This window comes from Plectropomus leopardus, chromosome 12 (assembly GCF_008729295.1).
Source record: "Plectropomus leopardus isolate mb chromosome 12, YSFRI_Pleo_2.0, whole genome shotgun sequence".
Lineage (NCBI taxonomy): Eukaryota > Metazoa > Chordata > Actinopteri > Perciformes > Serranidae > Plectropomus > Plectropomus leopardus.
Window position 1 is genome coordinate 9443986 of NC_056474.1, and position 288358 is coordinate 9732343.

The 288358-nt window shown below is 38.5% G+C and overlaps 7 protein-coding genes and 1 pseudogene across 9 annotated transcripts; 3 read left to right on the forward strand and 5 right to left on the reverse strand.

Annotated features, from left to right (window-relative positions):
* Window positions 1-4728: 4728 nt before the first annotated feature.
* greb1l (GREB1 like retinoic acid receptor coactivator) lies at window positions 4729-57710 on the reverse strand. The gene is made up of 34 exons (XM_042498453.1): window positions 57664-57710; window positions 32277-32388; window positions 28293-28452; window positions 27220-27393; window positions 26939-27115; window positions 26626-26802; window positions 26382-26504; window positions 24023-24145; window positions 22416-22553; window positions 22166-22291; window positions 21485-21622; window positions 19650-19835; window positions 19142-19441; window positions 18924-19052; window positions 18227-18361; window positions 17466-17666; window positions 17158-17338; window positions 16247-16436; window positions 15131-15267; window positions 14605-14947; window positions 13913-14028; window positions 13230-13462; window positions 12236-12801; window positions 12002-12107; window positions 11728-11874; window positions 11135-11274; window positions 10794-10955; window positions 10462-10666; window positions 9177-9339; window positions 8796-9011; window positions 8562-8703; window positions 6716-6916; window positions 6037-6175; window positions 4729-5567 (listed from the first exon to the last, which is right to left on the reverse strand). The coding sequence occupies exons 3-34, from the start codon at window positions 28447-28449 to the stop codon at window positions 5404-5406; spliced, it is 5835 nt and encodes a 1944-aa protein (XP_042354387.1). The 5' UTR covers window positions 28450-28452; window positions 32277-32388; window positions 57664-57710; the 3' UTR covers window positions 4729-5403.
* Window positions 57711-60138: 2428 nt separating this feature from the next.
* On the forward strand, window positions 60139-100692 carry rock1 (Rho-associated, coiled-coil containing protein kinase 1). Of its 2 annotated transcripts, XM_042497112.1 has the most exons (34): window positions 60139-60982; window positions 74946-75027; window positions 77651-77751; window positions 77941-78078; window positions 78228-78403; window positions 79686-79770; window positions 79936-80080; window positions 81378-81516; window positions 82205-82296; window positions 83450-83609; window positions 84005-84074; window positions 84224-84312; window positions 84661-84709; window positions 84964-85099; window positions 86203-86294; window positions 86377-86623; window positions 87718-87824; window positions 87985-88135; window positions 88915-89075; window positions 89386-89570; window positions 90213-90282; window positions 90366-90469; window positions 90667-90832; window positions 92288-92381; window positions 92466-92554; window positions 92655-92846; window positions 92938-93103; window positions 95542-95612; window positions 95745-95833; window positions 97175-97253; window positions 97399-97660; window positions 98252-98459; window positions 98656-98727; window positions 99118-100692. In XM_042497112.1, exons 1-33 carry the CDS (start codon window positions 60890-60892, stop codon window positions 98705-98707), a joined length of 4140 nt encoding a protein of 1379 aa, XP_042353046.1. In that variant the 5' UTR covers window positions 60139-60889; the 3' UTR covers window positions 98708-98727; window positions 99118-100692. The 2 variants fall into 2 exon arrangements, with proteins under 2 accessions (XP_042353046.1, XP_042353048.1); XM_042497114.1 differs by lacking the exon at window positions 98656-98727.
* A 2099-nt stretch (window positions 100693-102791) lies between these two features.
* Window positions 102792-118773, forward strand: usp14 (ubiquitin specific peptidase 14 (tRNA-guanine transglycosylase)). The gene is made up of 16 exons (XM_042498035.1): window positions 102792-102961; window positions 105248-105393; window positions 112470-112502; window positions 112619-112723; window positions 113450-113553; window positions 114434-114492; window positions 114586-114716; window positions 114850-114930; window positions 115049-115131; window positions 115311-115425; window positions 115606-115671; window positions 115777-115869; window positions 115973-116101; window positions 116251-116314; window positions 117520-117627; window positions 117752-118773. The coding sequence occupies exons 1-16, from the start codon at window positions 102946-102948 to the stop codon at window positions 117892-117894; spliced, it is 1476 nt and encodes a 491-aa protein (XP_042353969.1). The 5' UTR covers window positions 102792-102945; the 3' UTR covers window positions 117895-118773.
* A 2551-nt stretch (window positions 118774-121324) lies between these two features.
* thoc1 (THO complex 1) lies at window positions 121325-137400 on the reverse strand. 2 transcript variants are annotated; one of them, XM_042498420.1, is made up of 22 exons: window positions 137292-137400; window positions 136981-137054; window positions 136822-136882; window positions 136652-136721; window positions 135429-135547; window positions 135256-135304; window positions 135070-135165; window positions 134844-134926; window positions 134488-134561; window positions 133937-134045; window positions 133698-133832; window positions 132605-132705; window positions 132419-132485; window positions 132105-132155; window positions 131067-131137; window positions 130885-130980; window positions 129916-129981; window positions 129727-129810; window positions 128894-129041; window positions 128719-128803; window positions 127015-127293; window positions 121325-122038 (listed from the first exon to the last, which is right to left on the reverse strand). In XM_042498420.1, exons 1-21 carry the CDS (start codon window positions 137337-137339, stop codon window positions 127016-127018), a joined length of 1965 nt encoding a protein of 654 aa, XP_042354354.1. In that variant the 5' UTR covers window positions 137340-137400; the 3' UTR covers window positions 121325-122038; window position 127015. The 2 variants fall into 2 exon arrangements, with proteins under 2 accessions (XP_042354354.1, XP_042354353.1); XM_042498419.1 differs by lacking the exon at window positions 121325-122038 and having other exon boundaries at window positions 126862-127293.
* A 9548-nt stretch (window positions 137401-146948) lies between these two features.
* On the reverse strand, window positions 146949-149590 carry LOC121951336 (annotated as a pseudogene).
* Window positions 149591-157183: 7593 nt separating this feature from the next.
* Window positions 157184-159565, reverse strand: LOC121951796 (aquaporin-1-like). Its single transcript, XM_042498277.1, has 4 exons — window positions 159119-159565; window positions 158289-158450; window positions 157991-158071; window positions 157184-157738 (listed from the first exon to the last, which is right to left on the reverse strand). Exons 1-4 carry the CDS (start codon window positions 159479-159481, stop codon window positions 157559-157561), a joined length of 786 nt encoding a protein of 261 aa, XP_042354211.1. The 5' UTR covers window positions 159482-159565; the 3' UTR covers window positions 157184-157558.
* Window positions 159566-231393: 71828 nt separating this feature from the next.
* On the forward strand, window positions 231394-271248 carry LOC121951573 (corticotropin-releasing factor receptor 2). The gene is made up of 12 exons (XM_042497952.1): window positions 231394-231569; window positions 231711-231830; window positions 254586-254671; window positions 255733-255839; window positions 257653-257770; window positions 257921-258074; window positions 264036-264096; window positions 264203-264275; window positions 264835-264920; window positions 268591-268726; window positions 269245-269286; window positions 271016-271248. Exons 1-12 carry the CDS (start codon window positions 231449-231451, stop codon window positions 271154-271156), a joined length of 1245 nt encoding a protein of 414 aa, XP_042353886.1. The 5' UTR covers window positions 231394-231448; the 3' UTR covers window positions 271157-271248.
* A 10009-nt stretch (window positions 271249-281257) lies between these two features.
* myl13 (myosin, light chain 13) lies at window positions 281258-285423 on the reverse strand. Its single transcript, XM_042497585.1, has 5 exons — window positions 285190-285423; window positions 283222-283249; window positions 282673-282822; window positions 281761-281934; window positions 281258-281662 (listed from the first exon to the last, which is right to left on the reverse strand). Exons 1-5 carry the CDS (start codon window positions 285295-285297, stop codon window positions 281556-281558), a joined length of 567 nt encoding a protein of 188 aa, XP_042353519.1. The 5' UTR covers window positions 285298-285423; the 3' UTR covers window positions 281258-281555.
* Window positions 285424-288358: the final 2935 nt, after the last annotated feature.

The window sequence follows — 288358 nt, forward strand, 5'->3', positions numbered from 1 at the left end:
CAATGAGGTGCATTGCACCTGGCCTGGGAAGATGGTGCTTCTGTGACAGCAGCAGAAGAGAGGGTGGGATGTAACTTGACTAAAAAATCATTTCAAAATTGTTCCAACATTAAGTTTGCTGAGAAGCCTCTTGGCCATGGGAAATTGGAAGTACTGTCTTAGATATACCAAATAGTGCAGCTAAGAAACACAGTGCAGGTTAAAAGAAAATTGGTGCGTGTAATTTTAAAAGTTACATGCATCGATTGCTTCCACAGAAAATGTATAATGAGGTGTGGCTTCAGTATAAGTAGGGAACCCAGTAATAGATTTAGCTAAAACAAACAAAATGTATTAAATTAAGATGAATTCAAACAAACAACGGGTTGTATTGTTCAGCAAAGTCAGCAATGAAAGCAATGCTAGATGTGTGTCCTGGAGGTGGTAAAAGTGCAAAACCAAAAGGCAATGGTGCAGGGTGGATGTCTGCTGTAGGAAAGTGGGAGGGTGAGTTACCACCTGGGGCAGCTTTTATAGCCTGAAAGGCCCAGGTGAGCTTAATCAAGGCAACGACCCTCCCATGACAGCCTGATGAGGTTGGCCAGGACACTTTCCAAGAAAGTGGGAGGGCCGTCACAATAGGATGCACATTTCCTCCAAATTTGAAAAGACATTCTGGAGAGGCTTTAGGATGTCTTTTAGAAAAATAAAAAATAATGGAATAAATGTATATTAGAAAGTAGGCCCAAGGGTGTCCAAACTTTTTTGGAACAGGGCCAGATGAGATAATGTGAACATAAAAATGACACGAACGCAATGTTTCATCTTTAAGTGAAAAAATATTCAACTTTCCACCGCTCCTTAAAGCGGCAGCCCTCCCTGTCGACTAAATGCTTCTTTGTCTGCTGCCTTGCAGGAAATATCTGGTGTAACATTAGTTCCGCCTACACAGGGGGCAAATTGGCTTGATTTCTTTCAAAAAATGGGAAGTAGACAACAAGTAACTTTTGAAGGAATTACCCAAAAATTAGTAAGAAATTGGAAAAAAATTCCAAGAAAATTACACACACACACACACACACACACACACACACACACAATTTATCTAATAATGATAATTTTAACGATTAATTCTCAGGACATTTTCCTTAGTTTTCTGAAAAATAATTTTCTTAATCTACTAATTTCTTGACATTTACTGAACATTTCTTACAAAGTTGCTCATTGCCTTTTTAATCGTGCTTTTGGAAGAAATCAAAATAATTTACTCAGGCTTCAAAGGTTTAAATACTGCTGAAAGACGTCTGAATGGAGGACAAGAATTGGCTAGTGATGATGATCCAGATTTCAAAGGGTTAACCAATACTGTGTTAATCCTATAGTATATTTTAAAAGACAAGCGGATTTAAAATTGGTCTAAGGGTTACAGTTGGTCCCTGGGCTGGATTTTGGACATGACTGGTATGGGTTATTTCTGTCTGAGTACCCTTTGACAGCTATTTGTCCTTTATGTTATACTGTGTTTGTGCTACTGTCACAGGTGAAAACCATATAAATATTTAAGCCTGAAAGAAAAAAAAGAACATGCGAATGATTTTAGAAGTCATTTTATTACATTCATACATTTCCAACAACAATAGCATGGCTCTTATGTCATATGTTCACAGCCTGCAACCACAATGGTAAACATGAGGTAGATCACCCAGACACCAAGGCTACCACTGGGCCGCACATGGTTATCAAACACATTTCAGTGAAGATTGTGAAAGCAAGTTGCATATTAAGTGTTAAATTATTAAAATGAAAGACACATTCTATGGACCATTGGAGTTTAAGTTAAAGTTTTGATCACCAGTCTTATATTTGGACTAATTTTGGGGTTCATTTAACAACGGGAAATATACATTTTTTTTCTGCTGGCAACTTGTATAGTGCAAGTTCACATTCCCTACCCCCAATGACATTCAGTAGATCTAAGAATCATTCGTTTGGGTCTTGTGCAAAGCCTTCATGGATGGTTTTGAAAAGGACACACTCCCTCGGTTTAAGAGAGCTTAGCATGCAATCAAATATTACACTTCAACATGATTATCAGTCCAAAAAGGCTTGTCAAATAAATAAGAATCCCTCGTGGACCTGATTTTCATTTTCAATAAAAATCCAACGCAAGAACAGGAGGGGATACAGACATATGGTTAAGGACACATCTAGGTAGATTCTTTTTGCCTTTGCGACATAACATAAAATGCAGAAAGACATTCATGACCAAAAAATACTGGCAAAAGTTAAAAAAAAAAAACCATCAGTAACCCTCAGTGGTAAAGGGGATGATATAATATATTAATAATGTAAACAAAGCTTTAAACAGTACAGTAGTCCGAAATCCAATTATTTCACTCTGCTTCACTCAGGCAACAACATTCCTTCGCCTCACAGTTAAATGGTTTCTTCATTGGTCCGAAAAAATTAGTGACTTGAGCAGTGACTGTGTGATACGTCACTTAAGGCATATTCTTTGGACAACCCTGTGCAGAAACATATAAAAACATTCTACTTTCAAGTATTTGAAATGATCTGGTCAGCTGCTTCGGATGGTGTGTGACTTTTTCTGTGATGACCCTTTGTTTTGGAGACAAAAAATGGCAGATTGTGAGTTGCGTATGTGGATGTTGGCAGAGACGTAAATGTTCAATCAGCCTCAGAACATTGTAACAAGAGGTGAAATCCCAGGCACAGTCAATAGCAGGATATTTGGCAGTGAAGAAGCTTTCTTATATTGCATTTACTAATGTGATTATGCCTAAAGCACCCGGTATTTAAGCCTGTAAATGCCTAAAATACAAAACATATATAATTTCCATGTTGCTCTGTTTGATTGGCATTACACATTTACAGATGAGTTGTAAAAGTAAAACCCTGTGGGAGGCTAGATATGTGTGTTTTGGATGATTCATAGTTGTATATACAAACCGTGATAGAACATTAACAGCTTACATTCTTGAAAGGACACAACTTGTACTTTTAGTTGTGAATAAAGTCTTTGGATAAATTAATGTGTAAGTCATTGAGAAAATACTCGTATAGCTCCCCGTCAGAAGGATTATCGATGCCACATAAATAATTTTAGAGGCACAAGAGAAAATGAGTCCCTCATCTGCAGTTTAAATGATTGATGACAGAAATCCAATACAGGCCAAACTCTGCATTAAAGGTATACAATGCAGGACTGTCAGGTACTGTACATAACTGCACTCCTTGTATGCACGCTGCAAGCTACAATTGTAGTAACATTACATTTGTTGTAATGTAAAAGATGATATTTTAGCAAATTAAGCTAATTAAGATAAAAGGCCAACATTGCCCTCCATCCTCTTCTTCAGTGGTCACCAGTGAAGGTGAAAGCAAACCCCAACTTCAGTCTTGTTTTGGAGTGATTTAGTGTTATGCCTCGCTATCTTTTTAGCAATGTTTCTCCAGCTTTCTCCTGGATGCTACTGCTACTTACTGATTTCAAAGCCAACATTTGTATGTGAAGCCCATGTGGATAGTAAATGGGCTAAAAATGGGCCCTATATGGGATTCTCCATGGGTTCCATAATGGTCCAATGTCACTTGCCAATGTGGGTAGGTTTATGGGCCCCAGATAAGATGCCCATTCAGCGCCCAAAGCCACTTGGTACCCAGGTAGCCCTTGCATAACCCATTGGGGAACAATTGAGAAAACCCATCCTTTATGGAACCTGTGGACAATCCCATATAGGGCCCATTTTTCCAGTGCTGATTTTGGCAGGCTGCTACATACCCATAAACATCCCAAAGATGGCAAAAATAATAAGAAATCCTGAAAATACATGCAGAGGGCAGAGTCTCTGCAGATAAATACACCGCCACGCACTTCTAGTCATGGTGACTGAGGAGATTACTTGAGTATGAGGCTGAACATTGTGTTTTTAGCAAAATCCTGCAGAGTATACCTTTAATAGTTCTTAAAAGGGGCAGTTCACCCAATATCAGAAATACATTTTCCTCTTATCTGCAGAACTTTTCATCAATATTTTTGGTATGTTGGAGATATCAGCAATAGAGCTATATATGTTGGCCCTCTCTTCAATATAATGGAACACAAAGGCACTTGGCTTGTGGTGTTCAAAGTGCCAAAAAACACATTTAAAAACCTCAACAGCGATGTCTCTTTCCAGAAATCATTACTCAAGATAATCCCCAGACCTTGTTGTGAGCAGTTTTGTGTAGGAATTTTTTTTCTACAGAACTACACGCGCCAACCATATCACTGCGCAGACAGAAGAGTGAATCTACTGCCAGCTCCCTTTCCCCGCTGAGCTCACATTACAGGTCAGCCGAGGAGGACACCATTAGTGTTTACATCTTGTGCTGTCAGGAGCTTCTCGTCCTCGCGTAGAAGCAAACTTCTTTCTGCTCTTGGATATGGTTGGCAGGTGTAGTTTCTTAAAAATAACAAAGTTCCTAAATGAAACTGCTCACAACAAGGTCTGTGGATTATCTTGAATAACAGAGTCATAATTTCTGGAAAGAAACATTGTTGTTGAATGTTTCAAATGTATTTTTTTTGGTGCTTTGAGCACCACAAGCAGAGTGCCATCTAGTTCCATTATATTGGAGGGAAGGCAGACATCTCTACAGCCAATATCTCCAACACTAAGCAACTCACACCAAAACAATCTAGATTTATATATAGCACAACAGGTAAGAGGATAGATACATATTTAGATTTTTTTTTGGGTGAACTGTCCCTTTAATGTTGCGAGCTGAGTCTTGAGCTTTGTGGAGTTTGAGAGGCAGAGCAGGCGAGGAGAGAAAAGGGGCAGCTGAAGATGTCTTTGGTGCACAACACAAGTTAATGCCAAAAAATTCACGGTGAACTTGGAGAAAAGATTTACCACTTTAAGCAACCTCCCTTGGATCTCCCATTAAAACCCTGAGATAAACACGTATGTCCAGAACTGGACATACTGTAGTCAATGTCCATGTACACATACAATCTTCAAATAGTCACATCATTGATCAGAGAACGTCCATTTTTGTGAACAAAAAAAAAACAAATAAAGTTCAGCTGTGCTTGTTTCCCCCACAGCGAAGTCTGTTTCAGTAGAACACAAGCACAGGTGGAGAAAAGTCCAGCTACAAGCAAGAGTTAAACCACGCGCTGACCCTCCTCAGAGCCAGGCATAGTGCACTGTGGCAGTACAGGTGAAAGAAAAAGCCATATCAGGTGGCCTTGTGTCCACTTGCGGGGCACTTTGGATCTTGTGCTCCAGCACATCCCCTCTGACCTTCCACTGGAATGGCAAGAATTGTGATTGCTGGCTGGTTTGGAATCAAATCTTTCTTCATTTCTGATTGTGTTTCTGCAGCAGAGCAGTAAGGTCCAGCGTGTTTAAAGGTTCAAACATGGCGGCCAGTCAGAAAGTACAGGGGCCGGTCCTCACTGCAGTTGGCTGTCTGAAACTCGTCCCGCAGGCGGAATTGCCACTCGTCCTCCAGCTCCAGTCGGACGATGGTTTGACGCAGGGAACTTCGGTCCTGGCAGATCACGCAGAGAGTGGCACCTGTGGACATGTAGAAAGGTTAAAAACAATCAGACCCGGAGTCTAAAAGCCTTTTCCTTATTTAATTGATTTAGCAGGACTGCTAATTTACATCCGCATTCCCCTCGCAGGTAACAGACAATAGAAAGAATGAAACAAACAAAACAAAAAGTGTCAGAGTGCATGAAACAGCATCAAAATAGAATCATAAAAATGTTCTAAAATCCTGGAAAAGTCTAAAATTCCTAAAAATCCTAAAATCTGAGAAACATCCTAAAATCCTAGTAACATGTATGGGGCACAAAATTTTTACCAGAATGTAGTAAATTTACATGTTTGAGGCTTAAAATGTTCTAGCAGAGGAACCCCAAATCTCCTATTCCATGTGTTCCCCCCAGTGTTGAAACAAAACCCACACCTTTGCTTGAAGAAGATGACATAACAACAGCAAACAACAACAGAAGCAGCAATAACTGCACTGATGAGTCACCTTTGAGAAAGCGGAATTTCTTGAGGAGTCCAGAGACGACAAAGGAGTCACAGAGGTAAAGGAGCAGGCCACTGAACAGCAGACCCTGATGGTTCAGGTTGGTGGAGTGTGGACGAGAGTTGATGTAACACACAGAAATCTATGACAAAAGATATGAAAAGATACACTGCATTAACCCCACTCAAGCAAACTAAGGGAAAATGTAAGGAGATCACCATCATGAAACCTTTCGTCTTTAAAAGTTAAGGTTGCAAAGTTAGAGGTTGCATTGTGTGCAACTGTGCAACATGATTTATTTCCATTACAGAAGGAAACCTGTCTAGGCATGCAAATAATGGGGTGTGCATAGTGTGTCACCCCATATGCACAAATGCACAGTACAAATATGCACTCGAGCATCCAGTGTTTGCACACGTGTATGGATCCAGGTCAGAATGTTCAGAGTAAAACAGATGGTGATATTGTGCAACATGTTTCTTCTTAGAAAAAATTCTATTTGAAATAAACTCAGTCATCATTTTTTCCCCAGAGTTATCACATAAGAGATTCCTCTGACACTGTAGTGCAGTATATGCAATGTTTTCACAGTAGATTTAACTCTTTGTATAGGAATAAGTTGAAGAGTGATCGTAATAGTCTGCTTTGCTGCTTTCAACTGCAACCTCCAGGGAGGTCTTACCTCTGGGCTGATGTTGAGGTAGCTGTCGATGGACAGAACTGGGTTTTTTCTGTTCTGAATGGCCTTGGGAAACAGTCTGTGGCTGCAGCTTTGCAGGAACTTTTCAAGCAAGAAATGGGCCGGGGCATCCAGGAGGGTCTGCTCACTGTCTGGTGCGCAGACATACTGTGACGGGCTGATTGGGGCAGGGTTTTCCATTTCCTAGGGAGAGAAGAGAGCAGTTTAGTTTTAGATAGTCTTTCATAATAATAAATTCACTAGAACTTGAACCAACTTACAAATAAGCATACAGCAAACAAACCAAGCGGTAACCTCTGAGGCTGAAAAATGCAGCCAAAGCAGAAATGCCAAGAACTGCAGTTCCCTATATGGCCACGACAGGCTGGCTCCAAAAGCCAGAGTCAGTCCCCATAGGACCCTATGTTAAAATGCCCAACTTTACAGCAGAAGTAGACAAGTATACAGCCTAGTAAAAAAAAAAAAAACCCAAAAAACATGTTTAGTCTGTATAGCTAACTATCCTGTTCATGGCATCTGAACAGGGGTTACATTTTTAATGAACTGATCTGTTCAAATGTTATTGAGGCCGCTGTGGCTCAAAGTTAGAGCGGGTCATCCTCTAATTAGACGGTTGGTGGTTTAATCCTTGAGTCAACATGTCAAAGTATCCTTGGGCAAGATACTGAACACCAAATTGCTCCCCAAGCTGTGCCATGTGTGTGAGAGTACATGTAACTAGGTTAATGAGTAATAGGTGGAACCATGTATGGTAGCCTTGGCCACCAGTGTGTGAATGTGTGTGTGAATGGGTGAACATGACGTGTAGCGTATAAGTTCTTTGAGTGGTCAAAAGATTAGAAAAGCACTACACAAGTGCAGTCCATTTACCATTTACCATGTGCTTGAAGTTATGCATAATTAAAGGCTTGGCTACTTTGAGTTACAGTGGTTGCCGTCTGTTGAAAAGGCCTTACCCCAACGAAAATTTTGGCGAGGGTAATGTAACCATGGCATGACCCCCCAGTATCCAGAATTATATTATATCTAACATTTTGGTATCTAATATTCTGGTCACCCAAAAAGTCTTGTTCAGCATTTAGTTGTGATAAATAGGCCCCCTGAGGGGTCGGATGTTCAGTTTTTCTGATAAATATATTGTTTAAATGTTTTTTGCAAACTAAATTTAGCATTACAGCATTATAGCAGTTCAACACAGTCTTTTATTTTACATAGACTGTAAATGTACCATGTTAATTAAGCTAGCAGCTAGCATTAGGATTAGCTCCATTCTTTCGTTCAAATATGGTCATTTCTGGCTCAAAAAACTCCAAGATGGCAACAGTCAAGATGCCAAACTCAAGGCTTCACAATGGGAGTCCACCATGGATGTAGAAAGAGAACTGGATACAGTGTTGGAGGCGAGGCCCTGTTCAATCCTATAAAAGCTGCTCAAAGATGCATGAAGCCAAAAACGTTCAATTGTGGGGTATAAAATAGCCCAAATGATGGGCGCTGTTTCTGCATCATTCCGCTCATTGAGCAAGTGCACGAGAGACCTGTGCCACCTGAGCCAGCTACTTATGGTTTAGTGCTCAGTTTGAATGGGGATTGTGTTGCCCCAAAAAATGGATTGACTGATTTACAAACGCTTCTTTCACAATCAAGTCTTTTGGAAAATGTGTTTTTGACATCTTGTGATGGGCTCAGGTTGTAATTCCCCTGTTTGGTCACTATGTAAATTGGCTTCAAAGCCTGGCGCACTTTTTGGGGGGTTGAAGTCCACGCACCAATGTACGACATCACATCTGTTATCTTACACCATCTATCTTGTGAACACTAAACTCACCATGAGTTTAGGTTTGACAAGGAAGTCTTTGTTTCCCCCAACTGGAATGTGTTTCTTCATGAGGCTGAAGTAGTTGAATCGACACAGCAGCAGCCCACTGCTGTTCACCCGTAGATTAAAGTCCACCTCCTCACAGCTGTACCTGCACACAGGAACAAAACAGCACCAGGAGATTGAGACGCTGCACAAATCGCCAAATGAGTGACTGATTGATGCAGTCCTCTATGAACTTACCGATTGAGGTCATATTGAACATTCTGTGTCAGATCCACATTAAGCATGACAAAGTCGTGGAGGTGACACCGGCTGAACGGGTGGCTGGGAGACCTGCGAGCCAGGCTGCTGCTCCACCTGCGTGTACCGCACATTGCATACAGGGAGATCTTCGGTGTGGATTCCATATGCTGCAGTACCGTCTTCAGAGACACGTTGGTTCCATCTGATGTCTCACTGAGAGAGAAAACAGAGGACAGGGCATATATGAGAAGAAAGAAATATATAGAAGAAATATATACATATTTTACATTCTTTCCTCTGAATAAATATTCTAAAAACAATCTAAAAACTATGCTACTCCTCTCTTTGACAATTTTATATATAAAAATCAATTACTACCTGCTGTCTGCTGGCTGGTGGGTGTTCCAAAGCACGCAGGAGTCGTCCATCATGACTATGAAAGGCCATACATCTTGCCTCTTGACACCTTGCTCCTCCAGTCGGTTTCTCTCCAGCTCCAGGTTATGATATGACAGCTCTTTGATCATGAAGCGGGCGGCACCTTGAACAGACAGGAGCGCATGTGTCAATTTTTCCATTTATACTTCCTCAAAAACACCTTCAGTTTCCGCCAACTAAAACACAGTGCTGCAGGAGGAAAGAAGCAGTGTAAATCAAATGCAAAAGATGAGCATTCATTTTGCATATGTGTGTATGCATTGCACATTTCAGGTGAATTCTTGCAGTTCAGAAAATGCATGTTCCATACACAGTAAACAGTAATGTTGGCAGGCAGCAATGTTGACACTTAGGATTTTTAGTTAGACAAAATGGGTGAAAGGTTGATCATCCTGGTTACACCCATTTCAGACGGTCACCTGATTGGCTTCCTTACAAATCAGACTATAGTCCTGCAGATGTTTCCATGTGATGGACTAACTCCAAACAGCATTTAACCTTTTACCTACTGTAAATATGACTGAGGTTGCTCACTCATTGTTATAAGTCACTCATTATCAGCAGAGATAAGTTGTGAGAAAGAGAAGATTTAAAGGTACCCTGTTTTTCACCACTATTAGTGCAATGGAGTAATGTTTTTGTGAGTGAGTTTGTATCGTGCCCGCACAAAAGGACATATGCTCCTGCATTTTGGAGAGAAACATTGAACCACAAACATAAACCGCAAACATGTTTGTCTGAAATATCCACAGGGCAACCTTAGCCTCCTTTCCCACTGGACAAAAACACACTAACAACCACTAGCATCTGTCTTTTTGTATGTAATGGGAAAGCGTACAAAGGACTAATTTCCCAAAAACACCTGCACATGAGCTCTAATTTTGGTGGAAAATGGTATTATTCAAGGCCAAAAATCTGTTAAACATTAGGGAGATTTAGTTTATTGTGTTTGTGTGATTAAATGGTTTACTCAATACACAATTAGGTTTTTAATTTGGTTTTCAGGAATTTGCCTTGATGCTTGGTGCGTGCAATAAACATATTAATAGGAAATAAAACTAGAGGCAAAGTACTGTAATAGTGAAGACATGACAATAAAACTATGAAAATGATACTATAATAGTATTTTTAGTGAAATGAGACATTTCCCAGATAAGTGAGGTGGATAAAAAATATATATATTTTAACGCAAATGCAAGACATCTAAGTTTAATAAGCTGCTCACCAACTCCCGCATTGTTGAACATAGCCGGCAGGACCAGCAGAATGTGGTTGGGCCAGTATTTTCTGTAGTGAGGCATCTCGAATTGCTTGACGACCAGAATGTGCAGATGACTGGCTCCCTCCATGGCGTGGAAAATGTTGAGTAGGCCGTGCTCTTGGCGTCCTGTAGTCGGTGTGAAGATTGGACTCTTTAGCAGATCAGGATCCTAGAGACAGACACAGAGGAAGGAAAGAAGAGCAGATTTGAGCTCCAGCAGACAGAGATGTGCAAACCCACCCTCTCCATACATTTATGCATTTATTCACAAACACAAATGTATTTATTAAACTAACCTTAGTGGAGACCAGAGGCAGACACATGCTCTCCAAGTGGCTGCCCTGCTGGCTGAAGATAAAGTGCTGCTCCTTGGCTTTAGGAATGACAAACTGGAGCTGGACCTCCTCCCCCAGCATGGACGAGCTGAAGGTGAAAGCGTGGAAGGTGCACTCCGACAGCTACAGCACACATGCATTATTAACACAGAGAGATCGCCATTAAGTATGACTACAAAGAGAGAAGGAAGCTCTGAAGTTTTCAAGTGTCACAGTATTTTGACAGGTTGGGATATCTGTGCATCTGTAATGTCAGTAATGTTTGAAGTCATCATGATTGATGTGGGTGTGTGTGCACTCACCTGTGTGGCGGGGCCTGCTTCACAATACTGGTGACACTGTTCGCAGTGATGAAAGGCATTGTGGGCTGCAAACCTGCTCAGACGAATAGACTTGGTCTCTCGTTTTGCTGGTGTTTGACTCTCGCCTTCTTGCTTGAAATCTGCAAAAATCAAACATGTTCACATTCTTTCTCTGAGTTTAAGATAAAGGTCCAGGGTGTAGGATTTAGGTGGATATACTGACAAAATTGAATATAATGTAATTAATATGTTTTCTCTAATGTTCTCTAATGTATTCAGTGTTTTTACTGGTTGAAAGCATTTGATTCAGAGAGAAAAAGACCTCTGCGGATACTAGTAAAAACTGAGTGTTTTGGAGAGGAAGAGACCTCTGGAGATAATTTGGCTTAGAGTAAAACCTCCTGAATAATGAACACTGAAGGAAATCTAACTGGGAGAAGTTTCAGCTGCTTGCAATCAGCAATCCTCACAGCTAGATGCCACTAAATCCCCCAAAATCGTACACACCGTTCTTTAGATATTAAAGTCACATCCATGCTGTTTTTAAAACGCCAGATGAAAATGTCTTTATGTGTTTGCATATTTCTGCTGACCTTTTAAGGACTTTGGCATCTTGTCACTGTAAACTGGGCTAGCCTTCCTGAACTTAGGGTCCCGGGGGTTGGAGTCAAAGGGCAGCTTTCGAACTTCCTCAATGTCAGGAAGCTGGGAATTTACTGGAGTTGTAACCTCTGATGTTTCTGGAGATGAAAAGAACAGCAAAGCATTAAAAATTAGCATGACAGACACAATCTGACATTTGGTTCCTCATGGTGTGTTTATGTTATCACTGAATAAACAAGTCAGATAAATCCCAATGATCCTCACCTTCTTCCTCCTCCTCTTCCTCATCATAAACATCTACCTCCAACAGTCTGATGAGCATTCGGAAGAGGATACGAAGAAACTGCAGATAGGCACCAGTTTTTCCCACCTAGTAAAGGACAAAAAAAATATCATCCCTGTAATGTTACACTTTGATTTTCAGATGTATAATTAGTAAAATATGCAAATAAGTATTTAAATGTGCTTATAAAGGGAGCAGTACTTGTGTTTTGTTACCTGTGGGGGTCCACTGAGCAGCAGGCGTCGAGGATGTGGTACAGATGGGGCTTCGTAGTCGGCGTGATGCTGCCTGGCGATGGTCCACTGGCGGTAGTACATGCTCTGCTCTGCCCCCTGCAAGTTGTGAGTGATAAGCGGCCTAAGCGGGCTGCTCCAGGCTACATCTGCGTGAGGCAGCAGGGAGAACGAGCTCAACTGACTCCCCGACTCCCCCGCCAGCAGGTTGTATGCAGCCCGCGACATGATGACCGTCCGTGGTGACACCCGAGTGGGTTTAGAGTCTCGACCGCACTGTGTGGACTGGCTTGGCCTCTGGGTGGAGGAGGACGATGGGGACGGGGAGGATGAGGAGGAACTGGAGTAAAGAGAGGGAGGGGCCTTGGAGGCTTTAGAGGTGTTTGAGGGGAGCTGGCTTCCCATGGAATCGCACTCCTGCTTGAGGCCTTGTGTTAACGTGCCTATGTCCGAGGTGACGGCACCTTCGGGTGGGCAGGTGGAAGTGGAGGGCTTCTGGGAAGAGTCGGCAACGTCAGATGAACTGACACCATTCTCGGCCAAAGAGCCTGAGTGGAGACAAGGAAAGGAGAAATACAGATACAAATAAGGCTAATATCAAGATATTACTCAACCCTTTAACAGCTGGACATCAGTTTTCTTCTGGTGTGTTCAGACGCCTTTCACTAGCATTTAAACCGCTGAAACCTAAGAACCTTGGTTTAATTTTTTTTTAATACACGGGGAAAAATGCAAAGAGTAACTTAGAAAAATCCCACAATGTCTTAAAAAAAATTAATTGAAAAAGGGACAAGACAATGACCTGAAAAATATCTGGACTGGATTCTTAGATATTATCAAAAAACGAGGGAATATGTCTGGAACTTTATAATTATAAATCTTATGTGAGAAAAACAAAGTTCTCTTTGTGAGTAATTGATATACAAATGATCATTTTGGGGGTGAAGTATTCCTTTAAAATTCTGGTGGGACTCACCAGAAGTTCTGGTTGCAGCGCTGCCATTGCTCTGAGGCCTTTCCAGCTCATCTCCATCATTCAAGCTGGGGGCGGCCTTCTCTCCGTCCGATTCTCGAGGGGCCGTGGCCTTCTTGGGCTCCTGGACCACAGCCATGGACACATAGGTGCAGGCCAGACCCACCTCCTGTTCCAGGGCTGTGCGAGTCAGGTAGCTGGAGTCTATTAGACGCAGGTCGCTGTACTTGAGGGACCTAGATGGTAAAAGTGTAGAGGAGATTGTTGCTGAGAAAAGTTTATATATTTGGATTTTCATTTTTTTGTGAATTCTTTGTTCACAGATCTTTGATTTTGGGGCATTTTAAGCCAAAACAAAATAATTTGTAAATTCTAAATGACATTCAAAATTTGATTAGAAATGTATTTAATGCTTGTGCTTCCAATCTAATGTGGTTTACTGATGCTGACACAACACAGATACACAATCCAGGACTGGTACACTGTGTGCAGGACAAACGTAACTGAACCTCTATTGTAAAGAAGACAACCACACTGGGTGAATGTAGACGTGTAAGATAACACTTGGAGGGTTAAGAGAAAAGGCAATGGTACACCAAGAGGAATTATAGATGAGCTAAAAGGAAATGTACAATACTTTCCATGATTGGCCATAACAATCTACTTATTGTGAGGTGTAAGGTTACCTGGGGAAAGTTTCTCCAAGAGGGTCCTTCCCTGTGAGGATAACTATGCATGGCAGCCCTTCCAGGTCCTCATAAGTGTGCGGTACCCAGTCTTCATTCTCACAGCCTCTCCACGCCTGCAGCAAAACATAATGATTACATATAACTTACTGCTGAGTTAAGTATATATAATTTAGAAGTAGATTAATGATGCACGCTGGGCTGATACTGGACTTAAATATGAAATTGGACATCGAAGGACTATTTTTTCCTTTCATTTCTTACAGATATCATGTCAAATTTTTTATTAAATAAGATATTTTTCTATTTATTTTTAAGCAAGCAGAATGGAGTCTTTATTATTTAAGATGTGAATCAGTCACACTGTTCAAAAGAGCTAAGAATAAAGCCGAAAAACATTCACTGGCGGTGTTTCAGTGGAGATACTTGGTGCTTTAAATGAGCTTTGAGATTAATCTCTAGGTTGCAAGAAGAAAAAAAAAGTCTGAGAAAAGGAGATAAGTGAGTTCTGGGAAGTCAATTTTCTGATAATCACTTCAGACTTCTCCATAAAATCCAATTTCATTTAAATCCTGGTATTTATTATTACACTTGAGTGTTACTTTCTTGAATACATCATAGCAATGTTGCATAAATACTTAAAATATAACAGAAATATAATAAGAAAGACTCATGTGACAGTTTTTTCTCACCCTGAGGCGACTGGTGAAGTTTCTGGGCAGGTTGAGTTCGGAGGCGGGGCTTCCCAGCAGCACAGCAAAGCACAGCTGGAGCCCCAGTTTGTCCCTCACGTCCTCCAGTCGCTCCCGCGCCAGCATCGCCAGCTGCAGCGAGGGGACTCGAACCAGCAGCATGTGGCCCCGGCCCTGGGAGCCCTCTCTGCTGGGGGCGTTGATCAGGTCCTCCACCATGGCCAGGGTCTCTGGGGTGATGTGGTCTCTCAGGGACGGGGAGGAGGTCAGAGCCATCATGGCCTCAGTGTACTGCTGAATCAGCAGGTAGCTGCGAATCACCATGCTGTGCAGGTGCGGATGTCTGGGAAACACAGCATTTTATGATGTCTTTTAGAAAACACAGATGCAATTCTGACATTTTTTGACATACACACTTCCAGAAAATGCCATTTCAAAATGACAGAAAACACACATGTATAAGATTTGATTTTGTGTGACATGTTGATATATGTTAATGATTTCTGTGTGCTGACACCACCCCGACCTTTCAAGCAGTGTGTGAACCATCTTCTCAAATGCATCATCACAGCGCAGAATAGGGCTGGCCACGCCCCACTGCAGGGAGCTGCTGTAGTCCCTCAGGCCAAAGTAGAGCAACTCATTAGGAGACTGCTCCCCCTGCTGGAAGACAATGATAGTAACAACATGACATACTCTCTTAACCCTCCTGTTATGTTCAAGGAACTGCAATAATGCTCCTGGATCAAAACGACTCTGTGCATGTTTAACCCCCTCAAAGTATATTTTCCCCATAAACATTAACTCTTGCTCAATTAATACAATTATATTATTAATAAGTGTAATCAAGTTTTTCACATCTTATAGAGCATGGGTTTTAAAGCTGACTTCTAACACACACTTCAATAAAAAAAGTGGTTTCAAATTTCATTTAGAAAGTAGTAATGGAGCATCTGTTTAGAAAAAAATAAAAAAAACCTTCCTGTTTTCAATCTTTTTGGGGTTACTGTAACTGATAATGATTATTAAAATAATTAAAACACTGTTACTACTATAATACAGGGATATTTGCTAAAATTTGCAGTTTTGGTATCATGAAAAATTCCACTGGTCTGCAACCCTTTTGATTGTGAGCCTTTAAAAATGTTCTTATACTTGCCATTGAGAGTAGGTGTTTTAATTCTCTACATGTTACTGGATATCTGTTGTTTTTTATTGTGGATTTGTCTGTAACTTCTCCTACGCTGCTGTCTTAGCCAGGTCTCCCTTGAAAAAGACTGGTTTAACATGAGTTAAATAGAATAAATACAATTATGCAGTAATTCAGAGGAAATGATAATTTTGAAACTTTTTTTGACTCCATACCTCTAGACTGCCCTAAAAGATAAATAATTTAATATCTTAATAGTCAATAAGGATAAAGTTACCTCTCCTGATAGTGTAGGTGAAATCTAAGTCCACCAGGTGGAGAAGTTAATCCACAAAACTGGCCTCAGCATGCTGCCATAATAATGACATTTAAATGACTTTAACTGAACTATGGCTTTTTTTTAAAGAATCAAGTATTAGACATTCTTTAATGATGACTTGCAGGCCTTATTCTGTGCATTCACAACATTTGGGGAGTTAGAATAATACTCACCAGACTTTCGTTGGAGGGCCAGTGAACTTCATTGTGTATGCTGATGCGGGACTGGCGAGTCTGCAGTGTGTACGGGAAGCAGCTGACCTGCAAGACCAGGAGGTTCATGGCATCGAGGACTTCCTGACAGTTCACCACACGGTCAGCCAGACCCTGCAGCTCGCCATGGCACACCGAACCTGACAGAGCACTGGGGAGAAAGGAAGACAAAGTGTTTGAATATTTTGATGAAAATAACATTTAACATGGATGCAAATAACAACTCCATTAGGGACATGCTTCTTTTACATTTATTCTGCTAACTGCCCAGTATGTTGTAGGTCGTTCCCAAGAAAAACCCTCCGGGAAAACAGGAAGTGATCTATTTTATGTTTCTGGCAGCAACAAGAGTAGCTTGGAATAAGACCGTGGCAGCTGGCAGCAGTAGCAACAATCTCTGAACAGGAATGCAAAATGTCTGCAAATGTTCTTAAGTATATCAGACTGAATGTCTATGTAAAGTTAACATATATATATATTTATGTATATTTCTATGATGTTGATGTCAGGGGATGAAAAAAATAAACACCTTATTTTAACGAAAAAAAACAATGCCTACAAATGTCAAACTGCATCAACATAAAATCCGGCAAAAAGTGTTTCAAATATCACTTAAAATATAATTTCTAAAAAATAAAAGAAAACAAAAACAAATTTGTGATCTAAAATAACCCAGTCTACATTTGATCAAAATTCAAGGTTGCAGATACTGTGTGCTGTATTTGTTTTCATTTGCTTGCAGCTGTTCTCCTCTCTGCACTTTAATCAGTGTAGAAAAAGGACAAGGCCACATTCACCGCCACAACATTTCGTTTTCTCACACAGATTTGGATTATCAACAAAGCAAAGTAGTGTCAGTGGGGTAATTTTACCTTGTGAGGTCGACGTGTGAGTTGTCGTGGATGAGGACAAACAGGGTGTAGGGGTTTTGCTTGACTTTCCTCATGAAGGCCTCCATCTTGGTGTGAACGTCACCGTCCAGACGCACCACGTACTTGTCTGATTTCTGGTGGGCTGAGCAGACGTCTTCGATTCCCAGGTCGACAAGAACTCCTGAAACAAGAAATTAGTAAAACAACACTGCTGGAACACCGAGTCTTGAGCATGGAAAGTTTTAAAACCAATGTGCAAAAATCCTCCCAGAAACTTTATTGTGTTGTTATTTATGATGTACACAAACCTGATTGTCGGATGCGCTGTGCCGTCTGGTGTACCAGGATGTGAGATGGAGGAACCAAAACAAGAAAGTCCACTTTACAAAATCGCCCCAAGTCCAGATTCTGGGTTCCTGAGTCAGCGATGGAGCAGACTTGAGAGAGGAGACTCCGAGCCACGCTCAGCTGGGTCGGATAGATCTGGAAGACCTTACTCAACAGCTCTGCTGCAGGAAAATAAAGAGGGAGAAAGTATCAGTACAGTTATCAATATATTGTGCAAAAATAAGATTTAACATCTAGTAATTTAAAACATGGAGGATACTGCTGTCTTTCACAAATATTGCTGTACGTTTATTGTAATTTATTGACAAGAGAATTTGGTCATTTTCACCAAATGAGCAAAAACTTTTCAATTTTACTTTATTAGCCATATGTAGATTAGAGGTTCAGAGGGCCAACAGTACAACAAAATGTACAGATAAATTTAAATAAAAAATGAACATAAAATTGATAAAAAAATAAAGACAAAATAATATAAAAACATGAAAAAAAACAGATTAAAATAAAAAAGAAATGAACATATAACTATAATTAATATATAAAGATAAAGCAAAATAGACAAAAATAAAATACGATAAAAAACAACAGATAAAAATAAAGTAAAATAGCTATCTAACGATCTATGCAGAATATATTGATTTTTCTTGAATGTTAAAAAAAAAAAAAAATCTGCCCTGGCAGGTGAACCAAGTCATTCAGTGAGTCTGATAAATTGCAGTCTAACCTCTATCTGATGGTGGTGACATGCTGGCAGCCTCTGGGGAGTGGATGTGGTCAGCGGCATCGCCCTGGAAAGGCTGGATGACCTGTCCTTTTCGACGCCGCTGGTATCGCACCAGCTGCTTGTCCAGATTGTCCCCTAAAAAGAACGGGTCACCATAGTCACACAAAGACACTCAGCCAGACATGCAAGCTGTTACAACATGAATATTCTCTTGATATTCAGCACAGCCTCTGTATAAAATAGATACAAAATGTAGACACCATGTTCTACTTTAGTCCTTGAAATTCAGACAAACTCATAATGCCAAACTTGTCTTGTGATTAGTTTAGTTCATTATATAGAGCTGGATAAAATAGGGACAGTCCATCCCAAAATACATATTTTTCCTCTTACCCGTAGCTCTATTTGTCAGTCTAGATTGTTTTGTTGTGAGTTGCCGAGTGCTGGAGCACTACACCCACGACTCTGCAGCCCCACCAAAACAATCTAAACCGACAGATAGCCGTAAAGGTAAGAGAAAAAATATGTATTTTTGATTTTGGGGTAAACTGTCACTTCAAGTATAATATTTTGCTCTGTGTAAATTTACTGATAAAATGCTTGGCAAACATTTAGGTAAGACAGTATTTTACAATCTTTTGGATGCTTTTTTTACTGCAACAAAAACAAGTACATGTTGTGTAGACGCAGCTCTCACCTAGCGACGTGGTCTTAAAGTGAGACGCCAAGACGCTGACTTTCCCTGTGATGAGTTCGTAGCTGATCTCCTTCAGAAACTCGTTTGTAGTCAGCATTCCCTCTGCTAAGGCCCGAGCTTGGTACTTTCCTGAGTCACATAACACGCACATTCAGATTAGATTCACGGTAACTAAGTAGCAACCAGGCTTAATGATTTCATGTGCAACCAACACTCACCCAAAACAAGCACACAGAACTCGTTGCCGCTCATTTTGGAGGCACATATAATGACTACATATGTGGGCATGCACTTCTGGTGTTGAGGACCCTCGCTGAGAGACCGAAGTGACTCAGAGATGCCTTCTCCCAGAGAATTATGGGTGACCACTACTTGGACGCTGCCCCCTGAGACACTGGCTTCCAGCCGAGCCAACCAGGGCAGCTGGGACGGGGAGATGGCAGGACCCCTGGGACAGCACAGCATGGCCTTCAATACAATCTGCTCCAGCTCCTCCCTCAGAGGAATCTGCTCCAAGCCTGCGGGAAAAATTCCAACACGACAAGACGAAACCAGTGATATAAAAGTTTGCATATGACAAGATTAGATATTTGTTTTGCAGTGTTTTTTTTTTAGATAAGAAGTCAGCACCTCCAGGTCATCCACCCCACTCACTACCCTGTGTGTTTGATAACAGCAAACAAGCAAAATGTCAGTGCAAATACCACTGACAGCGAGGCTGCTTACCTAAACGTGCAAGATACTGTAACGTGAGCAGAATCATGGTCTCCACAGAGAGAAGCTGGCTGCTGTTGAGGCCCAGCGTCTCCAGGGTTTTCTCAGTCAGCTGGCTGCTCTTATAGCAGCTGACCAGCAGAGGGCTCACAACTATGTCCCCAACATTCCCATAGAAATAAGGTAAAGTGCCATGCCCTGAAAAGAAAGGTTTTCATTAGACAAATTGAAAACTATAGTAGACATAGTTATAGGACAACAACTAACAACTTGATATTTGCTTAACTGAATTGTAGAACATTGTATAAAGTTAACAGTTATTATGAGTATACGCCTGATATTTAGACACTTAAAGGAATACTTCAACCACAAAATGATTTTCTGTGAATCCATTAGTCATGCTGTGTCAACTTGAATTAGTGGAGAAAATTTCGTTTTTCTAGCATGCCTCCATGGTGAATGAAGAATCCAAAACAGAAAAAAACACTGAAGTAAATGGGGGCCACATTTAACAACAATAAAACGATATCAAAACATCCATTTACAAAATCTCAGATATCGTAGAGGTTTGTATATAAAATTTGGGAAGTTGTTGTAGAATGTGAATGTATATATAGGGATATAATTAAATTATAGGGAATAATTAAGTGTGTAATTCTTCCTACTCCTTTTCGAACATGTGATATTTAAATTTAAGTGGCTTGAGTATTTGTTATTGAGATTGACGTATAGGATGTTTTTTGTTTCGTTTTTTGTCTTTTTGTTTTTGTTCATTACTTTTGCTGTACGCCTTGTTTGCTTTTATTTGTGCGTTTTGTTTACATGTGTCAAAATAAAGATTAATTTGTACAAACTCTCGCACAACTTTTGCAGCATAACCCAGGTCTCATTTATCCAGTTGTATGTTCTGTAATCCTCAAACACATGTGTTTTTGTTTAAAATAATGTAGTAGGAGTCTGGCTTTAAAGAAAGCATAGATAAGCTTCTCTTTCAGTTTAGATAGATTAGATAGTTTTGATTTTAACGAAAATGCATGTGTTGAGATAAGTACTGAGCATATGACAGAATAAATGAGGCTTGGATTATGCCTACACGAGTTGTGTATGAGTTTGTAAACTTATATTTTGATATGTTTTGCTGTTGTTAAACATGGCTCCTATTTCCTTAAGTTCATCCCCAATCAGTCAATAAATCAGCATGTTCCCCATTATACATGGAAGCATACAAGAAAAACTAAGTTATCTTCAGAAATTTAAAGTAACGTGGGATGACTTATTGATTTAACAATAGTCATTTTGTGGGTGAAGTGTTCCTTTAATATTTCCACACAGTTACAAAAGGTAGCTGTGACAAGCTGGATAGGAGATGGCGAACCGAACTAACCTTTAGGACTAAATCAAAACAAGAGATGAATAACATTTTATTTAAAATATGTTGTGTTATCCAATTATGTGCTAAAATACAGACGGTTCAATGGAAAAATGTGTGTACACCAAGAATAACAATAATTTTCTTCTTACAGTGTGATATATATTTAAAATATATTTCAGAAATGGGTGAACCTACATGAACTCACTTACTGAAATTCAGTCTTTACAGTTAAAACATTAAAATATTTGGTATCAGTGTTATGATGAGAGACATTTTGTCAGCTGCTAAATTGAAATACTCTTCTGAAAAAACTTTGTTGGTGGTTGGTTTCCTGATAACTTTATATTGCTTAGTGGTCAAACTCTGGTTTTGTTTTTCTGACACCGATAATCATCATCATTTTGCTATGTCCTGCAGGATGATATTCATTTTGCAGTACTAAAAAAAGAGCAGATTACTAAAATTAAGCTTTTACCAATAAGGATGACAGGGCGAAATCCTGAAGAGTTGAGCAGGTTGTCGGGGACGATGACCGTCTCTCCAGCGGTGATAGGTTGGGGCTGAATGACTCCTGACACTTGTGGCTGAGGAGGGGACACTCCTAACACAGAACCTGGAGGGAAATAAAGAAATTACACATCCATACTATATCACTCAACAGCATATTCATGTTTCACATAATCCAGAAACATGGCAGTAATATCTGTGACTGTTGTCTGTAATCACAGTACATTCATGTTACAACTGAAAAAAAAAAAAAGCAGGAAGGAAAATTTATTTCAAATGATGCTTGAACATGTAACCAAAATAACAGAAGCGTTCCTGAGTCATGCATTTTTTTTAACCATTTCTGCAACAGTCTCTCCATCTCTGTCTCCATGGAGATATTGGGTGAATCATGTGTAACAACAAGAGAACATCAAGGATGTGGCAGACTCATCTCCGACCCAGAGGGAGGCAGGGTATTAACACCACATGCTCCTAAGTGCACAAAAAACACATTTCTGCACACACGTGCTTACACACACACACACACACAGTGAAATGAGCTAAAAGAAGACACATGACATAAGAGGGTCAATTTACAACCCTGCACACACACTGACTTATCCCATTTCTGCTCAAAGAGTCGTCATGATTGGGTTCGTGAACTGACCTGGAGAACAGACTATTGGCCGGATGGCTGGAACAGGGACGGCTGTGGGTGGGACAGGTACCAACGAGTTGGGATGCCAGCTCCGGTGGCGCTTCTTTGGAGGACCCGAGTTCATAGCATTGGATACTAAACAAAACAGATCCAGAGACCAACATCAAAACAGAAAATAAAGGGGACAAAAAGGAGTATATCACACAGTTTGCTTCAAAAATATGTGACTTTTTCTCTCTCCTCAAAGAGAGAGACTTACCAGGACTGTCTCCTAAGTCAGCAGTGCGATACCCCTGACCCTGAGGCCCTAAAGAGACCTGGGAGGGACTCAATAAAGGAGGACGGCCATCAACACTCAGGCCATTTGTCGGTCCGTTCACCCTCAGAGCTGTGGGTACTGAAGATGCACATGCATGAGAATTTAATCATTTTAAAAATTACATATCATACACCAAATCAGACAAGTTGAAATACTGACCTGATGATGGCGCTAAAGGAACTGTTATTTTACTATGAGCCAATAATTTTGATTCATTCTGTGGGTGGAGACCATGCTTGTCTGTGTAAAAAAAAAAAATCATAGGACTTTGCCTAATAGTTGTTGAGCTATTAAAATAAAACCTATTGTCATATCTGTAACTGTGCTGAGCAATACATAAAAATAAGTCAGCACTAATATTGGCTTATTGATTTCCTATGCATGACCGTCTATTGCCAATGACCGGATTGGACATTTTGCAATCTCATATTCACTGTGTTTGCAATACACTAAAACATTGATTGGTGTGTGTAGCCTTTGCCTGTCAATATCACAACCTTGTAAAGGAGCTAATGGATAGCAAAGCCTTAAAAAGTCATTACAGCATTCCTTCCTTCAGTATTGATTGGTGTGTAAATACAAGTACACACACATGCATCTGTTTGTCGTGTGTGTGTGTGTTTGTGTGTGTGTGTGTGTGTGTGTGTCTAAGCAGGCCGTAGCAGAGGCTAATCTAGGCTCCATGGTCAGCCACAGCTCCATCTGCCTTATGCTGAAACACATACTGTAGCTAAGCAACCCTTTTCAGCATAAATGCAAGGCCATATCAGTGTAACTCTTGCAAAGGCAAAGGATTATCAGCAACCAAGTCCTTGCAAATGCCTCCGCCAAAGCCTGGACACAACTAGGAATGTGATGTAATGTTCAAGTGTGTTTCTCTTGTATCATCTATCTCCTTTTTTTCCTAGATTAAGTGTTTCAAACCTGGATCAACATCAGTTTTCTTCTGTCAAACGCTTTTTACAAACTGTTTAATTCTTTGAAACCTAGGCAAATCGGTTTGATTTCTTCCTAAATAATGCGGGAAAAGCAGTGAGCAATTGGCAAGAAATTGGTCAAAGGTGGTTAGACTTATTAAAAATATTATCATTATTATTATTATTATTATTATTATTATTATTATTATTTACTACTACTACTAGTAGTAGTAGTAGTAGTAGTAGTAGTAACGGCGGAATTAAAAAAAAAAACAAACAGAAAACTATATTCATAAATCGTATAACTGTATATTTAAAATTATGTTATTGAAAAAAAAATTGTTCTTAATTGTCAGCATCTTTTTTAAGGTCAATTCTTGTTTGTTTTTTTACCTTTCTTGATTTCTTTCTTTTTAAGTAATTTGTTTACTAATTAATTTGTAATTTGTAAACTTTATTAATTTTTATCTCTATTTTCTGGGCCATGTTTTATAAGGTTGCCTTCTCTCCATGTTTTTGCAAGAAATCAAACCAGTTTGCTCAGGTTTCAAAGGGTTAATAATATATCAGTTAGACAGGGATTAGCTGATAAAACAACATTAAATCACATGTATTAAAAAAGAGCTTCACCTATTGGTAGAGTCTTGTTGCCAGGTGTGGATGACGGAGGTTTGAGGAAACTGCAGTCTCTGCTGAGGTCCTGACTCCCAAAAAAGACAGAGGATGCCTGCGTCGTTCTGTTGGGTGGAGAATCTGAAAGTAAAAACAAGATCATAAATTATCATTAAAATACACCCTGCAGTTCAAACACCCATTACCTGATTGGGTTGCCTTTGGCCTTCATGCTACTAATCAAACGGCAACTTTTCTGCATCCATCTTCCACAGCAAAATGAAACCAAACTATAACTCTCCTTTTCCTTTTAGATGATAATTTTAACTGGAGGTTGAGAAGTACATGTTACGGTGTTCAACCAGCGACCTCTCTGCCTGAAGGTGTGCCTGAAGGTCGCAGCAGTCAGGAGATTTAAGACGAGGGGTTACGCTTACAGCTGTCTAACACATTAATGTGCAAGATCTCTGCTGACAGGCAGCTCACAGGTTCACAGCAAATCAATATTGTAAGCCCTGGAGCTTTATTTTCAATCAGAGAAGGAACAGGCACTCTTGTTGTGAGAGGTCAGAGAAGAAACATTTCCATCAACATCTACAGACAGAATCTGTCTCTGAGATGCAATTATTGGTTGACATGAAGAAATTATTTCCTTTTTCTGTATAAAATATTGCAATATGACAAAAACTGTTGCAAGCAGTAATAAAAATATTTACTTCTGATAAAAAGGATTCATTTGCAAAAACAGGTATTATTATTTCACTAAATCATGTTTTTTTTGTAAAATCCAGGGAATATTGATCACATTTTTGTTGGTTTGTTTTGATAAGAGATCTCCATTTTTTTTAAAAAAATTTAATTATTTTTTTTATTTTTGTACTCAAGGGAATATTAATTGGACTAGTGTTGATTCCTCATTTTTTTTTTAAAAAAAAATCTCTGTTAACATATATCTGCATAATATGTACCCAGAATCTGTAGGCAATGGAGCAAGATTTTGGTTTCAGAAGTGTTCTGGCTTCCGTTTCTAGTCTGTGTGTTGTCCGCTTGTATTGAGAGTCATATTGACCAATCCCGTTTTAGCAGCAGGCATACAACCCGTGTGAAGAGGGAGCACCGCTGGCCAAAATGCTAACTGGAGCAGACCCGAGAACTCTGGCAAGAAAGGAAAACTCTTTTTTAAAGTGGCTCTGTACACGTGTTTTTATTGTTCTATTGAACTTTTGTGTGACTTTTTGTGATGTTATGAGTCTCATGGGTGTAAATGCTTTTTCATATTGTTGGGGCCCCCTACTGAAGGTGATTTTCTGTCATTATGTGATAGACAATTAAGTTTCTTGACCTTTGAATCTTGAATCAGCTATTGTCTGAAAAGAATTTAGCTTTATATTAGCTTTTCTTTTGAATGTATCTGCATTCATGTGCAGATATCTGTTTATAGAGATCAGCTGAAATAACTGGTGCACAAGAAGAGGAAGTCTTGACCTGAATATCTGCTTGTTACACCGGATCTCACGAAATATTGACCGTTGCCCCCAGACACTAATCTTCTTCAGACCAAGCAGCAACCTCTGAGGCTGATAAATGAAGCCAGTGCAGGAGTGCCAAAACTGCAGTTCAATTAAAAACCACTTGAGGTTGGCTCCAAAACTCCCTAAAAATCCCTATAGACCTCCAGTGTCACAATGCCCAATTTTACAGCAGAAATAAACATGTTGACAGCCTGGTATAAAAGACGGTTTTGGGCTCTATTGCTAAATTACTCAACTGTTTACATTTTAATAAGGTCAAAAGTTATGCATATTTAAAGGCAGGGCTGCTTGAGTGACAGGCTGTCTGAGTAAGATCCACCACTCACTCCTCCACAGCTTCATTTATTCATCCAAATATGGTCACTTCTGGATCCAAAACACCACAATGGCAACAGCCAAAATGCCAAACTCGAGGCTTCAAACAGTAGTACACACACCAGAGGGTGACGTCAAGGTGCTTCAAACTGATAGCTGATGGGTTACCAGATTTAATCTTTTAAGGACTGGCTTTTTTTGCTGTGGAAATTAACTCTTTGTATGTCCATTACACCAAAGCATCTCAAAATGAGACAGAAAAAGAATCCTCTTTGTCACAAACGCACTCAAGAATAGCTACATTCAGTGGTTCAAGCTTCAGCTAATTAATTTCAGGGCTTGACCACCAACATCACCACCTATTTCTATGGCAACAACATAAACCTTCAGATGCAATCACTCTATTTGGGGAATACATTTCGGATTGTCATTAAAAAGAGAATGGAGGCACAAAGTGCAACGCAACTTTTGTCAGATTTAAGTCAAGCCTGAATTGGATCACTGATTATTTGTGCATCGGGAAGTCCCACCTGAAAGGGAGAACGGAGAGGAGCTGTGTCCACTGGCGCCTCCGTTTTCTTTGCTGCTGAGAGACGAGGACGAGCTGGGTTTGGACGTCGACGCGCTGCTGGAGAACTGACGGGTTTTACAGTCTGAGGAGGAGCAGAGAGGAATGACCAAAAAAAAAAAGAAAAAAACTGTGACAAACAGTACGGACACAGCACATCATCAGAGTATAATATGAATGTAGGAGTAAAAAGCAGGGATTTTTACCTTTCCAGCAGATGAGGGGTCCTTTGCACAGAGCACCCTGAGAATTCTTCACCAGGTAGTATTTTAAGTGCTTCTGCTTCTTGGGCTGGGTGGATAACTTCAGGTTGATGTGGTTGGAAAACTCAGTGAAGTATCTGAAACCCTTTTCTCCACAGCCCACACAGTTTCCTGAAAAACCTGCAAGTAATGTAAAAAAAACTAAATTATTGTACCATTTTACATTTTTCAATATTCACAGTCCAGTATTGTGTACTTATTCTACGGGGAACCTAAAATGATTCTCATATCTGTAAGATCAGTGGAGCAGACTGACCTAAAAGTGCATTTTTCCCATTCTCGTCAGGTAAAAAACGTCGGTCAACGGCACAAACCAATATGTGCTCGGGGACGCTGGGGGACTTGGCGCCGACCAACTCGAAACCTGCTGGGACTTCGATGGGCTCTGTTGCTATGGAGACCAGGCGGAGGTCCTTGCCGGCCTGACAGAACCCTAAAGGAGGAAGGATGTTTTCAGTCAGAGGATGAAACAGATGTGACATTTGAAGAAAGAAAGAAGAACTTCAGGGCAGATTGAAACAAAGACAGAAATCATACCGTCCAGCGTGCAGCAGCCGTCGGGTGCAGGGGCCTGTAAGTAGGGAAGAGGAGGGCTGCTGCTGTCCGAGTCATCGTCGTCCTCCAGCTCCTCCAGATCGTTGGAGGAGTGGCCGTTCATGAGCTCGTGGCCTGCCGGCTCCCCACCATGAAGGTCGGCTTTCGACTTCACATCTGATGGATATTTTAAATCGATTATTTTTACTAGAGCTGTGTTAGAATTATGGGTAACATTGTACTTCTCAGGTCTGCAAATTCCTAAAAAATGTACTAAGTTTCATCAAAACAACTCTGTAATTTGGTACTAGTAATAGGGAATTATAGCGAATTATGGAACAGTAACCTAGAGAGTCTTTTAGCAGAGGTGGGAGTAAGTCACTTGTGTCCATGTCAGTCACAAAAATCACAAGAGAGCAAGACAAGTCATGTCATTGCTCAGGTCCAGCAGGTAATACAAAATTCTGATGATTCAAAATGGTACGCAGTATGATGCTAGTTAGGAAACATGTTTGTTATGGGGTTTTTTTTTGTCACAGTTATTTTTGGTAAACTTCCTACACAGTTTGTTATGTATGAGACAGGAGGGGTTTCACATTTAACTCTATATGGTTGTTTTTTTGTATTTATTTTCAACACTCTCAGAACCCCAAAACTTGCAAGTGGGATTTTTCTTTAAAAATCTCCAAAATCACTCCATTTGTAATGGCCAGAAACTGTAAGATATGGTAATTTATGGTGGAGGGAGTGTCATGCATTTTCCATTGGTCACTCAGGGAACAATATTTGTAGCTCTGGGGAGGGTCCTAATATAGAAAAAAAAAAACCTCGGTCACATCCTAGCTATCCCCCAACTCTAAAACATAAAGCTCAGTCCCTAATAATAAAGTGTTACTGAAATTTGTTGAACCATGTGAATACAGCTTTGACTCAATATCTCAGTATTCATATGGTGTCAGTGCTTTGGGTGGGAACATTGCACTTTCATATTTACATTTGACTTTTCAATTTTGGATGATAAAACAAATCATAACTAAAAGGGACATCACAGCCAAGTACACCCCTGCGACTCCTACCTTCCATATTACCAGGATACGTTTCCGGCTCAAGGTAGAGCTGTGTGAAGATGGGCTGTGGGTCTCCACTGCTGGAGCGCAGTGACGCCTCGATAGAGTTGTGGAGAGCCTCTTCAAATCGAGCAGACTTCAGCTGCCCGGCGTAAGAATTCCCCATTATCTGTGGGAGCAAAGAGAAGCGTGAGCAAAAATGCACGGCCATGGCACTGTAATCTCTACCTATTGATTAGTTCCTTGCATAAGAATAGTGATTTCTACAGATGGCGAACCAGCAGCAGGTGTTACACACAAATGTATTCATGTTTTCAGATGAACACCTCTATAACCCTTTGGGGGGGATGTCAATAGTCTGGTTATTCATAAGTAGATATCAACCAGAGCTTCAGCCACAACTCAAAAATGTCACATTGAGGTCTGAGTGAATGTGTTGGAAATATTTTACTCTGAGACCAAACTATTACAATAACAGCTACACTGAATAACAGCTCACAAATGCACTCAACATATGTGTGCTTAGGGTTGGGCAATATTTAATTATTACATCAAAGTTGTGATACAAGACTAGATATTGGGTTAGAGTTGAGATTTCATAATATTGTTAGTGTTGTCCTTTTCTGGTTTTAAATTCTGCATTACACCAAAGTGAAATAGTTTTCTTTTTTTTCCAATTTTCTCTTCTTTTTCTTTCTTTTCTTCTTTTTGATTTTTCTGAATAGATAGATAGATAGATGTGTAGATATCCATATTCTTTTCATTTATAAAGAGTAACATGCCATTTTACCACTTACTGTGCAGTTATATTTCTTTTTTTACAGTAAATATACTACACACCATGTGTGTATTTCAGTTATCCTGTGCAACTATCAATAATAGATATACAATATCTGCATATGTGGAAGGTGTAAATTTTATCTACATTACTGATGATTATTTAGCAAAAGTCACATTGTGTAAATATTTTGTGAAAGCAGCAAAAGTCAACACTACAATATTTTCACAACATTGATATCAAGGTATTTGGCATTTGATTTTCAAACACACACACACACACACACACACACACACACACACACACACACACACACACACACACTCTCGCAGTTTCTCTACGTCAGCCCAAACATAACGGCCGAGGCCAGTTTTTGGCTCTTTCTCCGTCTGTCTGTCGTGTCATTCTGCCTGCTCTGCCCCCGTGCCCCCGCCACCCCAGTGTCCACTCTGGGACATCTGCCGGGGTCGGCTGCGTGGGCCTGAGGTTGGCTGGCTCTCTGGTGGCAGCTGACAGCTGGACAGAGGGCTGAGCGTGTAGTCTCAGAGAAGAGAGAAAAGAGACAAAGGGAGGGATAAAGAAAGAGAGATAGAAAGCTCTCCAAAAGTGTTGAAAGAGCAGCACTGACCAGTGGCTACACTCCAGCATGGTGTCCATTTAGTACACAGTGGAGCTTCCTACTCAAACTCCCATGTACCACTTTGTCAAAACATTTCACTCAGATCAGCTTTTGCCAGTAATTCAGAGTTTCTAAATAAAACAGGGAGTGTTGGCTGCTTTCCTGACACATGATTTTGGCCTGAAATACCTTCCATGTTTGTCCTTAGACTACATTTGACCGGTGCAGACCAGTGTCGTTCTTCATCAACCCCAGAGCAGCCAAGTGGAGACCCAGGTTGAAGACTTGAGCTGTTTGGGAAAAGCTCCAACCCCTCATTCAAGTCTAAAAACAGATCCTGTGCAGCTGCTGAAGCACTTAAATGACAGGTTTAGTTTTAAAGTCAGTTGTATAAGTGATCTAAACCTGAGCTCAGAGGTTAGTAAGATTTAACTAACCTGCCTTACTGATTTTTCCAACCAAACATTAGCCTCAGATTGCACATGTTTATATGCATGTGTTGATTTATTTATTTCGTTAGGGGCAAAGGTGCAAAAAGGCTGAATTAGAAACGTTTCCGCAGTGAATTCGGCAAATGAAAACATGATACAATTTTTACAAAACTGAAATTATTTACCCAAATCGCTGCCCAGAAGGAAGTGTGCATCTACTGTTAGCTCACCTGACACCACAGCTGGCTAGATAAGCCAAGGAGGATGCCATTAAAGTTTACATTTTGCGCTGTCACGAGCACTAGCCTCTCGTCCATGAGTAGATGCACTCTCTCTGCGCGGTGATACAGTTTGCAGGTGTAGTTCGGAAGAAAGAAAATAGATCCTACATGAAATTGCTCACAACAAGGTATGTGGATTATCTTAGGAACCAGACTGAAATTTCTGAAAAGAGACATTGCTGTTGAGGTTTTTTAATGCTTTTTTTTTTTTTTTTTGGTACTCTGAGCACCACAAGCTGAATGCCATCCAGTTCCATTATATTCGCAAGAAGGCAGACATCCCCACAGCTGATATCTGCAACACTCATCAACTCACACCAAAACAATCTAGACTGATAAATAGCACTACAGGTACGAGGTAAAATATGTATGTTTAACTTCAGGGTGAACTGTCCCTTTAAACTAAATGCTAACATCAGCAACATGCACACAGTGTAAGTGCTAATATACTGATGTTTAGCAGGTATGATGTTTTTCATGGTCACAATCTTAGAGCGTGAAAGTAAAAAATATGTAAGTGGGTAATGCGGAAGTGGGGTTGATAAACGCAAAATACATGTATATATCAAAAATTGATATTCTTGATATATATAAATAATAAAAGATGTTCCACAAATATTGTCATGAGTGCAACTAACAATTATTTTTTATTATCGATTAATCTGAGTATCACCTCAATTAATCAATGAGTCTTTTTTGCCATGAAACATCAGAAAGTAGTGAAAAATGTTCCCCCAAGACTACAAGGTGAGGTCCTCCTGTCGTTTTCTTTTCTAGTAACTAAATAAATGATTTCTACACTGAATATTTCAGTTAGTGAGTCAGTTTTTTATGTCTTGTCTTGACGATAGTTAATGCTATTATTATTATTATTATTAAATCTAATTATTGATGTGCAGCACTTTGAAAAAAATTGGATTGGATTGGATTTGGAATATCGACATGATAGACAGTGTGTTTTGGCCACAAAGACACCTTGAAACTTTTTATTTTGTCAATAAAAGGCAGGGTAGGAATCATGTCGGAGCAGCTTTCTCTTCCCAGGTCTCATTTTGCCCACGCCTAGACAGGTTCCAGACCTCGTGTTTACCTAACAACCTTCCTGGGGAGGAATCTGATCAACCCAGACAAAGGACAGGATTAACAGTGCCTGACTGTGCTGTCAAAGAGATAAGCAGCTTAACAGAATGAAGCTACAGTATTTCTTGCTTAACTGATAGAGGAAGGTGGCTGCACAGAGACAAAGACAGAGAGGGTAAAAAAAAAAAAAAAAATGGAAAAATGAGTGCCTGAGGGCGGTTTTAAGCAGCCGCTGCCAGTTCGATGGTGAAGTCAAAAGGGGACTCTGGAGGCCTCTTTGGCTTGCTGACTGTCAAGCCTGAGCGGACAGATTTGTCATTAACCTTGCGCAGGCCGGAGGTGAAAACAGAGAATGACCTTTTATCACCTGTGCAACTTAAAACAAAGCTTGACTGTGGCAGAGGTTGCCAAACGGATGTTTCTAAGGTGTGACTCAGGTGGTTGCTAAGGTCAGTTGGAGTGGCAGGGGGGTCGTTTCAGGTGAGTCAGCAGCTGCAGTTGCCTTGATGGATGCTCAAATATAATGAGTGGACTCCACTGGGGAGACGCAGGTTAATGTCTAAAGACTAATGGCTTAAAAACGGGAGTTTATCTCGCCCAGTGGTGACATTAAAATTGCCTGTTAGCCGGTCAGATGGTCATTCAAGGCCATTCCCCGGCTCCTGGGTGGCATCAACAGATTGTGTGAATTTGACCCCAGGTCAAAGTAAGTATAATCTTCACTTAGTGGATTTGAGACGAGACAGAGCAAATATGACAGCACAGACCATTTCTAACAGATGCATTACTAACAAGGTGACTTACGTTATCGGATTGTTCCCAGGCGTGAAGGGACGTGTTCACCTCTGCTACATGCTGGATCACTACCAAACTGCAGAAACTTTCAGCAAGGACCTTTCACTCAGAGCTTCAAGACCTGGGGAAGAGCAGAGAGATCTCAAATGTAAAACTCATTGTATTGACACAATTTATATCTCCTGACTGTGTTACTCTCAACACAATTAATACTTAACCGACAGCTTCCTGGGAACCAGTTTTTTGCAACAAATTTAAGGCTAAGATACAATAAATATCTTTTTGACTAGGTAGTAGATAAATAGATGTGATGATAATGTTATTTCCCCTGATACCAATACTAACACCTTAACTCACATATCGCCCAAAACAGAGCACAAATCAGATACTGTTGCATTTCACCAGTGGCCTTCCATTTACTAATTTCTGTGTCAAGAAGCCAAATAAAATGCGTAAAAGTGGATCCAAAACTGCAATATAATATGTCCATGGGTTGCTCAGCATGGTCTGGATGCTGGCCTCACAATGCAATCTAGGTGTGCAAAAGATCATTCACATATTATTTTTTACACTCACAAAATTCTACGGATTATATCTGTTGCTGCCCAAACAGCGCAGATCTAATGATACTAGGATGGAGTGAATGTCATGTTATTCTATTGGCCTCTAGAATTCGCACTTTTATGCACAAATGTTAAAAGCTAACAACAACTCCTTTAATTACAGATAAAGGGACAGATAATCTCAGTAGACATTCACTACTAGATTGATTAATTTATTACAGTCTTAAAAAAATACTGTTGTTCCATGCTGGATAATGAAGCCACTGATAGGACTACAATCATACTGGAGTGCTCGCTGGAAAGCTACAACAGTAATGTGGAGGCGGCCAATTAAAGTAAGTCTCGAGACCGCAGCGCTCTAGAGAATAATTAATATTTTGATGTTGTATATGATATTAACAGCCTTGAGGGGATTTAAACTTTCTTGGTTAATAACATGGTATTTGATCAGTGCATAGACTCGCATACTTACCAGTACCCAATTTAGCATTTTAGGCAGTACTGGAGGCATTTCCAATACTTTCTAATTTTTTTGCAATACTGCCTTTTTGTTTCACAAATAGAAACTGGATTCACAAATAGCTATTTGAATGTTGCACATCTTTACAAATGCTTTATCTTTATGCCTATTTGTAGATTATTTGAATGTATTCAGTTATTTTTTTAATTGTGGAATTTGTTCATTTTCAGATTCATTTTATATTTGCATGTATTTTTTGACTTAACAATTTATATTTATATATTTGTGGAAGGTGTTTTATATCTACAGATTACACATTAACACACAGACTGTTAATCTGTTTACACAAATAATAACAAGACAAATATAACTCCATATGTACATAATAGTGAAATTCTACTTGTTTTTCACATTTAAGGAAATTCAACTTCATTGAGACAATGTGACACTCATTTCTGAAAAAGCCACTCCTGTAAGACAGCACATTAAGGTAGACTGCTGCGGCATATCTCTTGTATATTTGGATGTATCAGGGATGATAACAAAAGTAATACATGTGAAATTTAATCGATTAATTGATAGGCTATGCAATGCTGTCAAAATTAATCCAAAATGTTGCTGTGAGCTTTGATAGAGAGAAAAAAAAACTTTTGGTATTGTGTAAGATTTTTTTAATGAATTAATTAATTAATCAAAAGTTAATTTTACCAGTAATCAATTAAGGAAAGTGCTTTCAATTTGCAAGATGTATGTGTATATATATATATATATATATGAGTTTGTTTTTGTTGGTTTTTTTCTGCAAGATAAAAAGCAACACCAAGGTAACAATTGCTTGGAAAACCAAAAAAACTGTTTTCCGAAACATAAATGCTATAGAGAGTCTGTTACTACAGATCTTCACGGTCCAAAGAACAAGCCCATTCATACAATGAATGGGTGCTCTTAGGGCCACTCAAACATTAACAGACCATATGTACTCACTATTGCGAGGCTAAAAAGGCGTTATGTGACACTGCGGCCCTGGGGCTATTTTCATAAACACAATTGGGTGTTTTAGTTTGTCGCTTCACTCACTACACACACTCAGTCTCCTCTGAATGGATCTGCCAGCTACTTTGACCCCTTGACAACTTGTTTGGCCACTCAGATATAACATAAGCAAAGTTCCCCTCAAAAGTCACAATCTACCGTGTCATCACTTCTGACTGTGTGGTGCGATTCTGTAAGTTGGTCTGGGGTCCAAGTCCTTCAGAGGGCCAGTATACATAGGCTGGTTCAACTTGCAAATACTGACCACAATGCAGCCCATGATGTGAATGATTAGCCAGCATGATACAGCTAATCAAGGTAAAGGGTTAAAAATATCAATATGTCTGACAGAAACCTGGACTCCTTTACCGAATCACTAACTCAAATTTTTGTTTAAAGCAGAAATAAAATCAAAAAATGAAACACACTAAAGTTTCATAACACAAATTCACACTTTACCCTCCTTTGGCTGTTCTAACAAAGGTCTGACACTCTGCTGATTACCCAGGGAGCAGAGTCTTGAAAATATTTTGATGCTTATCTAGATGTGAAGTGTAGACGACACAGAAGGAGACGCAGATGGCTCCCGAGATGAAGATGAAGGAGCTGTAAATCTAGACACCAACACGAGCCCGGCCCGAGGTGCTTAATGAGGTCCTGTCTTTCCAGTAATGACATTTAGGGAATGTATCAGCCGACACGCTGGGTCACTTTAGAGCGAGCCTGGATTCAAGGCAACGGTTTAAGACATACTTTTGTGACATGCACTTTATAATCCAAGAGCAGCTGCATGTGAGTGCAACCCCAACATACAGAAACCATACTGTCATGTGGCTTTGTGTAGTATACATTGTAAAAAAGGATGTATATAGAGAGCAGCAGATTACACTGCTAAGACTGTGATATATCACAGTTACGATTTCCATTAACTTTGTCAAAACACTTTTTTGTACAAATGCAAACATGTAATTGCATAAATAGTCATCAATGCTATCTGTTTGGAGAACCTACATATATTTTGAACTAGAAGTTGATACAGAAAAGGCACAAATAGATGAAAAATGAAAATGAAATGAAAATTCACCAGAATGCAGGAAATTGACCCATATGACCCCCATACCCCATACAATGCATACAAACACTTAAGTAGCAGAGGACCTATATTTTGACAAAATCTGAGACATTTAAACAGAAAAATTAGGTGTTTAAATCATTTTTTGGGGGGGCGGAGGTCCGCGAGACCCCATGCAACACATACAAACATGAAAGAACATTTTCACTAAAACTTTATACAAAAAATGCACAAATTGGTGTAAAAAAAATCCCCACAGTGTAGAAAATTAAGTGTTTGACTCTTAAAATTTCCTGGTTGGAGGACCCCCAAACCTCATACTATGTATACAAACACTACAGTGTATGAAATTAAATTTAAGACTTTTACACGACAAACTGATACAGAAAAAAAACACAAATTGGTGTATAACAATTCACCAGAATGCAGGAAACTTGACTCTTAAAATATTCTGTTTCACTCACAAACCCAATACAATGTATACAAACATGAAAGTAGCACAGGACCTACATTTTGACAAATTTACACTAAAAATTACATTGAAGGCTGTAACCGGAAATGACGTGAGCTCTATGTTTTCTCTGTGTCAGTTTTTTGACTAAATTTGCGGTACGAACATTCTTCAGTCACATTATAAATTAAACCACATAACAGGCATTTATTCTATTTTTTTTTTTAAGATTTTGACTCCAATTACACTGATCTTACTTTAAACCCTGCCTTTTCTTCTTTCCCTCTTTGTTTCTCCCTCAGCTGCATAATTACATTACAGCGTTTACTATAGAGGAAGAGAGGTAGGATTAAATTTACTTCCCCTCTTGACCTGGTTTGATCATATTATGACTCAGCAGATCCTGCAAGGTTGAAGCCAACACATTTCTAAATGAATGTGAGGAAATCCTTCTGCTGTTTGTTTTGCGCTCCATATAAATGCCTGCGGCATAGAGGTAGGAAGATATTGTTACTGTCCGTACAGTCAAACTTGACAAGTGGCTATTGTGTGAAATGCAACATGTAAGTGAAAATTAGTTTATACAGGATTTACTGACTATATTTTTTTCCATTTTAGTCATGAAAATAACTGTAGATAAAATGTTAATGAAAATTTGATAAATATCTAAAGCGTTTTCACCTCATTGTCATGCATTTTAAGTCTCATGCCAATGGCTGAAATGCGGGAAAGAGCTCAGCACACTGTTAACATCAGAAAAGCTGTGGTGAAGAGACACTGCCCATCAGACATGATAGAAAGGGGGATGGGGTGTAAGAAAAAAAAAAGACAAACATCTCTCCATGTTCTCTAAATTAGGTGCTAAAAGCCCATCTCATTAATGCTACATCAGAGCCACATGTGACACACAGCAAGCAGTAACAAAAAGAAAGCTTCTGCTGTACCTTCCATGACTGCACACCGTAGATAAAACGCTTAAAATCCAAGTTAAATCCAAAATGTGAAGGCAACTTTTCTCAGATTTAGTCCATTTTAGGTCATAAATCCTTGTGGAAATAATTTGTTGTTATCCAGGGAGCATGTGGAGTTTCACTCCTCTCTGGTATGTCTCAAGTCACCTTTGTCATGATACTCTTTAGAGAGAAATGAGAATCCCACTCCTTCCCTCAGAGCAGCAGAAACCCTCCCTCTCTCTCTCTCTCTCTCTCGCTCTCCCTCACATGCAAACAAACACACACTCACATACACACAGACCCCTCCCCCTAAGTCCCCTACGCCCTCCTCTGTCCTGTGCCATTTGCCAAGGAGGGAGGGAATCCACCGGGGGCTCATTCATCACAGCCCTACTGACCCCCTGTGGTGACAGATGCTCTTGGAGGCCTGCAGAGCTGTGGGGGGAAACAAAGAAGACAATCCCGCATTTCCCTGCTGCCACGCAGCCGCGGCGCCCTGCCACGCGTGACCCCCAGCACGCCAAGGCGCTGACACTGTGTCAGGTGGAAGTTTTCATTTTCGGGGAAAAAGAAGGGTGGGGTGGACGTTTAAATCAAACTTTGGCTCTCACGCTCACTTCAGTCGCTTGCTGACTTTTTTATTGGGGGCCAATTCAGGAGAAGGGAGAATCCGTCCCCGGCAAAATGGGAACAAGAATGTCAGGTCAGCTTGAGCATTTTGTCTTCGTAGCCTTGCCTGAGATTGACCCCACACTGGGGTTTTACTCCCGCTATAAATACCAGGGGCTCATCTGGTCAAAATAAATAAACGGAAATGCACCACAAATCAACAGGCGCTGGCAGATGTTAGGGATTCTTATATCATCACAGGCTGGTGATAAGGGCCAGTACCTTATCATGGTATTGCTAAATAAAGACGAGCTCAAGCCAGTGCACAGGTTTCGTTTCAACAGTGGGGTTAGGAATCTTTCTGCAGAAAATTTTGAGTGTCAAACACTTAATTTTATGCAAATGGTATAGTTTTTGCACCATTTTTTGCCTGGTCATAGTTATCTGTCTTATTTTTATCAAAATAAAATTTCTGCTACTTTCATGTTATTTTTACGGGAGACATATGGACATGCTCTAAATTTGAGGGGGCATGTCCCACGCGTCCCCCCAAAATTTACGCCTATGGGCTTCAGAGAAATTACACTGTATGCAAGTGGATTAATGTCACTTCCCTGCTGAATCATGTATGTCTAAAACATCTGAGCAAAAATGTTAAACTTACTTCAAAATATCACTCTAATAAATAACCCCTCTCTTGAGTTCTCATTGTGTATATTATGTTTTGGCACTATATTGCAATGCAATATCAACAATAACATTTTCAATGTTAAATCTTTTCTACTAAAGACTGTTAAAATTCTGTCACACACTTAATCGTTTACTGTGACCTCCTCACACATACTGTAACTAGTTGCTGTAAAAATGTGGGCAAATTCTAACAGAAATGTACTGATTTTCCAAAATACAATAAAACACTGTAAATCAACACTTAACATAAACCAGGGTTTCCCACATATTCATGTATTTCTGGCAAACTGCCACAATTAAAACATCTGTGGCCACAAATTGCATTTCTATTTTTGGAGTTTGACTACTCATTAGGAGCGCTGTTGAAATATAAACAACGTTTTATTCTTTGCACCACACTCTCGAAGCATACTCTGGGCACAAATGGAGCACCAGAACTTAAGGCGCATTCTGCTGGGTCAAAAAGTTTGCTTTCACTTGCAGCAGCTGCTCCTCTCATCCATCGAAATGATGCTCTGAAGTGATCGACAGATCAATTATCCACCTTGCTAGTCACATACTGCTGCTGAGGAAAAAAACACTCAAGAAGAGCTCCGCCTGCGCTGCGGTCAGGGACCCACGAAAGCTTCCAAATTTAGAAAACGGACAAAGAATGCAGACACAACTGCCACATGACATACTCTAATTCTGTGGGAAACACTGTGATCGCACTATACAACATCTGAGCAACATCAAATAATGAATGCTCACAGTGTTTGTTATGTTTTTACATCACATTAAGGATTGAGAATCCAATATCAATAAGAGCATTTTAAATCTTTAATCTTTTTCTACTAAAGGTTGCTGAACTGTAACACACTGTAACTGCATGTACTATTTTTTTCCAAAATACAGCAAAACACTGTAAATCTTGATGCTTTTTGGAGCCAAAAACATCACTAAAGAGTAAGTTGTTGTATGATTTTACAGCATTATGTAGTATTTTTCATTTTACCAGAAGCACGCACAACAGCGGTACAAAAGCCACATGCAACAATCATAATCACTGTTTATCCTCTATTTGGGAATCAAACAGAAATGTCAGCAATATTATACCAAGGAAATAAGATTGCACTGACATCTGGTTACTTATCTTCTGATGTTAAATATTTTGCTTTATTCAAATTGGTACAGTCATAGAAAGCAACCAAGACTCTATGGACAGCGACTACCTGCATCTGCCAAAGACCCCAAGACTCCTGTCCGTCTGTTTTCCTGCTAACTAATTAAAGCCAAGTAGAGTCAGCAAGAATTTGTCAGATAAACAGTAGGTCTGAGTAAACTCACATCTACTTGACAGCAGGGAAGATGCACTCCCCATTGACCACGGAAAAGCATTTGTAAGCCAAAAAAAGCTTAAAGCTTTCTTTAATGCCAATATATCTGCTCGGACTAATTCATAAGAATCACAAAGAGTTAAAATTGCTCTTATTGATGAGTTAAGAGAGAGAAAACTGAATCATAGTCAAGAACTTGGGTTTCCCTGTGAACTTTAATGAAAAATAGCCTACCTACTTAACATGAAAAATAACAGCAGCAGTGGATGATTAAAATAAAACCTGTTTATATTTTTCTTGTCTCCATATCTCTCTTTACTGGCCCAGGTGTCTCGCTTCACTGAGCAGTGTAACTGGTGTTCCAGTTCATTACCACAGACACACAGTCAACAGTTGTTTTAATCAAGTCGCATGCAGCCCTTCTCACCTCCTCTCCAATGGTTATATTGGGGCCCAGTCAGTGCAATGGCGGCTATAAACCACCACGCAAGCCAATCAGGGCCTCCATTAGCCCTTATGGGGCTTTCATGCACTCATTTCTCTCAATCAGCCACATTTGTCTAAACATTGGGCTTGAGTTTGACTGTGAAATGTGTCCGGCTGTTGCTGATTTAGACCACACATGCGGGCGTATCAAGAAGTCTCAGGAGGGCTTTGGAGTGACACTTTTAAGTGATGGAGATTAAATCAAGTATCAGGTGTGATAAAAGTGAAATCTTCACAATGATCATTCTGATTCTAAAACAGCCACAAGTTCAACTGAGGGAAAAGAGCTGTCAGTGTGATTTATGTCCAAGCCCCTGACTTTGACGTGGCCTGTCCTAAATAGCCCATTTAGAACGGAGATAATGAGTAAACCCGGCATTTTCTTTGGCCTCAAAAGACACTGTGCAAAAAAACAAAAGAGCGTGGATTGAATGCTTGCCCGCCCCTAAGTCCATCCTTCATCACTGCATTGAGCTCCTGCTAAAGTCCCTGACAAAGGGGAAGCATCCCTGCCACAGCCACCTGAGGAAAGACGGGTCACATGATCAGCTGCGGGGGGTTCTGGGAGATGTCTTTAGTAGAGGGGGTTTGGGAGAGGGGTTTTTCCTCTCTTTATTAGCTGACTCAGCAACACATAATTTGGAGAATCTTCCTTCAATCAGAGATAGAGGAATTATGTAGATCTTTTTCTTGAGTAAAAGTTCCAAAAGTCCTGCATTTAAACCCTTACTGAAATAAAAGTTTAATCAACAAAATCTTGCAATTTTCACTAATTAAAGAGGGAGCATATTATCCCAGTTAAGCTGCACTCCACTGGTTTCCATTATCTTTAAAATAGATTTAAAGGTTCTGTTACTTGATTTTAAAGCTCTTAATGGTTTGGGACAAGTCTACACTGCAGACTCTCTGTCCTTCTGTAATTCTTCATGAGCTCCTACATCTTCTGCAGCTGGGTTTTTAAATACATGCAATTATACACACAAGAAAATTCATTTTTTTAATGATTCTTATTGGTCTCTGTATTTTTTACCTTCATTTTTATGTTTTGTTTATCACCAACTGTCTTTCGATGGTCTAATCTTGTTGTCATTTTTCTTTTGTTATTGTGAAGCAGTTTGAGCTGCATTCTTTGTATGAAAAGTGCTCTGTAAATAAAGTTAATTATTATTATTATTGTTGTTGTTGTTATTGTTGTTATTATCATTATTATTATTTATTTTCGGGTCATTTCTTCTTTTGTTGCTCATTGCCTTCTTCTTATGTTTATGAAAGGTTTAAGGAAGCACTGGGTATTTTTAACAAAACTTCAAGACATTTAGCAGCTGTGTTTCACACAAACAAAAACTTCAATCTAAGAAGTAACTAGTAACCAAAGTTGTCAAATGTAGTGGGGTAAAAAGTATAATATTTGTTTCTGAGAAGCACTCAAGTACAGTCCAAGAACCTAAAATTTGTCCTTAAGTGCAGTACTTGAGTAAATGTACGAAATTACATTCCACCACAGCCTCAATTATAACCCATCACATTAGGATGACTTCTGTTGATGACATAACATGGACAAATGAAAAGTGCTCCACAGATGCGGCTCAACGGACAAATGAAGAGATGAGGGACGAGCATCAGGTGGGGAGGAAGTACAGCAACCGAGGTGCTAATTAGCACGTCTAACTCTTATAATAAGAAAACAATCCTGCAGCAAAACAAATCATGAAAACAAAACTGCCACCATGTGAAAATTCCCGCAACGGAATCCCCTTTTCTACCCGCTTCACCTGACGCCAAAGGTGTGAGGACTCGCACTGTTGTTTACTATCCGTGTGGCAGTCCGCCGCTCTAATTTCCTTATAAAAGCCACACAACCTTCTTCGAAACCCCCCTCCCCACCGCTCCTCGGGACTGCCTGCTGAGCCCTGAAGTGCAAATCAGTGCTAGTGAGGATAGCAGATGAGCTAAGGTCATTCATGGCTTTCCAGTGGGCCACACAAACAAAGGCAAACATTCCAGCTGAATGCCATTGCTGAAGTCGGCAGCAACAGAGAGAAAGAAGAGCGAGAAGGAGACAGAGCTGGGCTCAGTGGAGATAATAGCCTGAGGGTGTATATGTGCATGCACGTGCATGTGTGCGTGTGTGTGTGTGTGTGTGTGTGTGTGTTCTAAGGGATTATCTGTGGAACTATAAAGTGGGGTGAACCAGGGTTTAAGGCCTGGTGTGACCAGAGGGAACGGGGGCAGGGTACAGGGCCTGAGGAGGGGCGGACAAAAGGAGCATTTGGGCAGATGAAGAAGTCATCATCATTAAGCCACTGGAAGTTTACTGTCCAGTTATAAAACTCATTTCAAAATTAGGGGCTAGGGGGGTGCGTGTGAAAGGGCAGCAGGTCTGAGGAGGCCTGCGAGGGGCTGGAGGGCAGTGTAGTGACTCGCTGAGGGACTGTAGCACTAATTCATTAGGGGACAAGCGGCCTTTGTGTTAACACCAGGTTGATTGGAGTGGTGACCTTGCCACACACTCTGGCCCAGCGGATGAGTTTAAGGGCAAGGCATTTAACCTTAAACTAAATCTGAGCTACGGACAAAGGCCGGCTTTATTTATTGGCACAGGTCCATCAAAGAGATAACTGACGTTGCATAAATGGAAAACAAGCCTTGTTAAAAGTAACCACCTGATTGATAACACTATACTCCACTCATTTACAGTAAAAATACAGTATACATTGTATATATTTAATATTTCATCGTGTGTACTGCATAGAAAAGGTTTGTTTTTGTAAAATAAGATGTGCTGCATGATGTGCAAAAAAAAAACAAAAAAAAACTAAGACAGACATAATGATGATGTGATTTTTGCTGGTGTATGTACCAAACAAGCACACCCTTTACGTCTGAAATATGATTTGTAGGCTGGAGCATCTCTGTAGCACCACAATGATTAATTTATAATTGTGACAAATTGTACTTTTATCTAAAATTTACAATTTGGATATTGCACATGGCCATGTTGCCATTTTGATAATTGTGCTGCCCTATAAACATCAACCGACTCATTGTATGTAAGTTTCAATAATACAGATATGAAATATACACTTTTAATTGACCGATAAGTGTAGTAAAGGTGTTTGAATGAAGACATACAACCAGGAAAAAACTCAAACTTGATTTTACCCTTAAAGCGAATAGTAATTTTTTGATTGCAGTAGTGGTAATCACCAGAGATTCTACGACACAATATTATCACGATTCTTATGTCATAATGCAAAATTATTGTGATTTAAAATGTTTTATGATATTTTTTGGTATTGCAATAACATGCAACATCTGTTGCATTGTACAGCATATGACAAAGAAAAGCAGCAGGTATTCACATTTGAGAAGCTGAAACCAGAAAGTATTTTGCCTTTTTGTTTGAACAAATTATCACTACACAAACAATAGTGGTAGATTGTCGCTGGACGACTTATGAATTAATCAACAAATTGTTCAGCTCAAGTTAATCGCATGCTTTCCCAAAAGCCTTTGACACGGCTGACCAAAACAAAGCAACTGTAGAATAACATGTTTTTATGTTATGAAAAAGACAATACAATCTCTCAACAGTTGTGATTATCACATAAAAAACTGATCACATATCTAATTTCTCTGAATTTTATTCCTTTCTTTGGGCATCTCACCCATGAATGACAAAACCCTTTTTTTTTTTTTACCTTTTACACATGCAATTGCAACGCAAGAAAAAAAAAAAGTTCAATTTCCAACAAGTCTTTGACAATGTGACCACTAAGCGGAGAGGTCAGCTCTTCTGGCTGTTATCTCCGATAGAATAAGTGAATGAAAGTGAAGGACGAGTGACAGTTTACAACGCTGCTCATGACTGTGTAATAAAATGGAAGGCCTGTCAGTGAACCCAATCTGCATTTTACAACGTGGCCGGGTTGAACGTCAGTTCACCTAGGTCGGAACAACAGGGAGAGACACAGGACCCTAATGCATTTATGGACTTATTCAGCGAAGCCATATTGAATAAGACAACAATGAGTTCTATTTCATACTGTAAAGCTGTCAGCAGGGCTGGTCAAACACCGGTCAATGGTAAAGGGCAAGAGGAGGGAAAGAGAAAAGAACCCTAAAAACAAGAGCAGATGCTGGATGTTAACTGGTCAAAATGCTGTCTTTAAAGATGTTTATTCTAAGGCTGGAAAAATCGCCCCTAACCTCACATGACATTTAAAAAAAAAAAGATCAAATTAAAGTTATTGTACATAAACTCACACTTAACCTATTTTAAGATAGAAGCAGATCCTCCATCATCATCAGCTTCTTCAAACATCTGGTCCTCACCTAATGGCTCATCCCAGAGTAGATCTTTGATGATGGTTGACCAGGCCTTGTCCTGGCCATAAACTGTTGTTTAGACAGCCCTGTTTGTTATGGGGTGTAAAAGGAGAGCCATGGATCACGTTGAGAGGGCCAACACTATCAAAACATTGGCTCTTATCAGATAGCAGAACTAGCAAAGGGGTCAGGTTCTGTTTCCAGGGGCTGAGCTGCAGCCTGTAGCCACATCACATCACTCAAACTGAGGCTGTGGTAATGAAGGGAGTATATAGAGATGATTGTGTCTACTAAACCTTTCAAAAACTGGTATCATTTGACATTTTTCTAGATTGGTGCCAATATGACTTCTTGGTATTGATAACAAAACATATGTGACAAAATAATCTCAACTCAAAATCCACTTATTTGCTTCTTTGGAGCTTTCAACCACATTTAACTCTCTTCATTTTACTTTATGGTATTTTAGGAATATTATCCTGACAATTTCCAAGAAATGTTATTGAAAATAAACAATGTAATTTATTCCTGATTAAAGGGGAAAATGGAATTTCCTTGAAGAAAAGGCTCCATTTAAACCTAACCAAAAATTAATAAATCATTAATACTAAATAAAATCAGGAATATAATTTTAAGCTTTCCTTAAAATAATTTCCTTGAAATAAAATTGCACAAGACATCCTACCTTCTAAGGTTTCTTTAAAGTGGTTTCTCAGGATTTAAGCTTTTCGCCTTATCCTGGTCTTACACTTAAGATATTGCTTAAAGTTTGTTAGATTGTTGCACATATGACCTTAGCAACCAAAGTAAGAGAAAAAACATAAGGTAGCCATTTCTAGTGTATGACAATAAATGACAAAAATTAAGGCATCCTCTTAACATTATTGTGTGGGAATTTATTTTTATTTTTCATTGACTTTTTGTAACTTTAAGCAGTTAACTTTAAACAAACACTTTACTATTAAGACATAAGACTGTGATAAGGGCAATAACAAAAGCATAATGTTGCTACAGCTAATTAACGCTAACTGTTTATATACGTGGCTAACTAAGCTAACAAGTTGTGATTCTAGCGATCATTATATATTCAGATTTTTTTTAACAGAATAGTTATATCAGTTATATTATAATTATAGTAAATGTTGGTGTATGTGAACATGCAATGACAATAAAGGTATTCAATTAAATTTAATTTATAATTTTAAAGCAATTTTTCTGGTTATTTCTCTGTCTTGTTTCTTTTCTTTTTTTTTTTACTTTTGCATTTGTTTATTGTTATATTGTTATTATTTTGTTCTTATTTTCAGGTAATTTTCATGCACTTTTTACATTCTTGCTATTTTCTGGGTCATTTCTTCTTACCTTCCTCTCATGTTTTTGAAAGGAATCAGGCCAGTTTGCCCAGGTTTTTAAGGTTTAACTAATTATTTCCTGTCCTACCTTGCTCTCTTCATCAGAAATGTTGAAGACATGTTGAGATCAAGATGTCAACTGTCTGCTTTTAAGGATCTTCATTAGACATTTTGGATACTTAAGACTTTTTTAAAGTAAAGAAATATACATAAAAGGCACAGATACAAAACGTGGCCAATCCACTTTAGGTTCTTCTCTGAAAAGTTCACACACACTGACTCAATTTAACCACGCAGGAGTGCTGAGCACTCATGGAGAGGACAGAAGAAAGAGGTCTGTTGTGTTCATCAGGCGTCCAAAGAGAGACCCACCTTTCACAATAGGACCTCTCCTTTCTTTTCCTTCCTGAAAAAAAAACCTCTCGGCCACCTTGAATCCATTTGAGTGACACCGTGACAAAGAGGCTTCTCAATGTCCCGACGAAGGAACCTCCTCCCCTTTCCCTCAAAACTTCCTTACCGGGCGATCAGCTGTATCCATCATGTCCTTCTTCCTGACCCCAGGCGACACTGCTGCATCAGCAGGACCCCACCCCCGTTAACCCCCCCCCCCCCCTCCGGCCACATCTCCTCCATTACCCCCCACCCTCCGGATTAATAAGCACCAGGTTGCCCTCGGTGACAGGACCCACACTTAAATCCCATCAGTCCTCCTTACTGCAGCAAGCGCCACGGCATCAGCAGGGCCCTCTTTTTTTTGTCTTAATGGGACAATGGAAGCAGAGCCAGCCTTTGTTGAGGGCTTGACCCCCCACACAAACCGTGCTGATGAGAAAAAGTGACAGTAAACCCATTCAGGGCTGGTGCACTTCATCCTGCACTGATCCCTCTGATGAGATGAGATACTTTACCAACTGGCAGATGTGACAGGGCTGCATGGACAATGAGGTGTACCAGGCGGAAATAATGGTAAATACAGCACTCAGGTGCAAAGTGATACGAATTTTGAAATAAACAAAGAGAAAAATTATATGACTTCATTTTTTTAGCCATGTTCCTTAAAACAGCCAGGATGCTGAAGTTAAGGGATAAGTGGGCCATTAAAAAGCACATTTCAAAATGTTCCTACTTACCAGTCATGCACCAAAAGCATGAGTATTTTTCATTTAAAAGTAAGCCATTATCTTTCATGCCTAAGCACAGAGGTACTCATCCAAACCAGATATTCTCCTAACCCTGATTTCAAAGGGTACTACTCCAATTGATCTGGGATGTGAGTAATACATGCACTTCCTCTTTAAATACCCCTTAGCCCTTTTTAACCTGAGATCAAACTGTAGGGCCATACCGACGTCCCGTCGTTATGCTTTCATTGCATTTTTACATAGAACCAAACACCAGTGATGTCTTTCTGCTCCTGCGCATTATTTTGGATAGCATGCCAGCATTGTGGAAGAAAAGAGGCGGTATGGGCGTGACATTTAACACAACAGCACAGTCTCTTGTGTGACATCCAAAAACTAGCGGTGAGGGGAGCCCATTGCTGCCTTGCCTATACGTCATCATGTCTCTGCCCAAAAGTTACACCAGAACACACCAAACTGATAGTTAATGAGCATGTATGATCTGCGCCTGCGTGAGAGGAGATACCCCTCCGTACCAACGCACAGTGGTCGTATGTAATACTCATTCAAAAAGTTAAACTGTGAGACCGCCAGTTGGCCAGCTAATGCTAATTAGCCAGTTAGCACATAAACAACACAACCCAATTTTGAAAGAATAAAGCATAGTTACTGTGTACCAGTAAACAACAACACAACCCATCAAGAAATGTTTCTGTTATTAAAAAAATCTTACCTCACATTTCAAATTTGTTTCATCTTCTTTCCCTCTTAACTTTAGCAGTTACATTATTCACTTCCGTTTCTCTTGCGCGCTATACTGAAAGGCCAGTCAGAGTGATTTAATTCACCGAACAGCTCCATGGCCGCTGCTGATTCAACATGCTGAACTGAATCGACCAAAAAAGAAGAACAGTGAAGGACACAGTGCGGGACACAGTGCGGGACACACAATAGTGACAAGGGCCACAGCTACTTGCTGTCGGCCCAACATCGGACCAAAGTCAGCCCATAATGAGTCCATCTGACATCACTATCTTGGAGGTGGTCCAGTATGGACCATTTGGGTGCTAATCGGCCCAAGTGGGTGTGTTTAAACCGGTAAAGGAAACCCAAATCTATGCGGTCTGGTTTAACTCGGAGCAGCCAAAGATGTCAGTGGAAAAGCTCTGCTGTTTGTCCAAAGTTCTCTCACACAGCCCATTGTCTTCTTCATAGCCAAGGCTTAAACCGACATGTAACAAATGTCCAGCTTAGGTTGATGAAAAATGCTAATCTGTGTTTTTATTCAATGGATGTTCTCAGCAAGTCAATATGCTAAACTACAGAGAAAAATTGATAAAGAATTCTTCATTTGCAACACTTTTCTATGAACTGTATGCCTGTTTTCTTTCTGTTGGGCTCGAATTGGAAATGTTCACATAGAGAGAATGAAAAGAGAGAGCCACAGAGAGAGTGAGAGTGACCTCCACAGAGGAACAGCGTGTCCTCGCAGCAGAGTGCTGGGTCTTGGTCACCGTGGCCTTGAACAATCTGTGACAGCCTATGGAAAAGCCTTTTGCTACAGACAGCCCTCTCCCCCACAAACCCTGGCAGCATCAACACACGCTGGCCTTGTGTTTCAATATGAAGAGGGAGGGAGGGAGAAAGAGTGAATGTCATGTGATGGTGTTTGTGCATCTGTCTGTGTTTGTGGGAAGGGAGATTTTGAGTCAATATAGGGAAAAGGCAATGATGCTGCTGTGGTGATGAGGAAATCCTACAAGGCTGAGTGTTTCTAGCTTTTGTTAGCATACTGACTGACAATTTACCTCGTCAATCACACAGAACTGCAATAAAATTTGACATTTATGACCATAACCACTGATAAGAAATAACATTTTACAAGGCTGAAATGAGAATAACTAACTAAATCATCACCAGTTGCGAATAAAAACAGTTTACAACAGCTAAAAATTAGCGGGAAAGGAAGACAAGGGTATTAAATGGTAAATTGTTGGGTATTTTTTGCAGATAAAATACAGTTTTTCTACATGTCCTGTATACTACAAGCTGTCTTACTTATATTAATCGTGGCAGGCCTCCTGGAAATGTGGCGTATTGCAGCTGGCTCACTGAGAGCAAAGTAATAAATGCAAAGCATGATCACAGATGTGTCTAAACTGCCGTGTAAATCAATACATAGATATCCAATATTAGGTTGACTTATTCAAACGTTGTACACCTTTGCAAAAACAATCCTAACACTTGTAGCAAAGACCCAAACAATTAAATTCGACCTAAAAAACATTAACTTCCCATCACACTGTTGCACTGTGATCTATCCTGTGGCACAGCACACACTGTACCCTTTAAAAGGTACATGTAAGCTATGAGAAGTCATTTCTGGCTGCAGGTTCTGTTCCACTGGGGCTGGCATCTGTGCACTGGAGGGGAGGGTAGGTACACCCTGTGAGAACGAACTGTTCTTTTCCTCCAGTACTGTGCCAGAAGAGGTTGTTAGCTGGACGCTTTCCAGGTTTCAATGGCAAGAATAAAGATATAACATTACAGAGAGCTCTCTAACTGAGCTGCATGCACGCTGCGCTCTTCATGAGCTTACAACGATGTCACGGAGCCCAAAAAAATCCAAAACGTTCTAAAAATAATAAAAAAAGGAGGAACACCGTAGGCACGAGAGAAGCACTTCATGCCACGATCCTGCTGTGATGCAATGCCACATGAAAGGACTCAGGTGTCGGGGGACGTTAACCTGATTTGTTTATTACGGCTGCAAATGAAAGAATTCCGCTCAAGGAACAAAAGACTGACATTCCTCATTCACCTTGACATGCCATCGCTTTACTGCAAACACACACACAAACACACCCCCGCTTAATGGCGACCCTTTGACTTTGCTCTGGACACGCTTCCCGACGAACGACTTGGGGGCAGATAAGTTTCATCCATTTCTGTCAAGGAGCTATTTCAACTTTGATCTGGGCCTGGGAGTACAGAAAAAGAGCGCAACAGAGCCACAAATTTGGAGCTTTTAACTCTATGCAGCTATTTCAGCTGTGTATGTAACCCTTTAAAACCTGGATGGACATTAGTTTTCTTGTACAGCATTCAGCATTGTGCCTTTTGTATGTATTTAAACCTTTGAAATGGGATTTCTTAAAATACACAAAAAAGGCAACTTGGTAGGAAAGTCCTTCAAATTGTACAATAAATAAATAATAATAATAATAATAAAGTTTAACACTTAGCTAACAGTAAGAAGAGACAATTATTAAATGACTAGGGGGAAAATATGAAGAAAACTATATTTATAATTATTATAATTATATATTTAAAATTAGATTCCAGAAAAATATTAATATTATAATTAGATGTATAATTTTACTTTATTTTATTTAAGCACTTTTTTCAGGTCATTTTCTATTTTTCTTCCATTACTTTTCTTGCCTTTTTTTGTTGCTATTTTCAGGTAATTTTCGTACAACCTTCGTACAAATTTCTTGCCAATCTTTGGGTCATTTCTTGTTAAGTTGCTCACTGCATTCTGTCCTTGTTTTATGTTATTATTTTAAGAAATCAAGCCAATTTGCTCTGGTTTTAAGGGGTTAAATATCTTTACATGATACTTTGCTATTAAAATAGTAATATGAACATGTTTTATTACAGTTGTAGAGACGGAGGACTTAGATGAACTGGGGAACTGGGTCAGTGAGTCATTCGGGAGTTCATCAGCAGTGGCAGAAATGACCCTACCATGCATGTCAGAATCAGAGATAACAGGACAACAGGAAGTTGGATCTGCTCAGTTCATCTACATCAAGTACACGCAAACATACGCAACATAATTATCCCAAGACCTCCCTTGCAACAAAGAGCAGGATGTTCAGGCCAGTTTCTTTGGTAGTACTCCTACGACTCTAGGTTCCTTTCATCCGTCACTAAAAACCCACAATCTGTGAGAAAGAAAGGCATTTTTTTAAAGTCTGAGAGGAATTTCATCCTCACAACCTTCCCCTTCACTTCTGAGCAGGCCATAAACACAAAGGTGTGACGTAAACTCACACCCACAAATTCATGGTCACAATTAGGGATGAAATGTTTTGCTAGAGCATCTTCAGATAGTGTGTTACAGTAGTGTGCCTTTACCGAGCTATCAACTTTATGAGTGTGGGTTTAACACATGCAGCGCCTGAGCTTATACAACAAGAGCAAGGAGCAATGACATTTCAGTTTAAATGTGTCAAAGCTATGGGAATGAATTCAAGGTAATGTTTAAAATGCCATATTTAAAATACGTTTTTTGCTTTTATCTGCTATTTGATTAGAACGTACAGTACAACTACATTGCTCAAATGCACTTCACCCCAAATTCCTTGTCAACACATACAATAGAGGAAAAAGGAAGACTTCACCCTCCAAATAACAATTTGTATCAATTATATATCAATTATTCACCCCCTGTTATGTTAAATTGTGAAGAAACTTTTTCTTGTATGCCTCCACGGTCGACAGAGAATCCAACAATGGAGAAATTCTTGATGAACTGAAGTGAAAAGTTTCCGCATTTAACCATTTACAAACTGTCTCACAACTTGTGCAGTATAATCAAAGTCTCAATATCCACTCATTTTCTCAGTTTTTACCAAACACATGCATTTTTGTTAAAACTTTACTATTCATAACATGTCCGCATAGCACAGACACACTACACATCTGTGCATGGGACTGTTCATGCAGAAGTGTTTTAAATATTAAGGTTTTTGGGAAAATGCATTTGTGTAGGAAATACTGAGCATACAACTGGATACATGAGTCTCACATTAGGATTGAATTTCAAGTTGGGAGAGTTTGTGAACAGATGTTTTGACATAGTTTTGCTGTTGTTAAACATGGCCCCCCATGACTACAATTTATCAAGAATTTTCTCCATTTTTGGATTCTCCGTTCATTGTGGACGTATGCAAGAAAAAACAAGATTTCTTCACGAACTAAAGTTAACATGGGATTATTAATTGATATACAAATGGTCATCTGTGGGGTGAAGTATTACTTTAATATTTGTTTTTCCAGCTATGAGCAGCTGCTCCATTTCATTTGTTTGCTGAATTATGGAACACTAGTGCTTCAAGGAATGAGTTTTGTTATTTTCTTAAATTAATTATTTTCTCTATGAAGTATAACAAAATCGTAAAAAATAATATGGGCATCACAATATCCCAGAGCCTAAATTTACTTCAAATAGACTGTTTTGTCCATTTTGGGTGACTCCACCTTCAAAGGTTGATACAGTACAGTATGGCAATTACACACAGCTAAACAGCTAATTTTGAACATTAAAACAAAAAAGGGAGGGAAATCAAACAAAAACAAAATGAAATAATTGTTACGCTTCCTGCAGGTGAAACTAAGATATAACAGCTGATGGTGGAGGGCTTTGAGAAGGAAGCCCCTCCCCCACCAGAGGGATCAATGCACATAAATGGAAGAGGTCACAGACCTTTGACATCTCCTTTCAGCCGGGGGAGGGGCACAGGCCTTTGTGAGATTGGCTTTAATGATCCAATTGTCGACTGTGTCATGCACCTTCATACAGTACATACAGTTTGCGTCACATCGTGCTCCACCGTGCGCACACTCCACCAAAACTGTGTCCATTCACCAAATTGTCCAGCCAGCAAGTTTGAAGTTTGAATAAATGTGACCTTACATCTCTTTCTGTCTGAATCCAGCTGCCTTGTTTCGCTCTTCATCACCCCCACATCTGTTTTAACCTCTTCTCCCATCTCTTCCCCTCCTCAGCCTCCTCTGCAGACCTTATCTGCGCTTTCCCTCCCTCCTCTTTCAAGCTGCATTTTTTAAAGGAGATCTGATGACTTAAAAAGGCCCAGGCAAGAGAAGATGACCACTTTATAAAAATATTTTGATGAATTTTGCTCCGGGGGAAACCATATGGACAAAACAGCCAGAAGCACAACACCACATAAATCTTATATTATTTCTCAGTTACAGAAAGCTATTCAAATTACTGCTTTAGAGTAAACATTAACCACGTGTGGATCTGACTACCTACAACAGAAAGAAAAACAAATAATCCAGACACTCCCAAAACAGTCTGAATATTTGTCTTTCTATTACATTAAGCTCAACACCGGTGAACACAGTGTTCCTGGCATTCTTGACCCTCAATAAAAAAGGGACAGGTTGAAAGTTTACTGGCATCCATGCGGAACACATTTGGCTCTTCAGATCGGCACGGAGGAGCTCTTTCAGTACTGATGCTTCTGGAAACTAACATTAAACAGCTCAACTGAATTCAGTGTCTACAATGACCTCTCTGCGGCCTGCATATCTTAACGAATGAGTCTGACGTTCACTGGACACTGTTGCTACTAAAGCAACACAGATGAGGTGCTAAGAAACAAGATATCTTGCTAGGAAGTGAAATGAATACAAACTTTCCATGTAATTCAGTTGTATTCAGCATTATCATATGATCTAATCTAAGTCTTTAAAATGGATCTCTATTATTATTTTATAGTTACTATACCAGTATAGTACTATACTATTATACTTCTTCTGGTTTTGAAGGCTGCATTACTATAAGTTGTGTCATTTTCTGAATTTGCCATACTGTTCTATTATTTACCCTTACCCACTTAATCGTTAAATCCACGACTGAGGATTATTTATCAGAAATCTCACTCACACCATAGTCAGCCCTACAATATAACTTTGATATCAAGGTATTTTAAAAATATATATATATATTGTGATATCTGATTTCCTCCATATCGCCCAGCCTTTCTTACATTGAATATTTACATTTGGTGATACTTTATACTGAAATATTTGCTCTCTATATGGCATATGATGCATTCCACAGATTGAACACAACACTATAAAGCAGTTAGAATTATCTTAACAATAATAACAATATAACACAGAGGCCAACTTAACATATTGCATATACTTTTACTTTGTTATTTTCAGTATGTTTCGCTTATTATACTGGTGCAGTTTTAATAAGGAAAGGATAATTTGAACTTTTGCTTGAAACAGACATTTTTTACAATGTTAAGATCGAATAGTTCTCCCACCACTGTATGAAGTACATTTTGCTGATAATTCTTTTTTAATACAGGACTTTAACTTGTGATGGCGTGTTTTTAGACTGTTATATTTCCACTTTTTAAAAGCTGAATCCACCAGTGGTATGTATCTATTTCCAGATCAATGAGTGTGTTTTTTGACACAATTATCTCTCCATGTCAACGTGAGCACGTGGCACAATGAAAGTTTGTAAAAAAAAAAAAATGGCCCTGACTTCTGCCTCACATTTTGATCAATGACAGCTATTCTGAGGACCACCTGTTTTCTGGGTCCTGCCACATTGCGCTCCAAAAAGTGTGAAACAATAGCACTGATCTCTCTGGTTAGGATTTAGTCCCTTGTACCATCTGTACTCAGGATCAGAGAAGCCCACGGTCACTCAGGAGTCCTCTGAAAGGCTCAAGAGAAGCATCTGCCTGCATTCCTGACTAGTCCCAGTGGTGTGTTTGATCTGAATTAGTATTGCGACTGATCTGTGAGGCTGTTTCATGTGAAAGATTTTTTTCCTCATTGATCGATATTTAAAATGTCTCTGAAGCCACAGCAGAAACTGAAGCCTCTTTGTTACTGACTAGATTGGTAATCAATTGTTATGTATGCCTTTTTGTTATGACACTGAACTCAAATCCAAGTGATCTATCACACGCTAGTTTGTCATAACAGAGAGCGATAATTAGATGAATGAAAATTGCTTTGTTTCAAATGCATCTTATCTTCCTTGCAGAAAATAAACAGAGAGCCGACACAAGGCGTAAACAGCAAAAGTCCTGATAATAATGACAGAAAATACACCAATCTGTTACCCTGGTGACAACTGCCTTATGTACAAATAGATGTGGGAATAGTCATCTATCCACAGCTTGGATGAGCTTTTTTTATGTGAGAAATGACATGCTGTATTTTTGGAAAAACCTCTTTGCCTCACAGCTGCTTTTTTGCACAACAAAACATATGTGAGTGAGACTTTGGAAAAAAAAGGTAAACCATACAAAGCAAGATAAAACGTTGACAAAACAGCGTGCTCTAAAGATGAATTATTATTTCAAAGACGACATCTTTTGAAAGGCAAGTGGGATGAACCATGTTAGGGCTGAACAATATATCAATATCATATTTATATCATGATATGAGACTAAATATTATCTTAAATTTTGGATATTGTAGTATTGTAATTGTTATCTTTTCCTGGTTTCAAACGTTTAGAGTGTAGGATTTAGGAGCACCTATTAGCAAAAATGGTATAACATCATAACTATTTTTTCATTAGTTTATAATCACCTGAAAATAAGAGTTGTTTTGGTTTTGTAACCTTCGAATGAGCCCTTTTTATCCGGAGCTAGTCCTCTTCCACAGAGTCTGCCATTTTGTTTCTATTGTAGCCCCAAACGGACAAATCAAACACTTGCTCGACATAGGGCCATTTGCATGCTTTTGTGTCATCCACCATACATGCTTGGCACACAGGATGAGTTTCAGTTCTGCAACCTCACCCCTAGGTGGCACTAAATCCTGCACAATGGACCTTTAAAGTTTGCATTACAGTATAGTGATGTAATTTTTTGAACTTACCAGACTGTTCAAGTTGTTAAAATATTTGTCTCTACCCACTTAGTCATTATGTCCCCATTATGAATATTCATGGATATCTCATTGAGTAAAAATGTTGTCAAAGCACCAATAGACAACCCTACAATATCATTGCAATATTGATATCGAGGTATTTGGTCAAAAATATCGATATATAAATATTGATTTTTTTTCATATCCCCAAGCCTTAAGTTATTTGGCTTAATTTAGGTATATCTCACTTTGGTTTATTAGAATTGCTTAAGAGAACCTGCATTGTTTCTCATCAATGAAATGTGGTTTAAGTTTGCCGATTACGAGTCTACATTAGTCCTCCTGCTAAAAGTGAAAGCAATTTCAGTCACAAATTTCAGTTAAAAAATATTATGTCCAACTCACTCGCCATATTCCCAGAGCCAGTTTATTTGGGAATAAAAGCTTAAAGATGCGACAATCACATACAAAAAAGCCCAATGCCAAACCTCAACAGCTCAAGGCCTTCACAAAGCAACATGGGAAAGAGATGTCTCCTTCAAGGCTAAGGAGAGAAACCTGTTCGAGCGCAGGAGTGGCGTCACAGGGGCCTTACTTATCTCCTCCCAAGATTAACTCCCAATTGTTCCTCGGGAACAAAGGCAGCCAGGGAGGAAACCAGCCCCCCGAGGGCCAGATGGTCAGCGTTCAGAGCCCCCTGACCCCTCCAGCCCTTGCCCTCTCTGACAGGGCTGCGCGTGCTCTGGGCGAGACAGGCCACCCAGCGAATTCTCAATCCCCGCTACAGAGCGTGTACTCACATGACACTGTAATGATGTGAATGTCTCTTTCTTTTTTCAGAGGATGCATAGTTGCAGAAGACAACCGTGAATGTCAGATATCACAGAAATGCAGCTAATGGCAACAATCTAGCTTTTGGACATGTTTTTAATCATGGAATAGAAATATTTTTAAGGCTCAAAAATTTGATTTTTGATGCACACGTTTAAAAATTTCAATATTAAAATGCTGTTTCATCATGAAAAGTGGCTTTTCAGGATTTTGACATTTCAGTTGCTGTATGAGCAATGAGCCTGCTGCAGCTGCAACACTGAACATAATAGGTAGTGAGCAATATGTTGCACTGCATCCACTTTTTGCAATGTCTGTGGTGATTTGTAGTGTTTATTGTATGAATTTGTTGTTTGTATTTTTGTATTTATGCATATCTATGTGACACAGTTGACATCCTGGGACGCAAGACAAATTTCAGAATTATTTCTGAAAATAAAGTGAAATCAAATTAAACCAAAATGAACTAGTCTGCTTTATTTTGTAGTACTAAGTAATGTGCATGTAGTTGTCATTAGCTCTCATGACATTTTAAAGGTAAAGAAGGGGGAGTGGAGACAGGAGGAATGCAACCTTTGGGACGAGAAACATTAAGAAAGGCAGATTAGATGTAGTCAAGACAGACTGGTTTGCCTGTAATTACAATGACAAACCACCCAAATTCATCTCCTGGTCCTTGTTTATCTGATATGCCCTTATCTGAGCTGCTGAAGCCTGTTTCAACACCATGCCTGAGGCAACTGTAACAGTATTTAACAGACAAACATGCAAATTAATGGCCTGGTTCCAGGTATACTTAACATGACTTTGTTAACAATGAGTGACAGTGACATTTTTAAAGAAGACATGATGTAATGAAATCTGCATTTTGAGATAGCACAGACTGATGTAAAATTCTTAAAATAGCCATGGGATCAATTGTTTGACTGCAGATTTCAAATGCAGTGCCTTTATTTTCTGCTGCAGGATTGACAAAAGTTTATGTTGTACACTGACAGATATTACACTGCAGCGAACTAATTGGGCTATTAGACGTTGGTTGGTTGCACACGCATTTTGACCCTAACAGCCACGACTTAAGGCAGAGCAAATAAAGTAAAGAAAGGTTGAAAATTAATAAATAAAAGACACACAAACAGCACTCCAGAGCACGCGCGTTTGCTAACAGACTTTGCTCAACATTTGATTAATTGCCAGCCGTTATACCTTAAATGTCCTTCTTTGTAAAACACCCTGCACAATTTCTTCAGCAGTAGCTTTAAATCAAATGATGAAACAAACTTTAAGCATCTGTTTCAGTCTCCAAGAAGGACCCAACACCGGCAGCTGCAGCGCGACCATCCTCCGGAGAGCACTGCCAGTCTAATCCTGTTTCTGTTCGCTAACAATGCTTTCTTATGACAAGTGGTTTTTAAGCAAGTTAGTGGGGGGATAGAGAAAATAAGGACGGGGCAGGCCTACCTTTATCCACACGGAAACGCGTTACACGGCCATGTCCACGTATAACCGGGTGCTGGGGTTAGATTTGCGTCCACGCCGCTGCTGCTCTGGTCGCAGTGCCTGACACAGCTGATCTCAGCACAGCGAGGGAGCCGCCAAGTGACGTCAGGGAATTACTGTACGTACCGTCCGGTTCAGTTCAGCGGAGAAAAGGCTGAATTCAGCTTGTTGCTCCGATGGGAGGAAGAAAACACACATGAAAACACAAATCCTAAAACTTCACACAGACAACCGGTAAACTAACTACCAGATTAATCTAAATTAAGTTTAACTGTAAAGTAATAACAAGAGAACACAGAGTCACTAGTATAGCCTTCTCTATATATAACAGCCTAATATAAAAGGCCAATATTCTATTTCATGGACAGACAGCAAACGATACTGAATTAGAGGTGGAATTAAACAAATAAACAATCAAATAGACTGAATAAATAATCAAAGCTTCCGTTCGTTGATATATGCTTTATTCATGTGGGTCTACATAGGCTACATACATGCATGCATACAAGCATACAAGAACACATACATTCATACATACATACATACATACGCTACGCACACAGGATACACAGGCTACACACATACATGCATGCATACATACAAACAAAGGATGCATAAGATGCATACATACATGTATACATACAAACATATATATGTACGTACATACATACATATCAATCTAAATAGCCTACGTACACACACATAGACATGCATGACACTATATATTGCAAGCTGCCATCCTGCAGGCTACATCCTCTGTTTGTACTGCAGATATAGGCCAATACCAGTAATGAAGTTCCTATTTAAACAACTTATTAAGTAACCTGAGGTACTGCTCCCATTTATGGTCTCTAGGCTTACAACATCTCCCTCTGTTGGCAGAAACACCAAACTCACCGAGTTCAGCTTCCTATCATGTAGGGCGCAGTGGTGCACGGAAAACATCCTAACAATAAAATGATTTTTTGGGCTTATATAAACGGGTGTAAATTCCCGTTTACATCCGTAAATTCCAGGTGTAATTTCCCATGGAGCGTGTAACAACAAGTCCAGCAACCACATATCAGTGCCATAAATGTCAACATTATGGATTCCAATTTTCTGACACGCAGGTGAGTTGCCATAATAAAAATTGTGCAACGCCGCCCTCTGTGGGGTGACGAAGAAACACACAGATTACTGCAGAAAAGGGGGAAAAATGTCTTTTATTTATTTTAAGTATGCCTGGCATTTGATTGGATATTTGGTGGAAAATCACACATGTAAAAGCGCTTAAAATATTATTATTATTATTATTATTATTATTAGTGTTATTACTGTTGTTGCTGTTATTTTCACAGACTTACATTGTAGGTAGGTACAAAGCAATTATTAGTCCGCAAGTATTTGTAAAAAAAAAAAAAAAATGCAGCGTTTGAAAAAAAAGAGAGGAAAAATAAGCCATATTGAGACCCACTGCCATTTTCCAGGGAGCAACTGGCAGCAGGTGCTGGAAGCATTTTCTGTTTCCATTTGTTCATTCTAGAGAATTTAATTGCCTAAAAAGTTGCTTTGACATGATATTACCTAAAATTAGAATCTCATCCAATTTTTCTACTGCCAAACAGAGCAAAAAAAAAAAACAAAACTACAAACTAAGGGCTCCAATGGGGTAAATGTCAGTGATCTGGATTAACATTTGAATCAGTATAAGCTAGAAAAGATGATTAGCCTTTGGGGAGTGACCCTTACAAATAACTAAATAAATAACAATAAATTAAATCTCATAGACCTTGAGTTGGTAATTCTGTTGTCACTACCAATCTTAATATCTTAGAGGGTAAACCAAGACTACAGGTACTCCTCATGAATCATTTTCATTACTCAGTAGAATAGAATAGAATAGAATAGAATAGAATAGAATAGAATAGAATAGAATATGCAGGGGTTGCATTCAAACAAACAAGCAACAACAACAACAACAACAACAACAACAACAGAATTTATATTTGTTGTCTTAATACGTCATGGTGAATATTCTGGTGCAAAATCAAATTTGGTTAGCAATAATCATTGCATTGATTATTGTTGGCCTCCAGAGGGCTCCCCTAGCAGCTGGGCCCCCAAAATGCCTTACCTTACTCCCTTATGGGCTGCACTGTACATGATTACTGTTCATAAACATCTGTGTAAACCATGTGGATAATGTCAATCACTGGCTAAAAAGAATAGAACAGAATCAAACATTTGAAATTGTTAAAACCTTAACAACTAATACCAATAGCGTTATATCTTTTTCTCCTCTGGAGGTAGCTTTTCAGTGAGATATTGACATAAAACACTGTAACATTTGGAAACAGCAACATGTTGCCGTCATGAGTCCGTGAACTCTTTGCTTTGAATGCGCCTCGGTAGGGCGCATGCGCAGTACTTGACATTTTGAAGTTGCTTCTCCGGGGTGTTTGAACAGGAAGGCGGACATGTTGGTCAGACTGTGGGAGAAAATCAGGCATCGTCTGCTGTTTTTTTCCGTAAATTAACACATATCCAAACCCGATTTATATGCCTTCGACCACCTGAGAGACAAAGCGGCGCGGACGGAAGACAGTCGACAGTCAGTGACAATGCACGGGATGCAGCGGAAGGACCGCCGTTAAACGTTGTAACGACTCCGTGTTTAAACTGATCGAAATTTGGAAGAAGCAGAAGTTTTTTTCCCCCACCACTTCTACTTTTGAGCTGTCAGAGTCTATCGTCGTTTTCTGCAAGGGCCCGGCATAGATATGGGAACGGACCTGGACTAACCTTCCCACAAACTGTGCTTTTTCAAATTGAACTTTTAATTGCCTTTTGTTTGGATGCACCAACATTTTAAGCTCTCAGTGGCATCCTGCGGAGGCTGACTAATCTGTCGCCGCATTTATCTATTGCCACTGAAGTTGTTTGCCACTCATACTGGGGAAAAAAAACATCTTTCGACTCCGAAAATGTGGCTTTTGTACATTCAGCGCAATCTTAAACGTTTCATCGTCTGTGAAAGCTCGAGAGGAACGATGTATTTTCTTTGAAGAGTAAAGTTCAGACGAAGAAAGGAACATTTGGCTAGCTAGCTACCGCTGGCTGCTAAAGCTAGCTAGCCAGCCTCCAGCCTCGCCAGTGAGCTGTTTTTGTTCACAACCCAACATCGGGACTGAGTTTAACAGCAAAAATGTCTGCTGGGGAAAGTATGGCGGCTCGATTTGAAAAAATCGATGCCATGTTGAAGGACCCTAAGTCGGAAATTAACACGGATTGTCTTCTGGTAAGTTTGTAGCTTGCTAGCTGGCTAGGCAGCTAGCGAGTCAACCATTCGGGGTCAGTCTACTCCTTGGAGCAGAAATTCTTTCCGAGACCAACAAGTCGTCTCGATTGTCACTGAAGGAATGTGCTGATACAAACGCCGACAGTTTGCCTTAAACACAGATTCATATTCAAACACCTGTGTGTAACCGTGTATACAGTATATAATGAATTTGCAAAAAGAAAACAACCGGCAGTTTTAGGCTCTGCAATCATAATCTCGCAGCCCAAAACAATGAATCAGTGATTTCTAGCAGTAGTGTTGATGTTTAACGGCGATGTACTGTCAGCATCTGATGAAGTAGCTTCAATAACTAATTAAAAAGCACTAGCAACTGAGCTAGACTGACATATGGCAAACGTGTTTCTGCTCTCCACAGTATAGACACTTTCTAGAATATTTTTTGATTACAGTGCTGCGCAAAGTCTTGGGCCACCTCTAACTTTGATATTGTAGAAATGTTATAATAATCATATTTATTCTCAGTAGTATCTTAATTCAAATGCGACCACATCATAGAAGTGTATGCAGCATTAAAAAATGTAAATATTTCAGAATAAAATAACTTCAGCAGACTAAGTTGCAAGTATTTAGTGTGGCCTCCCTTTTCACTGAGCATGTCTTGAACTCTCTTGAGCAGAACATATGTGATTTACAATACTAATCTTATGGTGTACTTACACCACGTTGCATTCAAGACATGTCCAAAGCACAATATTGATGTTTGAGCCACATTTTGTTATGGTTGTATGATTCTGTGTTTGGTCTTTATCCCTCTCTATGTTGAGCATTACATGCACACTTTGTGACAGGTTAACTAACTGGAAGTTGTATTTCAATAAAGATACTACAGATATATGATCATTATAACCTTGCTAAAATGACAGTGTTTAGGGTGGCCTAAGACTTTTGCACAGTATTTCATATTAAGGATGTGCAAAAAGAAAACAACCAGCACTTTGAAGTTCTGCAGTCATAACTGCAAATAATGCATCTGATTTCTAGAAGTAGGATTTATGTTTAATGATGTACTGTCAGCACCTGATAAATTAGATTTAATTACTAATTAAAAAGCAATAGTAACAGAGCTAGACTGACAGATGGCGACTCTGTATCTGCTCTCCACAATACATACACACTTTTTCAGATTATTTTGGGTTAAATCACATTGTTATTAGATCATATCAGCTGTATTAGTTTGATTGCCACCCACTACAAACTGATAATGCCTTGTCATGTCACCACTGTGCTTTTTTAAAGTCACAAGGAAGTCCATGGTTAGGTGTGCTTTGTCTAGATTTACTTATCTAGTTTCCATTTGAAGTGATATGGCTGCCTGCAAGCCTGTTGTAACCTGCAGGCCTCCAGCTGCATCAGTACACCTGCTGGCTGGGAGTTCGCCCTGGCTGCTTCCTGTCTATGGGGTGACAACTCATGTAGTGACTCTGCTGTCTGAGGAAAGAAGGCGGCTGCTGCCACGTGCTAAACCCTAAAGCAACACCTTCATGGGGTTTTATTACATGCCGCAATCCCAGAAACTGACTCACTGTGGAGTAGATGCCAAGGGGATATTGTTGTGTCAAGTGTTTGTTGATATCAGGATCCTTTGGGCTTGGGTGACAGTGGCACTGAGTGTTTTCACAAGGTTTTGGCTCTTAGTGACTCATGAGAGCAGTTGTGTTCATGTGTTTTTCGTGTGATGAAACCAGAATTTATGTGGGTGATAGGATTGAACATTTTGGCCTTAATTCCCAGGGATAGCCCTGGGAACCCACGTCATGTATTTGCAGATATGACTAAGTTTTTGCTTAGGGTTCACTGCTCTCATTAACCATGAACGACTTGTAGTTCTGAGTGTGTATACAGTGGTTTCATTGTAACTCATGCAAAGGTTGTTCACATCAGGTCACACTGTTTGATTAATGATTCCTGTATCATGGTTGTATGATATGGTTAGGGCTGTACCTGACTCAGAATTATGCCAGTTGGATTAGATTTGGCTGTTCAATATGAATATTCAACAATCGTTTTGTCTTTTTGTTGTACATACAAAGTTTGAACAGACTCTGTGGGACCTCCAGTGCAACAGAGGCATTCATGTCATATGGTAAACAAGCTAACTGTGCTAATGATGCATCGTAAATTTGCAAACTCTTTTGCAGGCACAAGATATCAAACAAAAGCCAGAGACTGAGTCATATTTAGTTGCTGTAAGCTGTAAATTCACCACTTCTATGCAGAAGGTCTCTCCTTTCCACCTCTGTGCCACTGCCTGTATGTCTGCAGCTTCCTGAGCCAAAGAGTAGTGCCAAAGCCAAGAGTGCTCACTTCACAGCAAAATCTGGGGACCAAAACATCTTAACAAGTAACAAGGCTGTAAAGCCATGTTTGGCACAGTTTGGCGTGATGACATTCTGTGGTCTCAATTAGCCACTTGTTAGCCACCTTCTTTTTTAAGATGCGTAAAAGCTTCAGAGTTTGCGAGTGGTGTATTTATTGCCTTTTTTATTTCATAGAACAAAACGTGAAACTCTCTCTAGCTTGTATTAACCAAATGCCATTTTCAGGCTTCTAACCAAAAACCCATTCAAAAAAACATATTGACTTTGATAAGAGGGAACTGGAAGTGCTGAAAGGCTAACGGATTTCCAGGTTTTAGGACTCATTACTGGGTTTCGCTATATGGGACATATTTGCATGCAGGCTGACTTACCAACCACAGGAACATCAGGCAAGCAGTCTGTTTTGGGAAGGGGGCTTGTCTTAAAACCCCACCCACACACGCCCAACTTGAAGTGTTTGTGTATAGGCTTCTGTAGATAGGTTTCTTTTGAAAAGAAAACTTGCTTACTCTCTGTGACCTCCCATCCTGTTGCAGAAAGAGGCAATTAAACTCACCTAAAAGTGCACACGCTCTGCATTTTTAATGGCAAAAAGCTGTGGGGACTGTTCCTGCTGGCAGCGGCACACACAAGGGTGTTGTTCCTCTTTTTTCCCCCCTTTCTGCAATCTCGCCTGATCAATGAATGGAGGCCTTTTGCTGAGGCTCCCTCTGCCACCATGCAACTCCACCCACAGCTTAATAAAATTCCATGCTAATCAAATAACCTCTTGTCTTTGACTGGCCCGGAGTTCCCTGTGTGTCCCAAAGCCATTCTGCACGTCTGGAGAGAGTTGAGACCAGGCAGGCAGCTCTGAGGTAGCTGGGTGTGGGCTCTTCTCTCTACCCATAAACCAAAATTATGTGGACTGAAGACTCATGTTTCTGAAGGCCGTGAATCAGGACATTTAACTCATAAAGCAGCCAACATGCTTGGCTATGAGTAATAGGTTCCATCAGAATGCACAATGCAAGCCTTTTACTGGCCATGTTTCTGTACCTGAGTCTTGAGCTGGCATTGCTTTCCATTTGAAGTATAGCCCTGTTGGACTTTTTTTCCCCATAGGAGCCTGGTCTGTGTTGTGTGATGGTGACATTTGGCCTGCACCTTACCACTCAGCTCTGGGCTGGCCTATTGAGCACAGTATTCCAACCCTGTCGCTCTTATCTTCACCCCCTAAATAAATCCTGCTTGGAGAGAAGAGCGCCTTATCTGGATGGGCTGCCCCCTCCCTAATCATTGTGCTCTAGGCCGGCCTCTAACAGCCAATCTGAACAGACAGAATTCCTGACATTGTGAGGTGAAAGCTCACTTACTTAAAGGGTCTGAGAATAATTTGCATTGAATCATTTTATCAAATAGTATGTCTGGATTGAAAATGCTCACCTTGAGAGTGTCCCGATCAAATTTTTTGGCCCTAGATCCGAGTCATTTGATATTGAGTATTTGCTGATACCCAGTCCTGATTCAGTACTTGCTGCACAATGCACGTGTCAGTACTGTAACATTATTAAAATCAATCCAGTGTATGTGCTTGACAGTTTAATAGGTTTGCAATGCAACATAAGAAAAAAAAATCTGCATGCAAACAGTTCCTTTAGAGATTTTTATTTTATTTTAACAAATAAATAAAGGAAATAAACTAAAAAATATTTTTATATGGCTCTTATCTATAATGTGTCTTCAGAAGTTGCTCTCACATCCCATTAATGCAGCATTGTAATAAAAGTACAGAACACTATAAATGAGTACTATAATCAAAATTCTCATCTGGTTGGGACATCCTACGTCTGAGGATTGTTCTTTTTTTTTGACAACTATCAGTGTTTTGCATCAAATCGTTTTATCAAATGATATGTTTGGATTGAAATGCTAACCTTAGTTGGAGTCTCTGTAAGTTGACATAGAGGGAATATATTATCAAAAATATTGACTAGAAATTGCTAGTTGCTTTTTCACTTGTCCTTCAGTGATAGAGTCGTAACTATTTTGTGAATTGGACTGGTTGAGCTGGTATGTTTGAACCTGTTTTCTAAGGGCTTTGCTTCTTTTTGAGCTATATAAAGGCCTTCTGTCTCTGTTCTTACTTCAACACTTGGGGTGCATTGGCTTCTGTGTGTTTAGATCCCTCTTTCATCTGCTACTTGAACTCTAAATCTGTAACAAGAGTAATTACAGGAAACCACAAGCCTTGGTAACCAGAATCGTGGACAGTGATTGACTGTGTGAATGCAACATGTACATGTTAGGGTGGATGCTCTTATTTTTAGGTGATTTAGAAAATCAGTCAAATAAGCAGGAGTTGCTAAATGAACAGTGATGTAAGTGGCACAGTTCATGTGGTAGGTTGCTGTGATACCAAAAGGCAAAACAAGCTCATTTAATCATTAAAGCGTTTAAATTTTGATTGATCCTATAGCTGCCAACAGCTTGCCAACCCAGTTAGAGAAAAGGTGAAAATAAGGTAATGTGCCTGTGGCCCCCAAAACATTACATCTGCCCCTGGTAATAATAATGAGAGCTCAGCGTGAGCGGCTGGATGAGACACAATGTGATGCATCTTGGTGTTTCTCAATAATTCCAGCTGAAGTCTGATTAAACCTGAAGCTAACGCAAAGTAGTCTGAAAATGTCTAAAGAAGTCACTTTCCACCTCCGCAAATTCGGCTGTTTCAGACACTGTTTCAGACACTGGTGCTGTGAGGAGAAGCTCCGCTCTGTCTGTCTGTCTCACTGCGCTGCTGTAGCAGTACATTCCGCGATTGATATCTCGTTATCATTTTATCACCCAGCCCTATTTGTCCCACAACAATATCTTTGTTGCCAAACTGAAGGAGTTAGTTAATACTACCGACTCATTAACATGCTAATGGTGCCATCTAGCAAAAACAAGCTATGGAATAAAAAACTGCAAGTGTGAAATGCTATACTTGCTTATGTTCCATTTTTTGCTCTTTCACCTCCAGTTACGCCCTCATTGCCACAGTCAGAATGTGGCATGTTTTCCATTTTAGAAAAAAAATTGCCCTAATTCTCAGAGTTTATGCATTTAAAGGAAACTATCCTATAAAAAACACAGGGCCTGGTCATAAAGAACTTTTGTATAGAAAGAGGTTTGACAGTTTCCAGTCACAACTGCATAAATCTGAGTCATGAGAATGATTTGTAGAACCATTTTATTACCGTGCTTCCTAATTGCCTTGCATCGTCAATCTGCTGTGACCCAAATTGAGTAACAGCCAGAGTACAGTCAATCCTTGTCCTGCCTGTGTTGAGTGCCTGCCCTTGTTCTAGTGACCTTTGCCTTTAATAGACAAACCTTACCTGCAAGGTGTTGTCAGCACTGATAAATGCAGCTAGAGTCTGTATTTGGTTCTAGACTTAGATACAGATTGGCACAATTTTTTGACAGAGAGATATGATTGTCATTATTTATACTGTGTGACATTTTTACAAAGTGAAAACACTAATTTTTACTTGAAATGTAACCCCAAGATTTAGTAAAAAAATATATATATATATATTTTCTGTAACTAACTCTTTTTGAGAAATGCATTAGATGACCCATATCCCTCTTTTAAGACCACACTGGTTGTTTTCTGTTTAAACCTGTTAAGTTACATACTGTGCACAATTTGCTCACACTTGACATTAATTGCGACCATTTGATAAAACATTCAGTAAGATTTTAGCTTGATGGTCTGTGTGGGCAGCCATTGTTTCAGATCATGGCAGTGCAGTTAATTCTAAGCTTTTTCTTTGTGTTGTTATTTCAAAACATATTCATTCAAAACAAAGAGTGAATGATCACCTTCAATGCTAAATTATTGTTTAGCATATATAGAATTCATACATATAGTGAAATGAGTTTTCATAAAAGCATGAAACTTGGTATACTTGTACAGTTTGGGGCCCTGAACAATTTCATATATTGAGTTGTTGCAAAAATGCCTTCGTGGTTATCTATCTTCTCTTATGGAAAGGACATCACAGTATCGAAGAACTTTATAATGTAATGTCATGTCTGCTACATGTTGTGGAGATTTTTACAGTGTGCCAAGTTTCTTGGTTTTATGAAAAAATAAGAATATTGCCTGGACTTACAGAAGAATATCTGATAAGGCAGATATGTAATAATATAATATTGATAACCAGCCTACTTATTGTCAAATGCTAATGCAGCTACAAGGAGACGCTGATTTGAAAACTCATATTGGAGTCTTGGATGTTACGGCATCCTTAAATGAACCAGGGGCCACCACCATGGTCCCTGCTCACAGCAGTGCTATACCCTGCATGGCTAATGTACAGTAGCAAATAATATAAAGTAAAGGTAGCTACAGTTTTCTTAATCTAAAGCTTTCCATGTTTTTCATAGCTGAAATAAAGAAAACTACTAGTTTGCTCCTTTTTAATGATAAATCACATCTCCTTCAGTTGAAAAACATGTATTTGTGGTAACGGTTATTGTCAGCATCTGATCCATCCCTATTGTCAGAAAGGTTCAGGGCTGTCAGTTGTAAACTGCTCTCCTCAGCTATTCAGCTATGGGAACAACAATTGGCTGAGCTATTTGTAGCTCTGCATTCCCTCAACCCGACTGATTATGTGCAGGAATGCATACTAAAATGATCCAGTCTTTTAATAAAGGAACGCTCTTTCCTTTTGATTCACCCATTGACCTTTACAGCCTCCTGCTTTTCTTTCATCTTTTTTAAGGTAAAGATGATTGAAGTGAACGGGGTTGATGTTTAATAAGATGGTTATTTGCTGGGGCAAGGTCAGAAATCCTGGGCAGAGCAGGCAGGGCAGCAGAGTTTTGCTTGAGAATCCAGAGCTCAGTCAGTAGAAACACGTGAGTGCTCTCAACTGTTGGAATAAGTCAATTATATTTTGACATGAAACCATTTGTGACAGTGATTCTCGCTTACTGGGACCTCATAAGGAAATGGAATGCCCCTGTTTTGCCACCCCTGGGTTCACTGTCACTGCCATTTATCCAGTAGAGTTGTTAGATATGCAGTCTTTCTAGGTAAGTGGGATTTTCTGTCAGTAGATATTATGTACAACAGGAGTTAGGACCAAGAACTTAGTTGAAAAACTGAGCAAATCTCTCAGTGATACCAAATTGATACGTCCCAAAGCAGATGGACCGTATTCTCTTATATTTCAATGACTGCCTGTACCTGAACGTTGGAAGTGAGGAAGCAATGTGGTGTTTCATGCTTTGAATGGCCTCATTGGTTTTGTATGATCACATTTGTGTTGACACGGGCACAGCCTGCGATGGAACTGCCTTTATTTGCATGGCAAACTGAATGGCTGTCTGCACAATTGCTCACATGTGGAAAGCATATTGTCTTAAAGAGGTGGCAGAAAAGGAAGTGAGAAGTAGGGCTCGACTTAGGCCAGTCCACATGCCTTGTGCTGGCATGCAGAAAGGGATGATGTGGCTGAGTCTCCCATGGAAATTTTAACTCAGACTTTAATGTCTGGAAAAGAGCTTGTGTGTTGTGTAAGGATTTCTCTCCCCTTAAGCTTAAAGAAATAATTGCCATATGTAATGTCAACCACTGGCTTGTGCATTTTGTATAACTATACATTTTTTTTTCAACATAACTACCACATTGCATTATTAGGGTGATGAGATGGTTTTTCATATTATTATTTAGTAATCCCAGGGATGTGTCGCCCTCTGGCTGAAGCAGCATCAGCAGAAATAGGATAACATGGACTCCTGTGTGCTCTGGTTTGGTTTCCAAGAGTTTTTTTTCCCTCAAGACTGCCACATAGAAAAAAAAACATAGCCTGTGGACTGCTACCACCCAATGCTTGTTGCACTTGAGTGACTTTTATGCCTGGGTTTTGCTCTGTTTTTAATCAGTGATCAGGTTAGATTAGAGTTTCTCAAATGGGGATACATGTACACAAAGGGTAGGCTGGACAATATGAATAGAATCAAACAGTGATTCCTAATAATAACTACGACAGGCCGCCATAGTCTAATTTGTCCCACCATAGTCTTAATGGAGCTGGACTTTTAATTAAGAGCGGTATTAAAGCACCGCTGGGTTATTTATAGTGCAGTAGCGGTGGAGACACGCAGCAGAACATCAGGCGCAAAATGAAACTAAACTGTTAATTCTGCTGGGCCTAAAACTGTCTTTCACTTCCAAAAATCTGCAAATATTTCCTCTCATCTATCGATCTGATCAGCTGTGAAGGAATCAATAGATCAAAGAGTGACATGCAGCTGCGAAGGAGATAAAAAGAACTTTGCCTGCTGCACTGGATTCACGGACCTGCAAAGACGTCGGATATTAGAGCGAGACCACAGATTAGTAGTCTAATCCTCAATGACAACCCTCAGAAGGTCTCTCCTCCTCTGTGCAGTTGCAGTATGTCCGCAGCTTTGTATTTAAGAGCAGAGAGAAAGTCAAGAGCACTCACTCCGCAGCAAAATCCAGCGACCAAAAGGTCCCCAGAGTTGAACTGCACAGCATACTGATGAGCAAATAATCCCCCTCCCCAAAATGATTGTTCGACTTGAAGCACAGATGATTTGAATCTCCGATTTCAAGGGGCAGCCCTAAATGTGACCAAAGTTTTTTATAAGCATGCAAGTTAAAATTTCCTGTGGTTGCTATCATGTGTATGCATGATGTCGGCTTATGTTTTTAATATTGACAAAGTGACACCTGACTTGTACAAATGGGTCTAACTGGGGTTAAATCACACATCTCTCGCCCAGCCCAGACATTCTCACTTCCTCCTCCTCTCCTTGTAGTTTTCATACTCACACTGTAAAATAATGATATCACTACATTATAAATGCAACTTATCATAAAGACAAAGTTCAAAGCAACTATAATGCTTTCTTAGCTTTATTGTGTGATGATAAAAAATTGTTTTCCATGAATTAGTGATAGATTGTAAACATCTGAAATGTAGCATTTAGATATTTCTTTTTTGTTACAAGGTTGTAAATCAGACACTGAAGGTGCAGTGCTGTATTCTACCTGTTTTATAGTTTTTTTTCCTCTACAGAAGTGTTTTGCACTGGTAGCTAAAGTACTGTTTTAAAAGGAGTACATTATATATATAAAAAAAGAACCACTAGGGCAGATATTTCTCACTGACTTCTTAACTGATTAATTAACTGATTAATATTGTCAGCTCCTGTCTTGCCTGGTTGATTCAGGACTATTGCTATAGTAAATGAGGATATCTCAGAAGCTAAAATCTAGATCAACAAACACTTGATATTTAGACCACTGGTGTTTATCTACTCTAGTGCTTAATTTTATTTTCCATTTTGTGCTGCACATTTCTATCATTGGTGCCTTTTTTTCCTTCTGTTTGCCTGGAAAGCAGACAAACTCCTTACCCCTTGGAAATTTCAGACTCGCAAGAAGTGTGGTAGAAGTGCTTATCTAGGAACAGTTTTCACCTCTGGAAATTACTCTGAATTACTAGCTAAGAAAAAGCTTTGTCAGTGATCCTCGGCCATCAGCCTCATGTTTGTTTGCGTAGCCTGGAGCTGCTTGAGTCTAAGCCATGTCTGTGCTACTAGCTGCTCCATGTGGACCTGCGGCTGAGTCTTTTGATGATTGAAGCCGAAAAGTGACAGATAATGTTTGATTATTGATCCTCAACTCTGAGGATCAAAACAGTTGGCATTAGCTACTTCTGTTTCATATTTATTTATTGGACTTGACGCCCACGCCTCTGTGTGCACAGTGTTTTTCAGCACTGCTGCTGTGCTGGAGGGGGGCACTGAAACAGCCCAGTATTATCATAATCAATCACATTTACTGCATCAACTCTCAACAAAGCCGTTATGCTTTGGGCACCCAAATGGCTAGCAGCACCCTTGGTGATTTTAAATAAAATGCTCATATTTTTTGTGAACAAACACAATGTTGCTGCTTGATTTTGCAGTATAAATATATTAATACACTGATATGTGAGGCATTCAGGTGCACCTCTTTGGGTTGGCCAATATGACCATGCCTTGAGATGATATAAGTTTGTCAACCGGTACAGATTTTTCCATCGGTCGAACGGTCCAGCTTCAAACATTAAAAAAATATCTATTTGTGGCAGCAGATGTTTTAATCATGGTGGGATGTCAGCAACAAATAAATGTGTGGGAAACCCTGTCATAGAAATAAAGCAAATATCTGTGATTACAATTCCCCTAATACATTGATGCGGTCCCTCTTTTCAAGAGAATAGCTGACACCAATGCAGAGATGCAAATGCTGAGCAGGGTTGCAACGGTATGAGATTTTCACAGTACAATAGCCGTCTCAGAAAATATGGCGGTATCACAGTATTACAGAATTGTTATTATCAGTATGACCATTCAGTATGACCATTAAAGGAATGAAAACAAAAGGGTTAATTTTGGTAAATTAGTCAAGGCTTGAAACCATGTTTTAATGGAAAATACGTAAAGTGTCTTCCTTTCGAAAAGAACTAAAATAAAGGTGAGATTCTCTGTCCAGTAGCATGTATTTCAATAACAAAGATTAGCAAATGTACATGGTATGATCGTCAACGTTCATATCACGTTTTACCTTAAAAATGGCATAACGCTGCAATCCTAATGCTGAGACTCAAATCTAGAACAGTTCTTGCTCACACACTCTTAATGCTTCAGATTGCTGATTTGATGTTGCACAGCGTGTTCTTTAAATCTGCTAAGTTGTATTTAGCAATTAATTTCATGGTTATTTTTCATGATGCCGTTTTCCACTGACTAAATCTGGTTCTTTTGTCACACTGCCGTTTCAGTAGAAGACTTTTAGCATGGCTGTCTTCCGATTTTTCTTTGTGTCTTCCTTCATTTGTTCTGCTATTGGACCAGCCTGCCCCACATGCGCCAGCCCTCCACTCCCTCCTCTTTTCCGTCATAGTGTTAGGCACTAGTGCTGATTGAAAATAAGGCTCACTATGTGACTCTGTACTTGGGATGGATTTTTTTCCTCCCTTCCTTCACTTTTTGTTGAGAACTTGTTTGGCCACATACCTAAAATAGCTCTCTGACGTGTACAGTCCTGTTAAGGAATGTTACTGTGGCTGTCCAGAGTTCTCTGCGGCAGGAAGTTATGCAAACGTGCATTGCTGAGCACAGAGCCTTGTGATTAGGGTCCAGAAGGACTCAGTTCTTCAGCTTTTTTTTTTTTCCAGCCCAGGCTGGCTGGATACTGTATGGCCAACAAGGCCCCTTTTTTCTCGCAGCCTATGGTCTGTCTTGTGTAAATTTTCCTTCCTGAAAGGTGACGTTATATTTTTATTTTTTGAGCAGATGCTGGCTCTCAGGTTAGCCATGTGTATGCATCTAAACCTACCTTGTCATTAATTTCCTACATTCTGTCTACGTTGCTTTTGTTCTTCCCACCCGCCATTCTTTACCTCCCATTTCTGCTTTTCCCCTCCCATGTGCCTTTTTCCCTGCTTCAACTCATTCTGGTGGGCTGAGGGGGGGGGGGGTGGGGGGGTGGCCCTGACCTCCAGAAGCAGCAGCGGTACTTAAGAGGATTCCTCGCCTTGTCTGAGCTGCTGATTCACCATGTGTCATCATTGTTTTGCTCAGATGCAAAAAGGAATCCTCTGAATATTTAACAGAACATCATTCACAATACAGGAATGACAAGATTCTTGCTATAATAGCGAGCTCAGAGAATTGTCGCTTTTGTCAATGACATGTTAACAAGTGAAGTAAAGATCTTCATTATATATCTCATGGGTGGATCAGCTGGATTATTTCTCTACCATATGTATTTCTAACCTTTTGAAGAACTGTAGGCTAAGTGACCCGTAGCAAAGTGTCAGAAGACGCTCAGTTTTAACATCTGGCTCACACCCGCCAGAGGGAATGCATAACAGTATGTAGTGTTCAAGTGCTCATGTGTCTGACTTCTTTCAGACAGTCTGGATTATGGAAGATTAGATTAAATCTGGCCAGTAGCATTTATACTCCTGCCAAGCCAGAGACAATCTATCCTGCACGTTTGTTTGCATCTCTTTGAATTCTAATGTTGAAGCTGTCACATTATAATTCAAAATGGGTACTCATGCACGGCCCTTTTCAATTTTATATATCAACACCATCATTTTTTACCGTGTTTTCACATCTTACAGGGACAGTGCTTTTCAGGTTGTCATGAAAGACTTTCTAATGGAGTCAGTGGGTGTTGCAGCACTGTATTATGAAGTCACACATTTGACCTCACTGTACAGTTATTGTAAGGCAAAACCACTTTTTTGCACATTCAAAACATTAATATTGCATCAAACAACAATTTGCTATGAAAAGGTAAAGTGGAGTAATGGCATCCTGAGCAGCACGTTCATTCTTTGCATGTTGTAATCTGAGCTTCTCTGTTCTATGTTGTGGTAGTCAGTCTGGCTGCATTTGCATAGTAGTGCAGGTGCATTCCTCTGTTTGTATCGCACTAGCGTTGTTTTTTTTCTCAAGCGTAAAAAAAATGTTGCATCCCACTATCTATCCAGGAAAAAATCATTAGTAAAATGTGTGAGAACCATGTCTATCTACACACTGCCTTACTGCAAATAATAGCAAATAAACACAATAATCATGACCCATGGTGGCTCTGCTGTTCATGCTCTTAGCACCACTAGCTGCTAGCCGCTGATCAGCCACCTCCAATTGTAGATCCGTGTGCGGACAATCCTGGCCAAGACTTGCAATCATACATGTGCTCTGTATCCTGCTCATTTTCATACATTATAGAAAAGCTGTAGACCTGTGAAACTTTTTTTTTACAATGCACATTTCCTTTCTGGCTTCCAGGTTTTCCAGCATTATGGCTCATAAACGTGTTTCTGGTCAGCAGCTGGCCCAAGCCCACAGACATAATAAACTTTCTTAGAATGCATATGCTCTCATGTGCAGATGTACACTTTCATTTGTGACATAACATTGACAACAATAAAACTGCATATGTTTTCTTAGTTTTTTGGCAATTTGCTTTGTTATAGTAAGCAATGCTGCAGCCTCTAATGGAAACACAAATGTGTTCTTGAGATATTTGGCCTTTTTAGACATTTATTTTTTATTAAATCCTCACAAGCATTTCTAGACACACAGCATTCATTTTAGGGCTTTCTGCCAGCATTGCAGCAATAATTTTGTGAAATTAAATTGCCCTTAGTCAGTGCATTTAAAGTAGCATGAAATACATGTTTTGAGGTGCCTTTTTAACAAGCAACTGCCCTTCGAGATCCTTCAGTGGATCTACAATTAATCACTTTTAGAAACTCTTAATGTTTACAGTAGCACTGAAATCCGGATATTTGTAATAAGCTAATACCTTGCAGACATTATTATTGTAATCCAGTCTGCAAGTCTACTGCAGAGGAACTTTTTGAGGAAGTTTGTTAAAAGCTGTTCTTCAGAGACCAGCAGCATGACAGGTCACTGTATTTGCTTTTAGGTGTTGTATGTGATGTTGCTACAGTGGAAGACGGTGTATCTTTGCTTGCTTCTTCTTAACCCTTCTCCTCTCCCCTCAGGATGGCTTGGACGCGCTGGTGTATGACCTTGACTTCCCTGCCCTGAGGAAAAACAAGAGCATTGACAACTTTTTGAGTAGATGTAAGTAGCTCACATCTTGCTTTTTTCTCCATGTCCTCCTTTAACATTGATCTCTCCATGTCTTTCACTTGAATCGTTTGTGTTTGTAGGCCCTGTTACATATGGGTCTAAGCCTAGGCTCAGAAAAGAAGGCTGTTTTTGGGTCAGCGCCTCTATGTAGGCTTGGACACAATAGGTGTCTGCTGCTTAGTGTCCCCCAACAAAGGGGCTTTCATAAATGGCTGGTGACCCACATGATGCCGATGGTGATGGCTTCTCTTTTTCACTGTGCCCTCAGACTGGGGAACCCCATAATGAAAATACCAATCAAATGCAGACAGCGATGCTGAATCTTATTTTTCCATGACAGATCTAGTGTAACTGCCCGATTCTTTTACATTTCTAGGAAATGTAACAGTATTTATCCCAGAGCTTTTTCATGTAAACTCAGCAGTGTCTGAGGTGGTGGCAGAGCCTCAGTGTTATATCTTGGGAATATACGTCTTTAATTTCCTGAATTACATACAGACAAACACATAATTTAACTAAAAGACCTACAACTAAACTAAACAACAAATGTGTACTCCCACTCCCTCTGCTATAACTCAGCATATTCTCCCTCCTTTTGTGGCATGTTTTGTAGTTGTCACTTTTAATTTTCCTCCGTTTCTCAAGAAAACTTCTCCACTAAATAAACATTGCACTAAAATCTATTGAGATTCATGTCCAGCAGGGAAAATGGTTGCTGCTCTATTTACACTACGGTTGGTGGAAAATTGTATACAGCATAGTCTTGTGGTTTTCAGCATAGTCTCAATTTTTTAGTATCATTACAAGGACGCCAAGTATCTTAAGTAGTATCTTAAATTATATAAATTAAACTGATGGTAGCCTACTAGACTTTTGGTAGCCTAGTAGATTATTGAAATCAATTGCTTTTTCAGCCCATGACATACAATTTGCTGCAGTAAATATGATTGAAGTGTGATAAACAGTCACATGGATGTTGACAAAGCTTTCCTTTGGGGACAAAATTGGAGTTGAAAAACGGTTAAAAATTACAATATATGTTATCGCCACCCTGCCTATTGCAACATGTTAAGTGTTGCAGTAATATTGTTTTGTGACTTAAGGATCATGATAATATCATTTTGTGGAAAAGCAAGGCAGCTTTACTTGTATAGCACATTTCATACAACAGGGCAATTCAAATTGCTGTACTGAGCAATAAATAAAAAACATAATAAAAGGTACAGATTTACAATAAAAGAGTAAAAAGCACCATTAAAAATACCAAAAGTGCAGACAAGAGGTGCAAAGATAAAAACATTATTTAAAGTATCTTGGGGGGCCTCTGGTGATACCCACCCCTAATTTACACTGTAAATGTGATGCTGTGAAAGTGCACAGAATGTTGCATGTGATTTTTTCTAACTAGATCAGCAGCATTAATTCATTATACAGACAAATTTCCAATGATCATGTGTAATGTCTATGAAACTGTACTGACTTAAGTTCAGGTGGTTGCTAAATAAGCAGGGACAGCCTGCCTCCGTAAGCCATGACTGAGAGGAAAAGCAAAAGAGTTAAGGCTTTTTATCAGTTTGAGGGAAACAAAAAAATCACTGTTTCATATTTGATAATCACCCCAACCTACTGTAAACCCCTTGGCTAAAACTGCCATTAGGCATCTCCTCTATTACTCTTGGTACAGTACTTTTGTGTATAGCAGCCAAGTGTTGGAAATGCATTGATGGATGTAGACTAATGGACTAGCTGTCTCGCAAGACAGCTAGTCCCCAGTACCATGCATTGCCTGAAGGGCTCTTTCCTCTGAATCCTCTCCTCCATACATTGTGCTGTGCACCCCGATCACATCAGCTGATTTTTTTCACAGTGTGTATGCTGCCTGGGACCTACTGGAAATAATCTTCCCCACCCCCACACGCATGCAAATGCACACAGTGTATCTCTGTAACAGCAAATCCTATTTGCGCCTTTTCTAAACACGGTTTATATGTCTTTTTGATCCTCTGGGATTTTTTATGATCACAGTGGAAATGACTCACCCTTAAATGTTCTTATTCTAATAACTCGGCCTTGCTTTTTATTTTTAGATCTATTGAACTTGAGTGCCCCCGCATCCCCCTTTTCCACGAGTTCCAGTGCCAGTTGTGACCCATGTGAATTGAAAATTATCCCCCCTTGTTCAGCTATGACCAAATTTGGCTGAACAGTGAATACTATCTCCCCGTGGGGAGCTAGCATTGTTACATTAGGGAGAGGCCGACTCTCAGCAAGCAACAAACTTTCCCTGAAAAGAAGCTCTCAGCTGTGCAGAGGAGCATTGAGCTTTTTCTGATCTGTTTGCCAACAGGCTGAATGTTCCTATGAAAGCCAAACCTCTGCTACATGTCGACATTACGTGACACCTAAATGACGTTAGGTAATAAAAACAGGATAGCACTGAGCTTATCTTGTATACAAAATGCAACCACTGGAAACTTCATTTTAATCTCTCTGTCACTTTAAACTGGATCTACTTGAAGGATAAGACTCTTCTTAAAGGTCAATGCAAAAACTTAAGCTTCTGTAGCTTCTCTTTCCTATTAACATCTATCTTTATTTTATTTTTTTTTTCCAGACAAGGAAACCATAAGTAAAATTCGTGATCTACGCATGAAAGCAGATGACTATGAGGTGGTTAAAGTTATTGGCAGGGGAGCATTTGGAGAAGTGCAGTTGGTAAGAAGACATTTTGTGTGTGTATTTTTTAATAATGCTCTTTATATACCTTTAAGAAAGTTGTAGATGTATAAGTAATATAATCAATATTGTTTTTATTAGTTTCAAAACAATATGATATATATCTGGTGTTGCTCCCACAACGTTAGAATACGCCTAACTTCACTGTCACCTTGTCATCTTCTCCAGGTGAGACACAAAGCCACATCCAAGGTATACGCCATGAAGCTGCTGAGCAAGTTTGAGATGATCAAGAGGTCAGACTCTGCTTTCTTTTGGGAAGAGAGGGACATCATGGCTTTTGCAAACAGCTCATGGGTGGTGCAGGTATGATACCTAAAATCGATTTAACCTAGCATTATATAATGGACTGCAGGCCATATATGTGTAAACCCAGCCTTATGTGTGCCTGAAATTAAGTAGTAAGAGATTTGTTCATTTTTGACTGTCATTTTTTTCTCTTCTCTATTTTGCAGCTCTTTTTTGCATTCCAAGATGACCGCTACCTCTACATGGTGATGGAGTACATGCCGGGTGGCGACTTGGTTAACTTGATGAGCAACTATGACGTCCCGGAGAAGTGGGCCCGCTTTTACACCGCTGAAGTGGTGCTGGCTTTGGACGGGATCCACTCCATGGGCTTCATTCACAGGTAACAGCAGCGTCTCTTTTTTTCCTGCTTTCTCTATCTCTTTTGTGTTTTTCTGTTTGTGAGTTGACTCAAGTCAGACCACTTTGATGTGATTCTTTCTGATGGAAAACGCTGTAAGGTCCCCATATTTTCATGGTCTGTTGGAATTGCCAATGAAATCTTGACCAAGTCAATGTGTAAAATAATTTATCTTTTATGGTACTTGACTACTGTGTGATATGCAGAAGGATCTAGAAGGTGTGGTGGCAACTGCGGATCTGAGAGGGCTCTGTATTAAGCAGGAAGTTCAGGGTCAGAGCTTCTGTTTTTAGCATAAGTAACTGTAGGTGACACACTTTATTACTGCTTGTTTTTAATACTTTTGTCTGGAACACACTGCATGCATGAGCAGCGCGTGACGGAAACCTCGCTGAACTGCAACCGTTTCTCTAGATGTGCCGCGGCTGTAAGGCAACTGAGACCAGTGCTGCTCAGGCAGGCAATGTGGCTGCTCTGACTTGTTAATAGGGGCGCCTAAAAAATAACAACAGGTTCAGCGACGCTCACGCACTGCTCACGCAGGCAGTGTGTTTCAGGCGTTAGACTCAAAGCTAATGCTTTTCCTACATGACAGTGTCATACAGTACATCAGTCACCTCTACCTGTACATAAAACATATTGAAGAAATTAAAGTTAGTTGTAACTGCTGTCAGTGTTGTCTCATTTTTGTTCGTGTCGATTTAGCAGAGATTTAAATAGTCTATTAGAGTTGCTTCCTTTCTGTTCAGTTCTGAGACACTGGCTGATCTCGTAAAAATATCTTGGTTTCTTAGGGTAATCAATCTCTCTGTGCTGGACAGTGCCACATTTTATGAAATAAACTCTATACACAACAGCCCTTTTTCTTTTTAAAAAAAATGACTACTGATATATTCTACACTTTAAGCTATGTGCACAGCAGCTATGGTGGAAAAATTTATACCATGACATTCATATTAACTCCCTTGCTGTTTCCCATTAGCTCGCTGGAAGGTGTAGTGAAAGGAAATTTCTAGAAAACATAAATTCTGCTCCCTAAGGTCCCAGTGTCCTTCATACCCCATTACATCTCAACTAGTACTGCAGAACACTGCAGCACCTTCACACACTTCTGATTTGGAGAGCTATTTTTCCAAGAGGCACCCTCATGCAGCACTAACCTTAACTGCACGCACAAAGGGCTTTAGTTGTCTTATATACTTGATTTTGGTATATTGTTTGTGTGTTGTATATGTGTTTGATTTCACTGTTTTTGCCTCGTCAGGGACGTGAAGCCTGATAACATGTTGCTAGACAAAGCAGGCCACTTAAAACTGGCAGACTTTGGGACCTGCATGAAAATGAACAAGGTATCAAATTTAATTTTCTGTCACAAGAATGAAAGTTATCACCCCATAAACATGAATATTTTAAGTTTGAGATTTTGAGTAGCTTTCTAATTATTTAGCTCTCTGAAAAACATTTGCAAACAAGTATTGAAATTGTAATGATTTTTAAATGTTTTCTCTCTCTAGGATGGTATGGTACGATGTGACACAGCAGTGGGAACTCCAGACTACATTTCGCCCGAGGTACTGAAATCCCAAGGAGGAGATGGCTATTATGGCAGAGAGTGTGACTGGTGGTCAGTGGGAGTGTTCCTGTACGAAATGCTAGTTGGTGAGTTTCTGATTAAGTATTTCCTGTAAAGGTCAACGTTAACGTTACTTCACCTATCATAATTCTTAATAATAGTATGAAATTTATGTCCCAGAAGGGCAAAAGCCCTGGATGATTTTTTACCTTTCTCTCCAGTATAAAATACCAAGATGAGACTCTGAAGCTTTCCGGTATATTATTTTTTATGTACAGTGTGTATGGCCCTGTTTACACTTGGTATTAATATACGTCTTTGATGATTCGATTACAAGTGGAGAGCTCTTCGTCTGTCCCTTCACACCAGGCATTAGAGTCCACATGTGTCTGGAGTGACCACTTGTGATCACATCTCAGTTTCCTGCTCTATATGTAGATTACCACTAACATTTTTCCCCTTTTGCAAAGGCCAAATGTGTTCTTTTATTAACCAGTGGGGAGCAGCAATGCACATTTGTGCCTAGTCTGCTTGAGATTAATGGTGTAAATCATAAGTTACATCACAATACAATATCATGTTGATTCTTTGGACTGTGATACAATATTGGCTGTTTCACAAAGTCTATTGTGATATGATTTAAATTAAATTTAGGTGCCTGCAAGCGAAATGAGATGATATAAGTAAATATCCTCATTGTCTTTTTCTTTGCTGCTTGCTACTATTTTCCTGGAGCTTGGCCTCCAGCACTGTTTCAGTGATTAGGAAGGAGGTGCTCTTGGACGGAAATTGTGACACAAATGTGCAATGGGAATTTCAAAGTAAAGGCGTGACGTAAAAATGACAGTATATGGAGATGTTTTTTTATTTTTTAGTCGGTAATAGTAAATTGACATATTACTCAAGATCAATCTATCACTACTAGAAATTAAAAGAAGAAGTTGTTTGCAAAGATCTTGGTACACAGGCAAAATCAAAACAACTCAGACATGGTCTATTACTTTGCATCTTTCAGGCAAATAAAGTCTTGTTCCTCTTTTATTGTTGTGGCTGCTTCTTGGTGTTTTGCACTTTAAAACGATTCAGCTGGTGCACAAATGAGCGCATAGTTCCTTTAGTGTGGCCCAGGAGAAATGAGCATATACACTGCCGAAAGAATGGCCCTATGGAGCCCAGACCACCTCCAAATGTGGTCTGAGGAATCGGATCTCAGGACGCATTTAGCATGCACTGGGTGCATTCACACCTGTACTTAGAGCTAGCCACTAGCCCATGTTGACGCATGTTAACACCAGGCGTAAACAGGGCCTGTGTGCGATCCAGTTTGTTCTTACTGTTGACATATCAGTAACCATGGCTCTTGTTTGTCTTCTGTTATTACAGGCGACACTCCTTTCTATGCAGACTCCCTGGTGGGGACCTACAGCAAAATTATGAACCACAAGAACGCCCTGACCTTTCCTGACGACAGCGACATCTCCAATGACGCAAAGAATCTCATCTGTGCTTTCCTGACTGACAGGTTAGATAGTGGCATACTAAGCACTGGATTCTGAAGTGGGTCCTTATCATTACACCCTTTCCTTGTTTAGGCATTGATTGTTTCCCGGCTTAGAGGACCCTCAGTGGAAAGAATCTTGATTGACACATAATAACATTGTAGATCTGTGTAGCTATTGAAGAACTGCTTTTATTGGTGTTAATAACCCTTAGGGACTGTTTGGTGCATTATACACACTTCATTCTTCATTTTTTGATAATTTTGGCTGTGTTCATGCAAATGGAATGAATTTTGGCAAGATGGTGTATTTTTGTTTAATCTTAAGCCCCCCCCCCCCCCCCCCCTTTTTTTTTTTTTTTTTATACTGTATTTGACATATGGAGAAAATACATGCTATGTCCACTAGGTCCAATGTCACAATGTTGCTTTAAATCATTTACATATCCTAGGCTGTGATGATTACAAAAAATCCAATTAGCATGTAGTATATTGAAAATAACCCTTTTTTTGACAAAAAAACAGAAAATGAATGAATATTTAATATTTCTGATTTGGACTGATATTGGTTAAAAATAACACAATAAAAGTAGGAAAATAATATTAATGTGTATTATTTATTAAAGCTTAATTATAAATAGTGCATTTTATCAAAATCACACACATAAATGATCAAGAATCAAACTAAACATGTCCCCCCTGACCCCCACAGGGAAGTTCGACTTGGCCGTAACGGTGTGGATGAAATCAAGAGGCATCCTTTCTTCAAGAATGACCAGTGGACATGGCAGAACATCAGAGAGAGTAAGAACATTTTCACTGTTACTGGTTAATTTCACACCTCCCATGTCACTTGGCAGTCTGCTCACTGTTACTGCAACGATGTAGCCAGCGATCATGTTTTCCATTTGACCTACTACAGACAGTTGCAGGAAATTCTTGTAGACGAGCCATTCATTCAATATCCTTTCCAAGACTAAACGTGATTCCTGCTCAGAGGAATAATTGGCAGCACAGCGCTTTTTGAGGCCAACAACGGGGGAAGCAGTCCATCACAAATGTTAATGCGCCAGGATTGACACTGGAGCAGAGAGAGATTAGAAATGTAGGACCTAATCCAGGAGCTATAGTCAGTTCTTTAGTGGCTTTATATTTAATACTTTACTAGGCTGAAGTCAGCACTTTAGTGTTGGCCACCCCTGGCGTTACACTGGCAGACCAGCTCTGCGAGTTGGCTGCTCTCCCGTGTTTTAAAGAGGATTTTAGAAGAGATCCGTGATCCAGAAAAACTCTGCAGAGAAGTGAAACACTTGTTCTGTATCTTTTATATATCTGGAAGGTCGTCTTCTTCAGGATAGTTATGTCAGATACAAAAAGAAAAGATTAATGGAATATATTAGAAGCAGAAGAAAGTATTTCTACTGGTTGCCACGTTTTAAAATCTGCTAAAATGTTAATTGTGTTCTGGACAAAGTGGGGGAATACATAAGACCCTGATTTCGTGGAGGTATCTGGGAAAAGACCCTATCATGTTATTTTATTCTAGCAAACAATGTTGACTGCTGTTGTATTTTTTCTCAAGTCCTGTCCTGACATCATTTTTGTAGTTCTTAAAATTAAAATAAAAATCTGAACAGCAGGGAAAATTATACTGTGCCTGCCCTAATATATATATATATATATATATATATAAATAACTTCCAGTATCGTAACAGGTGCGGTTGTTCTTTTTTGCTAAAGAACACCCAAAAGAGAACAAGTGGGGTTAAATAGAGGCATACCACACCATGCAACATTACATGGCTATTTTCTTTTTTTTGTAGTCGCATTATTCAAAGACAATTATTTCGGGAGTGTCTTCTGAAATTGACTGTGCCTTTAACACACATTGGCTTAATGAACTGTGGTGGCCCTGTTTATCTTGTATCATCATGAATCTTCCATCTTTTCTGTGCAGCTGCTGCCCCAGTAGTGCCTGAGCTGAGTAGTGATGTTGACACCAGTAACTTTGACGACATTGAGGAGGATCGGGGAGAGGAGGAGACCTTCCCCATACCAAAGGCCTTTGTGGGCAACCAGCTGCCCTTCGTAGGCTTCACTTACTACAGCAGTCAGCAGTACGTCCTCTACGCTGTGTTCATTATCAATATGCCAAATTGTTCCTTTGACACTAAATTGTCTACATAATTGCACTTAAATGAAAATGCTGTATTTCAATAGTGGTTTATCTATGATAAGATTCATTCATCAGTTAGTATTTTATGTCTTAAGTAGAGCACTTCAACAGAGTGCACTGTATTCATGGTAGAAATCAGTTTGTCATAGTAGGCACAGTTTGAATGCTTTATTTCTGAGCAGATATCATAGATATATATAAGCTCTTTGCCTGTAAATGCTCAGATAATTTATATCACATATCATATATACTTAGTTCTGCCTGGAAATTGTGGTAGATGTTAGCTTTCACTGTTGACTTTTGTGATCGTTTCCTAAAAATAATACCTGTTTCCAGCCTTTTGCGCAGCGCCAGCACAAAATCCAGTGACAAACGTAGCAGCTCCACAAAGGAAGACAAGAGTCATGTAAGTAGATCACATTTTTTCTCGTAGTTAAAGATGCAGTATCTGCCATTTTTCCATTTCCTCTGATGACTTAAATTTCCCTTAATGCAGGTATCTGCAATATCTGTTAGTCCCTGCGAAAATCAAAGGTTGTTTATTGTGTGTTTCAGCTGGAGAACCTGCAGAAAAGGATCTACCAGCTGGAGGAGCAGCTCCACGGTGAAATGCAGCTGAAGGATGAGTTGGAGCAGAAATGCAGGTATGGAACAGAGCTTTTATTCATCTGCAAACGGGTAATGTAGCAGCTTAAGATGTGCTCAGACATAACACAATGTGAGTTTCCACCTTGCTCCTATGATTATGGCTGCTGGAGTGCCAGTCAAAGTACAGATATAAGACATTTAGCCACCTTTAGACAGTTTAGACATTTAGCCTCTAAAAAAGTAATTTTAAGAGCCATAGATAATTTATTATGTGTTACCCCCCCCCCTTGTTGCATATATATTTTTGTTTGTAATGACTATACCAGACTTGCAATACACATGAGATTTTAATTTTATAGAAAAACAACGCGGTTAAGTTTGTCTCTCAAATTCTGTTTCCTCAGGACGTCAAACACCAAGATCGACAAGATCATGAAAGAACTGGATGAAGAGGTTAAAGCAGACTCTTTTTCTCATCACATTTTTCTTATTAACAAAATATAAATGTGCAATGTTTGCTGCTTTAGTTGCAATTATATCATAAAATTTAACAGCATCCCCAGCTTCTATTTTGATAATACACTCAAAACCCTTGATACTAGAATTAAATGATATGGTTAAATAAATTACAGTTTAAAAGCAGGGGTTGGATTAAGGATCAGTTTCTTCCTGCCACATCACAGCTGCTCTGTTGTTCCTTGCCACAGGCAAACCTGAGGAAGAGCGCAGAGACCAGCATGTCTCTGCTGGAGAAGGACAAGATCATGCTGCAGCACAGATTCACCGAGTACCAAAGAAAAGCTGACCAGGATGCTGAGAAGAGACGCAATTTGGAGAATGAGGGTAAAGATAATGAGGTGCTGCTGACGTATGATTCAGACACTGTGCAATTAAACTATAATTGCAGAGTGATGTGCGGAAGCAGCCGGTATTTGAACATAGTTTTGTTGCATTTCAATGCCCTCATCTTCTCCGTATCACTTGATCTAGTCAAAGACATATGACCCGAATGGATTAGCTGTTTTCCTGGTTTGACCTTCATCCTGCTCACTGCTCACTACATACCGAGTTGACTGTTGGACCATGCACGTCTTTTTGACTTTCCCATTGATTTTCAACAGAAGACAGCACTTGGGGGCCGTACACATGCCGCATTTTCAAGTTTTTTTTGTCAATGCAGTGTACAGTGTACATTCAATGCAATGAAATGCATTATGCCCTGGCTCTCTCTCCAAACTTAACATCTATAGATAGTACAATAAATAAAGTACTTAATCTGAGAATAAAAATAACAGCAAATAATGAAAAACAATTGCAGCAACTAATTAAAACAGTAGCAGCTCAATAAAAAAAACAACAGTAGCATATAATGAAATACAAATAGTCCACATTCATTAAGTGCGTGTTCATTTCTATTGTGACATCATGTGATGATGAACAACCAATCAGAGCAGGCAGATATCTTTCCTTTTTTCTGTAAATATTAGTCTGATAAATTTGGAGGAGAAGTTGGATCATTTTAATGCACAGAATACTGATCTTTACATCTTTCCCACGAACAGTATTTCAGGCCTCATACATACCTATGAAACTCCTGGGAGAGGATCAGCTCTGCATTTAGGGTTTTTGTTAAGAGTGCTGTTATACAGTGTTGGTTATGGTTGGTTAACAACCTCAGATGCAACCTACCTCCACGCTCATGAAAGTTGGCACAGGAGTAGCAGGCAGTGCCTCATGTTTTCCAGGCGGTTAAAGACGCAGCATGTTTACGGCCCCTTAGTGGACCAACAAGTATTGAGATGTTAGAGATTTCAAGACTTGATATGCTGTGCATGTATTTAAAAAAAATATCAGGAAACTGGACATGGGATGTTGTTTGAATTTGATAAAGAAGTTTAAATAAAGCCTAGTCTAATTCATTTCCCATCTGTTTTTTTTTCTTTCAGTGTCAACTTTAAAAGAGCAGCTTGAAGATATGAGAAAGATCAGCCAGAACTCTCAGGCCTCAAATGACAAGATCGTCCAGCTGCAGAATCAGGTACACAGTATACTCATGCACACATAGTCTTGATGAATGCAGGACAATGCAGTACACTGATCTTTTCTGTTTTGATTGGCAGATTGAAGAGGCCAACGACCTTCTGCGCGCAGAGTCGGACACAGCAGCGAGACTGAGGAAGAGCCACACAGAGATGGCCAAGTCAATGAGCCAGTTGGAGAGCTTGAACCGCGAGTTGCAGGAGAGGAGTCGTGCAGTGGAAGGGGAGAAGGCGCAGCTGGAGAAGGAGCTCCTGCTGCTTCAGAGTACTCTGGACTCAGAGAGGAGGAACTACAGTCTGGGCTCGGAAGAGATCAGGGAGCTGCAAGGTGACCCACTGACACAAATATGGGGACACTGACAAATGCACATCCAACATTAGGGTATCTGCAGGTCCCTATCAAGTCTTACAGTCAGTTATAAAAACGTTAGGCTGTAGAAGTCAATAAATAATCTTAGAGTTGAATTTGAATTTTATGTAATTTAATTGGTCCATCTTTTAATTTCTATTTGTCTAAACAAGTCAAGCTCTTCTGCATGAAAGTCCACATCTCTGATGTTACAAAACTTTAAGTCTACCAGTGAACTTATTGCTGCCTTTTTACGTAATACTTGCATTTACTGGTTGATTAACCTAACTCACTCTAATAACCACATTTCTAAATAAAACCTACCTCTGCACGAGACACCTAAACACTTACCTTTGGATGCTTGAATAAGAAAAAGATCATTTGTACAACAGTCAGTTCTGAATGTGGTTAAAAATTGTCTAAACAACTATTGCAGCATAACAAAATCGCAGTTTACATGTTCATACTTTTTGAATCTGACTTGATGTTTATCACATCAGAGTTAAAATTACATATGTAAAGTACAAGAAAAAAAGAGAAATTTGAACATATTAAAACATGTCAGTGTGGGCCCAGAGAACTCTTTTTGACTCTCATTGAGGCATTTCAAACAGCTGCAGAAATCCCACGCAACAGAAGCCATCCCTCACTCTCCCTCTGATGTCGGACATGCTCAAGCAACGACAACGCCCACAGCAGTCAAATCAGTCTCTGATTTATCTGTCAGCTGGTTATCTTTTAATGGAAACAGGCTTCTGAAGGGCATAGAATTAGTGGGAAAGGAGGAATATTGAAGTCATTTTTGAAAGTCAAAACTATGTCAAACAATTATATGGTACTTTTTTGTGGCGAAAGAAAAACAAAGGTTTTGCAATGAATATTAGGGCTGGGTATCATTTGGGTTCTTCGATATTGGTGCCTGAACCAAAACTTAAAAACAAAACAAACAAAAAAGAAAACAGAAAACGTTTGTGCCCGATCAGCACTCAGTTTCTGTACCTACTCTTCATGAAAATGCCAGCTTTATAAAAGCATCATGAAAGTGACTATTTGTCTTTATTTTCTGTTTTCAGCGAGGATGGCAGGGATGCAAGAGGACAACAAAAACCTGAAGCACAGCCTCTCCAAAGTGGAGGCAGAACGAAAACAGGCCCAGGAAAAGAGCAATAACCTGGAGAAGGTATACACATAAAGTATTAGTAGTTATTTTTCACACACATTAGTGCTTCCACCCTTGAGAATTTTAGGAATTGCTGTTATTTTTTTTATATTTCTAGCTAGATGAATGTGTGTTCAGCTTGTCTTCATGGTGTTTGCTCCGTCATTACTTTTACCAACAGGAAAAGAACAACCTAGAGATCGACCTGAACTACAAACTGAAGACTTTGCAGCAGCGTCTGGAGCAGGAGCAGACTGAGCACAGGGTGACACGGGCACAGCTCACTGACAAATATGAGTCGATTGAAGAAGCCAAATCAGCCGCCATGAATGGTATGCCAGTCGTATGTCAGAGCACGTCCTGCATCACTTTTTTTTTCTTTGCTTGTTCTACTTGTTTTTTTTGTCCCTTTGAATCCTACTTGAACTTCTCATTATTTTTTCATTATTTCTTCTCATTAACTTATTTTCATCTTTCCGACCTCACTACCCTTTCCTGTTTCATCGTACAATCTGATCAGACTCACCTGCAGGGAATGATTGGGTGGGAGGAATTCAAGGAGTGTAATCCAGGCAGCATGTCAGGGCAATGCCTTATTGCATATTAAAGCGGGGCGCTAAAGCAGTTCTTTTTTTTTTTGCCAATAGAATGATGATCTGTCAAGGTGATTTCTTGCCTTGTAGATGCTGAAAAAGGCAAATTTGTCCCATGATGAAGTTCACTTAGTAATAATAATTAAAGTCCATCATTGTGCATATTATTAGATTTTGTTAAAAGCCTTTCTTTTTCATGTGGACCTCATGCCAGCATGCATTCAAACATTACATTTCCCGCTCTTAAAACACAGTGTTTACAGCGGCTTACAGAAAATTAGTCCAGTTGTAACAAATCTAGCTCAGAGAGTGCTCTTTGTGATAGAAAATAGTGAAAAAAATGACAAAATGCACATTAGCTTCTGATAATCAAATTTTGTGTTGATCCAGTTCTGTCACATTCGTTCTGCTGAGATATTGGACAGATGGATTGTTCAGTGTAGATTCGGGGTAACCATGTTGATAATCTGTCAGTTGGCTATAAACCAAGGAATTGACTGCGTTTTCTGTCACTCTAGCTGTTCAGCAGAAGATGTCTGAGGAGAATGGAGCGAGGATGCGAGCTGAGAGCCGGGTAGTGGAGGTTGAGAAGCAGTGCTCGATGTTAGAATTTGACCTCAAGCAATCTGTGCAGAAGATGGAGCAGCTGATGAAGCAGAAAGAAAGGCTGGAAGATGAGGTTCGTAATTCCTCTCACTTTTGCACTCCCTTTAAAAGTCTCTTATTGTAAAGTATTTAAACTGTTGCACCTTAAGCAAACTGGTTTGAATTCCTTCAAAAATGGGGGGAAAAGGCAATGAGAAACAGAGTGTGTTTATTTTAACATTAAAGCATGTAGAAACCACAAGTACAATTAAAAAATCTGAAAAGGAGCTTAATATGGGACCTTTAATATTCAGCTACGTCAAAAAAAAAGATACCTTTTGTGTACAGCGTTTGTGTGCCTTGTATGGGTAAAATCTCACCTCTCTTATGTCGTCCTAATCCAGGTGAAGAATCTGAGGATACAGGGAGAGCAGGAGTCAAGCAAACGTATCCAGTCTCAGAACGACCTGAAGAGCCGCACGCAGGAGGTTGACCGTCTCAGGTGTTCGGAGAAGCAGCTCAAACAGGAGATCAACACAGCACTAGAGAGTAAACGCTCGCTGGAGTTCCAGCTGGCGCAGCTGACCAAGTGAGTGACCTTGCCGCATTACAAATTAAAATCCATCCTGATTGTTTTTCATCATGAAATATTGCAACTGTTGTCTGCCTGCTCATCACATTACATTGGACATTGTCTCTGTTCAATGTGCCTAAAATAGCCTGAAATTGTAACACATAGAATAAACTCCTAAACTATGTTTACTAGGAAAATAGAAAAGGTTATTTCCGCCATCGTACCAGTTAATATAACTCTGAAATTAACTGGCAGCGGCTCCAGCCAGGAGCTCTAATTTTCTGTGATTGCAGCACTGGCCAGTAATGCTCTTTAGAAGTCAAGGCGCAAATAGCCCTACAATTGCCTGCTATTTTCAAATAAGTGCTATTATTCCAGCTTAGAGGGTGACTACGCTAAAGCTGTTCTGCAACACTGTTTACATCAAAGGATTAGAGTTTAGAGTCCAGCTCCATCCACTCCATTGCTAATCCTCTGGCTACTGCTGCAGCCAGTGCCGCTGGTTGTGGTGCTAGTTACATTTCACTACAGGCGCAGACTGAGAGGCTGGCTCTGTGTGCCTGGCTGAGGAGTGTTGTTTGATGCCTGTAAATTGAGCTAGATACATTCAATTAATGATAATAAGTACTTTAATGTATTTGGTTGATGTTTTAACAGACAATACAGAGGCAACGAGGGACAAATGAGGGAACTTCAGGACCAGCTTGAGGCCGAACAGTATTTTTCTGTAAGTATAATCCTCAGTTCAACAGTGTCTTTGTCCTCTGCCTGAAAGACACTTGCTTTAATGATCTGTCTTTCCTTCCTCAGACGCTTTACAAAACTCAGGTCAAGGAACTAAAAGAGGAGATTGAGGAAAAGAACCGGCAGGTACAAGAGGCTCATAAAAAGGTGCAGGAGTTGTGCAGTGAAAGGTGAGACACTCATTTCTGCTCACGCTGACATTGACGTAACCACCCAGATGTCCGTTAATGGTTTTATTTCCTATCATTATGAGTTTTTATTGTTGTGTTATTATTAAAAAAAGGAGCTGCAAAGCTGAAGAGAACACGTTTTGTAGGATTTTATTTTACTTTCTTAACTTCTCTAATGTGTTTTATCCTGGACAAAGGGACTCCCTGTCTGCCCAGCTGGATCTGACGGTGACTAAGGCCGAGTCAGAGCAGCTTGCTCGGGCACTGCAGGAGGAACAGTACTTTGAGCTCAGCCAGGAGAACAAGAAGGCAACAAGTAGACATAAGCAGGAGATCGGGGAAAAGGACGCTACTATTGCACGGGTAAACAAATTCAACACCCTCGTTTTATTTTCCTCCAGAAATATTTATTTTGTTGCACATCTAGGTCTAGTCCACGCATACAAGGGTATGTTTGAAAACATAGCTTTTTCTATTTGCTTGGCCTGTTATCCACACACAAACTGTGTTTTAGGATCACTGAAAACTGACTTTTTGTAAAACTCCATCCAGGACAGTTTTTGGCTTGTAACATCAAAATGTCTGCCATTACCTTCTTTGTGAGGCATCACATTTTTTTATTATTATAATTTATTTAGTAGTTTTTGAGAAACATAAACATATGAATGAGCACGAACAAAAATAAGAATACAAAAAATATGTAGAAGTTTGCAATACTGTAGGTCTAATATTTTGTGCAGAACTTTTGAGATACTTTTGAATTGAACTATGAATGAAATGTGTTTTTAAGAAAACAAAAAAGAAAAAGATGGTATTGCGACCTAAAATTAACCTATCCTTATCTAACATAAACTCCAGAACTGTAATGCCAGCACTCCAGTTTCCTGATCCTGGAGGACCCTCTAAAGCCTCCTGCAGTCTGTAACCTGAGAAGATTTTTGCAATCTTATAATTTTAGTGAAAGCTACACTCGCTACTCACTGCAACACGGATCTTAATAAACTTGGGTACGAAATCAAGATTTATGTGTGCAGACTGTACAATGACTCGCAGGCTACGGCATACGTCCATTGATGTCAGTACGCAAGAACAAAAATGTCATCATGTGTCATCCATCTGTGCCGAGAAAAATGTAAACAAACATGAATGTGGAGATAGTCGTGTCTGGGAAAAAAGGCCAGCTTGGCATGCCATTTTTGCAGCAAGAGCTCAAAGTAAGTATTAGGATATACTAGCATTTAGCAGCGTTGTCCTGATCACTGCGTTATTTCATGCTGCATTTCCATTGGTTGGGTAGTAGACGTAGGTCGTCACAGCAGTCACACAGTGAGATTCTCATCCCAAATTACTGACACTGTCAGAATTTTATCCCAGGTTGTCTGATTGCAAAACCGTGACAGCAACCATCCATGAAGTTCTCTCACTGTGCGTCATAGGACCATCATTTTAGAGCCATCACCAAAGATATCGCTGTTTTTTTTTTTCATAATGGTCATCTTTCGTCTGGGACAGCCCACAATTGCACTGTGTATACTGAACTTTACATCCATCAACTGTGTGAAGCGTCACAAATGAGGTGAATATTATTTTTGCAGTGACGGATGTGGCCTTTTTACATGTTTACTTACATTGGTCATGCTCTTGAAAGCGCTTCAGTTGTGTTTTTGCATTTTATGTTTATTGTTTTATTTTCTAAATAGTGCTTGTTTTCAGAAATTCAGAAATGTGTGGGTGGCCTAGGCCTTAGTGAGATGCAACTTGGTTTACTACCTTAATTCTGAATGAGGAAAAAATGATAATAATGAATTTTTTTTGCAGCTTGAGGAATCCAATAAAACTCTGACCAAAGATGTGGAGAACCTCAGCAAAGACAAGTCGGAGTTAAATGAGAAGCTTAGTACTCTGGATGAAGGTACTGTCCCTGCGCTGACCCTCATGTCTCTTTGCTGCATTGTAATTATGTTGTTTCACAAGCCGAGCCTCTTTTTTTTGACAGAGTATGCAGCTCAGAAGGAGGAGATTACAAATACAATCAAGGCCAACTATGAGAAGGTCCTCAACACAGAGCGCACACTGAAGACTCAGGTAACGATGCACAGTTTTAATCAGAGAGTATTTGCAGACACTAGCTATGCAAGAATGATGGCTGATGCTTTCCAACTTTGCACCTACTTTGATTTATCAGGCGGTGAACAAGCTGGCAGAAATCATGAACCGCAAGGACATGAAGCTGGACCAGAAGAAGAAGGGCAGCACCGCCGACCTGCGGAAGAAGGAGAAGGAGAATCGCAAGCTTCAGCTGGAACTCAACCAGGAGAAGGAGAAATTTAACCACATGGCCATTAAGTACCAGAAGGAGTTGAATGAGATGCAGGCGGTAAGTTAAAGAGGTCTTGGAACATTTGAGCTCAGTAAAATCGATAATTTTCCTTGTTTTAAACCCCAAATAATGGCTTTTCTACCAACAGCAACTGTCAGAGGAATGCACATATCGCAACGAGCTGCAAATGCAGCTGGACAGCAAGGAGAGCGACATCGAGCAGCTTCGGGAGAGACTGAATGATCTGCAGCAGCGCATGGATAACTCCAGTGTCACCAGCTTGCAGACAGATGAGACAGACAGCAACATCGCAGGTAGGGTCACCGCAGGGTCTAACTGGACACTGCACACTTTGCTCTGCATCAGAATCTCAAGCCCTAAATGCAAACCGCCTCTGCAACTGTTACTGCAACTATTAAAAGAATTTGAAAATCAACTTTTAGAGCATCTAAATAGTCTGGGCATTGCAGAGAAAGATAAAAAAGAAAGTATTTGAGGACTCCTGTTCAAAACAATGAAAAGGTGTATTTTTAAATTTGCTTCCCGTTGTGGATGATAAAAGTGAGAGTGAATGTTGTGGTTGTGCGATTTATGGCCATTTGAAAGAAAGCAATACCTCCTTTTGTTTTTAGATACCAAATTATGGTAAACTTGTTTAAGAAGGAAGATTGTAGGTTGATAATGTGCATCCACTTTTAGCTGTTGTGTTAATATTTGAATATATATATTTGACTATGTCCGATACTTCAGTGAGAAAATTGATATTGAGGGCATACACCTTATTATTATTTTTATTTAAAGATAGATATAACAAGCCTATAATATGACAACAATGACTTATCTTTTCTTGGTTAGCAGCAGAAAACAGCGGAATGACTGTAGTAAACATAAACAATGAGAGAGAGCAGCTGTTACTGGTGTATCAGTAATGCAGAAAATGTATTTTGAAATTGTTTCAGATATTCAGAATTTATGTATTGATAAGTATTTTTACAACACTAATTTACTAATTGAAATGCCACACTTTACCCTCCTCCTCTTCGTGTTTCCTTCCATTAATGTGTTTTAAAATTTTGCAATATTTTAAATATGTGTCACAATTTCTACAAATCTTGACTTGTTGAAAGTAGGTGGTACAAGGTTCCTAAAAAATCCTTTTGTATGTAACACTAAAAACAGCCTCACAGTAAATTTACTAGGACTTCTATGTTACTTAAGTATGAGATTGATTGTTAAACTTGAATGAGGGATTTCTTTATTATTGGGGGATGTTTGCTTTTTGTTGCTTTGGCATTTTTTTGATGGAGCATCTCCGGTCCTTGTCTAAATAGGTCTGTTTCACAGTTTTGTAACTTTTTGTTTTGAGTATTTATTCTGTGTTTTCTGGCAGGTTAAAGTAATGATTTAGTGATAACAACCTTGTGTATATTATTCAGCAGGTACTTATTGGACAGACTTGAACAGGTGCCGGTGGTTAGGTTTAGCTTTAATTTAGTTTTTCGTGTCCCACTGCCATACTTACAGCTGTACAATGATTAACATCTGTTCAAAATTCATGATAGCACCATCATCTAACAAATATCTTTATTTATAAATATGCTTGATTCTAGATGTGTTTTCATATATGCTGGTGTCTGTGGTTAAACCATTCTCTCTTTATTTCCCTCATGTCCAGTCCTTGCTCTTCTTATCTTTGTAACGTCTATTCCTTTCCCTCTGTGAGTAACTGAGTGGACGAGTCCTTCTTGCCTGGCCTGTGCTGCAGCTGTTGTGTGTCTTTTTGCCCCCTGGTTTTCTTGAATATTCTTTTCCCGGGGGCGAGAAAGCCATCTCTGTTAGTAGAAATCAACAAGAGTTTTGAAAGAAGCCTGATGGAGTGGAGAGAAAAATGTCAGTCCAAATTGATTAAATCGTCTGACCTTAAAAATGTATAAGACTAACTTTAATGGGATGTTAAGCAAAGATGCTGGCAGCAAATCTGCTTAATGTCACAAAGTCAGCCCCATTGGTGAAGTAACCACATCAGATCATACGAGACGACGCCCTGTGTGGGGCTTACCGCCTCACATTCAGCACCTTTCAAAACATGTCTTGAAACTGAAAGCAGTTTTTAATTGATGGCACTGTGTGCTTCAAACACATAACACTCTTATTGTCGTTTTTTTTGTTTTTGTCAGCATGTTCACCCAAAAGTAGTGCTCGTTTGGACACAAAGACCTCCCTCACAACGTCACCTTCAGTTGACAAGCCCCTCTTAGTTCACTGCTCCCGTTTACTTGTGTTGTTTAGCAGCATGCTCTTGAAATGCTAATTTTAGCACCAAATATTGTATTTAATGCACATGGTTGTTTGTATGAAAGGAGTGAGCGATCAAGCTAACTGATGGAACATAAATACTAATCCCTGCTGCAAAATTCTTATTAAAGTGCTTTTAATGGAATTTGAAATTGTGACATACTGTAAAAAAGACTTACCCATGTCTAATATTTTGCTCCTGCATGGGGAGTGTGTAGTAGCAGCATGGGATCTCTAAACTCATCTCTCATCACCTACTCCAGTGCAGTTACCTAAACGCTGGCAGAGCTCCCTCACACATGGGTGCTTTGAAACAATTATGACCTCTGTCACTTAACTTTTAATTTTTCTTCCCAGTTGAGTTTGGATTTAAACACTGCATGGCCTTTTTTTCCTACAGCGCATTTAAATCACTGCATCAGTTTGTAAGTTTTGTTGCATCTGGGCTGCTTTTCAGAATCCAGATTGGAGGGCTGGCTGTCCATTCCTAGCCGCGCTAATATCAAGCGATACGGATGGAAGAAGCAGGTATGTGTATTATTTGGGGTTTCCTCTGCGCACCTGCATTGTGTTGGAGTCTGTTATGGTTTGTCGAGAATGCCGCAAAGCCCTTGAGGGCAATATCCGTCTTCCTCTCATTGTCCTATTTCATATTTGCAGTATGTGGTGGTGAGCAGCAAGAAGATTCTGTTCTACAACGATGAGCAGGATAAGGAACAGTCCAACCCCTCAATGGTACTAGATATCGAGTAAGTGAATTTTGTTTCTGTCTTCTGCTCCCTTTTGACACACAGTGACTGCATTTACATGCACACTTATAATCTGCCATTTTTCTGAATTATGACAATTTCTATAGCTGAAATGAGTCCCGTAAACAGCATGTGCTGTCTGGATATTCCAAATTAGGCCTTTTTCCAAATCAAGTATTTTCAATTAAGGCATGTACGATATGCCAGTATTATTTTGCCATGCACAGATATTTTTGAAGACAGATCTCAAGTAAAAAAAAAAAAAAATGGGCACGCCTGTTGCAAAGTGCACGCTAACAAAAATTTGTGAACTTACAAAGCACGCCCTGCTTGCAGGTTTCTATCACTGAGACTTAAAGACTTAAAAGGCTTTGAAATAATTCAGCAAAAAAATGAGGCCTTAATTGTTATTAAAATATCTTAAATCAATCTTGTTAAAAGTCTTAAATTTTGTTATTGTAAACTTGGTCTTAAATTTCATTCGGAGGGGCATTTAGCAGTTTTAAAATGTCTGAAATTTAACCTGTCTTAAGCTGTGGGAACCCTGACAGTAGTTAGCGGCGGAAATGTCTGTCTGGCTTACATTTGAGGTGTTTCAAGATACGTGCTATGTGCACCTGCAGGGGAACTTGCTGTCTGGCAGAATTAAGACTCAAATGTGGTTGTCTAGCATTATATCACCTTTTAATTAATTCCATGGCCCAAATTTAAAAGCTCAGTTAGAAAATCTGAAAAAAGGAGACTTGTCCTGTCAGACTCCAAAAGGCCAGGTGGTTGAGCACCCCCTGGGGTCTGTCTGTGCACATGCAAGATGATTTGGGTTTTAGGAGCAGTCTGTGGACAGTGTGGATATGCATCTCAATTTAGGTTTTTACTGCAGTTTACGACACAAGCTCTCTTGCCTGTTCACGGTCAGCGTAGCGTTTTGTCGTGGATGTGCTGCATACAAACCAACTAACCAACAGTTTGCAGGAGCCCACGTTTCTGGCCTTCTTAAATTATTTAGAATTTGATGTGAACAGGATTTTAGAAATGCACATATATTGTAATGCCAGTCTTTTATAAAAAATGACTGAAGTAATGAATAAAGTAATGATTGAACTAGTCTGCCACCGCTGGAAACTTCAGTTTTGATGCAAAGAGGCACAAGTAACTCGAGCTCTTCCACTTCTCCTTATTTTGATGTGATAAATGACATGTCAGGGCTCGTTAATCGGAGTATGCACGGCTGCATGTAAGCAGTATTATTGATGGAATATTCATTCTATTACCATGTAAAAGGCTTAACAGGAATATTTGGTAACTGATATCTAATTGTTAATTTTGTGCCTTTTTGCGCAGCAAACTGTTTCACGTGAGACCAGTCACACAGGGAGACGTGTACCGAGCTGAGACAGAGGAGATTCCAAGGATATTCCAGGTTGGATGCTTCTTCCTTTTTTATATTTCATATTTCAACATGTCAAGTCAGATTCTGTGAAGCTCTGCGCAGCCTCAGAAATGCTTATTTTAGGGCAGATTATTTTTGACAGAGGCCCTCTCTCTGTGTCTCTGTCTATGTTCAGATCCTGTATGCCAATGAGGGAGAGTGTAGGAAGGAGGCTGACATGGAGACAGTCCCTCAGGGCGACAAGACCAACTGTCTCCCACACAAAGGCCACGAGTTCATCCCCACGCTATATCACTTCCCTTCCAACTGTGAGGCCTGCGCCAAGCCTCTGTGGCATGTCTTCAAGCCGCCTCCTGCCCTGGAGTGTCGCCGCTGCCACGTCAAGTGCCACAAGGACCACCTCGACAAAAAGGAGGACGTTATTGCTCCTTGCAAAGGTAAAGCCCTGTCCTTGGCAGTCTGAGCTGTTAACGATGAAAAAAACATTCTTCTTTTTGAAGAAGACAAGCTATCATTAACTATAAATGTTTAAGAAACTGAAAAAAATGGCTGAATAAGCATTAGTGATGGTCACAATGACTCTTGAAGAGTTGGCCCATCATTTGCAGCTTATGTAACCTAAGGTTCCATGTGGAGTTTTCCTGTATTGTTTACATCATTATTTAGCAGCTAGCAGTCTTCTTCTTCCCAGTCTTTGTTGTAGGATTGCAGCATAATTTGGTGCGCTACTGCCACCTGTTGATCAGGGTAAAGTGTGAAACCACTGGCAGGAGTGGGAATGTGTCATATTTGCATCCTAGTGCACCAGCCAAGAGATGGTTCAGAAAGAAGATGCTGCACTTCAGAGTCATTTCCTATTCATCTTTGTATTTTTCTTTTAATCTTTTGTAAGTGTTTGTTGATCGGCCAAAATATGATTTTTGTTTTTTTTAAGTTTTAGTGAACATCTCTGACATGCATGGTCGTTTGAAGCTCATATTTTACAGAACTGATTCTCAATCTGCAACACCTTTTGCCCTCTCCTACAGTAAACTACGATGTGACCTCTGCCCGGGACATGCTCCTGCTAGCCCTGACCCAGGATGAGCAGAAGAAATGGATCGGCCACCTCGGAAAGAAGATCCCCAAGACCCCACCATCCACATTTTCAAGAGCCTCACCTCGTTCTATGTCCACTCGCTCTGGACCAAACCAGTCCTTCCGCAAAAACCCTAAAAGCAATACAGGAAAGCTGAGGTAACTTGACAATTTGTGACTGTCTCTAGGCTTTTATTTTATTGTAATTGCACAGCACACAATAAGGCAACTGTGCTATTGTTTTAGGCAGTAAGTGAGGGTGTGCTGCAGTCAGAAGTCTTATTATATCCCATCTGGTGGGCTGAGATGTGGTCGAGTCAGTCGCGTGACCTGCTGTTTGTCTCCTGTGTTGTAGCAGAGCGCAGTCCAGCCTCCAAGCAGCAGACACAACATCCAGCACTTGTTGACAGGAACTTCTTCAGAAAATGTTGATTTTTTTCTTTTTTAGACTTTTCTCTACAGCTTAAAACTTGTCTATTTATTAACTGTTACTGGGTGTTTCTAACACGAGACACTTTCTGGTTGGTTGGTTGCTTGGTTGGGCTCTTTCCAGTTGACACTTTTGGGATTTTTCTAATTGGCACTAATGTGTTGTTGGGTTCAATAACTAACTTACAGACTAAATATACAACTCTTTGTTAGAACAGTCCACACAAAGGATTTTTACCTGTCGAACACGATGAAAAGGTGTTAGTGGTGCTGCAGTGTCTGTAAACCAACTTTTCTGTCATATGTTGACTTAGACTGGGTTACTAACCATCGTAAAGATATTGTATCTCTCTTTTACTGGACACCTGTCTCTGTTTTTTTGTTTCAGCTAACCATCTGAACCGTTTGGATTTTTTTCTGGACTCTAAACTTTCCCACCTTCCTCATCCTCAAAAAACAAAAAAAACTGGAGAAACCTGTATTACATAGAAAAGTCATTAATAAGAAAAGAATATATCAATAAATATCCAGCGCTGGAAAGTTGCAACACATGTCAGACACAAGGCATCACGGACATTAAGAGACCTCCCCCCTCCGCCACCTTTCAGCATTCAAGAGATAAACCCTCCTTCAACTCATCAAACTTGCAGCTCTCCATTACTACCAGAAGATGGCACACTCGTCTTGAACTAAAGATGGACAGCGGAGCGATAGAGGGACTTATGTCATGGAGACATTCTGTGTTTCATATTATATGACAGTTATGATGGAAATGGGAAGGTAAAAGGGGGTTTTGCTGGGACTCCTGCAAGTATGTGTTCAGTTTAAGGTACTGTCATACAGGGATCGCAGATGTGCTGTGCGTGGTTGTGTCTCAGGGGTGGAAAAATAAATATCTATTTTGTAATTTTTTTCCCCCACCTGACAGAAACTCGAGCTAAATGCAAGCAAACTTCCAGTTCCAGCTTAAACAAAAAGAACGACTGATGCCTTCATCTTATATCTCTGGCCTTTTTGCCTTTATTCTTATCACTCTGCAAGTCACTTATCAGGTTTGGAACAGAGTATTGGGACATAAGTATTAGTTGTTTTGAGTATTGAGTGAGGAGCATGCAAGATCATCATTTAAATCTATGCATTATTTTTATTATTATAATTATTTTTATTGCTCCAAGCCATAAGGAATATTCCATTGTAATGGCATATAGGAGTCCTAAAACTTAATTGATTTTTTTCTGTTTATTTGGTACATTGTCTCTGTAATATTTTTTTTTTCTTGTATTTTTTTTTGTAATGTATTGCCTTACATTGATTCATAGATACATGGTTCAAAAGGAAAACATTAAGTTAACAAATGTAAAACTGCACTGTTTGAATTGTAAATTATTTGTAGAAGACTAAACAGGTGTAGCATTTGGCCCACCTAGTGCCTTAACGTTTGGATATTGATTTTACTGCCATATCTGTTTGTTTTTTCTTTCCTCCAAAACAAGACAAATCTTAACTCTTCCATCACTTATTTTTTAAGAAATCGCCACAAATCTTGTGGTTTTGTCGGAACTTCTTTTCTCTGGTTTGAGTATATAAAATATATATATTAGATTACCTCTTTATGGACACATTGCAATAGAGTTAGCGTGTCAAAACAAAGTCCCTAGACTCGGTTCATATCATAAGACAAATTTCGGGATGGTGTACCTAAAGCGAGCCCACCTGTGTCAATGATTGTTAACAATTGCAAGTCTAACATGGTAATGTCCCGTTAATGCAAACCCCCCACAGTGTATATAATGAGAGAGACATAAGGATTATGGAATACCTCCGCAATCTTTTTATTTGTAACTTTTTGTTCAGTTAAAAAAAGCACTGGAACTATGATCTACTCTTGTCTTGGATAATTTGCATGGTTAATTGCATTGGAGTCCGCACTGATGGATATGTCAATAAACATATCTGTATCATTCATTGTACACTAATTTTCATTACAGATACCAATCCTGGGTTTCACAGTCTTATCGGGCTATACAGGGGTCCATTGCAGAACTAGATGCCAACCAGGCCTACTTTGTGCCAACTGGTTTATGTTAATTTAAGAATTTGTGAATATTTAGTGCTGAGGCATATTATCATATATCTATCTACTTGTTAAGGGCCCTGCAGTCGGTGCCATTTTCTTTACTAAGATAGAAGCATGTCTGAAGGTTGCAAATATCAAATACTCAAGTTTCACATTATAGAATAATTATTTAGTAGTAGGCGTCGACCGATAATGGTTTTTCAGGGCCAATAACGATACTGATTATTAGTATTTCGTGAGATCAATAAACAACATCTGGAAACGCTATGCATTTACAATAAAAATTAAAATCTTTCTGTCAGTATTTAGATTTTGGAATATAACTCCAACACAAAACTTTGTTGAAATGCCTTTAGCAAATATTTAATCGAAACTGAAACTTTCAACATCATATACGGCAAGTTGCCAGCAACTTTTTTGTAAGGTCCATTGAAAATTTACAAGAAAATGAATAAATAAAATAGCTCCCCGAGGCTTTACAAAGTCAACGTTACTCCCATGCTGACACTTTCTTTGCAGTTTTTAATTAATTTTATTGGCGATCATTGAAATAAAACACTGATACAGATGATACAATATTTTCGGATTTCTATCACTAATTGTTAAATTGTTAAATATTTTATGGCTCTATAAATACATAAGCACATACACAGAGTCACTGAAATGGGGTAAATATTAGGGGAAAGTCATGGAGAAGTTTTAAATAATCATGGTTAAAATGTGTGGGAACACCATAAATATTACCAATAAAAATGAAACTTTTGGATTAGATTGTGTCATCCAGTCTTGGTTTTGATCTGGATCGAACCTTCAGTTTCTGTTGTTCAAAACTTCTTAGTAGGATTGAGATACCCATGATCCTAAAAATAACGATTATCCTGATCTCAGCAGAGGGATGAATTCAGAATCGATTTCAGAGACAAAATGCCATTAATATTTCAAATTGGTCAAATAGATTTACTTTTTAGAATATTTTGCACTTGATTTGTTTAACTGTTGCAATGATAAAGCAGATGAAGTACACATTAGACTAGCTATCAAGCTTTTCAGTAATGTAAATTAAAAACCTATATAAAAAAGTAAAAATAAGCAAAGTATTTTGTTGCCATAAAATAATCCCCCAAATAGCTATTCAATATATAATCAATATTAAACAAAACTTATTTAAAGTTACAACAATGAAGATCTCTGTTTAGTTCTTTTTGGAGACACATTGAATCCTGAAACCAGTTTGGTGAATTTATTTTCCAGTATATTAGACATCCAGTTCTTAATACTGCAAATGCAACAGCAGTAGCTCATAGGCCCTATTTCTATTGTTTTACCTCATTTGGTGACAAATAGTGACTTAACAGACATTAATTTAAATGAAAATCTTTGAGATATGGTAATTAACTTAATTTTAACTTTTATTTATCACTTAATATAGAAGTAGTTTCTCATGAATGCATCCCCCATGCTGTTTTCTCACTTAAAGTGACCCCACACTGACTATCTACCTGCAGTTTACAGAGCCAGTAGTTTACATCGTGATATCTAGTCCCATTTAAAGCAAGCACTGGTAGTTTGTAATTAGTAGTCTTAAAAAATGTGTATCTGGTTCAGGATGCCCAGTCCAATGTTGCTTTGAAAAACTGGTACAAAAGTAAAATGAATCAGCTGATCCTAAAAAGCAAAACATTGGATTCCCACATCGGGATCATTTTGATCCACATTATTTTTATCTTTATTTTTTTAACAACTGGGCCCAAATAATCTAATTAATGTTTCAAAGGGTTAAAAATCATCTATGGTGCATTAGGAACATGGATATACAGGCTGAGGTGGGGTAAAAATCCTCCAAGGAGTGTTGTGCACTGAACAAACCTCTAACAACAACCCTGGCTGTCATAAATACTGTAATTAATGTGTCTGAATGATCTGGGCAAAGATGATCTGGGTGTGTGTAGTCTGGGTGCGTTGCATGCGGCAGGATGTGTAGCAGATGTCAGCACGCATCGATAAGTTCCCAGCGTGTTGTTGCAGCGTCATTCTGTTTGAATGAAGTTCAGACTGAGAACTAGCCAACTCTTCATTCGCGCCCCGGTGGATTGAAACGGGAAATAACAAAGAGCTGAGGAAGTAAAAAGATCGCCAAACATGCCGGTGTTTACAGGTATGGTGTTACTTTAATACAACATATCCACTGCCTCTGAAAACGACTTTAAAAACACGAACTCTTGCACGTGTTTTAGTGCTGTAAGGTAAATTACATTTAGCATGCTAACTTAGCTTCCTTTAGCATGATATGCAGTTAGCATGCTAACGGCAGAACCTATGCTAACAACAGTATGTTAAAGATATTTTGAGACACGAGAACATAAAAAGGTTTTAGGCTATTGATACTGAGTCACTGTTTGTTAGTGGAGTTTACTGCAGGTTTTTGGCTAAACCTGCCAACTGGCAGCTGACACAAGCAAAAAAACATCTACTGCTGCTAAGTGCCAGCTAACGCTAATTTAGCTAGGTTAGCCAGGTAACAGTTAAGTCAGGCGATATGACGAGTTATTTAATCCATTACTTCCCAGCAAAACTCAAACACTGTTGTTGTATTTCAGTCAGTTTAAATACGCACATGTCTAATTTTGTACGTGTATAAAATTGAAGGAATCACGCCTATTATTAGCATAGCTAGCCTCGTTAACCAAGTTAGCTAAATCATGAGTGAACACTCAAAGCCTTTTGATGCAGTTGCGGCTTATTGGAGACTAACAGTGCTTCTCGGTAACGAGTTTGCCTTTTTTACATGACTGTAATCTTTCTTGGATTTCTTAAATAGCTAATCAGTCGTTTTATCTTATTAGTTTGGCTTTGTGTGTATGCTTTCAGTTTGTGCTTGTAGCTCGACAGTCAGTCAGACTGCTGTCTGGTATCATGGAGCACTTCACTGTTGCTGCCGAGATGCTGTGTCATACATGGCAGCAGTTTGACTAAGTTCTTTTCCAAAAAGAGCAATACGGATCATTCACAGTGTCTGATATCTGGATCAAACGATGTCATCAGTTTTTCAGTCAAAACTATTAAATTTACAGATCTTTTGGGATTTCAGACCGCACAAATAATGTTTCAAGGCTAAAAATAACCTGCTTCAAGAGATATTAAAAACTTGTTTAGCTATCGAGAGGGAGTGTTATAATTTCAGAGGAAAATTTAAGTTCATAACTTATGGTGAAAAGCATATTTGTTTTTTTGTTTTTATCAATCTGAGGAGTGAAACTGTGGAACAGCTTTAATGTCAAAACATAAATTTGTTTAAAATGATATATAAAACATGATTTTCACTAGGTACAAGGCTAAAGAGGGGGTTTGACAATTGTCAAAAGGTGTTTTATGGGGGTTATTGTTTATTTATTTGGTTACTTAATATTCAGTTTTTGTAGTTTATGTTCCTCTTTTTTCTCTGCAAATAATAATGTAAAATTATTGATTATTTGATCTTGGGTATGTGGTTGTGAGCATATATGTTTGGTTAACTAGAGTATAGGTTTTAATTAATAAGGAAGCCATTAATTAAAACTTGCCTTGGAGACTGACTTTGGAGAAGAGGTGGGATTTTGTTTGTATAATCTTTTCTCTATATAAGAAATCTTTCCCAGTCCTCACTCTGAGAGGCTAAAATGATGGTAGTACTATTGCTCTGTCTTTTTATTTTATTTCATGGTATATATGTTTATTGTTTTTTAGAGCATAGAGGAAAAACAGACAACTAAAAAGCCAGCAACCATAGCACATCACATATAACAATGGCAATGGCCAAAGTGATTAGTGCAATGTGTTGCTAAAAAAAAAAAAAAAGATTACAAAGAGTTCATGCATACAGAAAAGGAGCAATGTACACAGTAAGGTGTTTTATCTGAGAATAATACCACATTAGTCTCTGCCATATAAAAAATTCAGCAAGGGGTCCCAGGTCTTCTCAAACACTGTGCCTCTATCTTTATCGTAGAATCTAAATTTAATATGTATGCCATTTCATTTAACCATAAATCATATGTAGGAACACAGTCCATCTTCCACACTTGAAAAATGAACTTAGCGGCAATCGCCATTCCAAACACGACAGCTATTTTTTTGTTATATGCTAGCAGAGGATAAGAAGCTAGTTGCTCCCAGGATAGTGGATCAGGTTCCCAAAATTTTCTTAAAGCCTCAGAGAAACAGCAAAATTTTCTTTATTTTTTTTCCCAGACAGGTGAGAAATCAATTTTTTCTGAGAAGCTTTTTCTTGGAGTAAAAGTCTATGTAGAATTTTGAACTGTATAAGATTAAGTTTGACATTGACTGAACAATTATGTTTATTCCTTTAACATTCATACCAGACTTCATCTGTCAGTTTTATATTCAGTTTGTCTTACCATACCTGCTTGATTCCTAAAGTCCATTTCTCTGTCTTTTTTTTCAGTAAATGTGAAATGGGGCAAAGAGAAGTTTGATGCAGTAGAGCTGAACACTGAGGAACCACCCATGGTTTTCAAGGCTCAGCTCTTTGCCCTGACAGGAGTTCAGCCAGACAGACAGAAGGTCATGGTGAAGGGAGGCACTCTGAAGGTACTCATATGATCAACAGTCAAGCATCTGGTTCTGAGGCGCATGTGTAAAATACTGTGCTACAGCCTTATAGCCTTAACTAAGTGCAGAGGTGGAGAGTAACTGAGTAACCTACTCAAGTACTGTACTTGGAACAAATTCGATGTAATTGTAATTAATTGAGTATATATATATATTATATTTTGTTACTTTTTACCTCACGACATTTATCTGACCACTGCAGTCACTCGTTATTTTGCGGGCTCAGATTAACAAAACAAAATATAATCATGGTAGATTATATCAGTAAATAATGCATGCTTTTACTTTTGGTACATAATATTAAACTGTATATTTTGATGGTAATACTTTTGTACTTTTACTGAAGTAACTTTTGTTTTATAATGCAGGACTTTTAATTCTAGTATTATTCTGAGTATTTTCCAGTGTGGTGTTACTATATCTGAGTAGTTGTCATCTCCCAGGTCACAGACCAAATACGCTCTACCTTCATCACTTACCTACTTGCTTTTCTTAGATCCGAGAAAGTTTTACCCGTATAAAACTACTATGGCTCAAAAATTCAGAATAGAAAGACTAAGGGGAAAATGCTTTGTGGGCTGCAGGGAAATTGTGCTGATTGTATAGATCTTGTGTGTGTGAAGCATCCATGTTTTCACAGACGTAGAAGTAAACTTTGTGTGTAACTTGACTGGTGCGCAGAGGCATTAAACTACATGGCAGTATTTCTAGTTTCAGAATGCTTTGGAGATGCTTGGGATTTATACGGTGATTTGGCTTAAAGTTCAATTAAATGATTAATGGTGTTTTGTGATTTCAGTACCGGTGGGTTCAGGTGAGTGTCAGCTGGTGTGTAATTGTTTGTTTGAGAGCACTATCCCCTGATAGGTAAAGCGGCAGACCCCTTTGGGTGTGTCGGGTTTGGTTGTTTTCCTTGTAGTGTTGCAGTAAACGTGGTCATTGGGAGCACGCCATAGTGACGGTGGGTTGCCAAATTGTTGGTTGCCTTTTCTGCACTACTGGTATTCAGTGCATAAATACCCGCCATTGGCACTGCATGAAGACTAGGGATGAGTTAAGTGTTAGTTAGATTTGGTTTGGCAGATTAGGTAGTGGGGATTTGCGCTCTCCTTTGTGGGTTAATTGGACCTTTTATGCACCTCGTTGGCACTTGCTTTGACCCATGGTATTTGGGAGAATTAATCAGGTTTGTTGTGGACAACGGCTGAAATAAATGTTTTTGTTGAGGTTTTGTCAGAGTAGTTTTTGTCAGGTGTACAAAAGAAAAGCTGTTATAAGTAACGGGTCACTTTAAATCTGAGATTTCTGATAAGCAATTAAAGGACACTGAAAAGCATTTTGAAGGCACGTTTGAACGAGATGGGTGTTGTGACTGGGGTAGGGAACATCCTCCCTGTTCCACTAGCGCTGGTCTGTGTCTGTATTAGGGCTGCAGCTATTATTTTAGTCTTTGTGTAAATGGATAATAATATATATTTTTTTAATTTAAGAGCAATGTAATATGCAAAATATATAAAAACAGCATCAAATCAAAATCAAAATATTAAAAATGCTTAAAATGCAGTGATGTCTGTCTGCACTGAAACAGTTTCCAAATCACACTGCATCTGCAGCTGAAGAAAAACAAACAGTCCTGACTTGCATTTTGTATGTTGAAGGGGTGCCAACACCTGCTGATTCTGCTCACTGCAAACAAATAAAAAAGAAAATACCTGCTGTTTGGGATTTTATTACATGTTGGAACTAGATAAAATGTATCAGACGACCTGAGAATGAAATTAAAAAGTTAAATTTCAGAACCACTTCAACAGCGTAGTCTTAAATAGTTTTGCTTTTATTGCCCTTCATATACACTGGCTGTCTCTTCTTTCTGTTTCTCCTGCATTTCATTTTTTCTTTCCCAGCAACGTTTTCTGCTTTCTTCGTCAGCAGAAGATGGTACTTGGTAGAAATGATCAGTTTTTTTCTCTTGCTTGTTGTAGAAAATGGGCAGTTAAAAGACACTGAAAAGCATTTTGAAAGCACATTTAAATGAGATGAATGTTTTGGCTGGAGGTCACGAGCAACGTTGCTGTTCCACTACTACTGGCCTGTCTCTGCCAGGTTTAGCAACCAGTGGCTTTACCAAAGACGGTTGATAAACTGAGACGGCTCACAACAGATTTAGTCTTTTAGGAGACTAGTGGGGGTCCTTAGTCTTTTCATTCTAATGGGAAAAGTGAACAAAAGTACATATTATGACCGTTGCCTTAGTCCTCGAGTCACCGAAATGAATATTGGACAAATTTATCACAAGCTCCCGCCCTTCTAAACATTCTGACACTGAAATTGATTTTTTTTTCAGACAGACAAATAAGGAGAAAATTAGCTTTGTTCAAGACATGTCTGTTTTTGCAACACGCTCTTGCAAGATTTGGCAACAACTGACTTTGGTTTGGTTGATAAGCTAGCAGATAAAAACGAGCAGAAAAACGAGGAACAAACATTAAATTTGTACTGTATATAGTGATGTAGTGTTTTGATTCATATGTGGGGGAGAGATTACCAAGCCCACTTAGGAGACAGGAAGTGAATACTATTCTGTATTATTGGCGCAGCGTGTAATGAGCAGCAAAAAAACATGTCCATGTTACAGTTGGAGCACGATGCAGAAATTGAAAAACAGTTGGCAGTGGAAAAACGGCTCTATGAAACTAAACAAAGTTCAATCTACAACAGTAGAAATGTATAGTATAGTCATGACACTGAAACTTTCACCTGTCTTACTGACACACTCTCACCTGTCTCACTCACACTGACACACTCTCACCTGTCTCACTCACACTTTTCTCCTCACGCTGACACACTCTCACTCGTCTCACTGACACACGATCCCCTGTTTCACTGATACCTGTCTTACTGACACATTCCCACCTGTCTCACTCACACACTAACATGTCTCACTCAAACACTCATACTTTTCTCACTGACACACTCTCACTCGTCTTACTGACACACACACTTATCTGTCTCACTGACACACTCTCACATGTCTCACTCACACTGACACACTCTCACATGTCTGTTTTTTTAATCATTGAATAGATCTGTGTGTGTTTTCACAGGCATGGATTTGAACTGTTAATTGCACCTTGACTGGTGCACGGGGACATGCAACCGCATAGCGGTACATGTAGGATCCATGAATTAATTTAGAAAGGAGGGAATTTTATAACATTAATTTTGATTTGGGATCGTTTATAGTTTGTTTTTTGTTACGTTTTTTGTTCTTGTTTTTTTGTTAGTTTTTTGGGATGCTATTATTTATTAGTTTAATTTTTATTGTTATTGGGAGAGTTGGGTCTCATGAATATGGATGGTAACATTCATAATGTATATGAGTCTCTGCTGTTCTCCTGTGTCGGGCTGATCATTTAACCCTCTTTAAATGGATGGCTGTATTTTTTTTTGTTGACCATACTTTTAACTCTAATTTTGTGCATGTTACAATAAGTTGATTCCTTTTCATTAATGAATTTTTGAAGTCGTAGTCTCGGAACAAGGATTAAGTGGAAGTGGATGGAATCAAAACAAGCATCAGAGATCGTTCACGGAGGTGGGTGCTGGCTGTTAAGTCGCGGAGAGCTTTAGGAATCGATCCACAATGAAAGCGATCCACAGCCAGGTAAACCACACCGTTGGATGTGTGCATTAACACTGTTTATGAGTGAAAGAAATGTGGCCTGCATATTTCTGCCGTTCCTTCATTGGGGATAATTTCCTGATTGATTAAAGGTTGAATTACTCAGCTTGTTGGTTTTAATATAATTGCAAGGCTGACCAGTAATGAATTATGTCTCTTTGAAGTTGCAGCCACTCTGGACGAATGTGCTTGCGCTCTGTGGATGTGTTTAAAATGCACAAACAATATATGGAACAAACTCGACAAATAACTAAAAGGAATCAAATGATTCAAATAAATTCTGGTGTTTCAACTGTTGAAACGGAGTGTGGGAAAAGAGAAACTAAACCCAAAATCACTGTGAATAAAATCAAAGGTCTCATACCGGAAATGAAACCACTTACTGTATGAAACAAAGCAAAGTGCCTGACATGTGCAGTCCTGTTTTGAGGGTTTAAAACAACTGTGTGAAAATGCTACAAAGTCACATAATATGTTGATTCCATTTCTCCCAGAGGACAAACAAAAGAAACAAAATGAATGGTACGCTGGCATTATGGACTCCAGCAACACATCTAAGGAGGCTGTCAAATGTGGTTGAGTGGAACTGAGCAATGGCTCCAAAATGGTAGCCCTGGTCACGCTGATTTTGCAGCAATAGCTGAAGGAGAGCAAAGGTCTGAAAGGTGGTCAAAAGATGGACACAGTGGTAACAGCCACGGAAAGCACATGGATAACGAATCCGCCTTTGTTTGTTCATTGGGGATGATTGCCTGATTGATTTAAGGTGGAATCACTCAGCACACTGGTATCAATGTGATTGGAAGGCTTACCAGTGACAAATGATCTCGTGCTGTCAAACTGTGATGGATGGACACAATGGTAATGGCTACAGAAAACACATGGATAATGAATTGGCTTACCCAAATGACACTTACAGGTGGAGTGCTGGAACTCAAGTGCCAATGTGGGAATGTTTGAAAGAACTTAAGAGGGACTACAGATACAGCAGTCTGGGACCAAATGGAGAAGAGGGAAGAAATAGTTGCAGTGCACAGTGGAAACATTGAGTGAGGATTCCTGTTAGGAGACACCCCGTAGCACAGGGGACCTCTCAGCTGTTTCACCCCAAAACACATGAGGGACTCTCTCAGTGCAGACATTACTCAACCTGTGAGAGAGAAAGTGATGTGGCCCCCAGCAAATGACAGCACAGGATGGAACCAACTAGATCAGGACCTTGACAGTGTTCTACAGGCCACCCTTTTCACCACCCAGTGGCAAGATCTAGAAAAGGGAATCATAATTGGCTGCACCGTCTCGCCCATCTCATTCATCATGGGAAATAATCTACTTATAATAGCAGCAGGGAACGAATTTAGAAGGTTGATAATGGAATCCAGCATTTGCCAACTTCTAATAAGAGTTTTGATGGATAAACTGACTATAATGACTTTATCTCATGTGCAAGCAAGGTGGATCCTGAAGGAACTGGATGACGTGGCAACACATTTCAAGAATGAAATTCAAACCCTGAAAGTCAAGAAGCATGGTCAACAGAAATGGGAATGTGACCAGTAGTTTCCAAGATTGAGGGATCTGGTCTACTAGGCAAGTTTAAGGTCTGGCTGTAACAGCATGGTCTCCTACCGAGACACACTGACAATCTATGAAGTACCATGACATCAGTGGAAGGTGTTGGGAGGCAAGTGAACAAGTACCTTCATAAGCGGCTCGGTATTCCACCTAGCTTTGCGTCAGAAAGGCTGCACATACGGTCTGGCCAGTTACATCTACCCCTGTCATCAGTGGCGGAAGAGTTGAAGGTTGCAAAGTGCAGGGTGGTGATGGATGTTCCAAGACTCCTTCGATACCTAAATCGGGTGCAGCCGTCACTTCAAGATCAGGACACAAATGGACAGCTGACACCTCAGTGGTATAAGTTGAGAGCCTGCTGAGGTTCAAGGACATCATTGGAAACCCATGCACAGCCAGGCAAGGACTTGGCACCATGCATTTCCACCAGTAGGTTAGGGCAGACCTGAGGCAGAAGAGAGAAATGATCCAAGCAGAAATCTTGACACCTGGAGGAGAAGCGAAGTTCAAGGGCTGCAGAATTTGAATTATAAGGAACCTGGACAAAGTAGGACCTGCTGCAGTGGAAGATCACTTGGGCAGAACTATGAAGACTGAGCCTTTTCGCATCTCTTTTCATCCTGGTCAATGTATGACACCCTACCAACTCTGACAAACCTGCATAGATCAGGAATGAGAGAGGACCCGCTGTATAGGTTGCGTGGAGAGAGGTACATTGGCACACATACTGGCAGGGTGCAAGACTGCCCTTAGCTATCTAGTTTCACAATGTTTTGTGCTGCTTGGGAGCTGCATGTTTTTGGCCATAACTCAAGAATCACCTTGAAACTGTGCTGACTGTGTAGATCTTGTTTGTGTGAAGCATCATGTTTTCACAGACATGGATTTAAACTGTAAGTGTAACTTGTTTGGTGCGCGGAGGCAACTGTGTGGTGGTATATCTAGCTTCGGTATGCTTTGTGCTGCTCTGGAGATATTTTACTGTGATTTTGCTCAATGTTCAGTTAAATGATTAATGGTGTTTTGTGATTTCGGCACCGGGGGCTTGAGGTGGGTGTCGGCTGTTTGAGAGCACAGTCGCCTGATTGGTAAAGCGGCGGACCCCTTTTGGTGCGTCAGGTTTGTTTTGTTTTTTTCTTGAAGTGTTGCAGTAAATGTGGTCATTGGGAGCACGCCATAGAGACGGGGGGTTGCCAAATGTTTGGTTGCCTTTTCTGCACTGCTGGTATTCCAGTGCATAAATACCCACCACTGGCACTGCATGCAGACCAGGGCTGAGTTTAGTGTTTGTTAGATTTGGTTTGGCAGATTAGGTAGTGGGGATTTGTGCTGTCGTTTGTGGGTTAATTGGACCCTTTACGGCCCTCTATGGCACTTGCTTTAATCCATGGTATTTGGGAGAATTAATCCGTTTTTTTTCTCTTGTTGTTTGTTGTAGACACAGTACTGATAATGTCAGCATGAGTGGATAATGAAAATAAGAATTTGTGACCTACATTACTTGTACTACAGTAAAATAACTTACCCTGTATCATGGGAAACTCATCAGCGTGCACATGCACTGCTACGTTCTGCAAAACTACGCCCAAGTTCTGTGAATCTTTTACACAATTTCACAGTTTTTCAGTTTCTAGTGGCACATATTTCTGCCCATAGTCAGAATGTATTGAGAGACGTAATGCCATATAGTTTATTCTTTTCATTTTTTGAGATTTTTTTTGAAGGTAAGAAAAAATGACGTGAGCCTCATCCCTTACTTATTTTTAAGAAGTTAACCAATGTGTTGTCCTTATTTTAGGATGATGAATGGGGTGACATTAAGCTGAAAAATGTGAGTATAAGATGTCTTTTGAGGCATTTGACAAGCATTTTCTTCAGTTTATAGATATTACCAAATGCATTTGAACAAATAAGTGAGTGAATTTCTCTTTTTCTCATGTTTTGTAGGGAATGACTCTGCTGATGATGGGCTCCGCAGAGGCCCTGCCCGAGGAGCCTGCTGTCCGGCCCATGTTTGTGGAGGATATGACTGAGGAGCAGCTGGCCTCCGCGGTAAGTAAGCCGGAAAATTACCAGTATGGTGATTACTGTTTTCAGCAGACTCGGCCAGGTAAACAGTTTTTCTCAATGTGATGTTTACTGAATAGAGAACATAATAAACTATTTGCTGCTTTTGGGAGATCTTAAAATTAGAAGCTTCATCAAGCCAGCATTTGTGTTGATCTTAGATGTACTTTTAACAAATACAGCTGCAGTCAGTTTTTCTGCGACAGTGTCAGCTCTTCTTGGAAATCGACGTAAATTTAATGATTTCATGTGTTAACTGGTTTTCATAGCAGCACTGTAACCACGCGGCATTATTGGAAACTCTGGGCTACTCTAATTAAGCTTGTAAATTTAAGATGAAGCTAATAAACTGGAAAAAATGGCATGTTTTGCGTACAGTTTCTACAGAGAGAGTAGGGAGTCAACCATCTTATTGGGAGTGGACAACAGTCCAGGTCATCATTGTAAATGAGAATTGGTTCTCAATTGACTCAACTGTTAAAATACAGGAAAAATAAAAATAAATAAACTACTGGCCAATGTTGAACACTTGTAGATGAAGTCAGTTCGAAATATTAAGAAAGTGAAATGCTGATCTACTTGCATGATGAAGCTTGGTTAATATCAAAATAGAAAATTAAGAGCCTATTTTTTGTTTGTATTTTACCTTTTATGGCTGCAGTAGAAGTTATCCCTCTCCTTGTCTTTTTTATTTTTTGTTTTATTTTTCAGATGGAGCTTCCTTGTGGGCTGACAAACTTGGGCAACACTTGTTACATGAATGCCACAGTGCAGTGTCTGCGCTCTGTGCCAGAGCTCAAAACTGCTCTCAGAAGGTGTGTTTTCTGCTATTATTGGCTCTCATAATTTATTCAAAGGTAAAGACTGTGAATACAAAGAGAAACAGTGTTTAATGTGTAGATTATAGTTGCTTTAATGACCTTTGCGTAAGCTTAGGGCACCACAAAATGACATTATCACTCCTTTCACGTTGACTGCAAATTGTTGCAGGTCTTGGTTGTGCACCTCTAATTTTCCTTTAAATCACTATGTGAACTGCACTTCTCAGTTCAATAGTGAAGACTGGCCGAGAAGGTTTGCCTGCACAGACCTCTCTACGGCCATTTTTACACAGAGATCGCACTCAGGGCTTCTTTTTTTTCCTTTTTTATGCCGCATTTGCATTTTTACACAGTACAAAATCAACAACGGCATCATGCCGTTCCAGTGTGTGATTTTAAATAGCATCACTGAATCAAAAGAGGCGTGACAGGCTTGATGTCAAAGCAGATTGAGATAAGTTAGAATGGTAAATAGGGGACAGTAATAATTATAGTTTACAAATGCAAGGTCTGGCAGTACGTCAGTGTTAACTACTGTTGCCAAGCGTCCTACCAGTCAAGTAAAATTCTTTTGGTAACTCTTGATGATTTCTTTCTTATCTGAAAATTTTTATTTTATTTTTTTATTTTTATACACTTTCTGGCATTTCCAAACATATTGCACTGAGCAACACGTTAAACATTAATGATTCTTTTCACGCTCGTAGCTCGCGGGTCGTCTACTGAGACACCATTGTATCTTAAAAAAGCCCTAAGTGGCCCATATTGTTTGAATTCAGCATTTTGTCTTTCACTTTAGGTATGTTTTTCTGTTCCCGGGTGGGTGTTCTTTTTGTGGCTCTTGCTAAAACCATCTCTCTCTCTCTCTCTGCAGGTATTCAGGTGCTCTGCGGTCTTCAGGAGCAAATGCACCATCACAGTACATCACAGCAGGTATGAGGCATAGTGAATTCTTAACGCACAGGCATGTATTAATGTCCTACTAATACATATAAAATGATTATATGTTTATATTTGAATCCTCAGCCCTTCGTGACTTGTATGAGACCATGGACAAGACGTCATCTAGCCTGCCGCCCATTATTTTGCTGCAGTTCCTTCACATGGCCTTTCCACAGTTTGCCGAGAAGGGCGACCAGGGACAGTACCTCCAGCAGGTGAGGATTCTTCACTACAGCCACAGAAACAGATACAGCAATGCCATTTGTCTTGTACCTACAGTCTTATGATTAAATTTGAATGAAAATATCAGGGCATGGTCTCAGTTGTTGCCGTTTTTCGTTCTCTCAGGATGCCAACGAGTGCTGGCTGCAGATAATGAGAGTGCTTCAGCAAAAGTTGGAACCACTAGAGCCAGAGACTCCCATGGAGGTAAAACCTTTTCCTTAAACGTATGTTTTATGGTGAAGGGATGGCTGTGTAGTTAAAAAGTGAAGGACTAACAACTCATTAACTCACTTTCATTTTCGCTCTTTCTTTGACTTTTTAGACCGAGTCTGAGGTTGGTGCTGCCTCTGCCTCTACAAAGAAGAACTTAATTGACCAGTATTTCGGCGTAGAATTCGAAACTGCGTATCCTTTTGTCGACTACGTCTTTCTTCATTGTTGTTTCTTAGTGGAGGTTTTTTTCACTTTATGAGTTATGTTTAAAAAGAGTGGTGTGCAGTGTCAAAGTCATGCTGAAGTAAGACCCAGTTCATATCTCCCAGCCGCGTGAGTTCGTTTGGCTTTTTCTTAACACTCCTTTTCAGTATGAAATGCACAGAATCTGAGGAGGAGGAGCCAATCAAGGGAAAGGAAAGCCAGCTTCAGCTCAGTTGCTTCATCAACCAAGAAGTAAAATACCTTGCAACAGGACTTAGGCTGGTATGTATCATACTCCAAAAAACGGCCGCTGAATGCTTTTAAATGCATTGTAAGTAATATTAGAAGATATGCCTCATGTATGTCCTGATTATTTAAAACTGTCCTTTGAATGTTCGTCATGTGTGAAAGGAAATTTGTCTCCAGGGTAACAAGGATTAAATCATGTTTCTGTCTGTTCAGAGACTGCAAGAAGAAATAACAAAAATGTCTCCATCCTTGGAAAGAAATGCTCTGTATATAAAATCTGTAAGTTATATTTTCTTTTCTTCTAATTTCTTTTGACCATTGAAAGACGTAGTCTTGTTCACCTCATGACATTCATGTTGTTTTGAAATCTGCCTCCTCTTCTAGTCAAAACTCAGCCGCCTCCCTGCCTACTTGACTGTTCAAATGGTCCGATTTTTTTACAAAGAGAAGGAGTCTGTCAATGCAAAAGTCCTTAAGGTTTGTTTTAAGTCATCACACCGTCTGATTTATGATAGGATTCACTGTAATTGGTCATTTAATGCAAACACAAACATATTGTCTTATATATCTATTTTTTAAGGATGTCAAGTTCCCACTCATGCTGGATGTCTATGAGCTGTGCACCTCAGAAATCCAGGAGAAAATGCTGCCAATCAGGTCAAAGTTCAAGGAGGTCGAGGACAAGAAGCTAGAGAAAGATCAGAAAAAGGTAAGGCTGATCTATAACCACCTTTTCATTATTGTCTCGCCAGTTTTCATGCTTATATTGATAGCAGGAAAAAACAGTCACCTTATTGCAGTGTAATTACCACTTCTGATGAGTATGTCACAATTTTCTCTTTTCATTTTTCGCATTAGGTCGTGAAGAAGCCTGACGCAAAAGCTAAAGAAGTGAAATATGAGCCTTTCTCATTCGCTGATGGTATGTTGGGACATGACATTAACACCTTCTGTACACATTAAAGGGCACAGTCCACTCTGAGACACTTGCAAAAATATATTATAAATGAATCATAACATTCATTCATTATCCATAACCACTTACGCTATTCAAGGTCACAGGTATGTGGTATGAAATGCTATGAAGCAAGCTTGCCTCTGCAAGAAACCTTTCTTGCTTCTGCTTTGCCTTGTTTGTCAAAGAACTTTGTGAAGTCTATTTTTAAAGGTACTGTATAAGTAAGATTATTATTTTAATTGTAATTATTATTATTATTAAGAATGTCACCATATAGTTTCATAGTCATAGTAAAGTATGTGAAAATAACCATGGTTCAACATGTCAAAAAAACTGTCAGATATATGACTATAAATATATATATATAGATATATATTATAATATATTGTAAAAAGTCGGTGTGTTCATGCAAAATAGCAAGAGTATAGTATGTATACAATATATGTCCAAAAATCTTCCTAGTATTGTATGTCACCCAAAATACCATAAAAATGTAATGGTATAATATGCTGCCAAAAATAACATTAAAAAGTCATAGTATGTCGTTCAAAATAGCATGGAAGTTTTTCATAATATTTTGGATTTTTTTTTTTTTTTTATATATTCAATGGCATATTTTACTATGTCATCCAAAATAGCATTATGAAAGTCATAGTATAGTATGTATTTAAAATGTCATAAAAATGTGTCATAGTGTAGTATGAAGTCCAAATTTGCAAAAGAAAAGAGAAAAATCATAGTTTAGAGTTTCCTTCAAAATAACATGGAATATATTATAGTATAATATGCACTAAAAAGATCCTAGTGTTTTCATATGCCATTCAAAGAAAAGGTCACAGGGTTTTTAAATCATATGTATATTATAAAAAACAAGATTTTGTAAAGTCTTAGTTCAGCATGTAACAATAATCAAAGTTTTGAAGCCAGGGAGCTGTTTTCTTGTGCTGTACTAATACTATTGCTTGCAGCATTTATTAGTTTAAAATTAAATGTCAATTTTTTGAAGGTTTTCAAGCAAAATTTTATTCACCCAGTATGCTACCCTACACTCCTGTGTATCTATCAGTGTAGTGGCATTCAAGGATAGATTTTCCATTTAAGGTTTGGTATTTCAGTAAGTTATCAGCCAGGACTGAAGGAATTGTGAAACCTTGCTTTTTCTCCCGTAGACCTCGGTTCCAACAACAGTGGCTACTACGACCTGCAGGCTGTGCTGACACACCAAGGCCGCTCTAGCTCATCAGGTCACTATGTGGGATGGGTGAAAAGGAAAGAAGGTAAGCACAGTTGTTTCACACGTATGTAATCATACACACATCCTCAGAGCATAGAGGAACATAATAACAAGTACACACAGATGTTCAGGAACTCAGTGTTTCCTGTGGTCTCTTCCTCCGTCAGATGAGTGGGTTAAATTTGATGATGACAAAGTGAGTCTGGTGTCTCCAGAGGACATCCTGCGACTGTCGGGTGGCGGGGACTGGCATATAGCATATGTTCTACTGTATGGCCCCCGGCGGCTGGAAATACTTGAAGAACAGTAGCTGTGGAAGTTTCCTAGAAGACAACATCCAACACACATACAAAATGCCATTTCCAAGCACTGTCTGCATAGATGTGCAATAAAACTGGTGTCTTTAAAGATTTGATGACCTTAATTTTTTTTTTTTGTTTTTGTAACCAACATGGATGCTTGTAAAACAAATTCTGTCAAATGGTGTTAAATATTCAAGTAAAGTGGGCTTTGAGATATGACGGGAGGCAATCTTTTGACTGGATCCTCGAAAGAGGATTTAACGTCTAGCTCTGCAGTTTCATTAGATGTTTTATACACATTGTATATTTTTTAAAACCTTTGATAAGGTGCTCATATCATAGAAGCAAATATTTCTCTTTAGTCATTTAATCAACTTGTACAAAAACATCTAGCCAAACTGTTGCCCTTGACATTCTGGCTTGTGTTCTCTCAGATGTATTTTGGAGATTTTCATTGTAAAGACCTTGTTCACCTGTTTGCCCTCTGGGAATCTCGGGTTCAATCTCAGGTCTTTTCAAGTGCTTGGCTTGCATCATCTCCTGGAATTGTTCTCAAATGTATTGTCAGATGAGTTTCTTTCTGCCAAATCTCCATTGATGCTTTTTTGGGGGAAGTGTGTCGGGTTTAGAACAGGTTGACCTTGTTATCAACAATGAGTGGTTAAAGACTTGAGATTAAACCGTGATGGTTTTACGTGACAAGCCTTGAACATTTGTTCTTGCCGACACTGACATCTACACCTTTAAAATGCTATGCTTCACTTTGTTTCTCCTCGCAGGTCTCCTAAAAACCCTGCCACAATGTGTAAGACCTAACCATCAACAATCTGTAATAAGTTAATGACTGATTGCTTTTCAAAGGTGGTGAAAATAAACTGTTATACCAAGATCTGAGGTTCTTTAATGTGAATGTGGGATTATAATGAATGATCTAACAAAGGTTTAATTAGAAAAACATTTATTAGAATTTTAAAATGAAAAAAACTTAGGTTTCAACCTGTCCTACATATAAAAATGTTAAATGTTTTTGGTATGAAAAAGGGTGCTGCAACAATTTAACAGAAGTACTGTGTTTATGTTTATTTATCTACTAAATGAAAGCTCTACCTTAAGCCTCACTGAGGTTGTCTGCAATCTGGGAGAAACCTGCAGCGTTAGGAGCTGCGATCAGGCTCTCCACAATAGCCTGTGTTCCCTCTCTGTCCTGCCAGGCCACAAGCAACAGTTTAATATATGATACTTTTGATTTAAAATGGGTGGAAATGAGGTAATATATGGAGGATGAGATAATTAAACCTTGAGACTACATAACAGTAGTGAATGATAGTATACTGTGTTGTCACAAAAACAATAAAAAAAAAAGTCATCAGAATCAGAATCCAGTTTTACTGCCAAGTACATTTATATATACAAGGAATTTTACTTGATTTTTTGGTGCAAAACAATTAACATAAAGGAAGAATAAAAATAGTGAATTTAAATAGAATAACACATAAATAAAAAATATAGAGGCAATTAAAAAAATATGGGATTGTATTTGGTGTAGCTGGCTGGCTCTGGAGTTAAAGAAGATCATAGGCAGAGGTCCGTGCAAAAGAAACAGGCATTTATCAACAAGACTTGCGACAGAAACAGAAATGCAAAAGTCCTGGGAAAATAGGCAAAAACTATTTAAGCAAAATCAATAGAAAGAAAAAAGGCAGCAGCCTCTCAGCAGGCTGCAAGCAAAAGAATCCTCCACCCCAGTCAAAGCCCAGGTGTCCTAATAACCCCTCTTGGCCCCAGCCTAATTGAATTCATCCACTTCAGGATGAGGCCCCTGTGATCAGTTTCAAGGTTGAAGATAGTATTTGAAAGTCTCCCAGGTTCACTTTATGACCTGACACTCCTGTTCAATGGCAGAGTACCTGGTCTCACATGGCCACAGTGACATGGCTGACATGAGCCACAGGCTATTTTGAATAGCTTGTAGAGACGCGTCATAGTATACAAAGTGCGAATAAAGGCCAAAAAAGGCCAAAACAATTGTTAGTTTAGTATGTGAAAAAAATAGACAGCAAGGCAATTACTATAGTATGTCGAAAAAAGTGAAATTTTGACCCCTCCTAAAAATGGCTGAAAACGACATAGAATAGCTTGTAGAGACGCGTCATATTATACAAAGCGGGAATGAAAGTCCAAAAATGACAAAAACTTGATAATTTAGCATGTCAAAAAAAAAATGGACAGCAAGGCAATAGTATAGTATGTCGAAAAAAAGTCAAATTTTGACCTCTCCTAAAAATGGCTGAAAACGACATAGAATAGCTTTTAGAGAAGTGTGAAAGTATACAAAGTGGGAATAAAGGCCAAAAAAGGCCAAAAAGTGGATAATTTAGCATGTCAAAAAAAATGGACAGCAAGGCAATAGTATAGTATGTCAAAAAAAGTCAAATTTCGACCCCTCTTAAAAATGGCTGAAAACAACATAAAATAGCTTGTAGAGATGCGTCATATTATACAAAGTGGGAATGAAGGCCCAAAAATGACAAAAAATTGATAATTTAGCATGTCAAAAAAAAATGGACAGCAAGGCAATAGTATAGTATGTCGAAAAAAGTCAAATTTTGACCCCTCTTAAAAATGGCTGAAAACGACATAGAATAGCTTGTAGAGATGCGTCATATTATACAAAGTGGGAATGAAAGTCCAAAAATGACAAACAATTGATAATTTAGCATGTCAAAAAAAAAATGGGCAGCAAGGCAATAGTATAGTATGTCGAAAAAAAGTCAAATTTTGACGTCTCCTAAAAATGGCTGAAAACGACATAGAATAGCTTTTAGAGAAGTGTGAAAGTATACAACGTGGGAATAAAGGCCAAAAAAGGCCAAAAACTTGATAATTTAGCATGTCAAAAAAAATGGACAGCAAGGCAATAGTATAGTATGTCGAAAAAAGTCAAATTTTGACCTCTCCTAAAAATGGCTGAAAACGACATAGAATAGTTTGTAGAGATGCGTCATATTATACAAAGTGGGAATGAAGGCCCAAAAATGACAAAAAATTGATAATTTAGCATGTCAAAAAAAGTGGACAGCAAGGCAATAGTATAGTATGTTGAAAAAAAGTCAAATTTTGACCTCTCCTAAAAATGGCTGAAAACGACATAAAATAGCTTGTAGAGACGCGTGAAAGTACACAAAGTGGGAATAAAGGCCAAAAAAGTTCAAAAACCTCATACTTTAGGTTGTCAAAAAATTTGGCCAACAAGGCAATATTATAGTATGTCGAAAAAAGTAGAATTTTGATTGGTCCTAAAAATGACTGAAAACAACATAGAATAGCCTGTAGATATGCATCATAATATAGAAACTGGGATTCAAAGCCAAAAAAGCACAAAATCCTAATAATTGAAGAAGTCAAAACATTGGCCCACAAGGCAATAATTCAGGTCAGTTCCTTTATTGTCATACCAATCTCACTTTAAAGTGTCGTTTAGAACAAAATTTCTTTTCAGTTGTCTCATCATAATGCAGGATAAAAAACAGCAGCAAGAACGTTGTGCCAGATAAAAACAGCTAGTATTTACATAAAAAGTACAAAATGTAAATAGAAATAGGTGTCACAAAATTAGAAACTACATATATAAGTACTACTTGGGATATAAATAATTATTGCACAGGTGTATATTTATATTATATTACACAGTCCAATGAAGCAGTCCTGTGTGGGTGTGTGAAGGGGGTGGAGGGGTCATTGACTTGAGTTTAACAGTCTTATGGTCTGTGAGAATAAGCTAATGCAGATCCTGGCTGTACTGCTTTGAAGGCTGTAAATCCTCTTTCCAGAGTTTAGCAGTGAGAACAGCCCAAGGTGGGGGTGTGAGGAGTCTTTGCTGTTGTTATGAGACCTTATCATGCAGCGTTGCTTTGAAACATCTTGGATGGGAGGAAGTAAAGTCCTGATGATTTTGTCCGTTGTCCTCACTACCATCTGAAGGGACTTCCAGTCGGAGGCACTGCAGGCTCGAGCCCAGTAAGAAATGCAGCTGGTCAGAATGCTCTCTATGGTGCCTCTGTAGAAGGTTGTGAAAATGGAGGGGGGAGGTGTGCTCTCTTCATCCGGCGCAGGAAGTGCATGCGCTGCTGACCTCTCTTTACAAGAGCTCCGCTGTAATGGGACCAGATCAGAGTGTAATAATACAGTATGTCGAAAAAAAGTCAAATTTTAACTGCTCCTAAAAGCATCTGAAAACGACATAGAATAACTTGTAGAGACACATCATAATATACAAAGTGGGAATAAAGACCAAAAAAGACCAAAAAATTGATAATCTAGCATGTCAAAAAAATGGACATGAAGTCAATAGTATAGTATGTCGAAAAAAGTCAAATTTTGACCCCTCCAAAAAACTGCCAAAAACGACATAGAATAGATTGTAAAGATACGTCATATTATACAAAGTGGGAATGAAGGTCCAAAAATGACAAAAAACTCATGAATCAGCACGTCAAAAAAAAAAGAAAAATAAAAAAACGGCCAACAAGGCAATAGTATAGCATGTCAAAAAAAGTCAAATTTGGACCCCTCCTAAAAATGACTGAAAATGACATGAAATAGCTTGTAGAGATGCGTGAAAGTATACGAAGTGGGAATGAAGGCCCAAAAATGCCAAAGTTTGATAATTTAGTATGTCAAAAAAATGGACAAGGCAATAGTATAGTATGTCGAAAAAAGTAAAATTTTGACCCCGCCAAAAAACTGCCAAAAATGACATAGAATAGCTTGTAGAGATGCGTCATATTATACAAAGTGGGAATGAAGGTCCAAAAATGCCAAAAAATTGATAATTTAGCATGTCCAAAAAATGGACAACAAGGCAATAGTATAGTATGCCGAAAAACGTCACATTTTGACCCCTCCTAAAAATGGCTGAAAATGACATAAAATAGCTTGTAGTGACGCGTCATATTATACAAAGTGGGAATGAAGGCCCAAAAATGCCAAAAAATTGATAATTTAGCATGTCCAAAAAATGGACAACAAGGCAATAGTATAGTATGTCGAAAAAAGTCAAATTTTGACGCCTCCTAAAAATGGCTGAAAATGACATAAAATAGCCTGTAGAGACACATGAAAGTATACAAAGTGGGAATAAAGGCCAAAAAAGGCCAAAAACTTGATAATCTAGTATGTCGAAAAAATTGACATGAAGTCAATAGTATAGTATGTCGAAAAAAGTCAAATTTTGACCCCTCCAAAAAAATGCCAAAAACGACATAGAATACTTTGTAGAGACGCGTCATATTATACAAAGTGGGAATGAAGGTCCAAACATGCCAAAAATCACATGAATCAGCACGTCAAAAACAAACAAACAAACAAAAAACAGCCAGCAAGGTAATAGTATAGTATGTCGAAAAAAGTCAAATTTGGACCCCTCCTAAAAATGGCTGAAAGCGACATATAGTAGTTTGGAGAGATGCGTCATAGTATACAAAGTGGGAATGAAGGCCAAAAAAGGCCAAACAATTTGTATTTAGCATGTCAAAAAAATGGACAGCAAGGCAATAGTATAGTATGTCGAAAAAAGTCAAATTTTGACCTCTCCAAAAAACTGCCAAAAACAACATAGAATAGCTTGTAGAGATGCGTCATATTATACAAAGTGGGAATGAAGGCCCAAAAATGCCAAAAAATTGATAATTTAGCATGTCCAAAAAACGGACAACAAGGCAATAGTATAGTGTGTCGAAAAAAGTCAAATTTTGACGCCTCCAAAAATGGCTGAAAATGACATAAAATAGCCTGTAGAGACGCATGAAAGTATACAAAGTGGGAATAAGGTCAAAAAAGGCCAAAAACTTGATAATCTAGTATGTCGAAAAAAAATTGACATGAAGTCAATAGTATAGTATGTCGAAAAAAGTCAAATTTTGACCCCTCCAAAAAACTGCCAAAAACGACATAGAATACTTTGTAGAGACGCGTCATGTTATACAAAGTGGGAATGAAGGGCCCAAAACATGCCAAAAAATTGATAATTTAGCATGTCCAAAAAATGGACATCAAGGCAATAGTATAGTATGTCGAAAAAAGTCAAATTTTGACGTCTCCAAAAAAATGCCAAAAACAACATAAAATAGCTTGTAGAGATGCGTCATATTATACAAAGTGGGAATGAAGGCCAAAAAATGCCAAAAACTTGATAATCTAGTATGTCAAAAAAATTGACATGAAGTCAATAGTATAGTATGTCGAAAAAAGTCAAATTTTGACCCCTCCACAAAACTGCCAAAAACGACATAGAATACTTTGTAGAGACGCGTCATGTTATACAAAGTGGGAATGAAGGTCCAAACATGCCAAAAAACTCATGAATCAGCACGTTAAAAACAAACAAACAAAAAACAGCCAGGGAGGCAATAGTATAGTATGTCGAAAAAAGTCAAATTTTGACGTCTCCAAAAAAATGCCAAAAACGACATAGAATAGCTTGTAGAGAAGCGTGAAAGTATATAAATTGGGAATGAAGGCCAAAAAAGGCCAAAAAATGTGGGATTTAGCATGTCAAAAAAATTGCCAGCAAGGCAATAGTATAGTATGTCGAAAAAGTCAAATTTGGACCCCTCCAAATAACTGCCGAAAATGACACAGAATAGCCTGTAGAGACGCGTGATATTATACAAAGTGGGAATGAAGGCCCAAAAATGCCAAAAATTGATAATTTAGCATGTCCAAAAAATGGACAACAAGGCAATAGTATAGTATGTCGAAAAAAGTCAAATTTTGACGCCTCCTAAAAATGGCTGAAAATGACATAGAATACTTTGTAGAGATGTGTCATGTTATACAAAGTGGGAATGAAGGTTCAAACATGCCAAAAAATTGATAATTTAGCATGTCCAAAAAATGGACAACAAGGCAATAGTATAGTATGTCGAAAAAAGTCAAATTTTGACGTCTCCAAAAAAATGCCAAAAACGACATAGAATAGCTTGTAGAGACGCGTGAAAGTATATAAATTGGGAATGAAGGCCAAAAAATTTGTAATTTAGCATGTCAAAAAAATGGACAACAAGGCAATAGTGTAATATATCGAAAAAAGTCAAATTTTGACGTCTCCAAAAAAACTGCCAAAAACGACATAGAATACTTTGTAGAGACGCGTCATATTATACAAAGTGGGAATGAAGATCCAAACATGCCAAAAAACTCATGAATCAGCACGTCAAAAACAAACAAAAAAAAACAGCCAGCAAGGCAGTAGTATAGTATGACGAAAAAAAAAATAATTTGGACCCCTCCTAAAAATGGCTGAAAGCGACATAGAGTAGTTTGGAGAGATGCGTCATAGTACACAAAGTGGGAATAAAGGCCAAAAAAAGGCCAAAAAATTTGTAATTTAGCATGTCAAAAAAAGTGGACAGCAGTGTAATAGTATAGTATGTCGAAAAAAAGTCAAATTTTGCCCCCTCCTAAAAATTTCTGAAAACTACATATAATAGCTTGTAGAGACACGTCACAGTATAAAAAAGCCAAAATCCTCAGATTTTGGAATGTGAAAAATATGGCAAAAAGGCAATAGTATAGTATGTCGAAAAAAGTCAAATTTTGCCCCCTCCTAAAAAACGTCTGAAAACGACATAGAATAGGTTGTAGAGACGCGTGAAAGTATAGAAAGTGGGAATAAAGGCCAAAAAGGCCAAAAAAATTGAGAATTTAGCATGTTAAAAAATTGGCCAGCAAGGCAATAGTATATTATGTCGAAAAAAGTCAAATTTTGACCCCTCCAAAAAATGGCTGAAAACGACATAGAATAGTTTGTAGAGACGCGTCATAGTATACAAAGTGGGAACAAAGGTCAAAAAGGCCAAAAAATTGAGAATTTAGCATGTCAAAATATGTCCAAAAAAGGCAATAGTATAGCATGTAGAAAAAAGTCAAATATTGACCCCTAATAAAAATGGCTGAAAACCACATAGAATAGCTTGTAGAAATGCGCCATAGTATATAAAGTTGAAATAAAGGCCAAAAACCTCATAATTTAGTATCTCAAAAACATGGCCAAAAAGGCAGTAGTACAGTAGGTTGAAAATTAGCTCAATTTTATTCACCCAATATGCGGAAGTTTCCTAGAAGATAACATCCAACAGATGCACAAAATGCCATTTCAAAGCACTGTCTGCATAGATGTGCATTAAAACTGGTGTTTTTAAAAATGTCATGACCTTAATTTGTTTTGTTTTTGTAACCGACACGGATGCCTGCAAAACCAATTCTGTCAAATGGTGTTAATGCTAGAGGATTACACCTGTCGCATTGCAGTTTCATTAGATGTTTTATACAGACAGTATATTTTTTAAAACCTTTGATAGGTTACTCATATCATAGAAGGAAAATATTTCTCTTTAGTCATTTAATCAACTTGTACAAAAACCTAGCCAAACTGTTGCCCTTGACATTCTGGCTTGTGTTCTCTCAGATGTATTTTGGAGATTTTCACTGTGAAGACCTTGTTCACCTGTTAGCCCTCTGGGAAACTCAAGTTCAATCTCAGGTCTTTTTGTAAGTGCTTGGCTCACATCATCTCCTGGAATTGTTCTCAAATGTATTGTCAGATGAGTTTCTTTCTGCCAAATCTTCACTGATGCTTTTTTGGGGGAAGTGTGTCGGGTTTAGAACAGGTTGACCTTGTGATCAACAATGAGTGGTTAAAGACTTGAGATCAAACCGTGATGGTTTTTACGTGACAAGCCTTGAACATTTGTACTTGCCGACACTGACATCTACACCTTTAAAATGCTATGCTTCACTCTGATTCTCCTCGCAGGTCTCCTAAAAACCCTGCCACAATGTGTAAGACCTAACCATCAACGATCTGTAATAAGTCATTGACTGATTGCTTGTCATAGTTGGTGAATAACTGTGATATCAAATTGTGAGATTTCATTAATGTGAGCGTGGGATTATAATTAATGTTTTCGCAAAGGTATAATTAGAAAAACATTTATTAGAATTTTACAGTGAAAAAACGTGGGTTTCAACCTGTACTACATACAAAAATGTTCATTGTTTTTGGTATGAAAAAGGATGCTGCAACAGTTTAACGGAGGTACTAATTATTTACGAAATGAACGTTATACCTTAAGCCTCACTGAGGTTGTCTGCAATCTGGGAGAAACCTGCAGCGTTAAGAGCTGTGACCAGGCTCTCCACGGTAGCCTGTGTTCCCTCTCTGTCCTGCCAGGCTACAAGCAACAGTTTGGCCTGCATGTCGACATCTTCACTGTCTGTTTCAATCTCACGCAACTCTGCGGCCTTCATTTCCAAATGAGATGCCAGCGTCTTCCACTGTGCTCCCAGTTTGGCTGCAATGTCATCCATCTGCTGGTTTGTCACCATTTTGTTCTGTATGCTTGGACCTGGAAAAAAGACAATGGAGTATAAAAATAGACTCTTGATTTAAAACAGGGCGAAGTCAGCTAATGAGTAGAGCATGAGAAAATTTAACCTCGAAACTAGAAATGGGTAATCAAAATAGCAAAACAAAGTATAACATGTCGTTGCAAATACCATGGATAAAGTCACAGCATTAAAAAGTGACAGTATATGTCGTCCAAAATAGCACCAAAATGTCATACTATAGCATGTTTTACAATATTGCATAAAAAAAGTCATACCATAGTTTGTAATCGAAAAGAGTGCCGTAGAGTCCTGCTATAGTATGTCGTCCAAGATAGCACCAAGAAGTCATACTACACTATCTCGTCCAGAATAGCGTAATAAAGTCATACTATAGTTCCAAATAGCAAAAAACGTCATTCTATAGCATGTCATCAAAAATTGCACCACAAATTCATACTATAGTATGTTGTCCAATATAGCATCCAAATGTCGTACTATAGTATGTTGTCTAAAATTCCATAAAAAAAAGTCATACGATTTTATGTCGTCCAAAATAGGACCAAAAAGTCAAACTAAAGTATGCTGTCCAAAATAGCATCAAAATGTGATACTATACTATATTGTCAAAATTGCACCAAAAAGTCATACTGTAGTACGTCATCCAAAGTAGCACCAAAAAGTCATATGATAGCTTGTTTTTCAATATTGCATAAAAAAGTCATACCATAGTATGGCATTGAAAAGAGCACCATCAAGTCATACTATTGTATGTCGTCCAAAATAGGACCAAGAAGTCATACCATTGTATGTTGTCCAAAATAGGAACAAAAAGTCACACTATAGCATGCTGTTCAAAAAAAGCACCAAAATGTCATACTAAAGTATGTTGTCCCAAATAGCACACAAAAGTCATTCTATAGTATGTTGTCCAAAATAGCATTAAAAGTCATACTATATTATGTCACTCGAAAATGCACTAAAAACTCATATTTTTGTATGCTGTCCAAATAGCATAAAAAAAGTCATACCATTGTATGTTTTCCAAAACAGCAGAAAATTCATACTTACATTGTGTAATCCAAAATAGCATAAAAAAATCATAGGATAGTCTTTCATTAGAAAATTTTGAAAAAATGCATAGCATGTCCTTGTTAAAAATCCTTAAAATGTTATAGTATAACATGTTCTTTTAGAAATCATAAAAATGTCATTATATCACGTCACTTTACAATATCATAAAAATATGAGTGTAGTATGTCATTTGAAGTGACCAAAAAATGTCATAGTATAGTGTGTCATTTTTTAAAATCATGAAAATGTCATAGTAAGTATGTCACTTCAAAAATCATTAAAATGTCATAGTATAGTATGTCATTTAAAAATAGTGTACAGGACCCTTAACAATAAAAGATTGTGTTGAATCAGGGATTATTCAAACTCACTGTCATTGCTGTCTTTGAGAAGATTGTCTCCATTATCATCGTCATCTTCCTCTCCTGTCTTGATCTCTTCAGAGGGAATATCCTTCTGTATGTATGCAATGAAAATCACAATATCAGTGTTTGTCAACTGTTTTTGTGGCCATCATACAGTGTTTTTATAATGATGAATCCTCACCGGCAGTTCTTTGGCCAGTTTGCTGACCATGCTGTCCAGGTAGTCTGCCAGGCTCTTGAACTTCTGGTTAGTTGGTTGAAAGAAGTGTGGACTTCTTCGGGACAGAAGCCTCAGAGCACGCCAGCCGTAGTTTGGGTTCCTAACAACCCTGAATAGATTTACAGGGAGAAACAGACGAGTCACTCAAAACACATACAGAGGAAAAAAACTGGGCAAGAGGCCAGCAAGGCTGCTTTAGGGGAAAAGCTCTTACATTTTTTAAAAATCATTTTGTTTGTGCAATCTGACATTGCACTTCTAAATAAAAAATGCTGAATCACTTAATTTTTGTTTTAAACTATTTCTAGTGTCTTTTTTTAACTGAATTGCCTTATTGACCTGTAATATAAAGATGTAGCAGGATCAACAAAAAATGTAATTTCTTATTTTAAACTTTGTTTTAAAAATGACTAATAAATCTACCTTCAACCCTCCATGTTAGTTTTGTCCTTTTTAATGTGAAACTCTCAGTGCTGCATTTCTTGTATGAAAGATGCTATATAAATACAGTTTATTATTATTATTATTGCAAATGGACGAAATATGTTCAGGGAGCAGAGAATGGGGAGTACAGTGTGGAACAGAACAGAAAGCTGTTTTTTTTCCTCCACGAGTGCGGAGCTTTTAATAACCGAAAGTATATATATATATGCACTGTTGAAATATATATATATATATATTTCAACAGTGCTCCAAATTAATGATCTATCTCCAAAAATAGAAACAAACGCTTATATCAAGTTGAGCTGTCATGATTGTGTGGGAAACTGTGATATGTCAAAGTGCAAACTTACTTGTACTCTTCTTCCACCATGTTAGCAGGGTCAGCCTGTTCAATGGCCTCCGCAAAGAATTCATCCAATGATGGCATGAACTCCCTGAATGAAATCAGATGTAAGAAAACAAACAAAAATATTTAATTTCATGAAAAGGTAGCTGTGACTGAAGATGGGAACTGTTGCCTTGCTTTCTGAACCACTGACCTGCTGTCCGACTTGCAGGCCTCCATGTTGTCATGGTTCAGGTTCCACAGTCGAGTCAACTCATCACTAATAAAAGAGTGTGAATTAATACAGTGAACCCCAGTTATAGCCTACAAGTTATTTTTAAAGAAATATAATCACATGACCTGCACAGTATTTTAGCAGGGTGAATGCTTGAGCAATATTACAAGACAGGGTGTGCTTTACTGTCATTTACGCCAGTCGGTCAGCAAATCTTGCTTTACTTTGTCACTGTTTCAAAAATAATTAATTTATTGTATTATTTTTTTCTTGTGTGTATGAGTTGGAAAATGACCAAAATAAACTAAACTTGTTATCACCTTTTCCATGAAAAACCTGGGGTCTGACTAATTAATTTACAAAACACAATACATTACTACAACACTCCTACTGTATTTAATGAAACCTAGTTTGCTACTCCAGAAATTAGGCTGAGCCTTAGTAAACCTAGCAACCAAGACAATTTCGAGTCCGTGTTGAGCTAATGTTTTAGAGATCAGGGATTTTCCTTATTGAATTAATAGCACATGTTAATGTATAACTTGATAGATTCAGCTAATCTGTCCACAAACTTCACATCTAAGCAATTTTCAGGTCATTAACATGTCATAGACTCCCCGGCACACTTGATGTAATCCAAACATTTCCAATAACAGTTAAGTCCAGAGCACTGTTAAGTCCAACAACCAAAATGCTGATATCAGAATAGTAGCCTGGTGTTTTTTGATTCAGCTTTGGAGGGCTACAATGTCACAGTGGAAATAGCAGAGTAATATTTTTAATGATGCAAAAATATGCTGTCATGATCAGTCAGATTGTCTGGTCGGATCTACTTGTTGTATAATTACTATTAAAGGGTTGAAACCTGAGATTTATTTAAAAAAAATAAAACAATCTCCCTCATCTCTGCACTGCTCTGCTAGCCCACCACTCGATTACATCACATACTTTCCCATGAAAATCTTGCGGTCTGGCCCTTTTCCAAGGAAGTCCTCAGGAGCTTGTCGTTTCCTGGTGGGTCTTTTGGGTTTGTCATCTACTGTCCTGTTAAAGAGGGCGCAAGTCAATGTAAACATGCTTAATCAGATATAAATTATTATATGCTGTGATTATGTTAAGGGCTGCTGTACCTTTCCTTCACAAAGCTCGGGCATCCTTCATTTTTCCAGCCATTCCAGTTCTCCTCTGTGTTGAGGATATGCTGTCAAAGATGAAACACAACACCGGCCGGTTTAGCTTCTACATCCTCTACAGCAGCACACTAAAAGGCTACAGTGAGTCACTATCGCCCCTCAGGCCAGGGAGTATATAATAAAAGGCACGGCCCGTCCGTGGCTGCTTAGCAGTAGATATTTCTGCACTACAATACATAGGCACCTTGGACATTACGTCAAAGGTGTTATTTCTTCACACTCTGTTGATAAGGATAGTTCATTTTTTGAATGTTTTAAACTAAAATTATGCCCAGGCAATAGCTCCTTTAATGATTGGACAACTCTACTGAAAGTAGGTATGCCTCATTTCACATTTTGTCACCACAGAATTATATGGTTCCGTCTGAAATTTCTGTCAGAGATGACTTATTCATATATTCCTATTCTATGGCAACTTATTAACATTGTGTGAGGTTCCTTTTATTACTTAACTGTACTGTTATGTTCCATTTTTTTTTTAATTTCATGTGTAAGTTATTCATAATTATTATTGCTATTATTGTATTTTGTTATAGAATAGAATAGAAATACTTAATTAATCCTGTGAAGGAAATTGCTTTTTTACAGCAGCAAAAATAGAATAAAAAGAATAGAATAAAATAAAATGACAACGATAATAATAATAAAGATATATACAGTATGTACAGAGAACAAACAAACAGAAAAATCAAAAATATTAAAAAGAGCAAAAAAATGTGCAAATAAGTGTGCAAAAGTAAAGATGGATGCACAAGTGAGTCCAGTGCAGATGGTGAGTTCACCTGCCACACAGAGGGGAGCTGTTGAAGAGTCTTTCAAACATCGGGCACATAAGGGAAGATCTAATTTTATTACTGGATAACAATCTCTACTGCAAAACTCTGAAGCTCAATATCTCAAAACTGCTCAGGGCGCAGATAAAACAATATAATGCTGAGGTAGCAAGTTAAAAACTATTCCTAAAGCACGGCTTACCTCAACCATGGTGGCAAACTTGTCCCCATCAGGAGGGATCTCTCTCAGCAGCTACGAGAGAACAGTCACAGGTTAATTTAGGTTTATTTTTTCTCTCTAGAAACCATGCCAATAAAAACACAAACTGTCAAAATGGCATATATGGAAGAACCTTCACAAATCAAACCAAAGTCATCAGCATGGCTACATACTGCTGATGGTAAAAATGGAAAAAAATGTTTTGCTAATTCCTAAGTATCTACTGTACGTAATGTTAACAGCAAAAATGGGCAAACATTTATTTGCACAGTATATCAGTGTGATTTAGGACTGACCTGATAAACCAGTTTAGTAGTCTCTTCGATCCACATAGTCTGGTCATCATTCAGGACACTGCTGGAGCTGTAAGAGGACAAAGACAAGAACTAAATATGAACCTCCAGCAAGCAACGACTGTTTTCTGTCACACAAATGAAAGTTTGTTTACTGTTCTGAATAATCAGAGCAGAGACAAGCTTCACCTTTTGAACTTGACCTGACCCTTCAGGTACTGGAAGAGGATGAGGTACTGCAGAAGAATGTGCCGCCTGAAGTTGCCGTCGCTGAGCTGCAAGTCCATAAGCTGGAGCGCAAAGAAAAAAAGTGAGGTAATGTCCATCCCACATATTTGTTAAAATAAAAATAAACACATTCAATACAGATACAATCAGTACAAAAATACATATACAAACATATCGTATTTGAAAATGGGAATCCTCAGTAAATTAAAAAATAAGACTAATGTGGAAGTTTCTTGTTAACCAAGTGGAATGTGATCTCATCCAGCCTTTAAAAGGCAAGGATCACCCCAAAATATTTTTCCCTCTGACATGTAGCGCTACATATCAGACTAAATTGTTTCGGTATGTTTTGCCGAATGTCAAATGAGATGGAACTAGGTGGCACTCGGCTTGTGGTGCTCAAAGCACCAAAAGAAAGAACACATTTGAAAAACTAAATAGCAATGTCTCTTTTCAAGAAGCATTACCCGAATACTCAGAGAACCTAAAGATCTTGTTGTGAGCAGTTTTATGTAGGAATTACTTTCTTTCTGCCCAACTACATCTGATAACTGTATAACTGCACAGAAGGAAGTGTGCATTTACTCATAGAGGAGGGGCTTGTGTTCATGACAGCACACGATGTAAACATTAATGGCATCCTCTTCCGCTTAGCTTTAACACATCGGTTGGCTATGCACTAATTGGAAGGTGCTGTTTGGTAGACAGAAAATAGGTCCTACATAAAATTGCTCATAACAAGGTCTGTAGGTTATCTTAAACAAACTGGTCATGATTTCGGGAAAGAGACATTGCTGTTGAGTTTTTCAAATGTATTTTTTTTTGTACTTTGATCACCACAAGCTGAGTGTCATCTAGTTCCATTATGTTGGAGAGAAGGCAGACATCTCTACGGGCAATATCTCCAACACTCTGCATTTACACCAAAATAATCTCAACAGCACAACAGATGAGAGGAAATTGTATTTTTTTCAAATTTTGGGGTGAACTGTCCCTTTAACAGAAAAATTGTGTACACTGCAAATTTATTTTTTGGCATAAATTGAGTTCTCACCTTCTCACTTGTTAGAAACTTGGCAAAGTAGACGTGCTCTCCTCCAGATGCTCTCAGCTCTTCCAGCTTTCTCTTTGAGGCCTGCATGTCATCCAACTTGTAGCTCTTAAAAACTGCAAGCGTCTCATCTGAGAACTGAGCACCACAAAAAGAAATTCACACCGGCAGTGAGTCATTGCTTCTCAGCATCTACTTTGCTTTTTGATGTGATGTCATCTGTCAAAATATGCATGCATTACCTTAAGGAAAGTCATCCAGGAGAACTTCTCGTAACACTGCACGGGGTTTCTGAAGTAGTCCTGCAGTGTCCAGAACTTTCTGTACAAGTTGTAGTCAATTGGAATGGAACTGAAAGTAAACATTGACACAGTTTTTATAAACTTCAACACAGTAACAAGCTGAAGCCTTGGTCCTGTCTGCAGTTCAGCTTGGATCGTGGTTGTGCTGATGCTGTGGTTCTACTCAACACCAACTACTACTGCCATTATTATGAGTCATACCTCCACTTTTATGACGCACATATGACTGTTATTGCCATATACATAAATTACAGTATTTGCATGTAATATTACATGCTATCATAAATTACATTCATTCATTTGTATGCCTATAACTACTCTAAGGACAGAGGGATATAATATGCTGTAAGCCCTTAAAAGCAAATTTTGATTTGTGACAATGGGCTTATAAATACAATTGATTGCACTGTGCAAACAAAAGTGTGATTTAAATAGATATAAATACTTTTCTTAATCTTTACTGTGTATTTTAGAGTACAAACATCACTTACCATGGTGCGGGGGCATCATCCTCTCCCATTTCTCCTTCCTCAACCTCCATACAATCCTCCTTTTCTTCAGTGTGCTACAAACATGAAACCATGAACCAACAACAAAATTTTCAGATTATTACAAACCTATTAGATTGCTAGGGGGTAAGGAATGCTATATGAAGCCGATGTCATCCGGCAAACATTACATTAAAAACACACACAAAAAGGCTTAATAGAAGGCAGAAACAAAGGGAAGGGCGACAAGTGGTGCTAAACCATGAAACAAAGAAAACACTTTATAATTATTAAAATAAAATCCCCACTGGGGCTGATAAATTGAAATGTATCAACTATTATAAGGTGTCAACACTTACCTTCTGGCCGAGCGTGCTTTCCTGTTCATTTTTGTTGAACACTGTTATATTGTCCAGATTAAACTGGCTCTGCAGATTGAGACCTAGAATAAAAACAAATAGCCGTAAATTATAAAAAGTGCTATCGGATGGTGGCCACATATTATTGACTATCATACATTACATCCATGAGGGGCTGATGCTGTCTTATTTATTTTAAGACAACATACACAAATGCTGTGCTTACCTGATTTTTCAGACAGAGGGAAGAGACGTGCCAGGAAAAGCTGGATTCGGCCACAGAAAACAGTATTCTGCGATTTGGACAGCCTCCTTAAAAGATCTACACAAATTGCAAGCTGCATTACAAACAGCTCAACATTTTAAATATAAAAAGTCTTAGTTATTGACAAGAAGGAAAAACTATCCCTACCGTTACACATCCTCAACAAGTAGTTCTTCCCGGCAGTGTAAAAAGAGTTCTAGGAAAAAGGAAAGAGGAAAGTACAGACACATTGATTTAATGTTTTATGTTATGTCGGAGGAATACTTCAGTTATTTTTACTCAGAGCCTGTAGCTTTTTTTAATTTTTTTTTTTTTTTTACCGATTTCCAGGTGGAGACATTCTCCTCAACAAAAGAGAATATTCTGTCACATTGGTCGAGAGGAAGACAATCCAGTACGTCTCCCAGAAGAAGAAAAGGAGTTGTAGCAGAACAGATACCTGCATGAAGAGAGTGAAACAAGACAGCAAAAGCTTGATCTCAAGTCATAAACGATGTGTGTCAAAGACTTAATACACAAAGTGGTACAAATTTGTGTGCATTCAGAACGCAGTCTGCACATGCCGTGACATCACTGTAAGTGACAATTATGTATGTATTATTGGCAGGAGCAGCAATGTCAGATAAAGGCCTAACTGATGAATGTGAAAACAAAATTTAAGTTCAACCTCATGTCAGATCCATACAGTACTACAGTCAGATGACTTTGGCAAATAGGAGCTCTTTGTTGAAAGATACAAGGAACAAAGGTAAACGGGTGTAAGAGCAGAGCAGCAGGGCTGGGTAAGGGATGATTTGGGACAGAAACAGATCAATAACAAACTAAAGGCAATGAAAAAAAACAGTACACCTGACCAACAATTACTAGACAAAAATAACAGTAACAACCCATACCAATAAGGGTAAATACGAGGAAAGAATATTAGAAACGAACACAGAAATAACAGCACTAATAATAGAACACAACAGGATCAAGAAGAAATTAAAAGACAAAGTAAGATAGATGAATTAAAATAGACAACATCACATGAAAGTGAGTCTATAAAAATGGGTTTTAAGAAGTGACTTAAAAAGGTCACTGATTCTGTGAACTGTATTTCCTCAGGTAAGTCATTCCAAAGCTGGTATATATATTAGTTTTAAGCCTCAACTTTGGAACTGCCAGAATGGCCCACCTGAGGATCTAAAGCTGCGAACGTGCTCATAAGGGGTCAACATTTCCTAGGGGGCCAGACCGAAATGAACTTTAAAAGTGAGCAGTAAAATCTTAAAATCAATTCTAAAACATGCAGGGAGCCAACAGAGGGAAGCTAGGATTGGGGTTATTGTGATGTCGTCTGTGAAAACCTGTGAGAAGCCTAGCTGCTGTGTTCTGAACTAGCTGGAGGCAGGAAAGTAATTTTTTGACAAATACCAAAGAGGAGGGAGTTGCAGTAATATATTCTGGAGAAAATGAATGTGTGAATTACTTATGAAACTAAAACAAGTCTTCTTTGATTCATTGTTGTCATCTTACAAATTTAAGGAAATGAAGAACAAATTACCTTCTGTGACTGCATCAATACTCAGGAAGATGAGAGACAAGTATTCATCACAGCTCGCCTTCTGCTCAACCTGCAGACATAACGCACCAATGTAACGCTTACATACACACCCCTGATCATTTAACGAGATTAACTGACTTTAAAAGTAGATGGACGCTTATTTTACTTACGATTTGATCACCGAGAACACTCCTCAGCGCCTGGTCAAGTGTGGTTTTCTTCTCTGCCTCACTGTAACACACGAGGACAGTTAAATCAAAAGACTCGTAATATGCTAAACTGTCTGGTTTAATCACAGTTTGTGCAGAGGCTAAATCAACATCACTTACTTTCCAGGGAACTGGTTAAAAGCATTTATCAACGGTTTGCTGGTTCTGCTAACTAGGGCATGTCTGGCAGACACCTGTAGATGTGTGAGAGGACAGGAGACGACATTATTGAGGAGGGAATAATGAATGTTAGATAGCGTTTTGTTAGCTTAGCTAAGTTAGCATAGCTGCCCGCTAAGAGTACACCAGCTAACAGGAACAAACAGTTACTAACAGGAACAGACCTGCTATCTTGCTATAATAACAATTACGGCAAACAGTATAATGTAAGGCGCGCATTACGGAAAAAAGTTAATTCTGCGATTTCTCACCGTAAATTTGTCTTTAGCGTCGACAAAATTAAACAAGGACGGCGACATCTTTACAGCTCTGCAACCGGAACTGCCGCTAAACGTCTTCCGGTTTCCCCGGGAGCGCGGGGGCGTGTATTCAGGAGCGCGCTGGGCTGGAAAATGTTACAGATTATCACACATTAGGATCTTTATATACGGTCCGCGGTTTAGACATAATACATATTAGCAGAATTTAATGTTAGACCTGAGTTGTGATTTTTAACAGTTATTAAAAACATTTCCAAACTAATGTGACATTAGACAAGATAGAAAAGGTTGTTATGATATTAAATATTAATCTTTAGATACGGTCTATGGTCTAGACACATGCCTCAAGCTGTCCAGTAGTTGGATTGGCTATATTTAATTGTCTGGGTTTTTAGCTTAATATGGTTAAGGCAGAACTATTATTTTATGACAAGCAACAAATTCCTCCATCATAAATAGCCTAAATCTAGTCTGTTCCAGAAATAAATTCAAACACAGCTGCTATTGGTTTGTAGCCTAGTAAAACTACAAAACTGAGAACACTTTACATATACATTGAATGAAAATATTCAGTAACAAACTTTTTTTTTTTCAAAAATCCAAAATGTTTAAAATTATTATATTCATAAGGGGCTAAGCAATATCAGGGACTAAATTATATTAATGAGGTTACACAGTGGCTGGGGTTTGGCTTTGATTTCTTTATGTTTTTTTGTTGTTTTGTTTCTATCTTGACCCTCCATGGAAGCACAAATAACCATATTTCACAATAACTGGCTATGATAAATGTTGTAACTTTTAAAGAAAAAATCCTTTCAAAGCCACTTGCAGGTTTGAGAGTTCTGAGGGTATTTGAAATAAAATTAATTAAAATGTATACAAAATACAACTATTTAGGGTTGAATGTCCCTCCCCTTAGTCAAATCAAAAAGGTTGAACTCCCTCCTCAGTGCGAAAGGCCGTAGTGAAATGGAAGAAGAAATAGTTTTTGGAAAGTTGGGATTCCTTCTCATATTAGGATGTGAGTCAAGCTGATTTGATAGTTATGATTTAACTGCATGATTATCAGCATGCAGGTTTAGACCCAAGTTACACCAGAGGGCGGCAGTGTTGCACACTATTTGTCAAATTTAAACTGTCAGGTCATACAGTGCTCTGTTTGCATGAATGGAATACGTGTGTGTATGTGTGCCAATGTATGTGGAGGCTAATACAACACTGTAAAAAGTCTCTGCTTAAAGCATAAGTTGTCCATTAAAAATGTTACGTAAAAGTATTGAAGTATAATCAGGAAAATGTAAGCATTAACAGCAAAAGTACTCAATGTAGAAAAATGTCCCCTGCAACTTTTATACTGTACATCATACCGGCAAAATATTATTACTCATGCATTCATGTAAAGACAGGATTTTACTTTTGAAATATTTGGGGGGTTCTTTTAACCAAAAAATGTAATCAATTATCAGTTTTTATAACAATCTTCCAATTTTCTGTCAACTAATCATTTCAGTTCTACTTGTGCATTTTCATATGTTTTGAGTGCAAAGATATAAATTTGTAAATAAAGCTATCAAATCACTGTGATGGAGTAAAAGAACACAATATTTTCCTCTGAATTATAATGGGTTAGAAATATAAAGTGGCATGAGAAGAAAATACTCAAGTAAAGTACAAGTACCTCAGATTTGTTCAGCACTTAAATAAATATAGGTAGACTAAAATATATTCCACCGCGTGTGTGTGAGAGAGAGTGTGTGGACGTTCTGTACCCATGGCAGGATAGACCTGAAATCCACCCTTTCCTGACGATAATCCCTGTAGTATTTTACATAACATGGACATGCAGCTACTGACATAACATTTCTGCCTTGTCAATTGTGCTCACTCTTCATACTTTTTTTCCCAAAACATTTGCAAAACTGGATGGGTGATATTAAGTTGTATGTGTTCTTAAAGTTTGGGATTATGTTGTGAGGGACATGGCTACAGTGTAACATTTCATAGTAGGCTTCACAGCGGTCACAGCTCTCATATAAGTGTGTATTCACACACGTGTATCTGCGTTTGTGAGTGCACATGTCTGTTTCATAGGCAATTACAAATACATTTTTCACTAGCTTTTTTTCATTTTTTTCCTTAGACATTTCCCCTTAGCCTTTTTAAAACAACTTTCTAAATCTACCAATTTCTTGCGATTTTGCTCAGGTTTTAATGGTTAAAATACTTGTGAAAAACATCTAAAAGCAGCACAAGAAAAGTGATCGCTCCAGGTTTCAAAGGGTTAAATACATATATTTAAGGTGTATTCATGTAGATATTTGATCTAATTATAATTTTGTGGGCTTAGTTGAAAATGTCTGCTTTTCCAGACTCAAAATCCGACTTTGTCAAGTGCATGTGCACAAGGAATTTATATGCTGTATTTACAAACATTATTGACAAAAACAAACTTTCAACAACACCAGAAAACTTTAATAACCTGGAATTGGTTGTTTCCAAGTGTTAGTCTGCATGCTTTAAAACACTTGTTAATCATTTTGAGAGTGCTAGATTTTTCAATTCCTTGTTGTAAATTTTGGTGGTGGGGTGACCCTTTGATTTATGAATCCTGGACTTTAACTTTGACAGAACCAATGTGAACACCGTGGCTTGTTTTGATCTGTGTTAACCAAGCAGTTTCGCAGGTCAGGACCTCTAAAGTAGCTTGCAACAGTGGGACTATTCACCCTCTGCACCCTCTGACAAGTGTTTACAGCCCTGCTGTTACGAAGGCTGTTAACTGAACCTTAAGGTGCTGTGCTTAAGTGTTTGGAGAAACTCACGTAAGCAGTTAAAATGTAGGCCAGTAGTGTCGTCTAGAAAGTCTTGATGGGTCATTTTCATGACATCTGTGTGGTCACAGTGGTCATAAAAAGGAGAAGTGAGAACTGTTTTACTCTGCAGTTTTGATTGGCACCATGTTTCTTGTAGGCAGAGTTCTGCACCCCACCCCCCACCCCCCTCTCTGACACAGCAGTTTTTGAACCTTTGCCAAAAACTGATATAAAGCAGAGAGGGAGTGAGCATAGCAAGCAGTTTGCAGATAAGAGCTCTGCATCAGTCAGTATGTTGAGATGGGCTGAAGAGGGCTTATGGGGGGGTGGTTAGGGTTAAATATGTTGGATATGTTACTCTATACATTTTTCTGAGGAAGCTGACATGTACTCCTGAATGCAGGTGTTATGCTGTATTTTTTTTCTGTCTCTTAATTTTTTGTGACTATAGAACTCATATGTATGGTATGGTTGTAACACTTTTGTTTCAGCACCACTTACTGATTTTTTGTGATAGAGCTCTTAAATTTTGGCACAATGAACTCTTGTTTTGTCTACACTACAAATGGCCATGTATCAAACTTCTCCAACTATTAAACAGAAGTTATTAATACATATAAATTACAAAGAGTTCCATTGTTGCAACTTGCTCCACTACTGGTGTAAGTTGTAATAATAGACTAAAACAATACACAATTTTAAAAAAATATTTGCATGCATTGATAACTAATAACTCATTCCTACTAAGGTCTAATTTGTTAGGCAGTCTGTGAAATGCTTAATGCCTCACATGGAGTAAGTCCAAAATACAAACCTCCTACTACAGTCAAGTAGCCAGTCAACACATCCTCTGGCTGTACATTGAAGACTTTTTGACTGATACAGGGCAGCTGTGTTTATCCTTGTTCTCTGAGAGTTTTGTAATTTCTTGCAGTATCTGTACAGTGTCACATGGCAGATAGATCATTTTTTCTCACCAACTCTCCTGGCATACTGAAAAAAGGAGCAGCATAAGTAGATATCATGACTTCAGTTGCCATTGGGGTTAAATGTAATGAATTCTTAAAAGGTGTTACAACCACCTCCATCCCTGCCAGTTATTGTTAAGCTTGCTGGATTAGCATGGCGGTTTGAAATAAGGAAAATAAAAATGCCTCACAAATCTTGTATAAGTTACACAAATTTAAGTTCAACAGTATCAGTACTAATGAAAACAAAGGCTTGGTAAAAAAAACACAAACATGCAAACTGCTGAAAAAATATGTCCAAATTCACAGTATTGCATAATTTCTCCAAAATACAATAAAACACCATAAATCTTGATGCTTTTTGAAGCCAATATTAAACTGTAAACTTTACATTCCACTGTAGAATACTGTTAAAATAGGATGCTGGCAACAACAGCTGCCAGGAGTTTACATTATGTGAATTATTACAGTACTTTCAAATCATTATTTTGGTTGTAAAGTCTGCACACGTCTTCATTTAATTGTGAAATTTCACATGCAAGGCTGGGAAGGATGTGGTAATACAATAAATGTATCAAATGACTCATAGGTCATCCCTCCTTGGTGAAAATAGTGCTGTTACAACCATACCCAGTCAATATAGTTCTGCTTTTAAAGAGGCTCAGTAATTTCCCAAAACAGCTGGGCACTGTAGCTTTCAGCAAATATTAATCAGACAGAAGTGCACTTGCTTGGGATTATTTTCAGTTCTGGATTAATGAATATTTGCAGAGGTAGTTAGTATTTACTAGAGGAAGAGGTCCGTGGCACATATGAAGTTCTATCAATTTTTTGATGATTTTGGTCTTTTCATGACTTTTTTGATCATAGAAATATATAGAATAAAATAAACATTTTGGGAATGAAGGCTTAACCTGATTTTAACTGATGTCAGAGTAACAAGATATACGGTGCAATTTTCAACCCAACAACACAGCCTATCTAACACAAATCTTCAATACTTTCAACAGTTGAGATTAAAAAAAATAGCATACTTTATTTTGACTTTGCAAATTATTATTATTATTAATTTGCAAAGTCAAAATAAAGTATGCTATTTTTTTTAATCTCAACTGTTGAAAATATTGAAGATTTGTGTTAGATAGGCTGTGTTGTTGGGTTGAAAATTGCACCGTATATCTTGTTACTCTGACATCAGTTAAAATCAGGTTAAGCCTTCATTCCCAAAATGTTTATTTTGTCTATATAAACATAATGAGAGGACCACTGAACACTCTCCCATGCCAAGTCATGGAATAATCAAGCACAGCACGAGAGCCAAATAATTTGATGAAGGACAGTCTCAGACAAACTGACCGAGGGGCAACAAAAAGAGCATTGTCCATGTTGTTGAGGACAAACTTCAAAACAAGAGGCTAAACACAATGCTCTGACCTCGGAGGTTAAGCACACAAAGAGAGGGGATTTTAGATTGGCCGCTGTCACATGACCAGCCTCTGGAATTCCACCATAAAAAAATCATGTGAAGAAGTGTCATGTCATATAAGTGAGATAAACCCATCAGCACAGCTATCCTTCATTGATAAAATTAAGAGCATAGTGCATTTCAGTAGGTTTCTGACAGAGCTGTGGTAACATTGACAAGAGCAGAGAAATATTCCTCCTTGACGGGAGGAAAGCCATAAAGAATGATGTATATACTGAATGTAGATTTTTATTGTGATTTTTCCAGCCATTGCAATTTAATATAATGAACTATGTTGATTTGTGCAGGAACTTTTAGCCTCTCCCTCTTGCATGGCTTTATGCTTAATGTTGCATTAAATTTTGTGTGAGTGACTTTACATAATGTGATTTCACCTGACTAGCTGTGTGGCAATAAGTGGAACTTGGACTGGACAATATAACAAAATGTACACCTTTACTCCCTCACAGGGTATTGTAAAATTATTTGGGACACAGACGTTTTGTTAATGATCATCTCACACAGAGCAGAATAATGGGAATGCTCAACAAGAGGATGTGCATCCAACCACAGCGGTTATCCCGCTCACTGATTGGTGCTCAAACTAACAATCACTTGCGTCTCTTTAAATGACCTTGGCTGACTTGTCCTCAGACCGCAGGGCCTCTATTGAGAAATGTCCTCTTGTGGAGTTTCAAAGTCACTCGACACTTATTCAATGATTAGCCCAGGGTGTGGGGACCATCAAATACTCATAAGCCATAAAACGGGATGTGAGAGGAGCCGTGTGCGTAGATGGAGAGAGGACATTCTTGTGACACAGCCAAACAGGAAATCTCCATGATGGCAACATCTTGTCCAATCATGCTTTTTCATATGAAGAATCTAAAGTGCTGTTACGTGCAATTACCTGATCCACATCCTCGTGTTGTTTCACCAGAGATTTTTGGGACTGTCGCCAAACACCTTGAACGGAAGAATACAGTATGTGATACATTATAAAGAAACAAATGTCAAGGTCAAGCAAATCTAAATATACATTGCGTTATTGTGGTACCTCCATAATGTAAATAAGGATATGCTGACCTTACTTTGATCTTAAAAAATACATTGAGATAAAAACACTGAACTGGATGAAAAATATCTTATTTGCAATAGTTAAAAACAACAACTATTCACTGTCAAGATATAGTGGAGTAATTGTATCCTAAGCAGAGAATGAAGTCAAGCTCCCTCTGTGAGTGCTGCAATCTCAATTTCCTGTACTTTGTTGTGGTAAACTGTCTGGTTGCACATGCATGTTTGTGCAAGGGAGTCCTTGTGTGTGTGTGTGTGTGTGTGTGTTTATGTGTCCTATTGGCAAACTAAATGGCACCACTCAGCAATGCACACATATGGTGGCGACCACTGAAAATGCGGTCCTCCTGAAGGAACAGTGTGGTTGTAGGGGGCAACACTTTCTCATCCCAACTCATCAAATATTGCAGTTTGGTCAGTGGACTTTCACATTTACGGCTTGGTATCCTCCTGCATCTGTTGTTGACATTGTCAATTTACGCTTATTTTATGCATTGCGTCTTTTTAAAACGCATTTCCGTTTTCACAGAAAATGTACATATTCCGCTCAGAAGATCCATACAGTCACTTTCAAAACAAACTTACATATATTGCAACAACATATATTGGTGGTTAGGTTTAGAAAAAAAATATCATGGTTTTCATCTTTTAGGCCATCAAGCTGGAGGTTCCTGCTCCTACTTAAGTTGTGTGCTCGTGGATACAGAAGGAAGTCGTAGATAAGAGCATAGTTGCTGCCACACATTGGCCCCAGCCAGTACACCTGGAATGAAAGCAGAGATCAGCTACTTACAAAATAAAACAGGATTTTACAGGAATAGTGTCAATGTATGTGCTGATGTTACCCAGTGGTTCTCCGTTTTGCTATTTACCAGAGCTGGAGTGAGCAGGACTAATACCGCATCCAGTTAAACTGATCTGTAAATGATTTAAAACAGATTGTATTCATGGAATGGACTAATTCATGTCAGTGGATTGGAAATAGGTAGTCATGCATGTACAAACTAACTGTGCAGGCCATTCTTGCAATTCTTACATGCTTTTACACTGCAATAAAATGCGATAACACTGTTGACATACAGAATTTGTTAACATTTTAAATTATGTTGATTGACCAAAAATAAACATCCTTTTACAACATTCTTTAAGTTTTTTTTTTTTAAAAAGTTGGCCATAAAGCCAACCTTATTGGGACCATTGGCCTTTTTTGTAGTAAAGCTTTCCTGTGTTAAGTAACACGTGTCTTTTAATGGCCACATTATAGCTATATGTTAGTTTTGGCACCAGCCACATAGCCAGTGACCCCTACGTACCTCCAGGAAAATACACTTGCACAAATGTATTTACTCACCGTACCATGACACTTGTGTAGTGGTCGTTAAAATTGCGATTTACTGCACATGCTTCCTGATCTGCTGGCACACAGTGCTAAATTATGTAACAAGGCATGGAGGACAAGTCTTGAATCATGACTACGCCAAACACTGTGTTGCAAACTGAAATGAGAAAGAAACTGGTTTCAAGCAGATCCTTATAAACACAGACTGAACAGGAAAATCACTTCAAATGGCCTCAAAAAGTATCAAGCATTAAGTCTGACAATCTTAGAAGTCTAACATGAAAATCAAATCAATAAAACAGTTTCAGTTTCTGTTTTGTCCAGCCTGTTATTTAAATAAGACCCTTGTTTATGCCTACAGTACTTTTTTTAGCTCAAGCATTAACCTTCTTCATAAGGAGTCTCCTCCACCACACACATTTGTTTCCTGAAATGATTTCAGTTTACTGTTAATCAGATTACTGTAAAATTCAACTACAGATTTAGTAGAGCTATCTGCTGCAAAGTGCTGGAGTTCCACTGATCAGCCCAATAGAGAACTACCTTGTTGCAGTGAATAGTATGACAAAGCCTTTTCCTGCAACCATTTAACTGCAAAATCCAATCAGACTTCTTAATTAGAATTAAGGCAGTGGTTTAAACATCACTTGAAGTTTTTTTAAAAATGTAATTTAATTGTTCTGTCACATGTAGGAATAATGACCCCTTGTCTTCTTTACACCAAGGGATCTGCTGTGCCTATTCATTTACAACAGCTCCATCTGGAGCTGCTCCAGCATCTGAGGGCACTGATATGGCAGCTGACCAGTAGGCCGAAAGTGACTGCAGGGTTCAAGTGTGCCCCACTGATGAGCCCCAAGCTCTGAGCCAGTGACACTCTTTCAAAAACCGTGAACATCCTTTTTAATGGTAACAGATATACCAGTGAACAGTAACATGGTACCTACAAATACTGCAGCCACAGCCCTCCAAAACACCCAGGTGTTTAATTGTAATCCCTGCTTCAGATGAGTCTGGTGTGTTAACAGTTCAACCCAATTCAAAAACACATTTGGCCTCTTACTTGTAGGGCTTTTTACTAGTCTAGATTTTGTTGAGATTTGCAGTGTTGGAGATATCAGCAGTAGAGATGTCTGCCTTCCCTTCAATATATTGGATCTAGATAGCACTAGGCTTGTGGTACTCAAAGTATCAAAAAATACATCTGAAAAACTAAGCAATATCCCTCTCCAGAAGTCATGACCCAGTATCTTAAGATAATCCACAGACCTTGTGAGCAGTTTCATGAAGGAATGATTTTCTACCAAACAACACTTGCCAAACGAATCACTGAACAGAAGAAAGCATTCATCTAGGTAGGTAAATATAGCTCAGCTGAAGAGGACACTATTGATGTTTAAATTTCGTGCCGTCATGAGCCTCTCATGGATGAGCAGATGCACACTTTCTTCTGCATGGTGATATGTTAGGCTTTATGACAGCATGAGATGGAAACATCAGTGGCGCCCTCCTTGGTTGAGCTTAAACGCATTGGTTAGCTATAAAATAATTTGAGGGTTGGAGGGTGTTTGGTATAAAGAAAATAGTTCCTGCATGAAAATGCTTACAGCAAGATCTGTAGATTATCTTGAGTTAGTAGGTCATGATTTATGGAAAGGCACATTGCTGCTGAATTTTGTAAAATCTGTTTTCTGGCGCTTTGAGCACCATAAGTCAAGTGCCATTTATTTCCATTGTATTTAAGAAAAGGCCGACATCTCTACGATGGATATTTTTGACACTCAGCAACTCACACCAAAACAAGCTAGATAAATATCACTATATACAGATAATAGGAAAAATATGTATTTTGATTTCGGGATGAACTGTCACTTTAAACCAACATTTAAGTACCTAAATATTAATAGTGAAGAGATTTATGTGCAGAAAGAAGGGATCAAAGAGGTCACATATTTGAGCCCTATACAGGAGAGGAAACTCCTTATCTTGAAAAAGCATTTTATTTGATACAAAGAAGCTGTGCAGCGTACATTTGTAATTTCCACTCAGACTTGCTCCCTTGAACATTCTTAAACATCCTCCAGGAGGGGCTCACGAATTTCATTTTCCTGTGCCGAGCCACAGCAGAAAAGGACTTTTGTTTTTTCACTCAAGGGCTCATCTGTGGGTGCCAGCAGATAATTATACAGAAGAGCTGCCGTCACACCAGCACTCATTGGTCCTGCCCAGTACACCTGAAAAAAATAGACACATCCTGGTTTCAATGGGAATGACTCATAAACATTTCCAAATATCTGATTTACAGCCCCACCTTACATACCCAATGATCCTCAAAAGACGTCTGTATGACTGCAGGCCCAAAGGAACGAGCTGGGTTAATACCGCATCCTGTGAAGCTGATCTGTAAAACATATCAGAGGAAAACACCACTTTAATCTCTGGCTGTACATCAGCGGAACAGTTTGATTTACAGCCGGTTCATCCTATGCCAATCCATTGTATCAGGCCACAGCGAGGATGGAGAAACCATCTACTAAATTAATCAGCATGGAAATGTTTTGATACACTCACCCCAGCAAGGTTTCCCAGCGCTACAGACAATCCGATCGCAAGAGGAGCAGATCCACCGGTATCACGTCTTTTGTCGATGACTGCAAGCACACACAGGACCAACTGGAGGGTGAGCAGGAATTCAACACCAAAACCTTGACCAGGGCTGATTTCATTTAGCTGCAATAGAGGACACTTTAGTTTACCTCTTGTGTTAACAACCCTTTCAAGGCCACACTGAGAGAACAGCAATGAAAAAAAAAATGAATGCATTTTTTAAAAAAACCCCCATTGATTTTTGTTAAGAGTTTTTTTTTTTTTTTTTTTTTTAACTGTATGCCTCTATCATATAGTTGAGATGGCCGATCATGGCAATGGTAAAACAGAAAGAAAGATAATGCTTGCAATATGATAGTATATCAACACTTATCAAATTGTGATCATGTAATTAGTAGTATGACCTGTGCTAATATTATTTTCATGCATATATTCTAGATATTTACCATTACAATAATTTGAAAATATCTCAGCAATCATGAAAAAAAATTGATATAATTTCTTTCAAATATATGATGCAATAACATCAAATATATGGTATTAATAACAGTGAATGTTCATTCTCTTTTATTTCATGAAAAAAAAAGTAAAGTTGATATCTTTACATATAACTTTATCATAAAAGGCCAGTTGAACCATTTGGTAAAGTATGGCTTTAGATGAAAGGAAAAAAAAAATCATACTTACAAAATGTTTTCACCATATACAAGGGATAAAATTTTATTATCAAATAACAGCAAGAAGTGATCACAAAAATTATTTTATTTTTTAGAAAACAGTCAATTTTAATTACATTAGCTAAGCTTTCACTACCTTTACAATAAAAGGCTTTAATTAACCATTTGGTGAAGCACGTTTTGAGAAAATATAAAAAGATTTATTAGCTTACATAAAATTATATATGCCTCCCTGTGAAAATCCCTCCTTCGTGGAGTGACTTTTTTGTTAATAACGTCCTGTCGGAGGCAGACTAACTATCAAATGACATATCGACATCTAGTGGCTGTCTTTAACATAACATATCTAAACTGGTAGAGATAGCTCAGTCAGGTTGAGTTAAATTCATTCTTTTAGTGATTCAAAATGTGCTCTATCAAACAGCTGAGCAGGATGCTATTAATTATGATTAGAAGATTGTATTTGCCTCCAGTTTTGCAACTCTTGCACCAAGAAAAAGCCATTAGAAACCTAAAATGGAACAAAGCATGCTGTTAAAAAAGCAGTTGGACCATGCTGCCTGACTGATAAAAAACTGCAAAGAACTGCACAAGCTTTCATCCTATAAACAGTGAGAGAAAGCCTGCCTCTTTTGCATGACAGGTACAAACCATGAGTGATGATTAAAATTTGACATTTAAAATTAAACAACTTATCACCGGCAATTAGCAAACTTGGAGATAAGAACATAAAAACTTTACACAATGAGCATCCGGCTTTTACAGGAAAACTACAACAGGCTGGAGGCAATTTCCCAAATGCCACTCAAACTGAGTAGTGCATGTCATTCATCAAGGGGAGTGTTACTTAGGGAAATGAGAAACACACAGGTTCCACCCTACCTTGTTAACACCAAGTGAATCTGTGGTTTCTGGCCTGATACCATACACAATGGCACTGCCAGCCACTGCTCCCAGAATCTGAGCAACCATGTAGAATAAAGCTCTGAGCACACTCATCTGGCAGCTGACCAGGAGGCCCAGGGTGACGGCAGGGTTCAGGTGGGCACCACTAATGTGACCTATGCACTGCGCTAATGTGGCAACAGCCAAGCCAAAGGCAAATGCCACTTTTATCTCCTGGTCAGGGTAAGAGTTATTTTTGTCTCAATTGCAGCTGAGAGGCCTATGAAAATGAAGATGATTGTTCCCAGAAACTCAGCCAGAGCTGCCCTCCAAAATGCCCATGTTTTAATTTCTGACATGGCTATTCAGATAATGTCATGCTAGCGAACAGATTTTGGGCCAGTAGCTTGTGGCACAGGCAGAGATTTGGTTCCACCAGCAACATCATGAGGGAGTTACCCAGCCTTCATCAAGTCTGTGGCTTTAAAAATTAGGCCTGATTAGAAGCAGCTGAGAGATGTGAGTGTCAAGCAGTGAGAGTGACCTCCAACGTCTCCTGTTGTGTTCAGTACTTTTCCATTTTAACAAAAGTCGGTGCTGCTTTTACTGTTATTTACAACTCATTAGACACCGTGCCAGTGTGTTGCTTTCTGGGAGAGGAAGTGTTCACTTAATGATAAAGAATATGTTAGTTTATCTTAATACTGTTTTGGACCAAAAAGGAAAAGACCAAGGCTTTATGTATTATAGTACAAAATCAGTCCATTAATCATACTTTCTACTACACTTTTCATACATACAAGTGTGTGACACAAAAGGCTTCATACAATAAAACCAAATATGTAAATACATATATAAAATAAATAAATGATTCATAATGAGGACAACAACAACATCAATAATAATAATAATAACAACAACAACAATAATAATAATAATAATAAAAATAATAATAATAAATAATAATAATAGTAATATACTCTAAACAGTAGATAAAAGGTAAATGAAAGGATAACAGCACAAAGTAGAATAAATAATGAATATATACACACATATATATATATATATATATATATATATATAAAAATATATATAAATGATTAAATATGGATAAATAAATATGCTAAAATAGTAAAATGACCAACAGTAAAACTGACTAAAATGTATAAATATATAGTCAATAAATACAGGTAATAAAGGTAAAGTTCAATGAAAAGCCAGACTAAAAAGTGAAGTCTTGAGTTTGCCTTACCATGACTTTTTGTTCACTTTTAACTTTTGGGACTATTAAGTGACCACTGCCAGAAGACCTGAGGGTTGAGGATTCAGAAGGTAAAAACTAATTTCATAGATAGCTCAGACTGAAATCATTAAGACATTTAAAAACCAATGCAAGGATCTTAAAATAATTTTAAATAACACATGCAGCAATAAGTGGTGTGCATTCATAATTTAATACATGAGAAAATTGGAAATTAGCATTTTTATTATTACTGCTGTAATGTAAAATGTTAAACAGGCTATCCTTCAATATGATCTATAAATTTAAAAGGCAATATTATGGCACACATTGTCAATCATTTGACTTAATTTAAGACACATGAGATACCGAACGTGTGAAGGACATTCATCCAATGTGTGAAGGACACTCACTGCCCATTACTTCTTCACTTTGTAAATGCTTTCCCTATCTTTCCATCTCCTTATTCTATTCTGAGCATGTGTCATGCAGGGCCGGCTGCATTGAAGTTAACATCAGTCATGTGCCGCTGTGAAGGAAATGGGGCCTTTTGAATTCACAACAAGGAAACCAGCCTCCCACTCTGCCGTTCTGTGTGAACGGGCTGACAGGTCAAAGGGTCACACTGCTTCTTGTCTTTTTGTCAGTTAGAAAGAAAAAGAAGCCTGTCAAAGCATCACCTTTGACTCAGGCAACAATGCTCCACCCAAAAAAGAGGAGGACATCCCCATTTTTTAATCATAAAAGCTTTCCTTTGACACTTTTTTGTGTGCCAAATATCTCTTTTTTTCATTCAGTTCATTTCTCTCTCTTTTCAAAATCATCTGTGATTCGTTTAAAACCAGCCGACTGATAAGTTACATGTTGCATGTTTTATAGCATTTGCAGTCAAGAAATCTGAGATAACATAACTGGGAGGATGAAGGATTTATTACTTCAGAGGAGCAGGATGGAAGAGGTATCTAGTAATGAACTGCACAAAAGTGATGGGAGAGTGGAGAGATAATCATGGAAAACTGACAGGAAGGACGTAGGTTGTGCTTTCTAACATATGAGCGGGAGGTCTTGGCCTGCCAACTCTCCTGCTGCCCTTTTAATTTGCTGAAAAATCATCTCTTTTATTTTCTTTGGGCACATGCATATCTGGTGCTGTAGCACTCTGTACAGCATTTCAGAAGCCCAACTTCCACCCCTGCATCCAACTGTAGACTCTGAGTCTACAGCATAGAGTGCTCCAGGACTGAGTCCTTAATCCCAGAAATAAATTAAAATTTCAGCACTCCCAGTTCCCTCGTCTCAAAGTCAATGGGTTTTTTGTTAGATCCCTGAAATAACATCTGCAATTAACACAAGCTTCAGAGACTTTCACATTTTGTTCTACGACATAAAATATTATAGTAAATACCCCACTTGTGAAATTTGTACCTTTTATGAGTCTTGAAAAAGGCAGTTGCTTACAAGTGACTAAATGAGACTGAAGAACATCATCACACTAAGCGACGAAGAACATGACTTTACAGCCTCATTGTGGTGGTGATGTTAAGTCATCTGATCATAGTGTAAGGCAAAGCAAGACAGGTTTACCTAAATAGCACATTTCAGTGACAAGGCAATTCAAAGTCTCTACATAAAACATCAAACATCAAGATAAATTGCAAAAGAAACACATTATGAAAGGACATTTAAAAAGAATCCAATAAAGAACTAGAGAATTGAAAATAAAAATGAAATATACTAAGACAGGTGCAAAATACAAGAATAAAAATGACAATGCAGTAAAAGAAATAAATAAGTATTTGATTTAATAACCAGTGAACATAAAAGTCTTCATCCTTTATTTAAAAGCACTGAGATTTGCAGCAGACCTGCAGTTTTTGTTCCAAATATGTGGAGCGTAAAATCTAAACACTGTTTCCAGTCCTGACTCTGGGGACACAAAGTAGACCTGTTTCAGTCGATGTGAGAGGTCTGGAAAGGTTTTGTAGCAGAATAACAGAAATGTATTTGGGGTTTGACCATTTTGTGTTTCATAAACAAACAGCAGCATTTTGAAGTCAAGTCTCTTTGTAGTGTGTAGTTCATTTTTAGCCTAATGTTAGCTTTTTACTTCTGACGAATGCATAGGCCTCAAAAACCCTAAAAGTGGTGCTCATTTGTGAAGACTGTCTTGCTGAATAAAACGTGTAAGAATCATAAACAATTGATTACCACAGAATGTATTTTCTGCAATAATTCAAAATCCAATGGAAAAATCCCATTGTTTTTTTGATGAGGGAAACCGAGAGATGGCAGCCTCTGCGTTGGCCATTGGGGCACAACCTTTAATGACAGAAACCATTTTCTGGAAATATTAATCAGATGTGTACTTTGAATTTTTAGTTTGGTCCATGTCCCATTCACTTACATTGAGGGGGCGGGGTTTATAACCCATACTGCAGCCAGCCACTGGGGGCAATGAAGATGCCTTGGCTTCACTTTTGGGGAGATATTATGTCATTCATCTTTATATACAGCCTACAGTCTAGAGGGGAAGTTATCATTATCTTGTTACTCTCCTTGCTGTGTTGGGTTTGGGGTTTCCTAGAAGCCAAACATCAATTCTGTACTTATACTACATTCACATTATAATCTATTCCATGTGAATGAACTTGAGCTTTAAACTATAATCATCACATCAGCCAGCAAATCAATACACAGCAGGATTTGCTCATCTCTCAGTGGTAGCGACAGCAGCTTTTGTTTTGCAACACATTATGTTTATTATGCAATAGACAATAATACATGCTTTTTAACATTATTTTTTTCAAATGGTCCTTACTGCAATTTAGAAAAATAAATAAATAAATAAATTAAGGAAAAATGTATTTCGGAAAAAATAGAGCTTTAAAAACGGCATAAAGTCAAAATATCATAACAGTTGCAAAAATAGCTGTGGTAACATATTTCTGACCAGCTGATTAGCCGCAGAGAGAAAGATAGTCATAAATATGCCAGCGTTTTATCTGGGTGAAAACGGTTTTACAGCCCGCCCAAACCTGTTTTGATCCTGTGCCAGTGGGATCACCTCATCACATATACCCTCCACTCACCCATGAAGTTGACACCCCTGGCTTTCAGATGTAAATAAAACACAAATATGAGCCCATGCCCCTGAATCTAGTATTCCAGAGGCATAAATAACATCAGCATGCAGGTATTCTGAAGAATTCCCCCTGAGAGGATTTCATTGTGGTCTGTCAGGGGAGTTGGACCTCATCCTAACTCAGAGATTATAGGATGAACACAGAGAATGTAATCATGCAGAAATGGAAGCAAGTCAAGTATGTAATCAATATGTATGCTGGTCTGTTAAGCAGAGTAAAATGGTACGCAAAGGTTTCCCCCCTTGCTGCTGGAAATAAATGAAAACATAAAATCATATTCACGGTCAATAAACAGCAAAAAAAGCATCCATATATTTTTATGATAATGATAATTTCTGGTGTTTGTCTGTTAATCTCCAGCAGTTTAGTCAGAAACCAGGACCAAAACTTGAGTTTAGATCCCAGTCCCAGGAGCCTTTGTTCATCCAGTCTGTTGGTGAAAAAAGGCTAAATAAGGATTAGCCTTTGAAACCTCAGTGATTTGTCTTGATTTATTTAAAAAAACACGAGAAGAGGGCAATTTTCAATTTAAGAAGAAATTACTCCAAAAATTAACATGAAATTCATAAAAAAGTAGAAGAAAATTACCTAAAAAATACAAAAAAGGGAAGTCAAATACCAACAAGAAAATTACCCAAAAAAAGCATAAAATATTTATAATTTTGTAACATAATGTTGATCATATAATTATGATAATTATAATGTAGTTTTCTGGAAATTTTTCCCTTGCTTTGTTTTAGAAAAAGTATATATTTTCTAAACGAATTTGATTTTTATGTATTTTGTTACATATACATTTCTTGTCAAGTAGCTTGGTGCCTTTTTCCCAATATTTTCTAAAGATATCAAAACAATTTGCCCAACTTGTCCACAAGGGTTTGATACTTGTCAAATGCATCTCAATGCTGCATGAGAAAAGTGACTACCCCATCAAATATCTCCCACTTTCAGTAATGTCATTTAGTAATTTTCATATATCACCCTGTTCTCATTACCAACTTGTAAAACACCGCCACTTTGACAGCACTTTTAGTGCAAGGTAACAATGCCAAAAGCCACCTTTCCCATCCGCATGAAATGCTGCTGGATGATATCAGGTTGAAATTTTGGCCAGTAAAGATGCATTATATGGAATGCGAGGGTGCCTATAGGGCAGGGGATTTTTTTCTACTCCTTACCATGTGCCTCCTTCCCCTAACTTTGTTGCCTAACCCTAACCATCTGTGTCAGCATGTGCGTTGGTTACCATGTGCTGTTGTGCCTAAACACAACCATGTGCGGTGTAATCCCTGAAAGCAAGGCTCATATTCTCCACTGGTTCTCCATCTCCTTAATATCATGGATGGATCTGATTCCTTCCTGCTAAAGATATAGACTGTTTTGTTGTCAGTCTTTACCTACACATTGTTATAATACTCTGATGCAGGGTTTTTACACTCCACCAGGGGTATGTGCTTGCAAGTATTTGATTTGCTACCACAAGGCCTTGCTGGATGATGACGTTTTGGAGTTTAAAACTGAGCCAACTTTTCAGAGAAAGGGTGACTCAGAAATCTCCTGTTTTTTGGCTGCTGGGCAGAAGCTCCCACCAACCTGGAAATCTGCCACTGGAGCTGTTGAAAACTTGAGTGAGAGAAGCTATCCATCAATCAGCAACAACATCTGGGCAGTGCAAAGCCAACACAATAAAACTGAAAGGGTAGCTGAGAGCCAAAATGTAGGCTAATATTCCTCTCCGAGGATTCATACTGTAGTAGTGTCATAGAGCGGACAGTGTTTTCTACCTCCTCTCAACTGCAAAGAAATGGGAGAGAAATCTCAGTGACAGTTAATCCTGATTAGGCCAAGATCAGTTATTTTACCAAATAAATTACAGGTGTAATCACTCACATTGATTAAATCAACCTTTGACACCACTTCACACTAATAAGTCAGATTAAGCTCTCGTTTAATCTTTGCATGGGTATTTAAAGACCTGTCAATCAGTTTGGGTGTGATAGCACCTTCTTATCCTTCGTCTTCCCACTTTTAGTGAGTTGACCTTTCGTTTGTTTTGTTTTTTCTTCAAGTCTGTTCTTTCTCGTTTTTGTGTCCTGCACAGCTTCAGGTCACCTGTCCTTTCTTTTCTTAGTTTTCTCCTTTGTTAATACATCATCGCTGTCGAAAGGACAGATACAGGAAATCTTTCCTGCCACAAGCCATCCACCTGTACAATAACTCACCTCTGTCTGCGCTTTAAACTCCGATCTTAGCTCCATGTCACTCTACACTGCTGACTTTATTTTTATTCAGATACTGTTCCGCACTTTACACATGTATATATGTATATATGTACAGTCTCTTAGTTTTTTTTTTTTTTTTCGGTTTTTTTAAGCGCATTCCCTTATATTCTATTAATAATGTGTGCTCTTTATTCTCTGTTCTTACTGCATGGCGCTGCTACATCCCAATTTCTCAGTTTTGAGATCAATAAAGTATATCTATCTATCTATCTATCTATTAACATGTATATTTCATTGCATCAACCACATATAACATTTGAATGATCACACCTTTTTTACTTAATTAAACTGCTTTGTTAATTACAAAAGCTTAAACATGTTGGCTGATGAATAAGTAATACGATGTCTTGATTTAAGTTTTCAGGAATGCTGACCTCTGTACACTTGTTGCTTATCAGATAAATCCAAGACTGGAACACCAACGGGGCAAACCTCAGGGGCCTCAGACCTCTAGAGAGCAGGAGTTATCAACTACGTTAGTCCAAGGTCCAGAATTTTCCTGAGCAGACTGTATGGGTAAAAATAAAATACAATAATGTGAAATTAGAGGGAGAAAAAGAAAAAGAAATTAAACAAAATATAAAATGTCCTTTGAAATAACCAACTCTAAATTGACATTAAATTGACTGGGACTAAGCGCCTCATCGTGTGTGTGTGTTTGATAGACAGAGAGTGGCAGAGAGAGAGAAAGAGAAGGTGGAATGTGAACTTGTGCAAATAGTGTTTCTGTCAGTTAGGTTACTAATAACTTGCTCAAAACTCTGCTTTGTCACTTCTGTCACTACTACTCTCTCATAATAATGGATGGATTTATAACCTCTTTAGTACCTGCTGGTGGAATGCACATAAATGAGGTTGGTAAATGATTCCTGATAAAATTATTTCTATCTTCATTGTTTTTTGGGTTGCTTCAATATACGATGAAAAAAAATAGATGGGAAGCTTTGGTGGGCTGAACATGGCCCGTGGGCCGCCAGTTGACAGTAACTGCTCTGGGGATCCACAAATCAGGTTCACAGGAAGAGGCCCAACAGCTAGTTTTTGACCCAGGGCCCCCTAAAAGGTTAATCCAGCCATGGATAAATCTGTTCTCATGCGGAGATATTCTAGGAGACAAACTGACAAGTATCTCAATTACTCTAATTTGTTTTGCTGAAATAGGTTTTAGGGTGTGATGGGATATTTTCTCTTTTTAACAAGATAATACTTATCCCATTTAAGTAATACTTTTTTTTTTAAATATCTGTTTGTATTTGCAGTCATTATGTGTCATTATGTCATTAAGTGTTTGTATACCTCATTGGTTGGTAAATTCGAATCTATAACAGCAGATACCAAGCATTATCCATATTTATCTGTATAACAAACAAGCATATGATGTAGCAGCTGTTAACAACAAGTGTTTTATTTACTTAAAAAAGTGAGACACACAATATATCATCCATCCAAAGTAAAAAGTGATACAGACACAGAGTATACAAAAAAAATGGCTCATCTTAGAATACTGATATGGGAAAACATTTCAGCACACTGCTCTGTCAGGGTTCAACTCACGCATTGACTTGCATGCTTGAGCGGCTTGTGTGTGTGGGGTCAAACAAAGGAGTGAATTAGAAAGTGATACTAAGTGACCCGTTACCACAATCCTCATTGGCATTTAAAAAAATAGCACAAAAACACAGACATCCTACACTAAACTCAACAGAATTTTTTTTTTACAGGAGAATATACAATGGAACTAAGTGGTCATGAATGCATGGGACTATTTCGATGACATTTCCACAGTTGTGGTGTCGTTTCCTCCGTTAACGTCGTAGTCACCCACTGGACCACTGACCAGGACCTTCATGCGCTCGGGAAAGTCATCGAATTTGGGGGACAGCAGGAAATCGTATATGAGGGCTGCTGCTACACCACCGCACATCGGTCCCACCCAGTACACCTGCAAAGTATAACTCTGATCAATATCTGGAACCTGTTATCATAGGAAGATGTAACAGTCCAGTTCAAAAGGTTTACTTTAGTTGATAGCTAATTGTAAAACAATAGAACTTTGATAACTGATTAACTTGTGAAGGAAGATTCATGGGCAATGGTGTCATCTGTCTTTTGTGAAGTTATTGGATTATTTAAGCTTGACATGTAATATGCATGCAGAAAAATGTGAGCTTATGTGCCTTCGTCTCTGACTTACCCAGTGATCTGTGAAATTGTTCAGGATCAAAGCCGGACCAAAGGAGCGAGCAGGATTGATGCCGCAGCCTGTGTAGCTGATCTGTAATCAACAACAAAGAGATGGCATAAGAGGATATCTTCAGCTACATGGCCTGTATCATCAGGGGTGAGGGAGATTAGCAATAAAAATGCATGAAATTCTTTCACTCCAAGAGCTCAATCGTATCTGTTGCTTGTTTTAGTTGCTCAAATGCACTGTGCCTAATCCTAATATAAACATCATTCAGCTTCAGAGATGGTTGTAAGATGCAACTTACAGCTGCCAAGTGTCCCAGGCAGACTGAAAGGCCAATGGCCAAGGGCGCTGAACCAGTGACATCACGCCGCCTTTTATCAGTGACTGCAATGACACACAGCACCAGCTGGAAGGTTGCCAGGAGCTCTATGCCCACGCCTTGGCTGGGAGTGACACCAGAGAGCTGCAAGAGTAAGAGGAATCCAAAACAACAACAGTTTGTCAGTCCATGTCAGTTAGACGGAGGGTTTCCCATCACAACCACTTCCTATTTAGCAGCCGCTGGCATCGCCACTGCAAGTCTGACAGCAATTTGGCAGAAAGTGCCAGATTCATTTTTTATTTGTGGAAAACCTGGTTGTTGTTATTCAGTGTGATTTAGCTGTGGTGCACCATGTATGGGGGCAGGACAGTGAGGAGATATCATGCCTTGACACTCACAAGCTTTTGGGTAAGAAGACAGCTGCTGTTAGACATTATAGATTAAAAGTTAAAGAGAAGATTACATTTTAACATGCAAAACTTTAGAGTTACCCAAACAGCTGAGGACAAATGTCAAAAAGTTGACTTTGCATATTGCAGATTCTTTCAGTTGCTGCACTGTAGTGTGCTTTTAACATGTGTGTCATCACTTTTTAATAATAACCAATGACAGATTGTTCAAAGAACAACACAAACAGTGCCAAATAAGTGCTTACATCCTCAGCATTTTTCAATGGTAGGTCAACTTTAGAGTACTAAGGTACTGCATATATTAGGTTGCATTGCATCACATTTCTTAGTAGTGTGCAGGTCTCACTTTTGAATCCCATTTTATCACGCCATGTCAGCACTTATAAGAAATGTACTTACAGAGTTTAGCCCCAGTGCGTTAGAGCCATCTGGACGGGTTCCATACACAATGCCACTGGCCAGGGCTGAACCCAGCATCTGGGCCACAATGTACATGACCGCCTTGAACACGCTGATCTGGCAGCTGGCAAGCATCCCAAGGGTGACCGCAGGATTCAGGTGGGCTCCACTGATGTGGCCTAAACTCTGGGCCAACGTGGCGATGGCCAGTCCGAAGGTCAGTGAAACCTTCACCTCCTGGTCTGGGTGGGTGTTGTTCGAGTTCCCAATAGCTGAGGAGATGCTGAGGAAAATGAAAAGGGTCATGCCAACCAGTTCGGCCAGAACGGCCCTCCAGAAATCCTTGCTCTTGAACTCTCTCATGGTGGTGGTGGGAGTATGGCCGTCTGGCTGTGGGTTCGAGCTCTGGAAAGTGTGTGTACTCACAAACAACAGCAGCAGGCTGCATATATAAGGCCTGGGCTGATAATAGTCAGTGGGCGGGCTTTAAAAAACTGAAAGAGAGGGCCACACTGAATTAATGAGAAATCCAAAAGACTGGTCTCTCACTTCCCTCCCTCTGCTCCCTCACCCTCCCTCCTCCTCTCCTCGTCCTCCGGCCCCTCTCCCAGTACCTCCCTGTGCACCACTTACTGGTCTTTGGACTTTTGTGAGTAATAGGACTGGGTCCTGAAATAGCTGTATCCAAAGATAAAGTTTCCACTCATGCATTGGTCTACAGTTTTACCCAGAGCCTCTGATTGTGAGATATCAGTTGAAAAAAATAATTTTGCTTTAAATGCAGATGAATTATAAGCACTTTAAGCTTAATTTATCCTGTTTATTTTGATGCTTTGGCTGTAAAAATTTCAGACTTTGCATAAGTGTGTCTTGTGCTCCTGTGGACTTAATCACATCATGGGTCACTGACAGCATATAAGGGAGTGCGAGAAGCCAGACAACACTCAAACAGGTCATTTAAGGTCTCACCCTTCTGTCCACAGGCATGGTTTGCAAGCTTTTACAAGACCTTCCAAATCACAAAGAGGGAATGAAAAAAAAAGTTGGAAAAATAAAATATTATTCCTTTATTTCCAATATTTAAAAAAAACCCCAATTTTCTTTTTCTCTTCAGAAAAACATTTTCTTCTTCTTATGATTTTTATTATTATTTTTTAGAATAAATTTGTATTTGTAACTTTCAGAACAAGCAAATAAATTACTAAATAGATAACTAGGATTAAAATAAAATGAACAAAAGACAACTAAAGGAGGGAGATTTTAGTAACTGAAAAAAAGTTATGTTGCACTAGATCACAGAAAACATGTTTATTTTCTTTTTGGAGAGAGAGGGAGAAATGTCAACTTTGAGAAAAGAGCTGCCTGTTGCACCTGGGCCCCAACTTAAGGGGGTGTGACAACAAACAGCAGCAAGGCCACTGCAAAACATGTCCAGGAATTTACTGCTACTACTGTGGACGTGTGCAAGTCTCTGTGTGATCTCATTATTATTGTTATTTATTTTTTTTTATTTCTGAGGGTGGTCTGATTAAATTCAAATTTAACAAAGTTTACTGTGTTTCTGGGACACATTATATACACTGGTGTAATGCAGCTAAAGCATTATGAGGCAGAATCAGCCTCAAGGCTTAATAGCACCTGTTTAGTGTAGTTGTGACTAAGTCTATCATGGTGGCACAGGATGTATTTTAAAGCAGCACTGAATGCCGATGAGGGAACATTTCTGTCCTTTAACAAATGTATGACCTTTTAATTATTAACTGTGCCAGCTTGCACTCTTACGAGCTCACTGGGCTCATATTTGGCACATTTCTGAAGGCTGAGAGTGACGGGGACAGTGACACTATTGCTCAACCCTCCTGTATATCTTGCAGTTCCATGGAACAAACCAAAATGACTAATGCCATTTAGCTCGGCACTGTCATCATTTAAGCTTGTTATTCCTTCGCAATAACTTATAAAATTAAACTTATAATATAAACAGATGATCAGTCACGTTTACCTGCTCAATTATTAAATACCAAAGTATATTTATGTTAAAGAGCATTAGGGGAAAGAGTTGTATGCTATAAATTACCTGTTTCGAATTTTCACATTATTTATTGATGTACTTTTTTAATTGAGACACACCTACAACTACAACTTTGTCCGTGTTTTTTTTTTTCTCGTATTTTCCTGCGGGGCGCTTTGCAGCCCAGGAACAGGATGTAGATAAGGACCATTTTTCAGCAAGGAATGATGACATATCCTCTTTAGTCCTGCACATAATACATATGTAAGAAATACTGCAGCACACGTAGTCATGAGCAGGCACACGTAAGTCTCTTGGTTTCATGAAAGACACATTAACAGCCCATTTTAGAGGAGTAGTAGTTCTATTAAAGTAGTGTAATGTGATAAGAAATGTAAGAAATTACAGTTAAAAATCATTAGGTAAATGTAAAATACAATAGCAACATGGTAGAAATATGGTATATTCAACTGGCAGGTTGGTTACAGTATTACACTATAAAACTCTAATTTTACTGTAAAATACTCTAATAAATTTAATGCTAATATACTGCTGAAATAACTTACAGTAGCGATACCACAAAATGACGGTAGAATGCAGGCAATTACAGCTGCCAGTAGTTTACAATAAATTTACAAGAACATTTGTTATAGTGCTGCCAAACAAATGTGATGGAGTACAAGAATACAATATGTGGCTGTAATTTCATGGAGCTGAAGTATAATAGTAGAACTACAACAAAATTATACTTTTAAGTAGCACATAGTATAGTGCAGCACTACAGGCAGTTCTTTGGCTATAGATTATTGGGCTTCATTTTAAGATAGTATCAACATTAAAGCAAGAAAATTTAGTGCTAACATGTTTCTGCGGTGCTTACTGTGGCTTGTTAATGACACCACTGAGCCAACAGAGCTTGATGAGCAGCAGACGAGTCTGTTGATGATTAGACAGTGGACAGTGCTGTGAAAACATTTGGAGCTAGTAGTATGACTAAACTGCTTACACAGTTTTCTGGAGTTCAACAGTGACCCGAGTTTTACCTGATTCATTTGATGGTTGACTTAATGTCCGGAAGGATGTGTGGTAGCCAACAGGAAGCATTTTATTAGTACAACAAAATAGGAGAAGGAAAATGGAACTTTATTTTTGGAAGTGATCTCTTGAAATTTCCTCCACTGTTTGCCAAGACATTATGCAAAAATGTAGTAAATAACAAGCAAATTAAAAATACCTCCACATTATTGTTTAGAATCAAAAGAGTGTAGGAAATTAAACTCAGGTATATAATGTCCAAAATAATTTTTGACTAACTAGACTGATTCAGTAATGAGGGCTGATACTCTTTTCTATTGCTTGCAGTGATGCTCAAACTGAGGGAACAGATTCATTTTGAGGTCAAATCCTGAACCAAAGGGATTGATGTTGTTGAAAGAAGAACATTTGTCAAATCAGTTTTCAGGATAAAATTGTTTTGTGCATTGAATAAACTGTGTGTATGCTGGAGTGGTGAAAGTTTGCAGTGTAGTGCTTGGGCAGCAAAGTCAAAATTACACAGGTTTTGGAGCCATACAGTATACTGACAATCAAATCTTAGTCCCTTTAAAAGGCAGGGTGCTTCAGTGTGCTGCCTGGGTGAACTGACAGCAGTGGAAAGTCAACAAGTAATGACTTACTAACATTTAAAAAGAACAAACTTGACGGCTGATAAAAGAGCTAATAAATAATGTATTAATGTGCATTTGTCACATTTCATTGGTCACATCTGATAAGCATTTCATATGTATTCCTAACTCTACTTGAATTGAATTTTCTGACATGAATATATAAAGAATGAAATGAATTTTGAGCAGATTTGCGAAGCGAGCTATCCAAAAGCAATCGGGAATGTTGGCGGGAAAGTCATACCATCAACATCAGAGAATGAAGACATGATTTCAAAAGGAAAATGTAAAAAAAAAAAAAAAAAAAAAAAAAAACATCTAGTGTGTGCTTACATAATTCAATGTGTAACTTGCAGTTATTTGCACTGTAATAATTCTGGGGGCAGATGTATGGGGCGGAGGCATCTGTGAAAGCACTACTTTAAGATTAGGCAGTTTTGTCATTTGCTATAGGTTATGGAGATTTAATTAGATTTTCAAGCTGCTTCAACCTGTGGAAACCAAGATTATCTCTCTGAATGTACTGAAAGAACATACATCAAGATAACCCCCAACCTAAATCATGTTTCCTTTGACGAATGCACTTGACAGTTCTGTTGTAAGAAAATGTATATTTATTTGCTTTCATGTTAAGTGGCAACCTCCAGAGCCAAAAACTCCAGTTTCCTGAATGGCCACTTGAGGCAAGTCAGCCTCCTTAGACCTCCATGTTAAAATTTCTAACTTCACAGAAGAAAAGAACATGTTTTTGACTAACATTTTTGGTCTATGCAGCTAATTTCAACATTCCTGACAACTGTACAGGGGGTGCTCTTTTTTTATATAACTTAAATGTTTACATTTTATTAAGGTTTAAAACAAAGGACAGGGACGCTTGAGTAACAGGCTGCACAAACCCTCTTGTCCAAATATGGTCACTTCAACCTCCAAAAGAAAATAAGATGTCCGCAACCGAAATGCTGAACTTGAGGCTTCAAAAAACAGGAGTCCAGAAACCAATGGGTGATGTTATGTTAGCTTTATCTACTTTAGGATTCATGTGGACGTATGAGGTAGCTAAATCTTGAAAAAACAAACAATCTGAAGACAACTGTGACCAGATGCAGGAAAAAATAAAAATAAAACACAGAAATGAAAAAAAAAATCATGAAAAGAAACAAAAAAACCAGTGTGGCTCAACAGAACAATTCACATAAACATTATAAACTTTACTATTGTAATTTAATCAGCTTGCTTTTGTTGTGCAGAGGAGAAACATCAACAACTATCAGGTGTGGCCTAAAGTGCCAAAACACTTACCCAAACTTTGCACATCAGATATGGTCAGTGATTGTGCAAATATTTCACAGTTTATGGTACGACAGATATCTCTGCATCTTATCAGACTTCCCATGCACTTCAGCTTGTGTATATCCTTTCTAAACCATCCCTTTGCAGGAGCTTGTGGAGGGACGTCACTTGTGAGGTGCTCAGACCGCGAGAAGGGGAATGTGGAGAATGCTTAAAAACACACAAAGTATAAACACACTGAAAAGCTCTGTGTGAGTAATTTATGTAAGAGTTTAAATAAATGTTCTGAAAAAAAGGAATAGAACGTAAATGTCGAGAGGAGGTCAAGGTCAGGGTGGGCCTGATTATCACATGAATTTGTTTGGTATTTCAGTTCAAAGGTGAGGCATAGCATGCAGGTTGCTGCTTCACAATAATCTAGCCATGTGTGCAGATTCTACATACAACCATAAATAACTATGCAAACCTCAACAAAAGCCTGCAACATTGATTATAAAGTTGTAAAGTACGGCAAAGTAAAACCCTCTCTGACTTGCGGGAAAATCATAGTTTTTTCATTTTCAGAAAAGTGAGATGCATTCAAGTGGAATTGCCTCTTATTCAAAATGAAAATGGTTTTTATAGAAGTAGTGCCTTTTTCAGGACATTGCTGTTTGCTTCAAAATGACAAAAATTTAATCTGCTGCCAGTTGAAAGCAGCTGAAATTTAGTGTTAGGTGGATGTGTGAGGATGGAGTTATGCAAGAATGCGCCAGTTAATTCCCAATAGTTCAAGGTACAAGGTAGATTTATTTGTCATTTTTCTTAAAATTAAAGTTGACCCTAAATCCTGCTATATCTTTTTAGCATTGACGGAGGGGTTGAGCAAAAGCAAAGTGAAAACATAGAAGAAACATGGTAAACAAAATGTGCTAATTATTTAATAATAATTTTCCTATAGATTTCATAAGCCCCTTTTATGCTGCCTGTTCAAGGTGGGAATATTTCGCCATCATGCTGCCTTGATTTTCTGTTACAAGAGGTACAATTGTAGAATGTGGGGACAAAGTTTCTTCGCCTTTAAGACGGCAACGGAGATAGTAACAGCACCAAATTGAGGTTTCTGTTAAAGGGACGGCAGGCAGGACAGAGAGGGACAAGTGTACGTTTCGATGGTGTGTTATGCGTGCGACCCTCTGTGGGAGATTTAAAAAGCAGCTGTCAGCAGTTAGCGTCTCACTCAAAAAAGAAGAACAGCAACCAAAAATGTCAGTGAATTGGGAAAACATTGAGGTCCGGGAGCTCCTTACACTCCGAGCAGCGGATGAGATCAGCCACCATATGACAGGGATAGTAAATGATTGTTATTGACGTGTTGTTCCATTGTTATGGTTTAGAAAGCACTGCCTATGTCATGTCACACTAGAGGCAGACATTTTTGTATTAAACATCATGCCTCTTTTGATACCATGCTGTCTAAAATCACACACTGGAGCATCTTGATGCCGTCATTTTTTAGTTCTAAGCAGCATGATGAGGGGACTTTATTGCGGCCCTATGGTGCGATCTGCCATAGGGCCACATAAAAAGGGCAATCACCACTGCTGTTCTGAATATTGTTTTTTAAAATACATTTAGCACATTTGACTTTAAAAAAATCAAGCATAAGGGAAAAGTGATCCAAAGATCTAATCTTTGTAATGTAGTAGGGTAGCATGTCTTGGCAATGCAGTTCACTTTAATTGATCCATCTGTGAGAACAGTCAGAACATACCAGAGCATTGATGGATATGGTTGAGCTGAGTGTATGTGAAGAGCAATGGAGTAAAGGAAAATTAAAAGCCATCGAGGGCGCAGCATAAAAACAAACAAAAGACGAAAAAATATGCATCTTTGCACATGCAGTGTACCTTTACTGATTATTACTTATTATCACTTATTATCGTTTAGTAGTTAAGCTGTTTTTGTTCATGTCTCATTAGCTCTTGCTCTTGTTTGTAAATTTTCCTGAAGGGGAGTGAGGGTGTGGAAGCACTGAATGCACTAGATCCGGCAATTTTATTACCTTCTCTATTGTGACAGACAGCAGTGCATGATGGATGAATTGTTATTTGGGAAATGCAGTTTGAAATATTGGATCTGCTTCAAGCTATTTTTCACAGTTGTAATTGTCAGACCACAATGAATAACAAAACAAATTTAGTAAAAGCTTGACAGAAAAGAGTCATCATGGTTTGGCCCACTTTATCACTTTCAGACGTCAACCTCCCTTTCCTGCCACACTGTTTCTTGCAAAGTAATTCAAAGTAGTACAATGCGCTAAAAAGGGGAGCAAAGATGGAATCAAACCGTACACATGCTCTGAGTGTTTGTCAGGAAAACTATGGGCTGAACAAACAGGCGATGGGTTAAAGGTTGAGGGGCTCAGGCAACACGGAATATCCAGTGACCCGCGAAAGCGCCTGTGACAGTGAGGAACTCATTTTACTAATTGCTCAAACTTATCTAATTACAGTTTGGTCACAAGGTATTTTGTGTCCACAGGAAGAAAAAAAAAATTATCAGAGCAAAACAAAAACATGTTTGCATCATTCCTCCAGAGAGAAAAAAAGTTTTTGTTGAGGCAACAATAGAAATAAAAAAAAAGAGAAATCACTTGATAAATTTGTTTCTAAAACATATATTTTGATAAGGAGAGGTCATTCTCCGTAATGACCTCACACTGATATGAGAGGAATTTAGCTTCAAGCGTGTGAAAGCAGACAGAGACAAAAGAGCCAAATTAAAAGACTTGCCAGGGCTCTTGCTCCATGTGTGTGTCAGGACATGAAAACACCCAAATACACACTCTCACACACCCTTGCACACACTCCGAAATCACCACTGGTGAACAGCTTCTTAGAAATCACAAACATGAGATTGAAAGTTCGAGTCAGTGCACTGGTGAACTGTCCCAAACTGGACTCAGTTACGTTACCAACATGTGGCCCAAAGAGGCCTAAATTAGCTTCTCATTGTTGTTCATGTTTTAAATATCAGAATGATCAAAAAATGATGCAGAAATTCCTGCAGATTCTCAGGCATGTTGCATTAACGGGCTATTTTTAAGATTGTTTACTTCATGATTAATCACTTTTTCTCAACATGGTGAAAGAGCCTTACGTCCAGATATTGTTAGAAAAGACAGGTGAGTTATGACATCCCAGAAATTCCACTGCTGCTTTCTGCGTCATTTTTATTTGTTTATAAAATATCCAAGGTGTAATGTTTGGTGTGGCTGCTCAGGAGAGGAAGCATTAGCAGGTTTAATGTCACTTTAATGGTTTTTGGCTTATCTGACTTCCACAGTGGGAGCGCAATTAGGGAGTTATAAGGTGAAACTGTTTATTTTTGCAACAGCCATCATAGGATATCCTCTTATTCTGCACGTGTCTCGTGACAGAGGAGCAGTAGCACACTTGAGCGCCCCCCTCACCATTGATCAGCGATTTTGGCAGCTCATCGGCATGTGAATTCCTTGAGGCAAACTGTGCAAAATCTGCTTGTTTGTTCAAGAAATTGATTTTGGCGTAACAGCTGTGTGAATAAATAAACATAATAAGCTCATTCTAACACCTGGGCTGTGTTTATCTCAGCAAAGGAAAGGTATCTGAATCTCTTTAGTGCAACAAATGATTCTGCTCGCACCCTCAGATGCTTTTACAATGTAGTTGCAAAAGCTTCAAAGTGTCTTATCTGTGGTGGGTTCATATAACTTTAAACATTAACGGATTAGTCTTTGAAGGGATTTTGAGCTCGCTAGATGAAATGCAGCTTCCTCTAGTCCTCAAATTAGGCAACTGTAGTGAATTTTCAAGATTTATTTCAATTGTGACCAGCTCTTTATGTTTCTTTTTACCCAACCAGCCTCTACAATTTGGTCTTGGGCTGATGCTTACATATGTCTGTCTCTGAAGAGATTTATATTTCCACTCTGTTCTCCAACAGACTCACAAAACACCTAGGGGGGCTTTTATTAGGAGGATCAGTTCCCCTCAATTGTTACGTGTGGCTCTTTGGCTATTTATTACCATTGTAAAGGGCCTCGCCTGTGTCCCCCAACCTCTGCAGAACCTATACAAAAACATTTGTGAAAGGCTTAGTCGGGGGTCTGTGATGCCATGACAACAGCTCCAACATTATAGACTTCTTCCCGCTTCGGAGACCATATCATGTTTTACGCATCTCTGTGGCAAGATCACCAGGGAGACCTTTATGTCAAATCACATTGGGATTTTGGCTCAGAGTAACGGCTCTGTGGCTGAGTGAATGGGAAAACTGTGACAAAAGACTGATCACTAGATTTGTAAAAACAAAAAATTGACATAATTAAAGCCTTAATTAATGAAGTGATGAAATAACACAATATTTGCTCTAAATTATGGAAAAGAATACAAGACTATTTTACGATGGCTTCACACTTTGTAGAATAACAATAGTGTAGCTGCCTCCCAACAAAACCCTTTCTTTCTTCCCAGATAACACTTTATTGGGACTTTATGGTGAGCTGCCATCCTGGATGTCTGGGTTCTCTGGTATGAAAACAAGTTTATAAAATAATAAAATTTAGGTGTGCCAACTGATAAGGATGGACTTTGTACTGTCGACAAGCTCATCTCTGACTTTAACCCAACAGGGATAGCGATACAACGCCAAACTCCCTCATGAGACGAATTTGATTTGATGTGTTTATTTACATTCCTTGTCTGGGAACAGCTGGAACAGTACTCAGGGGGAGAAGAAATTATGTTCATTGATTTATATGGTGCTGCATATCTGTCCGCACATCTCTGCAGTCCAAAAATCACACTGAAATACACACTGCATGTGCGTATTTCATTTAAGTTATTATTAGCAACATCATTGACCACTTGCAGGCAGTGAAAAAAGCTGTAACACTGACATTTTGTCACCTTAATATTTTGGCAAGCCACTGGTTATAGCAGGCCTACATGTAAACAGTAGAGGTGTTAACACAGAAGCACAGCTGGAAGCAACCACTTTCCTGTGATTTAGGGGCAGGCTAGTGTGGTAAGGTTCCTTTTGCTTTTACTGTGGTTCACATAACTTACTGCTCAACACTTGAGCCTCTTTCCATGTGTTATGATTCAGTGATTCAGTATCATAAACAATCCCCCCCCCCCCAGTTCAGACTTGAGTGAGTATATTTGCTCAAAATATGCCCTGGCTTTGTCTCGTAAAGCTCCACATTGCCACATTATCTCTTGTCTTTTCGATGTGTGTGTAGCTGAGTAACACCACGTGAGATGATTTAAAAGAATGCAATTGGTCTTTGAATTTCTTAGTCACTAAACCACTGGTACAAATGCTGCATCAGTTAAAATATAAACACTGCTTCAAAATCAAGGACTGTAAAAATAATGAACATAGCAATCATGTTGTCACCCACTGGTATGTGGACTCATTTTGGCCGTTGCCATCTTGTTTCTTTGGAGCCAGAAGTGACCACATTTAGAAAAGTGGCTGGAGCTGTGGAGGAGCGAGGGGTGGATCTGACTCATACACTTTAGTGAAATATATGGTTCTTTAGCTGCTTGTAATGTCGTCCCAATGGCCATACACCTTTTGTCCTCTGGAGTCATTCTGACCCTGACCTGTTTTGACTGTTATTTAAAGCATATTGTATACATTTTCAATCAATTCGGTGTTACACCTTTAGTCTTACTTCAGTCCAACCCATTACCACACATTTTTTCCATTCGTTTTGGAATTTAGGGCCAAAAGAGATTGTTTACATAAGTATAAAAACATATTTTAATGGCAAAAGATTTCATTTGGGGTCAGATTGACTCCAAGGACAACATGAGGGTTAAGTGCTCAACCCTGCTCACCAGACAGTTGCTAACATCTGCTGAAAATGAGGTTGATGAGGGCTGTGAGACTGAACCAAAACAATAATGTTACAGGCTGTAAAATGAAACAATGGCCTGAAGGATGCTAAAACGTGCCATGGAGCTGAGGGGAACCCATAACTGTCTGTAGGTTCTCAAGTACGAGTGTCACATTACGTTTGATCTAGTACTAAGATACTGAGTAGTGCAGCTGTAGAGGAACGTTTAAAAAAAAAAAAATAGGTGATGTTTAGTGACATTCTGTGCACAAAAAAATCAAATCCCTCCTAAAACAAACAATATTTCATCAGAAGCTGCTTTTATGGCAGATGAACCCTGGTGAGATCTGCTTGCAACGAAAAAGGGGTATCAGGGCGATCGTTCTACTCTAAACAGAGCAGTATTACCAGTTATTTATGATGACCTATGCATACTTACATAAATTTTGGAAAGACCTTCTGCATTTTACATAATAAATCTCAGTCATGATATATATCATTACAACATTCATTCATTCAAACTATCCCAGCAACTCAAACATGCTTGAGATAAGAAACAGGCGTAAGCAGTGGTACCACTGTCTCGGCTGAGTTATTTAATACGATTCAGGCAGAACTAATCAAATAATTAACTATAACACATCAACTTGGATTTTACAGGCATTCCCCCTGAGATTAAAACCTTGTGTAACGATTTAACTTTCAGGCTGGGAGCTTCCTAATAAAACTAAATGAAAAAAGCAACATGAGGGCAATGCGAATAGATTGAATCTTAATGACATGACACTGATCACTAACTCTGATATCTAATTTTGAAGAATCTGAAAAAATCAAATTCTCTCTCTCTCAGTCCCTCTCTGTCTGATTGGATCTTACTCAAGTACAGTATAGTGCTGTTTTGGGGTACTTGTTCTTTGCTGTTGTATTTCCATTTAGTGCTACTATCTACTATCTACTTCACTCATCTCATTTATATTTTGTACCAATAATCTGATTTTGTTGGCTATAATATAGTCTTATAGCTGAAGCCGCCCAGCAGCATACAGAGCAATTTGAATTAGCTCCACCTTCACCAGCTGCAACATTAAAGTGATGAACACATGGATTTACCAATTAACAATTAAATGATATAATATATACTGGATTCTGAAATGGGCCATTATACATTATGGATATTTTTACTTTCGGTACTTCCCAACTGGTGCAGTCATGGGGACCAGTTTTCTCTTTACCATATTCAGTTATATTTCACAAAATATAAATAACACATTGGCTTGGAAAAATAGTGAATAAAACATATTGGAAGAATAAACAGAAATGCCCCATCAATATAAAATCTCTCTGCTGAAAATTCACTGACCTTCAAAATAAAATATGTTTTTTTATGAACTTGACATGTTCACAAGTCTTTTACTTTAGAAAGTATTTTTTACACTGTCACTAACGTTGCAGTTGATAAAGATCGATCTTAATACATCATTATTTATTAACTGGTTTATATTCTGTAGTAATACTATGGATATTATACAACAGAAAAAAGGAACTCATAAGTATTGTTGTCAAATACGTTTAATAGATTAAAAGCTATAAAACTGACTCCCAAAATATAGTGAAATAGAAGTATAAACTAGCAGAAAGAAATACTTGAGTAAAATACAAGTACCTTAACTTTGTAGTTAAACTGGGTACAGAACAAGAGTTAATGTATTTTGTTACACTCCACCACATGTAACTCAATGGGCTTCAATTTAACACATCAAGATAAACATTTCACTGAAGGCCTATCAATTAATATGGTTAAACAAATCAAAAGAGCTGCATCACTGCTAAACAAATCAGCCACTGATGTCGTAAAAGAGGCCCATCAGATACCAGAAACATCATCAGTATTATCCACATTATCTCTTTTGGTGAGGCTGAGAGAAAGAAAGAGAGAGAGAGAGAGAGGGGTCCGATATGAGGGTGGATACTTGCTGTAATAGGTGGTTGACCTTCTGGACTTTGTGGTGCAGACTCCCTTATTACAAAACCTCTTGCTGCAATGTTGTTGTGAGTAAAACGTCAGTCATTTATATTTGAAATATCATTACACACATTAAATAAAACTACAGTTTTATATATATAAAAAAAGATAAGGTCACAACAAGGTCAAGACAAATTCAGGCACTTGTCTGAATAAAGAGTGTTCATTAAGTGTGACATTACTGTATATACAGTACATCTGTTCAGCGCAGAGAGGGTGGAAACACAAGAGAGTTAGCGTAGGCGTGTGTATGGGTGTGTAAGGCCATCTGTTTTAATGATAAGAAGGGAAACAATGAAACCAAATTAGACTGCGTCCTACGAGACAGTCAATTTGAGGCCAGAAATGATGACAACAAAACGGACTTCCTTATCATATAGTAAGCGTCATTAAAACACACATGGCAATGGGCGAGACATTGTGTACAGCTATGTTTAGATAATCAATAAGGAACAGATATGACGCAATGTATGGTCCCTGTGTACATGTAATGCAGACTGAGGTTTCATGGGAGAGTAGTTAGAGGACAATGGTTGCGAATATGGTCAGCAATCAGGGGGAGGATGCGTCCTCAAATATTTTGAATTTCACTGAGTGTCTGCAGCTCATACTGGAGTCCCACCCAGCGCGGAGGGTCCATAAATTTTCCCTCCTTGTGGCTCCAAAGTTGAAAACAAAATGTTCTCATGTAGCAGTTATTGTCTGATGAAACTGACATTGAGAAAAAAAGCCAACAATGTCCCACTGAGCTCTTTCCAATATCTCTAATGTCCCAATCATTCCATATAAGAGGACTGAGTGTCATCCAAAAATGATAAATTTATTGATTTTGACATGATAGGGATTTCATTTTTTAATATCAAAAATGGATCCTTTCATTTGCAATAAAGCCAGCATGTGTTAATTTATGCTTGTGAGGCCTTTTTATAAGGGGACCTTTTGGGTTAAAATATATAAAACAAAAAAGGATGAACTGGATGACCTCAGTTCCCAACAGAAACAAACTGTAATATCTGTTGCTTCACTAAAACTTGGCTAAACCCAGGAATACTAAACAACATTCAAATAGATGACTCTTTTTCTATATGATGATTTAACAGAGCAGGGGACTCTGGCGAAAGAAGGGGAAGAGGCGTGTTGAACGGACTGCTGTGACAGTAGGAATATGAGGTACTATCCTATTTCTTCTGGCACTGTGCCACAAGGAGAATAAACAGTCTGGATCACCGCCGTACAGCGTTCAGAAGTGGCTGCAGAGTGGCGCTGCTCTTGTTCCAGCCCATTCTCATTCCCAATGCATCAAATACTGCCTCTTTGTTTGTGATGTTGGCATCAGACATTGATGTAAAGAGGCACCTTACATGGCGGTATAATACATACTGGGTGGCAACAGTTTGAAATACTGGAAAGTTCCAACGCAGGTGGGAGGGGAACTGGATGAATCCAACAAACCCAAAACTTTCATCTGGAGCCCGCTTATCACTTCCTGTTTGAATACTGAGCCAAACTATGATGTTTCTTTCCAAACCTTACCCTCACCCTGTGATTTTCTTGCACAAGGAAATAAAGAAAAGACTGTATGTATGTAATGAGTAAAAACAGTACATTTCCTTTGAAAACAGATGTGATTTGGAAAACAACTTCTTGGAGCAATTATGTGGCTGCGGCAGCAGCGCTGTGCACGTTTAGGACCATGTGGCAATTTTAAAAGCCATAAGTTTTTCTCTCAAATTGAGATTTTGATTTTATACCTTTATTTACTTTATTTATTTGTAAATAAAGAAATATCAGTATTGGTGAAGTATAAAACCTAATATCTCAGGTGTTCATCTTTGTTAAACAATATGCTGGGGAAAAGTATTACAACAGGCATTACACTAGTGTAGGAATCACCCATCACCCTCAAAACTAAATTACTTGCAATGCTGTTTTCCCCAGTATCATTAAATTTGATGTGTTCACTGACTGCACAGTTATCCTGTCACAGCACAACAGCTTTGTAAGGCACAGACAAATAATGTTGTCCTATTCATAGAGGAAAACACCTCCACGTGTCATTCTAAAGAGCATGGACAAACAACTTATTTTGCCATTTCATTTGGAGGACATGTTGGACAGTCAAACATAATAGCAGTGATTCAAAAAAAAAAGATAGTTAAAAAGATCATCACTCCCTCACTCTTGATCACTCAAGGTTACTGACAACTCTTCAACATCTGTGGTTCTGCATGGCCATTTTTCTCTTTCAAGGTTTAGCACATCTTACTGGTGCCTCAAAGGTTTCTTCTGTTTGTGGGTTCTGTCATTTTTTTCTCTTTTTCCTCTGAGCTCCATTGAAGGCCTGTCTTGCTGTCTATTTTAGCCACTTGTATGCTTTCTAAACTCCTATTCCGATGCTACAATGTGGTCGACCATAGGTCAGTACTTTTTTCTAATAATGTGTGGCCATTGGATATGTAGAACCATTCAAAGGTAGCTGTTAAAGGTTTGTATTTTCTCATCGGTTGGTGTTCCAACCCCTTTTCATTCTGAAATCGTCAAATACTGCCATTTTTTGCAGTGATTTCAGTGTAACATCCAGACCCCAAAAGCCACCTTTTGTGCCCACATTTTACACCACTATACTGCGACAGCTGTGGACATGGCTGGAAAGAGCAGTTCGCAATGTTATTATAAACCAGTGGAAGCCAACCTGATACCTGGACACACAGCATCAGTTGAGAATGAGGTCAGACAGATCCTGTTGAGTCCGTGTGATATACCACTGCATGGCGTCAGGTTGAAACTCTGCTGGCAACAACATAACATAGGGAGAACAAAGGTCTCTATAGGGCAGATGGGCGGGAGGCACGGTGGATAAATCAAACAAACCCTAAACATTAATGCAGGAGTCTGGTGTCTGCATGAAACATAACAAGACAGCGTCAGGTTGAAATGCTTCTGGTAACGACACAATATATGGAGTGCAAGGTTGCTTATGGCGAGCAGCTGATGTTGGCTTCCCTTCTGAATGTGATATTTTTTTTTTTTAATGTATGCCTTTTTTTGCCTAGACCTAACCAATCATGTCCTCGTTGCCTGATCCTAACCATCTGTGCCAGCATGTGCATTTGTTGACGTGGCGTTGGTTGCCATGTGCTTATGTTGCCTAAACAGAACCATGTGTAGCTAATCCCACCATGTGCTTGTGATTACATCACAGTAGTGGCATCCCAGAACGTAAATATCAGATACAGAAGGATACCTATAGGCTAATACGTAGACACAGAAGTCAACTGTAGAGGATGAGAGTGTGTTGTGTATTCACCAAGAGCTTGCACATGAACTTCAGAAGATTGAATTTGACCTTGATAGTGAAGCAGCCTCTTGTTGATTGTGCTGGTTCAAGCACATCAATTAAACAAAAGTGAGCTAGAGATTCTTCTCTGCATGTGACTGTATGATAGGATTGCCTTGATGTTTGAGATAGATGGGTATATCTTTGTTTGCAGTCTGATCTTGTTAGACTTTCTAGTGTTTTTCCAAAAACGTTTGCCTTCACGTCTGCATCTGTGTCTTGATTTGTTATCACAAACTGATAAATAAATCTCTCCACCTCTATCAGGGGTGTTGATAATAACGTGACTGGCTCCATACTTGTGGTGTTCATTTACAGATCATCTGCATCTGCTGGTGTCTGTGAGAAAGTGCAGCCAAGTCATTATCGCCTTTAAGTGCAGGTCGTTGAACTAGATACACAAGGCCCTTTTATCTTTTATGGTGGAAGTGTCTTCATGACCAAATCAGTGTTACATAGAAGGAGAAATGGCAGGCACCCATGTCTGGAATTTAACCCTAAAACGGCTTGCCAGATGATTATAGGCCTAAGGGTTTCTAAATGTTTGGTCTTTGGTGCCTAAGATGGATCACAAAATAAACATACAAAAAAGAATTATACTCCATTGTCTGTTGATTTTGTGTAGTGGAAGAATCTGGTTTATGCTAGACTGTCCTCACAACAGGCTTAGTCTCTCACCTTCTGGTCCTATACTAATGCCTTTCATCCCCTCTAAATCCTGTGAATGAACTTTCCTCAGACCAACAGTGGAGTGATACCTTTGAAGATTTTTTTAAAGGTTAAAGTCACCTTTAACTCATATCTCGATAAGAAATCTTATCTTATCATCCTGTGGTACCTTCTCCCATATCTTTATAGATACTAAAACAAAAGTGCAGGTTTGTAGAGAAAAGTACATTTTTCATGACAATATACCCCAGAAACTTTCCATCCATCCACAATAAGGTGAACAGTAGTTTCCACTTCTAAGGTGCATATGTGCACCTGTATCCAAAGAGAAGTGTGTAAAGTCAGTCTTGGTAGCACACTGAGTGGTACTTCTGAGTGGATCATTTAGGAGCACTATCAAATTTTCAAGGGTGGGTAGCTGTGGAGGGATCATGTCCTTCCAGCATAGCTCTCACTTTTTGGCACATGCTTACTATTTTTTAAGGCATGAAATAGCAGAGTACAAGGATGACTTTCAAGAAAAGATGCTGTAATGTACTTGCAAAGGGTACTAATGACAGATGTTTGAGTCATATCTTTTTCTTTACATAAGTTCACCTATGGTGCCTCTGAAGGTATGTTTTTCTGGTCTAGACCAGATGGCCAAAGTTAGACCAACACAGACTGATAACTTGTTGTTGTACTCTGACTGACAGTGATAACGCCCTGCACACATGGGGTGCATGTTGACAGTAGGTGCAGTCCACTGAAGACCCAAGGTTAAGATTAATGACTGCATTCTAGAAAACTCCTTTGCTTTGTACCCAACCCAGTCTCCAGAATAAATGCTGTTATTATGTATTTCTACAAACCGGGGGTATGTAACATTTGTATGTTGTATTTTGTGGTTATGTTTAGTCACAAAAATCATGTGGATATAGTTAGGAAAAGTTTTCAGGTAAGACATTTCTAGTGGTAACCCCACTTGAAATGCAGGGAAAAGTGTTTTTGGTAGCACAATCCCTGCTGGGAACTCAGGGGGCACACACTAAAAAACAACCACTTTTGGTGGCACAGTCCCCCTCTGGAAATGCAGTGATGGCTTGTTAAAAAACACACACAAACAAACAAACAAACAAACAAAAAAAAACCCCGAAATGCAACAATTTTTAGCTTTAAAACAATGTTGTTAATGTTGGTCTTGATCAGTGGTCTGCAGCTTGGCCTGCAGCCTCTACCTCCCGATGACAATGTCAGCCTATATATGTAATCAGAACAAAGTCACTTTAGAAATGTTTACATGATAGATATGAAACGTACAAATGTAACATATCTGTGGTTTGCAGAAACGTACATTGCCAACATTTTATCCTGGCGAGTGGGCAGTTGGACCAGAGTGTGGAAGCAAAAGACATCTTCTATAGTACAGTCAAGCGCCTTTGACAAAAGCTCAGTGAGAGACACTATCATGAATGGATGGGGAACCAGAATACAGTGGTGATCAAAAGACATCATTGACGCGGACAGGGGTGGATGCTGAAAGAGACCACCATGCACTAACTAATGAGCAGGAAACTGTAAGAAAATTTCACAATGAAGTAAAACAAAAGGCAGAAGTTGAATGTATAGCTCCTGAAAGACCCAGAGATCCGGGTAGATTACAGGTTGGCACTCAGCCTCATATTTCTACTATATCAGGAGCTATATAAGGAGCAGAACCACCTTGATGCCCTCTGGCAGGATGTAAAGTAGGTTTCACCTATCAACGAGTACTGGGTACAAGGAAACAACAACAGAAGGAATGGCTATCAGCAGAGCCCACACAGAAGATCGTGATACGACCAAAGAAAAAGGAAGCGGTGAACAAATGACCACGCAAGACCAGTGACAGAGTCAGCTTATGCAGGCAGAGTATATGTAAGCCCACAGAGAGGCAAAATTCAGTGAAGAAAGGGGACAAAAGACGGACAGAGGCAGAAACAGAGGAAGCCACACTGGAAACATGAAAGAGCTATAAAACATGACCCGAGGGCTTAAAGGATATAAATGCAGCCCAGAGAGACTGGTCAGTGATAGATGAGGACAGATCATTGCACTGATAAAGCAGCAAAGAGACAGATAAGTACGGTATGAAATATGACACTGTAATAAACCAGTAACACTAATACATACTTCAGCAAATGAGTATTTTAAAATAATATAAAACTTTATCTTTTTTCATTTTTCTCATTAGTTTTAGATATTTAAACATTATTTTAATAAAGTTTCCCTTAAAAAGTAATTTTTTTTCCATTACATTGGCATAAATGGACTCCCATACCTATTCACTTTTCTGGTGGGATTTGAATGTTTTAAACCCAGCTGTACCTGTAAGATCTAGTGGTATTCCACCCAAAATATTTTCAGTGTTGACACATTTTTTGGACTTGGAAGAAGGTTGGTAAATATTTGCAGTTTTCTTCTTCACGGGGATTTGAGGAAACCTGGTTTGGGTCAGTGACATACTGCAGTTCTCCAGTGCTTGAACTTTGTGTCCTTGAATTTATATATATGCATGCTAGAAATCTGTTTCTGTGGTCTGTCAAGCCAGCCTTGCAGGGAGAATGTTTCACATTCAAAGTTGGAGGGCACCCTTATATGGTATTTTTTTATAGGCTTTCACGAACCGACGATAGCTGTTTTCAGAGGCATTATGTTTTTAGGTTGTCTGTCTGTCCCATTTTTGTGAATGCTATGACACGTGAACGCCTTGAGGGATTTTCATCAAATTTGGTACTAACATTCACTTAAACACAAGGATGAACTGATTAGATTTTGATGGTCATAGGTTAGAGGTGATGGCCACTGTGACAACATCCACTTGGACTGAAGAATAAACTGATTAGAATTTAGTGGTCACAGGTCACTATGACCTTGAATCTGTCTCATTCTTGTGAATGCGATATCTCAAGAAGACCCTCAGAGAATTTCCTCAAATTTGGCAAAACATCTACTTGGACCTAATGAGGCACTGATAAGAATTTGGACATCTGCTGAGTGGAAGATGTATGTGAAGCATCCATGTTTTAAATACATAACTTCTGTGCAGCAACATCTATAATTAAAGCACTGTCTGTCACTGTCAACTGTCTTTGAGTGTGGGCAGACCGGGGTGTAAACTATAGCTGCAACCTGACTAGTTCCCAGAGGCATATAACCAGCTGATGGTAATTCTAGTTATTGCTGAATTTATGACAGCTTTTTTAAATTTAAAAAAATATATATATATCACTTTTTCTCTTTTTTTCTTATAATTGCAGTGTGCAAAATCTTCACTTTTATGTACACAGAGGCCCATGAATAAATGAAAAAAGGAACTTCATGTTTTTTTTCGGGCTAGAAGAGGAAGTTGAATTTTTTTTTGCCAAGGCAGCTTTAAGGTCTCTCTCCATTGTTGGTAAGTGCGGAGGTGGTCGGAGAGGACTTCAGGCCCCTGACAATTCAAGGAATTGGGATGCAGATGTGCACAATCTGCCATGAGATCTTTGTAGCAGCGAGAGATCAGATAGTACAATAGAAAGTTACGTCAAAGGTTTATCCCATGATCAGTTTCTCTTTTTCCTTTGAGGGGAAATGCATCAGAATTTCACTCTTTTTTTTTAAAGGAAAAGAGTTGGAAGAGACCCCCCGCTCAGCCTCACCCAAGACAAATAGACTGAACAAGACAAAGAATGCTATCTAGGGAAAGGATGAAGTGAAATGTCAGAAATGTCAGCCAGGATACAGATTAAACTTAGCAGACTGTTGATGTTCGGACAGGGCTGTGGTTTCCCCTTTAGACTCACTAATATGACATTGTGTCACTCACTGCTAAAATATCTTCAATGACTAGCATGATTTATAGTAATGTAGGAGGAGTACTGACCGTCAGAAGACACTGAGGTTGACCACAGGTCATCCTTTGTGGCTGCTATTTTCAGTTTTCAATTTGTAAAACGTGATAAAAAGGAAAAAGAAGGATTTTGTGCATTATGATAGAGAATGTCTGATGACAAGATACATCATTTTTCAACAACCCAGGTTAGTAGAGTAACATTTTTAACAATAGATACCACTATGAAACTTCACCGGTTGATTATTTACATTAAGACAAGAATGTTTTGTATTGTAAGTTTTACAAAATGTTATGTTTGGATATGCAAATTGGGCATTATGTAATCAAATATGCCCTTTTTGCATAAAATTCCAGAACACAAATCTTAACTAAAATAAACAACTCTGAAAGAAGCAACATATTCTCTTACCAACTCAGAAATATCAGCACTTGTTCTGTGTTGTCATGTCTACATATGATGCTCAAGGTTGCCTCATGTGTCTGTTATTGTTGTTCCAGGACAACTTGTCAATTTAAACCCTGTTAAATAGTTTATAAACTGACGCAGCCTGCCGGTGCATCACACCGTGACAGGTACCATCCAGTCCAACCAGCAGCATATCATACCTCCGTGAAAGGTTTTTGCATCAGTATCTTACGCCAAAACCACTGGCCAGTAAATGAAACAACAAACAAACATGTTTTTACCTGATGTGCCTTGCTTTAAATGAGGTTGTAACTTGATTTACATCTATACTAAACGTGATAAAATCCTTTGTCTGTTTGGCTCCACTGACTTGTTTTTAACTACACAGAGACAATTCTGCCTAGTGGGAAGTGAGAAAGCACCCCTCTTTCCCTTCCCATGTCCACCAGCTTCTCCAAGAAATCCTGTCTGTGAGAGTCTGATGGACGTCAGGGTCTTTGATGTGCTAAAAAATCAGTGGCTAGAACAATGTGAGGGAATGCTGGGCGAGTTGGACCAAGTCCCATACTGTCTGCCAGTCTTGTGGTAATGATCAATGACAGTATTGTGAGTAGGAGCTCCTGGGTGAGGGAGAAAGCACATTAGGGATTCAGGTTCCTCTGAGTGGCCTTGCAGTCAGAGGAACTGTCCTTGAACTACACAGGGAAAGTGGCGGGAGCATCCGTGTTAATAAGCTCAAGTGGTTTTAAACAAGGCACAACGTCCCTGCCAGCTCCCAGCCTGACGTAAGCGCAAACAAAAGTCCCCTAAAGGGAGTGATAAAATATCACAGTAAGCTATTATATACATTTACTATTGTATTTTTTCATTGTTAAAGCACTCACACGTGTTGTGCTTAAGGTCTGGCGGAAGTATATTTAGCTGTGATTTGACGAAACTCCAGTGTAAGTGCGTGCAACAACCTTAGCACAGGGGCAATAACAATAATAATATATGATAGAATAACATATGGAATATATTCCATATATCCTTAACAAGACGTGACAAGATAAATGTATGTTTTGTGTTGTGTTCTTGTTTTCTGAAATATTATGTTTAAGTATGCATGGGAGGCATTATCTAATCAAATATATGATTTTTTTTACATGAAATTATAATAATAAATCTTTGCAGTACTCTGAGGATGGATGTGTTTACTGCTTTAATGAAAAAAATATAGAAATATGTTGCCCAATATTTCTTTAAAAAGTTGTGACAAACACACGGCTACCAGTACTATAATTAAATGTATCCTGTATGTATTATTATGAAATGTGGATGCTTTCTAAATGACCATTCTTGATTACATAAAAAAAAAAAAAACAAAGCAATCATGTGGACTCCATGCACTCCTCCCAAAACCACAGACAGACAATTATATCACATTGCAAGCATTTCCTATATCCCTGAGTGTCAGCGCTAAATCTTGTGCGGTGGAAATCAGCATGGGCTGATAATCAGCAGGAGGTCGACTGGGAACCAAGTGGGGAGTTCATGGGTAGCAACAGGGCAGGTGTTGGCTTCAGAGGCACAGGATCTTCTCACACAGTGCTAGTCCCTAGGGTCCAAAATGGACTCTCCTGTCTCCTATTCAGTAGTAGCCACTGCCTTATCAAAGGAAGGAAATAATTTGAGAGCGGTTTCCCTGCATTGTCTGTTATTGTTCCCCCCTAGTGAGAGGAGGCTGCATTGGTCAGCAGGAGGGAGATAATGCTTACGAGTGGCTCAAGGTAAGTTTGTTTATGTTTTCGAGGAATATCAATTGTTTGGACTCATAGGAAACAAACAGAGGAACCTGACAGATTATAGAGTAGCTGAAAACAGTCATTGTGAATACGCAAGGCAGCATATTCTCCCTGAATAGGATGTGCATGGATAAGAAGTTCCTCCTCTGAAAAAAATCTTCCTACACACAAAACAAAGTTGCCACATTTGGTGTTCTTAAAAATCCCTGGGTGAGCTTTTATCCTGCAGCTAATAGTGACTGTCCCTCCACCTGAAATCCATTTAACAGCTGAGTTGTGCAGCTGCATAGTAAGAGCCCTGTCCATTCACTTCCTCTGGCAAACAACGCTGCCAAAAAACACACTTTGCCAACTTGGTACAAGAACAGAGGATGTCCTTTTCTTGGGTGGATAAGAGCACTGTATGTACCCACATTATCACAACATTGACACTTTTTGCCAACACTTATCTCTTATATCCACCATGCACGGCCTCACTGCTATACCAATCAATCCAGTTTTTAAAGCAAGAACAGATGGATGGCTCAGTGTTCGAGCGTGCACAGCAATTTTTGGAGCTGAGCACTAGACTTTAGGAGACCTGTTGACAGGTTAAATACTGAAAGCTGTATTTATGTTCTCTGCTTCATGGAATCACAGGCGGCTGTTCAGCTGCCTGGACTAAAGCCTTGCTACAAAACAGACTTGTAACCAGTCCAACACTTCCCCCTGAAAGCTAGTTCACTCAAGCATCATCTGTCACTAATGAGGGGTATAGGGGACTTCTCTCTTGGGAATAGTGCACTTTAATAGATTTATCTTTTGCAAGACCCCCTCATACCTCCAGATTGTCAAATTAGTGTTGCTTGTTTAAGGCCATCCGAAGGTTATTGCTGCTATTCTTATCACCTGGCCAGGACTAATATCTGATGCCCTCTCATTTTTCTCTAGTAATCAATCAACAACCAGATCAGTCTCAGACAAATTGAGAACCCTTTCCTTGAAGCTGATAGTGAGTCTGTTCAGCTTTAGATTTCCCCACATATTGAAGTGGTGTGCATGGGACTATAGTAAGAGCAATACTTAAGCTGTAGTCTGGAGGGAGGTTATTCAGCTCAAAATGAGAAGCCTCACTTTGTTTATTTTGTGACATGCTAGAGTAGAAAGCTTGGCAGACGTGCTACCAATAACTAAGGAGGACTTAGTGAACAGCAGTGTCTTAGTAAATGCCAACTACACTGAGACCATGTTATACAGAGCAGACTAACTTTCCTGCCAACAGGCATTTTATGTGAAATATAGATAGCTTATGATGTAATTTTGAGGATGAATGAAGTCTTGTTATTTTCAATGACTAAAACACAGCCAACAAATCCATGTCATTCATAACTAGACTTTAAATTACATTAAAGCACAACAAAGTAGGAAATTACAACAATAAACACAATTAAACAGACAAATAGGAAATAATTAACTTGCATACCTACTGAAGTAGAAGCACCACTATCAGGAAAAAAAAGACCAAATCTACAAAATCTGCAAGTCTACAAAACTGACATTTACCACACACACACACACACTTTAGATGTTTTCTAATCATCTCTATTAAACACTCCTTTTTTGCACAGGTAATTTAGTGAAATTCCAGCAGCTGTGGTCTTGACCAGTCTTGAAAAAAAACAAAAACAAAAACTGTTATATATGTCTGAGACAAGACTCAGTAAAAACACGTTTTAGTCTGAAAGGAAACCTTCAAGAGGTGGTCTGTAGACCAAGATTGATCTTGAGTACTACAACCCTGGCAAACAATCAATTTAAGCAGACTGTCCCACAAAAACGTAGCAAACATGGCAGCAAGAGAACCTTATGCCATCCCTTTCCCTCCAGATATATAAATGTAGCCCCATCTTTGTCTCTGCCCACCAGCTTAATGGGGTCAGAGAGGTGCAGCTTTCAAGCCATTACTTTGAATGTCACATCATTTGATGCAGATCAACCGACTCAGATGTAAAGCCTCTTATGTAATCACAGTGCTCATTTGGGGAGATGATAAGTGCTAATTTCAAGTTGCAGAGTACGAGGTAACGAGACTCAAATTGGCATGGACCTGAGGACATAAAATACTCTGACTGCCTCAGGCCACCTTTGCCTCTTTGAATGAGATCAGGTCAGAATATAAATATCACTAACTGTAATTACAAAATCCCTGGTATTTGAAAAGGTCACTTCTACTTTTTTATTGAAACCACTGATGGACGCTGGCTCTTTCTCTGGAGCCACACAGCACTGAAAGGATCTGCTACCGTTTTTAATGCAGTTTCCTACCAAACCCCCCATAGTGAGGAATAAAAAGCTATTGAGGCAACTTGGGTGTAAGGCCCCTCAGCTGAAAAGGGATCAAATGTGTGAGCAGAAGGCTGTTTCAGACCTATATGTTAATGAGAGAGCTCTGCCAAGAGGCTGGTGCTGAAGCAGCTCTGACTCAGGATGTGAACTAGACTGAAGACTAAAGCGAGGACATAAACATTCGTCACTAACCTCTGGAAGAAGACAGCAAAATGTTTTTGCAGCGTAGTTTTACATGTCATTAATGCATTTATGACATAAATGTAAAAATGACCAACTGATTCAGCATGAAAGTCATATTAGTCACTCTCTGGAAATCACCCTCCTGTCTGAGGTGCCAAAGTATTTTGTAATTTCCTTGGCACATTTTGTGACGAATGTCTGCAAGAATGAAAAGTCACCAAAATAAACCCTACCCCTACGTATGCAGAATAAATTAGACCTTTTTGATTTAAGGAACATCACAGTCACTCAATTCACTTAAGGGTGGCTTGGCTTACTTCCTGTTAAACAAAAGGCCAGTAAATCAAACTGTAGGCCGTGAAAATGTCGCTAAATGGCAAAACCTGACTCCAGGACTCTCCTGATAAGTTATGCCTACATGTTGAGGATATGTGCATGCATGTGCAGTGGTTTTCTGAAACATGTTCTCTTCCGTGGAACAGAGCATTTTGCATCTGAGCAGATGTCGTCGATAAATCACCGCCCATCAGGCATAGGGCCAGTCATTGTGACAGACTTTTGCCAAGTTGAAAACATGCCCTCCAGACTTGACTGGTTGGCTTGTTTTCTTTTGGAAAGTCTGATATGTTCAAGGCATCCTGTCTCTGTGGGTAGCTGGTGTGCTCTGTCCAGTAACACACATGTTTTTTTTGTAACACGTTCATTTTAAAAAGCTTTAATTCCTGTGCATAATCCATAACTTTGGGGGAAATTTCTGAAAAAAATAAAAATAAAATAAAAAATAAAATAAAATGAACACATTTCTTCAGTTAATGTGGTATCACTGAATCCATCAAAAACCATGCCTCAATGCTGCACACATTGAGGCATGAGAAATTTTAAACATTCTCTCACAAACTATTTGCCTTGTTCAACTGAATTCATTCTTTTGTATCCAGGCGACAGATAAAATATTATCATGTTTTCTTTCACAACACTGTTGCACCAGGCCAACCATAACAGACTCAAAACAATCCCTTCACATCAGATAATGTGGCCATTTTCACACAGAGGAACTGATCTCTACCCATAGTGCACTGCTCCTGATTATTTTGCCTACCAAGAACATACTGAAACTTGAGAAACCAGACCAAGTCAGTCTGGATAATTCTGCTTAAAATGAGTTGATGGTGCTCAGTATAAATGAAATGGAATAAGCAATTATGGACTCATCAAATATTTGACCATTTTTGTCTGATGGGGTTCATTTTTGGTCACAGAACCATTTTTATCACCTTTGGTAGAGTCCATCACCCTTTTTTCCTAATTGTCCTCAAGCCTGCCTTAATTAGTTTTTCTCATTTGCTTGAACACATTTTATCCGTTCAGAGGTGACACTCTCAAAACAGTTCACACACAGGCCTAAACTGAAAGTCACTAACCCAAATTCTGTTTGCAAAATGCAATTACACTCAGAAAACATATAAAACATACAACAATAGAAAACATTTCCATCAAACAACACAACTTGTGGTCATTTTTTATCAATCATTAAACAATGGACAGCAAAACACAAAATATAGCTTGCAATATGAACTGCTGAAACTTTGCCATTTTACATCGTAAGTGTGTGCCAAACAAGACAAGCGAGCATATCACAGCTTAAACTGAAGGTGATTTACCAGGAATAACAACCCATGCTGCACTATGTACCTGCAATTTTTAGATGTCATGTTCAAATATGGTAGAAAAAGATAGGTTTTTGAGGATAGTTTTATTTATATATTTTATATTACATTCATTATTCATTTTTACTCGACCTTGGCCTCTTTGTTACATGCTTGCAAACAGCAGCTCAGGGGAGGCAGCTGTTATAGATGGAGGACTGATTGTTGAATGAAGAGTTGTGCAAAGGAGTTTCCCAAAGTTGCTTTAGAGATTCATAATTATGCAAGTAATTTCTATCAGCTGTGAATAAATGTTGTTTATCCAATACAGTTCTGGGTCTTCCTATGAAATCTGTGTTAACAAAAGGGTGTGAAAAATTAGTGACGCCAATAAAAAAGCGTCAACACATTTGCAAGGACGACGTGTGCTGTGCTGATGATGAAGATCAAGCAGATCCTAGTTTCATAAGTGTGTCTAACTTTTTTTTCAACTGGTTAAATGGCTTGTGAAAATTTACATTTTACCAGCCACTGGTGAGTGAAGCAAATCTACAATCCACTTGCATACTTCACCAGCATTTTATTAGGTGATGGTGCTAATTGTGTACCCTACACAGGTGTATTAGAGAGTCATAATTGTGCAAGTATTTTCTGTCTGCTGTGAATAGATGTTTTCCTTTTCTTTAACACAGTCAAAGCTACTGTTCTAACTTTTTTAAATTGAGAAAGTTTGGAGAAAGTTGAGCTAGGCACCAAGCACTGCCCTCCGGCTGGACCAAAATTCTCTTTTTTACAGTTAAAATGTACAAACTCAAATATGATGCATTAAAACTGTCAGGCAGGACAAAAACACTGCAGTCACAAAGTCTTCATTCACTCGATCAACACTGCCTGGTTTGACAGTTTGACTGCTGTTCGTGAGCAGTGATTGACATGACTGACAGCTGTGTAAGAGACCACTTGGCTCTGATATTTTTTTGTCAATGTGTGGTAAGGCCAATATAGGCAACTCGAGAGGGCAGAGGAATGTGATTTTTTCATCTTTCTCATATATTCTGTGTGCATATAGTGTAAAAAAGTTATTATTATTTTTTTTAATAAAAGTTACCAACTACAGCTTAAATCTAATACAGTCTGCAGTCTTCCTGTGAGACCTGTTTTTGAAAAAGGGTGTGAAAAGTAAACACATTCTCAAGAGAAGACACCTGCTGTGCTAAGACGGTGATGATTAAGATCAAGTGGATCCCCATGTCACTAAGCGTGTCTTAGCAGTCGAGAAAAACTATAACATATGCATAATAAAGCTGCTTTTTTTACTGGCGCTGAATGATTCCCTCAGAGTGGCTCTGACTGAAACACTGCAGTTCAGATTTGGTTACAAATGTCTCATGATGAAGATTATTTGGGGAAAATAAAATGGGAGGACAGGAAACATCAGTATTGACAAAGTACTTGTACAAATATTAGGATAACACTCTGCTGAACTCAAAATAAGGAAGGTATGGGCTGCATGTTATTTCAACTCAGTATCCTGCCATTGTAAGATGGGATAGGATGGGAAAAGGCACCATTAAAATCACAAATCTCAATTCAAATACTTTGATTCAGTCATAGTTTTTACTGGGCCTGCACCCTTACATTTCACAATTGGAGCAGAAAACTTGAGTATGTGAACTTTGACAGACTTGTGATCATTTTAGGGGAGAAAGACCTCCTTGTGATCTTTGAGAGCTTCTTGTAGATCTGCACTTGAGTCCTCAGTATCAGCATTAATGATCTCTAGAGTCATTAAGTGTAAATATATACCATTACATATCAACTGTGACATTCTGGAGAGCCTTTATAGGTTTGCCTCAGAGGTCAGGAGATCACTTTATCTTTGCTGGTATCAGAACATACCTTGCATTCACCAGAGGCCCATAGGACCACCCACGAAGTTCGTATTAATGGGATTTTGTGGTTTGTCTATGCACAAGTTGTATCGCATGAATGATGTTTGTTATTTATCGCTGGAAACGCTCAGTCATCACCCTCTTGTTATTTTCAATCTATGATAAGCTCAGTGGTTGCATCTTTAAGCAGAAACCCGGTCCAGTTTTCTAAAGAGAGAGGGCATTCTGGTTGTTCTTTACCACTGAGGTGAGCTTGATTTTTTAAATGTACGTGTCTGATGATTTGACAGCAAACTAGTTTTGTGCTACAAAAACTGAAAGACCTGAGGAATCCAGTGGTACCAATGATGTCGTGTTAGCATGTCAAGAAGGGGGAGAAATAATGCTCCAAATTTAGGCTAAATTTTGGAAATGGTAAAACAGCATTAAGATTTCACATGGGTCCCTTGACCTCTGACCTCAAGATATCTTAATGAAAATGGGTTCTGTTGGTACCTATGAGTCTCCCATTTACAGACATGCCCACTTTATGTTTGTACCATGCAATTTTTTTGCTGCAGTTTGATTCTTAATAAGACAGTCTGGTGGGAAGAAGAACTGCTTCAACTTGTTAATGTGGACTTTTTAACTGCTTTGTAATATAAAATAATGGAACTGTAAACACGTGATTAAATGTGATTATCAATTGAAATTCTGTGAATAACAGAGATTGAAAAAAATAGTTCTTTTAACAGCCCTAAAAATAACTAATCATGACCTCCTCTTAAGTTCATGCGTTCTCCCCTTAAGTATGAATCTTGGACAGATTATGCAAGTGAAGATGACAGTGAAACCTTGCACCAAACATCCCGATTAAATGTTATTGTGAAAAATGATAGTGGTTTTATGTATTTACAATGCAGACATCCTAAATTCCACACATTGCTGGAAATGGCCTATCATGCAGGGCTTGGTAGGTCTAGTGGGAGTACAGGTCTCAGTGTTCAGGAGTTTGAATATCTCTCTCAGGTGGTCAGACCAACCTGGCAAAACTGTCTTTCTATATGATTAAAGAATGCTTCAGTGAGATTTGTTGATGTGAAAGTCCTCCTACATGCTTTAAGCTGGTATTGTGATCATGTGCTGATGTGAGAGCTTGGAGAAAGCCCTGCACTTGCTTTATTGCTATCTTGAGTAGGAGTTGCTGTATATTCTGTCCTGACTTTAATCTCCCTCTGCCCACATATCTGTCCTTGGTTTGGTAAGAGAGAGAGAGAAAAAAAGCAAAGTCATTGAAATTATGGACTAATTTATTTCTTTGCTGCTTGAGGGAATGTACAGTTCCTTGACCTTCTGAAATGGGCCGCTGGGGAATAAGCAGGAGGGATTTGTCCCCCCCTATGCCTCCACCAGATGGTGTAGCCATTGGAGTGCATGGAGGCATTTATAGCAACAAGGTGGGGTGTAACGTGTGACCGAGGCGGGAGACTGTTGCGATACAATACTCCCCAAGTCACATACTTGCTCCACGTGACACAGGTCAGATCGACTCTCATCACCACTGAAATCAACAAAATGCCCCAAACAATTTCCTCTGAATAGATCTCATTGTTTACCATGGTGCAAAAACTTTAAATAGCAGTGTGCGTGAACTTCCTTTGCATTATGCTTTGTGATTGCATCCAACTCCAAAACATGTCCATAGATATTTCCCAATAGGCTTTTCTTCGGTAGCAATCACAAGACTCCTCGATTTCCGTCTGAATTCCACTCATTCCAGATTCATTCTGAGATACAAAACATGCACTTTGTTCCTGCAACATGAGATAAAGAATCAGCAACTTGAACTTCTGGGTCACTGCTCTGAATCTCATCTCCTAACCTCACCATTGCCCTCTAGTGAACACTAAATGAGAAAAGTTTGGTCAATTTGTGGGCTGTCAGTTAGGGTACTTGTCATTTTTAGCTCCAGAAACAGAGGAAAAACCTCTGCAGCATCCAGGTCTACCAAAGCCGGCAGACAGTAAAATTCCTCTAATACATGAGCCATTGTCAGAAAGATTCAATTTTGAGTCACAGTCATGAGATGATAAGTTTCCTAGTTATGTTCTTATTTAATAAAACAAAATCAGAAAATGAGCAAAACTAAGAACAACAAGTGAAAAATGCACAAACATTTCAGGTGCTTAAATTGATTTCATAATTAGTCAGTGTTACTGCTGCCTTAAAAATAATTTGGTTTCTTAATATGAATGATTGATGGCACAATTACCACGGTTAAGCCTGCAACTTAAATGGACAATCAGTAAAGCAATCACTGACATTTAGCAGAAGTGGAAATAACAAAGTTCACAGTCTTACACAGACTCTTTAATTATGTTTTTTTTTTTTGTCTTAAACAGGCTCTATTGGGATTTGATTTACAAGTTTTAAAGTAAGACTGTTTAACTAAAGGAACACTAACACATACAGTACATCACAAAGTTTACTACATAAGCAGTGACACCCACGTTTGCTCAGTTTAGTGCATTCACTGTATCCTCAACGATGCTGTGGTTTGTATGATATTCCATGAAAATTTACACACAGTGGTTTGCACGATTCACTACAGGTAAGTGCTCCAGGAATGACATTACACCCTAAATGTAAAGTGACATCATTAATGTAGAGTTACGGAGGTGAGGCTTAGGAAAGTAGTGAGTGACGATGTCAAAGTTCACTTAAAGTACACACAATGCCAAATCAAGTCTCCTCAGGAAAGTCCTGTATTTTTTTTTACCCTACCATCACCCCAACCTGTCTCTGTTTGAGACCGCTTCCTTCTTTATTCCTGTCAACACATCGATCACGGGATCCTTCTAGAGTGCATTTTACATTTCAACAATGCTGTGCTAAATAGAGAGTGAATGCAATGCTTTGATAAACTGAAGTTATAATAATACATCAACAACAAACAGCTTATGTTGCTAATGTTAGTGAAGTCATATAAGATTTGCCAAACAAATAGCATGCCATCTCATTTTCTGTTTTGACATTTCTGTAAACAGGTACAGTGCCAATGAATTGACAATATACTGTCACAGCATGCCAAGCACTTGTCTATGCACTTCCTGTCTCATAATGCCTTTTGCATCACTGCTCCTAGTGACAGTGAAGATGTTTAGGAATATTTATCTAATCATCTGAGATTTCTAATATGTTTTACTGGCAAACATGTCTCTAAATATATGCACACAGTCACTATCCAATCTGTCCTTTCCCTAACAACTTGACTCGTTCGGTTTGACAACAACTGCCGTTATGTTTTAAGCATGCAAATTTCATTTCCAACACATTGTTCTTATATAATAGCATGAATAACCAGAGCAGCAGGGAAAAACTGATTATCTAATCACACATCTCTGCATGGCTCTCAATTTGTGTTTCTTTCACTTGCACATAAGTTGAGCTGAGTCATTCCAACAGTATCGTTTTTTATCGTCTTACTGTGAAATTGATTTCGCTTGACTTCAGTCCATCTGCACAGATTCTAAGTGACAATGCTTTCAAGTTGTTGAGAGTTGAAATGAGACAGAAGTCTGCTGGAAAGCAGGAAACAGAGGAACATGAAACAAAACAACCAAGGCAAGATCAATGATGGAGACAAAATGTCTGTCCCCTGCTGATGCTGTGATTACTGAAAAGCATTCTTTTTTAAGATGCATAGCTCACTAACTATTCACTCACTTCCAGCCCTGTTGAACATGTTTGTGAGTGAAGGTGTGCTGCATTGAAATCATCATCTCTCTGCTCTGGACCACCGGCACTGAGAGAAAAGGGATATAATGTAAAAGTGATGCTTCTTCTAAAGTGTTCTGAAGGCTGATGTTTTCATCAGTTTCTCATCACATGAAAATAGTATTAGATGGGTTTTTGTCACCTTGAAAATTGATTTTTATTTTTTATTCAATTTTATTTATTTATTAATTTTATTTTTTGCAGTTTTAAAAACACTTTTAATATGTTTTTTAGATTTCATTTAAATTCTGATTACATATACTTACTTTTACTTAAGTAACATTTTCGAAGCAGTTTTTTTTATTTTTAGAGCATGGTATTAGTGCTTTTACTTAAGTAAAGGATCTGAATTCTTCCTCCACAATGGTTATTTGCCTGTAATTTCCGCCTCCAAAATGCTGATGAATTATCTTATAAAAATGTCTTTAATTACAGCCAAATTGGTTTTATGCCCAAACATCTTGTCAGACAAAGAGGAATCAAACTGGTGTCTGTCATTAAATTAACAATCTCAGTCCCACCCATTGATGTGGATACAACTATAAGAAATCACATCCCCACTAGACTAAATACAATCTCAGAAGTACATTACAAATTACTATTGTGCACATAGCAAATAATGAAGATCATCTCATAAGCAATAAATACATTGAAATAACCCCCCCCCCCCCCCCCCCCAAAAAAAAACAAAAAAAAAACCAGATACAAATTCACTGGGGAGACGGTTTAATAGAAAGAAGTCAAACATAAATACAATGAAACAAAGACAACAGTCAACTGGGAAAATAAGGCCAGATTACATGATTGTAAAAAATATTCAGCAGCTGCTGAGTAATGTGACATTAAGACCTTTCATTGGGGGGCAGACAGTGTCCAGCAGAGGGCAATAATGGATCAACTTTTTCCTTTTATAATTCTTCTCTACATTCCAAATGTTGCTCATACTCTTTAGGTCCTTACATAAATGTGTTTGCATATGTTACATGTTTGATTACTTTCTTGTTATCTGTACATTGTCTCTGTCTCTTATTTTATTATCTCTTTCTAAATTTCTCTTCTATTTTCTTTAGCCTCCTACCAGCTTCAGATATTCTTGTCTTGTCTTGTCTGCTTTTCCTGTTTTTTGCCCTCAATTCCCAATCTCCCTCTACCCTCTTTCTGGACCTCCAGTATGAATAAAATTCAATTTTTAATTGACTTTCCTGCTTGAAATGGATGTTAGATTAATAATTTTCCTCCCCTCTTAGGGCTGTAGAACTCAGAGGTTTTGAAGAACTTGATATAAGTACCTGTGTGAGAGTGGATTTTTATAAAACACACAGGTACAACTATTAATCCTAATCCCATCAAAGGTGCATTTGAACTTTAGGTGAAGGATTTATTCAAGGTTTAAGTGGGCTGTGTGCATATCTGTGCCTATCATATCATATCAAATTAAAGCACTGTCTCCTGCCCTACAGGCAAATGAAATATGCCTTCGTGCATACAGTGCAGTCCCACTCTATCTTATCATTCTCATCAGCTGAATCACTGACGTCAAGCTGCAGTTCCTACAGTATATAACCCCACCATGACTCTCCAAAGTGTGAGAGAGAAAAAAAACAGTCTAAAGATCTGTGAAAAGCATATGAATATCCAAAGGCAGGAAGTAACAGCTCAACAGCTTGCCTCGCTTGCTCTTCAAAATACTTTTCAATGTGCCTATCAAAAACTGGAATGATGCAAAGCATTTTGCAAGTTTGTCATGCTTCAGCTTTTAATGTGGGTCTCAAATATTGCCAGTGAAAATAATGTTTATTCCACAGACTGTCTGAGATCAGAGTGTTGTTGCCACATGCAGGGTGAACTCACAGAGGCATAGTTTATGCTCAAAACTACAAAGGATATAATATTAATATTGTGAAAATAAGGAACTTGTAACATGTCGTCACTGTGTTTGCAGTTCTGGATGTATCTGTGGGAGTGTGTTTGCTGGGTGCAATCTTGCATTGCAGCTATATGTGTTGTAGGAATGCAGACTTTATAACCAGTTTCTCCAGGATGTTGCAGTATCACAACATTTAACACAAATTTGACTGATCCTTATGAGTACAAAAATGATTGCAAAAAATCAAGCAAGGAGCTTCGCTGATGTTCTGCATGAAAGTAGGGGTAAACTGTTTCACACAGTATGCAATGATGTGGTTTAACACAACTCGACTGACAAATACTTTTCTACCACATACACACCCGGAGAATGAGTGAAACGCATTGACAATAGACAAATCACCCTGACAGAGGATGTTTCATCTTTTGTATGTGCTGAAAGAATCATGCAAAGATAGGATAAATATGCATGGGAAAACACTGTTGTAGTATAAACACATAAATCAATGGACATAGCTACTGTGAGGTCATCAGTTGATTGCTGGAATCCCATTTTGAATCTTCAAGTTTGTCTTTTTGGAGCCAGAAGTGACTGTATTTGGATGATAGGGAGGAGCTGTCGAAGATCTGAATCACAGACTTATGTAATGCCTTGCAGACAGCCTGTCAATTAAAGAAGTCCCAGCCTTTGCAAAACTTATATAAAAATGTACCCCCTGTACAGGTGTCATGAACTGGAAAATTTGGGACCAAAACCATTTTTTTTAACCAGTTAATTATTTATTTGTTTATTCATTATTTTTATATTTATTTCTGCTTTAAAGTTGGACACTGCATGGCTGTCTATCAGCATTTACTCACTTTCAGAACCAGCCTCGAGTGGCAATTTGATGAACTGCGGAACTGAGGAACCATAAATCATAAAGAACAGTGTGGTTTATTCTCACTGGAACAAGCTGCCTTTGATTTTTATCATTCATTAAAAATAGCAACTATTTTTGTTTTTGTCATTTGCTCCCCAATTTCATTGCAAAAACGCCTACAAATATTGCAACATGCATTGCAATTATTAGAAAAGCTACCATAAAATTAGACATTTTCAGGCGCAACAATCCCCAAAAAGCCCACAAAATCCTGGAGGGACTGCATAGCTCTGGAATAGATTTGGAGATGATTTAAAAATGTAAGTGGGTTAATTGCGAGATGTTTGGTGTATGCCTTGTGATGCGGTGGCTAAGTGTCACAGATCTGAGCCCTAACTCTGGTTAACACTGGAGGCAAACATCATGAAACACTTCTATTGTGATGGCAGGATAATCTGCAGCACATGTTAATCCAACTTTCTTCCTCTTTTACGCTCTCTAGGTTTTTGCTAAGCTTTAAAGTTCAATCCCACACTGAGCCTGCAGTTTATTGCAGTTCAGCTCTGGTTTATTGCACTTCTAATCAGTTTGAAATATGTCTGACTCCATCAAAGCACACTGTCGGCCTCTGTCTATGTGTCAACCATTTTCACGCCAATCTGCCTTTAATTATGACTGGATAATCTGCATCCTATGCTAATCCAATTTGTTGCCGTACCTAAAGAATTGTACTGCACGGCCAAACAGATTAATTTCTTCCATGCTACTGAAATTAGACACACATCCACATGCACACACACACACATACGCATTTGCCATGCACTGAAGTTGCATGGGCAGAAGAGATGTTCTCTACAGTGTGTGCAGAATATGAAGGAGAAATATAGAAATGACAGTTTTTGTGATGAAACTACAGGGGATCATTCACGTGTATTTCTAACATTTATACTCTCACTGAGGACTCTGATTCACCATCCAGCAATTTGCCCTAATCGCTAAATTGAGACAAACCAGGTGTCTGTACAGTCATCCCAGTCTTTTTAGTAGACGAGGTTGGGAATTTATGTGTCCCAGATGTGCAGTACATGTTCGTACAGAACATAAAAAATAATTATTTCCTTTCAAACACACACAAAAAAGGAAATTTTAATGTTGTAATGTACCTGAAAACATTGCTTCACTGGTGCTGTGGTAAAGCTTTTATTATGTCCTTATATGGTCTGTCTTCCCTAGGATATCTACTGAATCCAATGTTGCATTTGTTTTTCAGTACGCTCTTATATAGCTGTCTTTAGTAAGGCTGCAAACCCAAATATATGCTCACTTTTTATGTAGGAAGTTCAATGATTATTCATTGTTTCACTTACAAAGTTCCAGGAACCCTTCAAAATAAAGTGTCATTAGTAGGACTTTAAAGGGACAGTTCAGCTCTAATAAAAAAAATAGGCTACATACTTTTCCTCTTATTTGCAGTGCCATTTATCAGTCTGGATTGTTTTGTGTAGGTTGCTGAGTGTTGGAGATATCCGACATAGAGATGCGGTTTCTCCAAAATAATGGTACTAGATTGTGATGCTCAAAGCGCCAAGAAAATACATCAGAAAAAATCTGCAGCATGCAGGCTCATATTCATGACAGTGCGACATGTAAACATTAATGGCTTCCTCCTTGGCATAGTTGTAACGTTAGCTAGCTCAGCGGTGCAAAGAGTAAGCAGTAGATGGATGATTCCTTCTGCACTTTGTAGTTTGGCCAAAAGAAAATAGTTCCAAAGTGAAATTGCTTAAGGATCACTATATCTGTAAAAAGACATTGCTTTCAAGCTTTTCAAATGTACTTTTTGGAGCTTTGAGCACCATAAACTGAGTGCTTGCTAGCTGTATTTTATTCAAAAGATAGCAGACGTCTTTATGCCCGTTATCTCCAACACTCTGCAACACCAAATAGAATGATAAATAGGTAATGACTTATTCATGATAAATGTTAGATAGAACATTAAAAAATATGGCCTACTGTCTGTATACTCTACATTCATTTAGTCCTTATTTGTACACATTTTCTAAGAGCTTATGGACACGGTTAGTTCAAGTAAGATACGACGGTAGGACATGACAAAGACATTTAAAAAGATGGAACGTAACGAATCAGGAAACTAGTCAAAAGCATTCTCAGTCCATATTTTGCAATGTATTGCCTCACATACCACCGTTTGCAAAAGGTACTGTATTCCGAGTGCAACCTTCTCCACTGCTGCATTTTTGTTGTTGTCAGAAACGTCTGACTTTGTCCTGATTGTCTGATGCCATCTATTGGCTGTACCAACATAAAGGACACATGAATATGTGCAGTGACGGTCATAGTGTTTGAAATAAACATATCTATTTTCATAAATAGAGGGAGTATAATAAGCCTTAAGAGAAGAAATATACCTATTTTTTTATTTTGGGGTGAATTGTCCCTTTAAGAGTCTACAGTACTACTAATGGCTTTGCCTGTCTGCACTTAGGCACAGTGGTGCATTGCGTTAAAAAAAATGTCAGCTTGCTAACTACTTTTTCCATGTGAAGTCATACTACAGGGCTTTATGATTGCCATTTCTCTTTGATCATTGTTTGTAATGCATTTAAAAGCTTTAAAAAGCTACTTCACTGACAGCGAGCATGGATCCAGCGGCGTTAAACAGATGCATGAGTGGTTCTTCACTTCCAACATCAGGGAAATGGCGTCAGAAAACACAAGTGGCAAGCATGATTACTGGAAATGTCACACATTTAATAATCCCTGCGTGTTAGTTCACAATGTGCAGGAAACGTCGTGCTATTGTTCGGTAAAAATACAGCTGTTGTTTTGGAGAGACTCTTTCGGAAATCTTGGATCGGTAATTGAGCTTGTAAAGTACTTGAAAAAGGTCAAATACTGGTTTGTAGATGCAAAATAGTTTGTTGATGGAAAAGCTGAACAGAATTTTATTGATGCCCAAGGAGACGCCCCACTCATAATTTTGGCCCACATGCAGTACACAGATCTTTTAGTGCTGGAAAGGGTCACATTTTAAATTGATGATGTTGTGTTCCTAAAGAAATCCTGAATTTTGTGAGATTACAAATGTGTATGTGTGACTAAACTAAAGCAGAAATAAACATATATCAATAAACAATTTGATTTGCTTGTCTGTGCTACACTTCACACAGAAAAGTCAAAGAACATTATATGCAAAACACATTTAAAAAATGATTAATTTCAGGTGAATGGGTGGATGGATGTTGGCAGCAGGGACTGAAAATGAGTGAGGCTTGACTTCAGCTGAACCATGGCTTTGTTTGCACTAAAACCTGGATGATCTGGATTATGACATAATACTCTCACTCACGGCACACCGCTGTTTTTGTTTTTGTTTATTTGCCAGGTTTGTTTTTATCATGTTTTCTTGCTCACACCTGCAGTGTTTACAAACCCACTCACAGATGTATAAATTAAACCTATTTCATATAATGTTAATGGAAATGAGTGGGAATTCCTATATTTGACTATATAATCCTTAAAAATATGTCTGTTTATATGTATGGGGACGACAGTGCAAATAGGGAAATTATTGAACCTACTTCCTCAAGCACATATCCTGCTCTTGGCGTATCTCAAGTGGAATACTTGTGGCTAAAAAGCAGAGCTAATCAGTTTATCATCTTCTGGGTGCTCTGTTGTCTCCCGGCTGATTTATTCCGTAATCGAACATAAGCTCTTTCTTTGCGGAAAGAATCAGAATATAGAATACAGGTACTTGAGAAGAGAGGTAGAGCTGCATTAGCTATTGAACATTGTTATGTAGCAAACACTGCAGCATTGCACATGACAGATGAAAGCAAATTAGCGGTGATGTTCCAGTCAGAGGCTCGGCCCGATCAGCAGGCCTCAGTTCTCATGGGTACACTGTAGACAGAGTGCAGTCTTCAGCTGATTGATCATTTTTCAAAATGCTGATTGCTCAACACAAGTTCTGATTATCGCAGAATGGAAACATGCAAAAGTGGTCAGAGGCGACTGCCCCCCGGTGATCTCATTTCAAAAGGAAGATAATTAAATGGATCGTAAACCAGCATCTAATGAAAGATGTGTTCTCTCCAGGGATTATGATGACAGTGGATTTGTAAGCGCTTGACACCAGCTAATCTTCCATTTGTGAATCCACTACTGCAGGTTTTAAACAGGATAAAAGAGTTATCAGTATTATCATATGTGTATATGATGCAAGGCTGGAAACTATTCAGTAAATGAAAATAGGTTTATAAAAGAATCTATTGCATTAAGCCTTGTTAAACCTTTGCAAACTCGCTTGCTTTCTTTAAAAAACATTAGCAATGAATATAACAAATATAATAAGTATAAATAAAACAAAACAAAAAAAAACATTAAATAACCACTGAAATGACCTGGCAAAGGTGCTTAAAAATTAATAATTCTGTTACAAAATGTAATATGTAATGATGATAATTATAAATATTTCCTCTTTTTTAATTTTTTCCTTGGCATTTTTTTTTTTACTAGTTTTTTAAAATTTTTTTAATTTTTAAAATAATTTTCTAAATCTACTTGCTCAATGCATTTTCCCCATTTTTTTAAGAAAATGCATGAATTTGCTTGGGGTTCAAATGTTTAAATAATCGTGAAAGGTATCTGAAAGCGCAATAAAAGTGATGTCGCTCCAGGTTTCAAACGGTTAAAACCAGCAAGAATTAGGTAAAGTCATAGTTATAAAATGCACTCATTGAAAAAAAAAAAAAAAAAACACCCCAAGATGAAATATAGTACATGTAGCTAGTAAACCAAAGGCAATTAAGGCTAATTTCACATCAGCTAAAACACATTTTACTTTTTATCTATTGTTTTAGAAATGCTGGATTTTTCAGCCCACACAGGGACACAAAATCTTTCAATTGAAGTTAAGGATATAACTAAAACTGGAGATTTTGTTTTCTCCATCAGCAGCCAGTATCCAGGCTGTGCCAAGCAACAAGTGGCCCTCCTCCTCCCCTCTCACACGGGGGACACTCACTCATTTCTCATCTCACTGCAGGAATTCTGAAAAAAGCAGCCCTCAGTTAAATGACGTGGTGCATTAGCATGAATCGCCGCATAAATTTGTCATCGACTGTGATGACCAATTTGTAAAGTGATGAGGTGTAACAGTCCTCAAGTGTTTGTCCTCCCTTTTGCCAAAATCAAATCTGGACTAAATATCGTCATTAGTCACATAATAGAAAGTCCAGGATGGAGGAAAGGTTGCAGTTTAACAAAATGTAATCACAGTTATAGCAAAGGCACACTTAATTCAAAATCTGTTATATGAGATGTACACTTAAAGGTCCAGTGTGTAGGATTTAGGGGCATTCATGGCACAAAAGGTATATCCATAAGAAACATAATTTAATATTCAAAATTATGTTAGAGAATTGTTAGAAATTTGAAAGCACTTTTCCAGTTAATTTCCTTTTTTTTTTTTTTTTTTATAAAACTTTCTTTTAAACTTTTATTTTTTCCATTTTCAGGTACTTTTCTTGTACTTGTCACTCATTTCTTGCTAATTTGGGGTCATTTCTTCTTTCATTTCTCACTGCCTTTTCTGATATTTTTGAAAGAAATCCAGTCACTTTGCTCAAGGCTGATAAGAGCAGCAGATAAATAGTGGAACTGAGGCACAGGAAAGCAGAAAAATGGTGAATTAGAGGACAGCCTTGTCTGAACTTTACCACGCAGGTGAAGTGGAAAGAACTGGAGTGAGGAGGAGGGCAGATATACTGTTGAGTCTTGATTAGTGAATGAGCTGCAGGTGTGCAGGGTAATTGGCAGCAGCAGGCAGCTGGAGTGTCAGCTGGACACAAACACAGAGGGAGAAGACATTCACAAAAAAATACAACCAACTGGGAAAACAGGGAGGGGTGTGGGACACTGAAAAACAACTGTGAAAGAGATAGACAAAGTCTAATCTTGACAGACAACAGTAAAATTACAAGCTGGACAGACAAACAATGAGCTGAAGCTGTGAAGCTCCGTGAAGCTGCAGATTCTCTGAAGGTTCATCACTGCAAGTTACGCTTGCTACTGTTATCATAAAAATATTGATGACAGCTGTTTTAGTTTTTTGAATGGTTATAGACCAAAGGGTGCAGCTGATGTAACTTAAGTCAATTATCTTTGAAACCTGGGAATAATGATTTGATTTCTTACAAAAACCCAAGGGGAAGGCAATGAGCAATAAAACAAGACATGGCCCAAAAATTAGCAAGAAATTATTAAAAAGTTACTAGAAAATTATATATATATTATATATATATATATATATATATATATATATATATATATATATATATAAAATCTGTAACATAATTTAAAATTATTATAAATAACGGCTGATCTTCGTTCCTACCCTCACCTATGGTCACGAGCTTTGGATAGTGACCGAAAGAACAAGATCGCAGGTACAAGCGGCCGAAATGAGCTTCCTCCGTAGGGTGGCTGGGCTCTCCCTCAAAGATAGGGTGAGAAGCTCGGTCATCCGGGAGGAGCTCGGAGTAGAGCAGCTGCTCCTCCGCATTAAGAAGAACCAGATGAGGTGGCTTGGGCAACTAATGAGGATGCCTCCCGGACGCCTCCCTGGTGAGGTGCTCAGGGCACCTCCCACCGGTAGGAGGCCCCGTGGAAGACCTAGGACAAGCTGGAGAGACTATCTCAGCTGGCCTGGGAACGCCTCGGAATCCCCCCGGGAAGAGCTGGATGAAGTGGCCGGGGAGAGGAAAGTCTGGGCTTCACTGCTTAGGCTGCTGCCCTGCGACCCGACCCCGGATGAGCGGAAGAAAGTAGATGGATGGATGGATCATTAATAAATATTTTTCCCTATTTTTCACCTGTTACCAATGTCTTGCAATCTGGGGACATTTTTGTTGAAAATGCGCCAAGGCTTTGACCACTTCTCTTGTTTAGGGACAAGTTGTTTATTATCCCCATGTCTTTAAGAGAAGTCAAACCATTTTGCTCAGTTTTTAAAGGGTTAGCTAGCTTGTTGAAGTCATCTGAACGCAGCACAAGAAAACTGAAGTGGATCCCTGTTTTAAAGGGTTAATGGTAAGATATTAAGATTATGAGGTTGAGCTCGTTTGTTTTGAAAATATACATTTAGACAACTTACCATCTTATTATTGCTGTCCCTGCAGAGCAGTGCACCGATGAAGCTTAAATGACCTGAAACGTCCCGGATCATTTCCACTCCACTGCAAAAAGTGATCAGATAGCCTTATCGTGGCTTGTTTGCATTTTAATGAGAGATGAGGCTAATAGGTAAGAGAGAGGCACAGTCGCAGCTTTTGAGCTATTTCCTCTGGGGGAATGACTGCACTTTTTCCCTTTGGATTAGACATCTCTATCTAACTATCGCCTTAGATAAAATCTTAACACAGGCTCCCACACCGCTGTGCGGCTATAAGACAAGTGTTTACACACAATAAATCAATTATTAGAGATAACTTCATTAGTGAATTCCCTCATATCTTTATCTGCTCTTTGGCTATGACAATGGAACGGGATTGGTGGTAATGAGCTGGTTGCATAATAAAATCAAAAAGACAAACACACTAGTTTGAAACGGTTCCACTGGTTGCCTGCAGCCAAACATCTCATTCACCGCTATCTGTTCCTCATCCCCATACATTTTATAGCAAGTGTCACTCTGCCCTTTGTGTCAAGACTGCCTCTTTTAAAATGCAAGTGCTGCTGGATGGCATGCTGGCCCCTGTGTGACTTAAGGCTCTCAAGGGCTTAGAAATTGAACTGTAAACACCTTGAAAACAAAAGAACACATTCACAAAAGATGAAAATGCTAACCTCTGTGGTGGTACCTCTCTTTGAATCCATGGCGTCTACATGGGGGGTCAACGGAAAGTTGATCTGAGGGCACATTTACAACAAAGTCTGTTTTGAGAGGTATATTTCTGCTTCTGGGTGCTTATCCTTTCTCTGCTTTTTTTTGTTGTTTCTTTTCTGTTGGCGGGTGGCAGGGGGATCAATGCCAATCAAAGTCGACCATGGACCAAAGAACTCCTCCAAGGTGTCTGAAAATGCTGGTCTTAGTCCTCACACTCTGGACAACTGAATTGTTGTCCAGCGTGTTAGGAGTGAGAAAAGATTTGCCAGTGATGTCTCTAACGTGGCAGAATGACAGGTTACCAGCCTCCAGTAGAGCTACTTGTAAGTCTGTGTGGTTGTTCCCAGGCTTGAAGCTGTGAGTTTGAACTCAAACCAAATGCAAATAAAAAGTAAACCTTTACTTAAAGTTCATTTTCTGTGTTTCAGATCAAAGAAGATAAGCTGAAGAAGTAATCACATCCTCTTTCCAGCACTTATAGGGCAACTATCCAGAATGTATCCATGTTCCAAATGAATTAGAGAAACAGTCAGCCTGTGAAAGTTTTTAATTGGCTTTAAGTTTGTTCTCCATATGCTGTAAAATGCATAAAAACCTTCAGGTACTTCAAGTACAGTGCACAAATTTACAGAGCACTGTCTTCTGTGTGCCTGAGGTTTTCCCCACATGATTCACCTCTGTGTAATTTAATTAAGAAAACAAATCTGATTGACATGTTGTCTCTTGAAGGCACGAAAGCTGATTAGCGAATCACTTGCGACTGCTGTTTGCCACAATTATAGGTTTAGCATATACAAGTATACGCTCTTAATTGGATTGACGATGCAAGGTGTATCTCTGCATACAAAATATGGTCTGGATATTTCAAGGGCAAAGCTCATGAATGCATCAGCGGAATGCAATTATTCTCTAGGGTCAAAGATAAATCTGTTGGAAAATGTCTTTTGTACAATGCCAAAAAAATCACTAGATCACATAAATAACACAAGACACAATATAAGATATTGAATAAAATATATGTGACTCCAACAAGTAGGCACGTATGTCGTCATGCCCATTAAAAACAACATTTTGGTCTGCTGTTCTGTTGTTACTGTGCATCTCTCCCCTCTCTCCCCCTCTCTTCCCCTCTCTCTTTCTCTGTCCTTTTTGTCATAATTATAATTCATGTGTTATTTACGACATCCATTGCACGTCTGTCTGTCCTGAAAGAGGGATCCCTCATCATCCTCTGCCGCTCCTCCTGAGGTTTCTTCCTTTTTTTCCCTCGTTACAGGGGTTCTTTTTTGGGAGTTTTTTCTTAGGTGATGTGAGGATCCAAGGGCAGAGTGATGTCTGTAAAGCCCTCTGTGGCAAACTGTGTTTTGTGATAATGGGCTTTATAAGTAAAATTGACTTGACTTGACTTGCTGCTTTAGAGGTCGGGCCATATCTGTATGTTTTTGAAGCCCTGACAAAGACTGGTGATATTTGAAACATGTCTGCTTTTCTAATGATTTAGTTACAATAATGGCCTTTTACTGTAAGACGTCCTCATTTTTCACAGTTTTCAACACTTTTAGAGCGCCTGGATTTCCCTCCTGTTTAACTCAGTTTTCTATTTATTTTAATGTTTCTATCTAATGGTCACCTCAGTTCGAGTACTTAATTTCGTTCTTTTCATGTACTGCATGGCTGGAATGATAAAAAAAAACAAAAAAACCCAAAAAAAAACATTGATCCTAAAAATAAAGTATATAAAAAATGTCAAATGAGAGTCAAACAATGGTTCTGTTAAAGCTGCGCAGTGCAAAAATTCATAGAGGACATCTCTACACTGGAATTTACCTCAGCATGGAAGAGCCTCTAAACTGCACCATGGCAGGGTGCTCAGTCACCCCTTCATGGAGGCGATGGAGGTAATCATTAGAACATCAGTGGCCTGTTGGTAAGAAAAGGCATCGGGGACTTGCCCGCCTCCTTCTCAACAGGGTGCATATTGCAGCCATGTCTACTGCAGTCAACCAAACAAAAAGCCTGCTCGCCAAGCTGAATGATAAGTGTAAATAGCCTATGCAAATCAAGCAGCATGTCTATTGTTCAGCAAGAACTGGCACACAAAGCACTCGCCATTTACCGACATCAAAGAAAGCAGTCCACTTTTTCAGAGGGTGGATCAATACATTTAAATTAAAGCTAGCAATCATAGAGTTCATTTACATGCTGTCGCTATGCAACCTGATTACTGACATTAATCTGATTAAAGGTGTAGTTTGATTAATGCTTCCAGGAAGATGGTTTTCCCAGTACAGTTTACATGACCTGTTTGGATGATGTTCAGAAGGATGCATAGCCGCCCAACAGAAACATAAAATTTTATTTTGAAAACAGGTATTAAATTTGTGTTGGTTCTCTTCTGTTGTGTGTCAAAAAATATCTGCAGCACTGTTTTTCTTTTCTTATCACTAGAAGCATACAGTAGGTGACCACAGCGCTCCTCTGTTTGTCTTTCCCCTGCTGGTTTCTTCTTCCTTACTGCCACTTGTCTTCTGTCAAGAAATCATTGAAAACTTAAAGTAATGAGGAAAGGAGACAGATGTGAACAGAAGAGTCTTGATAAAAGTCCACATTCAGTGCAGATAAATGTCCCTATTACAAACTGAAGACAAATTAAAATTTCTGCACAAGTAAGGAGATTGGAGGGGAGAAACTGCACTGGATGTATATTGCCTTTACAGATTTTTAAAAAAATATATATACAATTTCTTCTCTTTGTTTCTGTAGCTCTATGCATTTATGGCAGTGGTGTTAAGAAAACAATGGAAAAGGTTTAAAAGATTTCCGAGAAATATGTTGTACTTGTGGCAAAAATGGACACAAAAGAACAAGTATGGGCTGCCAGGGCCCTTCTAATTGAATGATTAAAAAAAAAAAGACAATGTGCTAAGGCTTCGACCATATTATGTAACAAGCCAACCATAAATGGTAGTGCTGCATGGAGAAACTACTCTGACAAATCTGCTCAGAAATATAACATCATAGATACATTTAAAAAGCTATTGATCAGTCCAAAGTTTTAATTAAAAGTTTAATTAATTTCTTTGTTTTCAATAGTGTTACTGTGATTGGTTTTACTTTGACCAATAAATCACATCCAAGAGCAGTGCAGTGGCAGGTCCAGGTCTTTTGGGAGAGATAGCATGAGTTTTGATTCAGTGCGCTAAAAATGCACACAGTGTGCACATCAAACTGCACTTTGTTTCCAAATGAAACTGTGGATTAAATATCATTTCTGAGGCCAGTAGCAATAACCACACTGGTTGCTTTTCCAATAAAGACAATGCAGACTATCAGAGTTCAAAGTAAAATAGGTTTGCAAAAGGTTACAAACAAAAACTGAGACCCTCTGCCAGAGCCTCTGGCAGAATTAGTGCCCCCCAACGTTGACTCCATCTAAATAAGAAAGATGTAGTAATATATAAATAAATAAATAAAGAGAGAGAGAGAGAGCCTGTTCTGGTGTTCCCCACCTATGCTTTTGTCAGAGCCACGAGAATCCATTGAGAAAAACAGTCATTTAATGTACATAGAAGCAGCTGGTCTACCATGCCTTGATGAGTTATTTTGTGTGATTATATGACTTTGGTGAACGAACCCTTCTAAATGCCAAAGTCAAACAATAACACAAACAGACCAGCTGTCTGAGACCGTAGTAGATGTGCATTGGAGTTGTAGCTCCCATGTGAGATTCCAGCCTGCATCTACTGTATGTAATATACTGCCTATGCATAAGTGACTCATACAACCCCACTTCAAAAAATCTGAACTATCCCTTAAACCCAATTTTCTGCCGAAACCTTTCTGACCTGTCAATGCCCTATTGACTTTTTCATTATAAGCCATGTTGCTGGTTGAGCCCATGAATTCGTTGTAGTACTTCGGACCAGTAAATGCCTCAGCAGGTACACTGCAAAACATGATCTCTTGTATGTATTAAATGTATAATATAGTTCATTTACAATTCATACATATTTATATCATCCCTTCTCATGTTTCAATTATATGCTTTAGTTTGCTGTTGCCTTGGTGGACGTTTCGGCTTCTCCATTCATAAATTTGTTTCATATGTTTCCAACCCATTTCACATGTCACTTGAATAACGTTCAGTACTCTTGTTTATATAATATTTACTGTGTTTCACCACCACTTTCAACTCCATAAAACCCCAGAGGGAACATTAAAAATGCATTACTGTTCTCAATTGGTTGATAATTCGAGGAATCTTTTCTTCCATATGTTGCTGTAGTTACAGTTCATAGCATCCATTATCGGGATTTGCATATTATGCTGCACCAAGAAATGTTTTTGATGCAAATGGATTTAATGTGTAGGAGGAGGCAAACTAATTGGAGGAAAGAACAAGAGAAAATTACTAATGGTCCCTGTCGTATGTGTGTATCTGTGTTTAAATATGTTCATGTATGAGTTGCAGGGTAAATGTAAATCATGTATCATGTAAATTGATATCCAGATTGATGTCAGCATCTGCTGTCGTGGTGACGCTCCAGGGATTAATGGTGGATATTAGCGGAGGTGGACTGATAATGCTAAGGAGAGCCTTTGACAAATGAACGAAGGTGGCAGTGTAAGGGCATGAGTAACAGAAATTAGAGATTCAGAATGAAGCAGATTAGCTCAGAGACAAACATTACACAGTCAGGGACAGAAGTCTATTGGTAGACTGCCGACAAAAAGGAATTAGAAAGCCTGCATGATAAAATTCCAATTAAGACTTTTTCCTTTTTTTCTTCTTCTGAGCATGGTCTTTGCATGCTTTACAAAAAGATCTTAAATGAATTGACTGAAATGAAGCTGTGGGTGCTAATTGAGCGGCTTTCTTATCGGCACTCCCCTCCAGGATCCCTGTGGGGTTTTTTCTATTCGCTCAGAGGGAAGCTGGGGAAGTCATCATTAGAATAACTCCACAATAACACCTGCTCAGACCTCTGCAGTGCATGTGAGTGTATTTACGAACGATCAGATGGCAGCTTCACTCTTAAAACTGGCAAAGTGACATTCGATTGCTGGACTGACTCCTTTGAAACTTTTCTTCAAATGTCACTCAAGGAGAGGAGGCATCTGAAACAGGTGCTGAGAGAGATTAGCAGGATGACAGCTGAGTGTTAATGGACCGGAGCTTTGTCTTAGATCAACCAGGGAGGGGGTAGAAAGCAGGAAGATGGACAGTTTTAAGTTCGAAAGTGACGCACATTTCATGTCTACGGAGAAGAATTTCATGGATGTCATAGTCAGGTCATGCAAGGCAAGACGGGAAAAATGAGGGGTCATTAATACTAAAATGTAGCATCTAATACTTGTAGACAGGGTGGAGGTGTTTGAAAGGGTACTTAATTATAGATTGCAGTAGGTGATCCCTGTGAGGAACAACCATGCTAACATACAGTACTCAAATAATATTAAGTTGGTTAAGGACCAGAAAGTGCACTCTACGAAATGATTTTGAGGGTTAGTGGATAACCCTTAAAGCAAAGAAGTTTTTCTGCATAAAAAATTACATTTGTTACATGAATGCGTTTCAGTTAGTTGACTACTTATTTTAAAAAATCTGATAATATCAAAAAGAAAGAAACACTGTCTTAGGTTAAAATGTTAATTGAATACATTTATAGAATGAAATTAAAATAAATGAGTTAGAATAGCATACTTTTTGATTAATTTTGAGTCAGTTGAACTTAATTAAGCTTTTCAAGGTCAAAGAAAATAATTCTAGGTACACTAAACTGATTGGGTCTGTCTGACTATAAAAACCTCAGTAGATTTACTCATAACTGCCAGTTGTTACTACTCAAAAAGATCCATGTAGGGTTGATTGATTCATTTTGGTATAAAAACAGTGATGAGAACAGCTGTATCCCAACCCAACATGATTAATATTATGGAAGGAAATCTGAATTCTTACATACTTCTTCAAGCGATATTGACAGTCTTTGTCCTGGTTTTCAAAAGACTTCATCAACTGCACATCTCATATTGGTAGATTCGCCAAGGGGTAAAATAACACATGTGCAGTGGTGAATAGACTGAATTTAGGTGTGAAAATTTCAATTTAGTGCCTGCTGACTCATCTGTCCATTCATCCTTCTATGAACCACAATCTCTGTGGGTTGTTTGTAATAATAGACTGTTCCTTCATCTTTGCAAGATTTACAATACAGATATAGCTGCTGTTCTGACTCAATACCTCCTCATATCACAGATATTATTATTGCACGTAACATTTCTGGATAAGATACTTTATAAAGTCAGAGATGAACAGATTTCAAAACATTTACAAGTAATTTAAGCCTGAGAGGCATTACATTACGTTACAGTAATCTCTTTCTGACTCATACATGAACTGACAGGGGGACATTCAGTACAGTACATATGACATATGATTCACATATCCGCTTTAAGGTTCATGATATCACTGAGATTAAACGCTACAGAGAATAATCACTGGAGTCCATTTGCACAAATTAAACATGTTAATTACATTAATAGCTGTACATTTTTACATACAAGCTTTTCAGCTAATTTATATCATAAAATAATTTCAAAAACACTGTTTAAATTTGGATTTGCATAACATCATTACGGCTTTTTATGTTTGCTGAATATTAATAGAGTCAGATTACAGATTAAGGGTCGGGAAAATTTAATTCACAGCGGGAAAAAAAGGTCTACAACTGCAGGTTAATGGAGGATTTTCTGCAAATAACCATTGAAATGTGACAGGTCATGGGTTAGGAGAAGGTCTGGGAGATAACCCACTTGATGCATGTAGGAGGAAGAGTGATTATGAAATCATTTATACATTTTCAATGTGTACAACAAAATTTTGTTGTTATTACACTAAACTGAATTGCATATCCTGATTATCAGTGGCACTACATTTCTCCACCATTTCGCCACCAGTCAACTGCTTGGGTCAGAAAATGCTGTTAGCAGCTGTTACGCGATCTGACTAAAATGAAACTTCACATTGAAAACCATCTTAATACACCATCCACTCAGACGGATATTGTATTTTTTAGGTTGGCCTTTTGTGTAAAGTGGCTAAAATTCATTTTGATATCTCTATACAGCATGACAGAGGCTAATTAAACAGCATCATTACTACACAGGTTTGCCGTGGGATGTCGATTGCCACAGTTTTTTCACATTTTTTTTCAGAAGTAATGCCTTTGTCCACTGGGTCTGTTTTTTTTTAAGTTTAAATGTTTTTTATTCCATTATCTGAACAAAAATCGTTATGCACAGAAACCTTGCATACTGAGTCCAATGTGTTTAATAATAAAGAGAAAATGTGAAGAAAGTTTTACTCCCTTGCTTCTCTACCCTTGAGTTACCTCCATGTCTTTCTCCACCTACGTCTTGCATTTGGAACCGTGGCCAAAGAGCCTGAGCTGTCCTGCTTCTCTGTCTCCACACGACACTCTCTCTCTTTCTGTGTCATCATCAGCCTGAATATTACCATCAAACTTCTTTAGAAGCTATCTGAGTGATGAAAATGATGTGTGACCCATTCCTCTGTCTTGTTGTGGATGTGTCCTGCTGCTCACATTTTCTTCACTGCTTCTCGGTCAAACAGCTCTCTAAAAGCTTTGATGGAAATAAGAATCAAACCTGTTCCAAAAACTTAATTAATGGACAAAAGTTTCTGGGTCAGCGTGCAATATGATTAGCACAATGTTGTGTTTATGTTTAGACATACAAGGGGGAAAAAAACAGACTCAATGTTTAAAGGCCTTTAACATTGAGTTATGGCCACAAACGTGTTTTGTGACTTCACAATGATCTTGACCTTTAACCTTGGACCACAAAGGTATTCTTAAGATATCACATTCATGACAATGACACTGATAAGGTCACAGTTACTTAAACCAATTACCTAAACCTAAACCAGTTACCTAATACCTTGACAATTAGAATCTAATCAGTTCATCCTTGAGTCCTAGTGGATGTTTGTTCCGAATTTGAAGAAATTCCCTCGGGGCATTCCTGAGATATCACATTTACAAAAACGGGACACATAGACAGACGCACAGCCTGATAACATTATGCTTTCGGCCATCGCTGGCTGTTGCACAGAAGCATAAAATCAGCTGAGACTTTTTAAAGATTTTATCTGTTTTTATAAGAAACAACATCTTTCATGTTATGACTCTACAGATGCAGTTGCAGCAACAACAACCTTTTCTCCCCTCATGACTGAAATCTCTGGAGAGACTTGGAAAGTGCCGCAATCCAAAATGCAAATAAAACTTTAATTACCATTTGGCTACACTGGCAACTCACAGGTGCAAACACTAGTTGCTAAATCATTCAATTACACACCAGAGCAGAAAGCCAAAGGTGTGTCTCTTCCTTCGGAGATGAATCAATGGCTGCATTGCAGTGAGAGGCAGAGGGGAGGATGATAGAAGGAAGACAAAGAGCATCCTGGGTTGTATCAATCATGCCAGGGAATATTTCCCCTGCTGTTGAACCAGATAGAGCACTACCTGTAATGTGGAAGAAAACCAACCAGCATCATCTTGGTGTTTAAGTGAAAATGGAAGATGAGTAAGCTTCTTATCATATTTTTCTTTTGGTAGATCAGCCTTCACAACTGTTTTTTTAAAAAAGATTTATTCATAGAATGTAACATGTTATGATTTGAATGTGAAAAGCAGCTTTTAGGTAACAATCAAAGGTTTTAAGAGATTGGTGCATTTTCTCTGCATTTTGTGTGCTGCAAAACTGAGGCAAGCGCGGCTAGAAGCAAAAAAAAAAAAAATTACTGAAGCAGCTGAATGACTGCCTATTCAAACAGCGTGTTCTTATTTAAATTCAACATAATGCATATATGTTATTGTCAGTTTGTGTCAACAATCTATTATTTCTTTACTGTTCAGATTTTATTATGTTTTTGATGGTACAACCAGACTAAAGTTTGCACATCAATAGTTGTGGATTAGCAGGACAAATTATTACACGCAGCCTTTAACTGCCAGTCAAATGATGAGCTAATAGTTAGGTATTGGCAGGTAAACGACTTAGGCAGACATACATGCTATTGTGGTAGTATGTGAGTATTGAGATTTCTGTAGCAAAAGAAGATGTTGCCACCTGAGGAAAATAAAAACATAAATAAATTTAAAAAACTCCTGCAAAATTCCCTCAAAGATAATCATGTTTCCAAAAACATATTTTTGTCTCAGTGCCAATTTTAATCTTCCAGTGTGTAAGTGAATTAAAAAAAAAGAAGGCTACAGGAAACAGGTATCCATTATCATATCTGTCATTTAAAAATGACGCTGGACCCAGGACAGTTAGCTTGGCTTGACTGAAAACAGGAAACAGTGAAACCAGCCTAGTTGTGTCAAAAGCAAATAAAATCCCTCATTAGCCAGTCTTTTGCCAGGCTAAGATAACCATCTCCTGGCTTCATGAAAAAATCTGAGTGGTATCAATCTTCTCATCTAACATCCCAGCCACACTGCCTGCATGAGCCGTGCATGTGTGTAGCTGAACCTCTTGTATTTTTTTATTTTTTTTGCGCCCATGTTAACAGGTTAGAGCAGCCACACTGCCCACGTGAGCAGAGCTGCTGAAGCACAGCTCGCTTGCTGCCCAGCTGTGGCACATCTGAAGATCTCGCCGATTGTGACACTCATAGTTTCAGCAAAAACAGTGAAAATTGTGTTTCGGTAATAATATTGACATCATACCACCTTTTACCACAGTTTTACTGTCTAAATATGTCACAGACAGGAAAAAAATATAAATATTTACATTTAACTCAGCGCCGTCTGTTTCTGTTTCAAAATAAAAGCCCCCTTACAGCATTTCTATGGAAAGAATTCCTTCATTGGTTAACACAATTCTTTATACTGTATTATGAAGCATTTGCAGGACTGTGTTGCTGGCAATGCAGTGGCTTTAATGGTTCCATAAATGAGCGGATATTACAGCCTGGCTCAAAGGCTGCAATAAAGATAGGAGACCAGACGTGTTTACAAAAGTTAAAAATTAGATTTATTTGCAAAAAATAGCAATAGAGAACAGAATTAACATGTATGTCAGTAATCAGTTATGTGTGAATGTATGGGTGTGTGGAAATGTCTGTCAAAACCAAAACACACAGCAGTTGTGCCAACAAGGGAAGAGAGAGTCTGTTGCAAGTTCGTGCCCTTTAATGTCATGAACCACAGCAAACTCAGGTGTGGCCTATGAGCCTAACGACACCCCTCTCTGCCTTGATCTGGATCCTACAAAGAACCATGGACCACCTGCTTCTGGTTGCCTATCCTTTTGTGGTGGAAAATGTATTTTTCTGTCTGTTCATGGAGAGGACTACACAATGGTGGATCTCTCTACAGGCAACATAAGCAGCCTGGGGATACTGATATTATCCTCCCCTGGACTGTCATCTGAATTTCAATTGAAAGATAAACTGGTACCCAAAACAAATCTTATGGGAATTACAGGTACAATGCGGTATGTATTTGTAGATCTGGTTTTCAATGTAACCTCATGTGCACACATTGGTCACAGACTTTGGCTTAAAAAAAAAAAAAAAAAAAGGGCATCTGGTGTGTAGGATAGCTACAGGATCCTCTCATGTACCTCCACAGGGCTCCAAGAAAATCCTGGCAAAATTACTTTTCTGAAGCATAAATTACTGGAGATGTCCACATTTGTCCATTAAGCTTTTTTTTCAAACATGATAATCCCCCTCCTTAAGAACTATGGATTTGACGCACCTCAGTGATGCCAATCTTCCTTTAGTCATGCGTCACTGTTTTCTTCAAGGTGGTATAATTGGATTTGAAATTCACTTATCCCTACTCCAGCTGTTATAGATTTTCTTGTCACATTTATAAGATTGGTTATTGGTACACATTGTAGTATTCCCCAAAGCACAGTGTACAAGTGAATTGAGACAACTGTTTAAAAAAAATATGAGGAAAAAATAATTCAAGCAGACAAATAAAAGCTCTCAAAGCGCACCAAGCCCTAATGATTCAGACAGCTGTTCACCAAGAAAACTGTATGTTTACGTACTGTAAGTTTATTAATTGCTAATGCCATCAAAGTGCTGCTGGATTTGTGGGTTCTTTAGTTAAATGTTTACACCTAGGAGCCCAAATTTTCCTTTCTAAAAAATAAATTCTTTGCATTTCCTTGCAGTGTCTCATATTTAATAGATGTCAAAGAAGAAAAAGCCTCCTCCTTTGTTGGTGCATTTCATGTCTTGTTATCATATAATGTACTAGACTGGATTCCAGAGGACAGCATAGTTCAGTAATAGAGCATGACATATGGAGGTGAATATGGATGAGGAATTGAATTAAAATGCTCTCTGAATATACGGCATATGTTTGTTTGGAAAGAGGGGAATACTGCTGTCACTGGCTCGCGTCATTCACAAACTGACACATTCCCAGTTGGATGAAGCTAACACTCCAAAAGTGCCAAGTAGCAGTGTGATAGTCGTGATGTCAAGCTCAAATATGTATTAATTTCTTGCACTGCACTTTTACTTCTATCCTGGTATTTTATACTAGTCTTAGTCTGGTCTTTATTTAATTTACTCTCGCTCTTAAATGGTGTTTTTAATTTAATTTAAATGTCCTTTTATAATGTGTTCCTTTTCCACATTGTCTCGATGCTTTTAATTTTATCTGTAAAGCGATGTGAATTGCCTTGATACTAAAATATGCTATAGAAATACACTTTGTTTGCCTAAAGATGTGTTCTCAGTTACATTTCATGTAATATAATACATATAATAATGATTAATGGTTGCATGTCATATACAACACCTGATTCAGAAGTAAAGTCCCATTGTTCATGTTATTTACTGCATTTTGAGTGACTGCAGCTGTCACAGGGACTGCACAGGGAGGGAGGCTGAACCTTATTTTGACTTTTTAAAATCAGTCAATTCCAATAGTATGGTCACTATCAGCCTCAAGCGTTCCAAGTTCGCTGGCAGACCGTTAGCAAACTCACTAGCTCTGAGAGTGTCATTTTCCCTCTTCAATCACTCTTCATTGAGCAAAATGCCAGGAAGCTACTGTGACTGCCAACAGTTAGCTCGCCAGCTACAGCAGTACATCTGTTATTCCACCACTTTGGTCCAGAGTGAATATCTCAGCAGCTATACGGTGGATTGCCTAAAATCTGGTACTAATATTCACTATGCCTAGAGAATGAACTCACTTTGGTGATCCTGTGACTTTTTCTTTGCCAACACCGTGAGATTAACATATCTGGCTTGGAGTGAAATGTCTTGACAATCATTATATAGATTTCTTTGACATTTGCTACATATACTCCTGGCCCCTTGAGGACAAATTCTATGACTTTGATAATCCCCTGACTTTTTCTATTGTGTCACCACCTGGGCAAAATAGCCACCTATTCAGTAAATTATTTAAGCAATCTCTAGATAAATTGGCATAATGTTTTTATAGGAATTAATCAACGCTTCCTGGTTCCTTCAAAACCTTCATATCCATGCAGCACCGGGCCCATTTCCTGCACAGTATATAAACAGATGTGCTTAGTTAATGATACAAGTGGTTGCTTCCTCTTCTTTGTGTGTATCGGAGTTTGTACATATGCAGATGTTAACAGGCACGTAACAACGTTACTTATGTGAAAGCTGACTGATGGGGGCGAAGGGAAGAGGCAGCAAAAGTGCTTAGACATGGTACGAACCCATCGTGCCTAATGTGAAAACAGCATTAAAGACCCTGACCCTGTGCTCCCAACGAAACTGAACTTTCCTGGCAGCAAAAAGAAACTAAACAACTACGCTTGGTTTTGTGTACCTTTTTAAAAGAGTTGCTTTTTTGCATTTTGCCCCCAAGCCAGAAACAACCTTATTTACTATGTCAGAATCCCACTGATAAAACTGATAATGCAAACAACTCTTGAAACCACACTGAAGAACCTATGAATCACTACAGAAAACAAGTCTGTGTTGAACATGTTACACTTCCTGAGGGAAGCAGATCAGTCCTATATGTCCTTTTGCTACATTCTGTTCACATAGCATCTCTCTCCAACATGAGCCTGACATCTCAAGGGAAGTCGACGCCTGAAGTCAGAGAGTTTTTATTCTTGTGGTACCTACAGTACATTCCAAACAGCACAGGGCAGATGGCAAGGGATCACAATTTAATGCACTGCATTGTCAGGGTCTAAATGATATTTGTGCTTCTTTTCATGATAAAAGTAAAGTGCTAAACTGTTTGACAGCCAAAGACAGAGCCAGGCAGTTTCACTCTTCGATTGTTTTAGTAGGGACAGGTTTTTTTTCTAGCTTGAACTTTGTGATGATGAATATTCACATCCCTGGATACAAGGTGGAATTGAATCACATGAACTGCAGCTATCATGAGTCTTAAAGGGATTAGAGACTTCACTGAAATGCCATCCACATCCCACACAGAATCACGCCGCAGATTAAATACCAGCTGAGATGCGAGACCGGCTTTGTTAGCTTGAGGACCGTTGCATTTTCTCATATCTTGATGGTCAAAACCAACAATCTAAAGATGGTGTTGAGGGAAATTTCACAAATGTATGTACAGTGTATGATTCAGGCCATTGTAAGATTGTGTAGTTATACACTGCACTGAATTTTAGTTTGATTATATGACATATATGACATGTTTGAGGATCGATGTTTTACTTGGAAATGAATGCCTTGCAGTTGTTTGCCTCTGCAAACCCATCCAGTTGTTTTTAACAGTTTACATCCATTCCTGTGAAAACATGGATGCTTTACACCCATCTTCCCCACCATCTATGAAATCAGTGCAGTGTCAAGGTGGGTATTCAGGATTAATGTCATCATTTCCGAATCTGACCAAATGTTTTTGCAAAACATCATGATGCCACCTTTGAACTTTTGGAAATAAAATGTCATCATATTTTTATTTTATCCTTTCAGACATTCATGCTAAATTCTTTCATGATTAGTGTATAAATTCTTGAGTTATGACCAAAATTATGTTTTGTGAGGTCACAGTGTGCTTTACCTTTGACCTGCGACAACCAAATTCTAATGAATTCATTCTTGAGTCCAAATGGACGTTTGTGCCAAATTTGAGGCAATTTCCTCAAGGCCCAATAGAGATATTGCTCTCATGAAATGAGTTTGACACAAGGTCACAGTGATCGGTGACCACCACATTATAAGCACTTTATTGCTGACTCCCAGTTGACGTTTGTGCCAGTTTGAAGAAATACCCTCAAGATGTTCTTGAGATACAGCATTCACGTGAATGCCACAGACAAGATCACAGTGACCTTGATCTTTGACCACCAAAGTCTTATCAGTTCATCACTGACTGAAAGTGGGCGATTGTGTTAAATTTTAAAGAATTCCCCTGAGGTGATTATCAGGTTCATGAAAACGAGACAAATGAGGTCACAATGACCCTGACCTTTGAGCTATGACCACTAAATTACTTCATTGCTGAGTCCAACAGGACATTTTTGCCATCTTTGGGCAAATTTCCTCAAGGTGTTATTGAGATATCGCCCTCTTGAGAATGAAATGGAGATACGGGCGGACAGACAACACAAAAACATTGAATCTCCAGCCTAGGATATCACCACCAGGAGGCATAAAAAGACATTTAGTAGTGATCTTCTGATGAAATATGTAGGCATAAAATAGAAACCAGCATAATCATAGTGTTTACTAAAACCCATAATTGAACATTTTGAATGGAGAGGGATTAAAGAGCTTCACCATTAATTCAGTGCAGTCATGTTGCTTTTAAAAATTAAACAAACAGCACAGGAGAGGATCAAGAACAGTGGAGGTGGAGACAGGGTATTTAGCTGAGAGGAATTGTCTGATATACACTTGGGATGAATACATATTGATTAAAGCCTCTTTCTTCTTGTTTATTTTACTGCAAGACGATTAGAGAATGTTCCACAATTGAACACTTCGAAAAAGAAAACTCACTTAATCAAGGGTCTACCAGCCTTAACACAAAGAAATTAGGAACAATAGCAATCAGCAGCAAGGAATTTTACTCAAGACATTGCAAATAACCTGCACGCACATCAATTTTGAAATCATAGTTCTGGTGATAAAAGAAATAGTGAGGGGATAAACTCTGCTCTGATGGCACTGTTATGTTTTTAACATTTCTTCCAATTGTTCAGCCTCTCAGACACCCCGAAGTGCTCCTATCAGAAATCCACTTTAAGACTTCCTCAGTACCCTGGCCTGCATGCCTTCATTTCTGAGACAAGCGAAAGGAGAAATCTCTCGAATAACGACACCTCGTCAAAGATATGGGGAAGACAGAATTGCTCTGCTTATCATATGACAGCTCGTGGCAAAAGTATCACCTCTATTATCTATGATTTAGATGGTGAGGTCTTCAGCTTCATCCAGTCAGTTCTTCATTAAGGTACTGCGGTAAATCCAGATGATGATCGACCATGTGTGTGCTTCTCATGGCAGTCAGCGGAATTGGATCTTAGAAGTTATGGTATTTTTTTATTTACATATACTTGTGGGACACGTTTGTTTGAATACAAATACTAGTGGTGGCATCACACAGTTGGTCAAAACCAAAAATGTGTGCTGCCACACCAGGTGCGGTCCGATCGACCGGCTGCATGTAATAACACTGCAAAAGGTTCGTAGTTACAAACTGAGGCTGCCCAACATGTTATCATACCACTGCAAAAGGTGGTTTTTGGTGTCACTGACAAAAATATTTGACGACTTCAGAATTAGAACTGACTGCGTATTCCAGTTGGCAGAGAAGAAAGTGCCAACATAGAACATCAACAATCTGAAGGTTAAAACATTAAAACATTGAATTTAATTATTATCATTCTCATCCTATCAAATGAAGAAAACCAGTTCAGAACCCAGAAATAAATTACAGACAAAAACCACCTCTTGTTTTTGTGGGTCACCATCCATCACAAAACTCTGTTAAAAATACACAAATCCATAAGAGAAAGCATGAACACTAAGGACTGTCGGATTCTCCTAGTAGTTGATATTTGTCATCCAGTCTTCACTGGGGATGTGTGTAACTGTGCAAATAATGCTTTAGATGAAAATCAAGAAGCTGTTTATCAAAGACCTCTAACAAGGACTAAACATTATTGTGGAGATCGCATGTCATCCAGTGTTTAAATTCACTGCTTATATTTCTAGCAAACCAGATAAATAAGCCCAGTTTATCCATTTAGTATATGTTCTCAGTTTTATTTCTGTCCCCAGGGTGCTGTTTGCGGGATTCTGAAGCATGAACTCATTTATTGCCACGATTAAATTTGCAACATTTTCACTCACACCTGGGAACACCACATGGCCAAGGTCTCCTGTAAACAGAGATGAGCTTTAATGAAAATGTTTACATTTGACATGATCATGTAATTTCACCTCAAATTAAGTGATGAGAAGCAGCAGATGTCTCAAGTCTCTAAAGATTTGAATGAAAGCACTGACAGCATTATGGTACAGCTTAATCTTCTTAGCTTCATGGACCAAGAGGCAGAATGTGGCATCATTACAGCTGAACTGAATCTTGAACTCCGCTTGGGTAATGTGCTTTGCTCTTTCAGTGTGTCTGCGCTCAGAGCACCCGAGAAGTGTCTGAAACTGACATCTCATGCAACATCTCGGAACAATTTCTGGCATTGTGACATGTATGATGCACACCAGAGTCTAAAAAAAGCCCCCAGGACCAAAACCATTTCACACAAGGTTAATCTGAGGCAGTGGGAGTGACATCCTGAGAGGCGGCGTCAGGCGATTTTTCAAAGGCGCACAAGGGCGCGTCAGCTCAGCAAGCTATATTATGATGAAGCTCATTGAAAGAATCTGCCTCCGGGAAATGAAGTGTAAACAATCAACATATTTCTTCATTCTCAGAGAGGAGATATACTGTCTGACATGCAAGCACATACAAGCAGCCTCACAGAGTGGCACTTTTCTTATTAGACTGTAGGAGCCTCTCTGCACACGACACCATCACCTCCAGCCTGGGAGGTTTTGTTTACTGAGTTACATACATTTAGATAGAGGAGAAATATATTTTCATGCCTCACCTGGCAGCGCTCTGCAACTCCTCTCCACTTTAAAATGCCAAATTGAGGAGATAATACCAAACTGGCAAGCACTATGAAATTACAAAGCATTGAGGAGAACTCTGTAAACAAAGCTTCACTTGTGCTGCCAGCAGTGCTCTTAAACTGGGTTTGTAATATGATTTCATGCTCAAAATTAAAATTAACCTTGCTTTCTTTTAGGGAAAAGCGATCTGTGAAATGCTGTTTTTATGTTGGTGTGTTATTGGATGTTTCCTTGAAGTTTCAGAAAGCAAAAGCAGTGGTGATTCTGACTCATAGAAACCAGAGGCCTGCTGTTCTAGAGGGTCCAGTTAAATTAACCCTGAAACTAGTATGCTTAGTATGCTCACTTTAGTAATGTTGTGGTCTAGGGTAGGAGGCTATTTTAAGGAAGTGAAGTTTCAAAAATAAGAAATAAAGTGAGACCAGGAACCTGCATCCTTTTTCATATATGTCTATTTGCATGCAGTGTATGATGAGAAAACACATAACATATATTGCAGTAAACCACAGGATGACATTCATTTCTTTATGTTCATCAAGAGGAAACATATTCCATGCAGATTACATTTCACACAAATCTCTAAACATTCTTAAATACCACGTATACTATATTGCAAAATGTGACTCTCCTCCCCCCTAAAAACGATACCATGGTCATTTAGGTCTAGACCCCAAGGAGCTATTCCTGTATGGTGTATAGCTGTTAATTACTTGATACTACACATATATCTATTTACCTTTTTCTTGTAAGCATAACTTTAAACACAATCATTAAAAACTTTTTCAGCCAATCTTACTCTCTCCTGATTTAAATAAATTTGCCTGTTCTTGACCTTGTAGTGTGCAAACAGTTTGCACTGCCTGTGCTTTAATGTGAGGAGGGACTGAAAGCAGCTTCTAGGCTTCTTTTAATTCAGTGTGTTTATGGTCCAGCTCAAAGATCACAGCAAACTAGAGAATTTTTATCTAACAAAGATTGAATCAAATGGGACTGGGAGGAAAACACACTTCCAGACTAAGGTTGAGCTAAATAAATAAAATATACAGAAAATCAAAAGTCCAACATAGCTCATGGTGGTGTCAGGAGAGAGGGAGCTGACAGAATACCTGGGTAGACTAGAGACAGTGGCCAGCTGCCTCCAGCCTTTGGCCATTATCAGACACACAAGAAAACAGAATGAGAATATGAATAAGATTTCATGTCATATTTCAGATGCCAATTTTTACTGAGCGATAGTGAGGATGTGCATACTACTGTTACTGTATGAGACCAGAGTGTGATTGCAAATAGCAGTCTGTGTTGTCTGCACTAACAAATCTGATAGCAATCGTGTGAGAGGATTTATTCAAAGAAGAATAAACCAGTGACAGAAAAAATAGATTTATTCAGATAGCACAATTTTTGAAGGTGCACTGGTATTATTCAACAAGAAACAAGTGCACACTGAGACTTTAGAAAAACAAAAACTGCAGCCAACAAGTCGTTTCTCATTTTCACCATAATAACTCACACGTCAGAGTCCCAAGAGTCCTGGTAATAACACAAAACTAGTAAAAGTCATTTCAGATCATCCACTTGAGCTCCGCCTTGCAAAAACAACCACTTGTATTAGCCTCACAGTGTAGGAAAAACAAAACACACGCAGACTGAGGACATGCATGCATATAAATAGACATAAAGAAACAGCATCAACCGGCATCAAAAGTCAAAGCTTGAGTTGAACTGAGTATATTTGTTGGGGTGAAAGCTGGAGGAAGCGGGTGAATATTCACTCTCCACCCACAGAGTTAGACTGGTCTCATTATAGAGTTGCTTCCTACAAATGCACTTTCCTTCTTAGAGTTCTCATTCCCTTGAACATGTTTTTTTTCTCTTTTTATGCCTTTACTCTGTCTTATAAACTGAACAACCTCAGGGTGTTTTCTCCTCAACACAGTCTTGTGTTTTTAGGGATTGTGGCACAAATCCACAAAAAAGGTAAACAATCTGCAATTTTTTTTGTATGCATTTCCAGTGATCAGATTGATTTCTCTTTTCAACCTTTTGAAACCTGGGCAAATTGGTTTGATTTCTCTCAAAAACATGGGGAGAATATAACAAGCAACTTAGCAAGACATGGCCCAAATACTTGCAAAAAAAATCAGAAAGAAAGTGTATTTATTTCATAAATGTTATATTTTTGTCTGCAACATGATTTTAAATATGAAATCATTATAATTATGAATATAGTTTTCTGGATAATTTCCCCTTCTTTGATAATTTTTGTAATAGCCCCCCATATTTTTAAAAACTAATTTTTAGGTAATTTTCTTGTCACCTTTTGCTAACGTCTTGCAATGTGTGGGACATTTCAGGGTTTGTGAAAGGCATTTGAATGCAGCACAAGAAAACTGATGATGATCCAGGTGTCAAAGATTTAATGTATGTACTATAATAAGAGTAATCAATAATCAGAGTTGGTTGTAGTTGTGTACTCATGGTGTAGCCAGGTGAAAAATCAGTTTACCACAAAGTGATGCGAGATGCATCAATAGCACGAAGCTGTATGTTTATCTGCAGTGCAACAGCAGAATTTGCAGCTTCTCTGTTTGAGCTCAGCTCAACAATATTCAGCTCTGGTGAACAATGTTAAGAAGATATGGGATTCCCTTCAGAATTTATGGACAGTGATAACACAGTGCATCCGTTGTGGCTCAGCATGGTACCAGAGCTCACACAGCGATGTGAGCAGACATTTGCAAAGATACAGTGACAACAGCTCATTTAGTTTAGCATATTCAGTACAGTACAGTAGCCTGCCTCAGCCCCCAGAGAGATCATTTACGGTCTTTTAACATGAATGTCTTTTTGAACCATCCGATGAACTGGCGGGTTTACCCACTTCTGTGTGTTGGCAGTGCCACTCAGTTCAGAGAGAGTGGTCAAAGGTTTTCCTCCATGAGGCATGTGTTCAACATGCCGTCATAGTGTTTTGTGGTACAGTGACTCAGAGGAGTGGGTCATATCTGCAGGGGTGCTGCCACAAAATGTACAGTTTCTGCTTGTAAAACACAAGTCACAACACGAGTCTGTGTTTAAAATAGACTCAGAACATTGGTTACATCCTTAAGTTTAAGCAACAAAAGTACATGGTTAGGTTTAAAAATGAACATCATGGTTTACCTTAAAATAAGCACAAATGTTACCAACGTAATGTGACGTAGGGTTAGATCAAATGATATATGTCACTAGCGTAGCATGCTACACATACTAGCACACAGTGCTGTCATTAAGATAACTTGGTTGACTTTTCATGTCACATGGGATATGAACAGCAGTCTCCGAACACGCTCTGATCACAAATCTTCTTCTATATATGATGTTTTAGGTATCCTTCTGCATCTTCTCTTTATGAGCCATGATGCCACTACTGTGATGTCAACAAATGCACATGGTGGGATGATGCTGTGCATGGTTATGTTTAGACAACATAAGCACTTCATCTTCAACTTCAACTTCAAACAACTTTATTTATACCAACAGGGCAGTTCAGTTTCACAGTCTACCCAGACCAGAAACAACACGCAACACTCAGCAGCAATAGTAATACATTAGAGAGATCAGTGCCTGGGCAAGATACACACAGGCACCTGGTATATTCAGCATACTGTCCCACACAAGGACCGGGCAGAATAAATTAAAGAAATAAATTTAAAAAAACAACATGATGTTCTGATGCATTGCACATCACTCAGATACATTCATAGAATGTATGTATGGGCTTTTCAGCCATGTGAAGAAAGAGGCCCAATGATAAACCAACCATGCAAGTAGAAAATAAAACAGTCATATAAAAAGACTACTGTCAACATTTAGCAGCCTGATAGTAGACGAAATAAAAGACTTAGAGTACTAATTTGTTTTTGTAAGGGCTACTTTGTAGTGCCAGCCTGAGGGCATTATAGCACATAGCAACCAACACCAGAACATCGACAAACACATGCTGGCAAAGATGGACAGGATTGGGGGAAGGAGGAACATGGTAAGGTGTAGAAAAAAACATCACATTCAGACAGGAATCAAACACTGGACTACTGCATGAAAGTCCAGGGTTTGTTGGACCCATCCACTACCCCTCCCACACCCTACAAGTGCCCTCGCTCTCCTTGTATTATCCTCCTTATCAGCATTTTAACCTGATACGGTGCTGTGGCATATCATACGCATGCGACAGGTTCCATTTGGCCAAATCTCAAGTGACACTGCCCACGTGTCAGGCTGAAGTGGCAGGTGCTATAGGGCCATAAGGCCATGTGGTGGCGTATAATAACAACACGACCAGTTCTGTCTGGCCGGCACTTCAACTGATGCCTTCAAGGGGCATATTATGCGCATGCAAAAGGACCTTTTTTGGCGTTGGGATCGGACACTGCAAGCACTATCAAAGCAGCATTATTTAATGAGTTCAAAATAAGAACGGGCTGGTTCTCTTGGGTGAAAGTCTGGGGTTTGTTTGACCAGCACATCTCCCCCACCATCCATCGACTTTCTCATTCCTTATAGAACAGCAGTTGCTCTGAGTTTTAAAAAATGCTTCTCTCTGATGCGTCTCATACTGTTGATATTTGATGAGTAGAGAGTCATTGAAAGCAAAACTGTTGTTGATTTTGGAATATTAACTATGCTGGTATTTCTCACATTAGATAATTAGTAACATTAAATGTAAAATGAAAAACCAAAGTATGTCAGTATATATCAGTATGCAGTGTGCCGCCCCAATATTTTAAGTAGCCCCACCTGGCCACAACTGTGAAAAATATCTGGGGGCACCACTGCATGTCTGGCAGCAGCCCGACTGCACTCAACTGCTCACATCCTCTGCCAAATGAACTGGGAGTCAAATGGCTACAATGAGCAGGGCTTATCACTTGTGCCACTTGAGTGGGGCTCAGTGTGTGACTACTGAGCTGCACTGTCAAACAGCTCTAAGCTTTCATTAAGTCACCTTGAGGCCTGTACCACTGTACATGTGGATATCTATTCAGCAGCTGTCATTTCATTGAGTACATTAAGTAGCTCAAACCCTTAGGTCATGCCAAGCTTCTCCGGGCGACTAAGAAGATCATTTTGCCCTTCTATACTGTAAGCATGTTAAAGCTTTATCATATCCTGCCAGTGTGCTGTATAATGTATAGGCTGGTATTTGTTCTTTATATTTAACACGTTATCACTGTGACCTCTTGCTGTATTCCGCCAAAGGTATAGTTTTGTTGTCGCTCATTTTCAGTAGGTTCTTCAAAGGCTCCAAATGCACTTTTGTTCTCCCCTTCCTGCCGCCTCTCTGCAGTAGGTTCCTCTGTGCCATATGCTTGCTCTCTGCCACTCCTCCACAAATTCTTTGGAGTTTGCCTCTGCCTTTGCTTGCCAAAGGATAAAAAAGTACCCTTTTTAATGTTGCAAAAAAGCTCACTTGTAGAAATGACATTGAGTCATTGGTCAACTAGACTCAAAGGGTGAAGGATTTCACATGCCAGTGGCAAAACCCCCCAGAAAAAAAACACAAAAAATGTTTCTTTAATCTCAAGTGATTGATTTGTAACCATATTATCAGCCTCAGAAAAACCAATAACAATCACATATTAAATCTCGGCCTACTGTACATGTGATTAGTCATGCCCAGCCGGATGGAACTGGCTTCTTATCTGCAGCCTGTACTTACATTACCTGAGTCATCAAACACCCTAAGGCTTAGAATCACCCGAGAAATCCCACATAAAATCAACACTCTTTTATAATTCACCACACAATCCACAGATAAAATGAGTTATGTGGGATTAGGCTTAAATGCCTTTGGGGTCTCCAGATACACAGTCTCCTTCATCTCAGGCTCATATGCAAGTTTTGGATCGATGCAACCCTGATGAAATGTCCCTCATCTTAGTTCAGAGTGAACGCTCAGTTGTTCAAACAAAGGGTGGGAGTGACTGAAATCATGAAAATACACTGTAAATATAATGTCATGGCAGAGGGGAAAAGTTTCCCCTTGTTATTGCTATTTGTTCCGGAAATTCAAGTCTTTGCTGCATATCTTCATTACTGTGATTTGCAATTCCCTATCCTCCAGCGATAATTAGACCACAGTGCAAATTTTGCTCAAAACAATTTTATATGGTAATTTTGCAAAAAGTATGGATACATCACTACAAGATGCCCAAATTAGGTTTGCAACAAAGTATAAAAAAATGATCAGAAAACACAGATACAGTATTAATAATGCATAAAACTTCCCAAATAGCACTTTTTATTTCTTGTTTTTTTGTTTGGCTTCAAAGTGATAAGCAATTTAATGGGTATATTTTAGGAACTAAATGATATTTATTTGTGGGAAGGTTGGAAAAGGAGAGGGGAGAGTAATTATGTTTTTCTTTGGCTTAAGGTGGGGAGTGTAACTTTTCTTTTAACTTTTTCTCATGGAGTATTTATGTTTTAATTCCAATCTGGTCTCCTAGAAATGAACAACTTAATTGTTTGTCCATTCTCACTGTTATGACAAATGTACAAAGGTCATGATAAGACTTCACATTCTGTCTGTAGTCATGATATAACAAATTTACATGCAATGTAATGCAGTTTGATCTGAGTTCGAAAGAGAGGGACGGCTCTTGATCCGCTTCTATATTCTTTTCTTTTCACAGCGGCGGTCAGAATGAAAAAATAATGAAGTACAAACTGTTGTTCATTTGCTTAATAAGCTGGGAGATTTAGGAGGAGGATCACTTGCAAGATTGAGGGAAGTTTACCACAGTTCATTCATACGTTGTTATAATACAAAACTGGTTGAAAATCGGCACAGTATTCCTTTAAGGTTGGGGTATGATTGTGGTTTCTGTGAAATGTTAAGACATTGCAGACTTACCCTGTATTAGACCAGATTTGAAGAGTTCTGCTTAATTTTACATACATAGTTACAAATGCATTGTATGACAACATATCTAAATATTATTTTTGCATTAAAAACAAGATTGTTTCAACACCATAAAGCAGATATAAACAATCATAATAGCCGCATTCCTTCCTTTCTCCTTCCATCACTGAAAGCAGCTCAGAGGAACTGCTATGGGAGAATTCATTAACTTTTCGTTGTACTATTTATAGCAGGGGCAATTATAACATTGTTCATCACATGGTCAAGTCAACATTTAGATGTTGGACTTAGCTCCGGTGTGTTACAGATCTTTGAGTACGTGATCTGAAAGCACAGGGCGGTGAAATGAGATGAATTGTTACATTGGAAGCTTAGAGCAAGCTCAGAGAGAAAGCCTAACGCTGGTGAAAAGGTCATGTCTCAAATTTAACTGGTAAACAGCCAAAAAGTTTAAAGTATTGGAGCCATAATTTTGTACATTTTATGTATTGATATTTATATGGTTTTATATCTATGTATAGCTTTAACAAAAATCATATTTAGGAACTGTTTATTCTGAGCCTGAGGTGCTTTTATGCAGAAACAGACGGATATAAGGGTCTTTCAAGTTCATGTTCAAACACCAAATGTCTGGCTGTATTGACAAGCATTTATCCATTTGATCCAACGTGTTGCATCCTATGATGAAGGGTTTTAGTTTTCATGTGACATATACTGAAACCTTTTAAATCAAACAGAGTTGCAGGGAGGTGGTTGAGGTGGATGGCAGGCTGACAGTTTATGTATCCGGCTGAATCCACATTCAAGTGAACAGCGCAATTCTTTGTTAGAGAGGAGGGTCACTCAACCTTTAGCTAATTTGCAATTTTTCGGAAAAAGAGTGTTGGGAGTACTGAACTACATGCTAATTTTCATTATGGTCATAATTGTTTTCACATTCTAAAATCACAAATAGGCCGTTTATGTGAAAGGGGAAAGCAATTTATCTAATTTTCATCTTTTCTAAAGCTATTATCACTGAAGAGTTAAAAGAAAAAGAATACAGGACTGAGTGTGTGGAGTCATACCTAGTTAGGGCAGTCACACTAAATTATTTGGCTTGTATTTTAGCCTTACTGGGTGGCTTGATGGGGAACTTGTACTTAATTTTATCTGTCATCAAAGGCGACTGCCATCACCTAAAAAATCAAGTGTTTGTCTTAAACCCTTTTTACACCTTTCATGGCGATATGATACGCCGACAGACAGCACCAGCTCGTAACACGGCTGGATGGAACCTTTCATGGTGTAATGATATGCTGCTAGTCAGCTGGAAAGCAACTGATGCAGCAGTATGATCCGCAGGCAGGCAGCATCAGATGGCGGAACCTATCGTGGCCGTATGATATGCCGCTGGATGGCGTCAGGATAAAACGCTGCCAGTAACAATGTAATATAAAGCGCTGGTAGGTCAGGTGGGCGGGTGGAAGTGGTGGTGGACAGGTCCAACAGAACCCAAACTTTCACCCTGGAGCTCGGTGTTTGCTTCCTTTATGAATGTAGAGCCAGACCATGATGTTTTTTCTAAACCAAACCATGTGCTTTTGTTGACATCCCACCATTGGTTGAAGCATCCCAAAATGTCAACAAGAGATGCTGGAGGATATCCAGAGCATAATATGTAAATGCGAGCATTCACTGACAATGTGGTGAAATGTGTGACTTGGGATGAGAACCTGTTGTTTATATAAAACTGTGAGGCGGCAAAATCGTACCATTGTCTTGCCTTGAAAAGTCAATGTAAAAGGAGTTATTGAGACCCAACAGAAAAGGAGAGCTGAGACTTGTACTTTGTTTCGTAACAACAACTGATGAAATGATACAAGGGCACAGTGCTTTGCAAAAATGAAAAAAAAAAACCTTTAATAAATGGGCTTAGCTTTAATGCATTTCAACTCAAAGTCGTCATTGGGGCAAATATCTTTTGATTTGAAAAGTCAAATGATTTTTTAAAATGCTTAAAACAAATTTTATTTTTGTTTTCTGGATAACATACTTATACTTTTTGTGGTTGTGGAAATAATAGCTGTCTTAACTCAGGAACAATTGTGGAGATGGCATGATGCTGTTCTAATGTCACAAAACCACTTAGGGGGGTGGGTGAGGAGGAGGGTTGAGTGCATTACTGTAATTGTCTCAATCTGACATCAGAAACCATTGTTTGCATCCTCTCCTACCAACAATCAATGTTGAGTGTTTCAACAATGGCTAATCTTTACCAGCTACATATTACCTGCACTTCGTAAACCCTTAACTGGAGGTTAAGGATTGGGTCATTTCAAAAGTCAGTGTCAAAGACCACCTACAGTGTTTTGTCGTCAATGTACAGGATAAAAGCTTGTTGCATCAAAGTCAAGTCTTTGAGGTTTGATTTTGTATGTTAATGTCACATTCAACAGACAGCCATTCAGCTTAGGCTTTAGAAGAGTGCGTACAAGAACATCAGAAATGGTCAATTCTAATCTTTTTTTTTTCTATTTAAAACATTTAAAAAATGATTGCTTTTTGCTCTTTGGCAGCTGTGGTTAGGGTTAGGAATAGACTGTGATTATGGATAAACTATGGTCATGCTAGTTACAGTTAAGCATCTTAAACATTTAGCTGTAGGCCTAGTGTGTAGGATTTAAGGGGATATATTGGCCAAATATAATATAATATTCAGAAAATAGATGTGTTTTTATTACCTCAAAAATAAGCTGTTTATATGTACATATGGAGCAGACTTTCTTTCACAGAGTCCGTCATGTTGTTCTACAGTAGCCCAGAGGAGACAACCAAACAATGGCTCAGCATAGGACTATTCGCATTTGGCACACAGGAGAAGTTTCAGTCGGTTCCAATCTGAAACCTCAGCATTAAAGCCTACACACCAGACCTTTAAGGTTAAGGAAATATTGTGGTAACAGTTAATAATTAATAGCAGGTCTACGGTGGGATATGATACGTGAAATGAATATGCGACACCTCCATCTACCACCCTGGCATCCACACCCCTATTTCCTGCTTTGCCTCATATATGACATGCTAAGTCCTGTGTTGGCACTAAACGCACTGCAAATTGTGAAGTGTGTGCTTGTCCAATATGGTTTAATTCCAAGGCATACATGCCTCCATGGTGTGTTAATCACAATTACCTGGAAATTAGATATTTTTACTGACAGGACACAAGCATGCACGCACCCCTACACACACACACACACACAAACACACACACACACACACACACACACAAATGCACACATACACCCACACACACAGTAAGTCTAGAAGTGCTAAATCAAAGGCTAGCTTCAGACTTTAAGAGAAAAGCTTGTTGGAAAAGTCAGTCTAACTCGCAATTTGTCAAATATTGATGCATGTTCAGTGGCCTTTGACACTGAGTACCGAGGCACCCCACACAGCTTTTTTTGGCATGCCAAGCAACTGCCGTAGTACAAAGACAGATAAAGTTAGCATTAGTGGGAGGAGCAGTGTATTGGTCAAACACACTTCAAACTTTCACCTCAAAGCTGCTGTGTGTGTCCTGTGTAAAAGCAAAAGTCAACCAAGTCATTTTAATGACACTGTAATGTGCTAGTATATGTAGTATAATACACAAATCCTTAGCAAGAAACACACTTATTATCAGCCTAACCATGGTGGTGCTTTGCTAAACCTAACCACTGCCTTTTGTCAATGAAAGACAGTAAACTAAAACACTTTTTTTTTGCTTTTTTTTCAACAATTGTTTTAAGTTTATTTTGAAAAGAGTTTGCACGCATGTAGCAGAAACTGTACATTTTATGTGAAAATGGAAGTTTACTTAAAAAGACACAATGCATGTATCCTGAATTGACTGAAGGAGAAGAGTGCCATAGTTTGATGCTAAGGGCCAGCAACCAAACACTGCTTTGCGAGGAGGTGGGAGTGAGAATGTGTCATGAAGGAAAAAATGGGGAGGTTTACATTGGCTCAAGACATTAAGTGTAGAAAATTGTAAAGAAAACCAAACAAACTAAAAAAACAAATGTGCATTTCAAGAATAAGGCAAATAGTCATATTAGAATAAAAAGCAATAACTGCCCCAGGGTAGACCTTTAATATTTTTTACCCTGATGAAGACTGTCTTAAGTTGAAAAGCGTTGGTCTATCCATGTGTGAATAAAGAATTTTTTTCACCATAATCAGAGTGCCTCAGCTGCCTTTCTGGACTACCAGCCAACACCTCTACACTGAGCTGGGACAATAATGGTTTTTTATTCATTCAAGAATGCGTTATGTTGGATTAAAGGTAAAAAGCAATTGTATATGATTCAGCACTTGCAGATACATATCCCATAATAAGGGTTGACTTCACTGACATTTTTATTGTGTTGCATCTGACTCAAGATGTGATAACAAATGTATTCATCTATGTATGTCAAAGGCATAGGCAAAGTGGCCATTATTCCTTTTTTGCACTGTGCACATGATCTGCCTGCTTTTTCATATCTTCAGTACACATTCAGAATAGATCTACAGGCATCAACAGGTATGGGTTATGTACATTTTTATTCTATGGCTCACTCACTCTCCCATCTGAAATCAACGTCTTTTCCCCCCATAAATAAACAGGACGGGCGGTTGGCAGGTGTGATATGTCATAATGACCATGCCCATGATCTGTCTAGTCCGGTGTGTAGGCTGTCTTTCACGGGGCTGCTACAGCACGTGGATGGAGGAGCGAGTGCGCGGCTGTGATTGGCCAGGCACGCGGTTCCCAGCGGGAGCACTAGGCTCCCTACTTGTCATTACTGTTGCTCCGATTCACAAGCCCATGAACACCGCTGGGCGCACTGTGACCATCTCTCCTCGGACTTGGAATTAATCTTACATTTTTTAAAGCGGCGGCTCGCACCATGGAAGCCACTATTTATCAGATCATACTTGGGGAGCTCGGGGACCTAAATTGTAGTTTGATAGATGCTTTTCAAGACACTTTTTTGGAAAACGCTTCATTGTCATTGCTGAGCGCTGATGGTAAGATGGAATTGCTTCTTTTTTTGTTGTTCAATATTGAGAGATGTTGCGGCTTGGATAACGGAAACTGTAAGCGTCCGCGTTTCTTTTTTTTTCTTTTTTTTTTTGTTGTTGTTGTACTTTATTTTTTGCCTCCTAAAGGTTTATATTGCAATGCCACAACCGATGAGATTGGAACCTGCTGGCCGCGGAGCAGCACCGGGAGGATTGTGGAGAGACCCTGTCCTGAGTACATCAACGGGGTGAAGTACAACACCACCAGTAAGATATTTAGCTGTTGCAAAAGTTGTTCTCTAAATTTATTTGGATTAAATTATTTTTGCACGTGCAAGAGAAAAAAATACACACTGTACCCATCTGGCTTTAAAAGTAAAACTAAAATATCATTCTTAGTAAAAAAAAAAAAAAAATGCAATCTCTGCTTCCTAATTATAAGCATACACTCAGCAAACACAGAATAATGTGCAATGTAGATGCTTTTTCACGCTGAATAGCTGTGTTGAATCCCCTTCTGCTCTGATGTGGAGCAGTGATGACAGTGAATCTCAATGATCATTACACCTCATGTCACTGCAACAGCTGCATCAGAATGAGCCAGTGTGCTGCTTAGGCAAAGGACACAACTCTCCACAAAATCACTTGAAAAGTCAATGAAATGTGTTGTGATAATGTGCCTGGTCAAACTTGGACAATACGGAGATGTTTGTAGTGCAATTATGGTAGCATTTTAAAGAGGAGAAAAAATGTAAAAACCCTCGAGATGCACTGGAAAGATTTAAGATTACTTTAATATGGTCCTACAGTGAAGTTTGTCTTGGACATCTGAAACATACTCTGTAAGTGCATTGCAAGTGCAGACATTAAGTACACTAAGGAAACGCTGCCCCCCCATTTTACACCCTCCTTTTATCCTGAGTTTCATTGACAAAATGATGAAAGAGTTTTCATGCTTATTCAGGAATTTCATCTTGTATTTGATTATAATTCTAACCATATAGTGTATATCTGATGGGAGCAGTTGGTATTTTGAATACAGGACATGGGAGGAGTCTGTGATATTTTTTTTAAGCCTTATCTATGGTTTTTTCATAGTGCAGTGGTTCCCAATTGGTCCAGTAATGGGAACCAGATTTATCCATAGTCATTACTCAAAGTTCACATATTATACATTTCGGTTTTATTTCACATGTTAACAACATGTTGGCTAAGACACAAAAAATAAAACATTGAATTCACAGTACTTCAAAATAAAGGGTGTTTTATACAAATTTGACATATTCACGAGTCACTTGCGGTCCATTAAGAAAGAACCTGCAACCCACCAGTTGGGAACCACTGTCGTAGAGCATCTGGGCAAGAGGCTGCTCTCTTACAATTACTATGTGGAGTAGTTTGTTTGTAATTTTAACTTATCTGATAAATGATAAAACTAAGCTATAATTCCGTAATATAATGTCTTCCACAGCATGATCGAATCAATCATCTAATTGTGTGCAGCCCCAATGAATCAATTATGCCGTCAAATCACCTTTTAATAGCATTAAATAACTTATTTAGACTAAATTTATCAGGGAAATGAACTCTTGAACCACCATCAAGGTGATAAGAACTACCTAAAATGACAAAAACCATCTTTGGGAAAAAATGCATTTGTACTTTGAGTTTTTAGTTTGGCCCGCCTCCTAACATGGGGGAGGCAGGCTTATGACTTATACTGCAGCCAGCCAACAGGGCGCGATTGAGATGTTTTGGCTTCACTTTTGGAGAGCTGTTATTGCGTCAATCTTTATATAGTCTACAGTCTGACCCCAAACACTCTGAGTCTGCACAAAAAGTATGGGAGAGTCTAGGAAATAGGACTTTGCAATACTGGTCAACAATCAGAGACGGAAATGAGAATTTCATCATAATGGAGGTAATCCATCTCAGGCAGTATTGGACAACAGTTTTACCAGAATGCATTGCAGTCTGTTAGTCTGTAACAGGATTGTCAGCTGGGCAGCCCCATTTTCTGGCCACTTATTCTGGTACAGAGTTCATCAGGTATCTGCCAGTCACATATGTTTTGCTGAATCTCAGGCTGAATTTATGGCATTGCAACTTCACATAATCACACTTGTCAATCAGTGTATTCGTTATGACTGTGACCTGATGAATATCCAACTGTTGTTTATTCAAATAAATGCGTGGGTTAGAGTCAGTGTGCAGCATTTTTTTTCTTTTTCTTTTTTTTTAATTTTAATTAGCTTCACTCCAACATCAAATTTTGACACCAAGTTGCAGCCAAAGTCACTGCCGCTATCTGTAGTTGTCACAGTAATAATTTTTATCTTGCTGTTTTATTCTGACAATAAGCTGAAGGGATGGTTTTTATCTGCTGGCTCGAAACACTGAGTAATTCCAAACCCAATCTGTACCAGCCAACAGTCTGACCAAGTGCTGAGAACAGCACATCACAACGCTCCACCACACCAACAGTGTCGCGTTATGTAACTCGTGTATTAATCATAAGGCTGATGAAGTTTGTTGACACACTCAGATTTACAGCATTAATTTCAGAAAACAACATCAGAAAATGCCTCCTTCAATGAATGCACTGAGCATGAAGGTTCAGGGTGACAGAGTGAGTGTCCGAGGCTGGATTTTTCATTTAAGATGGCTGTTATCTCTGTAATCGGCTCAGGTGCAGTGTCATTTACCCACTAACCCCCCCAACACAGACACTCTCACACACACACCTTGTTGTGTGCTTACTGCATTGATTCACCCTTTGCTCTGCCTGGTGCTCATTATTAGTCGGGCATGCCTGGTGGTTTGATGCACTGTGTGTGAAAAGCGCAGTCATTTGCCATGACAACATGCACCCTCTGAATGTATCCCTCCATTCGCCGACACCTTTGTGGATCGATGTCAATTTTTTGACATGTTGAGGATTAGATATTGAAGTGAGATGGCAGAGACTGAATATTTTTGAAAAAATGATCTTCCTATCAAACAATATGCTTGTCAGATGGAGTTTAATGGCACTTTTTGTTTGCTAGAGGTGATGATATAATTGCACTACGCTCTTGTTGCCACTTGCTGTTTTTAAACAGATAAAATGGGAGAGAATGAGTGCAAGAATGAAATGAAAATTAAGTCACATTGTTGAACATATTGCAGCTCTCACATGGGTACAGTAATCGTTATTTAAAGTGTTGACTTACCTTCACCTCAGATTGGACTGTGAAAAAATTCATTTATTTTGCTTGTTCGCTAGAGCTCTCAGTGTGGTTGCATACAAAGCAGGTAAGAATATGAGATGGTTTTACAATTTGTCATTTTGCAGTTACACAGTATTTACTAAAAGCTTCTTTCACACACTGACTGCAATGTATTGGGATTTTCTGTTGTCCTGCTGTAGCAGAAGGTAATAGACTTTTGCATTGTGTGGAATTTTCAGAGCCACTGAGGCAGACTGGATCAGCTTATCTGTCTGTGATCGACTGTCACTTTTTAAAAAACACAGAAATCACTAACAGGCAGATGAGAGTTTGTTGTGTGGAGCTCTTTAGTGAAGTTTTGATCATGTGAGAGTGTTACAGTCTCTGTAGATTGTTGCAGTGATGCATACAAGTATGTAGTGTTTAGGGAGGTTGATGGGAATGCAGTGTGATGTGTGAAAAACATTGCATACTTAGCCTTAGCATGTACTTACATAAATAAAAAGGGTTTAATCTGGCCAAGTCTGTGGTACTTAAAGTAGTCATCTAGGGCAGAGATGATGTTTGACATTTTGGGAAATATTTTTATTCACTTAGCTTAGTAATGAAGTGTGCATGTTGAATGATACATAGCCTATAGCTTTGTTTCATTTGCTATGCCTGTGTCACATAAGATCATGTTCTATTACATCTCTATGCACTGTGAAACTCTGCTGGCCACCAGTAAATCTCCACGTGCACATCCAACGTAGTCGGCAGTAGAAAATATTAGCATTTTGTGTTTCTGCAAACCACAAATACATTACATTTGCATGTTTTATGTGTGTCACATCAACATTTCTAATGTGATGTAATGTATAAGATTACTTCCAGTCGTCTGGAGGTGGAGAGGGTGATGGATGGGGTGTCGCCTATGAGATGCTTGAGTGGCAGACCAGACCACTGTTCCATTAAATAATAAAAATGGATGTATTTGTTAAGTCATTGCTGTGTTTTCAGCTGCCTTTTTTTGCTCCAAATGGGGGTGTTTTGAAGCAACCCTTCGATAAGGAAAGTGCCATGAAAAGCGGTTGCTTTTTCAGTGACATTGCCGGGACTGTGTCCCTCGAACGGGGGTTTAAGCTAAAACACAATTATTTCCAAACTATAACCAAATGTTTGTTGTACCTAAACCTAACCAAATGTTAACCACACTGTTGTTGAGATGTAAAGGTTCAACGTAGCCGCTACATAAAGTAGCCATAGTTTCAGAGATGTATAAGCTCTTATGCTGGTTGGAACATCACCAAGTCAAACTACTCCCATTAGTGATAATGTATTTATTTTCACTCTAGTTTCAGTTGAATCAGTGGTTCTAAACCAGGGGTCTGGGGACCCCCAGGGGTCCTTGAGGGAGTTCTAGGGAGTCCCCAGAAAAATGAGGCATAGTTTTCTTTCACTATTTAATACATCTAAGCCTAATGAAGCATGAGTCACGAGGACCCACGCTCAATGTTAGTATACGGAGACAGATGGAGCCTTCTGTACAGCCTTATTCCATAGTTGTACACATTTGCTGAAAGCTTATAGATACGGATGAAACGGAGCAGTACCACAGGAGATTGTGGGGTCAGTGGAGCATTTTTCAAGTGAAATACAACCATAGAAGTAAAGGAGGGCATTAAAAAATGCTTAATGGAACAATAATACGGTGAAAAGAATTCTACATCTACATGTTGCAATGTATTTAATGGCCTCATAGCTCATTGCCGTCAACAACGCTGCCTCAATTAAAAGGTTCATTATTACGACCTACTCCACTGTCGCCTCATTTGTTGATGTCAGAAATTTTTGACTCCGCCGTCTAGTGCCATCTATTGGCTGTATCTGTGCCATCATTAAAAAAAATGCAAAAAAGGGCAGTAAATGTTTAAGATGGATATATCTGTCTTGTATGTAAAGGGAGTATGAGCCTTAAGATCAACTATTCGGGTTTTACTTTCTTTATGGTTATCTCCGCAGTTGTAGTTATTTGTAATAACTGGTCTCATTCATAAATAACAACCAACATATATTCAGATGTAGGTTTCTTGAGCAAAATTTTATCAAATTGGGGTCAGAGACTTAATTTCTATCATTTCGAGGTCCTTGATGCAAAAATTGTTGAGAACCAATGAGTTAAATAATGCCATTTTTTGAGTTACGGACAAAACACAATGGAAATAAAATTAACTAGATTCTATTGATTATTCATTAATTGTTGAATTTTAAAGACATCCAGTCTGTATTAGGGTGAATGTATTAGTGGAACAGAAAGGAAGCCTTTACAAAACTCTTAATAGTATAATTAATTCATCAGTCACAAGATGCTGCATGTTTTTACAACAAAGTGACACAGGACCTGAGACAGAGGCGTGTGTCTTCATTCTGCAGGGTCACATTAGCAGAGCCCATTTTCAGCCGCAGATGTATAAAAATTTAAAATCACAAAATAGGTCAGACTAAGAATAGAAGTAGGCCCTAACATCACATGAGCAGGTGTTAATTAAAACGCTGCAGAGTCTGAAATAAGAAAATTCATTTGATTTGAAGCTACAGAACACTGTTTTACAAACTGAAGCCTAACTTTGTGTTTTTGCATCTCTTACTTTGGCCACATATAGTATCGGACCCAAGAGACTAACAATACATTATCTTCCATTTGCCTCCTTCGGATGTCTCAGACCTAAACATTTAATGCTATAGGCCTGCATATTTGAAAAGCATGACCCAGAGTGGGCCACTGTGATATTTTAAGACAAACCCCTGTGCTTTGTGTTTCCAGTTGTTGAACACCGGAGGATATAAATGCTGTACCTTGTAGTTTTTTTGTAGTATTTTAAAATGAAGAGCTGACTAAGTTTAATGTCAGCAAAATGTTGCAATTCTCTTACAAAAAATCTGAGGTCTCACAGACTTTACAGGCCTGTTCAGGTGAGGTGCTGTAAATTCCTTTCTGTTTCGTCAAGCATACATTAATATTAATATCTGTGCAGAGTGGCTTAAGAGGTTTATGCATTTTTAAACCTTCCTGTGTCCTTTTTTTTTTGGTGATTTTATTCAGTTCCCTGGTTTACATGAAATGCACATCACCACAGTTGAGGCAGATGTGGTTTAAGGTCATTCATTGTCTCTGCTTTGTCACTGCTATGTGACGTGCCTTCTGTCAAGCCTCAGGCACAGCATGATGTTCACAACAGTATAGATGAACGATATCATCACCGATGTGTCAGTTTTTCAAAGTCATGGCGTTATCTCAGTGACCTGTGTGCTCTCTTTGTTCAGTGTAACTGTGATTATTCAGCAAATCACATTTCTTCTTTGGTAAACTCACTTCATCCTTGTGTGTCCCCAATCATTGTCACGGGAGACATCCTGTCAGCACACAGTGTACTTTCAACATCGCTCAAAGTCAAAATCGCCGCTTCTACATTAGAACTTTATTGATTCTCTTATCGGGATTAATAAAGTCTGAGACACATTGGCGCCGTGGTGTATCAGGTACAGAGAGTGAGAGGGAGAGGCTGCAGGCTCGCATGTTGGGGATACAGCTTGGTGCTTTATTTGAGATTAGAGGTGAGTCTGTGGAACATTACCTTGTCTCTTGGAGGCAAACATGAAACTGAAATAGAGCTGTGAGTAAACGGAGCCCTGCGTCATCACTAAACATAAAAATTGGAAGCTATTTTTGAAGTTCACAGGGATGCTCTCTTTAGTGTTTTTTTTTTTTCATTATGTGTGGAGAAAGCACCAAACATCTGCATAAAACAACCATATTTTCCCTTAGTAAACATATTAATTGCAATCATTAAGAGGCTTAAGGATGAAATCTCTTATCAAAATTGTTCAAAAGCTACTTATGACACTGGAGGACAGAGCCGTGGCCACAAATCTATTAAAAGTTGCAGAGCATGTAGTGTGAATCACTGGGAGGTTTGGTTGTGTATATGGGTTGAAACTGATAACATTTGACTTATACCAGTGATATTATCAATGCTGCTCATAGATCTCATTCCATTGATTTCCTTATTGATTCCTGATCAATTTTCTGTGTGTAAAAAAAGGAAGATTATTAAAAAATAAGAGATTTACCCTTGGTAATGGATGTGCTGCTCAGAATTAAGAAGTTGAGGATATTTACTTAAGCAGTGTAAAATAATTCCTTATGCTTGTCAAATGGCTACTCAATGTCCATCAGCATAATCTAATGACTCACTGTTTACCATTTAACTGAGTCTAAATGGATGCAATAATGTTTTGCATCTTCTTATGTGTGAGCTTTCATGTCCCCAGCATTAAATTGTTCAGGATAAAACCCACCTGCATATACAAAGTGCACATTCAAAATTGGATTTGTTGCTTTCAGATTTCCCAACCAGAGAACCTCTTATTTTATTCGTTTGATGCAAGTGACCTCTTGTGTGCAGTTTCTTATGCAGAAATTGATGCCATTTTTCCTTCCAGTGATGCACCAAAATCCTCTGTGAAGTAGCTTTCCTGCAGTGAATGTATCCCCTTGAAACCTTTGATCCACTCTCCACGGTGAGAATCGTTAAGAGGTTAGTCAGTCAGCAAATTCAGGTCAGCATGTGTGTAGCAGACATTTCATTGGCCATTGCACACCAAGAGCCCCAGGAGGTCAAATCAGCACCAGGATCCCCAGGCTGCACACACCACTGGCTCAGTATCCACACATACACTTCAGTGCAAGACCTGGATGGGCACTTTTAACCTACTGAGCAATGTATACATCAGTGGTTTTTATCGATGAGAACTATTGGCTTTTAATTTTTAGTTTTGTCTTTAAGTGTCATTTAACCCTTCGAAATCTTGGTTGATAACAGTTTTACTGTGCTGCATTCAGACACATTTTACAACCTTTTTGTCCCTTTGAAAGCTGAACAAATTGGTTTGATTTATTGTGAAACATGAAAAAATGCAAAGACCAACTTGGCAAGAAATGTGACACAAATTGCAAGGATTCAGGAAAAGGTGACAAGAACATTATCCAAAAAATTGTTATAACAAAGAGGGGGTGGTTATTTGAAAGTTATCCAAAAAATTGGGAAGAATGTCCAGAAAACTATATTCATAATAATTTCAGAATTAATATTATCTACATAAAATAGTATTTTTTAATTCACTTATATATATATATATATATATGTATTTTACTTCTTTTGTTGTAACTTTTGTGTAATTGTAACTTTTTTACTTTTTTTTTAAATTTTTGGGCCAGTCTTGTTAAGTTTCGCAATGGCGTCTCCCCATATTTATTTTGAAAGAAATCAAACCAATTTGCTCAGGTTAAGTAGGGTTGATAGCAGCTGCAAAAGGCATATTAATCAACTCCCAGTCTTATTGTAACACTTTCTTCCTCTTGCAAAAAAGGATTATACAATATATTCTTCATTATTGATCAATGGGTATTTTGTGGTATTTTACAAATGATTACTGGAATCGATACACACCTTCCATTTGTTTCTGAGATCACAAAATCGCCAAAGGGGCTTTTTCACACACAAAAATTTAAAGGATGGAACAGCTTGGTTGTAAAAAGAGCCTAATATCTCAGCACCCACTAACAGAGGTAGCATCAGTCTCAGTGGTATCGATCAACAACACTTTTAAATCCTTGCAGTACTGAAGCCACTCTTTTTCTATCCCTCTTCTGCAGATGCTTTGCCCTCTAATTTGTGACAGTCGCTGCTGCTCTCATTGTCAGACAGTTTTAAAATGTGCTTTTGTATCTTATATCATATTCATAGTTACTTGTGTTTTCAAATATCTCTTTCATGCCTCTCCATGAAGCTCGTTGTTGGTTTTGCATTTGACCTTGTTGCCTGAAATTAGGCGTTCTCTTTAGGTATAAAGTTAGGGAAGAGAGGTTTCCTTTGCCCAACACAACAGTTTTAGTTAATTACAATTTAAGTTAATAATTGGTTGCAGACTTTAACTGCAGAATGGACACTATGTCTATTCTATGTAAATGACACCTCTGATTCATTTACAACAAATCTGTATTAACATACTAATATATTACATTTGTTTTCTATATCTGCACCTGGCAACAAGCACAAATGGTTTCACAGCTGACGTGAAAATTATTCCTGACTTCGAAAAGTTTTAAACTGCATCTTGCGGTCTTTTCAGCGATTGCAGTTTTATGGATGCCTTTTGGCAAGTCAAAGTGCTTCTTCATGGTTAGTTAAAGATTATGGTCCAGGTTTGTTTTAAAAGGTTGACTTGACCGAAAGCACCTGCTTGCCAGAAGAAAATGTTTGTATTGTATGTTTCTGCAAACCTCAGACACATTTGAACATTTCATATGTGTTATATCAATGTTTCTAAAGTGACATAACCTACAGTATGAGATTTGTCATTGTGAGGGAGAGAGGATGGTAGATGGTGTGTCACCTAGGCAAGACAGCTGTCAAGCTGCAGACAGACGGACACAGTTCAAGACCAACCAACAACAACACAGGTTGTATTGTAGCTTGTCATTGTTGTGCTTCTAGCTTCAATCTTGGGTGTTTTGTAGCTACTCTTCTGTGTTTTTCCATTGGCTTTTTATAGCTCCAAATGTCTGTGTTGTTAGCGATCCATTGGTGGGAATTTTGTCACAAAAAGCAATTGTTTTTTACAGTGACATTGCTGTGTTTTTTGCAATAATATTTCCCCCCTAAAAAGTGTTGAATTACATAATTTCGACTATTATTATATAAAAGTGCACTGGACCGACACAAATGATTTTAATGATACTGGCCAGACCTCAAATTGTTTGTTATTGCAGTGACCTGCAATAAATGATGTGGATAAAATACTTACAAAATGTGACAGCATGCGCATGCTTTTTGGTGTGTAATGTGGAATAATATGGCCTCATCATCCAGACATGCTATCCTCAATGTTTGGCTTGTTAGCTTCCCTCAGGGACACAGACTTTTAGCACACATCCTTTTGCTCATTTTCTCTCTCCAACTAACTTCAGTGCTGCTGTGAGGTCTGACAGGAAACACACTGGCAAGCGGTTGAATCTATGAACTACAATTGTAGTTGTTCCTAATGTGTCATGAGGGCGTGAAGAGAAGCAGGAAAGCTTAAGAGACACAGCTGTGAGTGGAAGTCTACCCAGTGCATCCTCCTCAGGCTCTGTTTGCCTGTCTGCTTCAGTGGTTATCACTCATGGCACAAGGCTTATTTCTGAGAGAGACTCAGTGTTCCCTGCCAAACAAGAGGAAATAGACTGACAGTTACCCAAACTCCAATGCAATTGCTCATGGTGATGCTTGAAGTGCAGGGAGGCTATTAGTAATACTTTTATCCAGACTTTTAGTTCTTTGTCCAAAATGATCAAATTGGATGTTGAAATAATAATCAGATGTTGAAGGGCATTAACAGGATTTTGATATCTGATGAATTGCTTTAAGCCAATTTCCCATTTAGCTTGCACAGTGATTGAAGAATCAGGGCTGGACATTGTCAGCAGTTTCTATTTCACATATCTTCAACACAACAGGAGAATTTCTGTGTCAAAAGCATTCATCTTCACTGGAAATACTCCATTTGGTTTAGGCAAGGGGTGAAACCTGGGTAAAGCATGCAATAGGCAGGGTATGACGTGGACTACACCGGGGTCTGATAGCGGCCTTGCAATTTTGTCCTAAACAACATAAGCCCTTTTTACAAAAAGATCATGCTATTGGGCTGCTTGAAAGTCCCTTTGCCTCTTTTTATGCTACCTTTGCATTTTTACACACATCCAAACAGCGGCAGCATCATGCTACTTCATTGTGTGATTTTAGATAGTATGCCAGCATCGTGGAAGCAAAGGAGTGTGACATTTAACACAGCAGCCACTACCTCTTGGGTGACATGTAAGATATGTGTCAGCAGCGCTTTCGATCGATCATCAACAATGGCATAACATGGCAATAACAATAATTTATCGTCTCTGTTATATGACGCCTGATCTTGTCCTCTGCTCAGAGATTAAGGAGCTACTGAATCTTATTGTTTTCCAAGTTTATGAACATTTATGGCTGCTGTACTTTGTCTTTGAGTTAGCTGCTAACTGCTGCCAGCTGCTGTTTAAATCTCCTGCAATGGTTCGCATGCATAACACCCTGTCAAAACGTCACACTGACGTCACAGACCGCGAGAACAGAGCAATTTTCCCGTCTTGGACAAGCTGTATAAAAGGGACTGGAGTCTTTTACCATTTCTGAAATTTGTCTGACATTTTCAGCTTGAGCACTCACCACGAGAGGTTTCTGATTCTTGTCATCTCTCCATTTAGACATTTTAGTCGGTGTCTTTGTGTAAAAGACCTGTCTTCTTCACCCTTAGTTTTTTCTTCCAGTTTTGCATGAGTCTATTCAGACACATCATCATCAATATGTCCACTTGCTATTTGTGGACTTTCAGGACATTTACCTGCATTATTCACACATGGGCTCAATCTTACATTACATAGATTTTGTACTAGGGAGCTGACAGGGTTATGTCACTTTAATGGCCAAACAAACTGATTCTGACATGTTTCTTCTCACAGTAAGCTCCTTTGGGTAATGTCTAGATAATTTCAGGTTTGAAGTGCATGTGTAAAAGAGGCTTTAGTGATCTAGCTGCTGTACATGGCTTTATGCCAGTCCTCCTGACTGAAATATTTCAGCATCTATTAAATAAATGACAAGGTACAGATATTCATGGTGCCAAGAATTTAGTGACCCGTGGCTTTTTCTTCATGTACATTCATGTACCCCTAGGGATTTATTGTATAAACTTTTGTAATCATCATTAGAAAGTTTTAATTCCTGCAAAACAAATGGCATCCCATCCACCTCAGGTGTATTTTGTGTTTAGTGCTAAAAGCAACCAAGCAAGACTATTAATGTAACAAATATAACATTTTAATCCAGGTGGAAACACACTGTGCTGCACAAGGTTCGAGGTACATGTTGCAGGCAAAAAAAGCCATCAACTGACCATAAAAGCAAATCAAATCCGTTAAAAAAAACCCAACAAAAAATGTATAAACAATTAACAATAAACAATGTATAAACAATAAACAATTAAGATGGAGAATAAACCAATAAAAGATACAAAAATGCATGAATCCCAAAAGATAAAAGGAAAGTTACAATTAAATTAAATACTAATACAGAAGTAGACCAGTAAAAGAAGATAATACATATGAATTAAAATGAATAAAAGACTAAGATAAATTTACAAATAACAGATGACACGAGAGTCAAACAAAAAAAAGACCAAATAATAGATTAAACCTTAAAGTTAAAACCATTAAAATAAAATAAAATAAATCAGTAGTTAAAATAGTTGCATATTCTATATGCTCTTGTTTCAGAAAATAAATCCACAACTTCTGGGCCCAGCTTGTCAGAATATTTGCTGGTTTTTGATGTTTCGGGTGGATACAGTATGCCAGCTTGAGCTTTGTGAAAATTGTTTACTGCAGCTACTGAAATGTAAATACCATTCTGATAGGAACCAACACTAATACAGGGTTTTGTTTTTTGTCACCTTAAACTGTTGCTTCCGGGGCGCTTGACAGTGTGCGACCCGAAGCAGTCTACCTGCACCTGAATCTGAATCTAAACTTTTATAATGAAATCTAAATAATAACATGAATAAAGATCTCGACCTTGAACTGTGCATCATGCCTCTGACATGTTGTCCAGTTGCTGTCATAAACTTAATTTTATGCAGCAACCTCCACAAGCTTTAAAATCAGCATATTTGAAAAACATTTTTTTTTTAACTTGGAGGAATAATAACAGCTGTATACCCCCTCTTTCTCTTTGTTTCTCTCTCTCTTCGCGTGTGTCCAGCAGTTCCAGCCGACTGATTCAGAAACCCCAAAAAAACTGCCCCCTTCCTTTGAATTAATCTGAGAAAAGCTGCTTTCTTTTCACTTTCAATTCTTTTCTTCTAGAAAATAATCACCCTAGCGGACACAATAACGGTTATACTGAGCAAATAGTAAAAGGACAAAATCATTTCAGGTTCATTAATGTTTTATCAGAGGGGATATTTAGATTCAATGTTGTCTCTAATGACTATACAGCCTCAAGGCAGAAGCAAGTAATACAATAAATGTATGACGTGTATGTATACGTCCTGCTCCTTCCAATTAACTCATTTATGAAATTCAATGAACCATCTCGAGTGTAACGAGAGTGCCTACCATAGGGCTTTCCAGATTCAATGTTGTCTCTAATGACTATACAGCCACAAGGCAGAAGCAAGTAATACAATAAATGTATGACGTGTATGTATACGTCCTGCTCCTTCCAATTAACTCATTTATGAAATTCAATGAACCATCTCGAGTGTAACGAGAGTGCCTATCATAGTCCTTCCCCTTCTCCTCAGGGGAAATCATCTGGCCCATCTCTACAATTGACATCTTAAGAGGCATAACATTTCTTCAAAGCCCCAGAGGAGATGAAACAGACATCTCACCAAGGTGTTCAGTAGTCTTCAATAGTCTGCTGATGTCCTGCTCCAAGGTGTGTTTGTATTTGGACTCAAAGCTGAACAAACTATTCTCTAAAGTGGTATAATTTCAACAGGGTGTCTCAGTCTCTTATGTGCCTCAGGAAATCGCCTCTGCAACACATCAAAGCTGTAACGCCCCCTGATCAGGTCTCCAAGTCACACAGACAGATGGTTCCCTTCAAGTCCTTCAGAAAACATAAAACATCACAGTACAATCTGTGACAAGTGTTTGTTTTTGTAGTTGTTTTATTGATCTCTAAATCAAGAGACTGATCTGAAATGACAAGTGCTCCGAGCAGTCCCAACCAAAGGGCACATTTGTAGAATACATTTTAACCACTTTGACTAGAAGTAAAAATGACAATAGTCCTTGATCACATTTTTCATGCTGCCAGAGGAAAGGCTGTCTTTTAGCTGAATCAAGTGAAAAGCTTGCAGCTCCGTTAGGCTTAATGCTAACATCAACATGCTAAGACTCTCACAAAGAGAGTATTAACATATCAATTTTTAGGTTGCAATATTCATGTTTATTATCTTAGTATAGTGTGTTTGCACACTAACATCTGCTAATTAGCTTTCTTTTTTCTTTTTTTTTCTTTTTATGATAATTGATCTCTATGATAATCTTTGGCTTTTGGACAAGTGGTCCACCAAAACATTTGAGCAATTTATTGCTACCATGGGGATTTACTGTGTTTTGGAGCCAGCTTCTAGTGGCCATTTGATGGACTGCAGTTTTTGGCACTTCAGCATTAGCTTCATCTTTCAGCCTCAGAGGTTGCTGCTTGATTACAACACATGGCAAATGGGAATGTCATTCGTTGTGCAGGTAGGCTATTCTGTCAAAAACCAAAATAATGCACACATTAACATGATGGTGGTGCTAGATTTAAAAAAAGTAGGTTATCCTCTGGGGACCATGAGTCTGTACAAAATTCCATAGCAACCTATCTAATAAGTGTTGAGACATTTTAGCCCAGTAGGTGGAAGACAGACTGAGAGACATATGAATAAGAAATGCTTAAATGTTCCCCTCTGGCTTTTCTGCATTCCAGAATTTTAAACTTTATCAATTTATATGCTAATATGTGTTTAAAGTACAGATGGATCATCACAAGTAATTGCATACTTAGCTCATGTGAACATAATTACAGTACAACAATCAAAACGTATTGGTATGCAAAGTGCAATAATTTACCTTTCCACTGATGCATGTAATCCCTGGATTGTGATGGAGTTGTCAGTTATTAACATTTTCTCTGCTTGGGTGATATTTATTAGACTTAATTTGCAAAAATCACAACTCATCATCGTAACATAATGCTCTCATACCAGGGGAGATTATTTGTCCCCCTTTGGATTGTAATCACATAAAGGTTTTTTCAGGTATTGTGTTGTTACAAAGCTATATCAAAAAACTACAGAGATTAACAACATGAAGCTATGCCTTTGCTGGTGTCTTATTGTCGTAAAATCTGCCTCTCAAAGCAGTAAGAGAATGAAAACACTATGGTAAGAATTTGTGTGTGATTGAGCTGTTTTTACATGCTGTCAGCAGGCTTGTCTTCATGGCTGCTCAGACATGTTTTCTTGTTCTGCTCGATCAGTTTATTCATGACTTGACTGACAACAATTCCAAATCAAGAGCCTTAAATTTGATATGAGGGTTGTGCATGATCCTGAAGTTGCCAAAAAAAGATTTTATTTTCCAGGCTCCTTCTGACTGGAATAAATTAAATTTACATTTTCTGTCATCATTTCGCTATTTTAAAAAAAAAAGTAAAATGTTCTATTTTCTCATCTTAAAACAGAAACTGTTTTCAGTAATGCTATCGATGTTTGTCTCTAGATAGAGTTCGATCATGGTTCTTTTGAATGTATCTAGTCTAGGGTTGCACATCTTTTTTTTCCCTTTTAGTTATTTAGTTTGTTGTTTGTTGTGCTTTTATAATGCCATATAACATTGTATCCTGGTCTTCCTTTTGTTTTGTGAGTATTTACATCACACTTTTTACATGAGATAATACATCTCAATATGGTGAAGGGAGCGTGTCAGAAGTTTGTCAACGGCTTTCTCTTTGTTTTTTATAAATATTTCAAACTGACTATTAATATCTAAACCGCCTCCAATTGTGTGTACAACCTCCTTAAAAAAGATATGGCCCAATGAGTTGTGATTGCTTATCTTTTTTCAATAGCTCTCTGTCCTCTTGTTTATTAACCCTTTTAAAAAAAGAAGGACATCTCATGGACAGCCTTAATATATCGTTGATCTTGTATAAATCATTCAAACTGTGTAAACCATAATAGGTAGAGCATTTATTCTTTTTGCAGCAGAAAGCTAATGCTTCTGTCTTTCACATCATCACATCATAACGTTATGATACCGTATATGTGGTGCAAACATAGTGACAACAACCAGGGGCACCAGTTCTCTGGTATGGCCATGGGAGATCGCTAATTACACAATCCTCTATATTGATGTAAAATAAAAACTAGAATAGCGAAAACGTTGCAGCAGGCTTTGGTGTTTAATTTTGATAACATTTTATGCTCATGATAACATGATTACTTTGCATTTTATGTGGTGCAAAACCATGCTACAGCAGCAGAATAATGAAACCATAGAAATGCCTTTGTAATCTCTAATAAAAATGAGCATATCACAAATACTAAATAATGTACATATTTCAGATATTTTTGTGTGTTTTTGTACTTTTAGAAAGCTTTCTGATCAACATTTTGTGTGTGTGTGTATATGTGTGTTCAAATTTGATAAAAAAAATTTAAAAAAAATGTCAGAGTTTTGGTATTATTTAAATCATGGCATAATTTTAATACTACATTTTAAGATATGACATCACAAAAAGCAATTTCAAGTTTGGGCATTGGTGGACTATTGCTTTTGCAGAGTTCAAAAGGTTAACTTCATGCATGACAATAGAAGCTTAAAGTCACTGAGAAAATGAAAAAGCAACAGTGGGATTTCTACTCTGGCAGTTTCCTTGCACTATTCTACCCCATCTTTTTGACTCTAATACAAAATAAGATTTTGATGCTATCTAGCAAAAATCCATCAGTTAGGCTATGTTTCCAAGATTTATTCTTGAACCACAAAAAGCATCTACAGTAGAATTGGGTGTCTAATTTTGTCAGCAAAAATATGTCAGTAACACTTCTGTGCAAGGCACAAATGTGCATGACATAGAAAAAGCTTCTTCTCTTCCTTCCCTTGGGCAGTTCCTTTTATAGAAGCCACGAGTGCGTGTCAAAATTTCACAAAGGGAAGAGATGACAAAACAAAAATATTATGCACAGTGTCACATACGCGTTTGATTTTGAAACTTTGTGTGCAGCTTAATGCAGTAACTTAATTTTCCCGGAGCAATTTAAAGCACATAATTAGATGCATAAAAATTCCCTAAAATGAAGATTTTCTTTAATAAGACAGAACAACCTATGAGTTTACAGGCTTTTCCTTTTTGCATACTTAAGTAACACACTGCTAATTACTGGTGGAGCTCAGAGCGTCAGAATTAAATCCCAGCAAGAAAGCTCATACCTGCAGCAATGAGTTTGAATATTTTGTGGTAGATGTTTGACTTGTAATCTAACTTTTTTTCTGGGTTTTCAGTACCTCAGGATAAACCTCCTAGAGATGTATTTTAGGTAATCCAGACATTTTTGGGGCATGTGCTGATAATGCCAGAGAGCCAGGGACTTTGTTTTGCTTTGAAAAAGGATCAGCACCTCTGACAAAATGTATAAACGTGACAAGGACAGGACAGTATTTTTTTTTTATGAAGTGGTTTAGCTGCCATGTTGTGTTTGATCACACTTGGGTCGATCAGGGGCTTAGAAACAGCTGAATTTTAATGTTGTGATGTTGGCTTGTTTGTGCTTACAGGTACAACGGTTTATGATCTGAACCCCTGGTCACCTGGGTCATAAATATGTGATTTTTGGTAACTGGAGGCAGCCTGATTGTTTCTCTCCAGATAGAGAACAGTTTGGGTTTTCCATTATGCTGCTCAGAGGGAGCACCTTCCACCTGCTTTCTTACGTGAGGTAATTCTGTATAAACTTGTCACAAGTGTCTTCTGTTATGTGTTTTGGACAAAACGTATCTCTTAGGGCATTCATTTCCCAGCCAGATGACAAATATGGAATAAAAAGTGAGGAAAAGGGGAGGAAAACATTTTATTTACCGTTTGAAAAAGGACATCTAAGACAAAAAAGAGCAGAGGAGGTCGCTGATACACTCACGCACACACACAAAAAGGCAAAAATAACAGCTGTTTTTCAGAAAGTAAAAACAGGTTATTATATGAAGTTATTGATAAAAACCTAAATAATGGAAAATGATGACCTGAAAAGCTCGGGAACAGATAAAACAGGTTCCTCATAATGAACCGTGGATTTGTAGAAGAGTGATTTTTAACAGCATTTATATGAACATTCTTAAATCTGTACAGCAGCTCTGAAGAGCCATTGTTTGTCATAAACTTTCAGGAGCTATTTTTATATCATTGAGAATTTTTTTTTTTTTTCCCATCTGGTCTTAGAGAGAGGAGAAGAGAGGAGAAGGTGTGCAATTAAGTTTCAGAATGCACAAAATCACACTCAAACAGAAGAAAGTCAGCAAATAGTTTCTGGCAGACAATATCTGTAAACATGAGGTTTGCACTGGACTGAAGAAGGATCAGACTGTGCTCAGCATGCATTTCCTCACTTCTCTTGAGCTCTCGTCGTCACACCCTGATTGGCCCAGAGGTGAAATGCAATAAGCTGCTCTCAGTTCTTAATTAGGAGTCACTCCTCACACCCTGCTCAACAGGTGATTTCAATAACTCTCCAATCAACTCAGGGGAACTTTGACAGCCAGCAAAGTATGAGGGACTGCGACATTGATATAGAAAAATTTTTTAAACAGCATTGATTTAAATGTGCATCTATCCTCTGCTTTTTTTATTCACATACACAGTCATTGGAGCAGTGATCATAAGCAGTTTCCATTGTTTTACTCCCTCATAATGCTCTTTATGTTGTCAAAATACAATATGTGTGTGTGTATTCTCTTGCCACTTCCATGCTCTCACTTGCCCTCTGATGTGTGTGAAAGTGACATTGCAGTTTTGCTCCAGCGGCTGCTGCGGCCTAAATGAAATATCAAACTGCAATGAGCTGTGAGATTCCCATGCTGTTATGGTATGGCCTAGTTTACGCTGTCCTCCGCTCATGAAATCAAATTTCAAATAACTTCAAGGAAACGCTGTCGTAACTGGCTCAGGTGTGCGGCTTGCAGGAGCTGTTTTGATCATTCCACTTTGAGATATTGTAGCATTCCATTTTTAGTGTACTAATTTTAGACCTTTGACATACTGTACATCCATCCCATCCCCATGAATGTCATATCTCAAGACAGCTTTAAAGGAATTGCTTCAAATGTGGCACAAACGTCCACTTGGAGTCAAAGATGAACTGATAACATTTTTGTGAATACACTATCTCAAGAATAGCTTTAGGGATTTATTTGATTTGGCACAAATGTTCACTTGGACTCAATCAACTGATTACATTTGGGAGGTCAAAAGACAAAGTCAGTGGGACCTTGCATAAATTGTACATCTGCATACAACAGTGAGGTGGTAATGTCAATTTTATTCATACATCAGGAATCTTACCTACTGGCTCAGAACTGACTTAAAATGTATAAGACAGATGTCAAACTAAAACGCAGGATGTCAGCTGCCAAACAAAGAAAGGCAGGCTTACACAACCTTTAAGTGAAAAAGGTTGAAATGAAAAAGGTCATTCCTGAGTCATTGTTGCAGCAGGTTCCCTGGTTGGTAGCACAGCAGCAATCAGCTCAATAAAACAGGTCAAGCTCTGCAGACACACACTGCTTTATTTGTCTTTCAGATGAGTTCTGAGAATTTATTACAAATTTTTAATGCAATTAATTACTGAATCTTTCATGTTTTCAATCCCCATGTGAAGCACCACTTATGCACGGACAACGGATTCACACTTTCCTCGTTTATCTCAACAAACAAGCTTCTTCCAATTCTTAAGCAATCATATGGCGCTTGTTTGCATGTACATATTTGTGCATCTAAGAAAAGCAAGAAAGTTGGCAGGGTGGCTGGTGGAGGAGGTGGGTGTTGTTGGCAAAGAGTAATCTAGTTGAAATTTGCAGATTTCTTTAGTTTCCTTTTGCATCTTTACACCAGCGGAGTGTGGTCAGTGATTGGCCGCTTCCAGCATCGTTAACACCTTCACATGGCAGCCCTCTCCGAACCCAAGAGAAACTGAGTCATTGAGTGAAATTTATTTTAACTGTGTGGATACAAAGAGAAAGAGAATGGTTTTACCATGCGTGATGCACAGATGGTTAGTCAGAAGTGTGCTCTCCCTGCACCAGTGGCTTGAATTAATCCTGCCTCAGTGGAATAGCTCACAGGGACAAAACTCACAACCTGCTCCCCTTCCTCTATTTCTGCAACATCACTGCTTGTTTCACAGACACAGTGTGATATTTGCCTGGAGAGACGAGAGAACTTTATCTGGAAAGCACATTGTGCTGCCGCTCTAATATTACCTCAGACAACTTAAAGGTGTCATATTCTATTTTCAAGCATTCTGTTTGCCAGTATATTGTCTTAGGATAAAAACTATGCTCTCCATTAGTCATTTTTACACAAAAGGGTGTAGTCAACACCTCTTTGATAGTCTTATTGAACATATTACATCACACAAGGGTTTCCATTTCTTCCTGTCACTCACAATCAACTGCATAAAAGCTCCAAACCAATGTCATTTGTCACAATTATGCAGTGAAAAGAACAAATGTGTCCTGTAAACAAACACTCTCCAGGTAATTTGCCTTAGTTCATGTTCAACCCATGCATGAGACATTAGCTGTCCTGTCATGGCTGTGGACTCTAAATGCAACATGGCAACCAATCAATGAACATGTCAAGGTATTTTTCTGGCAAAGTCAAACAAATAAGCACAGTGTGTTTTAGACTGTATTGCAATTGACTGTTTTACTGCGTCTCAGGGGATGTAAGTCCCACTCATTCAAGTGCTTTAGTGATTTTACTGACTCTGATTTACCACTGCCTCCTGCGATAAACAGCTCCTGCTTAAAGAGCTGAGTATTTGGATTTTCCTTCATGAGCAGCACAAAGCATTGTCTGGTCCTCAGTAAGTGTTGCCATAAGTCAATTCCTTCCCTGATTCTAGCTGCCACAAGCAGTTTTCTGCTCTCAAACACAAATGTCACATTATGTAATGTTAATTTGAATGCAAGGGATCTTATTCTGCTGCCGCTGCATTAAGAGTGACTGAAGGTAATTTGTGAAGTAAATGGTTTTCTCACTTTCTACAAAATTGTTTGTTGTTTGTAAGAATATTTTGGACAGGACAGTGGAAAAATAACATTACACTACACATGTGTGAAATGAGTCTAATCCCCTAGGGGAGAAATAAGAAATGTACGTTTCTGAGCACTGAAATTAACATTTATTCATTCATCTTTTCATATATTTAAGGGATTTGTCAAATTGACCTGAAGACTCATTTACTCACAGAGAAAAGGATAATTTGACGCAACTTAAGCACATATTTATGAAATGTAGTTGAATGATTTTATTACATATAAATAAACTGATTCATCTGTATGCAGGAAAGGATTAATAGATAAGTCTACTGCATGGGCAAAGGTCCAGGTGCTCAAAGTGTTAGGGCCCCCCCTGACCTTTACCTTTAAAATGTCACTCAAATGAACCAGTACTGTCCAGAAAGGGACTTAAAATAACCACAAAGAGATGCAAAGATATTTCAAGGGAGACAAAATAATCACAAGGAGACAAAAATGTCTGCAAAGTGAAATAAAATTATGACCAAAGACACAAAAGTACCCCAAAGAGATATAAAATTACCTTTAAGAGACCCAAACAACTACAAAAAGACAAAAAACAACCAAAAGATGGAGCAAAATGACTAAAAAGCTCAACAAAGGACCAATAAAAACACAAAATTAATTCAAAGAGAAACTAAATCATCTTAAAAAGAGCCAAACATTAACAAAAAGACAAAAAAAGACAAACAAAACACCACAAGGAGACACATTATGAAAAAATGCAAAAATGCAAAAATAGGCAAAACAACCGCAAAGAGAGACACAAAATGACTAAAAAGCAAAACAAAAATAAGAAAACTGCCTCAGTGAAATCCAAAATACTAGAAAAAGGCACAAAACAACCACAAGGAGACACAAAAAGACCACAAAGAGACACAACACAACCAGGAATATGCATAATGACTATAAAAAAAGATGCAAAACCACCACAAAGTCTGTGTGTCTTGTTTTCCTGTGTAGAAGAGGTGGCGGGCCCTTTACATATCTTTGCCCAGGGGCCCATTATCTCATTTTTCAAAGAAATTTATTTGGCATTTAATATGAAATTCACACTGGAGGCCTTGACCTGGGAAAATAGAGCGTGATCAACTATTTTTAATGCTTTTTTTTTTAAAACAGTATGAATCACAGTTGTAGATTCCAACAGCAGCAAGCCCATAATTGAGTTTCCATTCGCAATAATAAAACAAACTCATAAATGATGTGTTGTTGCAGCAGATGGGTTCAAATGATCACTTTCAGTGGTTGGTCTTAAGAGAATAAAATAAAGTAACCTTTACACATTTATTGCTGCTCTGTTTCCGCCCAACTCTTTATACATTTTTCAGCATTAAAGAGATAAAGGACCCGGTGAGGAACTTCAAAATAAAAAATTCAGTTCAAAGTTGATTATGGAAAGTGGGTTTTAAAAGATATGCAAATAAAGTGACAGAGTAAGAGGCTTTGCATTTCCTCCACCATGAATAAAAATTGTATTGCAGAATTGGTATTCTGTGTAAGACTCAGACAGATAGTAGTGTTCAACTTTGAACTGAGCTCCAAGAAAATTACAAGGATGTGTTTGCTTACCTACTTAGCAAACACTTCACTATAACCTTGCCACAATAAATAACTGCGTTGCACCAGCACGGAGTCTGCTGATCGCAGTGTCTGATGTTATATTCATGTACAGATGGGACATTTGAAGCAGGAACAATCTTAAAGAACAAGTGTTTTTACAACATTATACATGTTTGCAATTTAGTATTTTTAAAACATTACAAACGTTTGCAATTTTGTATTTTTAAAACACTACAAATGTTTGCAACACTTTAGTTGTTTTCTTAGCCGTGCTTTTTTTTTTTGTAGGAAGTGCTTACAGGGAATGCATGGATAATGGAACGTGGGCGTTGAAGAGCAATTACTCCAATTGTGAACCCATTTTGGAGGAAAAGGTTAGTGTGGCGTCGCAGGAGCAATCCTGCTACATCCTTCACTCCATATGCAATCTGCTACCCATCTCTGATAAATGCTCAGTACAGCATCTCATCATTACGATTATGCATGTGGGGAATACCAATCATATATAGCACAAGTAATGTGGTGTTTTGATTGTTTAATGTTTACTGAACTGTGTTTTATTTTTCTACATTGTGCAGTTAAACTGTTTATACGTTTGTTTCCAGATGAATTAACTAATACAAGTACAGTCTTGTTGTCTGTGTCCCTGTAAGTGAAGCCCGAGGCCGAATTGTAAGACTGATGAATTGCATGTGATGAGTTTTGGCCCGATTACCTCACATCATATCTCCTGATTCTGTGTATTTCTGGGTCTTGCTCTATTTTCTCAGATAATTTTAATCCATGACATCTGAAGTGTGTCAATGACATTTGCTTTATCTCACTTTGGTTAACCCTTTGAAACCTCGACAGCACTTTTCTTGTTCTGCTTTCAGATGCCTTTCACAAGTATTTACACTTCTGAACCTTGAGCAAATTGGTGCAATTTCAAATTGGTACAAGTGCAACAAATGAATAGAAAATAATAAAATGTCAAGGGAAAAAAAGAAAAAAGCTAGAGAAAAACTATATATCAAATATTTACAGCCAACTAATTACAAACTTAAAAATATGTCACATAATTGTTATATTTCAAGAACTTCTTTCAGGTCATTTCCTTTTTTTGTTGTTTATTTATTTATTTACTTTTACTAATTTTCAGTTACATTTTTTGTACTTTTTACTAATTTACTGTCATTTTTTTGTGTAATTTCTTCTTTGGTTGGTCATTGTCTTCACCCCATGTATTTGAAATAAATTACGCTAGTTTGCTCAAGTTTCAAAGGGTTTAACTTCACAACAAAAGAAGCCAAGGTAGATAAATACATATACATAGAGTTTAAGGACAAACATACACCCTGGGTCTTTTTATGCATTTTTGTATTCATAACCCATTGTCCTTGTTTTGTTATCCAGCAGTTTCCTTCAAGAAGTAATTCTCCTGTTTTCTTTACAGAGAAAATATCCAATGCATTATAAAATTGCACTGATCATCAACTACCTAGGTCACTGTATCTCAGTGGGAGCTCTAGTCGTGGCCTTCATTCTCTTCTTGTGCTTAAGGCAAGTACAGAAATAGTCCTTATCTAAATGTGTCCTGTATGCATGAGACCTCATGGAGGACAATCAGGGAAATTCGTGTAATATCCTCCGACTGCTTATCATTAACTCGCTTATGTCAGATGAATAGATCTCTGCAGCCTGGCTCAGCTGGAGTACTCCGGATAAAAAAAAGACGTAATGTGTATTTCATAACGCTACTTCTTTTTCTGAGCAGTCCTGGTTTAACACACACACACACACACACACACACACACACACACACACACACACACACACACACACACACACACACACACCTACATTGACTCTGACAGAGCAGAACATATACTAAACAGCCTCAGCTGTGCTGTGTACTGTGGATCGAACGATGCAGGCTTCTTAAAAAAATTGATTTTTTTAGATTAAAGACCAAAATAGTCAATATAATGTTCTGACATAAAATCTCTTTAGATTTCATGAACAATCTACAACTACCTAGTGTTTCTCCCACAGACGTTTATTCTAAGCAGGATTGGAAATGATCTGAAACCACATTTTGAACATCATCTGAATCAAAAACAAACAAAAAATCCTGTTAAAAGCCTGACAAATGTAATTATTTATTATTTAAATTATTATTCATGGTGGGTCCCGCCATATCTGCAGTATGGGCGCATTCCCAATTTGTCAAAAACAGCAGCCTGGTCAGTAACCCTAAAGCTCAATCTGACGCTCTAGGTTCCCCCTCTAGCATCAGTTTTGGACAAGTCAGTTTCTATGTCAATTTCTGCTTATCACAAGTTACAGCATACTTTCAAAATAAAGGTTTGTGTCCAGAGGAACCATAGATTTTGCCACAAAAACAGCTTAAGATTTAGTAAACAAAACTTCTTGGCTAGGTTTTAAAAAAAAAATCATGGTTCAAATTTGAAAACCTGGAGTGACATCACTTTTCTTGTGCTGCTTTCAGATGCCTCTTTCAAGTATTTAAACCTTTGAACCCTGAGCAAATTGGTGCAATTTCTTTGAAATCGTGTGGAAAAAGGCAGTGAGCAACTCGGTAGGAAATGTTCCTCAAATTGCATGAAATTAACACAGTTAGATAATTATTTTTAAAAAGCTTAGGAAAAAGCAAGAGGAAATATATATATATATATATTTATTTATTTTTGCCTTTTTTAAATTTTCAGGTCATTTTATTGTACTTTTTTTGGAATTTGTTGGTAATTTTGGGATTGTTTTCTCTTTTGTTGTTCATTGCCTTCTACTGTTTTTGAAAGAAAACAAGCCAGTTCGCCCAGGTTTCAAAGGATGAAAAGTATTTTTGTCACATAACTTAACTCATTAGTTAACAAGTATGTTTTTTGTGACACTATGTAGTAAAAAAAAAAAAATTACTTTTACTACTTTTGACTTTTTGTATCACATGGGACACAAACACCGGTCTCCTGTGTGAAAGTTCTGTGTTTGTTTGATCCATCGACTTTACCACAACTTTCTTGCTCTTTACTACATCATTGCCACAGATTTTATTTTCGAGTAACTTGAAAGGCAGGCGCATCTCATATGTCTCACGTGTTTATATTACACACTATGGGCCACTAACTAAGCTGCCATGGGTTGATATCTGCAGCATTAAATATTGGGATTCCTTAAACCCCAATTTGTGCCAAAACTCATTTAAGTCATTACTCGGTAATTTCTCAGCAGCAGTACTACTCCAAAAGTAACGGCACGGCTCCAGCATTATTCAGACCTATCTGCATTTGCTTTGAATAAGCTGTACTGTTTCCATGAAAACGTGTTAATAAAACATGTCTTTGATTCAACGTAGGAGCATACGATGTCTTCGAAACATCATCCACTGGAACTTGATCACCACCTTCATACTGAGGAATGTTATGTGGTTTTTGCTTCAATTAATTGACCACAATATCCATGAAAGCAATGAGGTAATGTGCTAAAAAAAAAAAAAAAAAAAAAAAAAAAAAAACCTGTGCAACATTAAGACATTAAAAATATTTTACAAGTTAAGCTATAAACAATTTTATATAAACTATTTTTTTTTTGCAGATTCCAAGTAAGTGTGTTTTCTTTTTCAGCCCTGGTGTCGATTAATTACAACAATATACAACTACTTTGTGGTGACAAACTTCTTCTGGATGTTTGTTGAAGGATGTTACCTTCACACAGCCATCGTAATGACCTACTCCACTGATAAGCTCAGAAAGTGGGTCTTCCTTTTCATCGGCTGGTGTGAGTATGTCCGTGTTGACAGTGCATTATTAACACTTCACTCAACTCTTGGCTCTGAATAGCAGTATAAGTGTTCACTCCTCCTTAACCATCAAGCTGTGTGGAACATTTTTCTAAAGATAGTTTTTCTTAGGGTTTTCACTTCAAATTGCAAATATTAAAAGCTGAATCAGCCACATTTTTATATATATTGTACAGATACAGTTTAAAATTAAAACTAGGTTGGAAATCAGCTGACCCACAGTGTTATATGACATTTCCTGATAATTCTAAGTGAACATTTGCTTGAAGTCTGGCCAGTGAGTGAAGCACAGGGAGACCTTTTAGTGCTTGTAGATAAGGCTTAAATTTCATAAGAGGACAGGGCTGCAGTGGAGTGTGGAAAATGTCATTTTTTGTGCTTGACTTCACATGCTAGAATGACTTTTGAACATGTAGCAGATGCCCCGTCATGACCACATAAATTATCTATGCTCACCTTGATTTAAACTACAGTATTGGTAAGAGCATGGTGTCACAATATTCCATCTTGAGGTAGAAAGTGCTCATGGAAACACGCTTGTATGCTTCCCTGAACCGGTCTGACATTTTATCTCTGCGTGTTTATGTAATGGACATTGTGTGTTCTTGCAGGAGGAAAATGTACATTTCACTGCACCTAAGTCGAATTACTCAACAGAGATTTATGAACACAGGAACAAAAAATAAATGATTGGTAATGACATTATTGGAGAGGTCATATTGACTTTAAAACAGAAATAATTGACAGTTGACATGATTAGATTATCAGTGAAGCTTCCTATTCCTCTGTAAATTCAACTCGTATGTAGTATGAGATTCACTAAACCTTCCTGCAGGTGTGGATTGAACTTGGTTTTTGTTTTAATCCAGTAAATCTGTGCAGCCACACACAATTCACACACTGCAGCAGCAAAAGAATTAGGCTAAAAACATTGAAAACAGATAATGTAAGACAAAGAATACAAGCAGGGCTGTAATCAGCTATTTAACAATGGAGGGAATTCTCTCCAGGAGAAATCTCTAGAAACTTAACAGCAAAATTGAGCATTTTAGAGCAAATTTCAAAACAAAAACCTTAAATTGGGGGTACTCAAATTTTGATAACCGAGTACAATTTTAGACAGCCAACATGTGAACATGCAAAGTGCACACAATAGCGCTTTTTTAAAAAATAAATTTTTTATATATACTGTAAGATTTTATTTCTTTTTAAGACAAATTATGACATTTTGACTTTTTTATGGCATACTTAAAGTGAAACAGTCAATAGTGATATAGCCTATGTGACACTCATATTACATGCTAGTTTTCCATAAAAAAAAAAAAAATATTATAATGTTTAGACCTTTATTGTACACATACCAACCAACAGAAATCAAGCAATGGTTTCTACTGGTGAACAACAACACCACCAACACAAACATGAAACAACTCCTGTACACAACAAAACTAGTATCATTTGTAATACTAAGTTCAGTAATAGTTATAATTGTGTGGCGAGAGACGGGGGTGAGAGTATAAGAGTTTTTGGTCAGATTGTACACTTCAACTATATTGTTGCCAACAACGCCACCTGGGGAGTTTCGCCCCAGGAATTAGTTTTAAACCAATTTCACCTTTAAGGCACGCAGTTCATTTTATTCAAGGCAGAGTAGACACGGTTCCGTTCAAACAAGCATCCTTTATTTTAACAATCGATTTAAAACACTAAAAACACCATTCACACAGGGACAAATCAACGGGGGAACTTAATTAAAGCTGAGGCTTACCGGGGTGCGTGGGCTACTGACTGATGCGGAGAATCCCCAACCAACAATATAAACACCCAAACACACGTGACAATCACACACAGCACACGAGAAGGGGGGGGGGACCCCGCCACCAGGTCACCACCACCACCACCGGACCTCAGCAACTAAAGAGGAATACAAAAGAAAATTAGTGGGGTCGCAACAAAATTCAACGAACAGAAATATCCAAAACTTATATACAAATCAGAAACTAAACAATACAAACTACCAACCACAAATGAAAGAAATCAAGACAAATACTGAAAGAATAACCCTCTGCCCAACCAAAATATCAAAACCAAAGAAATTAGATAACAAATTAGGCAAACAGGCAGAGAAACTAAATAAGTAACTAATGAGAACAAAAACAAAAGAAATAAACAAATGTGGGGAGGGATCTAACCCCACTATTCAATCACTACATTAAAATTGGTGAATTAATGGTGATTAAAACCTTGGTGCAGAAGCAAAGAAAAACAGGAAAAGCAAAAAACAGAAAGCATAGCACCAAAAGCAGCATCTAAAACAAGGACAAAGCAGCAGCGGTAAGACAAAGCAAAGCAAAGCTGCAAACAAAGCAGCGGCCAAAAGCAGCAAGAAAAGCAGCAGCGGTCAAAAGCAGCAAGAAAAGCAGCAGCGGTAAGACAAAGCAGAGCAAAGCTGCAAACAAAGCAGCGGTAAGACAAAGCAAAGCAAAGCTGCAAACGCAGCAGTGGTCAAAAGCAGCAGTGGTCAAAAGCAGCAGCGGTAAGACAAACAGCAGCGGCCCCTGCAGCTGTGGCGATGTGTCGCTTTAAACCCGCAGCACCTGATCAGCTGATGCTGACGTCACTTGCGCGCTGTTGGCCAGCTGACGCTCACACACTCTTGGCGGCTGGGATCTGAGGACCCGACAAATCATCATCTACACATTCACACGTGCTTATAACAATCAGGAATGCGGGAGGCTACATACGGGTTAGCAGGGTCGGCTGGGTATGACGCACCAGAGGAAGAGGGAGAGAATCGCGCAGCTACTGACGTTCACCTACAATCACGCAATTGTTAGCCGCGGTCATGAGCAGCAGTTTACAGAGAGGGAGAGAAACTCACCGCAGCAGGCCATCCAGGTGACACACACACACAGGAGTCTCCGGAAGCCCCAAGTCAGCCGCTCTGCGTGACACACAAACGTTAGCTCCCGGCCACATGAGCCGAAAGCAGCAGGTGAGCAGACAAACCGCGTTACCTGTCCAAGCGCAAAGGTCCGACCCGAAAGTGACGTCACCGTCAGGAACAGCGAGAGAAAACCGGCAGGGAGGGATCGGCCCGTTTTATAGGAGGGTGCGCCTCTGGTGGTTGGCTGTGGTGTTGCTACTTAGGCAGGCTCACCCACAGGTCTCTATACTGCCACAATTGCAATAGGTGTATTAAGTTTAAATATGATTACATTGACTAAAGATTATTTTGGATGGGGGTGCATGGTTGCCAGTCAAAGCAGAGGAAAGTGTTTTTTGTTTGTTTTTTATTTTTTTCCATCAATATATTGGGAGCATGTGCCCCCTCCTCTCAATATATATTACATTAACAACCTAGAATAAAAAAAAAAATAAAATGACTTGTTAAAATTTAGACTAAAGTAGGAAACAAGTAGTATTGGTGTATGGACTTTACATAATATAAATACGAAGGTATAAAGTATAATCTGTACAATTTATTATTCTTTCTTTCTTACAACTGCTGCATTGTGAAAACCGCAAGCCAGTGGCAAGATTGGATTTCTCATTGTGTCACTGATATGTCTTGAGATTGAGATAACTCATTAGGACAAGATGGAAGTGGGGCAGATTAAATATGTCTTCCACCAGAGGCATGCTGGTGTTAGCTGGGATTAAAATAGGTTTAGACCTGAACGGTTTCAACTTCATTAAAGTTGATTACACATTTATAAGCATCTGATCCAGGTTGGCTTTAAAACTTAACCAGTTTTCTGTCACCATCTGATCTGTGCACCCACTAATGACATTTCGACTCACTGGCAGGGTGAAAAAGTCACGAATGAACTGCTTGTTTAAAAAGAAGCAGACTTTCCTTGATCTGCAGTCCTGAGTACTTTGGGGTAGCAGTGAGATATCCCAAAGGGCTTTTACTTTTTTGTATTTTCCTCTTTAACATACAGCAAAAATCTGAGAAAAGGGTTATGATGCAGCACAGTCTCAAAACAGTTTTAGAAAATGAGCATAACTTCTAAAACACAGACCACATGAACATGGAAGATTAGATTGTGGTAAATGAAAGTGTTCTAGTGCGAAAAATGAAAGGAAAAAATGGAGAGAAATGTGTATTGCATAAAAATGTCATTAAACCTGGGGAATTTTCCCTAAAAGTTTTCTTTATTTTGAAGAGAGAATGACAGCTTAAGTTAAACTGGTTTTATTTTCTCACAGAGGAGAAATGCACACTTGCTAAGACTGCACATTTAATCGTTTTCATGCCTCCACGCCGGTGATAGCCATGTGCAGAGGTATTATGTTTTGGGTTGTTCGTCTGTCTGTCCATCCCTTTCTCACAATATCTGACAAATGTCTTGAGGGAATTTCTTTAAGTTTATCACAAACATCCCCCTGGACTCAGGAATGAACAGATTAGAAATGAGGAATAAACGTCAAAGTCGCTGTGACCTTGCGTCCATCTCATTCTCGTGAAGGTGATATCTTAAAAACAACTTGAGGGAATTTTGTCAAATTTGGTAACGCCCCCTTGGACTCAACGATGAACCAATTATAATTTAGTGGCTACTATTCAAAAGTTTAGGTTACTGTGATCTGCGTCCGTGTGATTCTTATGAAGGCAATATCTCAAAAACATCTTAAGGGCATTTCCTTAAATTTGGCACAAAGATCCATTGGACCCATTAATACATGATTTAGAACTTGGTGGTCAAAGATCAAGGTCATTGCGACCATTACTCAAGAATTCATATGATAGTTAGGACACAATTCATATAATGTCTAATAGGATCAAATTATGAAGTGAAAGTTTTTCACGTGAAGCATCCATGTTTTAGAATATCAACCTTTTCACAGCATCATCCATATTTGAAGCCTTGATAAAATGAAATCTGTGGAGCCAAGCACAGCCATCCTTTACTCAAATTATGTCACTGCCATAGCCAGCACCTAATTTCTGGTGTACATTCACTACACGACGCCTGCTGATTTGACAGATCAGTGTTGAAATGTGGTCCATGTTCAGCAAAGAGAGCTGCGGTAGGCCTATGTGAATGATGCAGGATGTAACATGCACTCTTCTCTTTCTGAGATTATTTTTATTTCATTTCATAAGTGTTTATCAAAGTGTATTATTTACTTTGACAGTGTGTCTGAGAAGATGCACACACACTAACCTTCTTTCTTTCAGATAAATGCACATATATCCATCTATGAGGGCAACAGCTGTTTCTTAAGTCACAGATTGTATAACTGCGAAGCCACGTTAGGCTTTAAATGTTGATACTTTCAGAAGAGAAAAATGAAAGCATGTTCTTCTTTTTTTCAAGTTTGTACTTTGTAGCAGGATCTTGCAGTCATGTTATCTTTTTCATTTTGATCAAGCTGCACAAAGCTGTTGAGTTGCCTTGGGTAAAACCTACCTTCATCCTTCTGTCACATCCCCTCCAGTGAGAAAAAATAGCTGTTTGTTGTAAGCTTACCAAATGTATTTCACCTTCGATTACATTAAAGGTCCACTGATATAGGGGGATCTATTGGCAGAATATAATATTCATGAAGATGTTTTCATTAGTTTATAATCACCAAAAACTAAGAAAGATTGTGTTTCCATTATCTGGAATGAGCTGATTATACATATATACTTAATGGCTCCTTGTCCACGGAGTCCACACTGGCGTTCTACAGTAGCTGAGAACGGACAAATCAAATATTCTAGATAGGGCCATGCATGTTTTCACATTTTAGCATTGGCCTACATAGATCTCCTAAACGCTGGGCACACTGGAGAAGTTTCAGTTTTGCAACCTCAACCATAGGGACTGCTAAATCCTACAAATGTGCCCTTTAATATACTTCTTTTTTCTAACAGTATTCTATTCTATACCCTCTGTAAATGTCAATTTCTGACTAATGTGTATTTTTTATTTTCTTTAAACCAGGCATTCCATGCCCTATAATAGTTGCTTGGGCCATAGGAAAGTTGTATTATGAAAATGAACAGTAAGTTTCCGACTGATATACTGTATGTGTTTTCTGACACGAATGTTTTCTTAATAGTTTTATTTAATTTCCTTTGTACTGATTATTTATTTTCTTTTGTCAACAGATGTTGGTTTGGTAAAGAGCCTGGAAAATACATGGACTACATTTATCAGGGACCAGTTATTCTTGTGCTTCTGGTGAGCATCAACACAGAAAGCCACTGCACTGTACATCCACTGCCACAGCGTTTGCATTATTTGCTAGAACCATTCAGTCCTATAACACACAATGTACCCTAACATTCATCACTAATGCCTGCTTGAAGGTGTAAACTGATGGAAAAAAGTATGTCTTCAAGTGAAAATGGTTTTGTAATGAAAATAATTTCCATCCCACCTCCAGCTTGTTGGAAAGGTGGAATTAATCTTCCTGATGGCTTCAGGCATTGCATCTCACAAGGAGCCTAAAAATAAGAAACTGCATTCATAGGAACATACCCGCTAATGGTTTATATACAAGCTGTTAGCATGTAGTAGTGCTGCGGTGACCAGCCATGATTTGTGTGCACATTCTCATTGAGAAGGAGGTGGCTTTGACTTGTGTTTCTCTCTACTCCTCCTACTCAGCATTTAATGAGCGGAGTGTGTTTGCAGCAGAAAATTGCTTTGGGTGTATTGCTGTGTACGTCTTTAGCACAGGGTTCAAGGCTAATTATTTTTTGTGTGTGTGTGTGTGTGTGTGCAATTTTTTTTCCAGATAAACTTTGTTTTCCTCTTTAACATAGTAAGGATTCTTATGACCAAACTAAGAGCTTCGACCACATCTGAAACAATACAGTACAGGTAAGTTCATTGTGTGTGGATTACTGTATAAATACTGTAATGACACTTTCTTCTTCTGTTTTTATCTTTGCAAGGACAACATGAAGCATTTAAAGACAGTGAAGACATGCATTTCCAGTACTCATATTAAACTTTATAGTTAATGTTTATAGGGATATGGTCTATAATTTAGTGCTCAAATTCTGACTTAATTCCATTCAAATCCTCTCAAAAAGAAGATATTCGGGGATCAAAGGATCCAGTGTTAATAAATTCAAATCACTGCCAATGCTGTAATAATGGGGATCAATTATCGCTCTTATGGCTTTTTCTGCACCTCTTTCAGGCTAAGCCAATGCAATTACTGTGGTAAATTAAAAACAATAAATCACATAAACAAACTGAAACCCAATTATTCAATCTGTTGTACTCAAAAACTCAAATACTTCAAGCATGGAAATTTTCTTTTTTATGCCTCCAAGCCAGCAAAAGCTGTTTCCAGAGGCATTATGTTTGCTTTAGAGAGTGCTTGTGTAAGGAATATCTCAAGAACACCTTTAGGGGTGTTACGGTTTTGTGAACCATGAGCAAGAGGTGGACCTAAGAGCAAAACACAGACGGGGTTGAAAAATAATCAAAAGGGCTTTTAATGAGAGTGGATGGTGAAGAAAGGTGATGGAGGTTAGGGGAAGGGATCCAGGGAAGGTGAAGGTGGAGGAGGCTGGTGAAGCTGGAGGTAATAGTGAGGCTGGTGAGGCGAAAGGTGGTGGAGATCCGAGAAGGTGAGGGAGGTGAGTGACTGAACATGAAAGCGATGGGCCTAGGCGCTGAGGCGCTGGAGCTCTGAGAAGGTAGGCACTGGAATAAAGCACACAAAAAAAGGCACAATAAGCACAAAAGGTCAAAGTCAAAAAGTTTCTTGAAGCACAGGAAAAATCTCATGAGAGATGGCCAATATACCATGGATGAGGTGTTAAACAATCTGGCACCAAACAGGAGTGAAGTTGAGGTATTTATGCTGCAGAGGGGTGATGAAGTGTGCACTGAACACCTGGAAGCAAGAAAAGAAAGAGACACACCAAGCATGCACACGAACAGTCACAAGCAATCCAACAAAAAACACAAACCACCACAAAGGGGTTCATTTAAAGGTGGCACAAACGTCCACTTGAATGCAACAAAGAACTGGTTAGGTTTTGGTTGTCATAGGTCAAAGGTCAAGGCCATTGTGATCTCATCTGTCTCATTATTGTTAATGCAATATATGTAAACACCTTGTGGAAATATCTTTAAATTGGACACAAACATTCTCCCTTGGACTAATTATAGTAAGTAATTAGAATATGGTGGTCAAAGGTCTACATAAATGAGACCTTGCATCCATGTCGTTCTTGTGAAAGCCATATCTCAAGACCACCTAGAGGGAATTTCTTTAAATTTGGTACAAATGTTTACTTGGACTCAAGAATAAACTGATTAGAATTTGGTGTTTAAAGGTCAAAGATCAAGGTAACTGTGACCTCACAAAACATGTTTTTGCCCATAATTCAAGAATCCATTTGATAATATGACAAAACTTCACAAAAATGTCTAATAGCATATAGTGCTAAAGTGATGACACTTTATATCCAAATGGTCAAAGGTCAACTTCACTGTGACATCATGATGTTCTGCAGAAACACATTTTGGTGGCAATTATTCGATGTCATAAATCAGGAATATATCCTGCCGGGGGTAAAGATGTTTCTGAAGCATTCATGTTTTCATGTATATGGATTTAAATTGTGAGCGCGACCATCCTGGTGCACAGAGGAATACAGTTGTGAGGCAGTATTTCTGGTTGCTTTTTTGTCATAAAATGCTAATGGTCAGATAGTTCCCAGTGTTTTCCTTTTTTTTCAGTTTGATTTGTTTCCTACAACACCTCAAATGTCATATGGTACATGCTCCTTTCTGTTAAAATCTATGGTGATATTTGTGTCTTATGTTACAGTAATTTTCAAAAAATGTAACGGCAGACGTTAGATTTAGAATTTAATAATAGAAAAGATAGATGTACCTGTCATATTTATTGAAAATGAAGTCTTGACAAACAACTTGACTTGAGTGAGCACAAGGTATAGTACTTTGTGCAACATTTCACTTAGTGCCCCCCCCCCCCCAGTAATCGTTGGAAATGGCAAACCTCTCACGTATCTGACAAGACTTGGCGAGCTGTGCGCAGTCCTGCTTTATTTTGTTAGGTTGTGCATCACTGCAAAAATTGTGAGTTTGCTTTCTCACCTTTTATTACTGTGTCAAGTGTATTTTTCTCCTCAGGGGATTATTTTGAGTGTATGGGGTGTTTGTGGTGTCACAGCTCAGACAACTTCAATTCAGGCTTTTCAGGATGAAGTTGGATTTATGGTCAGGATTTGACAGAAGTGCTGACGTGAGCCTTGTAGATTTAGGAGAGTGGAGGACTGGAGTGTCAGGCATAAATTGGTGACCTAAAAATAGTACATTATGTTGTTAAAATTGCAGTTGGCTTTACAAGAACTGCTTTGGCATAATAAATAGCAGGGCAAATTTGACAAGGAAATGGGATTTCCTGTGATTTTTAAATTGCTTGTTTGGTACAGCATTTTTTTAGAATATATCACCTCATATTTACAAGAGAAGACAAAGGACGAGCCCCCAATTTATGTTATGCCCCATGACAAAACATGAACTAAGCCCCCATCTTCCCCAAGTCCCAAGCAGCTAAAAAAGGCAACTCACTGAGTGTCCAAACAATTAAATTTACATGCATTACTGAAATGTTGTCTCTTACTTTATTTTTTTTTTATTCATGGTTTTAAAGATCTCATGATTTATTATTTTATTGTATTAAGATTTATGATTTTGCTAATATTGATCTCTGATGCCTCTTATGTACTCTACTTCATCATATTTTTTTGGTTTAACTGTTTTGAAATTGTTCTTTTATGTTAAATAGTGTTGTTGGGCTGTTTTATATTTATTCTGTCTATTTGCATGTGAAGCACTCAGTGCATATACCCTAGTGTAAAGCACTTTGTGCTGAATTTTTTTGCATGCAAAGTGCTATATAAATAAAGTTTATTGTTTATTATTAATACCCTGCCAGGGCTGCAGACCAATAATCTTCTTGTCTTGCCACAGACCTATTTGCATACATAGAGACACTTGCACACATTCATGGAAAGACCCACAAGAATACAAAATATGACCATAGTCATATGAACTCAATTTGAAATATCATGGGATATATTAGCTCTTTAGTTAATGAGAAATAAAACTGTCCAATAGACTGTTCAGCCACTGGAAAAGAGCTGCACCACCTCCAAACTAAATTCAATTTATTTTAATGTATTAATTTTCACAGCTGCAGGCATTATGGATAATTGTAAAAACATGTGTATTAATTAATATTTATGATAAGTAATTTCTTACTGCACACCTGGTGTCTGTCTGCAAACTAGGCTTCATCTGTAATAATGTGTTGATACTTTAAAAAGCAAAGAGGTGTGTGTGTGTTGGTGAGTGTGTTTTTTTGTTTCTCCCAGTCAGCCCACTGATGCACAATCATGCATCAGTGAAATCCAGAGTGAAATCCAAGTTCTTATTATAGTATTTTTATTCATTTTTTTTTCTAAATGAAACTGATGATTTTTCATCCTTTTCTTCACAGGAAAGCTGTGAAAGCAACACTGGTCTTGTTGCCTCTGCTGGGCATCACCTACATGCTTTTCTTTGTGAATCCGGGGGAGGACGACATCTCACAAATCGTTTTCATCTATTTCAACTCCTTTCTACAGTCTTTTCAGGTGAGACTGAGGATAATGACGCAGTGTGACACAGGCCAATGCTCAAAAACCCACACATAGTGTGCACAAAGTGAACAATGTGAGTCATACTGCTTTTCTTAATGCGTCTTATCGCAGAGTCATATCACTTCTTTTCAGTTTATGAGCCTTCTTGTAGGAAGATGATCTGAAGTAGTGTCCAGGCTGTGCTTATACACGATGTGACTCTCCTTCCTCAAGTTCTCAGCAGACACAGCTCACATAGCCATGTGGGCATGTTTTGCTCTGTGGCTGTTTTTTTGGCTTTCTATTTTCTGAGCTGAAATGTAAGACTGAGTGGGCAGGAAAAAGACATTTCAAGCTGAGCTTTTTAAGTCAAGAATTATATTTGGCATGACACATTTTGCAAAATGGAACATTTTCTTTTGCTATTTCTTCTGGTTACTGCACCATCTGATTTCTCTGATGTCTAATTAAGGTGCCTTTACACAATACAGGTCCATTTACCTCTTTCAATAGCGATGTGCTTTACTCTGCAGGGCTTCTTTGTGTCAGTGTTTTACTGCTTCCTGAATGGAGAGGTGAGTCACTGGAGTTTTGCAAGAGATTCAGAATTTATGAATTTAATTAAGTTGTCGATGTTTTTCTTGATATATGATCTTAATTAAGCCCCATGTGGATTTCCTTGATTAGTTTAGTTGCGTTTTTTTTTTCTAACTACCCTCCTAGTTGCAATTTTCAAAAGTTCAAGTTGGGGGTAGGATCAGGTAACTTTCAAAAAAAAAAAAAAAACGCTGAAAGATTACCTGCTCTGGTAGTGAAATTGTAGCATGTTGATTAAGTGTGAAAATAAAACATCTGTCATCATCATCTAATTGAAACAGAAGCAAACTGCTTGACTTCCAGCTGTTTGAAAGTCATTAATGCCATTATAGGAACCACACATTTGTCAGTAATTGTGAAAAATGAAGGACCCTCTCGCCGTTCTCGTAACAACTCTCAAGTAATTGAAACTCAAGGGCCAAGGGGCGGTTAATTTGATAAAGAATGATGAAGAATTTGAGTCACCCCTCTTGTACAATAATTTCATACCAGCTCAAAATTGTCATTAACAAAATCAGTTGTGTGGGACAGGTACAGGACATGAAGGGGCAAATTTGACTTTTGGACGTTTAGATTTCTGTAAATAATAAATGGCAAGAGTTTCTACGTAGTTGGCAGTAAATTTTTATCTTATACTCCAGTTTTTTAATGTAAAAAGGCTAGTAAAATGATCTTTTGGGGAGGTAGCATCCCTCTAAATGCCCATCTTTTTTTCACATTACGATCAATTTAACTAGTCCAATATTAACAGTGTATATATAATAATAACTTTCTTTTCAAATCTCCTCTAATCACAAGCACACATTTGCACACTGAGAAAAGCATAAGTATAGCCAGCCAATCAGGACATGCCTTCGTGAACACGTTGGTGGCACAATCAGGGCTGGAAAGGCCAACCATGTCTATCTTAAAATCAGCTGCTTTTGCTGGCACAGTTGCCTCGTGAAATGCCGCCAATGTCTTGCTAAACAACACTTGCTTTTGTGGCACAAATACCACTGCAAATGTCACCAATGTCTCACCAAAAAACACCTGCTCTTGGTGGAACAAACATGACTGGAAGTGCTGCCAGTCTCTTACTAAAAATGCACCTGCCTTTGGCAGCACAATTGCCACTGGAAATGCCACACATGTCTTACTAAAACGCACCTGTTTGTGATGGCACAGTCTCTGCTAAATATGTGGCCAATATCTTGCTAAAAAACATCCACTTCTGATGGCACAATCACTGCTGGAAATGCCACTGATGTCTCTCAACAAAAGAACCCCTTGTGTTGTTTGTTGGTCTTGAACAGTAGCGTAGCAGCTTGCCTTGGCAGCAGTCTCGCCTAGGTGTCACACCATCCGCCAGTCCCTCAAACTCCTGATGACCAGGCTCATATAAATGCAATCAGAACTATGTCTCTTTAGAAACGCTGGTATGATAGGTATAAAACATACAAATGCAACATAGATGTAGTTTGCAAAAACATACAATACCAACACTTTCTTTCGGTGACTGTGATGCTTCTTTCCAGTCTTTATGCTAAGCTAACCCAGATGTTTCCTGCTGTAGCCTCATAATTAATAAACAGACATAAGACTGTCATTGATCTTATTGTTTGGCAAAATGTCATGTAAATGTTTTATGTTATAACATTTGTTCTTCTTTGTATATACAAAGTGTTAATAAGAAGTACAATAATATATTCATCCTCAACATTTCAGGTGCGTTCTGCAGTAAGGAAACGATGGCACCGCTGGCAGGATAACCATGCCCTTCGAGTGCGAGTGGCACGAGCCATGTCTATCCCCACATCTCCAACCAGGATCAGCTTCCACAGCATTAAACAGACCACAGCTGTGTGAGCAGCACATAATCTCTTCTACAACATCTAAGGGAACGGACTTAATCTTTTTGTCCTGTATAAACAATGCAGTGGTCCACAGAGCAGACTCATTCCTCAACAGCAGCAGCAGTGTGTCCAGTGTGGCTAAAGAGTGTGACCACTTCTCCCATATGGCGATAACAGCGTCTACTTTAACCACACATGAAGTAAAATGGGCACATGAAATTCTTGGGGGATTTCTGTCCCATGATATATGGTACCTGAGGTATACAGGGTTTGAGTTTTTCCTGAAGTGTATTTAAAAGACTTAAGGATGGCATCATCATCAAACTGTCACGTCACAGCAAGTGTTACGGTCTGATCCTACAGCGTTATTATCGCTGTCATCGGACTGCTTAGTGGTTGCTGCTATAGAGCAAATTAATCCTACAGGATTTACAGCAAGATACTTCAACAGTTCACACACTTTTAGGCATCTGCTCCATTGTTACTTAGAGGAGGTGCAACAAGGACTACTTGCAATTTAATTAGATGCATAGACTGAGATGCTCTCAAAAATGTTTCCAGATTTGTATTTAGTGTGACGAATATCAGATTTAGAAATGCTCTTTGAGTTATCTGCTCTATGGCATCAACAGCTGTGTTTGACAGCTAGGAAAGAGGCTTTGGGGAGGAAGAGGGTTCACCTGAATTAAATATCAAAAACACTACAATATAAAAGGCATAAGATTCAAAAGGGGCACTATCAGAATGAAAGAAATAATTTGAGCACTTGGTATTCACCGAAACAGAATCTCAACACGTGGTGGAATGTTTTTGGTCAATGTGAGATGATGATTTTATACAAACAAGCCATTCTATAAGCCTTTTTAATGTGTCCTCGGAGCAGTTTGTGGTCCTTTATACTGTTGATTTTTTTTGTCTCATACTGTAGTTGTGATAATACTTTTCCTCAGTTTCCTCTCTGTTTCAACCTTTTTGTTTTCACCTCTATTTTTAACCTCCCCTTTGTTTGATTTTGCTTTTTTTTTAGCTCCCTAGAGAAGTAGGGTGTGAACATAAAGACCAATTTAATGTGTCATGTGTTTGAACCTCTTGAGGCTGATAGGTGAGCAGTCCCAAATTAAATCTCTCCTCCAAACGAGTAAAGATATATTATATAGCGTTGGCCATTAATATAATGTATATGTATGTTAAGTGCCATGCATAGATTCATGGTGCAGGCACAGTGGCTGCAGATTAAATTCTTTTGGCTTTATGAAATCCTTGCGGCTCTCTAGTAATCAGTGTCACAACTAAGCTGCTGGTTCGAAGAGAAGCTTGATGAAGTGAGCACCACACACTTGCCCTGCTTGTAAGGCCAACTCACATCTGCCCAGGCCGCTCACACAATAATGGGAACAACCATCTATCTGCATTGTCAAACTCCAAAAATACTTTCTATTTTCTGCAAAAGGGTGAAGAGGTGAGAGGAAGAGTTAGTTTTGAAAATGATTACAAATAGTCAAAAAAATATGTTGTAAGATTATGTTTTGATGCAGATGCTCCTTTGTGTGTCCCAAATGTTTACAACACACAGTAACATCGGAGGAGTATTTCTGTCAGTTAGGTACAATTTAAATTTTGTTAAAGGAATAGTTTGACATTTTAGGATATACAGTTACTCATTTTCTGGCTGAGAGTTGTGTCATATCTGTCAGCCAGCTTAGTTTAATTTAGCACAAAGACTGGAAACCAGGGGAAACAGCTGGCTAAGGGCTGGGACATGTTGCATCTTTGACTGCCTGAAAAATGCAAAATCAGGTGCTGGGTGCTACTCTTGTGCCTACTCTGTGCAAGCTTTCAAGGACGCTAACATACAGCACTGTAACATGGCCTACTTGCCCTAAATATGGAGTTCTGAGCTTATCTTCCTCAAGGTGTTTTTATGCCTCTGCGCCAGCAATAGCTATGGCCGGAAGCATTATGTGTCCACTGTGCGTCTAGGTTGTCTTCTGTATGTCTGTATGTCTGTATTTCTGTTGTCCCATTCTCATGAAAGCAATATCTCAAGAACGCCTTGAGAGATTGTCTTCAAATTTGGCTCAAACGTCCACTTGGACTCATTGATGAACTGTTTAGGTCTTGATGGTTATAGGTCAAAGGTAAAGGTCATTTGACCTCATCCTTGTTATTTTTGTAAACAAGATATTGGAGGAACACCTTGAGGATGTGTCTTCAGATTTGGCACAAACGTCCGACTCAACAATGAACTGATTACATTTTGATGGTCAAAGGTCACGGTCAGTGTGGCCTTGCATCCATCTCATTTTAGTGAACGTGATACCTCTAGATAGCCCGACACTAAAATTATCAACTTCCTCTATATAATTATCATAGACTGATATATATGGAAGAAAGTTAAGATATCTCCCGGATGTGGTTGGTTGTGCCTCATCGTATGGGCATTGTTGCGGTACAAAAGTTTAACTTGTTTTGTCTCAGGGGGCAGCCACTGCACCTTAAAAAAATAGGCGCTTGGAAATGCTCCACAATGGCATTGCTCTAGCTTTTGAGCATGTCTTCTGTGTATCGACATTAAAGGGATTTGAGGGTACAAAAACATGTGTCATGTGTGCAGACGTTTAGTTCTGTCCAAAAGAGTCTCCACTCATGCCTGTTTACCTCATGTAACCTCACGAGTTAACATGCACACTGCTTCTGATGTAATTTAGCAAGGTTGTGTATATGCATATTTTCAAAAATTTCAAACAATTGTTTATTTTATTTGTTATTTTTTAAAGTTTTTATTTATTGATTTAAATACTTTTATTGGGATTAAAAGCCACTGGTTCTGTTTGGGAACTAGTTTTAAAAAACGTAAAAGAAAATATACAGAATTCTGTGTTCAGATTTGTTTGAGGGTGTAGTATAGAAGTGATGATCATCACACCTTGTAGTAAAATGTACATTTCATACTTGTATTTTATAATATTTTGTTACTTTACAGTTTTTGTTGTTGTTGTTGTTGTTGTCGATATGCTGCTAGACTGGACTGACATCAAAAGTTAATCATCCAAAGCAATCTTGATGTAAATATTTTATCCTAACATTAACCTGAATTTCTGTTTCCAGCATCACAACTTGTGCAGCTGTACCACTGCCGGTGACCTCATTATGTTCTGTAAACATTGAATATTCATTATCTAATAGTTGTGAAATATTTTCAAAGAGAAACAAGAAAATCATTTGTTCACACTCACCAAAGAGACAGACCATATTTGCCAGCATCCAAAATTTTTATTGTCTGCATATTTCTATTGTTGCCGTTGCACTTTGTAGATCAAATCTTGTTGACTTTCTTTTGTACACCATTTATTGTACATGAAGAGATGTAAACAACGCAGTGTGCTGTCAGAATTGTTAACTTATTGTACATGAGTACATTTGACTTCCTGATTTTATGGAAAACTATTTGTTGAACCACCCATGTTGCCTTACAGACAAAACACAATGCATTTTTTGGGTGAAAAGGAAGCTAATGTCTCTGTAAAACGATGTTTCATTGTGTTACTAAAATATACATTTGTACATGCACATGTAAAAGGAAAAATGTTGATTTGAATTAAAATTTTGCTCTTATTACTCTCTTATATTTGCTCTTTGGCTTTTCATGTAAAAATATCTTGTATTTTCAAGGAACTTGTAAACAACGGTAATGTGGGTTGACAGAATATATGATGCATTATGTCTATTTAGTTCCACTGAGCAATCTAGTATTAGCTCTAGATTGCACTAATGGGATCTGTTTATTCATTTGCTATCTATCCCTATCTCCAAGCACTGTGTGAAATAAATGCAGCCGTCTTCTAATGACTCAATCATATAATTATTCTTATGATAAAGGAGACTACTGCAGCCTCACTGGCACTGTGGCATGTAATTGTCTTACTTGTAAATATGGTATTCAGTGTCTTGAGAGAGTGCCTGCTAGGCTATGCAATATGAATGTAGATAGAGTTTCATACATTTCAGACTGGAGTGAAGTGGAGCAGAAACTATTCCCTGTGTCCAAACCCCTCAGGACTCGATGAGTTATACATCCCTAAACAATTAGCCGAGACTGTGATGCAGCCTAATAAAGGCTTGTTGTGACAATTACTGCTTTTCATGGTTGACAACGGCATGAAAGGCAGACAGTGGATATGATCTGTAGCGCTAGAGGCGAGCAGCACATCTGCACTGCGTTTTGGATCATTTCCTCCGAGCTTCTTTGTTTGGATACTGAACTACATTTCACCAGTCATTACCGCAGCTAAAATTGAATGACTTGCATGGGAGCTTGAAGCCACTGTGACAGACTCAACAATGCTTCATTTATAATGCGATGATGAGGTGTTTCCCAGAACAGGATGCATCAATTGAAAACAAAAGGGTTGATTAATGGCTTCCACTCACTTAGAGGTACAGTGTGTAAGATTTAGTGGGGTTACAAAACTGAAACTTTTCCCATGTGTCAAGCGTGTAGGAGAACTCATCCTGTTTTCATTTGAAAGCAGTCAAGTACCCCCACTTTTGCTGTACTTTTGGTGTAAGATCCCAACACCAAAAGTCTCCTTACTCGTCTGCATGACACGCTGCTGGACAGAGTTAGCTTCGGGGCCAGACAGAACTGTTTGCAGTGTTATTATGCTCTTGCGGACAGCCATGCGGCACCTGCCATGGCAGCGTAATACGCTGATGATCGGGTTCAGTTGAGAACGTAGCTGGAATATAATACATCGCTGGACAGTGTCAGAGAGAAACGCTGCCGGTAACAACGTCATAAGGAGCACAAAGGTGCCTATTGGGTAGGTGCGAGGGTCCAACAAACCCTAGACCTTCATGCAAGGGTCCAGCCTCTTCTCACCCCAAACTTGTAAATAGTGCTGCTCTGTCAGTGCTTTCAACGTACAAGTGTGACACCAAAAGCCGTTTTCCGTATCCAACCGGAACACAACTGGATGTTGTCAGATGACAATGTGTTTGGAGAGAACCGTGTTTGGCGTTTTTATGATGTGCTGGATAACGGCTAAATGGCACCAGGTGCATCCACATGCAACCTACATGGGCGGCATCGCTTGAGAATGCATCAGACAGAAGCGGTCGTGTGCACATGAAATGTTGAAGCAACAGACGTAGAAGGATACCTAAAATGTAGTATGTGGACATGGAAGTGCACTGCAAAGTGGCAACATGTGACACTTTGAATGAGAACATGTTGATACTTTTCATACTTAAAAACATGTCTGGAGAGGGACTTTGAGGCAAAAAATGAAATATCACTTTTGTACAAGTATTCAGTCCCTTTACTCAGTACTTGGTGAAGTGCCTTTGGCAGCAACTACAGCTATGAGTTTTCATGGGTTTGACTTTGCAATGCACATGGATTTTTGGGATTTTCTACATTTATTCTCTGCAGATCCTCTCAAGCTCCGTGAGGTCTGATGGAGACCATCAGTTCATAACCATTTTCAGGTCTCTCAGACACTCACAGACATTCATAGACTTTTCCTCAAGCTATTCATGCGTTGTCTTGGCTGTGTGCCCGGGATCATTGCCCTTTGAAAAGTGAACTTTTGGCCCAGTCTAAGGTCCTGAGTGTCCTCCATCCGGTTTCATTAAGGATGTCTCTGTATTTTGCCCTGTTCAGTTTTCCCTCACCTCTGACCAGTCCCCACCACTGAAAACACCCCCACAGTATGATGCTCAGAATTGAGGCCAAACAGTTCAATCTCCGTTTCATCAGACCAGAGAATCTTGTTTCTCACAGGTTGAGAGTCCTTTGGGGGCCTTTTTGCCAGGCCCTTCTTGCCAGATTGCTCAGTTTGGCAAGACAGCCAGCTCGAGGAAAAGTCGTGGTTGTTCTAAACGTCTTTCATTTAAGACTTATAGAGGCCATTGTGCTCTTTGGACACTTTGATGCAGCTTCCCCTAGATCTGTGCCTCAACATAATACTGTCTCTGAGCTCTGCAGACAGCTCCTTTACCCTCATGACAGCTGTGAGGACTTACAGGTGAGTGGCTCTTGAAATCACATCCAATCAACTGAATGCACCACAGGTGGACTCCAATCAAGGTGTTCAAACAGCTCAGAGATGATCAGGAGAAATGGGAGACACCTGATCATCTCAGCATTAGGCTGCAAAGTAAAATATGGGAAAAAGTGAAGGGGTCTGTAATGCAATAAAAAAAAAGGCGGAGGACCTCTTTATTTGATGTCATTTGCCTGAGCGTTAAATGATTTTAAGCTTCTGTGGTGCAGTTCAGATGCGGCACCACAGCCTTTTAGTTTACAATTACAACAACACAGGTAAAATTTCACAGTTGGACAATGCAAATGATCACATCCTGATAATGTAATTGTTCTTTTACAGTGTTGTGCAGAACCTATTATTAATCATAACATTACTGGAACAAGAGACCAAGATTATAGTGTAAAATGCAGATTAAAAAAAAAAAATACCCAACAAATCTTTTACTGATGGGAAACTAAACTGACTATTGGAATTGAATCTGGTCTTATTATAAGTTTGTGACACTAAAGCTTTCAGAGGAATGCCAGTACAATAATATACTGTGGCTCAAACCCTTGGCTAATAAAAAACACAGTGAATGCTGAATATAATTATATCGTATTCATCATTTTAATCAAGAATGTCAAATGAGACCAATTTATTTCAACATCTTATTTGGCCTAAAAGGATAAGCCTTCAGGAGCTGACGTTGAGTACATTTAAAGTGAACTTAAACACAAATAGCGTGACTCACATTAAAGAAATGATTTCATTATGATACAGCCACTTGACTGAATTACTTCGTCTGTGCAGCTGAGTTGAAACCATAAACAGGTGCTATCCTGGAGGTCCAGTGGAAAATTGACTGTGCACAAATAATGGCTAAATATATATCCTGACACTCAGGCTGGAGGAAGTGGGCTGACTGACAAAGATTATGCGGTGTGATGAAGGTCAACAGAGCACAGGAGGAGAAGTGCTTGAAAAAGCTATTTGTGGTGAACGTGAAAGTTATATTAATGTGGAGATTAAAATGATTTGTTTCCAAATGACTTTATCCCCTAACAAGCTGGTGGCCTAGTCATTACAACTCATTCTGTACTAAACACTGTTCAAGCCTACAGAGCCCACTTAGTTTTAATTATAACGTTTCCAAGGAAACTAAATATGTCTGAATTTAGTGGAAATGTGTATAAAATGATGCACATGATGCCTAGATGGGTATAAATATTTCTTGATATTATTATGATTATTTTTTTTGTTAGTAGTATAAAATACATATAAATAAAATATATGCACATAATTTCCAGGAGCTGTAATTTATTCAACTCAAAGCCAGCCAAACTCTTTTATCTCTTTTTTATGCTGATAACATTCTGTTGTAATGCTCTTTTAAACTTGGAGAGATCAGCAAAGTGCCTATTTTAAATAATTGTTGCCATGAAGATTTTCATGATTGGTAATTGCTTTCACTTAAATACAAATCAGACAAAAGCTCTTATTATTGTCCCTGAGAAGTATATTCCTGACACCAAGTAGCACATGTGGTCTCTCAGTATCTGTATTCAGCAAAACTTTCACAATTTAAGTGTTATCCTTGACCCGTCCATGTCACTAGAAAACCATGTCAGCCAGCTTTTGTGTTCATGTTTTTTCCGGTTATTGGAACATGGCTAAACTGAGATCTGTAGTGATTAAGATTGAAATTAAGACAATTATTCGTGCTTTTATATCTTTGTGTTTAGGTCACTGTAATGCAACTTTTATCACTTTAGCCACTTGTTTATTATTATAAAGTGTGTTTTTTTGGTTCATGGGTTTCTGTGTTTTCCCCTCCTGTGTTCTTGAGCTGCCTACCCATCATTTGTCCATCTACACACCTGCCCTGCATCAGCCTCATTAATCCTCCCTGCCTGTGCTTCTGCCTAATCACCTGATTCCCCTCACCTGAGCCTCTCTGCCCTTTTCTCCACCTGCACTTCATCCCCTCATCAGATGTCCTGGTACTCTGTTTGGTCTTTGTTGGATCCTTAATTTTATTATGTGATCTTCAGTATGCTGTTTTTAACTGCACCAACTTCGAATGAAGAGTGATCTATTTTAGTTCCCATTGCCTGGAGTCTTCTGCATTTTGGTTCACCTGCTCCACACGTGACAGTTGTAACATACTGGCAATGTAGCTATAACAGTATTTCAAGTTTCATTATTATGAGCCACAGTGGATCGTAACTTTTTGAGCAAGAGACTCAGAAATACTGTTCACCTCAAAAATTATTAACTCAGTATTTTCTGCCCCATAAAAGGGTATGTACATGCCAGTTAGACCTCCCAACATGTTACTGTAGTATGCAACTCAATATAATATATGGAGTAGGGGGTCTGCTCTGTCTCTCTTTCGGCTAAGGGGTCTGATAAAACATCATCATATACAAATTTTTCTTTACCTTTCCTACCTTGCCTTTGTTTTTCAAAAATATAAGGCAGTAACATTTACTTAGATTACATTTTAACTAGCCTAATTTTATTTGAGTACATTCTGATTAAACTAATCTAACTTGCAGTTAAGAAAACAATAATTAAAAGTAACAGTACTTTGATTTGAGTGTTTTATTATAGTACTCTTTTTTTAAACCCTGCCAGCAAGCTAGCCAACTGCAAATACACTGTTAATTCATGATGTAAATCATGCATGAAATGCAAAACTATGAACACCAAAAAGCATAAATGTGTGTTTTAAGGAAGGAGAAAAAGAAAGAAGTTATCCAACAACCAGGTAAGTGAATGTGTGTTTTGCATTTTCCAAGGGAAAAGAAATCCAGCAGTTTGGTAATAAGTTTGATTATTAGTCTTTATTTGAACGATGTTGATTCATATATATAACTGTATCACTGATTAGATAAAATGAAAATTTAAATTTAAATGACTTTATGTTTTGTGGCACCAGTGGGATGGATGGGTTTTGACAGGTGAACTTTAGGGGATAATTATGCTCTCATTTGTATGATGAGAACTGGAGCTTTTTGGAAGGACTGAAAAACCACGATAAGGCTTTCGGGGTTCTTGATTCATTCAGCGAAGAAATGACATGCTGATTTTTTCCCCATAGTGTTTGTACCAAATCCCTTTGATAAGAATAAAGAAGAAATCATTTGAACAACAGTTCCCCCTGCTGGCAAAGGAAGAGACACACACATATTTTATGTTTTTCCATTTTTACTCTGGTTTGTGAACTTAAATTTTGATCTTTCTTCATTACAAAAATAAATAAATAAATAAAAATACATGCTGCGTGACATGCTCAACCATGAGTGGGATTTATGGGAGTTTACATTTGAATTCAGAAAGTTGAGACATTGTTTCAGAATCAATGTTTTGTCTCAGGCATACATACTTCATTAAAATTTTTGTTGTTGTTGTTGTTGTTGTTTATTGAAGATAACAACAGCATAGAGCAATGGGAAGTTTAATAAAATAAGAAAATAAATATATGTAATATAGTAATAGCAGTAATAGTAATACTTTAAGTAATACACTTAATATAGCTTATTAAATTTCCCCTTGAGGTTCAAATAAAAAAAAATTATTATTATTATATTATTATTATTATATCAATATGTAATAAAATGCAGCTATGTGATTTTGTTTTTAATTATATGAAATTCTAATTGTATGGTTTTCTGCAATCTTCCATCTTTATAAAGTAGTGACTAAAGAAGAAATTCTTTTTTGTGATAGCACTCCTTCTTTTCCCTTAAATTGATCTTGAATTTATCTTGTGCCCTTTATTTTGTCTATTTCTCTTTTTCTCTTGTGGAAAAAAACAAATAAGTGACTGTCTGAAGTGCATAGAGTGAACAGGTGTGCAAGAAAGACATCATGCAAAAGAAAAAGGTTATCCTGTAAACTGTCAGCACTAAGTTTTTCAGTTCCAATGCCTGATAATGGTCCATGATGGGAAAGCTGAAATTTCTAATAAGCTCAGACAGTGTGCATGAATTTATTGACACTTTATTTTTACTTACTAATACTAATTGACAAAAGTTGTGAATTATTATCTCTTTAATAAAATGTGGAGCAGCTTTGAATTGTGGGTTTGAAAATGAATTTATTTATTTATTTACCATGATGTACAACAAAAACAGGGGTAAGGTGCAATGTACACATGGCATCAACACAAGTGGTCCTATAAAAACAAGATGAAATATTGATGAGTTAGAGATCCATTTGTGTTGCATGGAAATGAGAAATATACAAGATGGGATTAACAGAAACATAAAGATCTTCTTCTGTCAAGAGGTCAGTGACCTGGGTTCCTACAGTGAGGGAGAAATGAACGGCAGAGTGGTATAGCACCAGAATGACAATAGGGCTGAAATACCCTTTTTAAGATGCCATAAGGTATTTCACAAAAGCTTCATAATTTATGCATCCATTAGCGTCCTCCTGGTTTTGCATCAGCTGTTCCACCTCATCCTCCCTCATCTTCTCACCTGTAGTCCATAAGGGAGAAACCAGGACTGTCAGCTCAGTATGCATCCATATAATAGCAGCTTTAAGAAATAGAGTGTGGTAAGACTGTTTTACTCACCCAGTGTTGCCAGGACATGCCTGAGCTCAGCTCCCATGACTGTGCCATTCCCCTCCTTGTCAAATACCCTCAGACCCTCCACGAAGTCCTCATATGTTCCACGGTCCTTGGCCTTGCAAATGTGTTGGTGCAAGGGCAGAAACTGGTCAAAGTCAAGCATCTTGGTCTGCATGTCTGTAGGGGCAAAAAAAAGTGGTTTTACCAAAGAAAAAGAAAACTGGACAGACCTCAGCAGTGATACTCAGTGATTCACACTCGGAATTGCTTTTGTATTTTTAGTATACATAAGAATCAGGAGTGCATAAAAAAGCATAAAAATAGAGCGTGTTTATCAAAAAAAGTGCCAGTTGAGGATGCCATGCACCCCCGACAGAGGTCCTAGCTAATTCCTCAATGTCCTAAAATCCTAGAAACATCCTAAAACGTATGTGTCCTGAAAACCTAAACCTTCATAAAATCCTAGAAAAAGGCTAAAATCCTAGAAATGTCCAAACATACTGGAAACATCCTTAAATCCTAGAAATGTTCTGAGATCCTAGAAACTTTATAAAATAATAGCAACGTCCTTAAAATCTGAGAAATGTCCTAAATTCCTAGAAATGTCCTCAAAGTCTATAAATGTCCTAAAAGACTATAGATGTCCTACAATCCTAGAAACATCCTAAAATCCTAGAAATGTCCTAAAATCCTAGAAACATGTATGGGACTACATGCTGCGACAGGCTTCTGGCCTCTTGTCATTTTGCACAAGGGGTCCCCAAGCAAAACAAGTTGAGTATTCCTGGGCTTCAGTCATGACCAATGTAAAACTTTATCTGAACCTTTTTCTGTATTCAACAGAGAGAAACACCAATGTGACTGTGCACATAGAGGGGAGTCACTCAGCATTCTGACATAGTGCATGCAACCCACCTTCAGGCCTGGGCTTTCCAAGGACATACATGATCTCTGTGTTGGTAGGGTTCTGGCCCAAAGCCCTAATGAGATCACCACACTGGGCGTAAGTGATTTTCATCTCGTTGGCTGGTGTCCTGTCAAACAGCTGGAAAGCGTCTTTGAAGTCTGCAAACATGAAGAAAAACAGGTTATTCCTTCAGATTTCTAATCAGTGCATTGTGATCCAAGAGTGCATGCAGAAATTTCGAGGAAAGGCTTCGAAGATGCTTCGGAGTACTTATGGTATCCTAGATATTAAAAAGTCTTCTGCTAAAGATGAAGAAACAGTCAAACCCTAAGGTGTTCAACTTTACCTTAATTGAGCCTTCATCTCCCCTTTCAAAGGGAGTCGACTTAGAAGGAAATGTTTACTTTAAAATAATATCCCTGAACCACTGTAGCATCAGCTGTTGCCAAACATTTCTCACACACTACTAGAAAGCACGATCACACAAACCACTCAATCCCTCTATTAATAGCTTACAGTCCATGCAACACAATTGACAACTGTAACGACAACCTTACCCTCAATTTGCTCTGGGGTGAATTCCAGCTGAAAAGAAATAAAGCAAATAAGGCAGTTAGATGCTGCTGGCCATTAAGGAATTAGAGCAGTTCACAAGGCAAGTGAGTGGGATTTACAGCAGAGGAAATTATTTTGAAAAACCGGAGAACAAACCATTAGGCATGAGCCCTGGCTTTGCCTCTATCTTTATCATGCAGTCCAACAGATGGAGTTACAGTCTGCATCTGTTTTGATCATAGTGAATTGTTTGTCACTGACCTTCGGCCAAACACTCCCTTCTCCTGTCTGCTACTGTATGCCTCGTTTGAGTTTATTTTTAGATGCAATATGTTGAGATGAAAATGTGATATTGTCACATTGCAGTCACATTCCATGTGTAGCACATACAACTTATTCCTGTGAGGGAGAGGTACTGGGGCATTTTTCATATAATCTCAACAAGGTGAAGAACTCACAATTAAATGATTAAGTCATGGTACAGAGTAGATGCACTTAATTTGTACATGTGCTGCTGATTCTGCAATCACTTGTTTGACTGATGTCTTTATTTCAAAACATGAATAACAAAAAGAAAAAAAAAGATGATAAATGCAATCTATTGTCAACTGTCTCAACTTACACGTGTGAAAAGCAGTAGGAAGTATTATTTGAAACATGAAAATGGTTCAAAACTTTAATAAAAAATTATTTAATTTACAAAAAGTGATGTAATGTCACATTGTAGGATCTAATCTATTCTACACTATTTTGTATAAATTTTATACAAACTATAGTATCTGTATGGCAGTTAAGTTATAAGTCTAGAAATAAATCACTGGTCCTAATATCACTGACAAATGATGACTATTTATGTTGTATGTTTTGGCCTCTCATCAGATATAACCCTCCCTGTCTATCTGCATATGTACTAACCTCAGCCTCTCCATGAAGCTTAGTAAAAATATTATCAAAACACTTATAAGCATGTTTAAAGATGGATAGCGATGGATGCAATTATCTGTATTTTTCTTTCTCCCAGTTTTTCCACCCCTTTGCCCTCAGAGAAATGGCGCGGGTGGTCCGATGTTCAGAGACATAATGAAAATCATATTTTGTGGCTTTAACCGCGCTCCATTGTAACATGGCAGCTTGCTAAACCAGGAAAACATTTATCCATTGAGAAGGGGCCAAGTCAGCAGAGGATCTTTCCATGTCTGGTATCAGCTAGTTTTAACCTCCTCCTGACATGAAGGCACAGCTTCTTTTAAAACATAATTTATTATGCACGTTTGAAGTTTAATCCCTTGAAACCTGGATCGACATCACTTTTCTTGTGTTCTATGCAGATGCCTTTCAAAAGTTTTAAACCTCTGAACTCTGAGCAAACTGGTTTGATTTCTTTCAAAAACATGGGGTAAAAGGCAATGAGCAACTAGGCAAGAAATGTCTCGCAAACTGCAGGAAATTAGTAGGTGTTTAGCTTTTTAAGCTAGAGAAAGAATTCTAGATTGATTTTTTTTCAACATGATTATTTTAATTGTTAAGCAATTTTTAAAGCTGTCCCTCTTTTTTATTTATTATGTTTTTTTTTTTACTTTCCCCCTTTTTTCTTTTTTTTCTGTACTATTTTTTATAATCTTTTGACAGTCTTTCTTCTTCAGTTACTCATTGCCTTTTTGAAAAAAATAAAGCCAATCAAAGAACTGAAATAGTTGTCAGTTTTATACAAATAGCCATAACCCATTTTAAATGCCTGTAGAGTTTTGCTTGCACTGCCAAGATAAGGTCACATGGGGTCTCTGATGTTCTTTTAACACAAGCTAACCATTTCTAACCATTGAACAAATATATTATATACCCTTTTTGGTAATAATCTTATAGTAAGAAAGACAGAAACACCCTAACAATAAATAAAAAATAAATCTTAATATTTGAAGTCTACAACAGATGTACAGTTTCTCTGCACAGCTGTTTTTCTTTTGTTTTACCGTCACAGTTGAAGGGTCAAAGTCCGGGGTCTTAGGACGCTCGGGCTCTGGGGGTTTTGGGGCTGCTGGTGCTGCAGGCTTTGGCTCTTCCTTCTTCTTTGGGGCCATTGGGAGAAGCTCTCACAAGACAAAGTTGAGGAGCGACACAGCAGAGGGATCCAGCACACTGCGGTTGGAGGTGGCCCATTAGAGGTTAGGCGCCTTTATTCACTGTCCACAGGTGTCATGTCCTCCACCCCCCGACAATGCCCAACCACACTGCCAGCAATAGGGGAGGTCTATAAAAGGATATGCCTTTGTGCTTCTATTTAAAACAAAGGTTGTTGTAGGCTGTACGTCATCAAGATAAGCATGATATGGATATGAGCTGAAATCCCCTGACTGGGACCTTTCTGTTAATCATGCTATTTTCATCAGCATGACCTTTGTGTGAACTCCCTTATTTTGAGCATGTTCAGTGAAGTGTGGCAATTATTTGTGTGGAGGAGATGACGAAAATGATGATTACTGGACAAGAGAGGTTTTGAGGATGTTTAAATTACTCTGCCACAATGCTGTGTGATGCCAAGTGGGCACTGCATGTACCAGCAATTGTCCTTTATTGTTATTCAAAACTGCAACTAATGACACAGCAGTATTCACTGTACACATGCTGTGCCAGGACACGTGTTAATGATGACCATTTATCTGGACTGATCAAAGGGGATTTGCAGAGCATTAAACTCAAATCTGCCGTCCCAGACTCTGGGCTTCTGTTGTGTCTGGTCTTGCACTTTCAAGTCAGTTACATATGGAGAAGACGCTTATAAAGCTAAGTGTCAACAACACAGAAGCCAAGAAAGTAATCTAGAATGACACTAAGTACCACTTTGTGAAGCTGCCATTCCCACTTTGATGGAGACGGACTTTGTAGACACAGCCGCAGCCAGGGTGATGTTTTTTTGTGGTGTTCACATTGTGATGAAATAAAGATCGAAACTAAATCATTTTGGAGTAGAGCAACCTCTAAAGGCCATTTTGAGATATATTTATTTGAATATTTACATTTCATAAATATTGAAAATGTACTTTTCTTTCCAACAACATTCGTTGCACTGCGTCCACACTGTAACACATGAATCCACTTATAGAGCTATAAGTACACTATATAAAGCATAGAGCATATGCTGTTTCTGACATGCTTCCAGCTCATCAGAACAAGTGTAGAACAGCTGTCCAGCTGTGATTCTCTGTTTTCACCCCTTTTTAAAGTATTCAGTAAACTGCATAAATAATGAACATTGCCACCCACGTAGTCACCCATTGGCTTGTCATCTGCCATTCTGAAGACTTGACTTTGGCATTTTGACAGTGGCCAACTTGGTTTTTTGGAACAAGAGGTGACCATATTTGGACAGGAGGTTGGCGCTGTGGAAGAGTGAGAGGTGGATCTCCAGCCTCAAGTGGCCATGTGATGAACTGCAGTTTTTGGGACTTTGACCTCATTTTACAGCCTCAGAGGTTGCCACTTGATTTCAATACATTTGTTTTTTTCAGAAAAAAGATGATCAGTGGCTCTGTATACTAAAATATAGATTAAATCATAAGATGGGCAATAATAGGATACACAGAAAGGCAATCCAGGCATTCCAAAATTATATAAACAGGGAGGAAAATATTGAAAAGCCTTTGTTATAGTGTTTAATCATTAATCATTTTTTTGCTTGTTTTAGCTTTTTCCTTGTTGTTGGTGTGCATGTATGTGTGTTGTCTGCATAATGAAATGTCTCTGCTTGAGACTATGCCTCACAAACACACCTGAACTTGATATTGCTGCAATTACTCAGAAAGCCCCAGCATGCTGTGTGCTTAGAAGGTTAAATCAGAGACATGTAATAATAAAAATCATACTTTCCGGAAGTTCTGCCAAAAAGTAGTGTGTAAAATTAGCAAAAGTCACCAGATCACTGTGACCACGGACAATGTGCTTTATCTCTTGTGCCATTTCCTAGGTAACAGGTGGGCAGCTCATTTACATTTAATGTCAGCAGGTAAGTCTGGAGTCATAGATAATATCCAGAATTACCACCACTGGAGGGCTGGTTTATTTAGCTGACAGCCCTGTCAGATTACAAACAGTATGTTTCCTAATTTTTGGATTTGGAGAGTAAGTGGTGAGGTACTGTTTGGATTAAAAAAGGACATTTCGATTTGTATGCAGGTGCTGCAATCAATTTTGATTATGTGATCCAGTGAGAAAAAAATGAGAGTGAAAACCAAAACAAAAACAAATAAAGAGAGGGAGTCTGACTTTGAACAAATTAACTCTTGCTTTTATTTTTCTTCTCATCAACAAATGCTCATCCTGTATCAATGTGCCCAGAAATGATTTTGTGTCCTTGGACCATCTTTACACCTACTTCATTACATCCTTTGTCTTTGCACTACAAAGATGTTTCTCTACACCTGCTCTGGGATTGAAGTCAATATTGGATAATGAATTTTGGCAAATCCCACTGACTGAAGTTCCATTCAAAACATGGCCTTCCTCATGATGTTTTTGCTCATGCATTGCTCTTATGTTGGAAATCGATGAGTTTTGAAATCCCCTGTTCATAATGGAAAGCAAAAACTTTAAAGTCAAGAAGAATTTTTAATGAGCTGTGAGATTGCCTTCCTTTGCTCTGCAATGATGGCTTGGGAAAACCAACAATATTGTGGGAGCATGTGCAGAATAATTTCAGTGTGGTGATGATAATCCAGTTGTCATGCATGGTTTAATGAGAATCTACACACATCAGTCAAATGCAAATCATTATGAGATAACTAAATTCAATTCTTGGGGATGATGTCAGAGAGAATAGATCTTGTATCAATGTGCCCAATAAATGCTTTTGTCTCCTGTACAGATGTTCCATCTTTGAACACACTTCATAACATCTGCTTGTCTTTGCACTCCAACAATGTTTCTCTACAGCTGTTCTGGGCTTGTATGTAAAGCTTGGGCTCCAACTCATCTCATCTCATGTGGGAAAAGTGGCAACCAATTCACTGTCAGTAGTGGCAAAAATGTGTTGTTGTCAAAGCATGGCCTTGGTTATATTTGTTGGGCTTACAATGCTGCACCTCACATATTCTTCTTTTGTCTGATTTTTTGCCTTTAAACCTTAAAAGTCATCTTTTTGAGAGG

Excerpts from the sequence above, each read along its gene's own strand:
- greb1l (XM_042498453.1), bottom strand. The coding sequence starts at position 28,449 with ATGGGGAATTCTTACGCCGGGCAGCTGAAGTCTGCTCGATTTGAAGAG. Across the intron at positions 24,146-26,381 it reads CTCTCCGTTCTCCCTTTCAG|ATTCTCCACCCAACAGAACG; the intron begins GTGGGACTTCCC and ends TTTTACTTTCAG. Across the intron at positions 8,704-8,795 it reads GTTCAATATGACCTCAATCG|GTACAGCTGTGAGGAGGTGG; the intron begins GTAAGTTCATAG and ends TCCTGTGTGCAG.
- rock1 (XM_042497112.1), top strand. The coding sequence starts at position 60,890 with ATGTCTGCTGGGGAAAGTATGGCGGCTCGATTTGAAAAAATCGATGCC. Across the intron at positions 88,136-88,914 it reads CAAATCAGCCGCCATGAATG|CTGTTCAGCAGAAGATGTCT; the intron begins GTATGCCAGTCG and ends CTGTCACTCTAG. Across the intron at positions 95,613-95,744 it reads GATACGGATGGAAGAAGCAG|TATGTGGTGGTGAGCAGCAA; the intron begins GTATGTGTATTA and ends TCATATTTGCAG.
- usp14 (XM_042498035.1), top strand. Across the intron at positions 113,554-114,433 it reads CTCAAAACTGCTCTCAGAAG|GTATTCAGGTGCTCTGCGGT; the intron begins GTGTGTTTTCTG and ends CTCTCTCTGCAG. Across the intron at positions 114,717-114,849 it reads AGGGACAGTACCTCCAGCAG|GATGCCAACGAGTGCTGGCT; the intron begins GTGAGGATTCTT and ends TCGTTCTCTCAG.
- thoc1 (XM_042498420.1), bottom strand. The coding sequence starts at position 137,339 with ATGTCGCCGTCCTTGTTTAATTTTGTCGACGCTAAAGACAAATTTACG. Across the intron at positions 134,562-134,843 it reads AAAGCACGCTCGGCCAGAAG|CACACTGAAGAAAAGGAGGA; the intron begins GTAAGTGTTGAC and ends TCATGTTTGTAG. Across the intron at positions 129,811-129,915 it reads GCCTGCAAGTCGGACAGCAG|GGAGTTCATGCCATCATTGG; the intron begins GTCAGTGGTTCA and ends GATTTCATTCAG.
- LOC121951796 (XM_042498277.1), bottom strand. The coding sequence starts at position 159,481 with ATGAGAGAGTTCAAGAGCAAGGATTTCTGGAGGGCCGTTCTGGCCGAA. Across the intron at positions 158,451-159,118 it reads ACGCACTGGGGCTAAACTCT|CTCTCTGGTGTCACTCCCAG; the intron begins GTAAGTACATTT and ends TTACTCTTGCAG. Across the intron at positions 157,739-157,990 it reads ACAATTTCACAGATCACTGG|GTGTACTGGGTGGGACCGAT; the intron begins GTAAGTCAGAGA and ends TATACTTTGCAG.
- LOC121951573 (XM_042497952.1), top strand. The coding sequence starts at position 231,449 with ATGGAAGCCACTATTTATCAGATCATACTTGGGGAGCTCGGGGACCTA. Across the intron at positions 257,771-257,920 it reads ATATCCATGAAAGCAATGAG|CCCTGGTGTCGATTAATTAC; the intron begins GTAATGTGCTAA and ends TTTCTTTTTCAG. Across the intron at positions 264,276-264,834 it reads CAGTTATTCTTGTGCTTCTG|ATAAACTTTGTTTTCCTCTT; the intron begins GTGAGCATCAAC and ends TTTTTTTTCCAG.
- myl13 (XM_042497585.1), bottom strand. The coding sequence starts at position 285,297 with ATGGCCCCAAAGAAGAAGGAAGAGCCAAAGCCTGCAGCACCAGCAGCC. Across the intron at positions 282,823-283,221 it reads CACCCCAGAGCAAATTGAGG|ACTTCAAAGACGCTTTCCAG; the intron begins GTAAGGTTGTCG and ends TCATGTTTGCAG. Across the intron at positions 281,935-282,672 it reads TGGAAAGCCCAGGCCTGAAG|ACATGCAGACCAAGATGCTT; the intron begins GTGGGTTGCATG and ends TTGCCCCTACAG.